This window comes from Rhipicephalus microplus, chromosome 1 (genome assembly GCF_043290135.1).
Source record: "Rhipicephalus microplus isolate Deutch F79 chromosome 1, USDA_Rmic, whole genome shotgun sequence".
Lineage (NCBI taxonomy): Eukaryota > Metazoa > Arthropoda > Arachnida > Ixodida > Ixodidae > Rhipicephalus > Rhipicephalus microplus.
Window position 1 is genome coordinate 229796065 of NC_134700.1, and position 288358 is coordinate 230084422.

The 288358-nt window shown below is 44.7% G+C and overlaps 3 protein-coding genes and 1 non-coding gene across 50 annotated transcripts; 2 read left to right on the plus strand and 2 right to left on the minus strand.

Moving 5' to 3' along the window:
- The first annotated feature begins 45627 nt into the window (after positions 1-45627).
- LOC119159557 (alpha-2-macroglobulin-like protein 1) lies at positions 45628-210082 on the plus strand. 45 transcript variants are annotated; one of them, XM_075891540.1, is made up of 37 exons: positions 45628-45864; positions 121041-121105; positions 153903-153998; positions 154622-154785; positions 160922-161101; positions 162087-162142; positions 162325-162394; positions 163517-163630; positions 170093-170177; positions 176117-176222; positions 176813-177043; positions 177871-178074; positions 179250-179465; positions 181509-181796; positions 182370-182519; positions 182711-182792; positions 184872-184963; positions 186097-186196; positions 186429-186473; positions 187856-187903; positions 189071-189103; positions 189671-189706; positions 191217-191352; positions 191816-192044; positions 192807-193043; positions 193784-193835; positions 195169-195252; positions 195852-196028; positions 196800-197038; positions 199897-200128; positions 200670-200857; positions 203787-203999; positions 205537-205652; positions 205828-205915; positions 207100-207174; positions 208730-208832; positions 209434-210082. In XM_075891540.1, exons 3-37 carry the CDS (start codon positions 153940-153942, stop codon positions 209475-209477), a joined length of 4572 nt encoding a protein of 1523 aa, XP_075747655.1. In that variant the 5' UTR covers positions 45628-45864; positions 121041-121105; positions 153903-153939; the 3' UTR covers positions 209478-210082. The 45 variants fall into 45 exon arrangements, with proteins under 45 accessions (XP_075747655.1, XP_075747656.1, XP_075747652.1 ...); XM_075891541.1 differs by having other exon boundaries at positions 189074-189103; XM_075891537.1 differs by lacking the exon at positions 189071-189103 and adding an exon at positions 189437-189475.
- On the minus strand, positions 48921-220540 carry LOC119166605 (uncharacterized). 3 transcript variants are annotated; one of them, XM_075891580.1, is made up of 7 exons: positions 220428-220540; positions 218435-218671; positions 217512-217697; positions 215034-215170; positions 214315-214470; positions 50617-50680; positions 48921-49435 (listed from the first exon to the last, which is right to left on the minus strand). In XM_075891580.1, the coding sequence occupies exons 1-6, from the start codon at positions 220473-220475 to the stop codon at positions 50677-50679; spliced, it is 768 nt and encodes a 255-aa protein (XP_075747695.1). In that variant the 5' UTR covers positions 220476-220540; the 3' UTR covers positions 48921-49435; positions 50617-50676. The 3 variants fall into 3 exon arrangements, with proteins under 3 accessions (XP_075747695.1, XP_075747694.1, XP_037273851.2); XM_075891579.1 differs by lacking the exons at positions 48921-49435; positions 50617-50680 and adding an exon at positions 132411-132657; XM_037417954.2 differs by lacking the exons at positions 48921-49435; positions 50617-50680 and adding an exon at positions 211028-211212.
- Positions 220541-224171: 3631 nt separating this feature from the next.
- Positions 224172-275479, plus strand: MnM (myomesin and myosin binding protein). Its single transcript, XM_037412359.2, has 21 exons — positions 224172-224310; positions 226324-226554; positions 227615-227923; positions 233565-233731; positions 237828-237978; positions 251649-251803; positions 252703-252865; positions 253815-254102; positions 255533-255650; positions 256930-257102; positions 257603-257899; positions 258422-258552; positions 258645-260717; positions 261152-261275; positions 262139-262265; positions 264954-265135; positions 267129-267197; positions 271155-271242; positions 273013-273095; positions 273633-273837; positions 275088-275479. The coding sequence occupies exons 2-21, from the start codon at positions 226404-226406 to the stop codon at positions 275185-275187; spliced, it is 5154 nt and encodes a 1717-aa protein (XP_037268256.2). The 5' UTR covers positions 224172-224310; positions 226324-226403; the 3' UTR covers positions 275188-275479.
- TRNAP-UGG (transfer RNA proline (anticodon UGG)) lies at positions 235883-235954 on the minus strand. The gene has a single exon. It is a non-coding gene; the product is annotated as a tRNA-Pro (tRNA).
- Positions 275480-288358: the final 12879 nt, after the last annotated feature.

The following is a 288358-nucleotide window of genomic DNA, read 5'->3' on the forward strand; positions in this document are numbered from 1 at the left end:
GCATCCCTCGTAGTACGTAACCACCAGTGGCACATACCCGAAATAGGTATAACATTTGACCTCCAAGGTGGTTCCGGTGAGAGATTTATTCTGTGCGTTGTTTAACAATAAAAAATAGTGCTCAATGTACATGCCAATGGCTGCTAATGGGGAATGAGAGACAGGAGCATTCGGCTTTTAGTCAACGCACACGCTGCGATCTCATTAGCAGCCATTGGCATGTACATTGAGCACTATCGGACAAGAAAGGGTTGCTACATTATACTCGCTGGGTATAACCTCCTCAGTTTTAGAAAGGTTTAGCGAGCGTTGAGCCGCAGGGCCATGAATACAATGAGCTAGTATATACCATGAATGAATTCGAGGTGGTTAAAGGGAGGAAGCAGATACGAAGCGCAAGCCGTAAGAAATTAAAACTGAATCCTCCTGTCTCTCATTTGACATTAGCAGCCACTGGCATGTACATTGAGCACTATCTGACAGGAAAAGGTTGCTAAGTTATACTCGCGGGGCGTAACCTTCTTGGTTTTAGAAAGGTTTAGCAAGCATTGGGCCGCAGTGCCATGAATACAGTGGACTAGTATATACCATGAACTGAAGGTGGTTGAAGGTGGGAAGTAGACCCGAAGTGCAAGCTGTAAGAAAGTGTGCGTGTGCCACCGCTCGTTTAGTCTTTGGAATGTCCACTGAATGGCGGTACTTCTATATGGGGAATATATGATAAAAAGGTGCGAGATGGTGGGACTTGGAGTGTTGAATAGATGGACGAACGGACAGACACACAGATGCATGGATGGATGCATGAATGGACGCAGGGGTAGATGCATGAACGAACGCAGGGACGGGCGCACGAACAGACGCATGGACGGTCACACAGACGGACGCATGGACGGACGAATGCTTCGCCCCACTCTCCATCATTCACTCCATGTATATGCTGCCATTTTTTCAAGCTGGGTCGGCGTCATTGGCAGTAAGTCCATATAGGAGCCTTGAGTGAACCAGCGCTTGTCGGAGCCTTTTGATTTGACCTTCGGATAGGCTTCAGGCGCCATTAGTCAACTTTCGCAGCACTCTTGTTGTCTGTTTTGTCGTGCACAGCGCTCTTTCTACCCATTGAATGGACTTGGTCATATATTAGGCCTATCTTAATGTGCTCTTTGGGCTGTATGCTTGTCTTGCATACATACATACAGTAAGTTAGATTTTATCTTGGAGGTGATAAGGTACGTGTAGAACGCAAGGGGACGGAAGTGCCACCATTGTGTCGTCTTAGCAAAGCGTTGGAAACACTTGCCTTTTCGTGCAAGCGTTGCATTGTCAGCGCAGTGTGATAAACGCTACGTTTCTTATAATTACTTATGTATGCCTTTTCTAGTATAAATACACACATTCAAAATATCGACAAGTTGTTTTGGTGCCCCAGATTTGCGCAATAATTGTTTTTTAATTGGCGATCGCACAAGTATGAATGCTGAAACTTGAGCAATATTGGTGGGCGCTGCGGATAGGGTCGGCCATTTGGGGTACCATTACGGTGGACAAATAGACAAATGTAAAGACAGACAGACGAATATTTTTGCGTTTAAGGTCCACAAGAAAGACTATCGTCTTTAACAGTAAGTGGGAGGCGCAAGATGCTTGGGGTGAGAGCCCGTTTTTAAGAGTGGGGCAGCAGTTTCAGGCGTCCAAGGTGAACAAATTGAAAAGCTGACTCGCAGAGAGCCAGTAAAAGATGTGATGCTGAACGCTCAAAAGACCCGAAGCTGCAATCAAACCGAATAAAAAAAACGGAATAAGGAATAAGATAGACGGGAGTTTATGGGGACGGGTGTGGACCACGGGTGGTCCTCGTAAAATTGATAGCCAAACCAGCTTCTGCTAGGCGCAATATATGTTCACCTGGCTAACCTCTCCGTACTTCCTCCATCCTTTCTCCCCCCCCCCCTACTCTTCCACCGGCTTACGTCTGTTTATCTGGGAGCGGCGACATCGAAAGGTTAAAATATCTAAATTCAAAGTACGCATAAGCGGCCGGCAAGAACGGGGATAGAAGAGAGGGTAGCGCTTCAGAAAAACTTACAGGCATTGCGTGCTGTAGAGAAAGAGGAAAAAAAAAACATACAGGCAAAATTGTGCCTGACTGGAGCCATAAAGACGGTGGAAACGGCTCCACATCAGAAACAGGCAAAGAAGCTATTATTTCGCTGTTCGCTGAACCAACCACCAGGTCACCCATGAGAAAAGAGGGAGGAAAAGGCTGGACCAAGAATGCCCATGGTGGTGCGAGCAGCGCATCGCAAAGCAAACGACAAGCTCATGCTTAAAATAAAAGGAGCTCAAATCGCCTTTATTTATCACTGCAGTAAATATGTTGTGATTGTTTTCAACCCGATTGACAGACAAGTTCTTTCGATAACGATGCTTTATATATTGTGCCAACAGAGATATTTCTTTGCTTAGATTCATATTGTACGAAGGCGCCCGGGCATGCATCAAGGTCGTCTTTGCAAACGCTTATTGAACCTGAAGTTAAAAATGTGACCTTCAATTCCAGTCGAGAGCTTTAAGAACAGAAATGCGACGCAATCTTTAGTTTTGTAGTATTTGCAATAATTTGGCTCCAAAGGTAATGTAAAAAAGAAGGTATTGGAAATTCATGGCATGAGCATTTATGAGCGCATCGTTCCCCAGTGGTTGTGAGAAGGGAACCAGCGAACGCGGGTTCGAGCCCCACTGCGCCATATTCGTGCTAGGTCATGCCTGCCTAAGACAAATTTGACAACAAGTTGTAAGCACCGGCATTACTCAGTGGTAGAATAATGGGCTGGCACGCAGCGGACCCGGGTTCGCGCCCCACTGTGTCAGTGGTGCAAGGTTTTTTTTTTCTAATTTTGCGTGATGTGGTTACGGACACCGGTGGCGGCAGCGACGGCGGCAGACATCTACTGCGCGTGACCAGAAAAGCGATCTCATAACAGCTTTCGCTGTAAAAGGCGACCTCACCCCCTTTCCGCCCCGTCACGCGCACTTCTATGGGCAGAGAACTGGACATATTAGCATCACTGTGGTTTTATGTCGGCTGACTTCATTGCTGCCATATTGAGTCGCACTATGATTTGTACAGATAAAATTACAAATTAAACATTTCTGCTCCCTCCACAAGTTGGCGATTACTCGAAAAACCTGGGAGTAAATAAAAAAAATGCCCGCAGCTTCCCTCGGTGGAACACTGAGGAGGATGCGGAGCATATAATTGGTTAACGGGGTGTTAAAGTGCGACTTACTTGGGTCGATGGCTAAATTGGTTAACGTGGTTGTGAAATGGGGTGTTAAATTGCGACTTACTTGAGTCGATGGCTAAATTGGTTAACGTGGTTGTAGGAGGGGGTGTTAAATGAGTGAACACGTACACACGTATGCGAAAGGGCGGCGCTGGTCGAAGGGACGTCGATCATTGCGTTTGTGGATTCGTTGGAATTCATTTCACCGCGACCTTGGACGTCGACGCGCCGTACAAACCAACCGACGAGCGGCAACTGAGCGAGCGAGCGCCGACCTTGAGTATATATACAGCGCGACGGCGCATGCACTGTCAGCTGTCGAATGTTCGAGAAGGGGGAGAAGCGCAACGGCGCATGCGCGCGCGTCAGCTGCCGATGTTCTCGAAGCGTGATGGCGCATGCGCGCTACATTATACAGCTAGCGAATGTTCGTGAAGAGGAGAAGCGCACGCGGTGTGTAGAGGAGGAAGGGTGCACAGATGGTGGAGGAGTGAAGCGCGCGCGGTGTGTAGAGGAGGAAGGGATGCACAGATGGTGGAAGAAGGAGGAGGAAGCTTGCGGACGGCGCCGCACTACAAGCCTCGAGTATTAGATGCTCCGCATCTAAAGGTCCCGAATGTTCTATTCATAATGATACGAGAGCATTAGAGAAGTCAGTTGAGCTAGTGGGTGCGTGCTAATTGCAGGCAAAACATATTAGCCCTACACCCTCCTTTCCTCAAAAAGAAAAAAAAAGAAACAGACAAGATGAACACGACCAACACGAGGGATGAAAAAGGTGGATTCGTGGCGCTACCCAATTATGGTATCACGAAAAAGCAAAAGCTGCCGCAGGTAAAAACTTCATCCCTTCCTAATTCCCTTCAGCTCAGCTGAAGAAGAAATTCTTAGCGTTGTGCAAGGACGTAAATGTAGAAAAACTTGGAATTGCCTATCAGGGACAAAAAAGGTCACTTCATGCTTTCTCTCTGCCCAGGTTCACAAAAAAGAGTGCTAATAAGGTCGATCGTAACAGAAAAGGGTGCGATCTTACAATGTTCCTTGAAAAGCAACTGAATGTTTAGGCTACTGATGGTTCTTTTCTTAAACCCAATAAGGATATCACCATACAGTAGATGTCAGAGCGTAAAAAAAGAGAAAAAAAAAGCCGGAGAGGATTTTTTGGCTGTTTTTGTAGACGTTAAAGATTCCTTCTACTCTATTTTGCGGGATCAACTATTGAATGTGGTTAGGTATCGCACAGACGATTTTTGGTCTTGTCACCTTTCAGAACGTTTCGAGCATGTGTGTTAAAATTATTTTGAAAATGCTTAGATCTTACCGAACATTTACGGTTATTGAGTTTAGCAGTGATGCTTTTGTACAAAGAGATGGTGTTTTTATCGGCTGAGGCATCCCCCCAGTTTTGAGTAATATGCTTTCACCAACTTTGATTGAAAAGCGCATGCGTGTGTTGATACAAGGTTTGTTGCAAGAGTTTTCATATATGATGATGATTTTCTTTTTTAACAGTTTGTAAGGCACTACTTTACCAATAAACTTTTTCTCTTATAATCTATAAAATTACATTTAGCACAGCTTAAGGGAATATCTCGTGCCATTTTGGAAAAACTCTTCATGATAGATTCCGAGAGCAAAGGTGGTACATACATATACTACTTGATAACGTGGCAGAAAAAGTGGTACATACCAAACTAAAAAAAAAATCAACCGAAACATTACTTCTACAAAAAATGGGCTGTTTACTTCTCGAATATTTTTAGGTATTTAGTGCATAGCGAAACTTGGTATTTGCTGCACAGATAGCTACTCTGCATTTATGTGGAGTGCATGCCTAGGTGGCCTAGGAGGGTGTACAGTGCCGTCCACTCTTGGTAAGAATTCGTCGCAGCGTTGCCGCGCTCCGCGGAGCGCCGGCGCAGACGGTGCGGCCGCACATCGAAGCTAATCGGCGCAGGCGCACAGGCACTGCGTGAACTCTTGTGACACGCTTGCGTACCGTACTGGCTTTGAGGTGAAACACGCCTACCTATTAGCATGCCTATAGCAATTGAGTGCTCTGCAATGGCGTTGCAGGAAAGTGCACTTCGCTTACTGCTTTTTGTGCAGTTTTTCGTAAAATATGGAAGTGGTTCCTCCTCTCACTGCCACAACCCTTGTTTATAGATCACATCTTTGGAACTTGCTCGGTGTTATTTCAGTTTATAGAAATCAATATCGCAAAGCAGCTTGCATATATGGGAGATGTTGTGGAAGACGGCTGTGAAATTTTCAATGTTTGCTTCTCAAGCACGAGCTGGCATTAAGGAGCTCACACACACTATTAAGGAGCTCACTTGACTCTCGTGTTTATAAAGTTCAACCAAATCGGCTGAGTTTCGGTCCCGCAAACTTTGATTCATTGATATGTCGGGTTTAACGTCCCAAAACCACGATATGATTATGAGAGACGCCGTAGTGGAGGGCTCCGGAAATTTCGACCACCTGGGGTTCTTTAACGTGCACCCAAATGGTCCCGCAAACTTTGATTCGGTGTCTGTTGACACCCTTTCTACAAGAATATTTTGCCAAGCCTTTTGAGATAGTCACAGAAGACGTGCTTGCACGGGCTTCATGCAGGAAAAACGATTGCCCTGCCCTATAGTATGTTGCATGAGAGTGCACAAATCCACGTTCACCCATTCGTACTGGCTTTTTGTTTGGAGCCAGTGGTCTTCCCGCTTGTGGCCACCCGTACGTATATTTTTTTGCCCCAAGTAATATATTTTGTGCAATGAAGTTACGCTATGAATAACACTTTGCAATAATCACCAGTTCACCCCACGAACAGCTCCTCGCTTTTTAGTGTTAGCAGCTCTTGAGTTCTCTTTACCATCCGTAAACAAATGGCGTGGTGAAACCCCACGCACAGAAAAGTCATCGATGTTCGGCAGCTTCGCATGCGTAATTAAATCCAGATGCCTCACAAAGCATCCTGCCATCCATCACAACGATTTGTCAACACCATGTCACGCGAGGGGAATTCACTATCCGGGAGGCTGAACGGGCAAGGCTGCACACCTACCTTGCACATTATCTCTCTTATACCCTGTGTAGAGTAGCAAGCTAGAGCAAACTAGCTCAGGCCGACCTCTCTGTCTTCTATTAAATTTTCCCTTTATCTTTCTTGCACATTATCCTAAAGTTTTTATAAGCCCTTCTGAAATTTTCTTACCCTTCTGAAAAGTTTGCAAGACGACTCTAAAGCTATTGTGGTTGATGCTGTCTTGGGCTTGACATTCTCGTTACTGCTAGCGATGCTGGGGCGAAGCTGCAATCGTTTTTCAAGCTATGTACCTCGTTAAGCCAGGATAAGAGTGGTCGGTTTGTTCTTGTACGCTTAATTCACAAGAAGTTTTTTTTTGCTCGTCGTATTTTATTCCACAGAAGTAACCTCACATATAGAGACTGCATTTATGTACAATGTTCTATCCCTGTCACTCTATGTAATAATATTTCTGTCCATAAGAGCTGTCCACAAGAGCGAAACACGCTCGCTTAAAATTCCTTTTCCAGCTAGTAAAAAATAACTACAAGATAGATTCATCCAAATACCTTTCATTTTCACAGGCTCGGCGAACTCGCAATAAACATGCGCGCACGTTGTCAGAATACGCATGTAGGAACGACACGTTGAAGTACTCATTCTTCCCGCGCGCGATAGCGGAATGGAACCAACTTGATGCCACTATCACAAACTCCCCATCGCTATCAGAATTTATTGCACAGATATAAAAAACTGGGTGCGCATAACAGTTTATACGCATGCAGGCGCACCGGTCTAGATATGCTGTTCGTTAGTTAAAGCAACACCTTTTTCAATGTTCCTTTCACAGTAGTATAGCTATTTTTGAAGTATGCTTTCAGTGCTTGCTATTCCTGTCACAACTGTTACATTTATGTTTTCCCTCACGATACCAATGCTAACATAAGTTCCTTTCTTCAATCATGTATTTTATTTCTATCGTCTTTCGGCATGGTTTCAGCTCTGTATAATGCCTATAACTTGCTTTGTATCTTGTGATTATTGAATACATTGTGTATTAATAACATAATTAACGTTTAACTTCTGCACTATTCAATGGTTATATGATCCTCATGTCCTGTTATTATGCTTGCATGTTTTTACGTCTACATCCTTTTTGTGTGTGTAAAAAATTACTGTATTGCCCAACTGCCATGCTCTCGAAGGAGAGTAGCAGTATTGTAAATAAATAAAAAATTAAATTTCATAAAAGTTAAGTATGAGGTTCATAACGTTGACTAACCATGGGCGATAGAAATTTGTGTTACCGTATATGCTACGGTATATGCAGGGCATTAGTCGGAATCATCCAGACACATCTTCTATAACGTCTCTCATATGTGCCTCAGTGGCTTTGCAATCTTAAATCTGTTAAAGCAAAACACTGCCGAAATGTTTGTAAAAATACACAGAAACAACAAATATTTTATCAGTGAAAACAGGAACAAGCCAGAGTTCTCAAACTCACCTCAGCTAGAGGCCCGAAGTCAATTCATTCGTCGCGCAAGGGCCGGGACAGTGAAGATATGGTTGAAACAAAATTAAACCTAACACTATACCACTTGAGAAACGCATTTGACATATCTCATGTGCGGATCACTTCTGGAGTGAACTTAGCGTCAGGATTCGATAAACATACTGATACAGATCTCCGCGGTGACCGATTTCAATGCAGATTCCAAAATATACTAGGTTTTCTCCCGTGGTTACCTTTCAATGCATGGTGTCCGCATGGACCGTCTCACGAAAAAATTGCTTGAGATATGTCTCGTCTATATAGTTTACCCAAACAACGCGTTATTAATCGCGATGGGCTAGTAACTAATGCGAATGCCATTGAGCAATGTCACACACATTTTATTTTTTGAGAAGTTGCGGGCCGTCATACGTCCGCGGGTAGCATTCAGCCCGTGCACTGCATGTTTAATACTCTTTCTTTACGCATGAAGCGGCAGTAAGCGAGGCACATCACGTCATAAGTGACCCACATCACGCTGCGTGCAATAAGCGACGCGCGCTTTCCCGCAATAGCTTGTGGCACGCTCAATCGCTACTGACATGCTCATCATTAGACATGCTTCGCTGCAAAGTAAGCACGAGGGCACCGAACAGTCACAAGAGATAAGGCCATGCCTGTACGCTTGCGCCAATAAGCTTCGATGCGCGGCCGCACCGTCTGCGCTGGCGCACCCCTGCAGAGCACGGCCACGCTTCGCCATGTCCCTACCAAGAGTGGACGCCACTGTACTTCAGCCAACGCGATTTCACAACTACGCTAAGAAGTTGCACCTAATGTGTACTGCAATTAGGACCCATTGCGGAAATAAATCTTCCGCGACAACAAAGAGCAAAATTGTGCAACTGGACCATTTTTATTTTTTATGTGAGCCTATTTCTGTGCAACAGCTGCCCGATTAGTGTTGCAGCCAAAATCAAGCCTAAGATTGATTCACTAAAAGAAAAACTGAACAATGGCAGCAAAAACTTGTGCTGCAAGTGAATCGCTACGTACCTTTTTGTGAACGGGTTAAACGGGACACATTACAGACATGTCGTGATCAGGGGTCTTGAAGCTTTCAAAATAAGTTCCGGTAGGCCAAGGTTCACGCATCTCATGCTACTAGATGGGTTGTGAAATCTGCAAGGCATATTGCTCCAAAAGTTAAAAAAAAACACCCTAAACTAATTCGGCACAATCAAAGGTAGTCAAAAGAGTTAAAGCCATGAATAGCCCCGGAACTTCGCAGAAGTCCTGTGAGTACCAAGTGGCCTGCAGCGTTATACATAAGGTCAATATACTGCGAAGCACCGGGGTCCCCGATTGCACCATTGTCTGTAGCGGAAAGCCTCATTTCAGAGATCAAGCATGCGTGGTCGAACACAGGATTCGGTGGATCCATTAGATATATATGAGCACCATAAGCGCAGAGACAGACGTCCGAGCTTGAACGATTAACAGAATTCCAGTAAATTTCGTACTTTGCGATGAACCTAGAAAAGATTTTAACACATCTGGAGTATTCGCCGCTCCCTTGACACTTCCTCCTAGCTTCAGTAATCTATTAAGCACAGAAGAAAGCTGACCTGCAACGTTATCGATTTGGTCCATGCCCCCTGCGTAAAGGTCTTTCTTTTCCCTCGAGTTCAGCTAGTTTCTCTTAGTTTCTTTTGAGCTTCTTTTCTATCCTTGCACAAAGTACGCAGGCTCCATTTTTGTCTATTCCTTACTTCACAAGCTGCTGCTTCGGTGACTTGTAAAAATTGGTGGCTGGATGGTGAAAAAGAAAATAAAGTTGGTTTAATATATTAGAAAGAATTTCCTTATCTCGGCGAACTTGTGGTGGGCTTCGACGACTACTAACGCCCCACTAACTCAGTCAGCACGAGTCTTAGAACGACCGCAATGGAATGGGAAACTTTATTGGTGCGAGTTGGGGAAAGAAAAGGAACAAGGAAGGAGAGAAAACGAAAGAATTGTACGAAATGCAGCACTATGGGTTGTCGCGTCGTGGAAAAAAACAATGGAGAGTCTCGAAGCGTTAAAGGACAAAGAGGTGTGAAAGGTGGGAACGGGACTGATCCAAGCTGCGCACAAAGCCTCCTGAATCCTGCCAGATTTTCAGGCAGGACCAGGTTTAGCGGCCGGTCAGCGCTCCGCAAGCACGAAGGTGGAAGCGCCTGGCAGCAGTCGAAAGCTCGACATCGACTGGAACGAGGACTCTTACGTTCTTGTGCGCTCTGTTCTTACTTGGTGCCTGCTGTTGTCTGCGTTGATTGCGGTGGGAGGCCCGGTGGCTTTGACGTTCACGCGACTTATACGAGCATTCTGGGCCGCTCTGCGCTCGTATAGCCGAGCTATTGCCCGCCGGGAGATGGCGCGGCGTGCCCGCCAATTGGTTTTACGTTCCTGTCAGAACGAGGTGCTCGGTCGTCTGTTTTCACGTTTGGATATAGGCTCAGCTTGGCTTTTGCGCGGTTTGGGGTTGTTTGTACGGGTTCTTCGAAGTCCCTGCAAGGCCGACAGGCAACGCGCTAAGGGGCGGAGAGCGCGCCGACTTGCCGCGGATGACGACAAGCACAAGGCGAAGGCGAAATGAAAGGAGCAATCTCCCTGTTCAATAAGTGGATGAAGAGCCTCTGAAGAGCGATTACGTTATGGCATTGTCCTGTACCGACATTTTGCTTTCGTACTTTGTTTTGCCGCTGATCATACTACGGAAAAAAAAAGCTCGTGTACGAACAATAGGGAAAGGACTGCGTAGTCCTTCGTGTTAAAGGAGAGTCGGCCACATTACAACGTATGTGCTAAAGAATATCCTCTGACATGTTGCTGCAAGTTGCTTCATGCAGAACCTTAAAACAGCCCAAATTCATGTGACATTAAGGCAGAGAAATACAACAAAGAAAAGGAAAGACAGTTGTATCCCCCATGTAAAGCTTAAGAACATCGAAGCTGCTTGATCCGGCTTGATGTGGCCTTTGGGCTGATGCCAGATCTTTCCTTGGCGTAGACTCAGCAGAGTCGAACCAACAGAATGTCAAAGGCCATCCAAGAGCAGGAATTTTCAATCTCCAACACCAGAAACTAACATGCAAAGGTGGCTATAACAACCCCGGAAGAAGAGCGTACGTTTAAGAACGAATCTTAACGGTGGCTGCTTCTCGTCTCGTCGGTTATTGATGAGCAAAGGCACTGAGGACTTTTTTTTTAAAGACGATAGCTTTTCTTGGGGTACTTCGACGCAAAAATTTCGGTCTGTCAGTCTCTCTTTATGTACATTTGTCTGTTTGTCCGTCCTAACGATACTCTAAATGGCACCAAACGATACCACAAACGGCCGACCCCTTCCGCATAGTCCACCAATATTGCTCAAGTTTCAGCTTTCATACTTGTGCGATTGTCAATTAAAAAGCAATTAATCCTCATATCTGAGGCATCATAAGAACACGACAATATTTTGTTTGCGTGGCTTTATACGAGAGAAGGCATACCTAAGTAATTCTGAAGAGCATAGCGTTTATCACGGCGCGCTGACAATGCAACGCGATGCTCAAAAATGCAAGTGTTTCCGACGGTTTGCTAAGACGACACGGTGGTGGCACCTGCCCGTCACTTTGCGTTCTACACCTTATCGCTCATTTGCATTCGCTGCACGGATCGAGACTCTCTAACGCTGCGCCTCCAGAATACAAATCACAGATTTTTTCGCGCAAAACATAAAATAAACATTTCTTCAATCTCTCCCCTCGCAAGACTATCGGTTTTCGACGACATTTCCAGTGAAACATGCAGATACGGGGCCATATTTTTTTCTGCGGACACCCGGCGTTTTATGTCGAGCTTAAGAGCTCAGTCAAGCTGCTTGAAAAGTTTTTTTTTACCGGTCTACCACTTTTTGCGGTAACTTAGAAGTGTGGCAGCTTGGGCTAGTAGGTATGGCATGACGATAGTTATAGCGCGAGAATAAAACGACGACACAGAGACAAGAAGGACATGAAAGACACGAGCGCTCGTGTCCTCCGTCTCCTTTTTGTCTCTGTGTCGTCGTTTTGTTCTCGCGTTATAACTAAAAAACGGTACAATTAACTTGCCCTGTTAGTCACGTAGCTATATTATTTGCTGATTTCGAATTAGATTGTGTGAAACAATGAAACGAGCCTTCAGAATGGTTCCCTTCTTTATATCATTGAAAGCGAAGGTACATAACGCTTCTAGGTGGTACGCTAGGTTTAATGGTCAGTTGTCGGCTCGTTAAATAATTACGTGCCACGTGACACCAAGAAAGTGTGTTCTACGCTCGACGCCATGGCCGCAAGAAACGCTGGCAAACACTCTCGGGTATTAATGCACATAAATACCAAGTCAAGACGGAGAAAGGATGACTGTCCCCATAACTAATTAGTATAACATTGGGTGCGTCAGCAGGAGGTGGCAGGTTCGATTCATGTCGGCGGCAATTCGTATTTTCCTTCATTTTATTTTTTATCATCTATATCGCAATCACAACAATACACTTGAAACTATACAATTAACATCCCCTATACGTTTCTTCGCATCATTATTGGCTGCTTTTAAGTAACGTATTGTCAAGCAAAGAACGATCCCTGAAAATCTTCACTCCCTTTTGTTCCTGGTATGAAATTAGGTATTCTACAAACAATGCGAGATAGCTCACGCTGTGCCCTACTGCACAGAGCATCCCCTTCAGGCATGCTGTTTGGACACTATATAAGACGTGCACGAAAGCGTCAGCACCTTTGGCGCATATGCCCACTTGTGCTTCGTGTAACAACGCCGATTAAGTACGATGCATGAATGAAATAATGCGATACAAAAAACAAAAAACAAAACAAGACAGACAGCATTCGAATGACAGACCTCAGGGTGAGCGGGAGTGCACAAAGCGAAAAGCAAGAGGGCAGTTAGCTTTCCCATTGTGCATGTGCCAACCTGCAGCAACATCCAGGAAGAATAGGCGACGTGTTCAGAGCAGGTGACTGCCCTCGGCTGCTCGTTCGGGACGCGATGGGCCCATTCATAAGAGCAAAGAACCCGCCAGCTCGCGGAAGAATGGCGAAAGGTGCGAGCGTGCGGTGAATGCGTGTTTCAACTGAAATTCCACTGTGCCGATGGCGTGCTATTCTACGAGGCGCTGCGTGTTGGAGCACCCTCTGTTATCAATAAGCGCTGCTCATCGGAGCGCATATATAAGCGTGCCGTTAGAGTCGACATGTGCGTTAATTGCGAACGTCCGTACCCACGTGGCGGAGATCATTCTGTGAAAAAGAAAGAAACCTGCTGCGTTGCTACTATGATGTGCGCAAATTTATGTGCTGGCACGACACGAATGAGGCACGCAGGATCGCATAACGAGTGCGTTACAGTGAGCAAAAAACATTGGATGTTGGTGGTGATGGTGGTGGTAGATATAGCGATCATGATTGAAGACCTGGTCCGGTACGTGAAGAAAGGGTATTTTTGGTTTACTTCGTATTCGCGCATATTGATATTTACAAGGCTGATATAGTGTCCGTGTCTGCAAGTGCGTGTATTCAAATGCGATAAAGTAGCCCAGAGAAACGCAAATGCATGAGCTTGCACATATTCAGCCGCTCAATTAGTGACTATGTTCATTTTTTAAACATGAACATACTCAAGTCGTCCATTGTCGGCCCTTCTATACCAGCTGTTTAGTCGATGAAGGGGTTTCAACAGCGAGGTGTTGATAGCACACTCTCCTATCGCAGGAGGCGCATCAAGCTAGTGTTTTGATTAAGATGCCATATGATTTAAAAAGTGAGTGATTTACCACCGTCGGTGAAGTCCTGAGGACCAGCTCCAACTGCTGGAAAAGGCTCGGGAATTGGCTGTTAACTATGGTTATCTGGAATCAGGAAGTCACCCAACTCTGGACGAAGAGAACGCGCGCCTGGTCGCAAATAAAGTTTCATTCTCTCCCTCTCCTACTACACTGAATTTGCACTTCAACTATAGTGCTGTTTAAGAAGTAGTATATCCAATTGTACAAAAGGAGAAATGCAATACTTATCTATCTATCTATCTATCTATCTATCTATCTATCTATCTATCTATCTATCTATCTATCTATCTATCTATCTATCTATCTATCTATCTATCTATCTATCTATGTATCTAGCTGCCTACGTCTGGGTGCTCTCGTGATCACCCCCTCCAATTTGGAGTGAACCAAAATTAGTACGGGAGGGTAACATGGTTTGACCAATGTGACTCGCTGGTCATGACATGCATGTTTCAATCCCGTCACGTACATCGTCCAAACCTTTCTGCCAGATGTATGGCACATACCCGCGGGCAGGTATGCGTTACTTGTAAGCGGGTATGTGCCACAAAAGATTGTCAGCTCATATCTACCCAGGAACGGCGAGAACGAGAAAAGACATGGGTAATTTTAATGCATGAGCGTTCAAGAAAAGCTGACATTGGCAGCATTGACCCGACGATTGCAAACAATAAATATAAGGGTGCCAGCAGGAATCGACCCCCAGCATTTTACCACGAAGTTACGCTAGGTCTCGCAACCACTTCTCAAATAGACCCTAATGTTTGTGAAACGACAATAGTGGTTGCAGGGCTGGCTATACAATTTTTTAAACATTACTTATATGATACAGCCGTCCCATCGGGTTGACGTCAGTTGTAGTTAAGTGCCATCCACTGAAGTTAATTTATGTAGCAGTGTTCAGGGCTATCATCCTCGCTAGCACCAGCGCTTCATATCAGCTTACACCACTTCTGGTGTTGCTAATATTCTTGTTGCTGTTGGAATAATTACGCAACTTTAAACAGCTGGTTATATAAAACATATGCGGTTGTTTAACCTGTGTCTGTGCTTGCATACATTTTGCGCAATTTTGTAATGTTTCCCGATAAATAAAAATTTACGACGTGGTCAGCTTCCATCGACGGCATGCTTCGCATAACATCGATTCTTAAATTACGTGGGATAATGCCGACTTTTTTTTGTAATGTACTTTCTTGTCGTTTAGAATATTTCGCTTGACCCAAGAGAAATTGCACATGACTCTTTGCATGGAAACTTGTATACGTGGGACCCCAAAATGATAATACAGACTTCCAATTAAACATGATATCTACCATCCGTGCTCTTTTAATGCCATGCAAACAAAAATGCGGATTACACCTTTCTTTGTTTGTTCGCGACACTACGTTTGTTCACACGTGCAGGGGTTGAAGAAAACACTATCCCTTTCTTTTTTATAAGTTTGGACATGTGGTGGATGCAACAGGTTTTAAAAGCTACTGCAGTACAGCTCTCTTATTATTGCAACGGAAGTGCAAAGTCGAACTTGGCACAGATTGCTTTTGTTTCTTTTTTTAGTTGAAGTGTCCTGATATTTTCATGTTTCTTCTCTTTTCTGATATGCTCGGGAGCGAACAGTATATTTGTAGAGTTTGGCAAATGTGACAGAATAAACCCCACCTTTGTGCGTTCAGGGAAGCTCGATGCTCACCTTTCTTTTTTCGCAAGAAGTGGTACGTATGATCGCTTCTTGCCACAGCTGCGTACTGTCTTACTCTTTGTAGAAAGTACAGTGAATGGTACAACTTTTGTGGAGGAATGCAATGTGTACCAAATCGTACCGTTTGTTACTTTATAGTGACTGATGTGCACACCTCGACACCACATCGTACTTAAAAGGTTGTATTGATAGAAGCTGTGTGAAAAAAATAGTTGCAGATCTTTAAATACCTGCGGGTACATGGCTTTTGCCATACCGCAACAGTTATTGACAATGCACGTGGCGTCTTCCACTTTGCTACCAAGAAGTCGCTAGAGAGATGATAAACACATTAGGTAGTAGTTTAAGGACGAAAATTTTCCCTGGATTATAAACACAACAGTCTTGAGGAAAGATCGATGTACATTGCCCCTGTTTGAACGTATACCAGGATAAAAGTGCCAATAAATTGGGTCTACCAGCTTGTTTATTATAACTGTACAGCAGCATATGTTCCTAGGATTTTCAGACGTTTGTGACCGGTATCAAATAATGTTTTCAGCAATGTTTCATCCTGACCAGATGACATTTTGTGCGACCCTCGGCTTGATAGAGGGAAATCACATTAGTTGAATGTGGTGCCTATTTCAAGGGCTGTATTTTCATTTGAGAGTACGCATTATCATCCCATGATAGAATACAGAATCAATATAGATTTACAAATTTATAGTGCAAATATTGCAGTTTTTAGTTTCATGGAGCCATACGGCTACATAGGACATTTCTAAGAAGACTGCTTTATTTTGAGTCATGAAAAAGTGCGTGGAATTTCGCTGAAGTGGTCTCTGATATTACGTACAACATTTATAAAGGCATGTTTCTTATGAAAACTTTAAGGAGACATTATGATCAATATTTCAGAGCCGACCTTACGTACCAAATCCCTGGGAGACATTACATGCAATATTTTCGAGGAGGCTTCGTTTAAGGAATCAGCTATATTTTGATAACAGTGAAGTGATTGGTAGCTCTTTATATTCAGCTTCATACGCAACTAGGAGCAGAGCTTATTAGAGTGCGTTCCTATTTTGCTATTTTATAATATTTTGTCATTCCTGTGTAGGTTAACATCGGCGTGGAGACAGCATGCGTTTGCTTCATCAAATTCACATAAACCTTGAAATTATCCTAATTAATGTCTGCTGAATTGGTAGTATAGTTCTCAAAAATTTTCACTGAGAATGCGTTGCCCCTGCTTGAAGATAGGGAAAAAAAGACACAATAAATACGAATACGTAACGAGTATGTTTAGCTGTGATGCGAGGCTGGGCGTTCTCGCTTAAATCTCAAGCTCGAGAAATTTTGTGGAATGTTCAAGATAATCCTTCCTTCCTTGCAATTCAGTGTAAACAATTTTTGTAACGATCAGGTTTAAACCACACTGCACTTCTCCCAGAAGCTAGAGTGCTTCCAAAACCTCTACGCATACAATAGTGCAATCAAGTGCGACGGAGCGTGTGGAGCTCTCCACCAGTGCTATTGTTCAGAGATGAAAGCACCATGGTGGCAAATACAATCCGGTTAGTGCGACGCGGCAGAATGCCCTTCCTGCCACCGACTCACAAAGAGAAAGGCGAGGCGAGACCGTGCCAGGGAAAACGTTTGCACTATACTGCTGGCTAAGTAACTGAGCTCCACGACACTTTGGGCTCTGATTGTAGTCTTCGTAAAACACTAATGCCCTTTTGGTTTGCGCAAGAAAAAAAAAAGGCTTAAAAACTGCGCGCATCCGCTGCATCGAATTTCATTGTGTGAAAAGATAACACGAATTGCCAGTTCACTATTTTGATGACTGTTTCAAAACAAATCAGATTTTCTCCTTTGAGGCCACAAGCGGTGGATAATTCGGCATTTGAAAGAGCAGTTATCGCAGCGGATAGTTTTCATATGTAAAATATGGGCTCTGTTCAAGGAAAAAAAAGATGGGTTACGAACGAAGCTTCATGCTCGTTTCCTCTGTATAGACGCCGTCATGCTCATTTCTTCCGGCGGGGGCACCTGCAGATGGAGACATCTTCCCTCAGGCAGATATTTGGATGCTTTCCTAAATTTCGCGTTGTTCCGCTTTCACCATCTTCAATCGTGCTCTAGAATTGAAAGTTGGGCCAGTTGGTGGTTCATGCTTGGATGTAAGAACAACGTAAATATAGCAAATATACAGACAAAGACGCAAGAAGACACGACAGTACGCTGATGGCACGCAGCACCATCGCCTAGTCGTTCAGCGCTTTGTCGTCTCGGCATGCTTCCATCTTTGTCTGTATATTTACGCTGTTTTTACACCCAAGCGTTCATTTCTGTTGGTGCTGTAAATGACTGTCCGATTTTCCTTATTTTTTTTTTTCAACGTGACCTCTCTGCACCACCCAAGTGCCTAGCCTTCCCCAGCTTTATCCCGTACTTTCTTCTGTACTTTCTTCTGTATTTGAGTTTATTTATACTTTTGTTCTCATTCTTTTCTTCTGTTCTGTCTTTTATTTTCATTTTTCACTTGCTCCTTTTTTTCTATATTTACACGAGGTTTGTGTTGTCGCGTTTTCCTAGCCATAGTGCAATAGCAATAACAGCACCTGATATAGCAGTTAGGGCACTCGAATTGTAAGAGGCAAAAAATTGGTAGATTCCCCGTACTGTGGGAATTCATGATAAGCGAAGCCTTAATGAAGAAGGTTGATACTTCACTGATATGTCATTTACCTTCGTCGTCTATTCACGGCACGTAATACCAAATTTAGTGTCACGTAACGTAATACGTAGAATTAGCGAGGCGGCCCCGAGCACTCTAGGAGCGTAGCATGTAGTCATGTTTCACATCACACGAGTGTCGTTAATTAGTATGTTTGGACGTGTCATTTACCTTCAACTTCTACTCACATCATGTGATACCAAATTTGGTATATGCGGGGCCAGCAAAATGGCCATGAGCACGCTAAGAGCGTAGCAAGTAGTCATGTTTTACATGACACGCATACCATGATTATCATGTTTGGACAACATGTTTTTCCCTTTGTCGACTATTCATGTCACCTGATACCAAATTTGGTATATGTGAAGCTGGCGAACGGGCCATGAGCTCATCATGAACGTGGTATATTGTCATGTGCTTACATGACATTCATGTCATGATTATCATGTGTGCACCAGTCATATACCATCGTCATCAATCGACATCACGTAACACCATATTTGGTGTATGTGAAGCTTGCGAAACGGCCGCGAGCGCATCATGAGGTTAGCATGTAGTCATGTTCTTACATAACACGCATCTCATGAGTATCATGTTTGCACCAGCCACGTGCCTTCGCCATCCATTGACGTACTGCAATACCGAATTTGGTATATGTGAAGCTAGCAAAACGACCGCAAGCGCACAGTGAACGTGGCGTGTAGACACGACTAGTCATAACAAGAAAATCATGACATGCATGCCACAATTTCCACGTTGGAGTCTGTCACTTATGTTTGCCATGCAGACATGTCATGCCATATCAGTTTTGCAAAATATTGTCGCGACATGAAGACAGAGGTCGCATTTGAAGACGCTGAGACAGCAGCAGTGGTTGGTCTTTTTATTAACCGCGCGCCAGAGAGTTCCTTCGTTTTTCTCGTTGTTGCGTTTTGCATAAAAGCGTGCAGATGCACGTATGCACTGTCACTTTCGTCTTTCTCGCGGGACGCACATGACAATATAATGTGAACGAAACCACCGCAAGAGCAAGCAGCAAGTTTACGAAGGTAATTATTGACATTCATGACATAAAAGCTTTTATTTTTGTATTATGACTAGTGAATTATGCTCGTCATGCAGTCATGATATGTCATACAAATTTTGCTATTGATAGCACTATCGCAAATGGCCATGAGAGATAAAATTCGTAGGTGGCTAGATAGATGGATATCCTCAAGGTTGCCGAAGTTCGCTAAGAAATCCTTCACATTTAAAACAACTGGCTACTGGCGCGAGCGCATGCTCAATATCGTGCAGGCGGCTATGCTATGTGTGGCGCATTCAGTGCGGTTTCCGATTTTACACACGCTACCAAACATACTTCACTTTAAATATCCTCTCCAATAAATATTGCTGTGTAACATTAACTGTTTTAATATATAGATTCTGAATGGTTGCGTGAAGTAAACGCCACTGACCGGTCATCTCATGTTGTCAGTATTCTGCTTCATTTCTTTCTTTTTTTCTTTCTCTCTCTCTGCTTTTTTACTTTATAGTATGTTTGTTTTCTATTTTTAATATTAAATAATTCATAAGCATTGTTGTATTGCTCATATAAAAATAACGCTTCGCTTTTTTGACCAGTTATCCAGGGTGGGGATGTCCCATAATATAATGGAATCAAATCAAGTCTTTCTCGTAAGCGCAGCTCAGTATGCTACAACTAGCTATACCATACGTGGTTTTGCTTGCGTTACGCCAACTGAAAACAACAGCATACCACAGTATAGAGCACGCTGAAATGATCTGTACTGAAAACTGTTTTTGTCGCTACGCACGGGTACGCTTCGTTTCGGTGCCAATCTTACCTTTACCCCTTTCCTCTCCACCGAACTTCTTCTTCATCCACCTCTACCTACTGCCATGCACTCAGCATGTCACAAGAAGACTCACCTGCACTCTTCCTTCGCCCGTTATTACGTTACCATGGCAACAGCAACCTCGTGTTTTCCCGAGCAGGTCATATTTCGCAAAAAGCCCCGGCCAGCTTCTTATTTCACGTTTCCGGCGTATTCATTGGAACACGTGGAGTGAAAAAGGCGGAACGCGTGCATAATATTAACAAAAAAGCTCCCGCTTTCATTCAGCCTACCTGACAGCGACACTAATGTCGAAGGAAATATGAGCACCAGAAATTCCCAGTCTGTTTTTTTTTTCTTTTTTTCCTGCGCGTGGCATTCGTTGGTGCAACGCTTTACAAAAGAAAAAGTGGTGTGTGTTCACTCCCGTCAACTGGAAACTCCCCGCGAGTTTTGATGTGACCTCGCCCTACAAGTCGGCGATGAATAACTGACAAGTCCCAGAAGGTGAGCCTGACACTTTCATATTGCTAAAATTTATGGTCCCTTGAATGGTAATTTCCGGTCGCGGGTAAAAAGAAGCAGAGCACAAACGTTTTGTTCATACGTTTTTTTTGCATTCTTTTTCAGTAAATACGCTCAGTTTTACAAAACTAGCTAAAAGAGAACAATACAGACCGACCTGTTGCGTACTAATGAATGCCAGAGGCGCATCAATGCTCAGCAGCTGATGAACGCGATGATGAGCAGGTGGGTTCATAAATAATCCCAAGTGCCATTAGCTTCGTCATCATCTGTAGATTTTTCGTTCTTGCAATAAGGAAAAAAATTCGCTGTGAACTTTTTTTTTTCAGTTAACCAGGAAGGTCGGAAGTTTGATTAAGATGGCTGCTTACCGATTCTCTGGCTTGCTGGTTGGCTCAGATGGAAATATTGGCAGTAACAAGTTTTTCAGGTTTCGCACATGCATTTGATCTGACTGCTCATATCTGTAGGCGTTTGCTGAGACGAAAAGTTCTTTAAAAAAAAATTGAATCAAGTACAACAGTATAAAGAAAAAAAAAGAAAATTAGGAACCCTTTTGTTATCGCGGAAATGGTGTAAACTAAGTTTGACATGACAGTCGTACCCATGGATAGTCTTTTTTGTTGTGTTTCTGCTTTTTTCCTTTTTTTCTCCTTTTTTCTTTCTTTTCTTGTTTATTGCACAGTGTGCCTTCAAAGCTGTTACACTTTCCATGCCGGTAATTGAATCGTCACCCACATGTTCATCAACGCAGCTCTAACGGTGCTGCACACACCTAAAGTCACGCATAATACATTTAACTTCAACAACAAAATATGGCAACGTAAAATGACACTTTATCCTGGTAAAAATCATCCTTTGTTATCAGAAACGGCTTATCCACGACAAGCCGCAAATGAGACGGCATACGGTATTGAAAACGGCGCATACGAATGCTCAGGCAACCGGCGTACTTTTGAAAGTCGCATTTGTACACACTCTGTTTCAGCAGAATGGTCCATCCGTCCTCCGGCTTGTCTGTCTGTCCGTCCGTGCTTCCGTCTATGCGTCCGTCCGTGCGTCTATCGGTTCATTTATAGTTAATACTTCAAGTACCACTATCGCGCATCTTTTCACCATATAATCATCATATTGATCAGAAATTTGCAGCGCGGTAGATCCGGCTCTGCTGAATTCATCTTTATCCGTAATAACTACATGGCGCTTAGAATGGCAGATGAACCTTAACCAAAAAAACACAATTTCGATGGCCATAACGCCCAAAAATAATCCATTACCCTTTGTATACAGGATCAGCCGTCATAACTTACCGTAATATAAATATCTTGGCCTAGTGATCACGTCGGACCTTAGGTGAAAAAGTCACATAGCTTACATTAAAATAAAGCCATGCAAAAGCTTGGATATCTGAGAACACCCTTGTCTAAATGCACGAGTAACATAAAATTATTGGCATGGAAGACATACATTAGGCCACTGTTAGAATATGCTGCTTCTGTCTGGGGTTTCTACACCCAGTCAACCACAAGTGAAATCGACAGCATACAATGAAAATCAGTCAGATTCATTTTCAATTCCTATCATCGCCACACATCCGTACACAAGACGCGAACCTTGAACTTCTAAAGATACGACACCATCGAGAAAAACTTAATATGTTATACCTAATTCACCACGAACACGTTAAAATAGACAATGATTTGTACAGCAAACCACGTGGCCGCCACGCTACTCGCTCGTCTCATTCGCTCAAACTAACTGAATATACCTGCCAAAACAACATCTTCAAACAGCCTTTTTTTCCCTCATGCTATCCATGAATGGAATACATTGCCTGAATATGCACTGCAGAGTCAACCAAAACCATATCGTCGTTTGTCCAGCTTCTTACTAATCTATGACACAAGGTGTTTCAACATAAACATATTCTTTTTTGTTGCTGAATTGAGCGTTCAGTAAGCAAGTGCAGTTTTGTGCATTCTTGGCACGTTTTTTGTTTGTGTTTAGAAAAAGTTGTTAACGATTTAGAGTACGGTGTACTCAGCTATGGGAGAGCAGAAAGCCGTCCCGTGTAGTGCTGAATAGTGGCTTTGTTTTTCTTCCTCTGTCGTTACTTTTTTTAGCTACGGTTCGTTTCTTTTGTTCTGTTGTTTTTTATTTATGTATTTGCCTGCCGGCATGTTCACCTGCAATACTTACTTTCTCTTTTTAATTAATATACTGTTTCCAGTATTTCACACGTGGTGTAAATACTGTTCAAGACATATCTTTTAACTTTTTTTTCTTTTTCCCGCTATGTGTATTTACAGTTTGTTAATTTTGTTTCTTTTAGTTTTTTGTACAACACACTCCTGCTCATGGCTTGCAAAGCAAGTTGGCAGAACTAACTAAATAAAAAAATATAGACTCACTCTTTACGCGATTACAATTTTAGGACACCTGGTTGTGAATGTGTGGCAAAGTTTGTTGAACTGCAGAAAGCTCAGGAGAATGATCCTGATTGGTTGTCGAGGGTAAAATCCTTGGCAGCACTAACAGACTTTCAATTTGTGTCCCTCTCGTAGGACTGTCATTGCTTGTTTCTGTTATGCTCATGGTTTTATGTACGCGCCTGTGAACAGGCAGTAAAACAAAAAAAAACACATGGTAACGTGATTCGTTACCCGACTCGAAGATTGCCCAGTGTCAATTTGCAACGGCGTTTCAAGCGCCGGTGCTAAAGCTCTGTGGTAAGAGCACTACGCTGCCACGCGGAGGACCCGGGTTTGATTCCCATTCTGTTTTCGGTATTTTTAATTTAATTAGTGTATTTCTTACTTCGTGCGATAGGGGTTACGGACACCGACGGCGGCGGACAACTGGGGGCCAGAATCGACCCTTGTTGGGATTTCATAACAACTTTCGCTTTAAAGGCGAACATACCCATCGCACTTCGAGTAAGGGACATCTCATTGTTAAATCAAATGGAACCTTATGCGCTGCAACCAGAGAAAGAGTATAAAGTGACGACTGGACGTCTAATATGTGAAATAACGAAAAAAAACAATAACACCACAAAAAAGGCTCAAAACGCTGACTGCTAGTCTGTAAAGCCTCTCGTAATCGTTGGTCTCTTTGAACAACGACTCTGAAGGGTGATGGGTGTGGAGAGGGGGTGCGATTAGAGAATGCAACGGCAGGAGGAAGCGCGACCGAGTAGCGCGTTGTGAGAGGTTGCTTACTGACCACACGACTAGACTCGGCTCGTCCGCGCTTCGACCCGCCACACGCGTGCGCAGTGCGTTCTCAGTCGTCCGTAATACGATGCGATCGTTATCCCCACGAGGACGTCGCCATCAACTGTCCATGAGAAGGGAGAAAAACAACAAATCAACTATGTCGCGTGGTAGACGCGCTGACTGCACAGAGCACGGGATGTGACCTTTCTCGAGTGAAATTTCAGCCTGCAGACGAGCCAGACAGAATAACGTGGTGACCGAGTTATTTTGCATACGCTGCGCCAATCTAATCGTGTGCTGCTGAAGCAACCAGCGAGGTTACGCATTCGTGCTTGGCTTTCAAATATTTCGGGATGTTCTTTCTCCCGAGCCATTTTTTTTACTGGCAATGGGGCTCGACCATGGAATCTTTAACGTAAGCTTCTTTGGGAAAATGCACATGGGTTCTGTTGAGGCATCTGTTGGAAAATAAAAAAAAACAGGCTTCGTACTAATAAGTTTTGGGAAACTACAGATATAGCCACATAACGTCAGGAGAGCGAAAGCTTGCGAACTATGCTTGGACAAAGTCTGAAGCAAATTTATAAAGAGCATAAGATGGGCACACGAGGCATTATACAAGGTGCGGAGCGCTTTGGGATGTGTTTCGTTATCGTATGCTATAGATAGATGTGTGGAGTTTAGCGTCCCAAAACCACCATATGATTATGAGAGACGCCGTAGTGTATCGTATGCTGTAGTATGCTGCACGTAATACGTTGCCGCCGGCGCTTGGTGGAGCGCGCCATGTGCAGCATATTGAGAGAGCGCTCGCTCCAAGAAGTCTTATGCGTACAAGAGTGGACCCATAAATGCGTTTGTCACCAAAGTATATTTCACAATGACAGAGAGAAAAGAAATAAAGGAAAGGCAGCGAAGTCAACTAGACTGCGTCTGGTGTGGTACCTTACATATGTTGAAGGGAGATGCGAGAGAAAAATAGAGAGAAAGATATTTTTTCACGAATCAAACACACAGCGCAGCGTTTCAAAGGTGGCCGCTAAATTCTGTTGGCTACAACTAGTTAAGGAGGACTTATGCTGCTTCACGGGATGCCGCAATTTTAGGCCAGGCTTCCAAGCTGTTTTCTTCATTCAGATTGATTGATATGTGGGGTTTAACGTTCCAAATCTACCATATGATTATGAGAGACGCCGTAGTGGAGGGATCCGAAAATTAAATTTTGATCACCTGTGGTTCTTTGACGTGGAAGGAATGCACTTTAACGTGGAGGAGATGCAACGTGGCTGCGGATGTACATCCGCAGCCATGTCTGTGTAGAGCACGCAAGCAGCCTGTTTTTGCTCTGTGGGGCGAAACCTTGAGGCAGAATCAGGCTCTGATGTGGTCAGCCTCACAACTAGAAAACAAATGTTCCTGATACACCACTTGATAGCCAGAAACTGTCTCAAAGTTTTGCACCGCGTAGCGAAAAGTGGCTGCTCGCGTGCTCTATTCAGACGTAACCGTAACCGTATAACATCTTTCAATCTATTTGTTTCTCAAACGCAGACTGTTCGACATGTTTACCTGAGTGACAATAAAACGCTGAAATGTATTCGTTTACAAACGCTTCAGTCGATGCGCGTCGAGCGTAACTCGAAATCATGGGCAGGTGTAAATACCGTGAAGCTGAATTGATGAAATTGTTAGTGGTGGATGCATTGATTAAAGCGTGTGCCAAAGCCTAAGATTATTTTTTTGTCTACCGCCCGTTTCTTTAGTGAGAATGCAATTGAAGTTCTCCAGCTTGATCGGAAGTCCCAATTGTCAAGTGCGCCGATGCCGACATGAGAAAGGCGGATTATCTAAGAAAAAAAGAGGGTTCTATTATTCTTAGCGCTTCCTATCACACAGCGTTCTGTTTCGAGGTCGCAAACGAACTCGAACAAATCACAGCTTACAGCTTACAGTTGGCACCGGAAACCGGAGTGTACAATTACCAAGAAAGAAGAGGGCATGGCCCGTATCCTTAAAATAAAAGCGAAGGCTACAATAGCGAGTTTTAGAAGACTGCTTTGAGTGACTAGCGAGCGGCTCGCTTAAAGACGGCCACTTGCGTGACCTCATTCCTAACCACCTCGTCAAAGCCGTGACCTCACACTTGTGCAGTCGTTCCAATGGAGAACTTGCGTCGGAGCTCGCGCTAACCGTTAACGTCTCAGCGGCGAAGGCAGCGTCCTAACAGCGATGGAAGATGATGCTGTTTACAGAAGGCGCATTCGTCGACTGATGGAGGTGCCAGGCACCGGCTCGCACGGCATCTTCTGTGGCAGGCGACATAAACGGATCTTAAGAGCCGCGACGCGTGCGTGTCTCAGACAAGAGGAAGCGGCGTATACAGCCAAGGGCAAGGTCGTTAAGAGCAGGAAGTTAAACGGACGAAAAACAAACCGAGAGCGCAGAAAGAAGCAGAACAAAGAAACGGGAGAGAGCGTGAAAGGGATTGCTCGCGCGCGTGCAAGAGAGGCAACTCATTCGCTTTTTTTTTTTTGCCCGCTGGAAGCTCGTTTGTACGGATCCTACGGCCGTCGAAAGATACCGCCACGCTGGAGAGCTACTTGCCACCGCCGTTTTTAATCATAGTAATCGAGGAGGCTGGGCGAAGAGAGGGGTGGATCCGCCGTTCACACAAAAGCCAGTCAGTTAGCTGCCAAGGCCTGGCGAGCGGGGCCCCGTTCAAGGCTCCACAACCATCAGTCATGCCAGTCCTGTGGTGAGGTTCATTTGTGGCCGTGTTTCGCGAAGATAGAAATTGTCGCCATGTTGACGACGGGGGAGGCATGGAAAAAGCGGCGTGTCGATTAAAAGCCAAAGAGAGCCCTACCTGACGAGCGGCTCAACGATGACGAGAAATACGGTTTCTTGTGTTGTCATCTTGGTGAACCGATAGATTGTCTGGCGTAAGATTGCGTAATCGTGTTTTATGCTATAGCTGTAGACCTTTAGGAACTGGGCGAGCCTCTCATCTGAATCAGTAGCAATGCGCTGACTAGTTTACGCCCACTCGTTAGATTCTATGCAACATGGACCAGGATTCTCAATACTCTCAATATGCAATGTGGTTTTTTTTTCTGTTTTGTTTTGCATTGCTTGGTCGGAAGACGCTACTTTATTCCCATGGCTTCGGCAGTGCAAAGAGGAAAGATACTATTGGTTACCCAAAAGCAAAATTATTCATTAGAAACATATCGCACACTGAAACGAACATAAACAGGATAACATGGCAAAGAACAGTTCGATTTCAGGAGTTCACTATGCGATAGAACGTTCACATGAACACAATTCTGTGTAGGTTTTACGCACAGAATGCGGAATGGCACCTCACTTCGGATATATCTGCACAATGTTGCCCATCGCACACGCTTGTTTAAACCAGTGACCGCTACGAAGTCATTTAGGAAGATTCTCGCCTTTTCACTGACGACGTTTTAAGTGCGAAGCACCTTAGGGGGTCAAATTGTCCTATGCTGCAGTATTCTGTTGTATTCTCTTCACGCAGCGCTCCATGTGTAGCATATTGAGCGCGCTCGCACCAAAAACAAGTCTTCTGCGAGCGCACTGAGGATGATGGGCGTGCACTCGCACCAAGGAGAAATCCTTTTTTTCTTGCTCTTCGAGCACCTTCATTTTAATTACTTATCATAATCAGGAAGAAAACTAGTGCCATTGGCGTTACGCTGTCAAGATCATGTATAAAAGCAGGAAAAAAAAGCAAAGAATGCGAGAAATAAACTGAGAGAGAAAGGGAAAAAATCGGGAGAGAGATATGAAGAGCAATAAATATTTAAAAAAAATAAAGAGAAAGGAAGAAATAATAATAGATAGAAACAAAGACAGAGAAAAAGCGGAAAAAGCGAAAAGGAAGGAAAAAAAAGAAGTAAGGAAAGAAAAAAAACCAAAAAGAAACTGAGAAGGCTGCCCACCTCCTATCTTTCTTCAAGCTTGGAAATGCTGGCGTGAATCAGCCTTAATTTCTTTTCTAGTGTTATCACTGCACGTATCGTCTATGTACTTATAAGTGGTCGAACCCCCGGAACCAATTCCGAAGGTGTATATAATATAAAGCCTAACACGCCTCGTTCGTGCCGTGTGCACTTTGCGGCGTACGTGGAACACGCACTTCGTGTATACGACCGCACAGAAAGGCAGTCCCGGAAGAGAGTGAGCAGCCCAAACGACCTCTTCTTCACTGGGTCTACTAGAACTTCTACCCACATCTATATACTCGTGGAGCCAAGGGCCGCGCCTCTCTTGCCCGACGGAGGAAATGCGAGCGAAATCGGCGTGCCGCATGCGGCGTAAACGAGCGGCAGCCGGACGGACAACCGCCTTCCTCGCCCGCAGTGTATAGTACACGTCGTTTTCGCCTCGACCGGAAAGCGCTAAGCTCATTAGATGCACCGCAGACAGCAACGGGCGTCAGGCGGTTCTGTAGTGCGGGCCAGAGCCGTCGATAGCGGCATTTTGCGAGGCTTTTGTATACTTATGTTTTCTTTTTGCAGTTGCGTAGATTTGGATACAAACGCAAAGCCATTAGACGAGATGGATAGTATAGTCGCCCGTTTTCGGAAGCCACTTCCATGCAATCTCACTGTGACCCCTTTCTTTGTTTCTCACACTTCGTTCTGGTACCATTTCTCACAAGTCGATCTTCGCCTAGCATATGCCGACGCTCTAGAAGTTACGAAGCCTACAACTGGACTTTCCACCAACGATCTTAATTTTTTGAAAGCATGGTCCAGCAACCAAATATCTTGCTTATAATGCATAGACATCAGTAACTATGCCCAGGTGGTGGTGGTGGTGATGGTGGTGGTGGTAGTGATGTTGCAGCAGGCGGAATCAGCCTGGATTAGATGACTAACAAGAGCTCCGGCTGAGCACGTCCTGAATTATAGAGGCCTGTCAAGATGTTTTAACAGTCCAGTGTCTTTGATTGAGGCCATAAAAATTCGTTAATGGAAATTCGTTCATGTTAATTCGTTCACGGACCCTTCAGGAAAAATGGCATCCTCAAATCTGGAACCTATTTGCAAGGTGTGAACAATCCCTGTTGTTTACATATAAAACTGCAGGTGATGCGGTTGTAACAGTGCAGTTGTAACAGTGCAAATTTGTAACAGTGCTCGGAACCTGTTCAGTATATAATGGCTCTCTGACTTCGTTAATGTGGGCTTTGAAGCAACCGCTTTTGCAACGTAGGCTAAAATGTGGGATTTAGACTTGAATGCAACTAAGGAGCTATTAGATCTTCTCTGTTCAAGTGCCACTTTGAACAACGTTAGCACTTGTGCGTTATCTCACGTGTGTGAATGTGGGTACGTCGTATTGCTTCCTTTCTGCCTTTCTCTCTATGCGTGTATTTTTTTACATTGTTTCCATCGCATTTTTTTTTATGTTTGGGGTAGCCTTTTGCAAAGACATGACGCGTACGCATAGAACTCCGCACCACATGTTCATTTCACTTTACAAATTGGCGAGAGCTTTTGCGTGAGGAAGCACCATCTAATCGCGACGTAACGAGGTTAGGTGGTATATAGCTCGCTGCAAGTTAAGGAAGATGTCTCGTCAAGCGAGGTTATTGGTCTAAGCAGATCACGCTAGGAACCTTCGTTGCGTCAAGTTGGGCGCCCCCGCCCTCCTCCAGAGACCGCTAGTCACTCTGCAGGCCGTTAGCGGTATCGTAAGAACGAACACCTCAACCAATCCGCTGTGCTTCCATGCCAGAGACGTGGCTGATCGCTGCAATGACGAGCAGCTGACGAAGCCTTGGTAAAGTCGGGTGCCTTTTTGTGCGATGCGACATCGAGCGTTCAGGACTTGAAGTACCATCTTTTGCGATGTCACATGTCTCGTCTCACGTCTTCCATATAGAGATCATCTAAAACATATTCCCAGCTTTCTAAACTCTTGATGTTTTCAAACGGCATTTATATCAAGCGTAGGTGGCGGACATTTAGAGCACGATACGGACCCACTTTACTTGCAAAACAGCGTTCAGTGTGTACGAAGACAACGGTTGGTAAGCATTGCCGACATCAGTCGCAGCGAACGCTATACATTTTACTAACTTGCCCACTATTGTGATACCGGTTGATCCAATCTTATAAAACGGACTTGTAAACACCTCCTATGAAATATGTACCGATTGTCTTTCAACTAATAGCTGTAACATATGAAGAGGCAAAACTGCGTAAAGAAAAAGTACAGTAGCGATATGATAGTTAACTGCACTAATTAACTTCAATACTGACATTGTTTGGTGTTTATTTCATCTTCACAGTGCAGTTCAGATTTTCAAACGTTTCATTTTGGCAGGCTACGCAAAATGGTTATGTCTCTGAATCTGAATAAAACAAACAAACGAAGTATTGATCTACTGGGCGCATTTATTTTATATATTGAAAGATATGAATATGTTTTCTGGGATTGCGACAAAATCCCAGAGGTGCTAAATCCGGAACCCTCCCACCGCGGATAGCCGCTGCTCTGTGCAGCCCCAGCCTCGGTGTCCAACTCTGGGCCGTCCAGCAGGCCCGCGAGGAGGCGATCAGGCAAGGTCCTGACGTCCCCACGCGGGAGACCTAAGGCCCAATCAGCGAAAGCTCTGTTGGACTACGAATAAAGTTTTTGCCAACCAACCAAATGAATATGTTATTTCTTGACATGTGGAGATCAAAGTCAGCAAGAAAAGCATAATTCTTTTTTTTACGATTCACAGCTTCAGACTTTAAATTTGTCACAATATAACTTAGCGAGCTTATGCAAGTCAATCTATTAATTGCGAACCATCTCTAAGCAAACTTTGGCGACATTGAGCGTATCTATCTATCTATCTATCTATCTATCTATCTATCTATCTATCTATCTATCTATCTATCTATCTATCTATCAATCTATACATACATACGACCTCTAACTCTCCTGGCTGTTTAGACGATGGGTTCGATACCAAAGTTGACAAAGCGTAACATGACTGTGTGACGAACATAGCTGACTAGTCATAGCATGATAATCATGATACGTATGTCATGAATGTCATGATTTACAAGTCATAGTCTTGCTGCTCCTGAGTGGTTTCATTCACATGAAAGTGCAAACTGGTGTGGTATCACATGACTGCATGGCGAACATAAGTAAGTGCCATGCCCTAACGTGAAAATCATGACATGCAGGTCATGTAAGGCATGAATACACGCCATGATGATGATATGCGGGTTTTAACGTGCCAAAACCACCATATGGTAATGATACACGTAGTGAAGGGTTCCGGACTTTAACGTGCACCCAAATCGGAGCACATGGGCGGTCAGCATTTTCGCCTCCATCGAAAACGTAGCTACCGCAGTCAGGATTCAATCCCGCGACCTGCGAGCTAGCAGCCGAGTACCTTAGCCACTAGACCACCACAGCGGGGCATGAATACACGCCATATGCTCATGGTGCGCTCGCGGTCGTTTTGCTACCTTCACATATAGCGAATTTGGTTTTACGTGACGTGAATTAATGGCGAAGGTGTATGACTGATGCAGACACAATAATCAAGAAATGCGTGTCGTGTAAGAACTTGAGTACAGGCCACGCTCATGATGCGCTCGTAGGCGTTTGGCTTGCTTCGCATGTACTAAATTTGGGTAATACATGACGCGAACGGACGACGAAGAGAAATGACACGTCTAAACATGATAATGATGACATGCGTGCAACTTAGGAACATGAATGCATACCACGCTTGTGATGTGCTCGCGGCTGTTTTGCTAGCTCCATATGTACAAATTGGCTATTACGTGACGTTAATGAACGACGAAGGTAGATGACACGTCCAAACAAAACAATCGTGATATGCATGTCATGTAAAACATAACTACACGCTGCGCTCATAGCGCTTTCGCGGTCGTTTCGCTACTTTCACATATAGCGAAATTGGTATTTCGTGACGTGAATGAACGAAGAACAGAAATGCGATCTGCAAACATGATAATCATGACATGGAGGTCATGTACGGCATAATTTACATGCTTACCATTGTTGGGGATGGAATTGCAAACGTTAGTGGTGCCGTCGTTACGCGACTATAAGCAACATACTTGCATCTTATCCAGATACCTGAGAACGCATAGCATTTCTAGTTGTGTTTACTGTGTATTACATCCGTGTGCCTTGTAACGTTGTGCTAATTTTAAAGGGACATATCAACCGTCTTCATTTGTGCTTCGCATAATATGGATTCCCACTGTTTGTGGGATCTGCCATTTTTTTCTCTCTGTCCTTTTCATCTTTTACTTCTTTTTTTTAGCCATTCAGCAGCAAAAACAGCACTCTTAGTGAATAATAGCGAATTACGCTGTTAAAATCATAAACTTGTCTTAAAATGACAACTCTATTTCATCATTTTCATTCCAGCAGCGTAGAAGTTTTCCGGGAAACCCTGACTTCACAAACCTTACTTGTTTTATTTTTAGTTGCCATAATCCCGCATACGAATTGCTCAAACAATGAACAATCGTAGCTAAGTGTCGAAGGGAACGCTTGTAGAGTTCCTGTTTCTTTGTCAATAAATTTACGTGCGCTTACAGCCGCCAGGCCGCCAGCTTGTAAGCGCGGGCGTGTTGTGTCGCAAGTCTTTCCGATACGTCGATCATCAGCCGGCGTCTTCGCCATCCTGTAGAGCAACAGGTCGCCGATGTGCTTACGCATGCAAGCTATAACGGTGAAATTGCTGTGCGCTGTCGAGGCGCACGTGCGAAGAAAGCGTTCTTCTAAAAATAACGGAGCGGGAAGTTCGCCAACTATACATTGTCGAGGCCATCAAGTGGCGTATCTCGTGGTTTTGCAGGTCAAGGGTGTCCGCGTGTATACGACGGGCGCCTGGGCGAGTGGTATGTATGTTTTGCCTGCGTGCGAGGAGGGCGCCATGCATTACCGAGGTCAGCTGGAGCAACACGAAAAGCAAAATTAAATGGTAATCGCCCTCCAAACAGCTTTCTACAAGGCATATACGTCGTCATAAGAACGGAAAAGTTTACCCAACAAGATGGCTTCTGCAGCTCGTTAAACTTTGTTCACCAGTTGTCGAATTCTGCGAATGAGGCAAACAGTCACACATCAATACTTTAAAGCTATAATTAAATCAACTGCTCCAAATCAACGTTGACAGCTCTGAAAAAAAAAACGCGCGCACAAACAGCTTCTTGTCACCACGGCTATTCAGTTACCTATGTCATGCCCACTTTATCTTCGGCTTAAGTGAAGTTGTTAAACGTTGAAAGCGGCGCTATCGTGTGTTTGGACAAAGCCACTATATCTGCGTATTCGGTTTGAAAACACTCTTTTTTGCCTATGCTAAGCACAGGTATAAGATGTGAAATGGTAAGGTACACTTCATCCTGAGATTTTGTGTAATATTTTACTTTATAGCGTTGAACGAAGCAGGCACAACGCCCGTTCGTTGGGCAAGCTTTTTTCGTCTACAAACTCTCTGCTCCAAAACCCCATAACACACTTCATATTCACAATATGTTATATATCGTAATAGCATACAAATAATACGAACCATTGTAAACAAGAAGAAATTACAGCGTTCGTTAGTTTTACCAGAATATTCACCACCATTTGGTGTGGTCGACAGTTGTTGCAAACAACAAGCAGCTTGTATATCACTATATAACAGTAATTCATCCTCGATGCCAGCTTATTGTCTTTCATGCCCTTTGTGTCATGTGCTTCACTTCCAGTATTACCGAGAATTACGCACGCCTATACATCTGCGATTCAAGTCAACACGAAAGATAGTTGTGATGCGATGCGTATAGCTCTTTCTTTCCACCCCGGTGACGAAGTGCTCCCCTGGATACATGTTCACACACAGGAGCTCTGTCGAAAATTCGTTCCCAGGTACCTGGGTCCTTACACCATGCTTGAACGAACATCTGCCGTGAATTTCCATGTCACTCCTGTTGGTTGGGCTTCTGACCGCAGTCGTCGTGGTACCAAGATCACTCATGTGTCTCGCCTGAATCCCTATATCCGGCGCTCGTACATTTACTAAATGGACGTCTTGGTGACTGCTCTTGCGAAGCGCGCGAATAGCGTGAGGACTGACTGTGTAGTTCATCACCTGCACCTAGACAAACAAATCACCGTAACGATCGCCATCGTGTTCTCTCACCGGGTGTTCATTGTCTGGCTCGTGCGCCTGTAGTGTAAATACAAATACTGCTTTGTTGTACCTGAAGTCATCTCTCTCTCTTTCTTTCTCCACCTAATATATATATATATATATATATATATATATATATATATATATATATATATATATATATATATAAAGCGAGAGAGAAAGAAACAGAGATGGTTTTCAATCCATACATATCTGTGGACTACCCGTTCCTGCAAAACATTTTTGCTGCAGGTTCCCATAATGAACCACACTCTCTCACTGCTTTTATATTGTGATTTCCTTTTGTTCTTTTTCTTGTGAAAGCCATTAACGAACAATGCCTTGAGAACACAATAACGAGCATTCATTGCTCGTATTAAGCCACTAATATCCGCCCTTAAAGCACTGATCAGTCCAAAAGTATTTTTTCCCTGCAGAGCTCTTTTTCATAAGGCCTGTGGCTCTACAATAAGATGTACAGAGTTTCGCAACGGGCTTGAACTTTTCGAGAATAATTAGAGCATATGTGATGAGAACGAGAGGACAGAAGACACTGCACATGGTCAATGTGTTTGGTGATCTTTTATTTTTGCGAGAACAAAGCTGACAGGGCCAATTAAGGGCAGTGCTTCACGAAGCATGTTACCCACTAAGTCAGCATCTTGCGACAACAAGAACTGTACAAAGGTTCTTCGCAGCAGACATTGCAGACCAAACAAATGACACGTTCCAAACGTTGTTTCCTGAGAAAAGACAATTATTACTCGCCATGCAATTTATTGAATTCGAGTGCATTTCTTAGTCAGGCTATGTCAGGCATCTGGCGTTGTCCGCAGTGGTGTCCGCGCGCCGACAGCTGTTTACTCTGTGCTGTCACTTCCTCCCTCACAACAGCTGCGGGCACGCGCCCCTACCCTCGCCCCTAGCACCTGGAGCATGTGGTGCGAGAGAGTGTAGAAAAAGGTAGGTGTAGTCCTTTTCCTCCCCTCTCACCATTCAGTTTCTCTCCTCTCTCCGCCCCACTCTCTCGTCCTCTCAAGCCTTACTTCCGACCGTTCGTTGGCTGGGCGTCTCTTAAGAACATCCGGAAATCATGCTCGGGACGCCGCTACGAAACGCCATCACCGAGCCACGAACTCTGGCACCCGCCTCTCCCATCCCCTCGTCTTTCACTCTCGACCGTTCACTGGCTGGGCAAGGCGAGGACAAAAGTTGGTGAAGGCAAATGTCTGACGGCAGCGGTACCCCCTCTCAGCGCAAGAAATGCTTTCGCATTTCCTCCCGAATCTCTTCGGGGAAGTAGGGGCATATTTTTCACCAGGGGCTCTAATACTGAGCCTGATAATTACCGTACTACCAGACAAATATCTTTGGGCCCGCTAAACGTTCTTACCGTTATCGGCTAAGTAAATTACTTTTGTTTTCTTTCCCTTCTCATTGTATGTAGGCATGTGCGAATAGTCAAATTTTATCTCGACTGCAGTTAAATGGGATAGCACCGAATAGTAGCCATGATATCTAATACACGAGATTTTTGCAAATCAAAAGAAAAAGTTTGACAGATCCTATGCCTCGTGGGAATTGGTTTCATGGGAAGCAGCTAGCCGGCGAGTAATTGTCTCTGCTGATTTATTTCTGCCTAGAGGCAAGGGTAGCGAAATTATTCAACGTTTAGTTTAGTAGTTCAATGCATATCGTGGGCTTATCAGCAACTTTATTTACACTAGATTCTTCTTATGGACAATGGGTAACTTATGGTGTGACGTAATTTCAGCACTCACGTTGGAGCACACACATCAGTATTATCGAAACGAAATGCCCTTCATGATGTGACCATGTTAATATATCTCGCAACTTTTGTGTCGTATTTCCATGAGGTTGCACAGGGTTTCTCAACACTTGAATATAGCTCGCTGAATTATAGGAGTACAAAATGCGATGTGGGAACCACAGTTTATGATGGCATGGCATGGCATCCACCTCATTGATTTGCGTATGTAATCTTTATTGCTTTGTTTTAAAATTACATACCCAGCCCTGCAACCACAGTTGAAGTAGCCCCGACGTTACGTCAGTGTAGTGTCTTTTTCTAAAACTGCTTTCATTCCTGTTTAGAACCGGATTTCTGAACTTTGCATTCATTGAGTCCACGCTGCCGATGTCCGTTTGTTTTAACACTCTCACATTTATGTTACTAATGATTGTCCACGACGTTCCACAGTACATCACCTGTCGATCACCTGTGGCGCACACCCGTGTCGCGGCCCGTGGTACACGGCATTTATGCACCACACGTATACGAAGGCAAGTGTTTGATGCTGCACGTGCCAGAATTGTCACTTCATTCGTGTCATAATCATAAAACTCTCCTACCCCTCCTAGACCAAGTTTGCCAAGGACCAAGTTAAAGAAACGTTTACGAGAGCACTCAGACACAAGCCGCTTAATATATAGATACACAGACAGAAACTGTCAAAGTGACCCCAGTTCGCTAAGGAATGCTTCGAACTTTATACAGAGAAATGAAGTTTGCCAACATTCTTGAGCACATAACTGGGTAAGTGACTGCAGCCGAAAGACTACAAATGGTCGCGCTGAAACAAATGCTGTTTTACATGCCCTGGCTTCAGGCTATTTCGCTCACTATATGGTTTTTGCGGCTGTAAAAATCATGCACTCACTGGTCCCTTCAATAGCAGAGAGGAAACGATATCCCAAAACAATTTTAAATTGATAGCCTTAAGAGCTCATTTCGCGAAATTTCCGGCGACGAACGCGGCATGTTTTGCGAAATTAGCTCTATAACGCTATCGATGAGTTCTTTAACGCTTTAAACAACATAGGCCTTCGTGGTTTACAGCCGGCCACTCATTACAAAAGGCACACATAAACGGTGTGTATTCCTTTAACACCGCGTAGTGGGTCATAGGAAGCTCGAAGACAATTCACGCGTATGATCTCTCGTGGTTTAAAGCGTGATATAGCCACTACACAGATTGTATGAATATACGAAAGCTTCGCTGACGCAAACCACTGCCAATCGACTGCAATGTAGTAATCCAAAATTTGACTTTCCAGAGTAACATTGCACAATGAAAAGTATTCACTAAGTGGTTGAAGTTCGCACTACAGACCGGAAATCGCTGTTGCGTTCAACTCTAAATGGCGAAACGTAAGTGTTTGTCAATCTGGTGGCAATAAATGAATAAAATGCAGATCTATGCTTTGCTGGTGAGGCAGCCGCGGCAGCATAACATGAAGAAGCTTTCACACGTGAAGCCAATCATCGAGGTTTGTAACGTTCCTCATGTGGCACTTAAGCTTGTTCATCCTTCTATACGTTGCACTTGTGAATGTGGTGCTTCGATAAAAATAAAGGTAGTGTTGCGCCCCGTTTTCTTTTTTAATCCCTAGAAACAATGCCGATAACATGCGCATCAGGAAAGGCTGCCCTGAATTTATTCAAGTGGTGCCCTAAAAAGGCAGACAAGTTACAATGCTGATGGCTATACTTCACGGCTTTTTCAGTGATTTAAAATAGTACCTCTGAAATGAGTAGATAATAGGCACTTTCGTACAAAGTACTGTTGAATTTAACAAATTCGTAGCGTGTTTTCGTGCCCATTACTGCTGATTGATATCTTGACATTGAACTGAAAGTGAAATTAAGAAAAGTATTTGGCGTTTTGGGTGCAACGGCTAAACATAACGGGAAGCTTCTTTATGCCTCGTCATGAAGTGCGAGAAAATCGGTAAAACCTCATCGATAGAGCCTAGTGGAAAGCCAAGGCTGATGGAACTCCTGAAAACGGACTTGAACAGCGCACTCCTGGAGAGGGCAGTGGCGCTTTTTCCAACCCGGTAATTTTTTTACATATATAAACTAAACACGAGCTCATAAAATTATTAAAAAGGTTATAGGTGAGAACACGTCTATCGACTTTGAGTTGCAAAGACGGAGAACCCGATCGTGTTCGCCAATACAAGAGATGCAGTTCGAGTATATTTATGCTTGGGGGAGAAGCTCCCGTCATATCGGGGCGAACAATGGTTTTGGGGCACCCGCGATGTATGGAGCCTGAGGAGAACCTAGTATGTTAGCGCTGGTTGCCTATAATACGCCTATAATACTGATCATACGCCCATAGTAACGATTCCATAAAGCCCTTGTGTCTGATTCAGATAAAGCTTTGAACTCTACTCGAACACTGTATTGAATGCACGGATAGAACTACCAGACGCATCGTTCGGTTAACGCGGCTTTTGTCAGCCATGATATCTAAGCTTGAGGAGGCGGCGTACGTTAAGTTCCCTGGTTAGACTTGAGTAAATCCTCACTTTAGTTTCCTTTACAAAGCAAATAGAGCCTTGAAGTGGATGAGATCGTCATCGTTTATGTTTGCTTTCGGTGGAAAGCACATTGAAATTTCAAGAAAGCTCGAGGAACACACGGGTGTCACTTACTTGTTACCATCCTCGGGAAAGGGAATCATCAAGCGGTTAGTTCTTCTAGTTTCCCGTCACATTGTGATTATGAGGCAAGAACGCACATAATTAGTATGAAAAAGAAACAATTTGTTTATGCTTCGCTGCATATAAAATACTGAAGAGCCAGTACTTCACATTACAAATAGAAGTACGTCTAAAACGACTATTTAGAATAGCAACCTTTCGACGTTCAATGTGAATCGGGAGTTTTTATAAGCTTTGACAAAGACAGGCAATAAGACACGCGTTCACTGAATGTGGACAGCCGCTTTGTGCAGCATTGTGAAATGAGTTGAAACTAGGACTGAATTTTTTTTCCGAGTTTATTTTCCTTCAAACTTGGAGGCTGTCTTTCGGAGTTTATTTTTCCGGAAGAAATTTGACGTCTATAGAAGCTTATTTCTCGTGAATACCGAATTCTGTGTAATTGGGCGTTTAATTTGCATAAGAAGTTGCCCAATGCATTCTTCCCTTGACATTCCAATTAGTTGCTGTCGCAGTCATTGCTTCGCCTTTGTGGTGATGCTGAGTTTTTTTTTTTTTACTTACTGTTTACTTTGCTTAACCTACTAATGAGGTTGCACTGCCCTGCGGTAACAGTGAACCGCCGGGCTACGACCTCACTAAAGTGTACTTTTGAGCAGTAGGAGCTATGCAAGCTGCTTGTTCCTCTCAACTTCGTGATAAAAAAATAAAAAAAGCTATTATATTATTATTCTCATTACTGAGAAATCTTAGACAAAATTATATCTGAACACGAAAACGTGCACATTACAGATGTTGAATGTTGGAATGCACAAAGACATATGCAGACACGTACAAATACCTGAATACAAAACACCTAGGTTTGTTAGTGTTAAAACTTGAAAGCGCGTCGTAATAGACGCAAGCATATATACTTTACGAGGTCGCGGTCTCTGAAGGATGTTCTCTTCATTCAAGTGATGAATCTTTGCTTTCAAAAGGCCCTTTGAATGTTCACGAGGCTCTCTCAAAACCGGAGTTCATCGGATAAATTTGTAATTTAAAAATTTCACTGGTGAGTGCTTATCGAATTTTTTTTAGGTTTTATCCCAAGACACGAAGCGCTAGTTTTAATTGACGGTTCTAAAAAATGACACCTTTCTTATGGGCAGCAAGCAAGGATCCTTCATCCTTCTTGCGGCCTCCGTCTGGGAGCTGGTTTCCGCCAAAACGGGCACAGGGACGTCAGAAAAACGAGAGAAGACGACTATGATAACATAACTTCACTAAATTCTAAAGACGACGCAGCTTCGCATACTTGAGTTCGTCCTACGAGTCAAGATGGAGTTTGCATAGAATAAATGATTCAAAGATCAGAAGCTGCGGGTGCGTTTTAGACAAAAGTATTTCACACGCTCAAGGAAAAGACAACTGTATCCTATTCTGAAACGCGGAGACAAGATAGCGTGAACAGGTTGCTCTTGTCAGAAGTAATTGCCGGGCAATATATTTTGACGCAAATCGGGGTTCGCGCATACGTCTACCCTCCAGCGCGTATCCTCCAGATGGTGCCGTCGCCAGCTGACAAGACACACGCTGTTTTTCCTATCACGTACCGTTCCCAGGTTGCACCGTTACGACGATGAAGTCAGCCTGCCAGCCAGCGCGGGCGCAATCGCATCCGGCAGGCTCCGCCTCCAGCCTTAGGACATTGCAAACTCTTTTCGGGGCCAAGTGTGTGACGTCGTACGCCGGATCGGAGTGCGTCCTCAAGCAGCCGTCGCCTCGAGGGACGAGAAGACGCGCGTCGGCGTGGAAGCAAAACACGTGACGTATAGGTCGTCTCAAACGTTGACTACCCGGCTCACGCCACGCCAGCGGTCGTTCCGGGTCACCCTCTCCCTCAAGCCGCGTTTCCCACATCGTCGACGGCTGCTCGCACGGACTGATTTCGCGAGCGACGCGTCATACCGCCACTCGAGACGGGATGGTTATGCTCCACTGGCGCTCAGTAAAAACCAGCTGATGTCCCTGAACTCGGCTGCGTGCAGCAGAAAACGCTCGTTCTGTTGGAGGCCATCGTTGCATCGGGAGCGTATGCGAGCACGCAACGCTGCCGACACGTCAGCTTGCGTTTTCTCCAACGGCGGACAGACCCGTATGCCTGGCAAATTGTCCTGACAGAGAACTCGCCATTGCGCAATAGCTTTAAAAGGAGATGCTTGAACAAACAAGAATTGCCCTTTTCACGGTTTCCGTTCCACTTGGCCTCGCCTCTATATTTCTGGCATGGTCGCTGTCGACAGTTGTTTTGTTACGCGTGGTTTGCTGTGGTAGGTTTGCGGTCACCCGAGTTTTGTAGGCAGCAAGAGATGAACGCGTAAGGGATTATTTGTGTTACAACTAAATAGAAAATGTCAAGGACATTAAGCAAGTGAACATTCCGACAGTATAAGGCACAATTCTTGTAAGAACCTCGACTGGAGAGTTCACATAAGTCCACCTCGTTTCAAGCTTCAGCTCTATTGTAGGACACACTACTTTTGCAATAAAAATAAATTATTTAACACGTATAGTGTTTTTAGTAAAATATAACTGTGTCGCTACCTGGGGCAGCGGTCTTCAAATAAACAAAGACTAATAACCAAAAAAATTCCAACTGCATTTTGCTCGGCGATGAAATTATTCGAGATGAGGCAAAAATTGCAACAGAATGCAACCGGTACTTTCACTCTGTTTTTTCTAACCCTTGCGTGTTCTACATTGCCAGTGGAAACTGCGCAGAAATCGACCCCGACTTCATAACGTTGCACGGTGTCTTTCATATGCTTCTAAACATTAAAACAAAGTCTTCTTGTGGTCCAGATAACATACCTATTGTATTTTTACGTCGTTACGCTGAATCACTTTTCCGCTTTTTTGTTATAATATTTCGCTTATCCTTATCACAAGGCATTGTACCCGCAGATTGGCGCATCGCTCGAGTAATACCAATTTTTGAAAAAAAGGAAATAATCTCCTCGTAACCAATTATAGGCCGATATCCCTTACAACCACGTGTTGTAAACTGCTGGAGCACATCATTTCAAATTACATGGTAAATTTTTTAGACGCGCGAAATGTTCTATCGTCATTCCAGCCCGGCTTCCGTAAAGGTCTTTCTACAACTACCCAATTAATTTCTTGTGTCCATTCATTCTCCTCAGTACTAGATAGATCAGGCCAAACAGATGTAATTTTACTTGACTTCAGCAAGGCATTTGATTCCATACCGCACTCCAAATTAATTCACAAGCTTAATCTGGTAGGTTTTCCCTCTACGATTGTTAAATGGGTTGAATCATATTTAAGTTCACGTACACAGCTTGTTGACATAAACGGTGTTTATTCTAACCCTCTCCCTGTTAACTCCGGTGTTCCCCAGGGAAGTGTCCTTGGGCCTTTTCTTTTTCTTATTTATATTAATGATATTACAACATGTGCTAAGCAAAGTGTAGAAATAGGCTTATTTGCCGATCATTGTATTTTATTCCGTTCAATCAACTCTTTAAATGATCAGATAACACTGCAACAATCTGTCGAAGCCATATATGCGTGGTGTGACCGCTGGGGTATGAATGTAAACCCTGAAAAAACTATGTTCATGCGCATCACTAACAGGAAACAGCCGTTTATTTACCCGTACAGTATAAAAGAAACCCCTATTTTACTAACAGAAAGTTACAAATATCTTGGCGTAACAATCACTAACAAACTAACTTGGTCTTCTCACATTGAAAAGATTTGTTCATCTGCACGTAGGAAATTAGTCATGCTGAGGCCTAGACTCAGTAGTTCTCCACCCAGTACTAAACTTCTAGCTTATAACACAACAATCAGGTCTGGTTTGGAATATACATGTGAGGTGTGGGATCCGCATACTAAAACAGATATTAACAATCTAGAGAAAATCCAAAGGTTGGCCGTCCGCTTTATTTTCAATCAATTTCGCCGATCTGATTCCCCAACTGAACTAATGCATAATAACAAAATTCAAACTCTCGAATGACGCAGAAAAATTAGAAGACTAAAACTTCTTTTCTATCTATCCAGCAAAAAAAGTCTACTTGAGCTATCGAGTATTCTTTCTCCGTTATCTTCGCGTCCAACTAGACGATATCATTCACGAAAATTCACTCCTATCTTTGCTCGAACTAACAATTTCAAATACTCTTTCTTTCCTCGCACATTAACAGAATGAAACGAACTACCACATCACATTTTTGAGTCTCTAAACGTGTTAAGGTGTATTGAAAATTTTTTTGAAGTAACTTAGATCTTGTGCCATGCCATAATGTGTTGTATATTTACCTGTTAGTTTGCACCTCCTGTATTGTTCCTTTTTTTTTTGGTCATATCCTCATACTGTACCACCCCCACTCCTGCCTGGGCTATTCTTAGCCTGCAGTATTTTCTAAATAAATAATAAATAAAATAAACGCTTGAATCAGGCGAGATTTCCCTTAAATCAAAATGTTTTGTATACTTTCCCTATTCTGTTCATATCCCTGTTATCACTGATTGGTTGGCCTTGGAAATACAGGAAAGGGGGGGGGGGGGGAGACCACCATGAAACTAACATCATTTGCATAAGAAACGGAAGGTTAGAAGAATCATGACGAAATAGAGTCATGAATTTCGGTATTATGACGATTAAATCCCCACATATAGAAAAGGAACCAGCAACCTTCCTTCAGCGACAAATTTCACAGTGAATACTTAGCACACACGAAAGTCGTAAGAGAATAAATATCACGTCATCATGATCATCACTTGTCCTTTCATATTGAAGGTTCGCATTGGACAACAAAGCACTCGAAGGTCAACAGCACTAGTGAAACGAGAAAGCAGCACTGAATGAGTCTCCTATAGAGCGACCTTTTTACGCTTCGGGGATAGAATTCTCAAATTTATTCTTACTGTGACTCCACAATGATAGAACTCATCAAATGCATGTGCATGTGTATTAAACATTATCGTAGGAATTGCTCAGTGCCCTCTTTCTTTCTTTTTTTACAATAAAGAAGCGCTAGAGAAAATAACGATAAACGGACAAACTAGGGTGTTACGATTTCACCCTATAGTAGGATATGATATCCTGAGAGTAGGTGCATCCGCTGAGCAGCAGGTTCTTGAGCGCCTGTCTTTCTGAATCAGGACTTCCACAGCTTTATGGAAACACCAGAGGCAAACTGTACTATACATTCACTTTTATTTCCAATTTTGTTGTAATTTTCACATCTCGTGGAAAGCACACGTAGTCACACCAATATCTTATTCTGTTTTTTTTTCTTATGTATTGTGAGCTCATACTATCTAGAAAATAAAAGTGATAAGGATTGATTTCTTCTCTTTTATGGCAAACATTATTTAGTAGAGAAACGTAAGAACGCTTGTGTACGCTGCATTGAGTTCACGACGTAAAGTGGTGTATTGGGCGAGCTGGTAGAGATTCATGGCTAGAGTTAGCACGTGGAAAACGTGCGTTCTTCTCTTTGTCCTGGGTTTTTGACTTCGCGTTGAAGATATATGCCGCGTACTCGAAAACCATCTAGAGTAATCACTCTCTCTGATTGCCCTTCCCCCTCACATGATGTACCGCACAATCAAATTTGTCTTGCTTTCAAAGAAAAAAAAATTGCAAGAAATAAATAATTAGCATTTCGATGATGTAGCAGTACATCACTGTCAAAAAATTCCAAAAAAGATTTTTTCATATCACGAGCTGTGATATGATCCGCGATGAACGTGTTCATGACGTCGTCTATTCGTTCTGTGCATATGTGAACCGCTGTCTAGAACAGGCGCTTCAAAGAACCTTCTCACAATTACTTGGCCAATGCACTTCATCAGAATCGAACTTAGCGCACTTCATGCATACAAGACCATGTTTTCAGACTCCACTCACTGCAAGCTTTCGAGATCAAAAAATTAATTGTCGAAAGGTCGTAATCTCTCTGTACATACGCTATACTTGTGTGTCGCGTTTTACCAGAACTACGAGTACTCCAAAAGGATGACCCGTACCAAAAACTGTGGTCACTGTGGTGACGAAGAAACTACTACGCATGTTCTGCGCCGAACTTAACTCTACAGTACACGGAAAATTTTTCTACTTTTATCCCTAGCAACTATGACAACTAGCTTCTATTGCAAGGAATAAATATATGTCACCAGAGAAAATTTTAACTTCACAGGAGAACGCTGTGCAAGCGCTACCAATTTTCTCGCGGTCCACCGGTCCGTATGAACGCTTGTCAGTGGAACAACGTTGCGGTTTTTCCTTTTCCACAATCGTCATCTGTTTCTTTCTTTCCAACTCATAAATTCCACATCACACGGTAGCGAACCACAACTGCAATTTAGTTAACCTCCCTTTTTTTTTCCTTTTCTCAGTCTGTCTCATATTTATAGTATCAAATAAGCCATCTCCATTGTTTCAATATAGCGCGTAACTTCTTTTCAAAAATATTTCTGTGAAAGTTAAACCATTTTTATATTAACATATTAATGCAGACAAACAATTAGAGAATGTAGGTTCAACCAAACTGTCAGCTTTCTTTCTGAAGTCAGTCAAGCATACCTTCACTACTACCTATCAGCCATACACCCACTGTTTTAACTGTTGCGTGTAGTTAAATTTAAAGTCTTCTGAGTCTCGTGAAATTACCTTTTTGTCGATGATAAACTATTATTTACTTTTTTATTCATTTCGTACAAAAGAGAGCTTATGCCGCTTACGTCAACAAAAAAAAACAAAAAAACAAGCGTAATAAGTAAGGCTAGGTCCTTGACAGTAGCCATTCTAACAGGTCCGAATCCAGCCTCGACACGAGCTCCTGAATAAACGAAAGCGAAAAAAAGCAGAAGCTCGAAAAGCTCTTGCGCCCAAATATCTAGATCTCTAAAACCACCGCATCAAAGTGAAGTGAAAGTTTTGAACTCCGCGGCATCTCTTTAAGATTCTACCGCCTTGACAGCATACCGACACGGCTTCTCAGAGAGTTGCTCGCCAAAGTAGGCAAGAGTCGTTCCCCCGCATCGTGTCTTGACTTTTCTTTCGTAAATTTTTCTATCTTCCGTCTTGGCTTTACAAACGCTCAGCCACTACATCCTACCGCCACCGATGGCGTGACGTCAGCGGTCGATGGCGGGACGTCCGCCATTGGGGCCAACGGTGGGTGTCACGTGATTCGATTCGTCCTTCCTCCCCATCTCTCTCTCCCATCCGGCCCGGCTTGTTATTACAGTCAACCGGCGAGCAGACGCCGGAGCAGTGCGGGCTTGGACTGTTCGCGGGACCTGACGGAGAAAATACCCTTCTGCAGACTCGTCGGAGGACTTTTGTTTTTCTGTTCGTCAGCGGCGCCGAAGAGCGCGCGTTGCGTGTTGTGTGTGAGTTTTATCCTCATCACCCGGCAACATCGTGCGAGGCCTTTGGAAAGCAAGGAACGTTTCCGGAGGCATACAAAACCGTCAAAGGATCGAGCCGTAAGTGTTGTCGCTATTCTGAAAGCATCCTTTTTTCTTCGATGCTCAGCCGCTACTGGTTTCTAACGCCGCTCAGCCGGTCAGGAAAGAGATGGGGGCGTGGGCGCTGCTTTGCGTTCGCCCGGCTGCAAATCAAAATATGCGCGCACGTGGTCGTTCGTCGTCGAGGAAAAGCTTGCGCCGGTGAAGGCGAGTGGCCGGTTCTCCACCGGGTCGACGACGTTTGCGGCCGTCTTCGAGGAGATTCGCGAAGATGAGCTGGTGAATCTGAGCCGCGCTTAATGTCATGGTTGCGTTCGCGCGGGAAGCGTTTTGAGAGGTGACAGTTGAGAGGTAGACATTCAAGCCCTTGGCAATTGTTTGCACTTATCTGGCGTTGTTGACACGTATGTCAACAGTGAGATGAGAAATTACCACATTCATCGCGAGACTGTCAACAGATGTCGCCGCCTGCGAGTTGCACTCACCACCGCTGTTAACGCAAAGGTGGCACGTTGAATATGTTCACTGAAGAATTTTGCCTCACTGTGCATAGAGATGATGGGAGTCCAAGCGCCGCTGAAGTAATGAGAGGCTGCAGACAATACCTTAAGCACGCACATGGTTGGGTGCTGTATTTCTTGTTTCTTGATGCTATTTTTTATATTCTCTCTGAAGATAGATAATTGAAGCTCTGCTGCTGGTTTTCTTGTTGCTTTAACTGATTTGAGGTCTATCGTGCACTTAAATGTGTTGCGAATACGCAAGGCGTCACATAAATAGTTTTGAAATAAAGGATCCGGTGCGATTGAACATTCTCCCCTTGTTAAAGGACTTTTCACCTCTCTAAGCTTTTATCTTTCTCTGCACATTTGCCTCATTTATAAGCGCAAATATTCAGAACACTGCAAGCTGTTTTCATGCAGTACCTGCAATGACGAGCATGTGTTTTGAGTTCACTGATTAACGAAGCCTCACTTTCTTACAGGTATCAGCACGATTTATTGAAAATTTCGTAGACAGACCCCCTATCTCATCTTAATTTTTTTATTTGAGTCACACCTTCAATAAAGAAAGTGCAGAAATATTGACATATTAAAGCAGTTTCTTGCTTTCATTTCCTTGCTGAAGTATTACTAGTTGGAAGAGATGACATTTCCTGAATCCGCAAAATACCTTGACGCTTTTTTCAAAGCGCAAGCAGTCTAAGTTTACTTGAGCTGTAATTAGTAACGTGTTGTGCTTGTGCATTTACAGTGGTGTCATTACAAGAACGCAGGGCGAAACAATTGTTAGCACTGCGTTGCGATTGTTAGCTCGTCACAATGAATTCACGTGTCACTTCAAGTGCCGTACATGTCATTTTACTATCGGAAAGCATGCTCATGACTTTTAAATATTTGACTTGCTCTCCGATTATTTTCAATGCTTGTTAAGCTTCACCGTTAAACTTGTGTGTAGTGAGGCAAAGCCTGCTTGCTTGTATTGACAGCATTGTTCTTTGTTTTTAAAATGTCCGACGCTGCGTTGGTTGGCATTGGTATAGCACGAAGCAAGTGGTCGACAATTTCTTAAATATGTGCATGGAATTTTCATTGTGAGGACTAAAGCCTATATGTTAAAAATAGCAATCGCCTATGTCTCGTGGAATAAAGAACGCACTAGTAATGACCTTCGCTATACATGTAACGGTAAAGTTCGGTTTACCATCATTCCACTGAAGGTAAATTCATGATCATAGCTGAAAAAAAATCATTTCAAGCTCACCGAGAATTAATTAGTGTATCTAAATATGATGTTCGCGTCTCGCTGACGTAAACATTGATTCGCTTTGATCTATGTACAGGTTCGAACTGTATATGACGGATTTAACAGCGGGCGTGTGAACAATATAGACTACTACTGTAGTACTCAGCACCTTGCGACACTTGCGTGTCAACATCGTCATATGGCTGCCGTTGTACTTTTCTGATACAGCTCTTTTTTGAACATCTAAAAAAATGCCTGTGACATCCTATAGATATAGGTCCATCAGCGAAGGCATGGCTTTTTCGAAATGGTTCTTGCGAGTTGCTTCTTCTGCGTACCAGAACCACCATCTGCAGAAAATTGCCAGCCCGTTTTGAAGTTTGCTCTTCTTCCCACGTGTATCGAGTTTTTTTTTTTTTTCCTTTGTTGCACACGGTCATGGTGTAGAGAGAAAAACCGCGCATACGGTGGAACCAAATGGGGTGCAAGAGTCCGGGTTACACGCGTGTGGAGTGAACGAAAAGAACGAGCATCAATCCTCTTCATGTCTTTTCCCCCTACCTTATTTTAAAAGTTTTGCCTTAGTTTTTTCTTCCGTCCTACCAAAAAAAAAAAAACAACACATTTTGCGGCGAGGCTTTCTCACGCAAGGGGCATTTGAAGTCCGAGACTTGAAACGAGAAAGAAAGAGCCGAAGGAAAAAAGCAGCAGAACAAAAAAAAAATGAAATAAACTGGCCGGATCTATCACTGTGCGCCCTGCTATCGCTTTCGCAAAGGCGGGTTGCACATGGGGAGATGAGAGGAAGAGACCCACGCAAACCCCCGGGGTGCTGCAGTGCAGCCCATCTTCCATCTGTATCGCGCAAGGCGTCTTGTCTCCTCCTCCTCCACCTCTTCTCCCACGGACGATAGGAGACGCGAAGGCCGACGCTGGCCCCGATCCCTGGGGTAACGTACCCCGGTCCTCGCCATCGCCTCCGAGAGACAGCGGCGCTTCCATTGATAGAGGTCACACGATACTCTCGTCTCGGTGGTGCCCCCCACCCCCCACCCACCTCCTCTCTATATCAACGACGTTCCAGTGTTACGTTTCCTAAGCGGCACGTTTCTACTTTCCTCTCAATTCCTCGCTCTTCAGCCTGAAGCCAGTTTTGCCCTGCTCCTTCTATCTCTCGTCTTACGTGCGAACCTAACTTTCCGTTCTTCTAAGGCCCGAACACGTTGAACCGCTTAGCCGGAGCACCTGCCTATTTATCTTTGCCTTAGGTTGTTTGAGAATGGGACCAGTTCTGGGGGAAGGGAGGGGGATCCACCCTGCATATAACATCCGCCGCGGGCTTCTGCTACCGTCGGCGTCCGATAAGGGGTTGACATTGAGTGTCGGCCGGCCGGTTTCCCGTAGTGGTCAAGCCGAGCGTCGTGCACGTTCCTCGTTCCGATGCCCGAGAGCATCTCCGTGTAAAGCGTGCGGCTGCCGTTCGTTCACCTGGGCCAGCTTTGACGCGGCGGCCACCGCGAGGACAGGAACCTATTACGCGGACGGGTTAAAGACACTAGATCGGCACTCAAGAAGGAAGACGCTTTCCGCATCCGTGCGTGTCGTGCATGCGATAGAGAGACACAGAGGGGGGGACACTTTTTATTGGTAGAAGGATAGTGATCTTCCTCGAAGGGTGAAGTTCATATAGTGCAGGTCCTGTTTGGCTCCCACCGCTCCACGTGCCCGCTGTATCAGTCGACGCTCTTCTTGTGGCTCTGAGCTGGTTAGCGCCGTCTCCCGAGAGGAATGTGATGGTGCGATAGACTATCTCGCTTCTGGTGTGTCTGATTAACGCAAATCTCTGGGTGAGACCAAGTCAAACAACCGAGTCATTTTTGTGTTTTCGGACCAATATGCTTTTTTTACTATAGATCATAGAACAATCATTAAACCAGCGATAACTGGCTAGGCCGTCAAACCACCGGACGAAGTTTCTTTTCCTGTAGGCTCATTTTTATTGTATAAAAAAAACCGTAGATGCCTTGGAAATGGATTGCACTTCTAATTGGAATATACCTTAACGGTCCACTTAGTCGTTTAGTCTCTTTATATCTCCCTTTTATTCATTGCATTTCCGATATTAAAGTGGCTTGCCATGCCACTTTCCAGGAGATGTTACCGGGGTATATTTCTTACCGGGGTATATGTTTTATAGAATCTCACCCAATGGAAAAGCATGAGAAAGCTTCAATATGTGATCGTGATAAACATGAAGCCCATAGCGTGCGATGATTTCGCTTACATTTGAGTGCCGCGGCTATATTCGGCTTCACGAAGAGCTCTTTGATAGCAGCTACTACCGTTATAGAGGTAAAAACGCCTCCTATCGTTGAATGCGCCGTTGCTCGCCATCTTGTCATTACGCGCTCCGCTCACTGGCGTGCAACAACCACGGCCAGATCTTCCTAATTTCAGGCTCCGCTGACGAGGACTACCGCCAAATTATCGATATCACTGCCTCGCCCACAGAGCACATAATGCGGTCGTGCAAACAGCCCTTGCACGCACTCCCTATAGTGGTCGCCATCGATATTGCGATGAGGTTCCGCCTATCGTTCCATGTATTTAATTCGGCGCATGATTCTGGTCATTTGTACACAAATCATTTTTTTATACCGCAGTATTGCCAATGACCAGCTTCAAAGCTTTTATGTTATTTACGAGAACGGGTTCTTACCTCCTGCTGTAAGCGATTACAAGTGTATAGCACGGCTTGTACACACGTAACTCTTTACGCGCTTACAGTAGATCTTGCGGCTTGCACACGTGCCCGTGCAGCAATTGCAGATCGCAGAGGGTTGACTTTCGCTTTTAAGGGAATAAAATGGCACTTTCGAAGCACTCTAATTAATATGCCCCATGAATGGGCCTCTTATTACAGCGCAACCACACTGGACTCGCCTCTCCTTCGCGTCACCTCTAGTGGAAGGGGCATTTTTTTTTTTCGCGACGTAAGTAACCAGACAATAACAGATGACTTACTTGCACAACGTTGATGGTGGCTCAAGTTGAACGCTTTGTCTTTATTAGAGCTGGCAAGTGTCACCTGAAACAAAGGAAAAAAACGTATAGTGTTGTGAACGTATAGTGTTGTGGAAAAAGGAAAGGTAGGGCACGTTCCCGCACTATACGAGGAACGTGTCCATCCATGAACTTCGGTGTTTCTTATTTCTTGAAGAAGCTCTGCATCGCATAACAATCAGTGCTCAATGAGATAAGGGACGTTGAAAGAAAAACCAAAGAAAGAAAGAACGCTGTATAGAGCTTGCACAAGAAATTGGCAGATTCCACGTACTGTGGGAACCGATGATATGCGAAGCACGAATGAGAAATGTTGATGTGTCACTTTGAATTCAGCACAACGTTACGAGGTGGAGGTAAATGATGCAGTACATGACTTCCGTGTCATGATTATCATGTCATGATTATCATGTAGAGCTAGCGAAACGGCCACGAGCACGCTATAACTGTGGTATGTTGTCATGTTTTTAGATGACACGCGTGTCAGGATTATCTTGTTTGCACCAGTCATATATATTTCGCCATCCACTGACGTCATGTAACAACTATTTTAGTATATGTGGGGCTAGTAAAACGGCCACGAGTGAATCACGAAGAGCCCAATATACTTCAATGTAACGTTGACGCGTGCGCACGCTGGGCACAGCGACGACGATGTGTTAGCAAAACGCGAGCACTCTATAGTCTGACGCCCGGCGTGACCAGCGTCCGTCGGCGCGGCCCGATAGCAACCAGCGCGAAATGCGAAATCCTGCATTTCGCGCCGACGCGTTACCCAGACAACACTGCATCTCTCTCCTTTTGTGACGCAGGGATGCCAGACGCGCTGAAACGCGCATGCGTCAAAGGAACGCAGCGCGGCGCGCGCCTGCGAGTACAGGACCGGCGCCTGGCATGGCAACATGGCAACGCCGCGGCGTGACGCGACGAAACGAACACCAGCGAGCACGCGCACCGTGTCACGGCGAAATGTATTGGCGCCTTGACTGTGGCATGTAGTCATGTTCTCACATGACACGCTCTCATGATTATCATTTTTGCACCAGACACATACCATCGTCATCCATTGGCGTCACGTGATACCAAATTTGACATATGTGAAGCTAGTGAAACGGCCGTAAGCGCATCGTCAGTGTGGCATGTAGTCATGTTGTTACATGACACGTGTGTCGTTATCACGTTTGGATGTTTCATTCACCTATGTCGTTCGTTTGTGTCACGTAATACCGAGTTTAGTACATGTGAAGTAAGTCAAATGGCCACAAGCGCATCGTGAGCGTAGCGTGTAGTCATATTGATACATGACACGCATCGCATGTTTATCATGTTTGCACCAGTATTATATGTTCGTTATCCATTGACGTCCCGTAATACGAAGTTTGGAATCGGTGAGGCTGGCGAAACGGCTGTCAGCGCATCATAAGCGTGGCATGTAGTCATGTTACATGACACGCGTATCATGATTATCATATTTGCACCAGTCACATGCCTTCATCATCCAATCACGTACTGTTATATCAAAATTGGTATATGTGACGCTAGCGAAACAACCGCAAGCGCATAATGAGCATGCCATGTAGTCATGTTGTTACATGACACGCATGTCATGATTTTATGGTACGGTCTGTCGCTTGTGCTCGCCGTGCAATCATGCCATACCATACCAATTTTGATACATGCTATAAGAACGAAACCACCGCAAGAGCTGCAGGACCAGGAAATATAAATGATGACAGTTATGACATACACGCCATGATTTTCATGTTATAACTAATTAAAGATGTTCTTCATACAGCCATGTTATGCCATACCAAGTTTGGTACTGGTACCATTATTAAAACGGCCAGTAGAGATAAATGTAGCTGGCGGCTAGATAGATACGCTCGAAGTCGCCGAAGTTCGCCAAGAAATGCTTCGCGTTTAAAATTGACAATGAATGTAACGCTGTAGAAAGAGTGGAGCACCATATACGAATTAGTTAGACGGTGTAAAACTCCGCGCTCTTATAACGAAAGTTACAATGCGGGAGGGCAAAAAAAAAAAATCGGCCACGTCGGTAACGCAAGAGCACTGAGATCAAGAGGAGCCCCCGAGTTTACAGCCCTGCGCTACACACCCCGCCCCGCGCCTGCCGTTCCGAACGGCTTCTTTTGGAAACCAACCAGACAGCCTGCGAGGCAGCAGTTGTGGCCTCTTCACTCTGTTTCTCTTCTAGCTCTAGCTTTTCCATTGCGCACTGGGTACTCGCCCGAAGCCGAAAGAAGCCGCTCCGCTAGAGCCACGAGACGTGGTTGCATCGGCTCGCGGGATTTCCTGCGAATCCCTCGGATCCCATTAGTTGGACGAGCCTTCGAGTTTCCACATGTGACACGAGTGCGCGCCTCGGCCGCCACTCGCTCGGCTCGGATTTCCGCCGTCTGACGCTTTCCTCTTTCGTTCGGTCTGAATAATAAAAAAAAAGTATCGCTTGCACAATTTCGCCTGCATCGGTTTTCCCTGCTTTCTCGCAGCCTTGGATCCTATACGTAGCACTGGCATGTTTTTTTTTTTTCGTTTTACCTTTGTGTTTCTCGGTTTACTTCACTCCATTTACGGCTGCAGCGTTTCTTCGGTGATTGCTTCATCAAGGCTTCTACCCTCTTAGAAGATTAACTTATCCGAGAGCACCCCCCTCCCCCTCCCACTGCTCGCTGGGGATTACTTGCGACTATCGGCTGATTACTGCGCTGCCATGTTACCGTGCATGCAACCCGGTCAAGAACAGCGGTCAGCCGGATTTTACGAAAGCTTTCGATTTGGGCCACCCAATCCGATACTCTGCATACTTTCTGTGCTATACATCCTCCTTATACAGTGTACACGAGCGCTGAGCCTTACAAAACTGTAGATTGATAGGATGTCTCTGTCTTTCTTTTTCACTTTCCCACTATACGGCTCCTAAACACTGCTAATAGAGAAATACCATAACATCTAGTACATATCAGCATTGCGGCAATGTGAGATCTGTCCAAAGCGGCTCACGCTCCCCTTGCACCGCGGTAATGTGTGTATACCCTCGAAAACGGAGTTGCTTAACCTAATGCTGACACGCCCGTAATGCCCGTTTCAGCACGTGTAACTCCAAAGACCATAGAACCCCCTTGCGTAAAGCATGCGTTTGACTATACGCCAAAGACGCGGCATATTAAGTGTATATACATAGGAAAACATTTCAGGCGTCGTACTAAGGAAATTTCAGCTTGGTCATCAGACACATTTTAATCTCTTTTAGCAGCCAGACTTCATTGCATATTCAACTTGAATGACCCCTACTGTGATAACATCTTCAGCGCCAAAAAAAGGGGAGGGGTCGGGGGAGTAAGAGAGCAGTTCAGGAACTGATGTATTTGGTGCTCACCTCACATTACAATGCAGTTTAGATAGTCGTACATGACATTTAACGTTCAAGGAAAGCTTTTTTTCGCTCTGCATCTTGGTCGCTTCTTACTTTAGTGCGATCAAGGTACTGAGACAAGCGTGAAAAAAAAAAAGAAACGACGACAACAGGGAACCCATTCCGCAGAAGATATGTGTGGGTCCTCTATCTTTCTCTGTCTGAAGACCTAAAAAAAAGTCTGGGAAATACCCTCCGCTCAGGTTCATGTCGCGCACTGTACAGGAGAATCTCGGAAGCGTATAAGGACAAACACACAAAGAAAACAGTCTGAGACTGCTACGTTTAGTTAGGCCTAATTATAAGAGCTGTCGCGCTGGCGAGTGCTTCTCTCCGGTACCGCGTATATTAGCGGATACCCCCCCCCCCTTCCCCGGTGCCTTGTACGCTGCTCTGCCACGCGCGTCCTATTAGCGGCGCGGGCGACGCAGCCAACCGACGACTTCACGCTGCGCGAGACATGGCGCGCCCCGTGAAGTATACTAAAACGAAGTAAAAATAAATAGAAAGCTTAGAAGCTAGGACGGCTGCTTGGCTGCCTTTTCTACCGGAATGGCATGAGACAGAAGGCCACGTATACAAAAAAGGGACAAAATATTTCCCAAGTTTCTCGCTGTACGGCCCCCGGTTCTTGCCCTCGGTCCTCACGTTCTGTCCCTTGGTTGCTCGAAGTTCAGAAAAGTCTGCGCATTGTCTCTCTTTGCATACTCTCTTTTCGCCGATGGTTGTTTTCGAAGCATTGGCCAAACTTTTCCAAGCCGCGCGTCTTTACTTGTGCTAAACTCCCGGTAGCTTGAAAAGGGTGGTCTTACGGTACCCACGGGAAACTCTAGTTCTGCGGTCGACTTTTTGTTTTCAACTTCAATTGTAGTTGTTGTTGTTGTTGTTGTTGTTGTTGTTGTTGTTGTTGTTGTTGTTGTTGTTGTGATTGTTGTATCACGAAGGACACTACCCAGTCTCACTCGTTCTCCATTTTTATTGCCTTTTTGGAAAAATGGAGACGCAATGGCGGCCCCCCTCCTTGCAGAACGTTTGGTCAAATCTCCGTGAAAAAGACCGGGTTAGGACGCGCTTACGGCTATTGCGTTTTCTTTGCTATGAGGCTGACGCTTCGTGGCAAGTCGAGAACTTCGCTTCTCTTGCTTCTCGCACTTGCAAGGAGAGGCACTCTTTCTAAGAAAAGGCTCAATAGCAAGAAAATAAAGAAAAGCAAGAGAAAAAGGAGAGATTGAGAGGTTTAATGCTTGTTGTAAACAAAGAGATGAAGAAAGAGAAAGGGAAAACTAGGCTACAACAATACTCAGAGTTGTTCTAGACGTGGATCTTTCAGTACCGATGCTACGAATGTTTAGAGGAAAGTTTGAAGCATAAATGGAAAGATATAAAAGAAAGAAAGCATAAGCTTTACACTTGGGTAAACACAAAAAAGCAGTGCTACTGTACTATAAAACGCAGACATAAAAGTTGAATTTGTCTTTTTGGGGACTCTTTAGAGCTCTCCTGGTTGTCTTTTTAAATTACCTTTCTATTGTTCTTAAACGAACGCGCATTAATCATCACCGAAGCAATGCATTAGCGTTCAGCTGACGCCTATACTCAGACGCCTAGAAAGGTGGAATGTGGGAGACGCGTGTGTTATGTCTGGCACTCTAGTTTTATGCGCTTACTTTAGGCTGAAACTTCACAATCATTTTAACGCTAGAGTGTTTCCCAGTTAAATTTGCGAAAGTGCGCACACAGCCGACGTCCGCAAAAGCCGGGTCCAGAAAGCGCATGCTGGTGCCAGCTGCCGCAGCAACTACCTAGAGAGCTGCGGCCGTGCCCCTCGATGGCGAAGACGGGCACCCAGCTCGCATTGCCGTGCTTCACTATGAAGATGTTACATGTTTTTAGGGGCGATGCTCCTTGAGGCGTGGGCTGTGCGTCTCCTGTATGTAGCCACTTCTCGTTTCGTTCTTGCAGTGTTCACTAGATGGTGGTACCGTCGCCTGTATGTAGCCACTTCTCGTTCAGTTCTTGCAGTGTTCACTAGATGGCGGTACTTGGGACTGATGATGAAAAGATGTAAGATGTTATAAACTAGACGGCGATACTTGTAGTTATTGATAAAAGATGCGAGATGTTATAAAATAGGAATGATGTCACATATGGTGCGTGTCATTAGTGGAAGACAATCGTTCGATTTAGTGCGATGACGTACGCTAGGGGGGTGCGTTCTAATAAAATCGAGTAGGCAAAATGTACCGAGGATTCATGGTTTACCAGGTTTACCTCCAGAGCTTCGCCCACTCATCATCATTCACTTCGTGGATATGCATGGCGGCACTTTTTTTTCTTTTTTATTAACAATAGTTGGCGCTATCGATACACTAAGCAGTTTGCAGCGATGTCGTAGGGAGTAGGCTCCGCCCAGCCCAAAGTTCGCCACCGCCCTCTATGATCACGTGAAGACAGGCACAGCAACTGAAAAGCTGCCTCCGAGCACAGCGCGTGAGGGAGCTTTTCAACGCGCTGTGCTCGGAGCCTATACGCGCCGCGAGGTCGCTGCAAGTGCCTCAGTATGTCGACGGCGCCTATTGTTTACAGATATAGAACAGGTCGATGCCACGGCAATCACCTGAAGCCGCAGAGTATAGGAGAGGGCAACAACCACAGTATACAGAGGGCAGCATGTCCCCGTAACAACCTGGTAAAACCAAGCGCCTTTCTCTTCTCTTCCTATACGAGTATGCCTGATGACCCTCTGGAACCTTCGTTGTATACCTTTTCGCGTCGCAGCTTATGTCTGTCTTACATCAAGCATACTTAGTCCGCAGACACGACATTTTTCAGATACGCTGCTTTTTACTCTCGCACAATTCATCCCTGTGGAATTCGAGCACCATTGTGTTTTAAATGTGCTTTTGCGCATAGTAATTATCTCGTCCAGTTTAGGATCATGTAGTTTATATTGTCTTTGTGGTATGAATGGATGAAAAAAGGCTCATATTCTACTGCGCAAGTGGTGACGCTCGTTACAAGGCTGAAAGTTGGGAGCGTTTCTAATACTTTATTGTTTAAAAGGCATTGCTCAAAAATCGAATTGTGATCGAACAAATAATTACTACTTGTAGAATGTAGTGTAGTACCTCAGGGTAGGAGAAATGAAGAATCCCACAACCACAGCCGTGTAGGTCTACGTGTTTCTTGTATCGTTCCGTCTTGCATCGCTATTATCCTGCAATCGCGAACCAACTGGCTATACTGCTTATCCCTGGGCAGGGGTATGATGTAGCCCTGAAAATTTCGACAAAAGCCATCATGCGTTTGTCTATTAAGATGTCAAAACGTTTGGTGCAATCATTTTAATAAGCCTCATTGCACAAATAAAGCCCACGAGTCCGATCAAATACAGACAACTGGCATAAGATCATACACACATTACTACAACAAAGCACGCCGCACTTGTTGACAGTATAAGAGGCAGAGCAACGAGAACCAATTACGCACTCCTGCGGAGGCACCTGCATGGTGTAGACGGTGTTTCCTCCTATTACCGAAGCATAAAGCAAAAGATAAATGTGAGTGACGTGCTCAGTGATGTCACGGCGCGATTATTCTCCCACGCAAGCGCAACTATTCTGTGCGGGTTCAGGCTCGAGTGCGAAGTCTCCGTTCGAAACTCAATTAAACTGAAGTCACCGTGAGTCCACATGGGAGGAAAACACGGGCGACGACAAAGAGCACTGTATTAAAGGCAACACAAATAATAAAAAGATGCGCCTCGGAGGTTTAAGCGCCCGATAGTAATTTAGAGAGGGTGCTTTGAGGGAGAGGCGAGCGAGAAGGCTCCCATTTTTCTTCCCGTACGTCCCACGAGCTCCCTGTATCACAACGTGCTCGAGGCGCAGTTCACCATTCGCTGTCGACGGCGCACACGCGAGAATATCTCGCGTCCTAAGAGCAGAGGGCAGTGATGCGCCGTCTCATTCCGCGGCGCATCTGGGCGGTTGGGCACATGGCAGTACGATTCACTCGCAAAACGTGGGCTCTGTCTCTGCGACCCCTGCACCCTATTTTGGAAGGCCCTCCCTATATTTTTGCGTTCCTTCGCTACTGGCTACCCTTTGCTTCCTGACCCTTCCTTGAAAAATCGCTTGCAGCCTCCGCAATTACACGCAAAGCACCACTGACGCCTCATTCATCCCTTCCCTTCCTCTCTAGTTCCGCAAATTAAATTTGCCTGCAGTATAAAGTTGCAGCAGCTTTGGTCCTTGCGACACGCAAAGCGCTTCCAACGTCGGCGCACGCCGCTCCGGGAGACAGAGCGACAGAGGTGGCATGTCAGGCGCACTGCTTGAAGCCGAGTTTGGTTCTTATACACGGTACTTGCTATCGTCGCTGAAGCGTGTAATTTAGCTCCAGTCGGATGTTTGTGTGTGGCACACACGCTTTCTCACACGTCTCTCGGCTCCACTGGTAGACCCGTGCTAGCTTGCCCTTATCCTCTGCTCTCTCTCTCTCTACGTGTCGTGCTCGTGACGTGCCCATTCGCACACCAACGCAAGCCGTAGGCTGAAATGCCATTGTAACATTCCTTCGCCCTCTCCCAGTTTCCCTATACCCGGTCTTGTAACGCTCCTCTTTCTTTCCCTAGCGAGAGCCGAAACACGAGCTTACCGCCGCCAGTATGGACTACACCGGGTGCAGCTCCGTGGCCGTGGCGGCCTTTAATCAAAGAAGCTCGGCGGCGAGCCACTGCGGATATGGCGACAGCTGGCTGGCTCTTCCAGCGATGTCGGCTTAGTTGTTCCATTGGCTCTCTCTCTTTTTTCTGTGTCGAGCTGTGGAAGAATGGGCCGCGCGTAGCAAGCGTTAAGGGAGCTGTGCGGGCCTGTCGTGATTATCCCCGCCTCAGATTGTGTGCAGTACGCGGCGTAGGCTGCTCGAGGATTCCCTATAAGGCCAACCGGAAAGCCTGCTGGGCTCCCACACCGTGTTTATTGCTTTGTCATTGCGGACACACTTCTCGTCCATGCAGTTTCATTACGCGCGTGTGTGCTCTTAGAAAGAGTGCGCTTCCGTATACGTTTAGTCCAGAATTGTTACCTGAGGATACATTCCAGTCGATTTCAGTCTGCCGTAATGATTCCATGGGAAGGCATGCAAAGAAATTACATGCCACTTCGTTTTTAACAGACGCTGTGGAAACGATAATTACTCTCTCGCACCCTATCGTAGCGCTAGTTATTCTTGGTCGGGACTTCCTGGGGCACACTACAAGCCACTTGGGGCCAGTGTGCGAAAATTTCGTATCATTCCCGCTTTCTATATAGTACTTTATTGCCCTTTCGTTTCTTTCATAGTATGCCGAGGATTTACACGCACGTCTAAATTACGGAAGCACGTGAACTGTGTTAAACACCTATGTTATACACATATACATATTCGCTGAGAGAATACATTGTGCGGCATCTGAGACTGCGATCATCGTCACCAGCAAGGAGCGTGGCTCACCCGGCTCGTGACGCTGGCGCTACGAGTGAACTTGAATTTGCCGGATTCTATGCTGATGTAAAATAAGGGACTTGCCACAGATGTCTCGTTGATTGAGTGTGGTATGTTATAGCAGCCTGCTTAGGTATTTCGTTCGTAATGATAAAATGTGGAGTGCAAGCTGTAGATACGGGACATATATAGGAACCATCTCTTGTGCTTTGTGTCTTCTATATACTATACGTGATTTCGCTTTCCAATTTACCACCTCCTCCTGTCCTTCTTATCACCATCATCTTTAACCATGAATTTTCTTCATTTTTTTTTCATGCTTGGTTTGTCTGCCACGCAGCAGACAAACCAAGCTATACAACGTCAGGCTAAACAGTACCTGCATTTCTCTAGACAGAGTTTGTCTCTGCTGGCCTTAAGTGCAGTCAACTTGTTTTATGAGCCGGTTGTCGAGAGTACTCAACGTCGTTGACTCATTGTTGCCGCATTCTAGTGCGAGCCACTGGGAGCATTCATAATCGTTTGTCATGCCTGTGGTTGTTTTAAGCCTGCTATACGATGACCACGACAGTGCCCGCGAAAAGCGCCGTTTCTTTAGTCGTTCGCTTGACTGGTTCATGTCGCGATCGGTGGCTGATACGCCGAGATACATGCCTGGCTTTGTGTACGCGGGAGACTCTCACGCTCCTAGACTTTGTTTTGTTTTTTTTCCTTTCATATCGCTAGACAAGGAGGGCAGCGCCATTTTTCTTCGCGTGGGCCTGCGAGTGGTGTCGTTGTTCCCGAAGCTCTTAAGCTCTCGAGTCCCCACAGTCTTGCCCTTTGTCTTAAAACCTTTGTATTATTCCAGAGCGGAGTGAGCCGCGCTCAGACTGTTCACACACTTGCCTCTCAATGAATTTACTTTATTTTTTTCTCATCCACCAGTCATTTTGTCGAACTTGACATTTTTTTTACCGTAGTCATCGCTCTTTTATCCTCTTTTTCTTTGTCTGGCATCATATCACTCATGGATTGTCTTAGTGGCAAGGCAATATCTCATAAAAACCATCCTCATTTTCTCATTGGATACTTGTATTCACTTTTAATGAGCTAGCCGCCAGTCTGGTCTCCTTTTTAAAAAATTTCCCTAAAGCTTTCTTTTTTTTCCTCATTTTTTTTCGTTTTACTTGGAGAACATGAAGCCCTTCTTTATTTCTTTTATATGTAGTTCAACAAAGCTTTCCTTTTGGCTGTGTATAAAAAACTGCCTTTTATCCTCAGTCCATACCTCGTACCCAATACACGGGCTCATTTTTTTAATATCTTTTAAAGCTTACATTAACTGTGAGGTCCTTCGTTTCCTCCGTTATCTCAGCTTTCTGACGTACCGGCCATTTCCAGACCTTTTTCTTTCTTTCTCCTTGCAAACGAGTCCCTAATGCCATTCTGCCGGCCCTTTTGCGCCGTATATACGGCGGGCCGTTGAGATGGCGCACGGCGCTTTGCGGTTTCCGGCTCGCTTTGTCGGCCACCACCGGAGAAGCTTCGCCTTTGTGCGCGTTCCCATGAAAGATGCAGACCTTCGCGCCGCGAATGCTTCCTTAATGAAGGCGAAACTAGAGAAAGCGAAGCGATGGCTCACGGTCTTCGGTGCGGCCACACAATACCGTGGCGGCGCCGTGGCGACGCTAGGCTGTCAACGCTATGACGATGAGTGCGCGCTTCTCCAGCCGCTTCTCGTTCTTTCGAGATAGAAGAAGGTGCAGGGAGAGGAAGAAGGTTGGTGTGGATCCATGAGAAAACCGCGAAATATCATGGTGCAGTACCCATACGAGCTGCAGCTTCCTACGCCACTCATATTGGAACCTGTGGTTCTTATATACTACAGAGGCCCGCACTGCAAGCCGGGACGATTTCGTGAAACACTATTGGAAGCGAAGCCATAAAAAGGACTGCTCATTACGGGGTCTACGTTCCTTATTTCAATTCTTTTCATTTCGTCAGCTGGAAGAGCCAACGAAGATGTAAGATTTTGTCGCCATGGCTAGCGAAGGAGGCAGGGGTGGGGATATTCAGGTGCAGTTTTGTACCGACGCATCCAACTCAGCAGCAACAATTGTTCGTACTGGAAGGTACTATAGCAACTGTAGGGGGCACAGGAATTGCGCAATCAGTGAACGCATCTTGTATTGTACGAGATATTTATTTTGATACTTGCTCCTAACAATGAATGTACAAGTAACATAATGACTTAAATTGTAACCATCCAACAGACCTATATATGCGACAAACCTCCTTGAATATAGATTAAGTGTGAAATACACTATGACAGCGCATACCGTCATATTTTTTTCTTGATGAGTCATAATTGTCGTGTGCAGAACACCCAGACTGTTTTGTGCCTTTACCCAAGTATATATACTCTCACGACATGCTGTAATATATACTTCGCTAATACGTATACATATATAGACAACCACTCTGTATCGTTCTAGCTTGCTACTGTTAGTGCCATAGCAAATGATTTCGTACCATCGACCTGAGAAGCTATCGAAAGTGAGGACAGCTGGGGTACTGTAATGATTTTTGGAAGGGTTACAGAGACCGCACATGTGCTTGTCGCCTGCATTGTTTCTCGGGTGATGTACGTCGTTCTGTGGTACTAAACGGTAACACTGATTGGTTCAATTCTGACCCTCTGCTCTTACCTTGCTTTCCATCTCTACTTATACTTCCTTGTCATTTTTCAACGCGCATCGGGAAGGTTAGTCGACGAGCTTTTCAGTGCCGAATAGGCTATTTGCCTTCTTATTATTTCTATAATTATTTTGACTGTATTTTTACGTTACTCCATGGCTCGTTTGCACAAAATGTTCTTACGCTAGAATTGCTCTTCAGAGATGATATCGGTCAACTCACTAGCAGCGGAAGGCAACAAATAAACGCCCAGGAAATGTGTTGCTTTCGTTTCGAACTAAAAATGCAAGCATGACTGTGGTCGTAAAAGGTGAACATGGGCGCTAATTGGACATGAATGACAAACCTACGCTCGACGACTGATTTTGATCTCTAGCCTGTCAAGCCGTGGATGAAAGAATATTAAGGCATTGACCTAGTGAACTTTCCCCGGAAGTATTGCCTAAAATAACGGCATCAACATTTTATTTCTGTCTGGTATCTAGTCGTTTAATGGCTCCTATGAATGACTAATTTTGACTAATGGCCTCCATGAATGACTATGCATGACTAACTTTTTGTTTAGTTTTTTGTCCTTGTTTTTCTTGGTTTTTTTTCTTTTTTTCTCGTTATTATCTTTAGCAAGTGTATAATTAGGTACATTTGACCTTGTAGTGCACCTGCGCCCGTAGTGAATGCACTATGATATCAATTTGTAACTGTTTAGCGACTATTAATATGCATTTTCCCCCCACTTTTATCAGGTGCTATACCCTGTCGTTTCGCCGCCGATGGGTGGCTAGGGCTTTGTCAAGCTGTCATTGGACAGCTTTTTTTCCGGCCACCTTTTTTCACGATAAATGTTTTTGTTTTTGGTGAAAATAAAGTTCTTTGATTGATTGATTGATTGATTGATTGATTGATTGATTGATTGATTGATGGTAAAAATAATTCACGCAAACTGCTGCGTCATTACCAGTGCTCTACACTAGTAATTAAGCAGAATGTGACCGCTGCTACCGGGCAGTATTTTGTTATTATACACTACCGGACGGAACTACTCGTTTAGAGACGTATAGCTAGTGCAGCAGCGCTGTGCGCCGTTTTTTTCGTCGCTTCCCCTGCAAGCGGCTTACACCGCAGAGCAGGGGCGTTATCGTGCGGTTGCCACGCTCTTCGTTGTCTCCAGAACCGCGTACGCCTTCAGAGGATTCTCTCCGAGCTCGCAATTAAACTATCGCGTGGGCGTTGAAAGCACGCCATTCAACCCCACTTCCCTCATTTGATCCTTCTCCCTTCTGCGCGCCACGCATTGCTGCCCGCCGTCAGCGCTGAAATTCATTTGGAGGGAAATTGCTTCGCTCGTCGTCCCGCAACCGAGCTCGTCTCACGAAGCCCGATGACGATACGGCTTCGAGCAGCGTGCCATTATGCTGTTTTCGCAGAAGATGGCTTAACCAATTTCTTGTTTGGGTTAGGCGGCATTCTCTATCGGACGAGGAAAAAGGGAATCTCTCCCCACTTCGCTTCCTGGAAGCCGCTTCCTTAACAGCAGCTCTCATGGTTTTCCGGTTTGTTTTGGCGAAGCAGCTCACCGATCCTACCTTCATTTGGGAAGGCTCGGGAATAACACGAGTGGCGCCGTATAAAAGCGAAATGAGCGTCCGTCGCGGTCTCACGGGGCAGAGCAGTGGCATCGAATAACAGCACCGTCAGGCGTTTCGAGACTTTTCTCACATGTGAGCGCCAGCTTGGTAATCTTATAGGGACGTAGGAAAGCTAAGTATTCGCTTCTGTTCATCGTGCAGAATAAGGTTGTGTTCTCATATTCAGGGTATTTGTGGATGATTTAAAACGATGACGAATTTATTCGCTGAAGGAGCGTTCACAGAAACAAATATCTCGAAATACTGAAGCTCCACACAGCTGCATCACTGCATATATTATCACATAAAATATAATATATGTATGCTAGATCTTCATTATGTGAAATACAATAATACAATAAAGCTGATATTATGTGGTGGTATCGTTCGGCAGTACGCCCTAGAGTTTATTTTTATCTGTGTACGTCTAGTAGAAGAGGTGGGAGTTCAGAATCCCAATCTTGACGGATATATTTTCTAGATACCTGCTTTGGACTGGAGGAAACATATTGTTGTCAAATCGAGGGTAGATGACATCGATTGACGTTACAGAGTTAACCGGAGCATATTGCCCTTGTTGCTTTCCAGAAGAATTTCTTTCGGTCTTTTATGTAACTTTTATTTCTTTTATATCTGTTATTTATGTCTCCACCTTTTTATAACTTCTGTGCACACGCTTTTTCATGGTCTCAAAGAATGGGCCCACATTAGCGCGCAGCCTTAAGTTCGTATATGAAGCCTGACAAAGCACGACCTAACAAAGAAGCCTCGAATATATTAATTCGAAATATTTAATAAATAATGTCATCACACAGTTGCAGGATTTCAAGAAATCGTTGTCATTGACGAGATCTGCACGATATCGCAGTGCGTGCTCGCATACGTGTGTAGTTGTTTGTTATAGCACATAAAAATCATTTGAAAGCTCCTTTCATTTTTACATGCTTCCTTGTAAAAGAATGAGCTTGCATAAAATCTATATGCTTGTTTAGCCGCTTAACTAGTAATCAGTAAAGCCGTGTTCGAAACTATACCAGCATTCATATAGTGAAATGGCAGAGCCCTCTTAATTGGAAGAATTTCTTCGCACCTCATTGTTTAATCAGTAACCATGACAAACGGTCGGGCTATGTTGTGTTTACGAAGTAACAGCAAAGCGTAATTCAGAGTAACACAACTTATTATTACTAAGAAAAAAATAGCGGGTCCCGCGGTTTTAAAGAAACACATTCTGCAGGGGAGTTGGCATGTAATTACCGCATCAGTCTATCGGTACAGAAACATTGGTCGAAAAAGAGGCAAGCTGTTATGTTCGTATTGCCTTCTTTTCAGCCCAGCTCATTTCTCGCTGCAGACGCGTTTCAGTCACAATTATGTGCACTTATTCGTTTCATCGAAGCACGTTTGTTTGTTTTTACTTGTCGGCGGCGCATACAACCGTTCTGTATATATGTAATACAATTTTTTCGGCGATGGGCCTCCGTCATTTCACCGTTTACATAGGTGTATAGCGAACGTAAGCACGGCGCCACTACGCACGTCTTCTTCTCGTTATCCTATATTCATGATTAGCTGTACATATAATATTCGCTCGCAGGTGATCCTCGAGGGAACTCCCCAGCTCGCGCAGTCTGCCTCGCTTTGCCTTCTACGAGCGCCCAAAGGGGAAAGGCAGTCAGCTCACTTGGGACGCGCGGCGAATTTTATCCGGGGAAAAACAAAAGCCCCCTTGTTCTTGCTCGTTATGCCTGCCCCGTAGAGTGTGCGTTCGCGAAAACGATGCGCCTTCCGGAGAAAGGGCAGGGGCTCTCAGAAACGCGCAAAGTCGTTAGCGCGCAGGCATCACGCTATACGTAGCTCGTCAAGGTCGTATGTAACGTGGTTGCATGTATGTATCAACTCTATATATATATACGCCCACGGGTGACATATATATCTTCCCTGCAGGAAGCCATGGAAGAGGGGTGTACACTTGTAGATAAGAGGAGCCCGCATATATACGGTGAATGCGGTGCACCCCGAAGTTATAGACGACGTGAAACGCCGTGCGAGGTGATTGAAAGCGGGCTGGAAAAATGAAAGCCCGAGTATCTGTGCACAAGCAGCAGTTTTCAGGCACGAGTGGTCTGTTCTTTGTGGAGTGAATTTCTGCCTTCGATATTGCAGTATCTGGTGCGGTATGGCCTGTGTCTTTAAAAAAAAACATGGCTTGGCGATTGAGTGAAGTCGAATCATTTGGCAGGGAAAAAAAAATTTCTGCTGAAGACTGTATACGAGAATATTGGCGAGTCTTACCGATTGCACACTTAGAACATTGTTATGGGGGCAATAGTCAGGTGTATGCAAGTAATGATCAGTAATCGTATCGAACCCACGTGTACGTGACACAAGCTTTCCACACATATCCAAACCATTTTCTCGTCAAGAGTGTCAACAGTACACATATCTACGGGACGATGCTCCCGTTTCTTCCGTTCGGTAAGGCTGACAACTGGACATCGCTAGACCCAGCAGATTCGTTTTCTTCTCGCTTCGCCGCCTCTTCATGTATGACATCCTTCGCCCTGCGCACTCTTTCAGACGTATCTACACAGCCTTTATGACAACGTGTTACCAACGGGTAAGGCATTTATCGTCGTTTCCTCTCCGTCACTGAGAGGCATCAGGCGGGCTGCTTGTCTTCGTCCAGTCAGGCGTGTACGTGTACCCGGTGCTCGCTCGCTTCTTAGAGTGGCCGTTTTGTTTTTGCATCGCCGCTATGGCCATTTCGGAAACTCCGCGCACGTACACAGGGAAGGAAGGAGGATGTGAAAGTGCACGGAGAAAGTTGGCGCGGTCCTAATGCACTTTCCTCTCGCGTGTCAATCATCCATTTGTCTTTTCGGCGCTGAGTGCCCCTTGCTGGTTGATGTAGCACTCGCCATTCCATTAGATAGAAATGCCAAGAGGGCGACGTTTGTGACACGCAGGAGAACAGGAGTGAGCAATGGCGTCGGGTCTTTCCGTATCCGGGCTCTAACTGCCCCGATTCGTTCGTTTCATTTCTTCTTTTTTTCATTTTACCTTTGCTCAATGTTATTTGCTCGAAACGGTAAGTGGGAACGTGGTTTGAGCTGAACACACGTGGGTCATCGGTGCAGCGCAAATGGTCGCGACAGGTGCGATACCTATAGTGAGTGAAAGAAGGCATCGAAAAACTGCTGAGTTGTTTCATAACTTGATGATGGACAGAAACGTTGAGAAACAGTGGAGGTCGAGTCTAAGAGGCGAGCATTAAACGATATTGTGAAAGTAAAGATAGCGCGACGTGAAGAGAGATATAGTCCTTTTGAAGAGAGATATAGTCCTTTTAATGAAACCTGGAAAGGCTTGCTCGGCTACACAAGCTGACATCTTCCGACACTGTTAGAAAGTGCTTTTTTTCTGTTTTGTTAGAGACCCGCCTTACGAACTATTTATACTCAGCGATACTTTATGTGTACTTTCTTATATATCCCAAATTGTAGGGGTCTAAACAGGCGACCCGCGAACCATTCGCATGCGTCCCTCGACTTCACACGAAATGAAGTTTTCTGGCTCTGCTTATCCAGTACCCGCATTATTCTCTCATGTATGACAATTCTTTTATACTTTGTTCAGGTAAGCCGCGGAGAGAACACTTGTCTTTAGCTTTCCTTTTCTGAGGCAAGCCATGCGGCCATTACGGGTTGAACATCATCGTGGAGGGAAAACTCAGTAATTCTTAATCAACGTACTGATTTCAGTCACAGTGTAAATCCGGATCAACATGTTCTCCGAAACGTTACGTCTAATCTTCCAAGTTTAGCGCTTATGAAATATGGGAAGGGTGTTTTTTTATTCTTGGAATGATGACTATAGGTGACATTTTGTTCAAACTCCCCCCCCCCCCCCCTTCTTGCTCCCGTGGTCTTTACTGCCCGCTGCCGACTCCGCTCAATTAGGTACCCTTGTGTTTGTTAAGAGTCTAATATCCTGTGTACATTATTTATTCATCATGGCGTTCATTCGAGAGAGAGAGAGAGAGAGAAAGAGATATGGTACGAAGAAAACCAGGTACGTTAGCCCGAAAATAAGTATACTTGGTTTGTTACACTGCACCGGAGAAGGGAAATAGGAGAGAGAAAGATAAGAAAAAGGGAATGAAAGAAAGAGAGCAGGATTGAAGCGAAAACACACACACACAAACACACACACACACAAACACACACACAACACACACACACACACACACACACACACACACTAAAACGTCACAAACGTTCGACTAGGCGGGTCAATCGCAGAAACTTCCGGAGGGCCTTCGCCGCTTTTCGGCGTGCACCTCGATTTTTCCGGCATTTCAAAATTAATTTTTCGGAAAACGACTGGTCATCGAGGCGTGCAAACACTGCAGACATGAACAATCTCTGACAGTTGTACTGAGGGCACTGAAACAAAATTCGTTCGATGGTTTCATCAGCACCGCGATGGTCACACGCAGCACTGTCTGCCCATCTGATGCAGCAAGCAGAGGCGTTCGTGTAAGACACCTCAAGCCACATGCGGCAAAGAACGGTTGTCTCAGATCTGAATAACCTAGATAGAATGGAAAGTCGTAGGTACGGATCTAGATGGTGAAGACGGGTGTGTAGAAATCCGGGCGTGTTCCACAGAGGCCTGGCGACATCGTGCGCGAACGTAATATACATTGCTGCTGCATAGCTTCTTGACAGTGGAATGGGATCCATCATGCCATTTTCGTGAGCTTTCTTTGCGGCAGCGTTGGCATGTTCGTTATCGATGATTCCGCAGTGGTCTGGTAAACATTGAAAAATTACACCATGTCCTTTCTGTAGTACTTGTTGATAGGGTTGTCTTGTGTCCAGCAACAATTGTTCTTGAGGTCCACGACGTAGCACAGTTCGAATAGAATGCAGAGCTGGTTTCAAATCGGTGAAAATGCACCATTTTAGAGGTGCTTCTTAGTAAATCTTGTGAAGTGCACTGAGGAGTGCACACCGCAGTGCTGTGAGCTCTGCTGCTGCCGATGTTGTTTTGTGAGCGAACGTGACGTCAAAGAAGCTGACTAAATTTCTTGGAGCGCTCCTGTGGCCATCAAAGTGAAAGGCGCAGTCATGTTATTCTGTACAGTGCTCAAAATAAGCCAAGAAAAAAGAAAGGTCACAACCTGAACAACAGAGAAGCACCCCTTTTCGCAAATTTCTCGTTTGTTCTGTCAAATATAATACACAAACTCAATGTGTTTATTCCTACCGAACCTCGTCCGCTTTCACTGGTGAGATGATGTAATGCAGGCCAAATAAATTCTAAAACATAAAATGCTGTTTTTAGTCCCGTGTACGTATCATAGGTTTCTAACATGGCGCTAGAACAACATCGTTCTTGATTCGTTAAGATTATAAGCCAGTCATGTGTGTATCCAGAGCATGTTACGCTTAGTGTCATGTCAAGATTACTGACGAGCATAGAGACGCAATTAAAATTAATGGGATACAATAAACTTTCTTCGCGCGATTGAAAGTGTATTCTTTCTTCTCCTGCTGCAACACTCTCCTGTTGCGTAAATAATGGCGCGAAAGGAATGATTTGTAGGAAGTAAATTGGATCCGAAATCACGGATGGAATGTCGTAAGGCTGTAATAAAAACGCACTCACTCAATATTTACTGCCACACCAAGCGGAGTCGATCAGTGTGCACTGGTGCAAGAGAAATGAGCAAGGCTCATGGTTTATCGCACCATTTCGTAGCAGAAGCCGTGCTTGGTTTTAGATGTAGCCTGTAAAACTTTTACGTAGCGCTAGAAGGGTCATAAATCGAATAGCTGTGCAAAAGGTAGACTGCCACGTTCGGTTTTCTTCCAAATAGGCTACGTATGCAACGGCTTTCATATATATAACACAAAGCTCTTCAGGGCCATATCGGTGAGACAGGCGGCTATTCGTTTTTTTTTCTATAAGCATGGGATGTGCGTTCCTTGTGTGTGTGTGTGTGTGTGTGTGTGTGTGTGTGTGTGTGTGTGTGTGTGTGTGCGTGTGTGATTGCGTGCTGCGTGCGTGTGCTTGCGTGCTTCGTGCGTGTGCTTGCGTGCTGCGTGCGTGTGCGTGTGTGCTTGCGTGCGTGTGCGTGTGTGCTTGCGTGCTGCGTGCGTGTGCTTGCGCGCGCGCGCGCGCGCGCGTGTGTGTGTGTGTGTGTGTGTGTGTGTGTGTGTGTGTGTGTGTGTGTGTGTGTGTGTGTGTGTGTGTGTGTGTGTGTGTGTGTGTGTGTGGGTGGGTGGGTGGGTGCGCGTGTGTGTGTGTGTGGGGGGGGTGCGTGCATGTGTGTATAAGGTTTCTCATTATGTGGCTTGAGGTTGCCCCCCTCACTTCCTTTGATTTTCTCGTTCACTTCTTCTTTTATAGTTTTGAAGTTAAATTTTTGAATGTCGCTTCTTTTTTGCTCTTTGTTTTTGAGCGTGCCACACAAAATAACAACCCAGTCATCACCACGCAACGTCCGACAGTCCCCTCAACATCTCATGTCGCAATGTCGTCGCGGTAACAGAATGACCGGCTTGAAATGTCAGAGCCTGTAGGACGTTGTGTTCGCAGGTCGATGATGCACTCCCGTTGCTATGTGCTCACTTTCATGTGCGGCCGATGGTGTCGAGTATACGTAGCTTCTGTTTTTGCGCGCGACTATTGAAATGGGAGTTGTTTGTCGCTACATCGCACAAAACACGCGCGATAACAATGACAGAGTTGGACAGGTTTCTGCAGAGGCTTGTAGCGAGAGCCAGCGTATCAAATAACCAGAATTCACTACAGAACAATTCACAACAGAATTCACAACAGAACCGTTGTTTTGTGGTGTTACGCGTGGACGGGCAGGTCATTTCTCGCAATACACTCATCTTCACGGCATGCAGAAAAAGAAATTGTACGTACACATGTAAGGAGGAGAAGGAAGGCGAGAAACGAAATGCAGGGAAGTCAACCAGACACACGTCCGGTGTGCTTCCTTGCGCTGGGAGAAGAGGTGAGGGGATTAAATTAAATTAAAGAAGAAAGAGAGGAGAGGTAAACAGCACCATGTGGGTACATGTGCTTTTGTCTATTGCACGCTTATACACAGTCAGTTAGTCCGGTCTACTTTAACAAACCACGCAATGCCTGCGTCCCTTTGCTGCCCTGTGACGTGTAGAGCCATGAACCAATTTGATGATTGATATGTGGGGTTTGGGTTTGACGTCCCGAAACCACCATATGATTATGAGAGACGCCGTGCTGGAGGGCTCCCGAAATTTCAACCACCTACGGTTCTTTAACGTGCGCCTAAATCTATGCACACGGGCCTAAAGCCTTTTCGCCTTCATCGAAAATGCAGCCACCACAGCTGGAATTCCATCCCGCGACCTGCGTGTCAGCAGACGAGTACCTTAGCCACTAGACCACCATGGTGGGGCCGAACTAGGAACCGATTATCTTCTTTTCGGAAAAAGGTCTATTATCTAGTTTGTTTAATTTTTCGTGTAGCACGTTGCGTTCGCTCGAAAGACTATCCCAGGAACACAGTACCACGGCCACTTATTAAAAAACCGTTTTTTATCCAGCGGCCGTGACAGTACTTTATCCAGCCACTATCGCACTAGTCACATTTGAAGCATTTATACTCTATGAAGGTAGATGACCGGCGAGTCTGCTGAAACCATCACATAGAGCCGACACGGCAGAGGCCAGTTCGGTATCAAACGCTATGTTGTGACTGTATCCATCAATGTTCAAAGCACTGTGCACCGCCTACCACGAAACATCGGTGAAGTCACCGTCATTGAGGTGCACACACATTAAGCAACTTTTTCTCGCAAAGCCCGCCCACAAGAGCACGTTCCCCGCCCCGAGACATGCGTTCTCTTGCCAGGCTTGCCGCATGCGCTCGGCATTTCGTGCTTCACGAGTGGGCTTCGCTGCAACGCACTATGTAAGAAAGCCCGCTTACAAGTACATGCTTGCCCCCTTACTGTTGAAGTAGACACCTCTTCTCGACGCAAATGCATTAATTAATTGCTTAAAAATCGTTTCTTTGTTCAGGAGCGATATAGGCTTCTTATATTGATAAATAAAAGGTCCAGAACATTTTTGTTATTATTTAAATAATTGTTCGCAGTTGTCCAGAGGAGCGCGCACGCGGCAGGCGCTGGTTTCAGTTCATCGTGCTTCAGCGTGCGCAAAAGCAGAAATCTTGAGGAGCGTGAGCAAGCTAGACTTTTTGTACACTAGCACGTACTTTAAGCTTGTGGACTTCACGAAATCTCGGATTTTAGCCTTATGCACCTTAGCTATAAAATGAACCATGAAACTCAGCGCCAGCAAAGTGGTAATGTTTGTACTGGGCTTGCTGAGGCAGCAAAAAGAAAAGTGTTACTAAAATACCCGCTCAGCATTGTCCTCAGTATGTCTCTCTTAGTGAGCTGGCCAACGTGTTCGTACACTGGCAAGGTCACACCAGTAATGAAACTTATTGTCTCAACAGCTCAATTAAATTTGACGCATTTCGTTCTTAATGTCACTCCCTCTATTCTTTCCGCTATATTGTCACTTCCAAAGTGTAGCCAATTGAAACAATCTCTATCTAACCGATGTCTTTTTCTATACGTCCCTTTAGGTCGAGTTTACTGAGCACCGTCTTATACGTCCTATCATGAAGATTTATTTGCTTTACTTATAGTAAGACTGGTATACGAACCGAATCGCCCGTTGTATGATGCATTGAACTAACGTTCCACGACTTTGGTGTCTACTTTACACCAATGACGTGAGGGCTAAATATGACCTTCGTGGCGCCGCTCGCACAACATTATAATGTTCATTCGCTATTTACAAACTTCTACTTTATCGCAGTTTTGTCAAACGTACTTTTTTCCTTCTCTGAGCATGGGGTACAGCCAAGTCGAGGTCACTTTTATAGCCTCCCTGCTTTCACTTGTACATTTACTCAACTTTGAAAGATTCTGGCCTCAACTAAAAGGAAAAGCAAAAAAATTAAAGCCCTCTCCTTGGCCTTGCGCCTCCTGCAAGGCATGACGAGCTTCTGCTTTTAATAGGCACACAACTTTATCCATTTTTTATTCATATGAGTCAGCACATTGCACATACCTTCTCGTTAGATGAAATTTAAAAAAAATTACAACGCAGACACGCATTCCTCTCGTTACTCAGAGCATCAGAGAAATATTACAGTGTAAGCAAGTAGCTCTGTATCTTTACTTCCCAAAGTGAGCGTGAAGATTTAACGACTTGCACATAAACTTCAATCTGATGAGCTGAATATAAACCACGTTTTTAAATGACCGCTGTAAAGTCACGGCTATTTCGACAGTGAGCTTTACATTTGTGTCTAGAGATCACATCACCGCGTATTTTCGTCCTTAGCGTTTGTACGTTATGCGAAAAGAAATCAGCAGCATGTCTAACTTCGTTTCTCTTCTTTCCTGCTTCTTTTTTAAGTGATGTGAGTTCATTGATGGAGGCGAAGTGATTTGAATATCTCGATGTATATATATATATATAAATTTTTAACTACAACAAAGGGCGACCGTGCGATGCATGTTAAGTGACCTCTGCGTTCGCCTCCTTAATGTGGTTCGCAAATTTGCCGTCACGGCTCATCACTACTTCGGTTTTTATCTAAACGAAAGAACGAAAATTATGGACCATCTCCCCGAAGGGAACCTTGATGAGATGGGAAGAAGAAGCTGTGCGCACAGCATTCACCCGGTTGAAACGGGCGTCGGCACAGTTGCTGGAAGAACGGTTCGAAGCGAAACTCGGTGTATATTGCGTTTACTCGAGTAAACGTTTGTTTGAAATGCAATTGGGTTGGGTATTGTGCAAATTTTATCGCAGATAAACGAGTTGAAAGTGTGTTTACACTCGACGTGTCGAGCGTTGCGGGTGGTGGAGAGGGTGAACCAAGAGAGAAGTGTGTTGAGAGCGGGCGGAGGAGCCGGCAGCTGCGGGCCCTGCGGCGAGCGTGCTGCGAGTGAGAGAGCGAGTGACGTCACCGCGCACCTGAGAGAAAAGCGTGCTAGGGGAGCGTGTCGTAAACGCGTAGCTACGGCGTGGCCTACTAGGCACTGCTCCTACAGCTGCGGCAAGGGGAACGCATTGCGGCGCGTTCGTACGGACGCACGTACGACGGCGTTACACACGTGCGTCAAAGAGCTGCTTCGCATCTAAAAAAGCAAAACCGGGGTACGTGAGCGCACACAATCAGCTGGATGACGAAAAAATTGTGCGAGGGCACAGTTCATCACTGCGTAGTTTCTTACTTTTATTCTGCTCAACGCAGCAGCCGTCGTCGCGGTAATTTGATGCGAAAAACTGCGGCGTTAAGCTTCAGTTTCCAGATTGCTAGGAATAGAAAAACGGGGTGAAGGGTACGCTTGAACTGCAGATTGGAATACGTACTGTTCCTACGTGTGCGTTCGTGTGCGGGCGGGTGCGTCAAATAGAGTGTGTCTGTGCGTTGTTTGCGTACAATTCTGGATAGAAAGAGCGACTCGGATTTCGGGTGCACGTTTGATGGGGGTGGCCGGAATGCGTCGGGTGCGTTGATAGAAGTGTTAGTGTCTGAGTGTTTGCCGAGGTAAGCCCCGGCGAATTTGCATGGAACGTGCCTGGGAAACGTGCGGCCTTTCGCAGCGCCATTCCCTTCGTTTCGTGGCCCAGGCCAGGACTCGCCCTCGCGCTGGCTTGAGTCCGGCGCCCCGCGACCGAGGGTATTTTGACCGTGTTGCGCGTCGTAGTCGTCGTTGCGCATATAGCGTTCGGTGAACTCGACCTGAAGGAAAGAGAGGAGCTTTGTGAAGAGTGCGGTACATCTTCATCTTCCTCGCCGCCGGGAGGCATTGACTTGCACGTTCACGTATTCTGGTCGCGCTTTCAGAGTTGACGCTCCCTCGCTGAGCAGCGTCCAGCGTCGACGCATTGGTGCGCGGTTGGAAATGTTTGCTCGAGCGGAATGGAAGGAGAGAGCGTAACAAGACTCGAATAAGACGACGCTCAAAAAAAGAGGAAAAGAAAAGGTAAGTTGCCTCAGAACCCGTTCACCGCGAAAGCATCCATAGCTATATCTGACCGTGGAGGGAGTGTACGGGTTTCAGCGAGTTGAAAGGACAGCATTCAGTTTTGTTGTGGTTGTGGAGGTCATAGTTGTTGCGGCAATAGACGGGGTCGTTTGGATGCTTGAAGTTTCCTCATTCTTTGCTTGCTTCATTTTTTTCTACTTGACGGACGCTCTACCCGGAACCACGAATTTTCATATTCATGACGTAAGCAGCTAGTATTCCAAAATGGGTAGTGTAATCTTACAGTGAACAATTTTGAAAAAATGCGCTAAGAGTCGCTAACACTCGAGGTAACCTTCGCGTATTACTGCGCATATGCTGACATGACGTATCTGTACGTTTGTTTGTTTTTGGGACGTACCATGGATACAATATCGTTGCAATGATTTTGTTTTTCCTTACCAAACTGAGATATTAGTTTGTGCGCTCGTAATTGTTGCAGTTGGTAGGTGCACGCGACTTCCTGAAGCGATATATTTGCCCCTTTCCATCAGCGTACAGAGCAACTTACCAGCAAGCTGGTATGTAATGCCTAGTCCACCAGCCGTAGAGAAATAGAGAGAGCAAGGAATTGAGAGGTAAGCCTGACAGGTGTGCGTTTGCTATTCACACTCGGAGATATGGAAAGAACAGAACTAGAAGTGATATATAGTCAGCGCAGTGAGCACCAGGTATAGGGTTTCGCAGGTTGACCCCACAGCTTGTCACTGAATGTTGTGTTTTCAAAAATTACAATTGATACAGTGGAGGAGGTGGATTAAAAAGTACCCAGGCCCCATGTATTTCAAAGCAAGCGTGGCATGTAAATTTTTCTCCAACACTGTACGTCACGCGGATAGCTGCTTGTGCAGTTGACGCACGCAGCTGGGGATAAAACATATTGGCTTCCGATGTTTAAAGTTTTGTTATTGTTTTAATGGTTTGCAAATGGATTCCGTAAACTTTTCACTGAGAACATTTTCAGATGTAGAAAGAAGACTGTTTTTATGCTTCGCACGTTTACGCAGTAACTCTAAAGAAAGGCAGGCGTCACCACCGAATCTAGAAAAAACTTCTAGGCCTTCGTGCTGCTCGGCGCAGAACAGCGCGGAATGTAATAGAGATGATATATATTCATGCTCTCATTCCCTCTGACACTTAGCTCACATGGCGATTACTATAAAGCCGTCGTAATTCATTGGCCACGTCGGTGAATGCCTGTGTTTTAAGATATCCGAGGCATTAGAGGGTCAAGGCACGCCTTCCGTGCGCCTTGCGCATTACAGAGAAATCCCTTAAACTTCCGGAGGCACTCACACTCTGTGCTCCGGAAAAAGGCACTCACCACTTCCGGCCTTGGAGGCGGAAGTGGTTGGCGGTTGTGAGTGATAAACGACCATTACGACTGGCGCCTCGTATCCAAGGAGAAGCGAGAAATCCGCGAAAAAAAGAAGGAGAGAGAGAGAGAGACAGACATGGTCGCCAAGCTTTGCGTGGTCCTTTTTAAACATTAGACTAATAAGATAGCTACTGCTGTGCACTGATGTCTCTGGTTTTAGCATTGTTTTTTTCAAATTCGAACCATTTTTTAGCAAACTTCGGCGACTTTGGGCGTATCTATCTGTCTATCTATCTAGCCGCTTACGTTTGGGTGCTCTCATGGTCACCCCTTTAACTTGGCGCGAACCAAAAATAGCATAAGAAGGTAAGATGCTTTGACAAATATGACGCGCTGGTCAAGATATGAATAATGTCACAATCCCGTCGCGCACGTCGTCAAACTCTTCCCGCCAGATAGTGGCACATACCCAGAGGCGAGTATGTCCTGCTAGTATGAGGGTATGTGTCACAGGTGATTGACACTTAGTATCTACGCAGGAACGACGAGAACACACGTGGACAATTTAACGCACGAGCGTTAAGCGATACATGACATCGGTAGTGTCGACACGAAGAATTCAAAAAAAGAAATGTCAGGGTCCCAGCTGGAATCAAACCCAAACATTCTGCGTGGAAATAAAACATTTTAACACAAAGCTACGCCGGGTCATGAAATTACTTTTCAAATAGACCCTAATCTTTGTGAAACGTCAATTCTGGTTGCAGTGCTGCCTATATCAAAGTAGTACATTACACATATACTACTTTGATACAGCCGTCACGTCGGGTTAACTTTAATTGTGGTTAGATTCCATGCACTGAAGTTGATTCATATAGCAGTGTCCAGGGCCAGCATCTTCGCAAGCATCAGCGCTTCATATCAGCTTCTGGTTTTGATAATACGCAGGCTCCAGTCAGCATCATTTCGCAAGTGCAAACAGCTGGTTAATTAAACATTTGCAACTCTTCGACATGTGTCTGTGCGTGCAACATTTGTACATATATTCAGCGTCATTTCATGACGCGTCACTCAATTAAAAAATTGCAACGTGGTCACCTTTCTTCCGCATGCTTTGCATAACGTACATTCCCAGGTACGTGGGATCTGCCATATTTTTCTCTCAATTTTTGGATGTAAGTGGCGGGGCGTTTATTGTTTAGTGTGCTTTATGTATACACTCAAGGCGCCACACTTCTTTAACGCAGTAGGGGGAGATTTATTATAATTTTCTGCTGGATAGCTAAATGTTGATTTGAAACTGGTAGCTCAAAAGCTTTGAAGAAAACCCCAATGCCGTTCGTACAATAAACGTTAGCAACATTGCTGCTTGAGGAAAGTCACAGACACGTGATGGTACACTATCTATATACTTATATAGATCACGCAAAAGGATTGCAATGAGGGAATTCATATACGATAGAGTGAATTCATCATTTTTTACAAATCTTATACACAGCATGCATGCCATGTTGTGGCATATTCACTGTGGTACGACAAGCAGCCAAATAATCAATCCTTAACAGCAAGACGATACTGAGTTAAATTATCGACAGGATTGACCTCCATGGTGAACGTCCCACTAGCGGCCTCTAAGCAGGTCTCTATTGTTGCAAAAAAAAAAACATAATCAGTAGGATACTTTTAATGAACACATGTGATTGAGAAAGACAAGGGCTTTATAAGATACTGGTATAGCGCGCGATTTTTTATCTGATAAAGCGATTTTTGTCTCAATTCAGACTGCAGTAATAGTGCCTGATATCAATCGCGAAAAATATAGTATTGGATAATCATGGCAAATCTTATTAGGGAAATATTCTTAGTTAGCGATTTGCCCACTGAAGCTCTTTGTATCTATCCGTATTTGCTATTTTCCTATTTCAACATTTCGAATTGGAGCAAGTATGGCAAATGCCGCTAGCACGGTTCTATACGTAAAGCTGAATATATCAACTCACATCTATATTGGTATGTTGCAGATTATTGTGGTGCCTATTAAGGCATCGTGCTTGCTGCAAACACTTTTAAAAGTGCATAAACACTACCAATAAAACACTCAGGTCACAAGGGTAACTCATGAGAACCGATGCGACTCGTGTCTATTGATTAAACAAAAAAATCCGATGAATTTTCTTAAGGCTAACCGTTAATGGGAACATTTGGCCAACTGGACCAAACACGTTTTCCTCGAGACGACCCGGAACCTTTTCCACATCTATATGGTGCCTTAATTCAGCAGAGATTGGGTGTTTGCGCCTGCCTTGCGTGCATAGTGTGTTACGTTCCACTACGTTTGGCGAACGAGGCAAACGATACCGCGAGTGAAGCAGGCTAATGCCTCTGGGGCACGGCTTGCCCTAATGTCGCAGCAAATCAACTTTTGAAAGCACATTAATTCCAGGGACCGCTCGCCGTGGCCCCGACGGCTAATCGGAAGTCATCAGCATCTATAAGGACGGAAAACACCCGCCTTCGCCGCCATGGAGTTGGCTGCTCGCCGATTCGCACCCATCATACGCTCCCGCAGATGGGTGTTGAAGGCGCGTACTCTGAGAGGGAAGATAATTGATTATATTAACATTCCATTTCACAAACGAGATGTTGGATTGATGCGAATACCACGTACGTGGTTTCTCGAACGAAGAGGCTGGTATACCTTGATGCATGCTGCTTCGCTAAACAAAAAGCGGTATAATTGAACGCTTCGTACATTTGAGTAAAGAAAAACGGTATTGAGATCAATTCTTTTTTAGAGGCCAAAGGGTAAGATGCTTAAAGCTCACCACAATGCGCCGTACAACTAAATACAATAGTGGCACCGAAATTACCATTTCCGCACCCGCACAATTAGGTATACCGGGCGTGCTGACGGAAAGGGGAGGAGGGAGTGACACACCCTTAACTCTCTGCTTAGTCGTCAAGGTTAGCGCCAAGTCTGTCTGAAGTTTTTACCTAGCCAAATCTGTCCCGTTTTACTGTTCGCAGTGCAAGGTTGTAGCTATGCAGATTTTGCAGCCATGTCACATTTCAAGCTTTGTTTAACCTTTTCTCCCCAAAACCGGGTAACAGAAGGAAAGCCGTTGTGAAATGAAGGCTGAGTTCCTTTTTGCATCTATTATGAAGCTTGCTTCCTCTCGGGCACGCAAATTCATGAGAAGGGGCTGGGAATCGCTGCGGTGAAACTTAGCCTCCCATCAGAAATAGGCCTGCACACGCCCATGTGAACAGTGCAACTGGATACCCTCATCGCCCGCTACTACAAGCTGCACTGTTTAATGCAGTAAGGCTGTAATCATTCAGTAGAATGGAAAGTTGGGCCAGTTAGAGTACTTACATGAGTGAGGCAGTGCTACAGACTAAGAGGTTTAAAAAAACCCGAAATTATCGAAGCTTTTCGTATTAAAGTAATGGAAGACGCATGCGTTAGGAATGCGTCGACTGCCTTAACGGACCTTAACGAATTTGCATACCTACTTAGCACATGTAATGTCAAGGGACTTGATTGATTTTCTTATAAATGTGCACGTATTCATGTTAAATTACACGTTTTAGTTTATTAGGCACATGCATGCAATGCTCGGCTTTGTTTTCCTGTTTCATTTTTTTTTCTAAAGAAGTCTTTGAATTGCTTGACAATGCTCACCATGTTCACTATTTTCTAGGTCTTTATTTCAGGTGGGCTCATGCGTTTAATGAATGCTTCAGGGGCTCGCTGAAGATTAGGAATCCCTAGTGAAGCATCAAGAGACCACCACTGTAACAATAAAATGGAGACTTTGTATCTAATGTGTCCATAAGATTATGTAGATTTTATGGCAGTATTGGCTTATGAAGAGTTGTGTGTCGTGTAAGTGGCTCGACTCAAATATAAAGAGAGCTGCAATCAGGTTTGCTCCAGCGAAACATAAAAATAAAACAAAGCAACAAAGCTCTCATGCGATCGTTGAGCATTGAAGAGACGATCATTAAGATCTCTATTATATGAAGTAATGCTATAGAAGCACCAGCTATTGCGAAAAGTGCATTGAGTGCATACAGTGTAGTGCTAAATCAAATGATAGTTTTTGCATTCTCCATGGTAATCTCTCAAATTGAGACACTTCACATCAAAGACATTTCCGAAATGAAGTTCATCATCACCATACCCGCAATCGTTCACCGGTTCGTTATAACGAGCGTCTGACATCGTTTCCAGCGAGAGTGAAAAGAAAGAAAACAATAAAAACGAAAATAAATAAAAAAGCTTGCTTTCTGTGTGAAACGATGGTAGAATGGGGCCTCGTACAAATCCCAAAAGTATATCGAATTCCAGCGAAAAAAAACTAAAACGCGGCCTTTTTTTGGATGCTGCGCGCAGGATTTCGGTATGAAATGAGCAAGAAAAGCAAAAAAAAAGAGAGAGATCCAACAATCTTTCCGCATTCCCTGGATCTCCTTCTATAGATTCCCCCCCAAAAAGAAAAAATGTGCTGGAAAAGTTAGGCTGAGTGGGCGTATATTCTCAAGTTTGCCTCTTTTTATTTAGGCGCCTGTCGTTGCGCCTTGATCGAGGACGCTGCCTTTGTATATAGGTGCTCTTGCCTCGCAACGCGCGGCGTGTAGTTCGTAAGAGCTCAGGCAGTTAGACTGAGCGTCATCAACGGTCTCTCTTCTTTATATACGTGGAGGGTCGGGTGGGCTCACAGGCAATGGCGCAAATTTGATAACTCGTTTATACTCTATTCTTCGCTTCTGTAAAAAAAAAAATCGTTCTCCCATCCTACTCATCAAAGTGCTTTCACGTCGTGGAACTTACTGTGGCGGAAGGAGATATAAGTGAGTAATCAGGACTTACGTTTAATCGGTAGTGCTTTTAGTTTTTACAGCTTTGTATTTACTTTCGGATGAATACAATATAGCGGCTTATTTACTGTTTCCTCTGTTGTTCAGCTATGACGTAAAGTGCGTTTAACGCTGGTGTGGCCACAAAATGCCATTATTAGGAGTGTACTAAGTAAACGTTTCGTGGCTGTGGGGTCTAACTTTGGCAGTTTGATAAATCAAGCGAACGAAGCTTATAACAGTCGACGGCGATTGCCGTTTCTAAAATGACGTTTTCTCGTTTACCATTACAAGGATGACATTGGTTCTTTTTTGCTTTAAAGCTGTATCAGTCATGCATTAAATGCTTCAGGGGCTCGCTGTAGATTGGGAAACCCTAGTGTATAGAGCATTGGTTATTTCATGTAATAACGACGAGGATACGTGTTTCGAGTGAAAAACATGCAAACTGAATTAGCTCATGAGTCAAAAGAATCATTATGCAGCCTTGTATGAAATTTTCGGTAATTATCACACATACCTGATTGATTGATTGATTGATATGTGGGGTTTAACGTCCCAAAACCACTATATATCACACATACCTGTATGGCAACATTGACTCTAGAGTAAGTGGCGCCAACTGATACTTTTCTGTGACAGCGTTGCTGTGAATGAACCGCTGCAAAGGATACACCGAAGAATAAAAAAAATGCTGTGGCATGGTTCCAAGTTTCCAAAAATTACCCCATATCCAAATGGGAGGATGTTTTTACAAGCAACAGACTGGGACAACAGTTATGGGCAGTCTAATGGGCCCGCGACGCAGCAGACAGACTTCGTCTTTCTGTTCCGACGTGGGAGCGGCCCAGAATGTGATAAAGCGCGTTCCGCACGAAGGACCAAATAAAGTCCGTCCGTCCGTCCGTCCGTCCATCCATCCATCCATCCATCCATCCATCCATTCATCCATCCATCCACCCATCCGTCCGTCCGTCCGTCCGTCTATCCATCCATCCATCCATCCATCCCTCCCTCCCTCCATCCATCCGTCTATCCATCCATCCATCCATCCATCCATCCATCCATCCATCCATCCATCCATCCATCCATCCATCCATCCGCAAAGCGAATGATGATTATGATAGAGCCTGCTGTGGAGGTTAAGTCTGGCAAACCGTTAGTCCGTCGTACACCCACTCGACCATCATACAATGATGTGCCCTATCAGTGCCGCGAAGATTTTAGGACGTTAAACCTTCAGAAATATAATTATTATTATTAATATTATAGCAAAGGTTCGTTGCAGTGCCTCCCTCTTCCTACTCCACGAAAACCGGTTGATTCGACCGGAAGACGCAAGCGGTAGTGTGACATCACGTGGGCAGCCTTGGGAAGCCGTGCCGTTTTGATGCCAGCCATGGAGGGAGAAAAACGAAAGAGGGAGCAGGGGCAATTACGACACACGAGTGAAGCCAACTGAAGCCCACCATGTCAGCCCAACACGTGATCAAAACTTGAGAGCTTGTGGTAGGTTTTGGTATCCTAGGTGGTGCTCCGTTTTTGAACCTTCTGCGTGAGCAGGCTGCTCTGCGCCCAACCAGCGCGTTTCAGATGAAAGCTACCGGGCGCCACAATCTGAGGTGTTGGCAAGCCTCATTGTTATAAGGTGATCTTGATACAAAAGGTGGGCCGACACTGCTGGCTTCAAAACGGGCTGACTCGCAAAGGCTGGTGGCATGACGTCATGCTCCCTGTTTTCTTTTACTTCCTCCATGAAGCCAGCATTGTCGGCCCAACATGTGACCTTTTGCGCGAAAGCACGCCAGCAATGAGACTTGCTGATACTTCGGAGTACGGCGCCCGGTAGCTTTTATTCAAAACGAGCTGGTTCAGAGCAGACGGGCCGGCTCAGGCAGGTGTTTCAAAGACAGAACACCACCGAGAGTACTAAAACCATAGCGTCTCCTAAATATACACTAGAGGGAACTCTGGCGCAAGTGTCTATGGGAGCTGCAACGAATAGCGCTTCAGCGAGGAGGGAATCATGGGTATGACATAGATTTGCTTAGTCTTCATACTTCACGTTTGTTCAGGCTACGCATGGCTTGAAGCTGCTTTGTCAAAAAATAACAATCGGCAAAGGTTCGGCAGTTCACCACCTTGATATTTTAGGCTTGCCGCTTCGAATCGGCTCACGAACGAAAATCCATAACATAGCAATAAACGAAGCCACATGTAATACCCTTGATTCCCATGGTCACTAAACGATCGCAGCGCCAGTGTCCCTTCCAGTTAATTTTAGAAAACTCTATGACTAAAACCTAGCGCAAGCTCTAACGTTTTGATCACGTGTAGGGCCGTCAAGGTGGGCTTCACTAGTGTGACGTAATGATCATTCCTTCCTTTTTCTTCCTCCATGCTTGAAACGGTGCCAACTGTGGGCGCGCCAACGCACGCCGGTCACGGCAGTTTCGTCTCGTGTTGCGGAGGTTGTGTTTTGCTAGCGTCGCTTGCCCAGCCTGCCCTGTCATGCGAGAAGGGAGACGCACGCATCGCGTTCCATTCTTTCCTGTCATTTTCTTCTGTGAGACCATGGCTACTACGGCGGGATGGATGTACAAGGCTCAAGCATAAGAAGCAAGCTCCTAAAAACATGACTGATCTTCCCCCTCCCCGTAATAGGAATCGGTACAACACGAAAGTGAAAAGTGCTTTCACAGAAGTAGTTCTTAATGCGTAGTTATTTACGAGAGCTTGTACAATTTCTGTTGGCGTTTCGCAGCTATAGCACAGCTTGACGTGGACACAGCCATGTTGACGCCACAGATGATCATCGCTTAACCGTTGTGGTAACTGAAGACGCAGTGCATCATTGATCGCGCGCAAAAATGACATCAACAAGCACACCCTAAACACTGCTCGTCGATATGCGCTTCTTCAAATATTGTCAGTTATGGGCAGCAACAGCACGGTGTGCGCTCCTGAAACCTACGCCAGCGCTCACCCATACTGCGCTTCAGCAACGTGAGACGCAGGGGTTCGTGCGCCGGCGTTCAACGTCCTGCTGGCCTCAGTTTCGCTCCACCTAGACACGACATTAGCCCTTCGACATCTTTGTCTTGCTGCAGTGCTTAGTGCAGCAGTTTTATCCAATAAGCCGGTGCTATCACTATCACTATCAAGCACTCGGTGGTGAAACATCATTAGTGTAGTGGATAGCTGCACGACTTCAACAATGGGCTGTCACGCGCTAAGTCAAAGCGAAATGCAAATAGCATAACTGCGTTGGCGATTTTCCGATGCTTGCTCGGCAGGGTTTTTCATTGCTATCGAGAAGCTTTAATTATGGCCTCCAATACTGCGCGCCGGAGTGAAATCTCGGACGCCATACTTTAACTGTGTCGTGCCACATTACTTTTATTAAGCACTGGTCGATGGCGGCACCACCCCGCTTCGCCTAAGGTCCCACAAACTTGTTTCATCCAGGGACCTTAGCTTCGACAACAGATAGCACGTAGCGAGAGAGAATGTGTGAAAGACATAAGGCGCGTTAGTAGAGAGCACCTATAGGCGCTGCGCCGTGCTCCCTACCGGACTGCAGACATTATGCGCCTTCTTCTTTGTCTAACTACAACCACCCTCACAGACCACAGCAATTGCCTTAACAATAGCTCACTCGATATGCGCCGGGCGCTTTCCTTCCTACCCCTTAAAGTCAGAGGTACAACTTCCGGTGGGGGAATTTTTTCTTGAATGTTTTTCATGGGCGAAGCTCCTTAAGCCATGGCCTGTACATGCATGTCTCTCTTGGGACGCGACCATCTATTTCTATTACTCACTCAGCAGGTGTGGACGAATGGACAGATGAATGGACGGAGTCACGGTTTACAGCTAAAACTCGCCGAAGCTTCGCCCCCCTCATCATCATTTACTCCGTGGATGTGCTGTGCTTTTTTTTTGTCATTTGGTATTGTTAATGTTACGACATCATATCCGTGACTGAAATACGTCACTGAAGTCTTGGTGAACCCCTGAATAAAACACTTTCGTGTTAATAAAATGAATCTGAATGCATGTGAGCTATAGGTCCGCCGAGAGTCCAAGTACTTCACGCATGTATTCCTGCGTTTGCGTGCAGTCCGCTTGCACTGGTTTTGGGACAGAGCCTCCACAAACAGTGAACGTACACTACCACCAGCGTAATATTAGCGCAATGCGACAGTCCGAATTTGCTGAGACACGACGACAAGATCTTGTGGTTGACTTTCATAAACAGCGCGCTTTGAGCATATAAATGCACGTAGATGTCAGCGACACTCTCAACTTACTCCGCTATAACGACGACTAGAACTTTCGGCGACAGTCATCCTGCAGTTTCCCTATTTCTGCACCTCTATGCAGGGGTAACGTTCGTCTAGCCTCGAAGTCGACACGTCAGACGTATATCGTGAGGTGATCGTCTTGCACCTCTATACACAGAAAAAAAGGAAAGAAGGCGGTCGTATTGTTCCATTGAAGAAATACGCCATTTTTTTCCAGCTCATCTTCCGCTTTGCCATGGAAACGGCTCACTGACGATGCATTCGAACAATGCAATCGTGCCGGATCTGAGGTACAGGGAATGTTCGCGTACGCAAGATGCCGCCGCATAGCTGTCAATGGAAGGCGCTGCTCGTCACGAGCGAAACAATGCTGTCTTCGAGGCACAACCTCGCTCGTCATATTCTCGCCCTTTGTGCGCTCCCCACCACTCCTAGCTTTTGTTGCTTCTTTTTTCGTCGCCAGATAAGCTCCGTCTTTCGTCTAGAAGCTGGGAACTGTAGATGCCGACAGGGGGCATCGCTCGCTGCTCGCTTATGGGGTTACGGATGCAGAAGTGAGAGCACAAGAACCATTATGTCTTTCTCTGCGCGAACGACGATCGTCCTTTCGTTTCTTGTCAGGAAAAGCGCGCGCCAAAACGAGCTCTGAAAGATGACATGGCGTCGCTTGGAAACGCCGGCACGTCGGATCGCACACTGAGGGAACGATTCACCGATTCACTCTCTGCCTTGTTACTTATGGCCTAAACTTTGATGAAGGCTGAGAGAGATGGAGCGAGAGTCAACCAGGTTGAGCAAACCTGCACTTTGAGAAAGGGAGGAAATCGAAACAGCAAACTTTCAATAAACATAAATGATGAGAGTAGCGATAATCTCTAGATGCACCTTATAGCTCTTCGATGTCGGAACCCGCCTTTTTGCACTTTTGAAGCATGATTGTGTTGCTGATTTGTTACGTGACTTTAGATGTCATGTAGTTCATGAACCAACAATACTAACTACTTTTATTTGCGAAATACAGCAACACATGAGCAAGCCTGGACACGTTACACCTAAGCAGCTTGCAGCAATGTATCCGCCTAGCATTTCTTACCTCTGCAAAGCGTTTACGAATGGACGAACGTATTTCTGGAATGTAAAAAATCTGTGCATTCGCGAGAGTGTGCGTGATTACAGCGGCAAGGCAAAGAACGGTAATAACACGTGACGGTGATGACAAAACGAATTTCCTCGACAACAGTAGTGTTGTGATGTCGTGCCGTGAGGAAGTAATGGGAAGTAATAGCATTACACTTACACGCATTCATTGGGAAAGAGCGAATAAGATACGTAGATGAAAAAGAGCAATACACACACAGCTACACAGCCAGCAGTACTGTGCAACAACAATGCTAGGCGTACAAGAAAAAAAATGGTTGCTGCTACTACGTTTCGATTTCGATAAAAACCGTTCGCATTCATGACTGAGTAAGACGGTTCCCATGCAGTTTCACCACTTAGCTGGTAGATCGATTGCTTCAGTGAAACCACGTCTTCTTTTTTCGTAATTTTTCTTTAGTTTCCTTGGATGCAGTATCGTTCTATTTGACGACACTGTTTCTGTTTCGTGGCAACACATTCGTCGGTGCCTTTTCGCGTTCGTTGAAACTTCCCACTTCCCGGAAGACAAAATTCCTGCCGCTCTCTCGTTATGGGACCACGCATGCTTCTCTCCCATGGCGAACTCGGCGCAGACGACCGGCGCTACTCAGACACGCACCAAAAAATAAAGTGAAGGAAGTTGAACCAGTTTTTCGAAGAACAAACAACCACGCGTCGCCTTCTTCGTATCCTCTTTCCTCGGCCCCCAAATCCATCATAGTCAAACTTCCTTCGAAGCTGGCGACTCCGAATGCAAGAGAAACTCGAGACGCGAAGGAGTGAAAGTTTGCTCGATCACACTTTGGTGAACCGGCGGGAATGCCTCCCCCTTTGGGGGAGAAAAGAGGCAACCAAGCTATGGTAGACAAAGTGCAAAGGGTGTCGCGGAGATCTTTAAGAGCCCGAGCAGCACCGAGAATCGCGCAGGCCGTCCATGAAGGCACCCGAAGAATGCGGCAATCTATTTCTTTCAGATGCGGCGGCGGTGCGCAATGCCTATGGCAGTCCCGTCGTCCCTGACATTTGCGAAAGAAAACCAGACCAAAGAAAACATTTCAAATGGTCGACCCCGCACCGGGAGAATTGGACGCATGCATTGGGGGGGGGGGGGGGCGGAGCGCGGTTATCGCGCTGTGTGCGTTTTCGGGGATGCTTGAACTTTGGCATCGTTTTCGAGCGTCGTCGTCACCGCCACACTGACGTTATTCGGCGTGTCGTCGCTTTTCATTCCTGCTGCCACCGCCTATAAGACAGCTTCGAATCCCTGTCTTTGACGACGTGTTCGGCTCAGTCTCGCAAAGTTTTTTTGCAAGAAAGCGCATTGCACGGCCGCAGCATAACGTTCAATGAGCTTTCGTACTTCGCTCGCGGCTTATACTTGCATGCAGAACTGCCTGCTGAGGAAGAACGTCATTTGTGAAATTATTTCGTTGTGTACACGCTAGTCAATACGAAAAGCAGTAGCCAGTCATAAAATACAGAGAATAACTTATATGAAAGCCACATTCGTTAAGGTACGATTGCCCAAAGGTAGGAAAGAAATTTGGTAATTACACACTTTTATGTTCTCTATTCTTCGGCATGCCCAAGATGAGTTAAGGCTTGTTCAGGCATCGGTCATAACGTGCGCAGAGCACGCAGCTGTCGTAACGCCCGCAGAGTGCGTTACGAGTGTTACGATCGTAGTTGTTCACACCATCAATTGTGCACGTTGCGCTTCTTGGCAGAAGCCAATCAAACGCGCGTTGGCCAGCTTCGTCTCGGACGATTTGAACATGACGCCAGTAAACAGACGACTGGTAGTCGATGAACTGCAAGTGAAAAATTAACTACTAATTTTGTTTGCTATTCACTGCAAAAGGAGGCCACCACGCCAAGAACACACCACTGCCAGGATGGACGAGCACTACGAGCCCAGTCGTAGGCTCAACAGACGGCGCCGACTGGAAACAGCTAAAAGGTGCCTCATACGAGTGCACCATCGCAGCTCGACGACTACTACTACTACTACCACTACGAGGGACGAACTGGTGCCGCTTTAAGGAGCTTCACCCCTAAAAGGCTAACCGAAAGCATGGCACTGACTGGCCTCGTCGTAACTGACGTCGCCGTACCATATGCAAATGTAGCGGGCCTTCCAACAAATACTTGCGCGTGCATGACGACTGTTGCGTTCTTAACGAGTGACAGGACTGCATGAAGTCTGAACGTTGATGATGATTGCATATGTAGGGTTTAACCTCTCAAAACCACGATATGATTATGAGAGACTCAGTAGTTGAGGGCTCCACAGATTTTGACCACCTGGGGTTTTTAACGTGCACCCAAATCTGAGAACACGGGCCTACAGCATTTCCGCCTCCATCGGAATCGCAGCCGTCACAGCCGGGATTCGAGCCCGCGACCTGCGGGTCAGTAGCCGAGTACCTTAGCCACTAGACCACCGCGGCGGAGCGACTGCCCATTATAAGTTATGCAAATTAAAATACTAACTTCAACGTTGGCAGGCCTCGAACGAACATTACTTATTGAAAGTTGCATTTTGTCAGCGGTATTCGAACAAACAGTGTCAGCAACTGCTACAAGGGCTGCCATAGGTCCCGTGACCTGCGGGTCAGCAGCCGAGTACATAGCCACTATAGACCACCGCAGTGGGGCACAGTCTGAACATTGTAGTTACGTTTCTTGCGCTTACGCTTGCGCTTCTTGCGGAGGATCGGCACGTTGTGCGTGTCTAGTGCAAACGTACCTTTACGTTCAGGTAAAGTGGAACATAATTTTATCTTTACGGCAAAAGCCACTGTTCAGTTTTCTGTATATAACAGCAACATTTGAATGATGGTTTCCTTATTGCGTGACGCATGCAAACATACTTGTCGCATGTGTAAGTTCTGGGAGACAACATTTACAGTTTTTGTACTCGGAGCACCTCTGTGTTTTGATTTCTTAAGCGTATATATCGGGTGAATTGAAGATGGGCCTCGGAAGCTTTGGTTTGCCATTGGAGACTCACATATTTTGTGAAGCTCATGGGATTGTACATAAAGTATGTTTATACCGCGATCATCCAAGCTGCTTCCTAATTACTGCTGGTTTCGGTATCTTGTTTGTTCTTCGAATGAGCAGAGAAGCTGGGACGAGAGTCGCGTGTTCTTGAAACATCTTCGAACACACACGAGGATGAAGTACGTGATATATGTCTACAGTATGTATGACGTAAGACTCAGTGAGATGATAAACAAGAGAAGGTCCGTGACTGAGATCAATAAAGACGTGATAGAGGAAAACGACAACAAAATAATAATAAAAAAGTCATGCTGCAACGAAGCCACGCGCGGCAGATATTGCCGTGAGAAGCAGCCGGTTTCGCAGAACACGGCTGCCGCCAGTAGCTGTGGAAGAAGTGCAAGTGATCTGTCAGGCTTTTTTTTTGTTTTGTTTTTCTCTTTCTGCCACGTGCCAACCATCAGCCAAGGCATTTGTTTTTTTTTTCGGAATTCCACACACAGTATTTTTTTATTACAAGCCGTTCGGCTGCTACTTTTTTTTAAATTTCTTTTGTCTTCTTCCGAAGAGTTTCTATGCCGGCGCGGAGTGCCCTGTGGTCTCAGAGATCCCTGCATTCCTCTTGGTATCTGATTCGTTCTTTTCTTTCCTATTATCGGATCTTTAGCAGAAACAACACGAATAAAACTGCCCAGGCAGAGGCAAGCGGACAGACAATGCCTACATCTCCTCAACCCTCCGGTCACCTTGGCAGCCAGGCAGTCAAGGCACCTCCCGCACACACACACATACGCATTGCCCGGCAGGCCGCCTCGAAGCCAGCTCTGCAACGGCAACCATCGGCGCTGCACGCCCTGTGTACCGGCGTCGTTCGGTTGTTTGTCTTGCGCGCCGCCTGCGCGGCCGGCTCTGTCCGTAGCCACACGCACAGATTGATTGAGCCAATCGGAAAAAGAGAGGCAGGACGCAGCCGGTGGTAGCGCTTCCTTCTTTGTTTCTGCTCGAGCTGCTGACCGAGAATTGTTCTTACAACCAGTTTGCCTCTGGTACCCTCTGGCATCGCCTCTTCCTCCACGGATTTCCTGAGCACAGCCTCACGCCCTCCCTAGCGCCTATAGTTTTTCGTATCTTTCTCGCAAGCACACGCTTTGCACACAACTGCACTCCGCTTGAGTAATACCATGCATTACCACGATAGCTGATCCTCCTTTAATCAATATAGCGTCGCAATACGCGGAAGCGTTCCTAATTGTTAGCACCTAATTACCGGGACTACCTTGCGCACCTTATATGCTTCGGAGTCTTGGTTGGCTAGGCCACCGGCATTTACAGATCATGTGGGGATGTTGCTGTGAACGGCTCACTGAATTAGTCTCGAAGCTCAATGCTCGCTACATAGCTCCCACTATACTGCACAGTTCTTGCGAGACGCGGCGTTATACGCAGTGGCCTCCATAGAGGCCCCGTGTGAACCAGGTTCTCTTTTGTAACCCTTCTTTCTTTGTTGAGTATATTTTCTGTCGTGTTCGTTGTAGGCCACGCATCTGCAGCTCCAAAAGGCCGATTCTGAGCCTCGCCGTTATCGTCCGCTGGGAACACACCGGCGAGCGAGATACATTTCCATCAAAGTGCGGTCACGGCAAGCAAGCACTTGGCGATGGCTAACTTCGATCGCGCGCTGCCCGTGTTGTAGTACGGCGCGCCTTGCTCGGCGCGCCTTCTCGAATGGGCAATGTGCGGATCGGAGCGAACAAGCGCGACGTGTGGAGTAAATCGCTTTCGATTTGTGTGTGGCGACTCGGGCGCGAAACGCGCTTGGCTTTGAAAGTTTCAGCGAGCACTTCGCGACCGGGCCGAAGTGCCTCGGTTGGTTACGCACACTTGACTTCGCGAGGGTTGATCAAAGCGCCCGCTTCCGCCATAATTATATAGCGAGAGCAAACAGATGAACACGTCACGGAATTGCGAAGGCTCTTGTAAAGAAGCACGAGGAAAACTAAATAATGAAATTATTAATTATTGGGTTCTGGAGAGACGTGAGGGGAGCTTATGTTATGTGAATGAAGTTTTAGGAGAAGAAAAAAAAAGCAACTCAACTATTTCTGTTCATCACGTTAGACATATGTGAATTTAAAGTTCAAGGAGTCGATGTTTATTTCAGTAAACTGGGTTTAAGTTTATTTCTGCACCAAGAGGATATGAAACATCAATATATAAACGCCGCTACACAAAACCCTTGGCCTTCTATTACAGCGCTTCAAAAAGAGCAATACGGCACTTACTAAAAAAACGACATATGGTTATATAAACTGAGTACCAACATGTGCGATACGCACAAGGTTCGCATTATTATACAGTAATCAAACTGTTTATTTATTGAACACAAATACCAGCACATCACTCAGTGAAATATGTTATCACATAATGAGCAGCACAATGAAATAGGTGCAAATGATAAGACAATTTCTGAAATGTACAACTTCTACAGGTGAACGAAGAAGGGGGCATAAAAGAAAGGGGTGTGGGAGAGAGAGGGTGATTTGTAGTTGAATTGTCGAAATAGAACATCAATGGGTAAACGCGGATCATGTAGATCACCGTGGCTATTTCATGAAATAGGAATAACAAGCCTGATTTTATTTTTTGTTTTTCCTGACGCGGTGCGTCCACAAGTTCTACACTACTGATGCTGCAGTCTGTATGTTTTGCGAGTCGGAGATGCCACCTTAATGATTCTTTCCTTCAAAGCAATCAATGGTTGTTCCTAATAATGCCCTCGTGTGACCTTCAAACACCGTGGACGTGTGTTTGTTCCCGTAAGGCTTACAGGTGAATCTAATGGGCTCAGAAGAGATTTAATATCACCTTCTATATTTATTCTCATGTGGAACTCAAGAGGTCACGTCGTGGCATTCGAGACCTCGTTGTTATGCATGGATCTTTCGGTCGATTACCCGCCTCAGTGTAATAATGACTACGGCTTTGCGCTTGTCAGCCAACCGCCGGTGTATTGATCCCGACCGCAGATGCCGCATAAAGATGGGAGTAGAATGTGAAAGCGCTTGCCTGCTCAGAAATGAGGGCGCGTTGAAGAACCTCCAAATGGAATTTCTCAGTACGCAGTTTACGGACGTTTAGGCAAACGCTTTCACTAAACTTGCGGAATAATGGAGTCAAGCAGCACATCTCCCTCGAGATTTGTATCGCATCACAAACGTCAAAACGTATGTGAAACCCCCTCTACGACAGAAGCCGTTACACACATACCTTGTACACATGACAGCGCAGGGCATCTAGTATTCGCTTGAACGAGAGAAGAATTTACAAATTCTAGCATCCAAACATCTCGATCACGCCCAAGGCTGAAGCGCGAAAATACAAGATCGATATCGGGAAATGCACGTTCCTTGTATTCCGCGCTGTCTTACTCAACGGGCCAAGCTGTACGGGAACGCGCGAACGTGAGACTCGAAAACAAGCTTTGCTCCACGCTACAGAAACAATTTTCGGGAAACTTACGACGCTCTCGGGATTTCGTTCGTTTTTTCCTGTTCGCGCTGCCTGCGTAATCAATGTACAACAAAAAACATAGACCTTGTTTTGCGTGATTATACTTTTTCTTTCAACCCATTTATCACGACAAGAGCAGGCTCTCTAACCGCACACTTCCATCCTCTCAAATGCTTCTTCGCCAGGCTACAAAAGGACCCGCATTGTCCACGGCAGCATTGCTTTGAGCTGGCCAGTGAAATGGGTGCACGTCCATTGCTTGTACCACGGATCCTCACTGCGTGAAAGCTTGCACAAATTACTAAACGTCGTAGGTGTACGATAGAAGAGAAGATTTTGCGCCGTGGGAAACAAGTTGACGTTGTTATAAGAACTAAATATAAAGAACTCAAAAACGCAAAATAAATTTCATGTTTTTAACTGCCAAGGGTAAAAAACATAAGCGTAAAAGCTGGTCTACTCGTGAATGTCCACGTTGGGTAGAGCCTTCGCTCCAGATAACGCGGCTAAGGTGAAATAACCTCACCATGTTTCAATGAAACTGGAAATAGAGTGGCCGCGGCAGGCTTTTTTTTAATAGTAGACTACAACGTCGCGTAACGCTGTAGACGTGGAACTCACGATCTTTTGCTAATACGTGTTATCATTAAGGGCACACGGAGGCACGGCTCATGCGTTGACTTCACATTGCGGAATCATCTTGAGCTCTTTCTTGCTCGTGATGGCGAAGGAAACGATCAATGCACGACTCCATTGCCACGCGCGTTTCTTTTTTTAACTCTTCTTTCATTCGGTTTCCACTCACAAAGCCTGTTAGAAATTCTCAGTGCAAACTGCACCTCAAAGTTCGAGAAGGTTCGCGATTATTGTAGATCGTTCTGTTAAGACAAAATGCAAAACTCGAACATTTTATATTAATCCAGAGCTTGCGCCACGGCCATGGATAAGGCTGGAATGTTCTAAGGCACAAGTATATATATTCGCTTGTCAGTTGATCGATGGACGATGCTCTGTTCGCCGATATCAGTTCCGGTTTGTATTGCTGTAGTCTGACATTCAATTTCTCATCCACTAGTTGACTGATTTATTTGTGGGGTTTAACGTCCCAAAACCACTATATGATTATGAGAGACGCCGTACTGGAGGGCTTCGGAAATTTCGACCACCTGGGGTTCTTTAACGTGCACCCAAATCTGAGCACACGGGGCTACAACATTTCCGCCTCCATCGGAAATGCAGCCGCCGCAGCCGGGATTTGATCCCGCGACCTGCGGGTCAGCAGCCGAGTACCTTAGCCACTAGACTACCGCGGCGGGGCTCAGCCACAAGTTTCGCCAAATAAGGAGTTCTCTTATTTACTATACGGACCCTACGTCGACGTCACTACTACGTGACGCTATTGACAAGTTTTATTATCACTGTAAGACGAGTTCGAGGTGGCGGCTACGTCTGCAGCAGTTTTCACCCTTGCCGAATTCGACCGGTAATAAGAAGAATACGCGACGTGCATTCATGCCGGCAGTCACTCAAGCGCAAAAGCCCTCGTTGCCGATAGGGCTGCGTGGGAGTATGTATCAATTAACGAAGCGAGTATATGGGTTCAATGAAACAAAAAATTGTCGATTCCCGCATCGCATCAATGCCTATAGAAACGAGTACGAATGGCCGGGTTCTTACTAAGGAAAGTTGTCAATTCAATATCCACGTAAAGATTAATAAAAGAGCGAAGAAAGTGTCGTATAAGCTGGATTGATGATTGATTGATATGTGGGGTTTAACGTCCCAAAACCACTATATGATTATGAGAGACGCCGTAGTGGAGGGCTCCGGAAATTTAGACCACCTGGGGTTCTTTAACGTGCACCCAAATCTGAGCACACGGGCCTACAACATTTCCGCCTCCATCGGAAATGCAGCCGCCGCAGCCGGGATTCGAACCCGCGCCCTGCGGGTCAGTAGCCGAGTACCTTAGCCACTAGACCACCGCGGCGGGGCTCGTATAAGCTGGATGTCTAACACTTGCCTCGTACTGTGATGGACGGTATACGGTATTCGTTTGCCAATATATAGAAAATACTGAAGATAAATAAAATTTAAAAAAACGTATTTTGAAAAACAAGCCCGCAACTTCGGCTGGGATGTTTTTATTGTCGAGGCACGAAAGTCAACGATTGCTGCAAACTTGCGAATAAGTGAAACGTGAACTACTATAAGCACTCTTTAGGAGTCAGACTTTAGGAGAGATAATATACGACAAGCAAAACAAAAGTTGAAAATAAACGATCCATCTGTCAGTTACACAGCTTGAAGAAGGAAGGGCAAGAAGGCTAAGCATCGCATACAAACACACCTAAACAGTGCCATAGATGAATCAGCAGGTCAGCACCCTTGCACTATAAAAGCGTGATGTTCCTTCTCTACGTAAAATGGTGAGAGCCATTGCGGACACAAAATCTCTCTGGTGCCTGTACAAACAGTGCAAACAGTGCTCCACGTAAAAGTATAGATAGAGAAAGCAGAGCATGACGCGTGACATATGGCTCCCAAATATAATCGCGTTATCTTGTTTCTTTGTTTGATTTTTTTTTCTTCTCCCGCTTCTATAACACGGCTTCTTTTTTCTCATTGCTTGCAACCAGTTCTCGTTTGATACCGAGAACGTCTGGTACATATATACAGTGGCTTAAGGGATGCGAAAACTCCATTAGTTATACTGCCTCATTTCATGTTGTCTCGCTTTCGGGCAATGTGTAGGGGATCGGTATATGCCGGAAGTTAGAGCTCCAATACCCGAACAGCTTCCTAGGAGATGTTTACTTCGGAAGCGCAATACGCGAATGGAGGAAATATATGTCCTTCTGTGTGCGATATCAGTGCACAATAAATATCTATCAATACTTGATTTGAGTGAAAAGCGTGACTGTCTTGTTGACTTCCTAGATTAGGTGCCTACAGTTGGCACCATTATAAAGTGTAAGACATTACCAGAAATACTGATCATCTCTTGCGTGAGCATTACAAAATGCTGACCTTCTCAAAATCTGCTAATACATGCAGTCAGCTAGTCGGGCTGTGTGTGCGTGTGCGTGTGCGTGTGCGTGCGTGCGTGCGTGTGTGTGTGTGTGTGTGTGTGTGTGTGTGTGTGTGTGTGTGTGTGTGTGTGTGTGTGTGTGTGTGTGTGTGTGTGTGTGTGTGTGTGTGTGTGTGTGTGTGTGTGAATATTAGTAAGTGGACCATGCTGCCCGATGCAAACTGAGTGCTTCAGGTCACCAATTATTGCCAAAGAATAAGCCAATATTATGTTTCAGTAATCGTTCAAGAATTCGACTCACCACACGAAATTGGTCACCTTGTTCGAACATTCCTGGACAAGTTCCTGGACATTGTGGCTTGGTTGTCAAGGAGACAGCCGATAGTTAAGCAAGAGCAGCAATATACAATGCATCATGGACGTCATAAACCGTATTTGAGAAGTGACGTCAACACATTGTGGGAATCGCTCATGCGTCAAGGCGCGGCCATTTGTATGTCGCAGGCAGATAGATCATCGGAACAGGCGTCTGCGGGAAACATACCCCGATATGACTTTTCACATTCCGGCTAAAATCTGCCGATGGCATGCTAGTTTGCTGCGCCGGATTCACCTGGGCGTCGCCTTCACACGACACTACGCCTGCCTAATAAGCCGTGCGGACTGCTTTGACTGTGAGTCCGGCCACGGGCACGAAACTTTAGCCCGTATATTTTGTGACTGCCCATTATAAGTGATGCAAATTAAAATACTAACTTCAACGTTGGCATGCATCGAACAAACATTACTTATTGAAAGTTGCCATTTGTCAGTGGTATTGGAACAAACAGTGTCAACAACTGCTACAAGGGCTGTCCTAGAATTTATAAATAGTACTGGACTGAATATTAAGCTGTAATACACTGCGCTAAGTGGGTATACTGTACACATGCACCACCTCTTCCTGTCCCCATCATCACCCCTGATCCCTGTTTTTGTCGCCCTTCTCTGATCGCCTGTTTATAGTATCAGGCTAGAGCGCGCAAGCTCAGGCTGACCTCCCTGCCTTCTAATACATTCCCACTCCCTCTCTTTCTCTCTATGCCCTCTTTCTGACCTCCTACTTTTGCGCCCCTGAGCAGGATGGTATATTATCCGCTGAACTTCCAGACTTTTCTCTTCATATTACTTTCTCTATCTGACCATCTTAAAGACATCATTACAACTTGTTCCATGCATTTCTATTCCTATAAAAAAGCCTCCAACTTCTTCCCGTTGATCCCATTTCAAAGCAGAACAAGCCGCTTTCAACGTCCATACTTCCAGGGTATGCATGCGATGCACATATTCATGGGCCACAATACGTTAAACAGCCGCCGCTAAGTTCGCCCTTAAGGGCAGCCGTTAAACGTAGACAGTAATCGCTTCGTGAACCCCTCTGGAGAGGCTTAAACAATGTAGTGCGCACGCACCCCCACTATAATATTATCCGGATAACATGCATCGGCCACCCTCCGTCGGTGTGCTGATGCAGGGCTAATTGCACCGATAACCCAAGTACCTAATACAGTGAGCCCATTCACAACCTCCAACGCCCGCGTTTATTGTCCACACTCCACGAAGGCGTTATCATTACAAAAGATTCCTTCCACTACGGTCTATCAACTCAAGTGTTGCCTTCGATCCCATACTCATATTACGCATCCGCTTCCTGTATACGCTAAGCCCACGCTCGCTTTGCCTTCCGTGCGGCATTATATATCTGCGCCATAATATAGCGAAAGGAAAACACTAAACGCCGCAGGGTGACGCCCACTGCCGCAGGGGAGCGCGTCGATCGTGCTTCGTTTGTTTATACAGGACCCGCCAGCGCTCGCGTTATTCGTCTCGTCTCGCGGGCTGTCGCTACAGTCGAAAGAGCCCGAAATATGGCCCATACGTCTGGCGTGCGTATATGTGCTGTAACGTTTGCAGTGCTCGCCCTCTTTCTACGTCGGGGCTTTCTGATAACATTGCCCGATTGCTGTTATCTTGCTGTTTTCTTTTCTTTCATGCCAACCTGCGATTGGCTGCGTAGCGCTTAAAAACGCGCCGCAAGGTGAATAAACTGGGATTGTCTTCCTGGCACTGCTTGAGTCGTCTCTTTCCTGGGCCGGCTGTCGTCCAGCCGCCGAATACGTAACAGCTGGTGGCAGCGGTGGCGGCGGTATGGAGCGCACGTCGAGGGCGGCCTTGGCGTCCGGTTTGGTGAGAGCACGGCTTGCTTGACTTCATTGGGAGCATTAGCAGCATTTACTTGGTAGTCGAGGTTCTTTTGTATTTGTTGTTGACTTTGCTAAATAGTAGTACACATAACGGGGTAGCACTTGTTAACAGCAGTCATGATCCTCACGTCGTTAACGAAACCCAACCTAGTGCTGCTAGCTGAAGAGCTCGGTATCCCTGTACAGAAGTCTATGCGGAAGCCTGCAATTATCGAAGCGATATCCAAATGCGGAGCAAACGACGACGAAGTCGAGGAGTGTTGGAGGGCAGTCTCGGAAAGGCTCAAAGAACGAGAAGTAGAACTGAAGTTAAAAGAGATGCAACTGCATAACCTTGAACGCAATGACAGTTTCGATATGCGAGGATACATGCAACCTTTCAAGGCTGGCAGTGACATCACTTTGTATCTCGTCAACTTTGAGAGGACGTGTACAAGAGCTGCACTTGCAAAAGAGACATGGTCACAACGCCTGTTGACATTACTTCCAAATGAGGCAGCCGATGTAATCGCGAGAATGCCAGATGAAGATGCTTATGATTACGAAAAAGTGAAACTTCATTTGAGGCGAAGGTACAGCTTGTCAACAGAAGCCTTGAGGATGAAGTTCCGTAACACGAGGCGTGGCCAAGGGGAGTCATTTTCAGAATTCGCCTACAAATCCATGAGCTTGTTAGAGGAATGGCTTAAGAGTGCCAACGCATACGAGGACAAGCAACGTCTGATTGAACTGTTTGCGCTCGAGCAATTTTATGCGTCCATTCCGGACCAAATGCGGCTGTGGATTCAGGACAAGCCAAACATAGAGACTTTGCAAACGGCAGCCAGCTTGGCGGACGAGTACCGTTCCCGTAGAATGGAAAGTTCAGAAGAACAAAGAAAGAAGCCGTCAGGAGCGTTCAAGAAATTTCAGAAAGGAACGAAAGAAACTAACCAAGGGAAACCAGGCGACAGTGTTCCAGCCCAAGGGCATGCAGCCAACGCGAGTGAACCGAAAAGTTCCAAGTTCGAAGAAAAACAACCGCTGGTCTGCTATAAATGCCAACAACCGGGTCACATCGCAGTCGGTTGCCGACAGCCAGCAGTTTCCGTCAATTTGCTAACCGAAGAGAGCGATTTACTCTTGCCCTACACATATGACATGAAGGTGAACGGCATCAGTTGCAACGTTCTGCGCGACACAGGAGCAACATTTGATATCGTCCACCCGTCATTTGTTAAGCCCGAGAACTTAACAGGTTCATGTGTATGGGTACGCCAGGCACTAGAGCCAGACATGAAGTGTTTGCCGGTAGCCAGAGTCGAAATGAAGGGCGCCTTCGGCACATTCGAAACTGATGCTGCGGTTTCCGATAAACTTCCTCAGAAAATTCCCTACATTTTTTCTAACCGATCAATGAGGGACTTCCAAAATGCAGGACTGGAACTTAATGCTAACCCTGTAATGGTCGTCACGAGGTCCCAAACAAGAGCTCAAGCTACCAGCGCTACCCGTAACACGGAAATTACAGACCAGAGTGAACCGACACAAGCTACTGCACCAAGCGAAGCTGTTCCTGTCGACGCCAATTGTGTCGCGCCAGCCATTGATAGCAGCACTCCCGTCGGTAATGCGCTCTCAGGTGAAGCGATAAACCCAGTCAGTGAAAATTTTCAGCTTCTAGCAAAGTTAGACAAAAGCGCTCTCAAAATGGAGCAGGCAAACGACGAGTCGCTGAAGACGTGCTGGGAAAAATCAAAACGGAAACAAAAAGGAGCCGTATCGTTCATAGTCAAAGAAGGCATTTTGTACAGAACATTCAAAAACAAGAAACGCAGAACCTTTGAACAGCTTGTCGTTCCCAAAAAGTATCGAGTCGCACTTTTGGGTTTGGTTCACAGCGATAGCTGGGCTGGCCATTTAGGTATCAACAAGACCAAGAGCAGGTTATTGAACGACTACTACTGGCCGATGTGCTTCAAAGAATCGGAGAACTGGGTACGTTCCTGCAACGTTTGCCAAAGGACGGGGCGGCCAAACGAAAAACTCAAAGCACCTTTGGTCCAAGTGCCTTTGATTGGCGAACCCTTTCGCAGATTAGTTGTCGACATTGTAGGTCCATTACCAGTAACAGCGGCGGGCAACAAATACTTGCTAACACTCATTTGCCCTGCTACGAAGTTCCCGGAAGCAGTGGTGTTACCCGAATTAAGCTCCACTGCAGTTGTAAACGCGCTACTCGGCGTCTTTGCAAGAATTGGATTTCCTAGTGAAATCCAATGCGACCAAGGTTCTGTGTTCACAAGCGCGCTCACCACGACGTTCTTGAAGAAATGCGGCATATCCGTTCACCACAGCTCAGTCTACCATCCGCAAAGTAATTCAGTCGAGAAACTTCACTCTGTAATGAAGCGCATTCTGCGTGCACTCTGTTTCGAGAAAGGCGCCGACTGGGACGAAGCTGTTCCCGCGATGCTCTTTGCTCTGCGCTCCGTCACTCACGAAGCGACTGGGTTCACGCCGGCGGAACTTGTTTACGGTCGAGCGCTTCGCTCCCCGCTAACGTTGTTGAAAGAAAAGTGGGAAGACAAGTTCGTAGACAAATCAGTTGTCGAGTACGTGCTGACCTTGTTGAAGCGCCTACGTGAATCGCAAGAACTGGCGCAGATAAACATGGCAGAAGCGCAGCAACGCTCAAAGGTGTACTACGACAGATCCGCACGCACACGAACCTTCAAGGAAGGCGATAAAGTGCTGATTCTGCGGTCGTCAAAGGCAAATAAACTGGAAGTAGCATGGGATGGGCCGGTCACGATTAAACAAAAGCTCTCCGACACCAATTACTTGGTAACGACGCCCGGTAAACGCAATGATGTGACGATATATCACTGCAATCTAATGAAGCCTTTTATCGAACGCAGTGAGACGTTGAGCATTGTCCTTAACGAGCCTGAAGAGATCAACGTTCCTCTACCCCAAGTGCCAAGGCCCTGCTCTTCCCCATCAACAGAAGAGATAGTCCAATCTGTCACTAAACAAGCTTCTCTAACTGACAAGCAAAGAAAGGAGTTAGAACTGCTTGTGCGCAACTTCAGAGACTTGTTTAGTCCCACTCCCGGCAGGACAAATCTCGTGGAGCACGACATTGAGTTAACATCCAACCAACCTTTCCGAACCAGGATGCACAGATTTTCCCCCCGTCACGAGAAGATCCTGAACGATTGTGTTCAAAACATGTTGACACTGGGTCTAATCGTGCCAGGAGAAAGCGAGTATGTGTCACCTATGTTTATTGTAGAAAGTCCAGGCAAGGAACCGCGACCCTGCATCGATTATCGAAAATTGAATGCGATAACAAAAACAAAGATGTTTCCCATTCCAAACGTTGAGGGCTTGATCGAGAAAGTGTCCGCGGCACGGTACGTTTCTACGTTAGATTTGGTACGCGGTTTCTGGCAAGTGCCACTAACGGAAAACGCCAGTAAGCTCGCCACTTTCATGACACCGACAGGCACATATCGCCCTCTTGTGCTCACTTTTGGCCTCAAGAATGCACCCTTCGCATTTTCAAGGTTAATGCATGAAGTGCTCAAAGGAGCCGAGTCGTTCGCTGTTCCGTACCTTGACGACATAGCTGTTTTTTCGAGCACCTGGCAACAGCATTTGGAACATCTGCAGCAGGTATTCCTTCGAATACACGAGGCAGGCTTGACTCTCAAACTCGCCAAATGTCGTCTTGCGAGCTCTGAAGTCCACTACTTGGGGCATGTTGTTGGCCAAGGGAAGCGACGTCCTTCCGAAATAAAAGTTGAAGCAATCACTAGCTTTCCTTTGCCGAAAACAAAGACTAACTTGCGTTCCTTTTTGGGTTTAGCCGACTACTACAGAAGCTACATTCCCAACTTCGCAAATATCGCTAGTCCTCTCACAGACGCACTGCGCAAAACTGAGCCAACTATTGTAAGTTGGAATAAGGCTCGTAAAGATGCTTTTGCCGAGATCAAAAAGATTCTTGTCAGCAAACCGGTCCTCGCGGCACCAGATTACTCTCTCCCCTTCTTAGTTCAGTGTGACGCCAGTGACCGCGGAATGGGCGTTGTTCTAAGTCAAGTGAACAAAAAGGGCGAGGAACATCCTCTTGTCTACGCCAGTCGAAAACTAACATCACGCGAGCAAGCCTACAGTACAACTGAAAAAGAATGTGCTTGCTTGGTCTGGGCTCTCGAAAAGCTGTCGTGTTACCTTAAAGGCTCCTCATTTGTTTTTGAAACTGATCACTCACCTTTAGTGTGGTTAAATCAAATGTCGAACAAAAACAGCCGCTTGATGCGTTGGAGTCTAGCACTTCAGCAATTTGATTTTTCAGTGCGGCACAAGAAAGGCAAACACCATGCTAATGCGGACTGCCTTAGCCGAACCTATTAAGTGTTCCTTGTTTCTTTTGTGTGCATGCAACTTGGCGCAAGTATATATATTTTTCTTTCCCTATCGTGTTCGGTTTTCACGTTATCTGCTCCCAGTGAAATCAACTGTCGGGCTTTTCTAAGCTTGGGCGCCAGGTTGCTTTTGACGTGGTTTCTGCGTTTCTACCGCTCGTCCACTCAGCCATTTCAGATCCTGTCGTACCAGATGGCGAAATCAACCCTGCTCCAGGCGCCTGCAGCCAACTCCCGAGCTGCAGCCAATCGACACTCGGCGAGTGGTGCCCGTTCTGAACATTGCCTGTTCTCGACATTGCCTCCTCTTGGCCTTTAATGCCAACCTTCGCGGGCGTGTTCCAGCCAGACGACGCGCAATGCCATTTCCATTTCCTTCTGCGGTGGCTACTTCAACGACCAGTGCCACCATGCACCTCAGGGTCTTCGCCCACGCTGTGCACAAAGACAACATGACCGTGCGAAACGTGTCAGTGCTGTGCTTGGAGACCTGCCCACGTGTTGGCTACCTGTTACCACCTCCAGCCGTTCATGAAGCGTCATCCTCTTGAACGCCTTCCGCTAGGGGTAGCTTTGGCCGAGTTGTAACGTTTGCAGTGCTCGCCCTCTTTCTACGTCGGGGCTTTCTGATAACATTGCCCGATTGCTGTTATCTTGCTGTTTTCTTTTCTTTCATGCCAACCTGCGATTGGCTGCGTAGCGCTTAAAAACGCGCCGCAAGGTGAATAAACTGGGATTGTCTTCCTGGCACTGCTTGAGTCGTCTCTTTCCTGGGCCGGCTGTCGTCCAGCCGCCGAATACGTAACAGTGCGTATATATCGAGCCGGCAGCGCTTATTCGGCAGCGCCGGCAGAGGGCGTATAAATAGGGCACCATTTATACCACTCTACATTCAGTATACAGCGCCGCTGCCGTCAGGGACAAACGGTCTCTGCTTGGGTCCGCGCGGCGGTAAATAAATCGTCGCCGCTATATATATAAAAAAATACGGGTGAGCAAAAGAGAAGAACAATTGCTATAGGGTTTTGCTTTGCTGCTGCCGGGCCCCCATTGGGATACGGCAGCGGAGATTATTCAATTTGCGAAGCTCTTTCTCTTGACTAAGTGTGTAAGTGGCGCGCGAGAAATGAATAATGCGCCGCTTTCTCATGGGCCCCGCGTGCGTTGCCCCGAATGTCGTCCACTGGGACGTCGGTGTTCGCTTTAAACGAGCATGTACTTAATGGCGCGCTTACACTCTCCGTTTATTGTCCGCTCCGGGGAGTTGGACGCTAAGCGATTCACGAAGAGGGGTGCTTGCGTGCGGTGAGTGTACGGTTTCTCGTGCGCGTCGTGAAGAGACGAAAGAAGTAACGATTACGGCCTCTTCCGGGTTGGTGCATATACTTCGCAAGAATGCTTCTGCAAATAATGAGGCTTTAATTTCTTTCTAAATACAACCTGCGATCTGGGGACTCGTTCAATCACTTCTGTGGTCCATTCTTTTCTGTTCGCACTGCTTCTTTGCGGCATGCGGATGATTGCCGAGCGACAGTCTCAAGTAGCAGTATCAGATTCACTCTTTTCCGTAATAACAATGTCTCCTTATGAGGTTCATCTGAATACAGACTCCGGAAATCGAACTTGCACGGAAAAAAAATATCTCCTTTAGCAATCGCTAAGCAAAACCTATATGATAAACACAGAAGAGTATACGCGTGGTCTGTATAACCATAATGGAAGGTGGCAAGCATTTGTGGGCCCGAAGTACGCTTAGATGTACATCCAATCAATCAATCAATCAATCAATCAATCAATCAATCAATCAAAAAAGCTTATTTCACCCCCAAATTCTGAATCGTCTGCAGCTTAATCAGGTTCTTGAAGATCCTTATATATGTAACATACAACGTTTACAGCACGAATATGCATATTATATTCTAAGCATAAAATAGGTTATATTTGCATGCCTAATAGTACTGTTGAAGGCTGAACTCAGTTGATCGTCGGATATATAATCACCACAACGACAAACTACAATACGAATCAGTCACCTCCAGAACGAAGACACGAAAAATGTATTCAATAGACACAACAAGCACTCAGAGTTCGTAATTACATAGTTGATTTCTGGGAGATGGGAACCTAGAGCGCCGTCATCAACAAGGCGAGAAACTGTGCACCATGCGCCACCGCAATTTTGAGTTCGTAAATCCGGACGAGTTCATTATTGAACTTCGTGTATGCGAGAGCCAGAAAATAAAGCGAGCAACATCGTCGCTGCAGGTATGCCGTTTATCAATAAAGCAAACGTGAGCTCGGGAGGGCTACTTCATCTTGTAAGCCAAGCAGGAAAAAAAGCACCTTATCAGCGGCGCCGAAGCTGCCAAAAAAGCATTCGCGATATTAGGGAGGTGGGGAAATAGAAATATTGACCTCGTATCCCATGCCACTTTTTCTTTCTGCGGACGGACTTCCGTCACAGGCGCGTTTTCTGCTATTGACTTTTCGCTTGCGTGCCTCCCACATCTTCCGAATCGAATCAATACGCTGACTTTCTTTCATGCTTCCATTTGCTTGGTTCTTTCTCTCTCTCTTTCTTTGTATATCTATTCGTATACAACTGGCATGCGAACCTTTCAAGAATAACCATACAGTAGCTATACCAGTTCAGAAGCGGAGATTGGGGGTTCGCGCAGAACGAACGGTAAAGCAAAAAGAGATGATGCTGCTGAAACGAGGGGTGCGGTATTGTGCCGATGTGCTGTGATTCGGAGGAAACGCACGAAGTTCTCGGCTGTGATGAGGAAGGCGTGTGCTCGAACCGCCAAGCGTATAGAGGTAACAGAGGAATCACGATGGCTGGGCCAGCCTCCTGAAAGCTCGGCCGGAAAAAAAAAAACCCTCGCAGAAAGAGCTTTCCACACCGTTGGTAGCAAAGTAACTACACTTCTGTCACTATATTTCTCTGTCTCCTGGTATACTTTGAGTGATGGGTTTAAGCAGTCTAGCTCTACGTGTATACATAGAAGCAAAAAGATTGAAATGGAGTACAGAGCTTGCGCACATGTGCTGTTCAGCTGACGCGAAATGTGATGGGTGAGGTGAAGATTCAAATAACGATAAAGTTATAACATTGGAGCGTTATGTCTGGGCGCCTTGCTGCGACTGTTTGAGCGTGTTGTTGGGCATTTGGTTCGATTGTGGATGGACTGCACGGGCCCAATCCCCATCTGACGCTGGCGTTCTCAATTTTTTTTATTCACTACTACTGCTTGCGTGAATTTAGACGATTCGCTTCGATTGCACGGAAGAATGGCAACCGATCGATAACAGGCTGGAAATGTATTTCACATTGACATGTAGGTGGGTCTTCACAGATGCACAGTACACTGTATATATCGGCAAAACTGGCTTCCGACGGTTCGGCCTGACCTACGCGGGCGCGCTATTTCTGATAGGGTGCAGAGGGAGTATTTATATGCGGGTAGGGCATGAACGCCTTATAGTGTGTTCAGTGACGCGCAAGTTGTGGCCAAGTCCCACAAGTTCGTTTTCGTTGCACTGCGTCGTGTTTTAAGAGGCCGAAAGAAGACTTCCCGATTACTATGTTGCTCTATTGCGACTTGAGGCTTGCTTCAAGTGAACTCATTTCATCCAGATATAAATTCCAAGACCAATCAGATGGACTATGTTTGGAACAAACCTTTCTTGCGTTCCCAGAGGAGACACTTTGTATGCCCAATGTTCACCCACAAGAAACTCGATATACCTGCAATACGCCTGTGATTCTTGTACTATAGCGACCACTCTCTGTCATAGCTATGCCTAACATGATACTGATGGCTTGTGTAGAGACAGTTTCTACATGAATCTTTCGACACAAAGCTTTTTTCTCATCACTTCGTATTTATGAAACTCTGAACAGGCTACGGAAAGGACGATGCCTAAGTTCGGTGTAAGTGAAATTTTCGCGCAGGCAAACCACTAATCCTAATTGGTTCTTACGATTTCTAGATTTTTACGCGCGAAAACGAGTACGAATGAAAGGCACACCCTTACGTAGGACTCGGAAAGCTTGGACAATCCGGTGTCCTTTAAAGTACACTGGCATCACACAGTACCCGGGTCTCTAGCTCCAGAGTTTCAACGAAGTGTGACCTCTGCAGCCGGGATTGACGAGTGAAATTCTAGTTAGTTTATACAATAACTGTGGCATCGTGCGATTGGGTATATTCAAGTACGTGTGACGCAAATGGAGACAGAAAAAACAGCTCCGGAAGACAAGTCGTAGCCGTTTTTTTTTTCCGGTCAGCTAACGAGTGCTGCGCTTGTTCTCGAGTTCGCTTCGAGGCGCCAGATACAACCACGCCACGCAATTTCCTTTCCACGCTCGGCTTACTGGGCAGCCGCCTATTTCTTCATCATGAATCACCGGTGGTCCACTGGCCACACGCAGCAAGGCCATCGGTTCCAGCAGCGGTGGTGGATCCAATGCGGAAGACGCCGGACGTGATCTCCGGGCAGTTCGTTCAGCATCGCATTGCTGCTGGAAAGGGTCGTTAGCAGTTCGTAATGCGTCTCTATCTGTGCTTCCGCCAGTGGCGTATATAGTGGAGACGCGCGAAAGTGCGAACAATAGCCTTGTTAGGGCGACGCCATTCTGCGTCCCGTTCGTTCCGACCCGAGAGATTTCATTGTCGTTTCATACGACACTCCGAGACTGTTTTCCTTGGGTATTGTCATGACTCATGACTTCCTTTTCCGCGACAGCGTCTTAGCGTGCTGCCTTAACCACAGGTCTAGTGACGATAGCTATTTTGTATGAAGGATAAGCGTACGAAATATGTGTTTTGGATGGTGTAAGTCGTCAGAAGTTGTAGGTTTAATCGTGAGTTTACTAACGAGGGCCCATAACTAGAATCGTGTAGAGTGTGAAGTTTTGAGATAGAATTGGACTCGGGCGAAAAAATGAAAAGAAAAACAATTCTCGGAACACGTACTTTGAAATTACTTGAAGTTGGATATTTGCCACGAAGACACTTCGCCTTGGAATAAGATCTGGCAACGACCGATTGGTTCAAACCGAGTGTGCCCAAATAAGTGGAACATTTTCGATCGGGTTGAGAGAAAACTGGATATGAATACGTCGTTACCCTCATTAAGCCACTGACCTACATGCTTTAATAACACTCGTTCCTGGGCTAGTTGGTGCATTGCATCAACTAGCATGCTGGTAGTCGAGCCACTTTCCGGTCTTCTTCGCCTCTTGTGTACGCTCATTTTTTGGCTGGATATATTTTCTTCATCTACGTGCTTGTTGTGAAAATCAAGGTTCATTAATTTTGTCTGCTTGTTGCTTATTAATGGACATATCATTTTATTATTATTATTTATTCATACTGCAGACTACAAAACGTGGTCCAAGCAGGACGGGCAATCAGGAATCACAAAAACAGAGGACTAAGATTGATAACGAACGTAATAAATAACAAAGTGAGTATAGATGAGAAAATATATACAGTGCTACATGAACAAATATACACTATGAGACAAACATACATACTATGCAGGGCGGTCACACTCAGACAAGGTGTTCCACTCAGATACTGTTCGCGGAAAAAAGGAAAATTTATATGTATCTGTTCTAGCAAAATATGGTGTAAAAGAGTTTGGTTGGTGATGTCGTGTAATTACAAGTGCTGTGTACTCAGAATCGAATCCGGGGCCTCGACCTAAACAGGGCAACTTCCTAACCACCGGGCGGCCAGGACGGGTTCCCGAATGTATCCCGGGTCCTTTCTTGAACGACACTAAGGAGGAGGAGGAGGAGGAATAAATGAGGAAGGACAGGGAGGTTAGCCAGTTCTCAGACCGGCTGGCTACCCTGTACTGGGGAAGGGGGTAAGGGGGATAAAAGATGAGAGAAAAGAGACGTTGTAAAAAAAATTGCCCGCAGCTTCCCTCGGGGGAACACTGAGGAGGATGCGGAAGCATGTAATTGGTTAACGGGTGTTAAATTGCGACTTACTTGGGTCGATGGCTAAATTGGTTAACGTGGTTGTGAAATGGGGTGTTAAATGAGTGAACACGTACGGCACGTATGCGAAAGGGCGGTGTTTTATTTATTGCGACGAACCAACGGACGAGCGGCAACTGAGCGAGCGAGCGCCGACCTTGAGTATATATACAGCGCGACGGTGCATGCGCTGTCAGCTGTCGAATGTTCTCGAAGGAGAAGCGCGCGCGCGGCACAGATGGCGACGGCGCGACGGCGCATGCGCTGTCAGCTGTCGAATGTTCTCGAAGGAGAAGCGCGCGCGGCACAGATGGTGGGCGACGGCGCGACGGCGCATGCGCGCGCGTCAGCTGTCGAATGTTCGAGAAGCGGTGCGGACGGCGCACTACAAGGCGCGAGTATAAGATGCTTCCGCATCTAATATGTTGAACGATTTTGAGTACTTCGTACTCAACTATGGGAGAGCACAGAGCCGTCCCGCTGAAACAGTTTAGTGGCTGGTAACAGAGTTATACACATGCCTGAATACACAGGCATGGTTCAGTGTGCACCGACGCTCGCGTAGGTTTTAAATAGCTAACTTTACCGTACAAGCTCATGTTTGTGTTACTGGTTTCCGTACCAATACTTTACCTTCCTGGTGCATTTAATGTGAAACTTTGACCGTTTTAACTCGGACACATGTATGCTTTTGAAGTGCAACAAATAACCTTATACTTGATGAACGCGTGAATATTGCAGTAGCAGAGAACGAGTGATTATTGTATCAGACGTAATGAATTAGCTCAACTAAGGCGGTGCGGACGGCGCGGACGGCGCGGACGGCGCACTACAAGGCGCGAGTATAAGATGCTTCCGCATCTAAAAAAAGAGAGAGAAGGTCATCAGACGATCCACGACGCTGTTTACAGTCTGTCTCTAAGACCACTTGCCCGCAGAAAGCGCAACAACGCTCTCAATGCCTTGCGTGCAGAGGACGGTCTCGGCCAGTGTCCTAATACCCTTTCTTCCGACAATTGGCGATTGTCTATTCTATCTAAAGCTTTTGACAGTTCTTTTCTTGGCACGCTGAAGCGGGGACACTCGCAGAGAAGATGGGAGAAAGTCTCTGCGCAGCCACAGTTGTCACATGTCGGGCTTCTGGCCATTCCGATTCGAAACGAATAAGCATTTGTAAAGGCCACCCCAATCCACAGACGGCACAAAAGTGTCTCCTCTGCTCTGGTTATTCCTGATGGAAGAGGGAGCTGTAGGTGTGGGTCCAAATTATGAAGGCGGACGTTGGTCAATGCCGGTGAATTCCACTGAGCGAGTGTCAGTTCTCGTGCAAGTGATCGAAGCCTTGCAGCGGCGTCCGTTCTTGATAATGGTATAGCTACACAAGGGGCATCGTCATGAGCAGTTCGGGCTGCTTCATCTGCACGGTCGTTTCCATCAATGCTGCAGTGGCCTGGTATCCATTGATATGCTATGTCATGTTGTTTCTCTATAGCCCGGTGATGGAGCAGTCGTATTTCAGCAATTAGCTGTTTGTTTGGTCCATGACGATATGGCGAGGCAATTCCCTGGAGAGCTGCTTTGGAGTCGGAGAATATTGACCATGTCTGTTGCGGTTCTTCAACTAGGAACTCCAGAGCGGCACGAATGGCGGCGAGTTCTGCCGCCGTGGATGATGTCAGATGCGAGGTCAGTTCAGTTCAGTTCAGTTCAGTTTTATTTCCTTAAAGGCCCCCATTCAGGGGGTGTTACATAAGGGGTGGGTTTACAATTCAAAACAGCGGAGATTCAATTAATATTGCAAACAAACAGTTAAAATTGAATTAACATGGCAGATGATCGGTGGATCGGTGAGGCGTTCCAGGAAGGTAGATGATGAGGCAATTGTGACAATGTCGTAGGGCAGGCCGTTCCAGTCTGAAGCTGCTCTGAGGAAAAACGAAGCAGCAAACGTAGTGGTGCGTGATGGCGGGCGGGCAACTTGAAGTGAATGACTGGTGCGGTGGGAAATGCGTGAGGCGGCTGTTATATAAGGGGCTTGATTGAGTGAAGAATAAAAAAAACTTATGATAAAGGGTTAGGCTAGCAATGCGGCGACGATAAGAAAGGAGTGATAGGCCAGATTAATGTTTCAATGGTGAAATGCTGATGTCATATGAATATGAGGAATGGATGAAACGGGTGGCCCGATTTTGAACACCTTCCAAGGCAGTGATTAGGTATGCTTGATGGGGGCTCCAGATGGCAGATGCGTATTCTAATTTTGGTCTTATAAGCGATTTATACGCGAGTAATTTAACATGTGGTGGGGAAAGGCGAAGGTGGCGTTTAAGAAAACCCAGTGTTTTGTTCGATGCTGAAATGATGTTTGTAATATGGGCGCGCCATGATAAATTAGAACAAAGGGTGACTCCTAGATATTTATACGATTCTACTAATTCGATACATGATTTAGAAATAGAATACTGAAAGCGAGAGGGATTGTGACGACGAGAGAAGGACAAGAGTTTGCATTTAGTGGGGTTGAGAGTCATTAGCCAAATATTACACCAGTTTATTATATTGTTAAGGTTGCTCTGAAGGATGTGATGGTCATGACAATTAGTAATAGTATGATAGATTACGCAATCGTCAGCGAACATGCGAATGTTACAGGAAACATGCAATGGTAAGTCATTAATATATATTAGGAATAGGAGAGGACCGAGAACAGACCCTTGTGGGACGCCTGAGGTGACTGGGAGTGGTTTAGACAGGTGGCCGTTAAGATAGACAGATTGCGAGCGGTTAGTTAGAAACTCCTCAAGCCACCTGAAAATGTTAGGATGCAAGTTTAGTTTTGAAAGTTTCAGTAACAGACGCTGGTGAGGAACCTTGTCGAAAGCTTTTGCAAAATCAAGGAATATTGAGTCGGTTTGGATATTACAGTCGAGATTAGTCTGTAGGTCATGAACGAATTGTGCTAATTGGGTTTCGCAAGAAAGGCCCTTTCGAAATCCGTGCTGTGAAGGATGAAAAAATTCGTTGGAGTCCAAAAAATTGAAGATTTGTGAGTAGATGACGTGTTCCATGATCTTACAAGGCACGCTGGTTAATGAGATGGGGCGGTAGTTCAAGGGTGAGTTTCTGTTACCCGATTTGTAGACTGGAACGACCTTGCCTGTTTTCCAATCATCCGGCATGATTCCTGAGGTGAGTGACTGTGAGAAGATAAGACATAAGTATGCTGCGCAAGTCGATTTCACATTCTTGAGGAGTTTCGAGTTGATGGAATCCATACCAGCTGATGAAGAAAGTTTTAATTTGTGGATTATAGATGAAATGCCTTCTTCGAAGAAGGTGACAGCAGGCATGAAAGTTTCTACGTTAAATGATGGCGACTGTGAGGGCATGTCAAGTTCAGTAGTGAAGACAGATGCAAATGCTTCGTTGAATATTTCTGCGCAATCATGGTCAGTCACTGTCTCGTGTGAATCATTCGTTAGTTTAATATCGGAAGGATGTGTGGGGTTTAGAACTTGCCAGAATTGCTTGGGGTTCCTGATTAAGAGATTAGGTAAGTCTATATGGTAAAACGAGTATTTGGCTTTACGAACGGATAGCAAATATGATTTTTCAGCTTCGATGTATTTTTGCCATAGGTCCTGAACTTTATCGTGATGGATTTCTCCGGAATTACCACTGCGCCTGTTGAACTTGTTGAAGTGACCGACCCATCCGTGTAAATGTGAATGCGTCCACTGTGTTTCTCATGCAGAAACAGTAATGTTGTTTGTTTTAGAGCCAAATTTGACAAATTTTTCTTCTTTTGCATTCCGGGGATGGTTATCAGGGCTTCCAGTGGATGTAGATACCACAATGGTAACGACGGTCTTGCTGCGTGCGTGAAGTTCGTGGGAATCACCGTGCGATGTGGGGCAATAATAGAGCAGAACGCAGAGCATGGCCTGGAAGTTGGAAGGGAGGCAAGGTGATGCGATTGAATCCGGGTGGCATGTCTTATGTGCGTTCTTAAAGCATCGACACGAATGTAGGTTCTGATAGGGTGTTCATGAGCGATTGCGACAGTCGCTGCTGAGGATGCGCATCTCGGCAGCCCGAGGCATATTCTCAGTGCTTGAGCTTGTAATGACTGGAGGACGTGAACGTTTGTTATGCGGGCCTTGCCAAGCACAGGTAGGCTGTAGCGCATGAAGCCAAGAAAAAGTGCAGCATACACTGCAGCTGAAGCATGGCTCGTACCGATGCACCCCATGATTTTCCCGCAAGAAACCTTAGGACGTGGGTGATCAAGGTCAGTTTCTTCTTCATGTAAGCGATATGAGGGCTCCAAGACATATCACGATCTATTATTACTCCCAGGAAACGGTGAGTCTTTTGATAGCTTATTGTGTGTCCATTAATTCTGATGCGGTATGGCGTCATTGTCTTGCGCGTAAACGCAACTAGTGAGCATTTCTCATATGACAGCTCCAGTCCTCGTCCTTGTAGGTAGTTTGACGTCAGTGTAGCCGCTGTCTGAAGCCTGGCTCGTACGTGTAGACGCGTGACCCTTGATGCCCAGATGCAGATGTCGTCCGCGTATATCGACAGATGTACGGAGTGTGGCAGGACGTCAATGAGGCCGATGAGCGCAAGGTTGAAAAGTATGGGGCTTAGGACCCCACCTTGAGGTACGCCGCGATAAGTATGATGTTGCCTTGTTGCGCCATCTTCTGTCTGAACGAAGAAGGTTCTGTCTTTCAAATAGCTGTAGATCCATTGGTAAACGCGGCCTCCCAATCCAATGCTTCCCAAGGCGTCCAGGATGGTTTCATGTAATACATTGTCGTATGCAGCCTTAATATCCAAGAAAAGTGCCGCTGATAATCTCTTTAGGCTCTTCTGCTGTTGTACAGACGTGACAAGATCAACAACATTGTCTATGGAAGATCGTCCACGTCGAAAGCCGGTCAAAGCATCGGGGTATATATTGTTATGTTCCAAGTACCACTACAGGCGAGTCAGCACCATTCTCTCCATCACCTTTCCAAAACAGCTGGCAAGTGCGATGGGGCGATAGGAGGCCATGTCCAGAGGCGATTTGCCTGGTTTGAGCAGGGGCACAAGGCGGCTGCACTTCCACGAAGGAGGAACCGAACCGTTGCTCCACGAGTCGTTGTATACAGCTAGAAGGGCACGCCGAGCTGTTCGTCCTAGGTTAGCAAGGGCCATGTAAGTGACTCCATCGGGTCCAGGCGATGACGAGCGCTTGCATGCTGCCAATGCTGCCTGAAGCTCCTCTAGAGAAAACATATTGTCCATCCGAGTGTCTCTGGACACCGGCGCGTTTCGTAGGTTACTCATGTTGATCCCGGACCCCTTGTTTGCAACCCTGGCACAGAAGTCTTCCGCTACATCGATTTGACGCCGGCCTTGGTGGAGAGCAAGGCATTTGAACGGACAATTCTGTTGTGGCAATGTTCGTAGGCCGCGGATTATTCTCCATATTTGCGAAAGAGATTTTTGGGGATCGAGCGACTCGCATAGTGACTTCCATCGTTGCGACTGTAGTGCATTGATTCGACGTTGAATCTTCTTTTGTAGACGTCTCGCTTCCCTCAAGTCGTAGATGGATTTCGTGCGCCTATATCGTCGTTCGGCGCGACGACGGATTGCGCGCAGTCGCTCCAACTCCACCTCATGTTTGCAAAAATCTGGCAAAGGTCCACAATTAAACGTTGCATCTTGAATAGCGGCCTTCATTATACCTTCTAGGCTTTCAAGAGAGCCTTCTTGGTTTCTCTCGCATTGCTTCTCTGCGGATGATCTGTACTTTGACCAGTCTATCCGGAAAGTGGGTGCGATTTGCGACTTGCTTAGCTCCTTGATTTTTATATAGGTCGGGATGTGATCACTGCCTTGCGTTTCATTGTCCGCAAACCACTGCACCTTGGTGTTCAGGCTACTCGACACAAAAGTTAGGTCGAGACAGCTACTATATGTCAGACCCCGTAAAAACGTGGGAGCGCCGTCATTTAAACAATGTAGTTGGTGGTCAGATGCAAAGGAGGACACATCTCTTCCCCGACGGTCCATCTTCTGGCTTCCCCACAGGGGGTGATGAGCGTTAAAATCACCGGTAATAATCCATGGCCCAGGTGTCGCTGATATAATGGCACTTAATCTTGCTGGGTCGAAGCGGCCTGAAGGTGAAATATATACTGCCACTAGCGTGAAGTTCACGTTCTTACGCTTAACTGTCAGGCACACGTATTGGTTGCTGTCGTCCGGTGTTACTGGATGCTCAATATATGTGAGTTCGCACCTGATGTAAACAATGACCTTACTGGTTTCGTTACGGGTTGCAGATCTGAAAGCCTCGTATTTAGAAAGTCTTATAGCATTGTGAAGACGTGGTTCACAAATTACGATAATTAGAAACTGATTCTTGAAAACATATGGTCGAAAATCCGAAATGCGGTGTTTAAGACCTCGGGCATTCCATTGGAAAATTGATGCCTCTTTCACTTGTTTACGGAAGTGCTGCAGGGAAAGAGCCATGGTGCTTCTGTAGATTTGATAGCACCGGATTCAAAGCGTCCAATATTTGAAGAGCGCTGTGGGCAGCCGGAGTCTGAATATTATTCAGGAGTACTCGAATTGTCTTCATGAGGGTCTTAATCACGTCTATTATTTCGTTATCTTGACTGTCATGACTTACTCGCTCTGAAGTAGCTTTCAGTGGGCGATGCTGCCGTTCTACTGGCGGTGTCACTGACGGCAGCGCTGGCCACGCGTCAGGGTCAATGTTTCTAGCGTCTTTCTGACGATCAGAATCAGAATCAGAATCAAATTTTATTGTTACTATGAAGTAAAGTCATTACAGACAGTATACAGAAGGAGATCCCATAGTCGGAGACTGAATTGGGACCTCACAAGTGCCAACAACAAGCAAGGATGCTTGTTGTTGGCACTTGTTGATGCTTGTGGTGGTGAGTGCGTGATATGGGGTAGCGGTGTATCCCTGGCCTTGGCAGAGGATGTCCTAGGAGTTTTCCTATGGCGCGAACGCCGACGTCGCACTTTGGCAGCAGCCTCCCTGTGGGTAGAACCGTCTCTGGCCATCTGCCTCAGCACTTGCATTTCCTTCTTCACATTTGGGCACTGCTTTGATCACGCCTCGTGAGGACCTTGGCAATTGCCGCATTTGCGATGTTCTGCCTGGCAGGCTTCCGTGTTGTGCGACTCCGAACATCGGGAGCACACAGCAGAACTTGTGCAAACAGCACTCACATGTCCTATTTTACAGCACTTCCGACACTGAAGAGGTTTCGGCACGAACGGCCGTACTGTGTGTCGAAAATGACCAACTCTTACTTGAGTTGGGAGGCTGTCACCCTTAAAAACTAGTTTCACGCATCGTGAGTTCCCGAGACGGCGGGCTTTCAAGATTGTAGTAGCTTCCGTCACTGGTTTGATTAGAGTTGAAAAATCAATATCGCTGATAGAGGTGTCGACGTCGTAGATAACGCCTGCCCTAGAGTCCTTGCCATCTGGTATGAAAGAACGAACGTTGATGTTCCCGAGCACATTCACCTTGGTCAATACGTCGAGAGCAGTACGTTGCGTAACGTCTATCGCCAGAACGTTCTTGCGGCCATTGATTCTCACGTCTGTTATTTGTCCCGGAACGAGCGCCTCAAGTGACATAGACGTGACCTGGCGATTAAGTCGGTTCATGCTGTCAGCGGCATTCAGCGGGACAAACAAAATAGTGTGAACCGGTGGCTCTTGAATATTCGTGGTGGCCTTACTTTGGGAAGGAGATGTCGTAAGCAACCTCCTCTTCGCCTTGTGTCTTGCCACGGGCACAAAGTCACTTTCATCGGAGCTCTCATCACTGGCCGTAGAGTACATGAGCGTGTCCTCACTGTCGACGTCACTTGGGTGGCCGGAACGACACTAAACCTTAACATTATGCTATATTGAGCAAGTTGGTGTATCAGTGCTTCAAAAACGTGGCGCAAGGTTCAAATCGAGAAGAACAAAGAATGAACAGGGATGTTAGCTTTGTCCTTTTTTTATTCTCGATTTTAACCTTGCGCCACGTTTTTTTTTAAGTAATGAAGCTATATGTCACTGAATCTCACTGATTGAGTCGTTCAAGTTCAGTTTGCACTGGCGGACCATGTGCATGCATCTGTTTGATTTCATTCGAAAGTTTTTTCGTATGCCACGGTGCTTCGAATGACAGCGAACCCGTCCTTCTCGCCTGAGTTGGGAAAACCCGACATCACGGGCCATTGTATAGAAGCGACGCTTTGGAACGCACGCGCCATTCAGAGCACGTTGGCCATAAAGGTAACGCTGCAGAGTTTTGAATATATTATTCTCTTACTGGTATAGAGCTCACGACACGATCTTGTGCTTTCCGGGGATGTAAGTGCGCAGTCTGTTGACGGGCTTGTGCCGTGCGGTATGCATAATGCATGCACATATGCTATATATATATATATATATATATATATATATATATATATATATATATATATATATATATATATATATGTCGTATAGCCTGGCAGTCGATCTGCAGTGTAAATCACAGCTCTATAAGGTGCAATGTCTGTCGGAGACAACCGTACTACTGGAACCTAACGGGGGTAATACGCGGTTTCTAGGCTTTTCTTGCTTGTTCTGTTCTCAAAGTTATGTCTGAGTAGTGGTTCGAAACAAATAAAAAAAAGTAGCGCCCGAACTCTTCGAAAAGACATGACGCCTGGTCCCGATCACATGCATACAAATGGCGCTATAGAAAGTGCTACCATATGTGGCAGCTACGCTATGTTATATGCATACACTGAGCGCCTGCGCCATGACTGGAATGTCTCGCCAGTTTATGGAGTTGCTCACGCTAAATGCGTGTAACCGCTGTTCTTGTATGGTTGTCGGAGGCACGGACATTGTGCGTGCCCACACGTGCGTGTGTGTGTGTAAAGCATGCTCTCGCTTGCGCAATTAGAATGACGCGAGACTCGGTCACGCTACTGTATAGAACTAAATGACGTGTTTCTAGAATGTTGACACGTTTTATCTCCGTATTCTTGTGGTGCCGCACGCTCGCGCACTTACAAGCGTGCGCGCGCAACCGGCACATTTCAAGAAACGAACAATTTCTTTTAGGCCATGTTTGCCTTCTTGAGGACGCAGTCAATTCATATAGTTTCTGAAAACCCGACCTTTTTTGTCACGTTGTTAGTTTGCTACCGTTTTCGCGTGAGGTCACATACAAGAAAACGATTACACAGAAGAATTATTTGTTTTTTTTTTGCATGAGCAAAACAATGGCACAGCGCGTAAAGAAGAAAAAACAACAACTTCCTCACTGTTTACACCGTCACCAAAGTCGTCCGCATGGCCACCACAGAACTAAGCGAGACAAAAAAGAAAGAACAATAGAGTGACTTCGAAGCCCACTTTATTCAACAGAAGCACGAAGGAGAAACAGCCGCATACCTCGCCTTTTATAGTCGAGCTTACACAACTGGAATTTCCACGCTAACGCGCATGAAAGCCCATCTACACGTATACGTATCGTATGAGCTTGCGTGGGGGCACGCACGCATGAACGCGGAAGCACGATACCGGGTTGCGGTGTTCGATGGCATAAAAAGAGAACTTCGAGTTTTCCTCGAGTTTCCCTCGAAGTTTCTTCAAGTTTTCTCCCTCTTGCCCTCTCACACTTTAAGAAGCTGCTATTTGTTATTATTATTATTTGTATATACCAAAACACTGGTGTCAATGTGCGACGCTGACGTCTCATCATCTCTTGCAGATAAGCTGCAGTCACAACACAGCAAACAGGCACTAAACTATGCAAAAAAAGTAGAACCGTCACACAGTTATACCAAGCTTTCCCGTACAAAGACGTTTTCACTCAGGAATAGAAAAACACGCGTATTCACAAAATCAAAATGTCCACGCATATTATTAAATTTCACCAAGATGTCACAGCTGGCCATGTTCGGATGTCAACCAAAGTCTGCATTGCAGTTCGGATAACAACGGTTGCAATACCTGAAAGGATCTCAAAAGACATGTATTCCTACCTTTACAGTTTCTAGCCATTACCCAATCGTCCTACTCTAGCCGCCGAAATACACAAATGTTTATCTTGAATACATTTCAGATATTTCCGTATTTCTGATATACTGTCGCCCACAAAACAGGGCGATGGTGGTAAGGAAGAATATTTCGTGTTTTCTTTCAAGAAAAGCAGTCTTTTATATTTACCGTGTCTCGCACAAATGTAGTGTCAACATTTACGAATATGTCGCACGTTGCTTGGAGTGAGTCAGTCTATCTGTTCTTTATCTCTTTTTTGTAGTTCGCCTCATTACGTTACTAGCTCAAATGTAAAGATCGTTTTTCCGGTAATATAGTTAGAGTGAAAATATCGATTAGCAAATTTCAGACCAGTCTGAGATACTCCCGAAAAACTGATAGCCAAAAGTTTTTTGCCAAACTTATATTGAGACCGCACCCCAATGGTGTGTACAGATCTAAGAAGAATAGTCCTCAAAGGGATAAAGTCTTGGTTTAGAGGAAAACTCGTTTACAGAGAAAAAAAAACACGGCTGAAGAAAACGTGCGCTCACAAAATAAAAATAACTCAGAACCACAGAATAGCCTTGAGGCAAAGTACAATGGGATACAATGACTCATAATCTTATTTCAGTTATTTGTTACATGTGCAAAGTACCTGTTATTCTTATTCTACTTTATTACCTTGCTAATGCTTGCATTTACATTCTGGAAGCACTCTCTCTTGATTACACATCATGCATTATGCACCATGCGGTTACACGGCTCTACATATTACACTCTACATGTCTGATGAGTTGTTTATTTACGACAACGATCGTACGCAGATGACAAATTAAATTTACCCAATTGCCAGCTTTCGTTGACGCCTGCAATTGTGCCTTTACTACGCGGTTCTTCGTGCGTACCTACAAACGAGCCATTTTCGTGGCTCACATTTTTACCAAGGAACATTTTTTTTTGTATCTTCATTCTCATCTCGATCGACGCCCCGTCTCGGGCCCACACACATCATTATGAAGGAAGTAGCGTCGGCCCACACACCCTACATTATTAGACGGTAAATCCCTACAAACTATAATTCAACTCTCTGCCATTCTACGCGCACATATTTGCCAAAATAAGAGCGAGCGAGGAAGATGGAACACGTAGACGTTCCTGTTAATGTTTCCAGAGGAAGTGCAGTTTCTGGGAAGAAATTTTCGGCGATGATTGCGAGACTCGCAAAAAAGAAAGAACACTCGCGACCACACCAAAGAGAAATTCTTCGTCGAAACCGTGTACGCCGTCCTATACTCGTTTCTATAGTGCGCGTGTAAATACTATTTCCGTGCCAGGAAGTAAAAGTGGTTGTTATGTCTGCTTCGTCTCCCGTTCCCGGCAAGTGGCGCAAACACTTGTTCTGTTTGCTCAACACTCCTAACGTCGTTCCTTCTGTCTCCGCGTTCCTGTGTGTTTTCGCGCCCGCATTGATTGCCGAGGCTTTCGGTAGGTTTTTGCCTCTCCTGATGCTTGTACTGGACGAGCTCTTTTGTCTTTCCATTCTGCTGACACAACACTGCAGGAGCTCGAAAGGTCCAACGCTCCACTTCTCTTCACTATAGCGCCTGGCGTTGTGTGTACTCGCGAAAGAGGCTGGAAGTCGTGATATCGTGCAACTTCTTTGTCTATGAAATGATAGCGCTCATCAAAGCAGCGATATAGTAGTCTTGCAATAACCTATTATTACCGTAAACACGGAGCTGTCTTTTGCGATGCTGATTTTTGTTCACCTCACCAAATAAATTATACTAAAGTTTGCTAGTATAGCGGCTTTCACAGCCATCAACCTCTTGTGAATTGATGAATAAACACCGCCACGTTTACCCACGTTAAGCAGGATGGTGATTAACAATTACAAAATTATATAATGTAGCACTAAATAGCCGCTTTTGATAGAAACTCTGAAATGAAGTGTCGATGTTTGCCACCCAACACTAACCTCCACAGAAACAAGTTTTTTCACGAAATGCGGGTCGCAAACGCGCCCACTTTAGGTAAGCAAATTGATTACGTGATGCAACAAGTTACGAGTCAGCTGTTCTTATGGTCTAATCGTTAAATTTCTTTACGTCCTTTCTGCAGGTCCAGGACGAGTCCCCTGAAGCGCGTGTAAGACTGGCTTGTGCAGAGTTACAGTAGCACGAAAGGTAAGATGAGCTGGTTCCCTGAGCACTTTTTTTCTTTATAGTTTGCCTAGCATAGTCGGTATACGGAAATTGCTTCAATCTATAGCTTGTGTGCCGCCGCGTTGGCATAGTGCTTGCTGTGCTCGGCTCAGTGGTTACGGCGACTCGGAAGACGCGGCTTCAATCTCGGCCGCGGGGGCTGCATTTCGATGGAGAGGATATGCTAGAGGCCCGGGTCCTGTCCGACATCACAGCATGTTAACGGACACCAGGTCGTCCCCGTTATCCGCAAACATCTTGCAGCCTGAGAAACATTGGGACGCCAAGCGAAATAGACCAACCAACCATCATAACTAGAAGGCTAGAGAACAAAACCGAAACTAAGGGAAATAAAAAGAAAGAAACCCGCCGAGTGAGCACATATATATGGAGGATTATGGTTTCTAATATTTTTACGCGAGTCATTTTATGCAAGTGCGCCGAAGAAAAACTCGCTGTAAATCGCTGCTGATCTGCAGCTTGTGCTGGGGTGAGGTGCGGGTGGGGAGGGGATGTTGAGAGCCTGCGTCGATTAGTTCTTTCCTTCGTCTCTTTAATTTCGTGCTCCTCTTACGGCAAGCCTTTCCATCTCCTTTTCATAGCTCTCATCCAAATTTATGTTCATATTTTTTGTTAATCCTTATAAAAATAATATTGCCTTCTCCAACACTTGTTCTGTATCTCCTATTGGCGCCTAATTCTCAGTAAAAAAAAGTTCCTAATTTTGGAAGATTACCGATAAGTATATTACGCGATTCTCTTCTTTCGGAATTGCGAATCCGGAACTGTGTTTACGAATATTATATTATGCTAAATTTTTTAATTGAATCGTGTTTTCGCCGGTCCTCAGAGTGGATATAATTTTATCGAATTAATCCTACTGTTCGCGAAAATCGCACACGTTGGAATAGCTTTGTTAATTAGGCCCCAAATCTGTCCTTCCCTAGATCATAGTCTGAAAGCAGATCCTCCTCGTTACTATCCTGTACTGTATAAGAATAATATCAACAAAATGTTAATAATCCCTATTAGAATTCATTAGGCTCCTTACAGATACCGAAAGCAGTGCGTATGCGTAAAGGCGTGCTTGTTGAATATTCCAAGAAAGGACTACAAGCGTTAAGGGTAATAAAAAAAATTGCCCGCAGCTTCCCTCGGGGGAACACTGAGGAGGATGCGGAGCATATAATTGGTTAACGGGGTGTTAAAGTGCGACTTACTTGGGTCGATGGCTAAATTGGTTAACGTGGTTGTGAAATGGGGTGTTAAATTGCGACTTACTTGGGTCGATGGCTAAATTGGTTAACGTGGTTGTAGGAGGGGGTGTTAAATGAGTGAACACGTACACACGTATGCGAAAGGGCGGCGCTGGTCGAAGGGACGTCGATCATTGTGTTTGTGGATTCGTTGGAATTCATTTCACCGCGACCTTGGACGTCGACGCGCCGTACAAACCAACCGACGAGCGGCAACTGAGCGAGCGAGCGCCGACCTTGAGTATATATACAGCACGACGGCGCATGCACTGTCAGCTGTTGAATGTTCTCGAAGCGCGACGCCACATGCGCGTCCACTGGAGAATCAGGAGAATTGTAGATGTCGAACGCGGTGTGTAGAGGAGGAAGGGTGCACAGATGGTGGAGGAGTGAAGCGCGCGCGGTGTGTAGAGGAGGAAGGGATGCACAGATGGTGGAAGAGTGGGCGACGGCGCGACGGCGCATGCGCGCGCGTCAGCTGTCGAATGTTCGAGAAGTGGTGTGGACGGCGCGGACGGCGCGGACGGCGCACTACAAGGCGCGAGTATAAGATGCTCCGCATCTAAAATATTGCACCCATTATTAACATATTGCACCCATTATTAACGTGTTTCGTCAGCACAAACTATATTATCACACAAATCAACAGACACTAGGAAAATGAACATGATTAGACATAAAGCTAATATCAAAGCACATACTCAGAAGCTTGGAAATGGTTATATTCTTGACCTGATATACGAATGGGCACAAACGCTAAAACCTTTTATTGTTGGGCATCGTGGCATAAAACTCGGGAAACCACGACGAGAAAAAAAGCATCTAACAGGCCACCAGCCCTCTTCGGTGATACTGTGATCATGAAGCTTACTTCGTAGTTTTCCCTGGGAGATGCAAACTATACTTTCTAAATGACTCGAGCACAGACAGACTCGTTGGCTGCTTCGCAGGGCAAGCGTCCGGAACTGCGTTCATCGACATTCTAGGCGACGCACGGCGACACACACACGATCATTCTATGTCTGGCAGTTAATTAGGACACGCGCGCTCGTCGGTGAGATTACAGATATGAATAAAACAACGAGGTACGCGGAAACTTCGCTCCTGCATCGGTCGTTAAGCTTTAATGCGCGAGCAAGCTGTGTATTGCATACCGCCTACGTTCTACTTTCCCTAAAATTACGGTGGTCGATGTCACAAAGCCTTAAGGCCGCTTCATGCGGGGACTCGTACACGTATTTCCTGGCCGGTGCATTGGATGCCGGTATTGAACCGATAAGCATACTGCTTGCTCGCATCCTTTTGCGAGGCGATTATGTGCATGTGCCAGGAACCATCTGCTTCGTGCAAGAGACGGAACCTGTGTGCTGGTGTATGGAAACAAGACGTGAGATCTAATAAACACGTTTGACGTGTAAAATTGTCAGCCCGCAGTTCAACCTGGATACTTCATAGGTTTTGTAATGGAGCGTTTGTCAGCTGTGACACATATTTGCAGTCTGGATGCTTCTTAACATTAGAGGGCTGACCAGTAGCGTTCGTAACTCTATAGATGCCTCAAACCAACGTCGTTACGTGTCAGGAAAATCTAGCAATATGACTCAACTAAAGAGCCATGGATATGCTTCCGCTGCGTTGCATTCAGCATATTTAGATGTGAAGCATTTTATGATCGAACTCGATCCACTGTGCGGTGTGAACGCGATTAGAGTGCATGCGCGCCCCCCCTCTCTCTTCTACACTCTCTTCTACACTCTCCTTCTCTCACCTCGCAACGCCAACGCATGCAGGCAGCGTAGCCTACGCTCGCTGCGCTCCCTCTCCTCTCGGCATCCCTCCCTGCGGGGTTTACACCTTCATCGCACATGTGCGTCCCCTCCCTCTCCCTCTTTCTCTCTGCGAAAATTCTCCGACAGTCTTGGCCTTCTTTTCCTGTTCTGTCCAATAAAAAGGTTGTAAATGTGTTACCTTGTTTTAAAGAAGCGTCATGAGCAAGTAACTCAAGCTTTAATGCATCATTACTGCGCTTTTGCAGGTTCCCTTTACCGTTTTTATTCGGTGACTTCGTATTGGCGCTCCTTCTCTGTAACAGGAAGCAGGCGAGAAAATCATCGTTGAAATTACTATTTTGATCGAAAACTGAAATAATGATCGTGTCCTGATAAGCACCACGTTCGTACTTATATTCAAAGTGTCATGAAACAAAGATAGGTTGTGCGCCATGCATGCACTTATGTGTTGCGAAGTGTTTTAGGCGTAGGCGTATCAGACGGGGGAGCAAGGGGGGCGCGACCCCCTCACTGAAAAATAGTTGGGGGGCTGAGCCCTCCCCCCACTTCTGATAGTGGTCACTCTTTCTGCACGCTGGGGAAACCAACAAGTAAGGTGAAGTTTTCCGTCACAACAGCAATCCCTCAATTATGCCCTTACGGGAGAATAAAAATGTTACGAGGCAATGTTACAACATAGTGAAAGTTTGCCAACATTTCCTTTGTGATGATTTTTCTAGTAGGCTCCTTGCGGTGTGGATCGCCTATGCGAAGCATTCGCGTCTTGTGCTCTAGTATTACAGAGCAGGCAAGTGCTGAACAAGGGCCCTATGATAATGTTACGACGTCAAAACAGAGGTCTTGCCAAAGAGATTGAGACACCAGAAACAGGTCTTGTCTTGTCTTGTCGCCTAGGAGATCTTGGCTCATACCCACATGGGGGATTGGCCACACTGTACCTTATAATAGATATTTTTTTTACAACGCTTGCTAAAAAAAGAAAGAGAAATTAGATAAGAACAATAATAATGTTCCTTTGAAAAAAACGTGAAAAATTGCAGAATAATTCCATAAACCAGGTTATATAAAACAAATTAACAAGAATGAGGAAGGGGGACGAAGAATTGAATATATCTGGCAGTACCACTAGCAGCGTATCATTCCGGTTGCCTGAATGAATTAATGTAGCGCTGACAGGATAGCACTGCGGCCCACACCCAACTTACTGCAGCTCCAAACGATAGTAGGTTGGATGTATTGACTGGCAATCCAAGCATACCAATTGGTCTTTCAAGAATTATTCGGCGCAGTGAGGCGAAGCGGTGGCATGTGAGAAGAATTGATCTATTGTTTCGGGTTCATTGCAAACTGCACATAGGCAATTAGTTAATGAAAATCCTCATTTGTGGAGATAAAACTTTAACCGAGGAATCCTACAGCGAAAGCTTGTGAGGGTCACCTCAAATTGACGGCAAAAGCATTTTGCGGTGTTCCATGTGAATTGCAAGTGCCGAAAATCTTCAGATTGTAGGAGTGACGTTTCGTTGATTTTTAAGATTAACAGGCGTTTGAATCGTTCGGCAGTAGTAAGCAGGTCGGTTCTTTTAATGGAACGCGCAATAGAGTTCTTGTTTTTCATCCATTTCATTTTACTTCATGGCACATGCACAACTGTCATTGTCGTTCTTTTTGACAAGCACGTGACAATATTACATCACTTGTTTATGCTCTTCTTCTGCTGTGACTTGTTGATGAAGTTATGGATGGGAACGAGCTCACTTTTTAATGACCGGTCAAAGCATTTGCTGCTTCCGGAAAATAATTTTCTTCAAAAAGGATATATCGTCACCGCTGTTCTGTCAGAACTGTTGTGAGCCGATGAGTGTGATGAATCGTTTTGGACGCGGAAATCGGGATAAGGGCGCCATGACCGAGTTAAAATGTGATTGAACTTCACGGTGCCTAAGAAAGCGAGTCGTGTCATCTCTGTGTATGCAAATTCATATCAAAGTGTGAGCGCATCGATGAAATTGTATATATATATATATATATATATATATATATATATATATATATATATATATATATATAAGAAAAAGAAGTGTGTACCTAAGGGCTCGTTTTTTCCGTGTTTTTAACACAATATTAATGAGATATAACAGACAGTAATGCCAACGAATGTACAGGGGAAGTTATTAAAACCAATGGAATGTAAATAAGAAGAAAGAAAAGTGGATGAAAAAATTACCAACTGTGAGCAGGAAACGAACCTACGACCTTCTATATATATATATATATATATATATATATATATATATATCCCGGTGGGCCACCCTCCTCCCACTCGTGAAAGAGTTGGTACGCCACTGGTTTCACGCATACCCATATGGCTGAATTAGAACGAATCAAATGAATATTTAAAAACAGAAAGGTCAAGAACAACTTCACCACAGGTAAAAAACAAAGGTGACGCAGTGGCACTTCAGTACGTGGCAAGACGTGTGATGCAACACAACACTCGTGAGACTAGCGAGCGTACCATGAACAATCGAAACGCTAAATATAGAGTGTTGATTGATATGTTGGGTTTAACGTCACAAAACCACAGTATGATTATGAGAAATGCCCTAGTGGAGTTCATCGGAAATTTCGACCACCCGGAGCTCTTTACCGTGCACCAAATTATGAGCACACTAAATATAGAGTGTGCCACTACTGCAGAAGCCTCTTTATTTAGCACGAAGTGACGGCAAATTCGGTAGAAAATGCACTGTTGGTGAAGGAGGCAAAACATAAAAAAAGTGAATTCTGTGAGACCAGCTCTGAACACGAAGGATGATTGGACAACCTGCTTGGAAGTTTGTAGGACCTAACACTAGCTTTGCGTAGATCAGGATAAGTGTCTTTCATTCATTTGCTATGCGAATACCTTTTCTATACCCCGGGACGCTATGAAAGTGACAGAACGAGTTCCCTTTTAATTTTGAACACAGGCTTTTGAACAATGCCACTTGTACGAAAAAGTTTGTTTGAACAAATGGAACTCTAAACTAGGTCAAAACTTCTTTTTTTTTGTCTAAGATAACGTGAACATTATTAGCCATATGCCATATTTTTTGACAAAGCTTCTCATGCTATACTAGCGATGAAGATCACAGTAAAATGGGTTCCTTCTATAGCGGATATAAGGCCTATTCGAGCTGTAGACTCGTGGGCTGTCCAGAATTGTTTAAAACACTATCTGCATTTAAAAAAACGTATAGAAACAGAAGAGCGGTGTCTCTGGGACGGGCGCTAGACAAAGTTTTGTGTTTTATACTTCAGAATTTAGATATGTTATGTAGCGGCGAAGCGAATCCTAGGGTTTACGTACAGGCTTGAAAATATGCGTGCGACTGAGAGTGTACACAGGAAAGCTAGCGTGACCTATTTCTTGGATGGAGTATCTCTTATGCGAGTTCTGTTCTAGAGTTCACGTGCCCTCATTTTGTTTGTTTATTGGCTTTTTTTAGTTTTACAGCGAACGGTCAAAGGGAATGTCAGCACGCATTTGCATTTACATATCTTCGCTCTGGTTGAGAGCGACTGTGTGCAAACCTCTACTTTGCATACCATACCAAAACGTGTACGTTTGCATGAGAGATAAGAAAACGGGGGATTGAGAAAAATAGAGAGAGAAATAAAGAGAAGACAACACATAGTCAGAGAGGAGGAGGAGGGGTAAGAATATGCGGAAGGACAGGGAGGTTAGACGTAGTCAGAGACATGCAAAGTCCGCCGTAGGCTAGGCCTGCTTTTTATGTACGCATAACTGAACCCATAGCTAAGTGTTACTAATATGAGCATTCGATTTTGCATGTATAAGATTACTGTTTCATCATGCTATGACTATGGCCCTACCCTTCTTGGTGGTCTACTGACTAAGATACTCGGCTGCTGACCAGCAGGTCAGCAGCCGAGTACCTTAGTACCAGAGGCAAAAATGCTGTAGGCCCGTGTGCACAGATTTTGGTGCCCGTTGAAGAACCCCAGGTGGTCGTTATTTCCGGAGCCCTTTACTACGGCGTCTATCAAATTCATATGGCGGATTTAGGATGTTGAAACCCACATATCTATCTATCTGCTATGACTATACCATAATACTAAACTAATTTCTTTGAATATTGATGTAGTACACAAGCCAACGCAGGAGTAAAGACAATTGGGCGTTTACGCTGAATTGTGAAATGTGTACTTCACGCGTTTTTTCTGTTGTTCATGTGAAATCAAGCTCGTACATGAATACATGTTTGGCTTCTAGTTACATCACTCTACAATGAAGACAAAAAATGATTTGTGAACCTTTTCAGGTAGTCCTGTCTTGCCACTTACATGACTCTCTTTAAAGAGGCACGGCGACTCTCTTGTGCATCACATGACCTTTATAAGAAAATATAATAACTTCCCAAAGAGGGTTCATGGCCTCCTTAAAGATAATCATACGTGGTAAACTAGAACTTCCAAAAATGAGTAAAATGACAGTTTTTTTAGTGTACTTAGTTAAAAATGTCACTGAAACAAAGCCTAACGCACAATTTCGCACATTATGCACTAGTGATTTTCATAACATGTCGCTGCTGAACGAGTTCGTTTCTCTTCTTCTTCATTTCACTGTCACCACAAACAAATCACACTTCTAGCCGTAATGAAACACACCGTGTGACCCAACGAAATGCTATTTCATAAGTGCATTTTAGCATCCGGTATAGTCTTTTCCAAGTAGCTCCGTAGCAGGCATATCACCCTGATGTCACCGTCATGACTCTGCTTCAACAAATAAATAAAAAAAATGTAGGTCTTGAGAGAGCTCGTGACCAAACTTCACGTTAAATTAGCGTTTTTAATGTTCACAAAGCGTATCTATCTGCTTGTCCCGTTTTTTTTTTCTATAAAATACCTATGAATATATGTATAGTATATATGTATTTTCGACATTAGTTTTTTCGCACTGTCCTTTTTTTCTTACTGAAGATACCGTAACAACTGAAAATTGCATGTTTTGTTTCTTCTCCCGTTAACATCATGTATGGGAGCCCCCCTGACAGTTTCTAACTTTGGGGCTCCTTGTGTGTATTGCCAATCCTGTACGCACTTTTCTGTAAACTTACATCGTTGTTGAATAAACTTGAACTTAAACTTGAATACAATAGCAGCCCGTAGACGCACGTGCTAGTCGTTTGCTCAGAGCTACAACAACATAAAGAGCGCTCTAGGCACACGTAATATCCGCATAAGCGCAGAAGCACTGAAATAATTACCGAATCCCGCAAATACAGTGCGGAGATGGCTCAGCAGGACCAGTATGTAATAAAAACACGAAGTCAGCTTTTCATTAGTGGCACCAAGCCTAACAGAAACGCAGAGCAAGGCGGTCATCCTTGTTTGTCTTTATTTTTTTTTATTTATTGATCTTCCCTTTTTTTTCTCCCCCCTCATGACCTTCTTTTTCGCTCCTTCTGTCTTTTTTCTTTCTTTCCATTGTTTCTCTGCTTCTTCGCCTGCATATATATATATATATATATATATATATATATATATATATATATATATATATAAATGCAAAAGTGATACAGTTTTCCTTGTTTCTCTCTCTTTGTTTTTCTTCTCCTTCTCTACGCTCGTTTTCTCACCCATCAGTTATTCCATTCCACGCCGGACACATGTCAAGCACACATGTTCTGGGAGCGAGCCAGATGACGAGAAAAAGAGCACGAAGAGGACGAACCTCTTGACGAGTGCCAGCTCGTGATTATAATAGTTATCAATTAGTGGATTACAACCAACGGCTGGCCTAAGCATCTGCGTGGTTACAAGATTCCTGCTACTTTCACCGGCTCTTTTAATTTGAGAGGTGATGGCTAACCCGGATAATTGGAGATCTTTGCGAAACGAAAAACTTACGCGCAAGAGCAGAGCGTGACGTATCGTATCCGCAAATAATAGCCGTGTCGTCCACGCCACTTCAGTGGCCTTCAGCTGAGAACAACGGCTATCGGTTTCAGTAATCGATCGTTGCTTTAATGGGGCCATAAACTGGCGTGGAGATATTGACCGTTTCGAAAAAAGGGTAGTTCTTTTTTTTTCTTTTTTGGTGTTCTTGGAGGTGAACCTCATCTGCTTTCGTTAACAATGGCCGCGTAATTCTACCGAAAAATGTAAAACTTTTCTTTACTGCGTTTAGGAAGCTGTTTGCCTATAAATGGGCCCATCGTCACTATACTTCCAACTTGTGTTTTCACGCTTACTTCCATGCATATAATAGCGCCTGGCTCCTATCACATTTGCCTATAGCGCCTGGAAACACCCAATCGATTTTAAGAAATAACTCTCGTATATTACCCTATATGAATGAATGCATTATGCCGAGTGAAACGATCTATATGTTTTCAGGGTGCATAAAGATAATACTTGTTATGCACTTCCTAATATTTGATGTGAAAAGTACGAATGAAAACTTTACTGTGGCGAGCTGTTTTCGAAGTCTAATCGTACTTCCAGTTTCTAGGAAGCACGGTGAAAACATTTGCTATAAAATAGAAATGTCAAGGGCACTGCTAGCGTTATAAAACAGACCAACTATAAAGCACGCTTAAAGCTTCTCAGCTAGCAATGCTACAGGTTCGCTGAAGTGGCTTGGTATATTGGTTATTGGATATAGGCTACAAAATTCTTGACATTTCAGGCCCTGTTGAATGTTGCGATTAATTATCAGATGCTTGAAAAGCAAACATTATCTTCTACAGTTAACGTGTGGCTTCGTAAAATTTATTGGTAAGGCATTGTGGTAAACAAGGCTAACATTTACGAAAACTCCAATCCTTTCCCTACTATTGATTTCTCAAGTTAAATGTCACTTGTCCACCTCCATAAAAAAAATGCGCATAAAACCAGTGCAAGCCGAGAAAAAAAAGAAAATAAAAAAGCGCTGGAATGTACAGTTACCTAAAGCGAAGTGTCAAAAAATGAGAAACAGTATAAGAAACAAGTGCAACACTGCTCTCCTCTGCGTCGATTAATTGAAAGAATGGGTCGGTTGGCTCATTTCGGCGGATCGTGTCGATGATACGATTGCTTAACATAAAGTGTTAGCCTCGAAGACGGGAATCAATATTCAGAAAAGCGTGACGCTTAAAGAAAGAGTGGCAGAACAAGCTGTCGAACAACTAACGAAAGTCCATAATAAAGACTAACGTGCAAAACGTGTACACGAAGAAATGTTCAATGGCATACCACATTGGGAAACATGACCCATTTTAAACGACGGTTCAGTGCTTTACTCTCGTAAAATGCTGGCTCCTTAAATAAAGAATACCCACGCTGAAAGACACGACCTCGTTCAGATTTTTTTTTTTGGAAAACAGGTTATAAACGGCAAAACGCCAGCGACAAACTTTTGTATGCGTTCATTATAATATCCATTGCACAAGGTGCTCGCCTTCATAGTTGCCAGCCGAAAACTTTTAATTTCTTGCATCTCGAAGGGCACGGCACAACATACGGGCTTGACGACCTCGAGACGTTGAAGAAAGCTCGCGCTATGCGGTCCGCGCCTTACGCACGCTGTGCTTCGTGTCACTCGTTTCACTGCGGTTCTCTTCCCATATTACAGGAAAAGATAAAAAAGAAACACTAACATTACGCGCGCAGTCTGATGCGTCGTTGTAATGACTTGAAATGAGTTCCGTCCTCCTTTCTTCTCCTGCTGTGCTTAGTTTAGTTTTTGCGAACGTCGTGCATGGACGCAACTTCGAGTTCCTGAAACGACCTCCGAAATCCGGCTTTTTTTTTTTTCTCCCTTACCGCCGAGGCAAATCGCTCGTGTTAAGAAGTAATATGTGGCTTAGATGTACGGATGCGGTTAGTATGTTGAGGAAGCCACTGAAGACCATACCAAATATCAGCCGAAATTCGGCTCTTAAACTTTCTGCAAGCCCCCTTCGCCGCATTACAATTGCTCATTTTTTTGTTCATAAAAACGACCTTTTACGTTGCCAATATGACAGCTGTGCCGAATCGGGAAGCGATAGAGAACATGTGTCGTGCTTTATAGCACCTTGTACTTCGAACGTTTCTTCTTTCCTTTCGGTTACGTGAATGGTTGAAGCGAGAATTTGAAGCTTTTTGAATGTATTAAAACACCTTGGCTACGTTTGCACGTGCATTCAAGTGATGTTTGCCTTTAAATGTACCTAGAACTAAATTCGTGAAAAAACAAAACCAAGCTTTGAGAACGCTGCGCGCAGGAAAAAAAATCTTTAAAAATTTAGAAAGGAAAGAGAGGAAATGGTGTGAGGTACACGGGCATCACATGGGCATTTCTTCTGCTCGCTCAAAGCGGAAAAGGCTATTTAGGTGGATTCTTTAGTGCCAAGCGAGCAAAAGCAATAGAGAGACGAAAGAAGGCGCAGCGTGGTGTTCGAGTGTCGTTCGGACGGACGGTCAGCGTGGCAAATCGGCAGTCCAGACATTTCTGAAAAGAAGAAAGAAATACAAGAAAGGGAAGAAACAGAATGATGAAGAAAAAAGGGGAGGCATTAGTGTCCTAGGGGAGACGACTTGGCTGTTTGTTCCTTTATATGCTTTTTTCAGACCATTCTTCCTTCTCTATTGGGTATTTTCGTGGTTTTGAAAAAGGCCTTTTGCACGGAGGATATAGCGGTGGGCGGTCATCGAGAACAACGAAGAAAAAAAAAGACGTAGGCCGGAAACATGTGAATGAAAATTCGAAAGAAAAAAAAAAAACTAGGGGCAAGTGATCGAATATAAGGTGGCCTGTTTCGTATGTCGTCTCTATTTATCGTTGTTTACATCGAAAAAAAGAGCGACTTGGCTGAGAATTCAACGGCTGTCTTCTATAGTTGTTTCAATTTTTTTTATCTTTAGATATTCTGGCAGGTGCCACAATCAATTTCATTGGCCACAAAGCGAATTTCGCCGGAGTTGGCTAAATGGAGATTGGTCGAACTGGTTTAGGTCTCGACCGCTCGCGGGTGACAGGATGTGCGCAGTTCGTTCGTTCTTTATGTATGTCTTAATATGTGGAGTCCCCCCCCCCCCCCCGAAAAACGGGCGCTTCCTCTGGAAACAAGGCAGCTTGGGTCTGTTCGTACATAACGCAAGTGGATTAGCGCGCACTTCTACTGGTACGCAGTGAGACAGGCAGAGAGCTTGAGAAAGGAGCTTCTCTCACGGCTTACAAAAGTGTGAACTTGTGCTTGTCAATAAAGCATTATGGACGAAAACATTATGAATGACAGACATAAGACCATTGTGATTAAAACAGCGGCCGTATAAAACTGCAGAAAGCACCATCCTGGGCTCTCCGTCTCTCTCCTGATCGTGTACATGCGATGCTTGACTCATAATGACCTCATAATCCCGTATTCACGAGAAAATTCGTGTGCGAGAAATGTTATTAAAATGACATTTTAGCCTATCATCAAGCAGGCTTAGTGAATGCACTGGTCAATTAAAAAAAGACCACTGCTTTTTTTTAATTCTCATGTAAGATACTTCTGTGGGCTTCAGGCATATCTTGCTGCGAGAACGCGGCATTTCTTATGCATGTACCGACAGCTATTACCAGCGTATTTCATTCTATACCCATCGTGGAGACAACTGACCTTTTGGTATTGCATCATAGCGGAATTAAACAGTCAACTTCGCGCCAAAATCACAACCACACAGAAGAAGAAAACAAATAAACACGATGGGCGCCCACTCGCATGCAACTATTTATTTCTTGGGGAAACAGGCTACTATATAAGCCCACTTCTCGTTAAAACATGCGCACCATGATCGGGATTTAGTTTACTTAATCACGCTATCGAACAAAAGCTCTCTATAGAAAACACGCTTCCGACCCATACACAGACTGACATAAATGTTAGGGAGAAAGGCAGGGAGGTTAACCAGAAAGCAAGTATTGACGTTTCGCTAACACAATTAATATACAATTTTTTGTGATGTGCCTCCGAAATTTCCCGTGCTACCTTGCTTTTACTTTTTCTCTGTATATATAAACGCTCAAGCTCATGTTCATAAACGCTCAAGTCAAGTTCAAGTCAAGCAGCGTTTCTGAATACGAAAGTCAACTGCGTGAAGAATAGTGGGCATCTACATTATAGTGAAATATTCTACTTAACTATAAACTACATGAAGTGACATACGCACCACATAGTTCTGACATGTTCCAACTAGCCCAACAGTGAGGTCTACAGCATAGCAGTTAGATATAGCTTGTATAACCTTCTGGAATGTTTACAGTTAGCACCATGGCCCAGAAGACATATTACAAGTAGAAAACGGAATGGGTCTGTGTGGTCGGCCTTTTATTATAGATTATAGCCACAAATTATATTATATATTATATTATATTATTATATTATAGCCACAAATGTATGAAATTACTCAAATCAGTGATACCGAATTTCTCTTTCAACAATCTAGCTATAAAGAAAGTTGCGTAGCAGTATTATAAACTCAGACAATGTGGCCGTCTGGAAAAAAATGAATTAATTAAACATTGCCAATATTTTAAGAAGCGTCGCAGGATGACATCGTCCTCATGACGATGTCGAATTCTTGAAGAATGAAAGGAACAAAGTGTATATATAAGCTGTGATTTACTATGTCCATATTACCCCGTGGCGTAAGCTTCTGCAGTACCGTCTTGTCATGACGCCGCAATCACATACATGTATGCGCACGTGCACATACAGAGGAATCTGTCCCGATGGATCGCGCGCAATATTGCCAAGATCAGTTCATACTGAAATCGGTAAATAAATATCACAGAATTTGTGCTTGCTCTAGCGAGAGGTTACATTGAGCCAAGACAGCGTGGTGGCTGTGCGGGCCGGCGTCGTTGAGGTCGGTGACTCGATCCAAGCCGCAACGAGTCAGCTTTCATGGCGTCCAAATGCAGAGATACTTGTGCGTCTAGAGAGGAGCAGTGACGTATAGCCTGGAGGTAGTACGCCGGGACTGTGCCCCTCCCCCCCCCCCCCCTCAGTATTTCTGCGATGGCACAGAAAGCACAATTGGGGTTGGAATTTTGTGCAAAAAAAATGAAGAAGGAAGAAAGCATATACAGACAGGCGCAGACTAACAACTGAAGTTTATTTTTTTAGAAAAACACACATATAAAGGAAAGGTGAAGACATGCTTAAATAACCGTATAAAGGACCACAGAACTTCTCTGAAAGAGCATCCTTCGTATAATCTCTGCTTGCATTGCAATGAATTTAAATGTCATCCTTTTAAGTGTTGTCGAGGCTCAAAGATAGGACCGCGCGAGAGATCGTTGAGGCCTTTTTCCTACATAAGTTTGGTGACGTATGTGTGGCGAAACCATCGGTTAACCTGCACAAACTCGAGATAGATTAACCAACCACCAACCCGCAATCATAACCACGTGTCTTTGTCCTTCCGCTATATATGTTTTTTTTTCTGAAAATAAACTTCAGTTGTATAGTTTTCGCCTGTTTGTGCTGACATTGACATGTGGGGTTTAACGTCCGTAGTGGAGGGCTCCGAAAATTTCGACCACCTGGGGTTCTTTACCGTGCACCCAAATCTGAGCACACGGGCCTACAACATTTCCGCCTCCATCGGAAATGCAGCCGCTGCAGCCGGGATTCGATCCCGCGACCTGCGGGTCAGAAGCTGAGTACCTTAGCCACTAGACCACCGTGGCGGGGCCCGCCTGTCTGTGCTCTCTTCTATCTTGTACATTATTTTTCACTATTTTTTGCGCGAAATGCAATCCACGATTGAATACCAACTTACCAAACGCTGGGTTCTTGTCAGAAAGTACAATATGACACTCGATCACGTTTGCTTGCCTTTTACCCCCCCCCCTCCCCTCTCCCCCCCCCAAAAAAAATTCTTCCTACATTCAATGACGTGCCTGATGATCAGATCATAGTTTTGGCGTTTAAAAACGCCGAATTAGGTGACTTCTCGAAGTTTCCACATGTACCATTGTTTTGGAGACTCTAATGGGGCCTCAAAGACAACGCTATTTCACAAAAAGAAGCAGAATCCTATACCCGAATGCAACAGCTTCTTTCGAGAAAATGCTCGTTGTTTCGCCCTTCCGTGGAAATAGAAGCCATTTTACTATTTTTTATTTATTTATGTGCGCTTCAAGTGCGTTCTTGCGCGAAACCTGGAACGCTGACCGGTATTTTTTGGCGGCCGTGAACAATTGTATTTCAGCGGCGCTTACACGAATCGACAAGCGCCTTGTACGTAAGTGCCGTTTTATAACGGTACTCTCGCCGTGGGCCGTTGCTTTAGTGACCAAGGAAAGAATGCAAATAAAAAAACTAACAAACAAAAATGACTGGACCAGGGCTTCTTGCAGCGGCCGAGAACGATCGAGGATTCTGGTGACTTATCATTCGGTCGCCACACTCGCTACTGAGTGAGGACGCTACGCAGAAAACACATGCTCCGCCAGTGCCTGGATATTTGTCCCCGCGCTATCTTGCCGTCATCTCTGCAATCATTGCACTCTACGAATCTTGAGATCTAAAAAAAAGACAAGACGGAGACAGCCGCGGGACAGACATAGTTACTCGAAATTCGATCCTGTCCAGTGATTTTGTCTCCTACTACGACTCGGGTTTGGCGCGCTTAAAAAGACAATATAAAAAGAAAATCCTACAAGAGCCCTAAAGCGAAACGCACGCCTCGCTTCTTTCTCTTGTGTCGAAATAGAACCAATGCTCTGGAATTACATCCTGTTCTGGTAGGTCGTGTTTCTGTTGGCAAGATCTATACGGCTACTTTTTCCTTTCATTTCTAGTATATTTGTTGTATCTGCAGGTCACTCTTAGGAGACAACAGATCAGCTTTGACATCGGCTGCGCACTCAGTTTTCTCTCGGATCGGTGGTTTTGTCCGGTTCTGCAAAAAAAATATTTTTTCCATCGGTTTGAGCCGAAAGTGGGCCGATTGTAAGTTGTGGTAAGCGCTAGCGGTCATGTGATATTCAATTTCACGTACATAATGTACAAAGCATTGCGTATATAGTTCCTTAAACATCCGGCTTAGGAATAACATAAACTGACCTATGTTGATTTTCATACTCGACAGTCTATGGTGTGGCAACTTCGATTATACTGCCGTGGTTACAAGTTCACGAGCGTTTGGAATGTAGCTTTTTTTTTACCCGCGGATTTTTTATACGGATAACAACTTTGTATAATACAACTACAAATCGCTCATGTAAGGTTTCACCAAGTCACGCGTAATAGCACAAAAATCAGACTCCCCACATCGACATTACAAATGTGCGCATTATTTCGAGGCAGTAGATGCAAAACAGTGAGGTTAATGCGAATAGCATTAACCTCTTTGCTATTTATGGGCACGTTCGTCGATAACACTTCTTACCAAACAACACAACAGTGAACAGATCAGTGTCGTGGAACACTAGCGCCTGCATGGCCCAGCATGTACAGAAATACCAAGAGTGAGCGGCAGAATTCAGCAGCAGCGGCTGGTGTGCAAAGAAAAACAAAAAAAAAACGATGGTGGCCAGATCACACAGCTGGTTTGTCTAACTGGCTAATAAAGTTTTGAAATTATTTTTTTACCTAAAACGTTATGTGAAGCAAGTTACGTAATAGATCTTTGAAAATTGCTTAAATATACCTGGAACTTTCAAATCCAGAATATGCAATTATTGGTTGTGTTTTTGCTATATTTTTCAACAAAGGTTCCCTTCTTTGAGCCCACATTTGATAAATTAATTTTCGTCCAATGTTTTTTGCTGTAGTTGTTTTTACTTTTGGAAGCAATTGAAGTAAGAATCTTTTTTTTTAACTGCACGTTATTTTTCCTGCCTACATCTTTGTCTGGTAGTCAAGAGGTTAATAGCGTTGTATTGTATTTACGAGACGGCGTCTATAAGACTATGCCAAAAAAAATTTCTGAAAATTAGCTGATGCCTTTGTTTTCAACGGACGTGAAGGGGGTGATGAACATTTTAACTAAGAGTTGTGCAAATAGGAGCAGGAAAATAACACACTTCGTCCGCATACGGGAACTGCTAACAACCCTTTCTACATTACCTGGGCACACGCAGCCGAGCTTGAAAGCTCGCAAGCTTTCTCGTCCAGACCATCGCAAGTACACCAGTTTACCCTCCTGAAACGTTTAGTAATTTACCGTACGAGCTGAGGAAGAAATGGCAAAGTAGTTTAAGATTAGAGGAATGAATACCTAGCCTGTATTGCGGAATCGGTGCGCTCACACTGCGCGAATGAAAACTAGCACTTTAAGAACGTATGTAAAAAGACTACGGCAACCTTTTTTTGTACCGCAATTTAAATGAAGCTTCTCGAGCTTATCTTTTCCTAGCTTGTAACACCCTTTACTCAGCGAATTGAAAGTTCGAAAGGCAGAGAATGTTTCTGCCAATTCAATGGCGCGATTGTCGCCGCCACTCCTTGTTTCGTATTACAGCTCTCTCCAATTCTGGGCTGTTCCTGAGCAGGTGCTTCTGCGACGTCGGAAAGTTTCGCGCTGAAAGGCCTCGGGCTATACTGTACATTCCTACGGTGACACGTGGATGCGCAAAACAACCGTCGCCCCAGAGCCTTCGCTTCATAACTCGGGAATAAATTGCGTGCGAGTCGTTTTCTTTTTTTTTTGCCCACGATTCTCTCTTTTGACTCCGTCTTATTTTCTCCCTTCCTTCGACGCGTTTTTTTTTTTTATGACACGCATTATACTCTGGCGTCGCTCTCAACGGTGATGGCTGCCAGCGCAACCTAGTTTTCGCATCGTGCGTTACTCCCCTCCATGAGCGCGTGCATCTGGCCTTCAGTTTTGAGGGAGAGTGCACAGGTTCTCGCATTTTATTTTGAACGAAGGAGGAATTCACGTTTTAGCGAAAAAAAAAACGGGCCTTCTTCCTTGACCCGCGGCACTTGCTTCAAGGCAGCGCGCCACAACTTTCTCGATAAACAGCGCTTCCCCAAATGCTCAACCTCGCGCAAACGGCATTCTCCGAGGCTGTATCAATTTTTTAAAACCTGTGCTTTCCGTCTGTTTGCACCTCCCAAACATCGTTTCGGCCTGGTTACAGCGAGTAGCCTGCAAGGTATGTGTGAAAGAAACGATCAAATTTACTTGAGTACGTCCTTCGGCGCTTCTCAGGTAAACGCCTCGTAAGTTTTTCTTGGAAAGGAACAGTGAAATCTCTTTACATGTTTTGTTTCGTTACGAAAGGCGGGTTGCTGTATTACCAAGAAAAAAAAAGGAAGAGGGGGAGCTTAAGCCATGGAAGGAAAATTTGCGTCCTCGTTCATTGATGGCTCCGAAGCGTACACCATGTAATTTCCCTGGTGACTTTAAGTATAAATGAGTTTTTGCGTATAGGTAGAACCATTTACTTGGTGTTGGGATCGATTAAATATGCAGCAGGAAGCACGGAAGCACATTTTTTTAGGCGGCTGAGTTTAAAGGAACACTAGGACTTCGTATTTAGATGCCTCATAGATTGTGGAAACTAACCGTGTGCGTCGGCGGCGTTCCGCGTCGATGGCATCAACATAAAGGAAGCGAAAAATTATCACCTCGTGATTGTGCCATCATATGGTATCACAAATATTCGAAATTTGTGTCGTAATGATGATGTCACTATCACGTAATCATGACGCCGCACAGCGCGACGTCATCCCATGACATCATCACTTGATCTATGGTGGGTTGATCACGTAGGCAATGCAATATAACATGCAGAAATTGTTTGCAATTGAGTTTCATACAATAATACCAAGAGATTAATCTGGCACTTCAACCCCCACGGAACTTATGGAAAGTAAAGGTTCCATACCAGATTGCGTACGCAAGCGAACGGTCTATGAATCTTTTTCTACAGTTTCAGTTTCTTTCCTCGAGCAGCGTGGATGGTGCGGTGCACAGCACTAAACCAGCACCTTTGTTGGTCAAAGGGGCTGAAGACCACTATGTCTGAACTTTACTGCGCCTTTCGGGCTTTACAAGTTGTATTTGACAGTTTAAGCGAAGCGTCGTCCACTCACCGCTGAGCGTAGATGTAGCGTCCCTTGAAGAAGCGAGATATGGCATCGAGTTCACGTTTTTTTGCAATGGCTTCTTGCCGAAACTCGATTAAATTGACTGCAACACGACGGTGAAGCTAAGTTGACGAATCATCACGCTCCTCTAAATCGACTTCACGACGAAACGAGAGGTGCCTTGGGGGCGGACCACTGAGTTGACGCACCTGGCATCGCAGCAGACAAAACGTAAAGTGTTTCGGACATAACAATGTACTCTTATTTCCTTAAATATATAGCGCATATTTTTGAGGCCAAAACAGATAAGTTTGTTTTCAAAGTGTTGTTAAAGATAAGTCACTATATCTTGATGCCAAATGTGGAACGCAATGACAATGAATTGCATACCTTGGTATTTATATTTGACCAGCGTTCACTTCTGATTCTTGGTCACGGAAATTTTTTGTGCGCACAAAAGAATGAAGCAAGTTTGAATTATGACAACTTCATATCACTTTGTTTTACACTCGGCTAACCAGCGTCGCTGATCTCAAGAGCGTAATCCATCCGAAGCACATCCGAAGCCTGTATACTTCCCATAATTATCAAGGGGGTACAAGCGCCACTGAAAAAGACCACGTATACACTAGCCCCAGATTCCCTTCTTGATATTGTCTGAAATCCTATGGATTGCAGTGTCTCCGATCCAGGAAGCCATGCAAAGCCACGTTAGGTCGGGAAGTCTTCGCAGGAGCATGGATCCGGATCAATGCATGGATCCGAGTCGTTTTAGGAGAATGCTAGAGGGACTCTGCAAGTGTTAGTCAGCCATACTTTGTGATTATGAAGCTGTGTACAACTTGTGTGTACTTGTATATATTGACACCCATTCATGAGCATCACATACCTTCTGATCCGGTGGTCCGCTATAAGTGTTCGCATTCGTTTCCTAGGTGGTCGGCACTTCGAAACTCGAGAGCTACGGCGTAAAGGACGCCATTTACTTTTTTCGCTTCACGCCGGCTGTCACGAGCATTCGCGCGTTCCGATTGTGCTTGCGTAATTAATTGTTGCCGCTGACGTCCAAGCACGCTTTTAGCCACGCTGGTGCTCCTCTCCAATTAAAATCAAATTCGCTGGGGCCATTGTTAAGAGAGCGACTACGAAATTAAAAATCGCGTCCGCTTTATTGTCGCGAGGATAGTGTATTCGACACACGGAAGGAAAATCTCAAAACAAAAGCAGGGCAATACAGGCAAAAAAATTTTTGTCCCATTCTATCTTCAGCGGATAAAAGAACGGACCCACGGGTGCCAGAAAACTAACTAATCATATATAACGTACATTAAAGCTGAAGCTGTAAAGTGCGCTCTTTTTCTGTGCTCAGATCTAGGGGCGTATCTCTCGGGGATCCTAAATAACAATGGGACTTCTCTTTTGAATGAACACCGGCCAAGAGACAATGCGTTTGGAAAATCAGGATGAAAAAAATCATACGAGCTATTGCTGTCAACTTGCTTGTCAAGACAAAAGAAAGACGAAAGTAGAACGTAACAAGAGAGAGAGAGAGAAACGTGCAGTGGTGGTTAATGTGTGCATAGCAGAATAAGGCAGTGGGTTTTCAAGCGAGGGCTTCTATAATCTATTATACGTTTACGTGCGCGTTAATCCAAGTTTTTATAGTGACTCCTTACGAAAATATGTACTGAAGTGTTACAAAAAAATTTGTTTCTTAAAATGTTCATTTTAGTTGTGGCACGAAAGTAATGGTACATAGTAAACTTGACACTTAACAGACGTTTCTTTATGCACTTCTGAAAGATTGTTTTGTACGAAGGTAACTATTGGCGCTCCATAAAACTACTGGGAACACGCGAAAAAAGGCAAAATCTAATTACATAAAAAGCTGCGGGAAATGTGTAAGGAAAATGTCAGCTGTGGTTCCATTTGCCCCGCCGTGGTGGTCTGGTGGCTAGGGTACTCGGCTGCTGACCCGCAGGTCGCGGGATCGAATCCCGGCTGCGGCGGCTGGATTTTCAATGGAGGCGAAACTGCTGTAGTCCAGTGTGCTTAGATTTAGGTGCACGTTAGAGAAGCCTTGGTGGTCGAAACTTTTGGAGCCCTTCGAACAGTGGTGGCAGCGAATGCTGCACAATGACGCGCTGGTGGACCAACTCAGGGCTGTCTAGAGGGCCCGTGTGGCGGCAGAGGGGCTTGGCCTCTCTGTCACGACGCGGGAGCAACCAGTATAAGTCCTGTACTGATTTTCAGGACTATAATAAAGTACTTCAGCCATATCATTGATTACGGCGTTTCTCATAATCACATAGTGGTTTTGTGACGTTAAACCCCCCGAATCAATCATGAATGGTTCTATTTATCTCTATTTACAGCAGCACAGATCGTGCTTTCCGGGGACCTTTAGAGCAGTTAAAACAACACGCATCGCGTGTTGTATTTTCAACGATAATGTACAATTCAACATACAACAAACACGCAATACACTATCGTGAATGTCAGACATGTACGCGTTTACTTGTATAAATGTCAGCTGTGGCTCGATTTAGTTACCTTTAGTGTCACTGTGAAGGCCAAATTTTACGAACTTGTACGAAGCTTTATGGAGGTCGTATCGCAATAAGTAAATTGGCGGTAGGCGGTTCTCGAAGCACTCCATCAAGAAATGTCTGGTTACTTATATGGCTCCTACCATGGATTCTGCAATTAAAGGAGAACGATGGCGAAGTGTCGTCTGATCCCCCCCGAGTGGGTATGAGACATGCTAGAAGCAACAACAAGTTTCAGTTTACCATGGACGGCTTATATTCGTAGCAGCATAGCAACTTTTGCACGCTTAGGTGGTTGTCGTCCATGGCCAACGTTGTCAATGGCTGTAACGTAAGTGCACTTGTGGCCTAATTTGCAGAGTACATTAAGAAAGTCGTCCTAAACTATTTTGAACTATTCGAACTATTTGAACAGACATGCACTAATGTTAGCAACGCATCTGGACACAGAGAAAGAAAAAAAACGCCATCTCCCTCGAAATGGAACCCTGTGTAGATGCGAAGCAGCGAGCGCTAATGCTTACGCAGGCCACGATGCTGATGCTCATTGAGGCGTTGCGCAGGAGAGAAACCTAGGAAGGTGAAAACCACGCAATGGTGCACCGATGTTTCCTGCAGGAACATGCCAATAGCTGCTAATGGGCAATGAGAAAGAGGACTCTGGCGGGGTACAGAGACCCACCGTACGCTTTTAGATAACGTGTGCGCTGTGAATTTGTATTGTTCAACAACGTACAAGAGAGATCTCCCACCAGCACTACTTTGGAGGTCCAGGTCCAGTGCCTATGATACTAGGTGGCCAGCGAACGGTTGTGCTGCGCGAGCAGTCGGTTTTTTTCAATCAAGAAATCCAAAGTCCGTTTCTTCGTACGTGTGTGGCTCCATGTACTTATTGTGATAACCCACCTTAACGTGGTGACGCCCAAGGGACGGCTTTGAGCTCTCCCATATTAGAGTACCAAGTACTCTAAATTGTTAACCACTTTTTTCAAACACACAAGCTCGTTAGTAGATGCTGCCTGCGTCGACGTTGCGAGGCGAGAGAGAAGGAGCGAAAGAGAAACATGGCGCGCATGCGCAATAGGGGTGTTATCTCCGCTGCGAGGGATGCTTAGGAGAGAGAGGGAAGTGAGAGAGGAGAAAACAAGTGGAGAGAGTAACGCGCAGACGTTGGAGAGAGGGAAGGAGAAGAGTTGCGCTGGCGTAGTGTGAGTGCGGACGCCGCCGACGCCGCGGGACATAGGCACGAGCAAGAGAAGCTTCGCATCTAAAATTCATGCCATCTTTCACTGGTCGTTTCGGAGCGCTCCGAAACGACGAGTCAAAGATGGCATTAGCAAGAGAGACGACGCATAGTGGCGTTCGAAGGGATCAGGTTAGTTAGAACGGCGCACCAAGAGGGCGCAAAAAGAGATAACCTTAAGAAGAAAAGCTCGGGGCGTAGGGGTGTTACGGCTCGCGATAATTTCGAAGCTAGCCTGCTCCTTACGAACAATTTCGGAAGAGGAGACTAATAGCGACTTTTATGAGGTAATTAGCTTGCCGAAGATGGCAGATAGGAGCGGAAGATGTCGAAATATATTGAAGGTCCGAACGCCATGTCGGAGCTCTGTGAGGACCACAAGAAGACAGGCTCTTTATAAATTGACGGTGATCTAATGACCTCGTTGTCCTCCGCGAAGGCACAGTATATTTACAGTGCTCGGCTGCTGACACAGAAGACACGTATTCAATCGCAGGCTCAGCGGCCGCGCTTTGATGCGGGCGAAACTCCTAAGACTCGGGTACATACATTTAGGTATGGTAAATTACCCCGGGTGATCGAAATTTGCGAAACTTCATGTGGCATGGTTCATAGTGATGTTAGGGCTCAGCATAGCCACCCTGAAAATTGGCGCATTTCTGGGCCCCAGCAGGAATCGAACCCAAGCATTCTGCGTGGCAGTCAAGCATTCTACCATAGAGCTACACCACGTCTTGGAACTACTTTTCAAATTGTCGCTAATCTTTTTTTTTCTTCTCCCTTAACTTTTCCATAGCAACAAAAATCAGCGCAGTCTTCTGTAAGCTGCGAAAGCAAGGTCACAGCAAAGGTGCTTGGCACCTCACTGGAGTTGTCATGGCTAGGTATCTACCCACTCATCTGTATCTTTGGCACTCGTTGTTATACTATACTATGCGTGCTTAAGCCTGCTTTCTCCTGTAGATAGTGCGTCGCGCTAAATAAACTCCCACGGCTAACCCCTGTGATGGTTGCCGCCAATGCGTTGGCAGCAAAGGGGATGACGTTTCGGCTTCTCTGGTTAACTATCAGTATTCAGCGCTGTGGCGGTGATTTTAATTGAGGAATCAATCATTCCTGAGTCACCTAATTATTGACAAAATCTTTTCGCATCGATCCAGAAGTTGGCTGAAAAGAGGACAAGTGCCTGCATATTGTAGTTTAAGAAAAAGTCTGTTTTGCAAAAAAAAAAAAACACTCTGCATTACATCATAATCTCTCTGCTGTAAAGAAGCGCCCTGGTTCTTCGAGCGTATGTTTTGTTCACTTCAGTACATTGCATAAATATGCACGTTAACTCGTGCACACCTGCGAAATGACGGTGCGCTTATGCTCCTCACGGTTTCAGAGAGGAGCGAGCACCGTGAAGTATAGAGAGTCCTCATGCTTGAATGCACTTAGTAGTTCAGGTAAGCTTGCGCTTGTCACGTCTGTAAGACAAGTAAAGATATGCACTACGTTAACGCTTTACTGTCTGTAGTTCTTGCGAAACCGTCCGTAATTGAGTTGGAGGGCAAATCGCGTGAGAAGGCATGCTGCAGGGAGCAAGCAAGCGATCGCCCGACGCGGTAGCGTGAATCTCCGGCTAATTGCGTTTGCTATGCAGTGCTCTGCTTGGTCCTTTGCGCCAATGCAAGGCGTCGGTGCGCGTGTAGGAGCACGCACACGACGACACTGTGGTGGCAGAAAGGACCCGGCAGATACATTAATTATAGAGTGATAAGATAAAGATATATATTCATGAAACCTTCTTACCCTCTCATACTAATCTTGGGCTTACCCCAAGTTAAGGGGGCGATCACGATAGCACTCGGACGTGAGCACATAGACAGAAAGACAGATAGATAGATAGGTCTACGAAATGCCACTAGCATCCATCCATCCCATCCCATCCCATCCCATTCCATTCCATCCCATTCCATTCCATCCCATTCCATTCCATCCATCCATCCATCCATCCCATTCATTCATTCATTCATTCATTCACTCATTCATTCATTCACTCATTCATTCATTCACTCATTCATTCATTCACTCATTCACTCATTCATTCATTCATTCATTCATTCATTCATTCATTCATTCATTCATTCATTCATTCATTCATTCATTCATTCATTCATTCATTCATTCATTCATTCATTCATTCATTCATTCATTCATTCATCCATCCATCCATCCATCCATCCATCCATCCATCCATCCATCCATCCATCCATCCATCCATCCATCCATCCATCCATCTATCTATCTATCTATCTATCTATCTATCTATCTATCTATCTATCTATCTATCTATCTATCTATCTATCTATCTATCTATCTATCTATCTATCTATCTATCTATATGCTTGTGGTATTTCGTAGATCTCGTCGTGTGAATGTTATCTTCTGTAGAAGACAACTTTCGCTTGTGCTTAGTCGCTCTTTTGGGTTTGAGCTCGGCCAAGTTGTTAGGTCGTTGGTATACATGCACACGCGCTGATTGCAGAATTAAACGCGTAGACGAGAGGTAACAGTTTAGCGAAGAATGGCGTGAGGTTTTTTTTTTCATCTGGAGCACTCTCAAAACTAATTTTGACAATCTAGTGTTCATTAACATGGGCTGGCATCGCACAGCACGTAAACATCTACCATTTTTCCGCCATCAAAATTCGACCGCCGCGACCGGGATGCAACTTGCCGCAACAGCCGAGCACCTCAACCAGTGTTTCACCGCTGCGGACAGTTTTCAGAGTACTTGGTAACGGCAGGTTCAGCCTTTGTTTCCCCTCCAACACAGAACGTTCCCGATCCGGGCTGCAGTTCTTTCGTCACATCCCGGTACAGCACCAATCGGTCCTGTAGGCTTTGTGATTAGGAAAGCCCCATTCCTTTTGCAAAGGAACAAGAAAAAAAGAGAGAGAGAAAGCTCTCTGATATAGCTGTCTGTGCGCGTAGGCAATGAACAAACAAACCATCTCACGCTCAAGAATGGCAATTCATGTCTCCGCAACTTTGTTGATAGCGATATTATATGTTTTATTTCCTGCCCGTTTCCCGGCTTCCGTCCTCCACTGCATCTCACCTCATGCATACATGAACGAAGATGCCTTCTTTTGGCCACCCCTTCCTTTTCTGCACAGCACTGCGGTTTTTCCTTCCGAATGGCCGATGGGCGAGTTAGGTGCCCCATCGCATCGCCACAAGCGGAGCGGAAACGTTGCAGGATCGCCACGAGAGGACGTGCATAATTAAGGGCATGGTCACCCCCCCCCTCTTTATTCCGACACAGCAGTTTGATATCTGTTTTTTGCTTATGTATTTTTTGGCCTGCCAATGGCAAGCAGCCGCGTTGCGCCTCAGATACACAGGAAGTAGGCACAGCTGCACCAAATTGCGCGAATGCATGAGTCGTTAGAAACTTGCCGCCCCATGGGACGCAAGTCGACCAGCTAGTTAGGTTGTTTGTTTTTGCGCGTAAACGTCTGCGATTTCGATTGCACTCGTTGGATGGGTTTTCTATCGAAGACTTTGAAGATGGGGTTTCTGTGGCGCATGGACGAGGTGATTAAGTAATGATGATATTCCGTTCGTAAGAGAATGGAAAATGAATGCACGCACGTCGATAAATATGGGTAGAATTCAGAAAGTCTTGCATTCGTAACTACTACTCGCCAACGGCTTGCAAAGCTTGGCACTAGAGTTGGCTGAATTGCGAAGCCGAAGGTACTCTTATAGTGAATACGAGCGAAGAAGCGAAAATGCCCGCTATACGAGGGAAATAAGAAATAAAGGAGCAAATCAAGGGCTCCGTTTTCTGTTTTAGACACATTATAAAGAGAACTAACAGACAATGATGCTAGGGAAAGCATAGGGTTTGTTATAGTATGAATTGTACAATGTGAATTTGAAGAAAGAAAAGTGGAAGGAAGGGTAACTTGCATCTGGCAAGGAACGAACCTGCGACCTTTGTATAACGCATACGATTGTCTGGGCGACAACGTGTCGACGATGTCGCTGGCCTATGTTAAAACAAAAAACCATGCTAACAGAAAACTGTACAATTATAAAAAAGCCAATCTCGATTGTATAAATCAAGCATTACAGGCTTATTTAGTAGTGTTCGAAACGGAAGCCGAGTGTAGGAGTGTGGACGGGCTGTGGCGGTTATTTAAGCAGAAAATACTCGAATTACGTGAGCTGTTCGTCCCAACTTGGGTGTTGACGGCGAGACAGGGTAGAAGCAAGCCTTGGTTTACGAAAACCTTGCGCCAGCTCACACAAAAAAGACAACGAACTTATCGCGCTTATTGCAGAAAACCTTCAAAAGAGACAGAGAAAAAACTGAAAGAAATAACTCGTGAAGTTAAAGAAGCAACACGCATTGCCAAAGACAGTTATTCGGGAACTATTCAAACAAGACTAAAAGATAAACCGAAAGTGTTCTGGAAGCACGTGAAGCAGAATGGCAAGGATGTTGTAACTATCCCTCCACTCGTGTCTGGTGACGTCATTGTTCGCGAAGACGCTGACAAGGCAGAATGCTTTAACGCCTACTTCTGCTCCGTCTTCACTCCTGCAGTAATGCCTTCTGAAGACGTCTCACCGGTACTTGAAACGATAAGCGACATGGATGATGTTGTCATATGTACACACGGCATTGAATCGTTGCTTCGAAGGCTCGACTCTTCTAAAGCGTGTGGTCCTGACGACTTACCCAATTTCCTGCTTAAATCATGCGCTGAATCGATAGCAAAGTACTTGAAAGTTATATTTGATATGTCACTACTCGAAGCTTCTCTTCCTGATGATTGGAAAGCAGGTATTGTGGTCCCTATTCATAAGTCCGGCCCTAGAAGCGACGTTTCAAACTACCGCCCGATATCGCTGACATCCGTTGCATGTAAAATAATGGAGCACATTCTATTCGCGAGTATTGTAGCTCACTTGAATACTCATTCTGCGATTACGTCAGCCCAACATGGATTTCGTAAAGGTTTTTCCTGTGTTACCCAATTACTGGAATTCACAAATGATATTGCATCTGCATTAGATAAACGGCTTGCGGTTGAATGTATTTTCCTCGATTTCAGGAAAGCTTTCGACACAGTACCCCATTCATTACTCATTGAAAAGATGCTCACATATAAAATAAATCCGGCGGTTGTCTCATGGATTAAAGAATATCTAACGTTACGCCGGCAATTCGTGGTTGTAAATGGGGTTCGGTCACGGGCACAAAGCGTTTCATCTGGTGTACCCCAGGGCTCCGTCCTGGGACCTTTGCTGTTCTTATTGTACATCAATGATATTGGCGACGGTTTGACATCGCAGTTGAGGCTGTTTGCAGATGACTGTGTGGTTTATAGGATCACTAACGGTACGGAAGACCTCAACCTGATTCAGCAAGACCTCGATCGAATCAGCACATGGTGCACTAGGTGGCGCATGCAGCTAAACCTCACGAAAACTGTCAATATGACATTCACTCGAAAGAAGAACCCTCTAAATTACTGCTACACCCTGAATAACATTGTAATTGGTAAAGTAACCGAATTTAAATACTTAGGTGTTTGGTATACCCCAGAATTATCGTGGCAGAAGCAGGTTAACTACGTAACCGGAAAGGCGGGAAAAATGCTGGGCTTCATTCGCAGGAACTCTGGTGCATTCAGTCAGTCCACACGTGAGCTACTCTACAAGACGTACGTGAGGTCCGTCCTCGAGTACGCTTGTGTAGTGTGGGACCCTACGACGGCGCGCGACGTTAGTAAACTTGAAAGAGTTCAGAATCTCGGTGCGAGGTACGTGTCCCGTCAATACACAATTAATTTCAGTGCAACAAGAACTAAGGAAGAACTCAAATGGGATACCCTGGTAGAACGACGCAGAAAGCTGCGCCTGAAGCTTTTTCATTCCATTTACTATGGTACGATTAACATACAGAGAGACATGTATATAACACCGCCTAACTATAGGTCCCAACGCGTGGACCATGAGCGAAAAAAAAAAGTAAGAGAGGTTCTATGCCGCACGGAACTTTTTAAGAAATCTTTCTTTCCAAAAACAATCCACGACTGGAATAGGTTACCTGCTGACATCGTCAACGTAGTTTCGAATGAGATGTTTTTTGCCCTGCTGAAATGATTGTTTCTTTGATCTTTTTAAGACGTACTGTATGTATTACTGTTCTTATCTTTTGTTCTTCTTTTCTTTTGTCCTCACACTGTATGCAGAAGGGAATTGTGGCTATACTCCGATATCAAATCACTTATTCTTCCTGTTGAAGTGACTCAACCTTGTAGTGTTCTTGTTTCTCACATATACTGCATACTGCTGTGAATAACTTATGTTGTCGATCTGCTGTAGCTGTTGTTGTTGCTATTACCGTTTTCCACGCTTTATATATGACAAAATATTGAACTGTCCAGACTGACTGTAAACCCCTCCCCCACTGTAATGCCTCTGGCGCTGTGGGTACTAAATAAATAAATAAATAGTGTTCATGCCTCCGTCCACTAATAGGGTACATTTACACATTTAAACCTGGGAGTGTTAGTAAGCGCCGCTAGTGGCCATGACGGCGAGTGCCGAACACTTTCTTTCTAACTGTAGGCGCCACGTGCTACGTGACGCCTACAGGCAGAAAGAACAAACAACAAATAAGTTCAGGTACCACCTGACACCTGTACAGGCAGAAAAAAAAGAAGAGTGTTAATCAAATGCCGTCATTTGTACTAGCAGGGCTGACAAACCTTCCCAAGTTCATATGTGCAAATATGTATACCACAATGTGGATGGAGAAATTACCACCGCTGTATGTAAAGCATTGGACGCGTTATTCAAATGTCGCATGCCTGACCCCTGCTCGCGGCAAGTTATCTTTTCGGCACTTCTTTCATCCCATTTGCATTACACCTAATACTAACAACCCCTATACTTTCCTTGGCGTCACTGTCAGTTTTAAAAGATTGAAACAGGTCATCATGCATTCGCCTAAGAGGACTCGCAAGTGAAGCCATGCTCTTCTTTCTACCTCTTAATGTTTTACTATTCAATCGGTCGTATCGATGCCGATACGACGAACCGCATTAGGGGAAAATTCCATCAGTACGAGTTGATTACACCTATGCCAATCCGCACGCACTGGAGCTCCAGTTTATTGTCCGGGGCATACAGGTTCAAGTCAAACCTGGTATCGTTTCATTGGCATATATTGAAGTTAGTTTTCTTTTTACCTCTACCATGTACTATGTCGCGTCAAGGTGTGACGCAAACGACGCGTTCAGCCGTTATCACGAGGGCGTGGATGAGCAATCCAATCGGGCACGCAGCTACACAAAACAAGGTGGGCCACAAATGACCCATTCAGGGGACACGTGTGAAAGGCGGCTCGTTAAGGCGGCCACCCTTCAAGCCATGTCTTTTTTTACTGTATTTTGTCGTGGCTTTACGTTTTCTCATAGCCTCGGTAATGTAATCACACCACGCGAAACTATTCGGACGAAGTCGAGGTACAGGATATAGCGCGGACAATACCAGCCGCTTCCAATGGTCTTCGGAAAAATAACCACGACGAAGAACAACGCTGTCGTTACTTTCCAATCCCTTTTGTTTTTGTCACGGCTGGTTTCCCCTTCTGTCTGGACGACACAAAGACGATGCCGAGAGCCCTAGGAACAGTCTTCGCACCGTTGCTTTCCGGGCTTTTACAAGGTGCTTTGTCGGCCGCGTTCGAAGCGGAAACTTGATTTGTCGCCAAGGTGCCCGGCAACCGCACCCATACAGTTGGCGAGGGAACCTTGTAAATTGAATTTATAGGTCCGCTCGCCACCACCGGGGCGAAGTAGCATGCTGATGTTGATGGTCGCGTTCTCATTATTTCTGTTCAACAACTGTTCCTTTCATTATATGGCGCAGCCCACAAAATTTCTTGCGGAAAGTCATGTGGTCAAACAAACATACGGGACAAACTATACGAGGCATATTCTTTTCTAGTCTTCTAGATTCCACCATCATTTTCCTGGTGTGCCCCGCCGCGGTGGTCTAGTGGCTAAGGTACTCGGCTGCTGACCCGCAGGTCGCGGGTTCGATTCCCGGCTGCAGCGGCTGCATTTCCGATGGAGGCGGAAATGTAGGCCCGTGTACTCAGATTTGGGTGCACGTTAAAGAACCCCAGGTGGTCAAAATTTCCGGAGCCCTCCACTACGGCGTCTCTCATAATCAAATGGTGGTTTTGGGACGTTAAACCCCACAAATCAATCAATTTTCCTGGTGTGCAAACAGGGCACTAATATTCAGGTAATTTTTCCTTCTCGTTTTAAATAGGGTTTCAAAAATAAATGAAGCCTTTGAAAGCATTCAAAACTCTGGATAGCGACTGACTAGTAAGTGTCCAAATTTTGCATATTATCAGAAACTCTGACGTTAAGGAAACGGCATGTCGACAAAGATCGTGGACTGTGTCGTCAGAAAGTGGTTACTAATCAATACTCACTTGATTTTTGTGGTCGACATGAATAGTCGCACTACTGAAGGCTGGTCGGACTTCGAGCATCTCGTTAAAGGGACAAGGGCAACTATTAAGTCGACGTTGATTGTTGAAATAGCGGTTCAGAAACCTTGATGCGTTACTTTTGTGCCAAGGAAGGGCTTATTTTGGAATAAAATTACGTTTTAGTGGCGCGCATCGGGTTAGCGCACTTCAAATTACCCGCCTCAAGAAGCGACTGACTCATCTCACTATTGTCGTGCACAACGTTGCCCGGCTTTACTGCGCGGTCGCCGACACTAGTAGACAGAACGAAAGCAGCGGGAGCCACGGCAGCAACAACAGCCATTGATCAAGTTCCTGTCATTGGCTCCGAGATGGCAGATGTGTTTTGGTTCAAGTGTGTCCTGCTAGACGGCATGATCTGTCCAGTGTAACCATGCAAAAATTTTTGAACCACTTGCACCATTCCCCACAATAACGTCCGGCGGTTCTTTTTTTCCCTGAACCACACAGAAACGAACAAGCAATATTATATTGCGTCTCTTGATGCACGGAAGATTCTTTATTTAGTGCAGCTATATCGATTACTAGTGATTAATTGTAGGCAGTCCATCTGATATCATCGGTGTCATTTTGAGAATGTCCTACTGCGGCGCTTGTATTGTTCTGCATTTACCTTAATTTCTCGGTAAGTAGTAAGGCACTACTGTTGATAATGTTGTCGTTTTAGATGTTGATTGATTGATTGATTGATTGATTGATTCATTGATATGTGGAGTTTAACGTCCCAAAACCACCGTTTGATTATCAGAGACGCCGTAGTGGAGGGCTCCAGAAATTCCGACCCCCTGGTGTTCTTTATCGTTTCAGATGTTGTCATACATTGAGCTTTCACTCTGACGTAAATTGTTATTCGACTCTAGTGTCCCTTCAAATGAGCAGTATTAGTAGGATAATAAGAGAAAGGCTAGTAGGTTAACCATGATGAGTGGTAACGAGAATAATAGGAGGGAAAGGTAAAAATGAGGAAAGTTGGAAACACGCACGCGCACAAATGAAAAAAAAAGTTGATTATGTGGTCCATTGCATGAGGTGGTATACAAATTACAGGATATCGAGAATATATAGGACACATTACAGCTTACATGTGACCTGATACTTCTGCTCAGAAGCCCGTAGAAGTGTTGTACGCTTTAGGCGTACGACTTCACTGCTTCAGGCGTTTCTGCTCTCTAACGGTAGCTAAGTTTTCCTTTGGTGCTTTTGCATCTGCACTATTTACCCGAAGTGTGAATTGGTAAAGTAACCACGTTAATCAATGCAATAAGTGTTTTGTCATGCTTATATTTGCAGGTGACGGCCACCGTGGGGGTTACATCTGAAGCCAAAAATGCATTGGGGTTCAGTCTGCTTAGTCATCGGTGCGGTTGCATCACAGCTTGCTGATGGGTAAGATATATTACTAGATTGAATTGATCTGCCACGAGCTAACTGCAACATCATGCCACACTTGTCACTTTGAATAGCGTTAATCATCTACAAAAGCGAAATGGTACAACTTTCGGTGGTGTAAGATAAACGTTGCTGGGCTCACTGATGGGGTATAGTCTCTCAACAGAGGGCACCTTCAAGAGCTGGTGCGTTATTAGGAGCGCTTAGGTACAGTACGAGATGTAGGCATTCTATAAACCCTTCATGTAATCAATAAGACGTGTGAAGTGTAAGTTTTTGTCAGTGTTTGTAGAGGCAATTGAGGAACCGAAGGTGCCTGGGGAAGAGACGTTTAACAAAAAGGAAAAGAAAGTTAATGTATCCAAGCCTAACACAGCCCTTCCAATGGGAACATACCTACCTTGTTGCCTACTGCTTTCTGTGTCTCCATGCTGAACTAAAACTGCATATTCATACAAGTATGGCAAGTTCACAACCTAAGTTGCTCTCTGTAATTGTAGAAAACTGATCGTATGTGTCTGTCAAAACAATATTCTTCGTTACTGTACCTCAGCTTCCACGATTCGGCTTTTCTTCGCTTCGCGAATGTTTTTTTTTATCTTTCATTTTTTCTTGTGCAGCGGGTACATCTTCACGGCGCCAAAAATACTGCGTAGCGAAACGGACGCCATGTTCCGGCTAACGCTCACCGACGTCAAAGAAGACGGCAAGGTGACAGTCCGGCTCCTCAAGTACAATAACGACAGCATCGTCTTGGCCGAACAAGAGTACGACATTAAGAACGGTATGTTCGGTTCTCTTTTCCATTGTAATTATTTGCAATCTCGGCCTTCTAATTGCCCGCATGACCTGTCTTACTTTCATCATAAAAGTTAACGTTGAAAACATTGTCCTTTTCTAAAAAAAAACAAAAAAGAGCAGGAGCCTAAGTATGTTTGGCATGGATGTAAGCAAACATCAAAATAAGATAATTTACTATTTCCTTAATGTGCTCTGAACGATGATGTTTTTTTTATGACACACGCGCTATTCATTGACTGTTCAGGCACGGCACAGCCCTTGTGCCTACGCTGTTGTTAGGTTACCATAATGAACAGCTTACCTTACCGTAATGAACAAAGTCCTGCGCGTCATTTATAATCGGTTCTCTAGATAACTTGAGGCCTTGCGTCGAGCACAAAAATTGTTTATCCAGTGCGTTTTTGGGAAGCCTATACTTAGCGTTATACCCAGATGACTGCAAGTTGAAGAGACGTGCGCGCTACCTACATACTTCGAGTTAAGGAAAATCCTACGTGGGCATCGGGGAAGATTCTGCTTTCACACCGCAGGATGTAACCAACAGATCAACCTGTTTGAATGCAGCCACTTATTCTCGCTCGGCGGCTGCAAAACGTCGCACGGGTAGACCACTGTAGCAATGCAATCGTGCCTTGCGTAGGTGGCAATTTGTGTGTACCCTGTTTACGTTAAACTGACAACCACCACTCTGAAAACCAAAATGGTCATGGTGGAAACCAGCTCTGCACGCCAAATACCAAACAACCCCACACAAATGAACAAGTAGACGAGTCAGCGAGAGAGGTGATAAGATAGCGTTTGCGGAATTCTTCTCGTCACAGCAGCTCACCGCTTCGGTACTCCGAGAAAGGTTTGCTTCGCTCCACTTCCTGTTTATCGAGATACTTCCTCGGAAGTGGTTTTAGCTTTCGGAAAGGCAACGATGAACTCTAGAGTCCCTTCTTTGTGTCACGCCCCAGCGTCTTTCGTTCCTCTTCAGGCACTCCCTGCCATTTACTTCAAAGAGCTTAAAACTGTCTTTATGACGCCGCCTAACGGGCCTTGGGTGCACTGAAAAGCAAGTAGATGATAGGATTAAAACAGGGTGCCTTTCTTGTATTTTTCTTTTCTCTGCAAGCTCTCTCTCTGTATGGCTAAACTGCTGCAGCCTTTCTATCAAGTCTCAAAGTTCGGTTCTTTTTCCCCACCCTCCTTGCCCTATACGTCCGTTATTTTATTTTTTTTTTCAAATAAAGTTGGAACAGTGAACAGAGGAGACTGAAGAGTAGCGGGAAGCATGGAGGCACTCCGTCGACGAAACTGTGGTTATCTTTCCAGATGTACACTCGGCTGTTGTACTACACGTCGATTTAGCAATAACACGAATGCTTTGACAGCAAGTTTCAACACTGCTGATAACAAGTCCGCGGCTTCTCGTCACGCGTGACCAGTCGTCAACAGAACGCATTGTAACGCAACTCAACCTCGCTGCTGATAACCAGTCCGCTGTTTGTTGCCGCGCATGACTATAGTCGTCCACACAACGCGTCGTAACGCAATGCAACCTACCACTAGAGTGTGCTAGAACAGGGGAAAGCCCTGAATGCCCGCCGCACCTAGGTAGTGCCAGAAACATGATGTCATCATTTGAATTTCATTTTCTCGAGTCTTATTGAGCCATATCGTATATTATTTTTTTTCAGAAAAAGCACTAAACAGCTTACATCGCCTTCCTTGTGTTACATCTCAAACATTAGGCGCTCTTTAAACATGTGGCTCGTTGGCACTATCTCAGAGTAAATTTCGCACGCAAAAGACTAGTTTGTGTTGCACTCACAAGTATAGTTGTAATGTAGGACTTAGGGAATCGAAAACGTAGGTGTTCTACACCCATCCCGTATAAGTGAATCTAAGCTTGATATACGTCTGTGAAATAATTAACTGGGAAGACTGAGTAAAATAAGTAATCAAATACGAAAGCTGTGCTTTGCCATGACAGTAAAGTGAGGACGACCAGAAGTCGACACGAATTAACTGCTCAACAACTATTCTTTCTTATTTTACCCTTTTTTTTGTAATGGAGACTCCACACAGGAGCGGATGTGGGACCACCTGGCAGCAACTTTTGTAGCGGTTTTTTTTTTCGAGCATTTGTACTAAAAGCGTAGCCCGAACAAGTTCAACCGGCTTGTGCTGCTGTGATCGGCAGCCTGCAGTGTGTTGTTTTTGGGTTGTACGCGGCTCTGTATAAATGGGGCAGGGGTAAAATACTCGCTGGTGCTGTAATTGGTAGTCTACAATTTCTCGTTTTAGAGTTGTGCGCAGCTCCACCAAAATGGTGCAGTATCATATGCCCACTTCTCACTCAAGAGGTCCGGGTGTGAATCGCGGCTGTAGATTTTTTTTTATTTTAGTGTCACCTATTATAGCTGTATTGGTTTTCTCTTATTTTATAGCCAAAATTTCATCCAGTTCCACTTATAAAGATGCACTTAACTAAGTGATTGTGTCAAGGACGCGAGTTGGGCTAGTTTGTGTGAATCAACATCAGACATAAATACCCGGTGCAAAAAAAAGTGGGTGGACAAGGTGACGTCTTCATACTGGACGTGGTGCCACATTGTGCTGTGGTTACTGTGTCTATTGCCTTTTTTGGTACTAATTAGCTATGTCATAAGCTAAGTAACCAGCCAAGGGAAAAAAAACCCCTTGTAAATAAAAGATTGATTTCAGCCACCATAATACAATGCATATCAGCGAGGAGTTTGCTTCACTGAACAGGACTGAGTGCGATTTTCAGAAAAATAACAGGTTTTAGGAACAAAATACTGTATCCGCCATGCTTATTGATTTACTGACTATTGATTATCTAGAAGCGAGAACCATTCAGTGACCGAACCCACAAATATTTATCTTACTAGCGGCTCTTTGCCGTTTGTCGTTCACCTTTGTTAATGCTATGTCCAGCATCCGGGTTCAGCTTCCGGAGTGGGGATCCGGCTTTTGTGATTAAATATCACGCAGTGAGTTCTGTAAGTACAGGCTCAGGAATTCTGCATTCGTAAACATATGTGTGGCAGACGTCAGCGGCAAAAACTTGTGTTGATCTTGCCGCTGGACTCTGCCAACGCGAACTTTGTCGATGTTTTAACATTACTGCCAGTCAAATACGGCTGATAAGCTACGTTTGAAACTGACGGAAATTCAAATCGTTGTTTTAAGAAGTACGTCTGCTGCCATCTCAACCTACAATCAGATGTATCGCAGTGATGTTCTGGCCCTATGTGAAAGAAAATTCGTGGTCAAGCTGCATGCTTCAAGAGTTAAATATATAGAAAAATGACACGTCTCTTAACAACCGCAATTACTCTGTGAGAACTTTAGTTCTAAAATTACGGTATTTATTATAGATACGATCTTCCTCTAAAGGATTTATACACTATTGTCTCTGGAGTAATACGCATATCTTAGACACTACATTTTGATATGTTCTGCAACTGTTAATACTTTGGTACTGTTCATTGCACAAGATTGTAGTCAGCATTATTTATGCCTCATTTTCGCGTTGTCCAACGCGGCATAGTCAGTTCATGCTTAATTTGGTTGACCTGTTCTTCTACTTCTTTTAAAAAGCTTGCATTCATTTTAACCTAGGCCTTCTTTTAACAAAGTGGCGGCTGTTGTAGGCCCGTTCGCGTTATGTGACGTGCCATTGCTAATATCGTAGACAATGTTTAATGTTAGAAGCTTAGTGCTAAAACAAGATCCAGACCAGCGAAACGTTGCACGAAAATTTTGGAGATTGTGGAGACGATTAGGCAGGTAGGAACAAAAACTTCCCACAAAAATTTACACTGTATGCAATGACGTTAAAAGCGCCAGCCCAGGCCCAGCAGGGCTACGTTTTTCAGAACTTGTTCCCTTGTGCCCTTACCTACGTCTCAATTATGCGACAAAAAAAAAAAGAGAAACTTTTTCTGGACGTCTATCAAATGCCTTATACCATGAGCGCGCAGCCTTAATAAACGATGATCCCAAAGTGAACCTGGCGACTAAATTTATACACGGTTTGAAATGCAGCCAGCACAACAAAATGGAGGCTTTGCGAGATAGGCGGAAAACGTCCGGCTTTCGTTCTACATTGCCTCGCGTGAAAGATATTTCACTTACGGCGTAAATTATGGCTGACGCGAGCCAATTCGTGGCTTGCCTTTGTTAGACGTTCCAGGTTTCTTTTTTTTTTTTAGCAGATTTAATCTAGCTCGTCGGGACGCTCATAATCTCCGAGGCATTTGAGGCTTAGCGCTCGTTTTTGGCGGCCTTTGAACGATATTAAAAATGCAGCCTTGGTATAATGAAGAGAAACGTCCGAAAAAGGGCTTCCTGTTAAGGCATGTATGCAGCACTATTAAAATAAATCTTTTAACAAGTAAGAAAGTATTCACACGACAGCTTCTTACTTGCGCGTGTGTCCTCTTTCTAAAGTTTGTTCGCAGAACATCAGACGCTTCACTTTAGCTCGTTTGTGAAGTTAGGCTGACTTGTTAGTATACGCAACTATTATTGTTCTTTGTTTTTTTATGATGTACTTATCGTGACACAGTTTATCTCCACAACGCCTTTTCCTCATCACCGACTGTATAGGAGCCTTCCTCGTGGGTGCGTTAGTGTCAGCCTTGAAACTTGTTCTCTATGTGTAATAACACGTTCGATAATTAGTTCGCATTTACACCTGACGTCATAAAGCGTGGTTTTGGAAACGTGCTTTCTATGCGCGTACCAATCTGACATTACGTCGGCATTACGCCCTCGGCCTAGTTTTGAAGGACCTCGTGTTTCGACCACAGGGCTTAACAAACGCTACATTGGTAGGCACTTCAACTTCACAAAAGTGAAGCATAAAAACTAAGCAATGCCTACTTTCCAGTGTCGTCTACTCGTTTATTCCAGTTGCGCTGTTGCATCCAAGGCCACTACAAATATATCAACAATAGAAAAGGCTCAATAACAGATATTGTGGGCCGATCACACGGCAATATTCGAGGCGGAAATATTGGGAGCTGATGACAGCAGTGCCCTGCACATTGGGCACAATATATGCCACGTGGTTGCAATTGAGAAGAATTTAGTGGCGAAAGTGTCGAATGGATGATTTAACTATTTGAAGGAAAAATTTGTGCCGCACAAAAGCGAGTAACACTCCCAGAAATCAGCAGCAAAGGCAGAGATCACAGTCGTTGGTCATTGAAAAATTGAGTATGATCGAATGTGATGGCTGTTCATACACTGAATGAACCACCGTGGGTTCCAGTATATTCGTTAGTGCTGGCCTGCATGCGAGGTTGCACTCTATCGCGCGTGTTGTGCCTGCAATGTGATTACAGCATTGGGTAAATTTTGAGTGGCTTCTGGTAGTTTCTATGCAACAAAGCCCGGGTTTCGACGAGCGAAAACTCGTTCAACAGGCAGCCGATGAAGCCCAATCACATGAAAAGAGATAAACGGATGTTATAGTTTACGCTGATGCCAAGAAATATTGTAGATAAGCCGACAAAATTCATCACACGTGTTTGTTGAGTTTCTCCGCGTGACCGTCAGTCATGGGCAGCAACGAAATTAAATATTATTACAAGCCTAATTCGGAGCCAAAATACTTAGTTACAAACCCATGTAAGTCAGAAGTAGTTTATTAAAAACGAGTAGCAGGCTGCTATATTTTACAGAAATGACCAAATCATAGACATGCTTGATAATTCTGATGCTTTTATATACATGACTCCATAACGACTTAACGCGTAAGATATATAATTACCAACGGAAAGTCGACAGAGCCATGTGGATGATCAGATGTATTATCTGCCTCAGAACGTCTAATAAGGGACTAGCGCATTAATGTGCGCTTATGTGTGCATGAGACTTCCGCTTTTCTGAAAGCGATACCAGCGTAGAGGCGCCTTTAAACGCCACCTAAATATGATGCGCTTTTCTTCCTCGACGTCGAAACCCTAATTACTAGGAGTTCGCGTCAAAATGGCGTCACAGAAATGTTTCCATTTAGGGATAAAGAAACGTCCCACTTGCGACGACCGAAACACTTAAACTTAGTTGAATCTCAAACAATCAAACTTTGCCGCTTGCAGGTGAAAGTACTTTTCTTCCTTTCCGAGTGCCCGAGCATCTGGACAGTCAAGCCAAGATCGAAGTGAACGGAACTTTCGGAAGCTATGTATTTGGGGACAGGAAGGAAATTGACTTCCAAAAGTCCAAAAACACCATTCTTGTCCAGTCGGACAAGGCGCTGTACAAGCCAGGACAGAGAGGTATTAGGAACGTTTTCTTCATCTGCGTTCATTTGTTCATTTTTGGAAAATGATTGTCATTGTCGCTTTAAGTACATTGAAGCTGTTGCTTCCGCAAGATAGATCCTAATGAAAGAGACTACTAAATGACCCTAATAGACAATGACACCAAGGAAAGTCTGGAAGATAATAACTATTATACTTTACTGTAACTACGTCGTGTACTGGAATGAATTAAACGTCAATCGTTTGAATTCAAGTCCTACTACTTATTCTACAAGTAAAGACAGCAATAGTGTCGCGTAGGCGTTTCTTGAGTTGATTGCCTGTTAGATTGAATTAGCTGCGTCTATTAAAAAAAAGCGAGCCGAACGAAAAAAAAAATCCCCTTTCGTTCGCCCTTATAAAAACGCACGTAAAGATATATCAAAATAAGTAATTTAATTACCTTTCTATCAGTGTAACTATCACTAAATTAACTATACTATCACTGTATCTATACTAACACTAAATTGATGGAGGTATGGTGTTCTTAAGCCAATTGGTCTTAACATTTCACTTCGGTATAAAGATCCAAAGTGCTCCCTCACAAATACAAAACAATGGCGCAGCCCTAAATTTTGTCCAAAATTTATGCATGGGAAAATTGAAGCATATGCCATTTTGACGTACTATATAGCAAGTTTTGTAAGTTTTTGTTCACTATGTTCTTCCGTTTTTTTTTCTTATTCTTCAATATACGGATGACAACCTTGCGACATGTAGTATCTTTGTTTGGTAGGTTATTGAAGCTTGGGCCGCTTCCGTTCTCTCGCACACCACGTTTCTTTGATACTTTGTAGAAGGGTGAATATTTGTTGCATTTTCTAAGTGTAGGCTTTGCTGACAAAATTTATTATGTGGTTGCGCGCACAGCGCAAACGCAGAAGCTGATTAATTCTGACCTGTCGTGCATGACTAAGACGAAAAAGAGAACAACAATTTTATGACGCAACTTTCTTTTCAGTTCAATTCCGTGTTCTGCCTATCAATAACGAGCTGAAGCCTGTCACGGATGTCAAGGTAAGCTCTAGCGTATTAGTATTACTCAGCCACCCGATATTAAAAACCTGCTGTTTTCTTATGTTTTTTTTCTTTCCATCATATTGCGTGACTTATTATTAAAATATTCGTACCTAAGTTCACTGTTTGTCAAAAAGGAAAACAATATTAATTTGGGTACACACCATTACATCTTCCTTTAGGCTACCATCTACGTCACAAGCCCAAGCGACGTTCGGATAGCTCAGTGGAACGATGTCTCCTTTGAAAAAGGTAAGTTGTAATTACGCCAACTTTATAGCATTTTGAAGTGGAGTTGAAGAGATTCACAAATACTACGTGTACATGAGAGATTGTCCAGTAACAAATTCATCAAGAGAAAAAATCTTCAGCCCTCATGAAAGTGTAGAAACAATGAAGGTCTGATGCAACCAAACCAATTGGTGGCTATGAAGGCAGTCTTATGAAGACAGTGTACAAAGCCCATGTTTCTTGTACATTTTACATCAAGTCCTTGAAGTGGTGTTTTCCATCTGATCAGCTCAATTCTAACAGTTTTCTTTAGTGACTTATAGCACCACAACTAAAATTACTTCTCCGTTTGTTTGCTTTAAAATATCTCAACATCACGGTGGTCTTAATATTAACCGGGAAAACGATGTCAGGGGCTTTACAAATTCAATATTCAATCCCACTCATACATTTCGCTTTTATGCTAATTTGTTCCACGAACTATCTTTTTGTGAGCTTCAATAGTTCCACGGAAAACGCCTTTCATGTTTCAGTTAAGGTGGGAAACAGCGCGTATTCATATAACATAACTAAGGTTGGATTACGCAACCATTCGATGGTATACACAGAACACACAGGAAATGTCTACTCACAAGAAAGGGCTTTGTTGTGTGTCAATATTAAGGAGCTTTAGAATAGCGCACCGCAAGCCCTTGCGGTGCGGTCACTGCTATATACTGCACATGCATCGCACGCGAGCCACCGTTCACGTTCGCGGCCCGCCCGCAGAAAATCCGAATTAGCGGGTGGCGTGTGCGCCCTGCATGCGGCCCGCGAACGCTGCTGTCCAGGCTGTGCAGTTTTCGTGCATTTGAGTTTCCGGGGAAGCTAAAGTCCCTAAATTTTTCCCTATAAGAGGGGGCAAACGTTATTATAAAAATCATAGGGTGCCCGCTATGCCTGCAACGCCCGCAGTGCCTGCAAACGTTAATCTAAAACTCCCTATTATCGACGCCTCCCGTGTAATTGATGTGTCATGTGTCTACAGTCGTGTTTAAGGTCTTTTTGCTCAAGCCTCGCTTGTTACAGTGTACTTGTAGAAAACTACTGTTACTGCCGGTTGAAGACATTTCAAATGCGCGCACGTCTCTCTGTGTGTTGTAGGAATTGTGCAGCGAGATTTCCAGCTCACAGAAGAACCCGAGTTGGGCCTGTGGCAGATTGTCGTCGAACTTCCCACTCAGACTGTGAGGCAACACTTCGAGGTTAACGAATATGGTAAGCATGGAGGCAATGTCACCTTATTAGGTAGCGCATCGCGAATGCATGTGTACCACTAGGATATTTGATTCATTAGCACGTCAAATAGGTTGACCAGCATTCGAAATGGAGGTTACGCTCTAGCAAGTATTTTTATAATGCTAAACAGTTTTATGCCGGGCTTTATGGGTGATTGAGGGACGTCACAGTAACTACGTCACGGAAATGACCTCGATAAAGGGAGGAGGAGGAAGAAACTTTATTCAGAAAAAAAAATTTTTTTTTTTTGAAATGCAGGCAGTTTGGTCGGGCCCTCAGTCCAGGGCTCCGCTGGCACGAGCGGCTCGCTGGACCTGGTCAAGCAAAGCTATTAGGCTCTGCTTGTCCTCGTCCGCAAGCCATGCCTCCCACTGCCTGTGAAGCATGTGTGGTTGCTTCGTGATGTGTGGGCTGTCGATGTGTGTGGGCCTCTGGGTGCACTCCCATGTTATGTGGCTGAGTGTTGGTACTTGTGAACACCACGGACAGGTGTCTTTATATCTTGCGGGATATATTCTACTTAGATGGTACAAATTGGGAAAGCTATTGGTTTGTATTCGTCTCCAATCCCTGCTTTGCTGGCTATCCAAGTCCTTATGTGGAAGCCCATATTCCTTTCGTTGTTTCCTTTGTTGGAGGAGGATGTCACGCGAATTGGAAAGAGGTTCAACGTCGTGGCCTGCCGTCGCTCGGTTGGTGATGCCTCGAGCTATACGGTCTGCCACGACGTTCCCCTCCAAACCTTCGTGAGCAGGACACCATACAATGTGATGGTCTCCTGTTATGGGTTTATTCAAAAATTTATACGCTATTTTAGGTAGCGTTCCTCGGAGAAACATTCGGCATGCCGCCTGTGAATCGGAGAGCACAACCACTGATTCTCCCCTGATTTCTGCTGTGGATATGGCTATGGCTATTGCTGCCGCCTCTGCCACTCGTGTGAAACAAGTTTTAACCGACGCCATTGTGGTGTGATTTTGTGCTACAATTGCCACTACATGTGACCCTCTGCTCGCTTTACTTACGTCTGTAAAGACGGCTTCTGAGCTATTCTGAAATGCTTTGCGTAAGGAGTCTGCTCTCGCTTTCCTCCTTCCTGCGTGATACGTCGGATGCATATTTCTGGGAATAGGCGCTACAGTTAAATGTGTGCGTTTTTCCGCATCTATTAGCACCGTTTCCTCGTCACAATATAACGGTCGCAATGTATATCCCATCTTTTCCAGAATTCTTCTCCCATGATAGCTTGAATTGAGCCTTTCCTTTTGAGATAAAAGCACCGCATTCGCATACTCCTCAAAGGTATTGTATATGCCCAATTTCTCTACCCTCTCGGTTTTGGCATTTTCCGGAATCCCCAATGCTGCTTTGAATGCTTTCCTTATTATTGTGTTTATTTGCTTTGTCTCCTGGTTTGTCATTGTCTGGTACGGTAGCGCGTACGTAACTCGGCTGATCACAAATGCATGAACGAGTGCAATGGTTTCTTTCTCCTCTAGTCCCATTTCGCTATTTGCTATCCGCCTGATCATCCGGGCCACATTCGCCGTGGTTCCCCGTAGCCTTTGTAGTGTGTGTGACGTTCCCGAATTTCCTTGTATCCACATGCCAAGCACGCGTATTACATCTGCCTCCCTGATTTGTCTCCCACCCAGCAGTACTGCTACCGGTATTAAGTCCTTTTTCTTTGCGTATCTTGCCCTAATTCTAACCATTTCAGTTTTTTCCGGCGAGCATTGCATTCCTGCAGCTGTCACGAAAGCTTGTATTTTATCTTCTGCCTCCTGGAGGGCGTTTTCTTTGTCCGCATAAGAGCCACCCTTTGTCCATAAGGTGACATCGTCTACGTAAAGAGCTGCTCCTAGACCTTTTATATTTTCCAGCTCACATGCGAGCTTTCTCAGGCCGATATTAAATAGTATCGGGGATAGCATGGCTCCCTGGGGGGTGCCTCTATTTGGGTAATCGAAGGTTTCAGATGTAACCGAGCCTAAAGAAATGGTAGCTTTCCTGCTTGTCAGAAATGACCGGACATACTCATATATTCGTTGGCCGCAGTTAATCGATTCGAGGCCTTCCATTATCACCTTGTGTGATATTGTATCGAATGCTTTCTTGATATCTAGTGCTAGTACGAATTCGTCGCTTGAACCTCTGTTTGGGTTCATGACGTCATTTTGCAACAGCAGGAAAACATCCTGGGCCGATACATGTGGTCGGAAACCGAACATATTCACCGGTAGCAGACCCTCTCTTTCTACATAGTCTGTCAATCTAGTCAATATTGTTTTTTCAAAAAGCTTACCCAAGCATGAGGTAAGGGAGATTGGTCGGAGGTTCTTAATATCTCTTGGTTTCCCTGGTTTTGGTATTAACATGATGTTTGAGTCCTTCCATTCTACTGGAAGGTTTCCTCCAGCTACCCATACCTTTTCATTAAAGAAATCCGTGATTCGCCGAAGGGCCGCATCACTCAAATTTCTAAGCATAGAGTTTGTTATTTTGTCTCGTCCTGGGGCGGTATTCTTTTTGAAAGACTGGGCCGCCGCATAAACCTCTTCAAATGTTATGGGAGCGTCTAACTCTGGTTGTTCTTTTCCTGCATATTTGCCATGTACCACTTCACATGCGTCTTGTCCGACATATAATTTCTTGACTTCGTAGATAAGTGCGTCATCGTTACCTTTAAATTCATTCTCCAGAATTCTTAAAGCCCTGTTCGTCATTGTTTTTGTTGCCCCTGGATCGATCATACTCCTCAGGATGTGCCAGGTCTTTTTGGTTCCTAACGTCCCTCTAAGTGAGTTACTAAATTGTCTCCAGTTACTTTTATTTAGTTGACGTGCGTAGTCATTGGCTTCTTGTGACAACTGAGCTATCCTTATCTTCAATTTGCGATTAAGCTTTTGCTTCCGCCATCGCTTTGTGAGGCTTCTCCGCGCGTTCCACAAATGTAGCAGGTGCTTGTCGACTGCTGGGATTTCCACGCTTGTTTCTATTTCCTTTGTCACTTTCCTGTGTGCCTCCTTTATCTGTGTCACCCAGTTACCTAGATCTATTATTTCCCCTTGGTCTCCTACGTTCTCCCTAAATTTGTTCCAATCAGATATTGTCGCTTTCCCCATTCTTCTTGTCGTGGCGGCATTAATAGTTATTCCGAGAATGTAGTGGTCGCTGCCCAAGTTTTCTCCGAGGTGCGCCCATGAGACGTTTCCTTCAGAATTTGTAAACGTTAAGTCCGGTGACGTGTCTTTTGTTAAGCTATTCCCGACCCGTGTCGGTAGGTCTGGTTGTGTAAGTTGGCAGAGATCATACCGTTCAACAAGGTCTACAAGGAGTTTGCCCTTAGGGCTGTCCTGCTTATATCCCCAATTTCTGTGTGGCGCATTAAAATCCCCCATGATAACTAACCTGTCTTTCTCTTTCAATAAACCCATCGCATGTGCTATAATGTTCTCAAAGTCGGCTCGTCTCTCCTTAGGTGGGCTATATATATTGACCCCCACTGTTTTTGGTCCTCCACGTTTTTTGGGCCACACTGTTATTATCTGGTGTTGCACTGCCTCATTGCTCACGTAGCTGACACTCAATGCGATATCTTTTTTGGTAAATGTCGCCACTTGTGGGTACTTTGGGTTAACATGTCTTATGTACCCTCTCAGATTTATCTGAAATTTGCCTACTTCCTGAAGGCAGATTATATCAGGAGGGATTGGAGATGCTCCAATAAATTGTTTGAAATTTTCAAGTTTTGTTCTCAATGAGCAGCAGTTCCACTGCCATATTTCCGTTTGCTCGGTCTTTTTATTGTTACGGTGTCTAGCCATGATTGGTATTCTCGGAATCTGTTATTCCACTTTCTTTAGGTTGTCTGGTGGGGGCACCCGGGCTCTGACAAGATCTCTTGCGAGGATTCTGCGCCTGACTCAAGTCGCTTATGGTGCGTTCCATCTGGCCTAGTTTGGCAAAAACAAGTTGAATTTGTTGAACTAGGAACGCTATCGGCGGTGTTTGTGGTGGTTGCGTTGCCACGGGCTGCGCAACGGGCTGCGAGACAACAGGTGTGCTCGCCGGGCTTTGTGTGTTGCTCGACTGGTTTAGTAGTGACTCCAGGCGCGCCATTCGAGACTTAACCTCCTGTAGTTCTGTTCTAAGTTGTCTGTTTTCAGCTACTACCCGCTTGTATTCTGGGTGTTCTGTGATCGTTGGTGTAACGGGTTTATGTTTGGTAGTGGGAGATACGGCTTGCGCATAGCTTACCGCGTCCGCCTGTGGGTTGCTATGTGCAGGACACGCCCCCGGTGGCTTGCTTCTCAGAAGGGCTTGCGCGTTCGGATTGTCCTGGGAGATTGCTCTCGGCGTCGAAGTCGACTTTGGATGCCGCTGTCCTGGTTGTCCTGTCTCCACGGCACGGTTTTTCGACGGCGTGCGGGTTCTGGAACGGCTCTTTCGGGTCCCGCCTCGTCCGTACTCCCATTCTGATTCCTCTTCCTCCGACTGAAACCAGCGAGGGGCTGGCTTATGTGGTTTTTTGGGTGGTTTCGCTGCTTGCTTGCGAATAGGCTTGAGGCGTTTCAGACAACTGCGGTCTCCAGTGATATGGTTTCCCGTGCAAATTGCGCATGTCGGAGTGCAATTATGGTTTACTTCGGGGTTGCGCATTCCACAGGTATGGCACACGGGTGAGTCTGGCTGCGGACACACGTCGGTGCGGTGGCCAACCGCCCCACACGCCCGGCAGAATTGGACGGTGTTACGAAAAGGAATACACTCCTTCTCACCTCCTCTGTAGTAAACATATCTTGGTAGAATGTCCCCGAAGAAAGTCAAGACGGCACTCTGAGAGTCTCCCAACATCCGAGCGTCGACCAGCGTCACGCTCTGGGTGCGAAAACGGATGCTCGCTTTGATGGTCTCAGACGGGGTGTGCGGCTCTATACCGTGAATAACACCTTTTTTGGTTCCTTCACCTGCCGTAACGTAGACGTTGACCGGGTGTGGTCTTCCGTTGATATTCAAAGACGTGACGCCTCTCATCGCCATCGCGACGGTCGTGTCTGGAGTCGACGCTAGCGCAATGTTGGACCCCGGTCGGATGCGGAGAATAAACTGATCCCACCTGACTTTTCCTTGGCAAGCCTCCACTATAGCGTCGGAGATCGCTTGGGTGGTCACATTCTTCAGAGGCAGTCCCTGGTGAGGTCGGAAGACTACTTTCAGATCGTCCTTGGGTAGTGCTGGGGGCCTCCGTCTTGTCGGTCGACCCCGGCGCTTTGGCTGGTTGTCCGTCGTAGGTCTGCTGCCTGCGGAGAAGTCCCCTCCTTGTTGAAATTTCCGCTCCTTCGCCTGTTTCTTCTTCGCTCTGAGCGATTGGGATATTTGCCATCCCTCCTCTGTGCGGTCGGTCTCCGTTGGGGCGGAAAAATCTGCGGCGGCGTGCGTGGACGCCGCGTTGCAGTTCCCAGGCAGTGCTGCTTCATCCCGGTTTTGCGCGGCAAAGTCCATGACTTCTTCACCCAAACCTGGTTCGGATTGTCGTACGGACGCTGTTTGCGACTCCCCAGTCGAGTCCATAGCCGTCAGCAACCGCGGCAACGCCGTGGTTGTCGTCTTCGGGCGAGCGTCTCCCGGCGTCGCGCCGCCGCTCCTCTACTGGACGCTAGAGGTAGCGAAGGCTCCACACGGGCGAACGAAGAAGTGGCCGTAAAAACAAGAAAAATGGTCCGATTTCAGTGAAACTGGAGTCCACCGATACCGGAGCATCTCCCCTACACGCCTGTGGCAATTTCTGGACGATTCAAGGGTTGAACCATACAGAAAAGACAAGAACATACGGAGCTCGATGTGCACGCGTCTGCACTCATCGGCATCCATGCGTCTAACCCCTCGATAAAGGGTGCACATCAGTTTCCTAGCATCTGAGCGACATGTTTATTAATTTGCTTATGGAGTTGCATTCCGCTTCCCGCTTTAGCCTAGTTATAGAACTCCTTTTAGAGAAACACTTAAGATAAAAACTATATTTCTAGAAGAAATAAATTGCATTTTCAAAATACCGAACGCACCACTCTTAGCGCGAGAAGCAGCTTGGTAAGGGGGAAAACGCACATAACAAAAAATATATGTGGTGACGTCACCTTGAAGTTTCGGCACGAGCCAGCTGTGATGTCACAGATTTTGATGAATACATCGAGGTACATGGGCCAGAGACATAGATGTGAGAGATGTTCGCTCTACGTACATTCCAAAAGCCAGCATTACACATGCTGCCTTTTTTTTTGGCAAGGCTCATCTACATCAGTAAAGACTCGTTTTACTTTCGTGGTACGACCTATTCATCTAAAAAAATGATCGACCATTTCTCAAAACGCTTTTTGATTGTAAATTGCTCATCACAAAGAAAAAAAAAGAACTGCTCCCCAATATTGCGTTTGAATGCAGTGTTGCCGAAGTTCGAGGTTACCATAAAGCCACCATCCTACGTTCTTGCTGATGCCAAGGAAATAACGTGGAAAATTTGCGCACAGTAAGTATTACCTTCTTTCTCCATTCGTAATTCCGTACGTTTTGTGGAGCTTTGTTATTATTCGTTATTCCATCATTTGAAAATATCAATAAGTTTAAATCAGTAGAGTGCATAAGCAATCGATTATACTTTAAGCGTACTCCCCAAGCGACATCTGTTAACCGCATACAACGACGGAAAAGTGAAACACATTTGCATTTAACAAAGTGAGTCTAACCAGGAACATCATTTGTTAGTAAAGTCACTTCGTTATGAAAAGAACGCCAACGGCAACGATAAATAAAAGAAGGAAAGGGTGCTGAAACGTGCACTGGTGGTTCCTAAAAATATTTTTTTCTTGCTTTTTACCAGTACTCTTTGCAACTGATTGGTTAGCGTGGACCTCATATCCTCGAAAACGAAAGCGTAATCAATTTTAACTGCCTGACGTTACGCAAACAGCTGAAATTGATGGCACCGCGACTGAGGTCGCCTCGAGGCACCATCGCTCATTCTTTGCACAAAACTTTTCCTCATCACTTAGTAGACTTGAACGATTGTCAAAACAGAAAGCGCAACCGCGCAAGAGTTTGCACAGCCACCTCAGCATTAGGTTCGCTCTTAAAACCAAATTTTTGGCAAGGAATATGGCTGATGTGACGTTCTGGGCATGTTAGTAACAAATTTCTTTCAGAACTGTAAAAGCGCCAGAGAACTATGGCAGGAAAAAAGAAACATGTGTGTATGCTGTGTGTGCGCGTGTGTGTATGTGCGTGTGTGTGCGTGTGTGTGCGTGTGTGTGCGAGTGTGTGTGTGCGTGTGTGTGCGAGTGTGTGTGTGTGTGTGTGTGTGTGTGTGTGTGTGAGAGAGAGAGAGAGAGAATATGTGTTAGGCTGTTAAAATGTTCAGTTGAGCGTGCGTGCGCGCTCGCGCGTGTGTGTGTGTACCTGTTTATTTGTTTGAGTGTCCTCATTGCGCTTTTGGCGTTCCTGAAAACGAGATGACTAGATAATTTTGGTAGGCGCACAACGGCCTTTGTTGTGCATGCGCCAACGAAAGAGTTGTAAGTAGAGAGCTGGCTGAACCACAAGTTCAAAGCTTTTTGTCGTAACGGCATTCCATTGGTCATATTTGAATCTTCACATCATTCGCAGCCAACGGCCTAACCAGGAACTCCTTTTCTGCCTGGGTGGGTAGGGAGCTCACTGAATTGGGCAACTGGGGTGCGACAGGCGGTCACTGTCTCACGTGTTTCATGTGAGGTATTGCAAGCAAACGCAACTTCAAGAAGTGAAAATGGAGAGCAGGTAGGCATGTGTCTTGCGTGGCCGCCTGCATGCTTTACTACCCTCCATGCTCACAGAATAACTTGCTCCAAGTTCTCAAAGATCTCACTCTTTCGACGTTTAACAAGTGCGCTCCTTGTTTGGTTAGACTAAGTTAGAAACATCTTGAATCCACTGGGGATTCGACGGAACCCCTTTATGTGGTTCAATACACGTCGAAACAGCACATTTCAGACAAGCAGTCATTGCTTAAGTCTCTTTCAGGGACTTTAGTCATTGCGCCATGCCATCGCCATCTCACGAGGGCAAATGCTGGCGCGCAACGTGAAGCTCATGTAGGCTCCGCATAGATGGCGCTTGCGGTAGCGCGTTCATTTTCGATGCTACGGCGGATATATACAATACAAAGCGCGGATTCTTTGACTTGCTTGAATGAGATAGCTCAATGTGGCAGTCACTACGCAATAATTTACCTGACGAATCTATACAGAAGCTGTTATATATTATTATATTCTTGTAGAGCATGCGTTGTCAAGCGGTGGAATTATTGTTTGTGGGTTAAGCAGCGCATGTCGAATTAACTCACCCTCCAAATTTCGAATTTCGTATCAGACCCTTTTCATAATCTGCAAGTGCGCTTCCCTATGCTACATATTTGCCCGAATTATGGCGGCTTGTGTCGTGCATAAACTGGAGACGGGGAGCCATTTGCACTTGCTGGGGCTTGTTTATAACGCACGTTTTCTTCAAGAGGGCCAAGTTCACATCTCCCTGCCATAGCACAAGAAACATGCCCTTGAACACGCTACTTGCAATGACTAGCCGACATTACTTGCGCACTGCACAGCAGAAAAGCTAGCTTTACAATTTCTGATTGATCGATATGTGGTGTTTGACGTCCCAAAACCACTATATGATTATGAGAGACGCCGTAGTGGAGGGCTCCGGAAATTTCGACCCCCTGGGGTTCTTTTACGTGCACCCAAATATGAGCACACGGGCCTACAACATTTCCGTCTCCATCGGAAATGCAGCCACCGCAGCCGGGATTTGAGCCCGCGGCCTGCGGGTCAACAGCCGAGTACCTTAGCCACTAGACCACCGCACCGGGGCAGCTTTACAATTTCTCAAAGGGTCTATTTGTACTATGTGAACAACCTCAAAAAAAAAAACGGGAGAAAATGCAACCTTTGCTTTAAAATTTTTCTCATGATTTTTTTTAAGCCTCAGCGGTAAGGCAACAGCTTTCGAAAAAAAATGATGCTCGGTTAAAATGCTATTCGAGTGTAAATTGATATTTCATTTACCACATGTATGTGCCAGCATCCGATTTTGCTCGACCAACCTGCTGTACCTTGCAACATCGTGATAAATAGCGTGTTCTTCAATGAACAAGCGTATTCGTTACTGTGTCTTACGGATACGTATTCCTTGTATAAAGACGGAATATTGAAATCGAGGCGGCGAGTAATGTAAAACTCTGAAAAAAAGAGAGAATTGCGCAGCCGCAAGTACGCTTAAGCGAAAGAGGACTCACGGTAAGTTGAACGTGCAAATTATTGCCGGATACGCGCTATGCGCACACACAATAAGAATTCGAACAGAGAAAGCGCTGTAGCGTTGCGGCCCACGAATCGCATTCGTTTCCCTCGTGACGGCATTCAATTTCTATGCAAATTCCGGAACAACACGGGCCCCCCTGTAAGACTCGACGGCGAACCGCTGCGGTCGTAAAGGGCGCAAACTTTAGGGAGAACAGGCGTGCTGCAGGTGTAAGCCGCTGCGTTGCCGCAAGGCATCATATGTCATATTGTGTTTCAGACTTCAATTGAAAAAAAGAAACCCCGACTACGCTGGTGGCTTTTCAAACGTATGATTATACGAAACGTTATATTGCACAAATTGCGTACGCCTACAAGATTTCATGTAGTAATATATGGGAACGTCACCGACAAAAAGTATTTTTCGTGGCTGGAAGGCTACGTGACATAAAAAGTTATGTTATAGTTTCGTTAAAAGGGCGAAGCGATGAATGCGATAGACAACATACTCGAATGTTTTACGAAGCAAGGCTAGCATACTTAGGAGTTGATTGATTGATTAATATGTGGGGTTGAACGTCCCAAAACCACTACATGATTATGAGAGACGCCGTGGTGGAGGGCTCCGGAGATTTCGACCACCTGGGGTTCTTTAACGTGCACCCAAATCTGAGCACACGGGCCTACAACATTTCCGCCTCCATCGGAAATGCAGCCGCCGCAGCCGGGATTTGAACCCGCGACCTGCGGGTCAGCAGCCGAGTACCTTAGCCACTCGACCACCGTGGCGGGGCAGCATACTTAGGAGTAATAATAATTTTAGTAAACACGCGCTTGCTAAGTAATCAAGTTTACTGCGGCGCGGTCACAGTATAGATGATAGCAAGGCTCGTGCATAGTGATTGCGTTGATATAAGAAGCGAAACTGGCAGTCAACTCATTTAGATCTGATTTCACGTAACTTCACAAAACGCTAGTATAAGAGAACATGACCACTCCAGGTAGGCGTTTGGCACCGTTTCTTTCGTGTTAAGAGCGCAGCCAATAGAAGCATCCCACCTGCTGAGGGACACGAAACGCACGCTGGTCGACTGTGATAGCATGGCAATCATAAGTGGCCCTCCCCCCTTGTTCTCTGGCGAGATAAGCACGCGTGCAGGCGAGCACGGAAAAGCGATGTTCGCTCCGCAGAAAGAGGAGAGTGCATCCTCCTCCTTTTATATATATAGACACATATACGTGAATGACGGTGGCGGCGGCGACGGCAAAAACCAGTCGAGATTGTGTTATAATTGCTATCACAACAAAACTCATAAGCATCCTTTATTTTATTACCATCCTAAGCAGAAAATTGTAACCGTCGCAGCCATAGTGTTGCCGAATGCTTGGTACTTTCCTTTATCTAAAACGGTTCGATGCCTTTAGTGAAACTGATACTGTGGCTTCAACAAACGTAAATGAAATTTTCGCTCAGTAGAGGAGCTTGACAAATCTACGGTGAAACTGGGACGTTGAAGCTATTAGAGGGTTCTATGAAGCACAGATTTTTTTTCGTGTGTTGAGCGTTTGTTATCGCACATGTCTACTTGTGAAGCATGTTATCGTACGGCAATCTACTGGAACATTATTTTCTGCTAACTCAGTACTCTTACTCTGCAAGTATAAAATATTTGTACAGTTGGCTGAGAAGTTAATGACCGTAGATGAGTCAGCCGCAAAAGCCTTCAGCACAAACATGCCTTCCATGTTGTTTCAGCGTGAGCAAGCTTTGCTGTGACACATGTCTGTGTAACGGCAAAGTGAATTGCGCAATATATGTTTTGTGGTGAAGCGTACTAACATCACCTAAAAGTTGGTGATTACAGCAAAGAAGTGTATTAATAGTGCGCAATATTAAGGGGCCACTCACCAGGTTCCACAATTTTGAGCTGACAAGCACAATGCGTAGATGAGGCGTTGTCGATCACATCGACCAAAATATACAACGCTTTGCGCCACGGAAATGGGTCAAATTTCAAGATCAACGCTGCTCTCCCTTCCTTTCGCGGGCACGCTACAAGAGAATAAGGGCATGATGCACACATAGGAATTATCCTACGAAGGCAGTGCTGTGACATTGGTCCAATACATAGACGACTGTGCTCTTACGTTGCGAACAGTATAGCACGTGACAAGGCAAAAATTATTTAAAACGAGATGTGTAGTTTATGTAAAGTGTTGCTGATGAATGAAACCTGCGCTAAATAATGAGACGCAATACGGGAATGTGCACGTCTTTTCCATTTTCCCCTTGTGAAATGCAACAAGATGCTGGGCTAAGGTGTCCGTTTTACATGCTTTCTTGTCCCCGCGGTGAGAGCATCAAGCAGACGCCTGTCCTGGAAAAGAAATTAATGGTCCTGCACGTTACAGCACTCATTATCCTTAACTCTTTTACCACGTCTAATTCAGCGTTTCCAAACCATCCCACAGAAACAGGTAGTGGACAACAAAATAACGTTGGTGAACAAAACGCCATTCACTGCTCGAGAGTGTGGCTTGTTCGGGCACATCATGCGTACGTGACCTCCTGGTCGGATGCCGGAGAGGGCAGGGAATAGATTTGGCTTGCGAAGGCTACGCGGGAGAACGGCAAGGGTTCTGAGCTGACCACTTTGCATTCTCCGTTCGCTTCTTAAAAAAAACGGTATTTTAAGTTTGTAATGAACCGTTTGAAATATTTTTTGTGGCACAATGCTTTTCATCGGACACACATTACCTTCTACGGTCTAACAAAAAATTGTTACGGGGCCTAGTAAGGAAGGAAGGAAACTAGAGGGAAAAGAACGGCAGGGAGGTTAACCAGACTATAGGCAGCCGGTTTGCTACCCTGCACATGGGAGAGGGATGGGGAAGATGAAAGATAGAGAGCAGAGAGGGAAGAGAGAAACACAGCACATTCAGCAGCACACGGGCCTAGTGAGTGGCTCTTTAATACGTACGCCCTCCGCTAAAACAAACTGCTTACGGTTCAAAATTTGTGCTATGGGGAATCTCACTGAAATTGGTAAAGGTGAAAGTGGAACGTATAATATGAATCCGTTCATTATTATATTTTTAAAATTATTTACGATTGTGCGAAATTATATCGCAGCTACACCTTCGGCCAGCCTGTCGATGGAACCCTTACAGTGAATGTGACGTACGAGCGCTACAGCTGGGAGAAGGATGACTACCCCAAGATCAACCACACGGGACCCGTAAGTTGCTTCGGTGCCTTGCACATGTTGTGTGGAAACATAGTTAGACAAAGCAGGACGTCTGAGTATGTTCTACACCAAGTCATGCTAACGCATGACCGAGTCGCTGTTTGACGGTATTGACTGAGAAGTCGGCGCACGGCTGCTTGACAGTGAAGAAATTGTTTTCCAGATCACTCTATAGTAGTAAATGCCAAATTCGAAATTAGTTTGACATCACGTTTAAAGAAAAAAAAAATGTCAGCGGCACAACTTATATGCTTACTATAGCCAAGTCATATAGATAGCACATGGCCATTTGATATCAAAGTGCTTGCACAGGTGAATAAGCTCGGTGATTTATGTTCGTGATAACCCAATACAGATGAGGTGAATCAAATGCTCCGACGAGCGCGACATGGCCCAGTAACTATCATAGAAGCGAGACTGATTTGAATGGCGTACAAAACGAGCGTTCCTACGAATTGAGTCACTTTGTGATTGCGCCTGAATGCAAACAGTGCCATCTTTTCTAAAAAAAATGACTGCATGTTGACTTACTAAGTGTGATGTCGCCTATTTTTTTCTCCATTACATACAACGTGACGCAGATCAACGGATGTTACGACATGGTTGTTAACACGACCCTGCTTCGCTTCCACGAGAACTACGAAATCTACAAGCGCATCTCGCTCGTGGCGCAAGTGAACGAGACCGGCACTGGTGTGACGATGAACAAGACCAATTTCATCAGCCGCAGCTTCAACCCGCTCGAGCTCAACTTCCTGGATGGAGAAGACGGAAAGAATTACTTCAAGCCTACGATGCCTTTCTACGGCAGGGTGAGTATATGACCCAGTGCATAGAGTTTCCTTATAATAAACTAGAGGGAAATGTTGCGCTAGTGTCTATGGGAGTAGAAATGCACGGCGCTTATGCCTCCATGATTAGAATGATGGATGGCACATAGATTTGCCTAAGCATCGTTCACTAGGCTTCCTTTGGCTCTATGTGGCCGGTATACCCGCTTGGTCACAACACCATGCTAAGCAAACGTTCAGCAGTTCAACCTCATCACCTTGATCAGGCTCACCAATTCGAATCGGCTCAAGAAGTCAGTAGTAAATACTATGGCAAACTCAATGGCTCAGCATACTTGCCTTAATGTGTACTGCTAAGCAAGCTGCCCTGAAGCGTAATGGTTACGAAGGCTAAGTTCTTCAAGATATATAAATACAGTCACGCTTAACATAGCATCTTCACCATTTATCAAACATTTTTCGTTCGCATATAACGTGAACTTAATTTACATGTCACAATCGATTTTACATTCTAGCACGAGTTTTTGTCGTAATTCTCTTGTCAAGGGTTGTTGCGCATAGGGGCACATGTTGTCAAGTGTTAAAAAGTAGATAAGTGATAACGCGATATTGAAATTGTATGCTAAATTCATGTGCACCTCAAAAGAAACAATTGACCAAACAAAATGGAAGTAAATTGTTTGTCTGTCGCAAAGCAAAAAATAAACTTTGAAGTTTTACGCGCCAAATCTGCCATATAATAAAAAGACAGCACACATTTGGTGACACTGCGTTAATTTTGGTCAATTGGTTTTTAACAAGCATATCGGTGCCTGACCATCATCTATTTCCTTTTTTTTTCCTCCCAGCTTCTGGTGAAGAAGCCCGATGGTGTTCCTGTGGGCGGAGAGCTTGTGCAGCTCTGCTTGCTGTCACAGTCCGAGGAGATTAAGCCCCGTTGGTGGCGTACCGACCGCCGGCTCAGTTGCAAGAACTACACTTCGGACGAGTCCGGTATCATCAAGTTCACCATCCCGCCACTCAAGGCTAGCGTGGTCACTATCAGCGTCGAGGTGCGTGGCCAATATATGATCTACCTGGCCTCTCGATTTATATCTCGATTGATTGATTTGTTGGGTTTAATGTCCCAAAACCACCATATGATAATGAGAGACGCCGTATGGGCTCCGGAAGTTTTGACCACCTGGGGTTCTTTAACGTGCACCCAAATCTGAGCACACTGGCCTACAACATTTCCGCCTCCATTGGAAATGCAGCCGCCGCAGCCGGGATTTGATCCCGCGACCTGCGGATCAGTAGCCGAGTACCTTAGCCACTAGACCACCACTTCGGAGTTCGATTTATATCTCGGCACAGAAGTATTCGCAAGTCATAAGCGTGTATTTAACATCAGAAAAAAAAAGCATAGCTCCAAACCCGCATCGTGATGACCCTCGAACAATCTTCTGAAGCACTGCTTTTGATACACGAGTGGTGCTTATGCAGAATGTTTAATAGAACGTTTTGATATGCACAGAGCTTAACATTGATGGTCTACAATATAATAATCCCTGTATAGGACCAGTAAGGTAGCCTTGCAATAAAATAGAAAACAACTTCATTTTGTCCTGTGGTCAAAATTGATCTTTTGGGCGGACTACTATGTTATTCATGGCCTAAATTGCATTAAGCTTTCACAGGCTGTGATCTGCAGACACTCATGTTATAAAAACAGAGCTCAAAAAACATCGCTAGGAGACCACACTAGGTGCGAAGTGAAATTAATTCTTGTCCACTAAAGTATACAGTCAACGCCAGTTAACGTTCACGAGGACCGCTCGCTTTTTTTAATTTTTTAATAGAATATGGAATAAAGTCGTATAGTGCAGACAGGCGCGCAAAGAGGGATGTAACAAAATAAAAATCAGCCCTGTGTTCTGTTTCTTCTCTACTCCGTGCCCGCCCATGCGCGCTGTAATAGCTTTTAATCTAGTTGAAAGACCCCTCAAATATTGACACTTATCACTCGACACTAACTTGTATTTTTGACATCTCTCTCCGTTGCTCGCCATGGCTCTACCTCATTTATTCGAGATTCACATTGCACAACCGCTTCTTTCGGCCAACGTACAATGGCTGGAAGCCTGCGTGCCCCGGGTATACACTAGACATTTTGGCGTCACCTCATCATTCTTTGTGACACCCATGTTACACCTCTCAGCAGCGCCTTTCGATCGCTTCGTTGCAGGCGGTGGCCATGAACTACGAGACGGTGAAGTACGACACGTACGGCGTCAAGATAAACCAGCCCAAGAGCACGCTCTACCTCCAGGCCTGGTACTCGGCGAGCAACAATTTCATCCAGGTGGAGCCGTCGAAGGGCCCCATTCCGTGCGCGGGAAAACACTCCATGCGACTGCGATACACGGGAGAACCCGACACGCAGAAGCAGTTCCACTTCCAGGTGGGGGCAAGGACTTTTTTTTTTTTCGGAGAAGCGCGAAACCGATTCGCGCTGTATACGTGCTCGTTCCGTACTCAGAGAACTCTCCGAGAGAGAAGTCGTGACTTTTCAGAGAAAAAGAAAAGGTGAAATAAGAGTCCTTGGCACGTCTTCGTCGGAAATTAATGTTTTTCCACAGACCTTGAGCCAGAGTGGCCATACGCTAGAACTCTGACATCTGAGACTACTACTAGCGTTCTTGCTTTTCTACGACTGGACTTTATCTTGTCTTTCTTCCCGGTTGCTTTTCGTCGTTTCCATTTTTCGCTATCCTTTACTTTCTCGTTTTTTTCCCTGTTACGGCACTTTTCATGTTTCTTTTATCTGAACGTTCCTCCTTTTGAAGTAGGTGAACTGTCAATACGGTGTCTGCTGCCTTGCTGTGTCGGCGTTTTTCGACTAATAGAGGGCTCACCATTCGCTTTGTGAAACGATAAGTGTTTACATTATCCTGGTGCCTTCAGATTGTGTCAATTGAGGCTAGGATAAAAGAAGGCAACACTGTTCAGCGTGCGAAATGTATCTCGGTTTGGCAGCTACTGTGTCACCGTTAGCTGCAACTATATTACGGCTGTTTGTGTACGTTATTCTCTAATTATCTCACAATTTGCACTCATGGCTACAAAAGTAACAATGCCGCAAAAAGGTAGGATGAATGTCACCGCAGTCGTGAATGTTGTCTGTGGTTTCGTTTTTTTTTTTAGCTCTTTCTTTTGTGAAGAAGGGAGGAGGCGGGTAAGCATGGTCTTCAGGAGTGGCACGTATTATCTTTAGGCGGGAGGATGATTTGCATATCAGAAGCTCATATTGGACTTCTGAAATTAGACAAAAATTAGGGCACCCTTACGCTTCGCCATTAAGAATCAAATGCGATAGCAATATTCTTCTCTTAGTGCGTGCTTCAAACACTTTTCGAAAAAATCTTTTCGAACTTGCTATGCACCTTCAACGCGGCCTTGAGACTGTAGTAACGAGTGTGCCCTTTGTAGTGGGTAATTGGCTTTAAACCATGAAGCGATTATAGTAATTGCATGTTCTGACGCCCGATGGCAATGTACGCTTGTACCACGCATTATTACGGCAAAATTTCTTGTTGTACTGTCAAGCATATATAAAGGATGCGTGTAAAGCATGAAACCTACTTTCACTGAATTTCCAAGCAGAAAAAGTTGTCATTGTACAAGCCGAGGCGCGGTTGTATGCACTTTGTAGGAAAATGGCATACAGCCATGCCTCTGCATGTGAGTACAGTGACAATAACGTCCTCTGCTTTGAAATTCAGTGAAAGTATACAGAAACAGTGCCTGTACAAATCTGCTAACACATCGAAAGTATCTTTGTATCTTCAATCAATTACCGTCTCTGTAAACTTCCAGAAATAATACAACATTGTTTTATTAGTTGTAAGGATGACGTCCTCTTTTGAGACGGCCTGCACAGAGCTTTTAAAAAACAGCTGGGTTTAAATTATCATAGCATGCCATCTTGTACCACCCAAATGCAATGATATGCCAGTTTGTTGTTCATGGGCTTGCAAAATGCTTGAAAAACTCGCATGTTAGATAGCCATGTGAAACCAATGGTGTCTTCGCAATGCCATTCTGTACAAATAAATGTGTAGCTAAGAGACTTTTAGGAACAGGTGCAATATCAGCCGGACTCGCACACAGAGTTCATGAAGTGTGCTGCTCAAGTACATTTGTAGACAGAGTGTTGTACGAGATTTGTTTTCTAATGTATATACCTAAACCTCATTTGTAATAAATACCATTTAAAAAAAAGAGGCGTGACTGTGAGATAGAACACCCACTTGCCACGCAAACGACCCGGGTTCTATCCCCACTCAGACCCAGAATTTTTTACTATTTTATTCGCATTTTGCTCAATTTTTAGTCACGTAAAGATCATTTTTCGCGCACAACCAAAGACGCTGACGTTGACGCCGGACTTTCTTCGAAACGAGCTCTTTTACGCTCTCGCGTTAAAACTGTTTCGTGTTTGCAGGTTATAGCTCGTGGCAAGATACTAAAGGACAAGGTTGTGGATGTTGCCTTCAAGCCCGACGAAGCAGTCCTCGTCGATGACAGCTTCTTGGTGGAGGAGGATTTGAACGAGACGCTTCCAAGCAATATGGCTGAGGGCTCCGTGCCCACAGGAAGCTTCGAGTTTGAACTCGAACCGGACTACAGCTACGTGCCCCGAGTTAAAGTGTTGGCCTTCTATGTTCGGCCGGATGGCGAGGTCATCGCGGACTCCGAGCAGTTCGAAGTGGAAAAGTGCCTCCAGAACAACGTTAGCATACTGCTTTCTAATATATGTGACTTTGTTTCAATTTTTTATTTCAAGTTTCAATTGGGAAGGCAAACAAGTTATATAAGCTCATGTTTCACTTTAATGTCAATATGTTGTCAGTTGTTCAGGTAACATCAACTTGACCATTCATAAGAGAACTTACATATTTCCATTGCTTATCCGTACTTTCCACGTGTTATCCTTTTTTTTTGTGATTCTTATCGCACTAGATCTGATAACTCACATTACCGAAATGCTGGCTCTATCTTTTTCATCGTCTATATTATTCGCGAATTTTAGTGATGCCTTTTTACCACCTTATGAAATTCGCCATTCACCTATGCTCCTTTTCATGAACGTTTTTACGCGCTGAGCACTTCAGTCTTTCTTGCACTATATCAAAGTCGACCTTCCGTTTGGAGTAATGATACAGGTTCACTGAACCTTGAATAACCTTGAATAAGTGAAATAAATGAATAACTAAATAAATAAATAATAAATAAAATGCCTGCCTATACGTGGCTTGAGCGTGGATACATTGGTGACGGGTGTGCATCGTTTGTTTTTCGACAGGTGTCGATGAGGTTCGGTTCAGAGGTGGTGCAACCAGCGACTTCCGCTGCCATCCACCTTAATGGCTCTCCCCGCTCCTATTGCGGTGTGGGCGTTGTAGATAAGAGTGTTCACCTTTTGAAGCAGGACAATCAGCTGACGAAGGACAAAGTGAGTTATCACGATTCACTCGACTGTCTTTCCTTTCTCGCTTGGCCATGTTTACGTTATTTTCTTTGCGGCACGTTAAGGAAAGTAAAGTATAACCTATTTAGCCCAACGAATTATGCTCATATCTCACACTACATCATATTGGATGCGGTGGTGTCTACTAATAGGTTACCTTTTTGACCATGGCGTAGGTATACGACATCCTGAAGCGTTTGGACATCACCCGATACACATGGCCGAAGCAGGCGTCATACGACTATTGCCGAAAACAACGTAAGTGTTCATAACCAATAGATTTTGCAGAGTATACATTTTCTATGAAGGCGGAAATGTTGTAGGCGTGTGTGCTCAGATTTGGTTCCACGTTAAAAAACCCCAGGTGGTCGAAATTTCTGGAGCCGATAACTATGGCATCTCTCATAATCATATGGTGGTATTGGGACGTTTATTAGTCAATAATCAGTAGTTTTTTTGTTTTTTTTGCAGATACAGCAATAACAGCAACAATGCTCAGTCGTTACCGGCCTTGCATATGTTTATTTTCTGTGCAAACTTGACGCTTGTAACTCCTAGAAGCGAGTGACCATAAAAAACGTAAAAATTTCACTTTAATGTCAGATTATCTAAATGCGTGAAAATTTTTACTGAGATACGATAGAATTCAAAAGCGATAAAGTTCTTTACAACTGAACCGCATAACTAAAATTGCAGTTCTATAAACACTCGAAAAGCACTTAGCTGTCGCAACAAAGACTTGAACATCTCATGACGTGTATACTAAGCTGGGATACCGATTACCTCTAGTCTATATGCATCGAAATCGCCACATTGTTTACCCACAAACAATCTTATTTAATCATGAATTAATGAGAAAAGACACAGCTTGCAGCAGCGGAATGCCTTTTTATTGCGATAGCAATTACATACTGACAGTCTCGGATAGTTTTAGCCGTCGCCGCCGTCATCATTCACCGTATACGTATACGCATCTATATACAGGAAAACTCAAGAAAGAAAAACATTGGCGCCGTAACTGCATGTTACACTGCAAATGTCGTCGAAAGGTGATAGTCTTGCGTCTGGAGAGAGCGAACAAAACGTTTATTTGATGCTCTGCGCAAGAAAATCGGTGAATGGTATTCAGAAGGCGCTGCGTTAGAGTGCCTCGAGCTTGCAGCGGAGGCGAACGAGTGCATCAATTCACGTCAGACATGAGACATGAGCGCTATTCGGTAGTAATCTTGGAAAACGAAGCGCGCGGCGTGCGCACCCGTCTCGGAGGCGATAAGGTGTAGAACGCAAGGTGACGGGTAGGTGCCACCACCATGTCGTCTTAGCAAAACGTTGGAAACAGTTGCCTTTTCGTGCAAGCGTTGCATCGTCAGCGCAGCGTGATAAGCGCTAAAGTCCTTAGAATTACTTATGTATGCCTTTTCTAGTGAAAAGACACACATGCAGAATATTGACGTGTTGTTATGGTGCCTCAGATATGCGCAATTATTACTGTTTAATTTACAATTCCACAAGTATGAACACTGAAGGTGCTGTGGATAGGGTCGGGCGTTTAGTATTGTTTGGTACCATTAGAGTATAGTTAAGGGTGGATAAACAGACAATTGTACAGACAGACAGACAGACAGACAGACAGACAGACAGACAGACAGACAGACAGACAGACAGACAGACAGACAGACCAAAATTTTTGCGTCGAAGGTCCCCAAGAAAGACTATCGTCTTTAAAAAGCCGCCCGTGCTCGGCACCCAGCTTGTCGCAATGCGACAACGCGCACTTATTGCCCACGTGTACTTTGCCCCGCGGGTAAAGGCGGGGGGCTGGGTGCCCGTGCGCGAGGGCTTATCCTTCAGTGGGGAGAATCATGTTCTTTGGCCTTTCACCGGAACGACTGCGTTAGTTACCTGGCCCATAAAGGTCACTTCGCTAGCTGGGCAGGCCCCGTTAGTGAGAAGAGCGTGCTTTTCAAACATAGAGAAATAACAACTGGGGCGCTTGTTAGTTCGCACTCGTATCTGTACCTGTGATTACGTTTCGTGCATCGTTTTTGTTTAAACAGCGCGTTAAGCGTCGAGCTGTATATGTTGTTAGTTAGCTCTCGTCATGCGTGAGTTGCTTTCGTGCGTCATTTGTGCGTAAGCAGCACACTGCATGTTTCGATCTGCTAGCTGTTGTCAGCGTTGCGTTCAAAGTTGTTGCTATCGCATTCATTGCTTGGCCCTGGTGGTGAGATTGTGACTTTTTTTGCACTATCACTTCAATATAGCAAGCGATTGCCTTAAATATGAGGCATTATTTCCCTACATATTCATTTTGTTGTTGTTTTTCTGGCTTTTCAGTGTTGAAAAACCCTCAGCAGTACAAGCGGAACATCTGGAACGGACCGAGGTCCTCCAATGTGGAATACGTCGATTCAATTACGGCTTTTGACGTAAGTCTGATTGGTACGCTTTTATGCGAGGTACGCATGAGAGGAACTGCTGAAACTGTGCCATGTTCGTCACTCTGGCATGAACGCAAATTCGACACCAAGGCGTTTTTGCGTGAAACTACAGAGTCGAACGTTGTTAAAATGAAAGCCATGTAAATATACATGCCCCATCAAACTTTAAAAAGTGAGTGTCAGTGCAACACGATTGAAGCACAATAATCATTAATTTGGCGACATTATCTTACAGTCATCCTGGCGTCGCAGATACCAAACATTTGTGAGACCATGACGCCGTCATAACACGTCCCATTATGCCGTCATTACATGACACCATCGCTTCGTGAAAGGTGGACCGATCGCGGAGGCATTGCACAACCGCCTGAGGGACGAAAAGTTCCGAATGCCTCCTCTCTTAGAGGCAGTACCAAAGTACGTTGGGTATGAAACAGTTTGGGCGAGAAGAGAAGCAGTATAAATATAATTGACTAAAATGAAAAAGAGCGTGGCTTGTTCCGAAGGGTAGTCTTAGACTAATGCAAAACTGAGCACGTCACTTTTCTAGGACATGCTCCTAGGGTCTTAGGGTATACCTAGGACGTATACCAGCAGTCTCGAACTCATCTCAGCCAGTGGGCCGCAATCACGCAGTTTAGTGCCACAAGACAGGGAAGAATGTATGAGTGAGGGGAGGGGCTGTATACTTTGTGCATGTTATCAGCAAACGTGTGCAACCATTTAAAAACATTGCTTCCCACATTTCACGTACAAACCACTTTTGAAGGAGATATGGCACAAGGATTCCAGCATGTAGATACCGATCGCCAAAATTACTAAAATCTGGGAAAGGATTTCTAAATAGTTTTATCTCACGGTTATGTTTGAACACATCATCACCACATGAAGTTACGAAAACAAAGCATTAGAGCATACAGTCATGCCTGCCTAGATCATGAACATACTAAGAAAAAAAAGGAGGGTGGCATCAAGAGAGCGAGGTGTGGGCTGCGGGCCGCAATCAAGAAGTTGAGAGGTCTTAAACACTGACCACGTGTTTGAGACCCCTGACATACACTAAGATAATTTGCGTGACTTATAGCGTTCCATGTTGTTATGTCGTTTTCGGTACGTTCCAGGAATCTGGAGTTATCGTCATGTCGGATCTGACGCTCGAAACGAGGCCTTGCAGAAAGAACATCTACGACAGACCACCATACGCCCTCGCGGCTCCAGCGAGTAGGTCCATTTTCAATTCCCTTTTTTTTCGCTAAACGCTAGCCCGCTTCTTCCCCCTCAGACCACGGCACGTGATAACAGATTTCCCTTCCTTACTCTTCTTACAATATCATTTCCCCAGCTACCTTACAGTTGTTTCACGATTTTCATTTACTGACTTTTTCTGTTCTCTTTTTTTTCTGCACGTCTTCTATTCTCTCCCCACCTCCTATCCTGGTGTTGGCTCACTTAGCAGGGGTCTCCTTCCACTCCTACGAAGTTGCATATGCTTACCAGGGTTAGTAGCTCGCCTTTATTGATTTCTTATTTTTTTTTTTGGTGATTGTCTTCTCAAATGGTTGAGAAAACATGCTTGAAACAACAAGAGTTCTTGTAAGTTAAAACTTCTGGGTGCCCCGCCGCGGTGGTCTAGTGGCTAAGGTACTCGGCTGCTGACCCGCAGGTGTCGTGTTCGAATCCCGGCTGCGACGGCTGCATTTGCGATGGAGGTGGAAATGTTGTAGGCCCGTGTGCTCAGATTTGGGTGCACGTTAAAGAACCCCAGGTGGTCGAAATTTCCGGAGCCCTCCACTACGGCGTCTCTCATAATCACATGGTGGTTTTGGGACGTTAAACCCCACATATCAATCAATTAAAACTTCTGGGTGCCTGCCAGTGGTAGGGCTGCCCCACATAACTAAAGATTTGGTCGGAATCCCGCCACTCTCTGTTTCCTCACGGAATTCTTGATGTTTCGAGCAGGTAATCCACCTCAAGCCCATATGCTTCCCTGGCTCCTTTCTGTTCTTTTGTCTGTCCCTGTCAACGTCTTCTCTGCTGCCATTCTTTGTCGCACAACTGCTTTATCTCCTGGTTGCTTCACGAGCTCTTCAACGATGCGAAGCACGACAACGCTCAGGCTGAACGAACGCTTGTGCGTGCCCTGTTGTGTGAGCGCTGCGTGCTTTTTTTTTCCGTTGAAAAGAATGTGCAGCGAATCACACAAACCTGGCAAGCTTAAAATCATTTTTAATGTCTTCTCATCCGCTCCATAGCAGCATCTAAATAAGGTCTTCTGATTCGGTCTTTTTGATGGCGGTAGTATTCACGTCATTCCTGACCACACTAACACGCGTGTAACTCTGTCGTTAGTCATGAGCATATTAACGCTTCAGTGTCAATTGATGCAGAAACCCTGCAGGGCATTTCTTTCTTTCGGAATGTTCAAGAAATTATAGGCATGCCGTGCCATTTAAGTATGAAATGCTTAGGTTTGCACTTGACTTGGCTTGAGGTGGGTATTAAAAAAGTATGCTTGAAATGCTTTGAGAGCAGGTATACGCCCCCGAAACACATGCACAAAGTAATAAAATTTCAGCAGAGACGTGGTCGAAGACCATATGGGTTCTTATTCGATCAGATACCATTATTCTCTTTAGGCAAGTCATCGCGGCAACCTACTACAGGAATCTGCTAAAATAGCGTGTACGCGACATGAAGCAATTGGGAGAATCACCGGCGGTTGCTGATGCGCATCGCATGTAGAAGCTACAACTACATACAAGCTATTGCTTGAATCGAAAATGGTGGGAACTGCTGATTGATGAATGAGGTTAGCGGCTTTAGAGCTATCGCTCTATAATTGTAGCAAAACTGTGAATCGTAGCCACTTTTCTGTAGGTGTCAAGGATGCGGAGGAGTACGACGACGACCAGCTAGAAATAGCAGGTGAGGACTGAAGACAGGTCAATGACCTTACACCTGAACATCTGCATCAAAACGTTGCAGATGTGTAAAACTTCACACTGATAGAGTTGAACCTTATATTCTGGCAGAGCGTTAAAACTACTCTCTGTGCCATGTAGAATAATTTTATTTTGTATTTTCACAAGTTGGAATACATGAAAAGCGGTGCTTACAGAGATCGTGTGTGACGGTACATTGCTTGATTATTGCCGGATAAACAAAGTAAGAAGGTTTCACGTTTTAACGTTTTCTCGATCACAACTTGGAACATTTCAAAGCTTGTTGCTCAGACAGCTGCAGTGTGAACGAGTTCACAATATATGTAACCGCGGAAAACCGTCGTTGAGTTCGACGACCTACGCCGTCACGTGCAGCTAAGCATTTCACACTTATTTCCAAGCTTTAGCATTGACCTTTCGCTTTCAGTAATCGGAACTCCCCTAACGCTGGAGGCCGAACATGCGAAGAATTGATAGCTCAGCCTAATATATTGTTTTATCTATAAAATGGTAACGGGACCATGTAGAGAAAAACGTGGCACTGACTTTCAACTCAACGTTTTTTTCGCTCAAGCACAGCTATATAAACCAAACGCTTGCAAAAAAAAACATTGAAAACACATTTGCGAGCGGGCTCTTGTCAAGACACTACAACTCTGACCCTTTATAACTAGAGAAATCTTTGAGGCAACTATCATATCACATGCCGTCACTCTCAACAGCCTTATTTTAAAAAGTAACCTTTCTTGATAAAAAGGTAAGCAAGAGCGACTTGAGACGAATCTGTGGGTTGGGTAATTTGTGTGTCAAGTGTTTATTGTGTACAACTGTACACATGCGGAATAAACAATTTGTTGAAGGTCAGTGCAACGTTTGTCTGCTGTGCACTTCTCTGTTCCTGCTGGTGTCTGCAAGGTTACTTTCAATATGTTGAACGAAGAAGTCCAGTTGGTCTGTCAGTTGTATATACCTTTGGATAAATCCAACGCACGGCGCTCAAAGAAAGTACGTGAAAGGCAGTTCATTTTTACCCTAATCAACTACCATTAACGTGCAAATTTATCATTTATAATATGCAAAAACCAGTCGTAAAGAGTTTCAGTAAACAACACAGTTTTCAACTTTCTTTTCCCTCTCCAATGTACATCAGCAGCCCTGCGGAGTGGCGGAGGCCGCCAGAGAGGTGACAAAAAACTGTTTGGTAAACGCTGAAAAAAAAAATGAAAACTAGCAGCTGCTGAGCTTTGCTTAGCTTACGTAAGAGCGGCAGCAAAAGGCTTCGCTTAACACGCATACCACATAGTGCAGAACACTCAATTTCAAACATTGCGAACAATGAAATCATGAAAAGATTTCCGAGTGCCCTAATAGAAAAGAAAGAGAAATGTGTACGTACGTCTGCACACGGGTGCAATTATGATAAGCCTAATTAGGTAGTAATTAACCATTAGTTTGCGCAAAAACTAGGGTTGCTTAAAATTAGCCAAACGTTCACACTTCCTCTTTCTTTTTCAAGAAACGACGACAAGCCCTACCCTGCATCTAACGACCTCAGGTGAAATATTTGAATTTAATACACAGGTAGAGAATGGTGGTGGTGTTTTTTTTTTTTTTTGTTCTGTGCTAGTCAAACACCTGCATTACCGTCTGTAAACTTTGAAAGCTGACCCAGGGACGAAAACTTAACACCGACATTAGCTCTTGTCTTTTCTTTCTTGCTTTTCCCTTCGCACGTGGCAACGACATCTAGTGCCGACAGCCGTCCCATTCAGGGCTACGCAGAAAGGTGAATGAACACACGCACATACTATACCATACGTTATGGCCCACGCACTGTGTGGGCTTGCCTGCTGTTTGCACTGCTGGTCTTGCCTAACAAGCGGTATGACGGGTTTTCGGTAAGCGTGTCGAGGGCGGTGTGCCGGCGTCTCTCGCTGCGCACGCGCAGTTGGTGCTGCACTCAAGGGCGGGCGGCTGTGTAGGCAGCGGCGACGCATACATTCGTCGCGCCATCTTTGCTGATCTTTTCCCCACTGTCCTCGGGTGGCTGCCTCCTCGGGTCCCCGGCTCCCGCAGCTAACACGCAAGAGTTAAAGAGTGGATACACGAGTCTGTTTGAGTGCTGCGTGACGCTCAGGCTTATTCGGGGAGATGCCTTATGCGTGATGCGTATAGTGTGGGTATGAAAGTAATTAATTTTGCAAAAGATCTTGCCTCCGCAGTTTTCAGCAGAATCTATCAGCTCTGTTTGACTGATATTAACAAAGATGAGTGCGTCTGAAGTGAAAGCAAACATTCCACAAATGAAAGGAACAAATATATCGTTCAGGAACTACGAAACCATTGAAGGTAAAGGGGTCAACACGAGGCAAAGATTAAATACCTACATGAACAAGCCAATGCTGACATTAACTCACTTCAAGTAACTTCTATTTACAATTATGTTAATGATATTGGGTGACGTCGACTCTTGTGACTTCTCAGTAGGCTAAGCGTCCCTGTGATGCCGTATTCATACGTCTCTCTAAACTAGTGACTGACAACTCTCCTATCAGAATATATAGCAAGTCCCCTAATTCTTACTCAGGAATTCTCCTAAATGAACATGAACATTAGGTAGCCTTCATGTGCCTCGCACGCACATAAAGGCTTTGTAATGAACATGCTACGAGAGCGCCACAAAAACAGACGAACGAGCGATTGAACTAATAAGCAAACGAACACACAAACAAATCATCAAATAAGATCATGTGAAAGGTACTGAATTTATGGCAAATAAGTTGCTAGTACTACATATAAGTCTTCAAGGTTCATGAAAACCATGAGCTGCACATGCACGTGTTGAATCAACAATTTAACTGCTTAAAGGCAACTGCATGCGTAAATCATAACAAATAAGTCGTTGACTATTCGTATTCACTCTTCCCAACAGTAAGGCGCCTTTCAGCACCATACTTTTAAGGTCCCGCTCTGCGTCAAAAGTAATTGTGCCTAGGTGACTGAGAGTTATGCTGGGCCTGCATTTTATACAAACAGAACAAGCACCTCCCCGAGTGCTTGTCTGAGCGTCGCGCGGCCAATTGCTGGCTGTGCTGACTGGGCTCTTTTTTTTGTTTTTTGTTTTCTACCCCTTCCGTTTCTTCTGTTTCCTATCTCTATCTGTCCTTGGTCAAAATGGTGGCTGCGTGCACTCGTTGCCCGTTGCGTAGTACCCAGTCCTAGGCCGCTCGCATTTGCGGCACGTCCTGGGCTGCCACCTCCACCCGGCGCCGCCGCCTTTTCCAATCGCGTTGTAGGTGGCTTGGCTGGAGTTCCCGTCGCACTGGACTCGGTGGCACAGAGCGCTCCGTCCTTCAACATACCAGCCAAGTCGGCCGTCGAGGTGCGCACCTACTTCCCCGAGACCTGGCTCTGGGATCTCAAGGAACTCGAGTGAGTCTCTTGTTTTATTTACAAGCAACAAAGTGTCATTTCCGTTTGGGCCATTTGGTACATCCTATAACGCAGCAGGGCAGTGCCAAAGGACACGGGCAAAAAAGAGTTGTACTGAGGACAGAGGAAGATCCCAACTTTACTTCCGCACGCCAACGTGGACACACGCCTAGTAGACGTGTGTCCAGTAGACTTGCCTACTATTTCACGTTCCAAGAGGATCATGAAATGGCCATGACTCTTTCGTGATGGTTTCATTGGCATTAAGAAGTGAAATTGTGAGTTTACGCCCATCCCGTATCCCTCTTCTTTGTTCGTTTCTTTTTGAACTGCCCTGTTCAGTGTTCTACATACGATAGCGTGTGCTCTAGTTTCATTCTTCTGAATACAGGCCTCCACACCTTCTCGCCCTCTCCCGCTGTTTCAAAAAATGCGTCCTATGTTTTTTTGTTTGTTTTTTTAGCGAGCATGGTGAGTTGAGCTTCAAGGAGAAGATTCCGCACACCATCACCGAGTGGGTGGGAAGCACCGTGTGCATAAACGCGGAGGACGGCATCGGCGTCTCGGACCCGGCTAAGATCAAGGCATTCCAGCCTTTCTTCGCATCGTTCAACCTGCCTTATTCGGTGGTGCGCGGAGAGCTTGTGCCTGTCAAAGTGTCCGTCTTCAACTATCTCGAAAAGTGCCTGCCGGTGAGTGCGCAGCCACCACGCATTTCCCTCCCAGAGCCTACTCTATAGCTGTAAAATTCCAAAGTCATTATTTGTCTGGTTATAAAAAACACTAGCTAATATACTCCGCTCACTCCACCCCGAATTACCAGCGCACAAAACTTGAGTGCATCCATTGTAATTCATAAAGCGACTTAAGGAAGGCTTACAGTACCTAAATTGCAATCCCATAGCAGCTTCATAGAAATGATCAAGTCCAATAAACGTTTTTAACCTATTAAAGAAAGTTTTTGATTCAATAATCATATCACAGGAACGAAAGAACACCATTTGTATCCAATCGTTCGGTACAGTCAAAATACACCTATATCAGGGGTTCTATGGGGTACTACTATTCCGTTTTGTTTCCACTCTCTTTTGCCTGACGCCACCTTTAAGTCACTGCCAACGGAAGCATGTACTGGAACGAGAAATATTTACTGGCGAATCACCTTGAAGAACTTTCGAAGTTATAGAGTTGTGCAGCAAACGCAACTATACATATTCGACACGAGAAAAGCTACTCTATAGTATTTTGATCCGGCATTATAGAATTGCCCCTAGCACCGGACTTTTATTTAAGCTTAGTGTGCACATTTTACTACTACACCTACCCCGTAGAAATCAACATTCGCTGTAACGAGATACGCCTACGAAAAACAACCCCGCTTATGAATGCTGAGATGGCATACCTACAGGTACTCTGTATTCTCAGTCGCTGCTTCTTTCGTCTCTGTGGTACAGGTCGACCTGAAGTTGGCAGAGTCCGCGGACTACCACATCGAGGGAGAGTCGGAAACAACGCTTTGCGTATGCGGCAGCAAAAGTCAGGTGCACAAGTTCCAAATCAGGCCGCACACCATCGGAGAGGTGAACCTGACTGTGTCAGCGGCCGGATCGCAGAGTGACACGGCCTGTGGAGAGCAGCTTATGGAGAAGGTGGTGGCCAAAGATGCAGTCACTAGGCCACTTATCATTGAGGTAAGAGTCAGTACATTCATGTACTGGGTACGGGCTGTCACTGGTTAAAAGAGCAAGTTCTAAATAGATGAAGCGAGCAGAGAGAGCGTGAGCGGATTGGTTAGGAGGAGGCCGAGTGGTCGGCCTGTGTGTTTGTGCGCTCTGGCCTGCTACTCTGTGCAGGAGAAAAGGAAAAGGGGAAGACATTGATATGTTGATGAGAACCAGAAGAGGAAGTGGTACGATAAACACGGAACGCAACGGTATTCTCAGTCTCATCTCTAGTCCAATATGCTCCTCAGAAAGTCTATAAATACTCTCGTATCAGTTGTAGCTCTACCTGCTAGTACATTGCAAGCTCATACTATCAGTGTAATAGTTATGAAAACAGCGAAACCATCACCAAGACGAATTATACGCGTGGTAGTTGTGTTCTGAAAACATAGCTCTTTGTCGACTCTCTGTTACTTTATTTTCATTGCTTCAATAAATGAAACTAAGTTATCACTTATTTTTGCCCAGCATAACAGCATAACAGCCAAAGATGGTAATACCTGTTCAGTAATGCTATCAAATGATGTGTATCGTGCATGTACATCGTTTTTTACATATGCACATAGTTTTTAAAAAATCGTGAGAATGAAGAATGTGGCTAGAAATGTTTTCCTCTCAAGCTTTAAGACCATGTAATTGTCATGTTTGTTCTTTATGTTATAAGTAATATTCATTATAGTCAAAATACACTTATTTTTCTTGTGCAGGCTGAAGGTTTTGAAAAGGAAGAAACTCAGAGTGTGTTCGTATGCCCTAAAGGTAAGACTTTGTTCACTTAATTGTGGTAAAGAATTACGTGAACTCTCTCAGCAGATTTTCGCTGCCACCATCAACGTCATGTCCTGAGTATATACATGTGTGTATATTTACATAAAAGCCCAAATCAAAATAATTCAAAAGAAAGAACTTGCGAAGCACCCGACTGAGGATTTGAACGTGTGGCGCCTCGGTTTGCAGTGCGGTGCGTTAAACAAATTACTTCATGCGTAATATAGTGGAACAAAATAAAGACCGACAAAGTTGCACACAAGACAACTGCTAGATTTCCCCTGAAAGATCACTCTGGCTTAACATGGACTGAAGCATGGCTGGACACTCTTTGAGGGGTGTTCACCCATGCTTTATGCTCGTTTGTGCATGTGATTCTATGTCTAAGTGTATGTATGCACAAGCAAAATTAAAAAAAAAGTATTGTGAGGGTGAACGACCCATGCCTCCCTTCCTTTACTACGCCAGTGAAGCCAAGGCAGCGTGCTCATCCTCACATCTGCGGCACACAGAAATCTTATTTGTTGGTTTCCTTGCCTCTTGGGCCACGGATTTATTGATATCCAACCACCCATTATAATAGCTTTGGGCCATCAGATGTCGCAGCCACACTGACGCAGGAGGATTGTATTCGTTTTAAGCCATATACGCATTGAAAATTAAGCAGTAGATGTGAAATATAATACATGATATTATCTGAAACTGGCAGACATTACGCCACGAAAATTAAGGCTGTGTTTTTGTATGTATGTTTGCTTGCTTGCAAGCTTGCGTGCTTGGGTAGATGGATATGTGGGGTTTAACGTCCCAAATTCACCATATGAATATGAAAGACGCCGTAGTGGAGGGCTCCGGAAATTTCGATCACCTGGGCTTCTTTAACGTGCGCCCAAATCAAAGCACATGGGCCTACAATATTTCCGCCTCCATCAGAAATGCAGCCGCCGAAGCTGGTATTCGATCCCGCGACCTGCGGGTCAGCAGCCGAGTACCGTAGCCACAAGACCACCGCGGCGGGGCTGCTTGCTTGCTTGTTTAACAAATCTGCATCGACGTAAAGTAGGGGAAAGAGAACAGGTTACCTTGTGTAAGTACATTGCATCGTTCGGCTTGACATTTATGAATCATGCGCTCACTGACTAATAAACAAATGTGGCATGTTTAGAAACTATTGTAAAACCACCTGCGTCCTCAATCCAAAAGGGCGCGTGTACAAATGAAGTGATGGCCCTACGACGCACGAGCCTTGCCGAAATTGCGGTCCCTTCTTGTTCAGATGCCGTAAATGAATATTTCAAGGAAGAATTTGACTTGGTCATTCCAGAAGACGCAGCGAAGAACGAGTTTGACTTGGTCCTTCCTGAAGACTTGGTGGAGGGATCCGCCCGTGCTTACGTTTCCGTAACAGGTAAGATCATAATGTAGATGCCATGCGTTTGTACGCTGTTGTGAATCTTTACAAAAAGTAAATCTTCACAAATCCTTAATTAAAAAGAAATGATAAAAAATAAATTCTTGTAAAAGAAACACTACCCGAGCCTAAAAGTTTTTCATCAAATATGACACTTTAAACGCCACTAAAGTTCCAGTGGAACGAAAAAAAAAAGGAATACGTGCAGCTATCATTTGCATTTCGGGATTGAAATCGACTAAAGCATAGTATGCATTGTTAATGGCTGATATTACCACAGCGCAAAAGCTGCGTTATTTATAAATTGATGATGCTGTTATTGGCGTGTGAAATTTCCGCCAGTGACCTGCCTCACTTGCTACAACGTGTATTGCACCGTTCATACATCGTGAGCGTGCTGACTGGAACGTACTAGGCAACGTTTACAGACCCTTCACCATTTACAACACCATTCGCAATGTTTTCGAACGCACAAACTTTCTATTGTTTTTAGTTGCAGTTCTCTTAAAGGGAGAAATGCTATACATATAAACGAAAACGCAGCATCTTCGCCGATGAATCGTTCAATACTTTCTACTTCCTTTTCGTACTCGCAGGAGATATTATGGGCCCCGCAATCAAGAACCTCGGCTCACTAGTGCAAGTGCCTACAGGATGTGGAGAGCAGAACATGGTCAAGTTCACGCCCAACGTTTACGTGCTCGACTATCTGAAGGCGACGGGAAAGAACCAAGAAGAAATCGAAAGGAAAGCAGTGAACAACCTCAAAACAGGTAATAGCAATAGTTTAACCTTCTTTATGCTGTTATTAAGTAACCGGTGCTAATTTTAACGTAAAACTACGCACATGTGTTGTATGCGTATCACTCTATATATCATATTAATTACCAAGTTCCTGGAGTAGCATGCCAGGTGAAAAGCAAGATAAACATCTCCAGCTCATCATTGAAATTTCTTTTCTCTTTCTTCACAAAAGAAAATTTGCTATTCTTAGTGCAACTAAGTAGACAGACGTGCTAATACCTGGCTCAGTGGAGGTCCGTGTTTCATCCTCTCTCGCTAGAGAGCCCGGAAATAAATTTGACATTACCTATGGGCCATGAGACTCGTGAAATTCGTAGCCACACAAGGGCGTAACCAGAATTTTTTTTTCGGGAGGGTTGGAAGTGTTTAGCCATACTTTATGTATGTTCGCGCATGCGTTTGTAGGTGTGTGTTCACGTATCATCATCATCATCACACCACCATCATCATCATCATCAGCCTGACTACGTGCACTGCAGGACAAAGGCATCTCCCATGTTCTGCTAGTTAACTCGGTCCTGTGCTTGCTGTGTTCAAATATGAGGAGGTTTGGCCCAATTAGGTAATGCCTCAATCTATACGGTGAGAAAGGTAATACAGCTCATACTATTTCAATACAACAATTCTATTGTTGTTTTCCTCTCTGCTTCACAATGATGATGCTGTGTACATCATCCGAATGTGAAGTGCACTTCACACCACTTACTCATGCAGAGTGAACGAGTATTCGCTTTTTACAGGTTACCAGCGCCAGCAGAAATACAAGCATTACGACGGCTCGTACAGCGCCTTCGGAAATAGCGACTCATCAGGCAGCATGTTCCTCACGGCGTTCGTGGTGAAGTCATTCAAGCAGGCCGAGAAGTATATTCCCATTGACGCCGGTAACCTCAACGAGAGCATTAAGTGGATCATAACCAAGCAGAAGACCAACGGCTGCTTCCAAAACGTCGACACTGTTCTCAGTTCCGGTCTGAAGGTAAGAAACATTAACATAAGCTCTAACATTGTTTGTGTGCAATGAAAATGTGCTGTGCTTGTAGACTAATTTAGGCTTTTGAGGTAATTCCTGTTTTGAGCGGTGACGTTTTCGTATGAGCGTTGCTTTTCTGTCGAAAATATACACAAACAATGCCTGGTCTTGCCTACACCACATTTTCTCGTTCGCAAACATGACTTAACCAAACAGCTCATTTTCGGCGCTCGCTTATGCTAAACAAAGTCGGTCTTACCCTGAACTACAAACTACAGCTCTACCTCCTTACCAACCACAGCCAAGCCTGCCGAGTAAGCGACTGTTACTATCTGCTTTAGCTTTGTTCTATCCACTCTGTATCCCTTGCTGATTTTTATTTTCGGTTTTCACTGGTTAGCTGCTTTTAGACAGTGGTTGAAATCAGCAGCTTCCGTAGGGGGAATAATCAAGCACCAAGTGGAGTCGACTGAAAGGAGGACGAGTGAAATTCTAGCAGTATAAGCGCTGGGGAACTTGAAACGAGAAGGTAGCAACTTGTTAATACAACATGGATGCCTTTGAGATTGGGGGTGCTGAAAGCATCGACTGTGAAGAATGCCAATCTCAGACTGAATCGTTAAGCGACGGTCGGGCTAGATTTGTTTCAGCGTGTTGCCTTCCATCGACAGAATCGCTCAGCTAAAGCGTTGGGCTATAGCGAAGCGCCATGTAAGCCTCGCTGCAGATGTCATCACCGCTATGGCTAAGGCACTTTTATTGCAATAGCAACTATATTAACGGTGTACCTATCTATACGGAGGAAAATCGAAGAAAAAAAAATTGCCCGCAGCTTCCCTCGGGGGAACACTGAGGAGGATGCGGAGCATATAATTGGTTAACGGAGTGTTAAAGTGCGACTTACTTGGGTCGATGGCTAAATTGGTTAACGTGGCTGTGAAATGGGGTGCTAAATTGCGACTTACTTGGGTCGATGGCTAAATTGGTTAACGTGGTTGTAGGAGGGGGTGTTAAATGAGTGAACACGTACACACGTATGTGAAAGGGCGGCGCTGGTCGAAGGGACGTCGATCATTGTGTTTGTGGATTCGTTGGCATTCATTTCACCGCGACCTTGCACGTCGACGCGCCGTACAAACCAACGGACGAGCGGCAACTGAGCGAGCGAGCGCCGACCTTGAGTATATATACAACGCGACGGCGCATGCACTGTCAGCTGTTGAATGTTCTCGAAGGAGAAGCGCGCGCGCGGCACAGATGGCGACGGCGCGATGGCGCATGCGCTGTCAGCTGTCGAATGTTCTCGAAGGAGAAGCGCGCGCGGCACAGATGGTGGGCGACGGCGCGACGGCGCATGCGCGCGCGTCAGCTGTCGAATGTTCGAGAAGCGGTGCGGACGGCGCGGACGGCGCAGACGGCGCACTACAAGGCGCGAGTATAAGATGCTTCCGCATCTAAAAAAGCCACCCCTGCTCCGCACCCAGCTCGTCGCGATGCGATGCGCCAACGCGCGCTTATCTCCCACGCGTACTTTGCCCCGTGGATAGGGGAGGCGAGGGGTTAAGGGCTTGTGTGCGCGCTTATCCTTTCGTGGGGAGAATCGTGTGCCTTGGCCTTTCACCGGAGCGATTGCGTTAGTTGCCTGGGCCACAAAGGGCACTTCGCTCTCTGAGCAGGCCCCGTTTGCGAAAAGAGCGCGTTTTTCAAACAACGAAGTAAAACTGGGACACTCGTTAGTTCGCGCTCATATCTGTATCTGTGATGACGTTTTTTGCGCCGTTTTTGTTTAAAGAGCGCGTTAAGCGTCGTACTGTTAACGTCGTTGGCTAGCTCTCGTCCTGTGTGCGTTCTGTTCGTGTGTCATTTCTGCGTGAGCAGCACTCTGCAAGTTTAGATGTGCTAGCAGTTTTCAGCGTTACATTTCAACTTATTGCTATCGCATCCATTGGTTCGCCCTTGCGGCGAAACTGACTTTTTTGTTCACCTCCAGTTTTTCCAGATGCTAACGGGCAAACAAGCGAATACTCACCACAAAATAAGCCCAAAAGAAGCGAAAACATCACGAATTTTACTAATATTGAAATATTTCAAATATATTTTAAAATAAATGTCACTCACATAGTAAGGAGAGCTTCGAATGACCTATTTTTTTTTCAAGCAAAATATTCAACTACAAACAAAACGCATAGATACTTTTCAATAAACTCTCCAGAACCGCCTTCATTCGGCTGAAGACACGTTCGTCCGCACATGGTTAACGTTATTCAATGATTTCTCAATGATGTTTGAGTGCAACATTCAACCATACTCGTGTGTACGGTGCGCGGGTACAAGGGGGGGGGGTAGCTGTCCCTCTTAGTCACCCAAAAATTTGGGGGTGCTGAATCTGGCGCATACATTGACTTAGTGGGACAAGGGGAAATGGGGAAGGGGCGAGAGCTACAATAAACCTTCACCCTCATTTATGGGGGACATTGTGCACTCCTGCACACTCAACTAATGCGATGTGCAGCGAGACTCAATGATGCTCCTCATTTACATAGACGAATTTTTTTTTCACTGAGCAGTACACTCAGTGCCACAGAATAGAATCTTCCATAAGTTTGATTTGAGATTACTTTTCAGGACACCTGTTAAGTTGTTTTTTTACGAGTAAACATAAGAAGCAGACAAACATGTGGGAACAGAAAAGGAAAAAAAAACGTGCGAATTTCGTTAAAACTAGTCGAAACTCTCGTTATTCAGCAGGGTGTGAACTCGACATAGCTGGTTGAACATACTTTTTGCTATCACGTGTCGTGTTATCTTCATAAGAGCTGCTTTTTTTGCTTTTCACTCTGACACTTTTCCCGCTTATGGTACAGGGCAAGGTTAACTCTACTGCTCCGGGTGCACTGACGGCATACGTGCTGACATCCCTATTGGAAGGCGGCCTCGCTGACGCTCAGGTCGTAGAGTCTGCGCTGCGCTGCATCAGCGCCCAACGGGATCCGAGTGCGCACAACTTGGCTCTGTCTGCCTACGCCGCTGCACTGGCAGGACACGAGTCCGCCAAGGATTACCTTGAAAAGCTCGAATCTATTGCAGTTCACAAGGGTGAGTCTCCGTGACACGGATTTTGTTTGGGGTCAACAAACGACAAAGAAGGCGAATGTTTCGTCAGGTCTGTCTTTATTTTTTTTGCTTTCGTTTCCAGCCAAAGTATGGTGTTCGATTAGGTAAAAATCAACAACAATAATTAGAATCAACATTTTGTGCCTTTTGTTATATATACATCGCTACGTTTTACCCTGACGAAATTATCTGTTATGACAAAGAATAATGCGTGGAACATCGTACAAGTACTCTTACAAATGTTCTTTTGACTAAAACAATAGACCGGGTTTAATGATCCCGCGCATTGCATTCATGACATCGAGTAAATGTGTAAAAGTACATTCCAGTCTTTTTATGTGATTTTTTTTAGATTTTCATAATCCTTAACGCTACGAGCATTTTATACTCAAGGCACAGCTCCCTCAAAAAATTTACGCAATAGCGAAGTGTTTACATTAGTGTTGTGTATATATAGCTGCGTGGTTATGTGGTGGGTGCTTATTGCCGTGGCATAAAATGAGGGGCGTGTTCCGTCATGCAGGTGGCCTTACGTACTGGAGCAATGCCGGCAAGAAGGGACCTTCAGCGTCGGCCGACGTTGAGACTGCAGCCTACGCGGTGCTGGCCTACCTCAAGCTGAACCCACAGGAGAACCTTAACAAGGCGCAGCCAATTGTCCGCTGGATGGCAACCAAGAGAAACAGCCGCGGAGGCTTCCCGTCTACACAGGTATGATCGACCTTTCGTATCCAGTACTTAAACGTCCCTTGTGGGCACATGCCATCAATAGGGAGTTTTGAAATAGGGGGCACAAAAGTTTGGGGCCGCAAAGCCCTTTGCGTTTGCATGCTTTGGGTCAAGCAGGAGCGAAGAGTTTTTGAATAGGGTCTGCAGCGCTTTGGATACTCACCCAATTCTTGGTCACGTCACTTCAGCTGGTGCCATCACGTTTGTTTGAGTAGCAGGCTTGGAGGCTCCCACTAATTTCGATAAATAGCGTCTCCAACGCAGAACACAAACGCGGTTGGGATTTTACGCATGCGCAGTGGCCTTGACGCTAATTATTTGGGGCCCTAAACTTTTGGGGCCTCCATTCGAAAACTCCCTAATGTCTTTCGTTTTACGTAAAACTACAGAAAACGTGAAAGCACGAAGGTTCGTAGTGGTATCCCCGATAGCTAGAACTGCACTTGCTTTATGAAGCTATACACAGTCTGCTATAAAATGCCAAGTGAACAGTTTCAAGCTATATAAAGTCAAGGAAATAAACTGCAGATAAGATTATTATGGTAGAAATTAAAAAGAAAAATTGAACATGGGCTGGGCTCGTAGCGCGTAGGCACAATGGCTGCTGGTTACTAATAGTAACTCACTGGATTCAAAGAGAAGTCAGATGCGTGTAAGGGAGGCAGACAATTAGGTGGGCACATGAGATTAAGAAGTTTGTACGTGTAACGGGACAGCAGAAAGCATACGAGCAGGTTGATATTGGCAACACGGGAGAGACCTTTGCCCAGAAGTAGGTGTAGTTATGATGATGATGACAGTATCTGTGCGAATACGCAATGCCTTTCAGCAAACCAGCGCCAAGTAAAAAAAAACAATCTTATGTGCTACGGAATTAGTATTCGCCCACTATTCTTCTGAGGCATATGCTACGCGTCATGATATATTTTACAATCTCTAAAAGTAGTAATTAAGAAAATAGAGATTGTTTAAATAACTTAATAAATGGGAGCTCTAGCGAAAAATCTTCAGTATAAGCGGTGCAGTGTTTGTCCAGAAACGTCGCATTATTCAATCTTCCCCACGATAACTATTAATCCACTATGCTGCGTAAACAACGAAGGGTGCCTAATAATTTTTCAGTATAGTCATCTTGCGAAAGATCTCTAGTAGACTATTTCTAGCGCTTCTTTTAAGAAGGTAGGTTTATTTCATCGATGCTGAGAATACTACTGTGTTTTAATTTAGCCCACTTCGTTCTTTAAAACGGGCGAAGGTAAAGAATATATTTGGTGCAATTCAACGTAAACACTTTGCATAGAGCTCGTGGAAGACACGGTAAGAACAGTTCTGCCCACATGTGTCAGCTGCGAAAACACGGCTGGCGACCTCAGTTTTAAAGATAGTTGAGACAGTACCTGCGGCCTGGCGAAGAACATCTGCATTCCACATTACTACGAGCTTTATACATTTGGCTACATTGAAGTGTGCGGGATGCAGGTGCCTGTGGTCCTTCCCGCAAAGGCCAGAGCTCGTTCAAAAGATATGCTTTTGTTTTCATTGTGATATTTCGCGAGATTATGGAGCCTTGCCGTTTGGCGTTCAATCAGAGAGAGTGCCGCGGTACTGAGAGCGACTATCAACGATCATGCAGCACGCCATTTCAGCTATAGTATTGCCTCAAATACAGCAGTGCGGCGCCTCATTTTTCCGCATTTCTACAAACAAATCTGCGAACAATTCATTCGATGCATTCTAGGCCCTGCATTCTAATATGATTTGGCTTCGCGTAAACTTCGCAAATATAGTTCATGATATGATAGGCTCTGGCGCTGTCGCATCATAAAGATTTATTCGCTCTTTGAGGGCTGGCGCTGTCTGCTATACATTATTTTAATTTAAACGGAAACGAATATCACACTAATACTCAGCGCATCTGTGCGTCGTGTTCTATGTGTTTTCTGTTCAAATCGCGCCCCGTCTACGTTAATACGGAAGCATGATTTGATCAAAGTATTCAACATTTTACCATATGACGCCAGATACATGCTGAATGGTCATGCTGTACAAATATCCACGTACGTACGGACCTTTAGGTAGGCTTTTAGTTGCGCGCACGCAACAAGTGTACGTTCGCAGCACGATACGTTGCGTACGCTGCAAGCGAAGCACTAAACAGCACGTCCAGTTTATAGTAACGACTACACCGGCATGCGTTTCGTTCAACTAGCCGTATCCTATGAGAAATGAAACAGCATTCGAGTGCTTCTAAGCGTCAGCTTGTGGTAGCGGCCGTGATAACTGCCACTGGCATCCAAGTCAAACCGAATCATTAGATCCACGTTTTTACGTTATGTGCCATCTCGCAGTCTGGCTGCTCTTTCATTCGAGATCTCGCAAGAGTGTCACATAGCTAGCGCTACGTATCGTTACGTTTGGGTGCGTCGGGTAATTTTTTTTTTCTTTTAGGGCGTGCGCACGCATCAATGGGATGTATATGTTACGTACTACGCATGTGCACCTCTCTCTCGAACCCGTGCTGTGTACGTAGGCTTGTGAAGTACGCCCAGCTAAAGGTGTCTAGTTTATACGAACATTGAACATGTGTATTGGTAAATGAAATACACTACTTTATTGTATTTTGTAGAGGTCGTTCTACATACCGGTGGTGTTACGAATGGGAGTCGTGTTTAGAACATGATACCATGGGAGCCTGTTTCATGCCGCACACGTTGGTGTCTCCATATACAATTGAGCTTTATTCATAATCTAGATCTAGAAGCTTTGAACAGGGTCTCATCATCATGCATGATAGTGGTGCTACGTGCGTGCTTGAATACATGTGATACCGCTGGCTCGTTGCCCATTTTATGCATATGAAACATTTGAATTCAAGCAGTGCTAAAGCATGCAAATGTTTTCAACATTTTAGGACACAGTTCTTGGCCTTCAAGCTCTTTCAGCGTTCGCCACATTTGTCAGCAAGGATCCCGTGGACATCACAGTTAAAGTTGACGGCAACGAGGTTAGCGAGACTTACAACCTGAAGGAGGACACTAAGCTGGTCGTACAAGAGAAGAAGGTCGTTAACTTGCCCAACAAGCTCACCTCGGAAGCATCAGGTCCCGGGTGTGTTTTGGTGTCGGTGAGTCGAATTATCTTCTGTGTAAACTACTTCAAGACAATCAGCATTTAACGCTACGTAGGCTTTTCTAGGGCAAATTAAAATACGTACTAAAACTGAAAGAACGTAGTTTCTTCACAAACTCAATCCTTTTATTCACGTGTCGTGACACTTGGCTGTAAACATTAGTATTTTGATTTCTGTGAAGTTTCTGGCTTGCCAAATATTAAAAGAACACGGAATAAAGCCTTGAATTGCGTAGAGACAAGCACAATATGTGCAAAAAGGAATAGCTGTGAACTTGTTTTTTGCATAATTGCTTTTTATGTTTAATATATAACATTATTTTTCTCCGATCCGTGTTTTTTAACCTCGAGTTAGTGCCAGAACAGTGTAGGGCATCACTGTTAGTGATATGATGTCATCTAAATGCATGTGTGAAGTCTATATATAGGTGCTCACTGTCACTGACGCTTACTACGGAAAGCCACTGAGTGATGCTTTGTAATAAAATCATATTTCATATTAACCATATTAGCATAAAAATAAAGTAACAAAACTCATAAAGACGCTATAGCGGAGATAATATCTCATGTTTAACGTCCCAAAACGACGATATTATTATGAGGGACGCTGTAGTGGAGGGCTCCGGAAATTCAGACTGTCTGATCTCCTTTAAAGTGTACTGTCATCGCAGTGTACCTAAGCATCTAGCATTTCCTCTCCATTATAAAAGCGGCCTCCATGGCTGGGTTCCTATCAGATAGTGTAACAGAATACAAGTATTGTGACTCAATCTGAAGTGTTATTGCACATTTAGATTAGACCAAGCCTTTCATTTTATCGCGGCAGAATTTATGCGGACGCTGTTACAGCCTATCCTATGCACGTCTTACGCAGGCCGAAGAATTATGTTTTAAGAGGTACAGAGTGCGCTTGGGCGCAAAAACATTTAAACGAAGTCGTTAGACCATCTAGACTATGCGCTAAATCACCTCAATGGCGGAACAAACGCTGTGTCTGGTTTTCCGAACCTAGTATGATTCCTACTAATGGGTGCTACAATCATTCCATCGCTGTCGCTGAGCTTCTGTGTATACGCATTTATTTGAGTAATTACAATCAAGGTATACATTTGCCTAATATTCTACTGGGCGCTGACTCCGGTTGTTTCCCGTTTAACTCCCGATCTCTTACATATGAAATTCCACCGAACGTGCTGCTTACCGTTCATCAGTGCATCCCTGATCGAAATACAGCACCTGAATTGCCGCTGGCGACACATCTCAATAGGCCAGTGCTGTGAGACGCACGGTAGCGACCTGGTCACTGACATTTTTGTGGAGTGAGCAGTTACATGGATAATTGCATCGCACCAACGCTGTGTTTGTCTTCTCGGTAAAGTTAGGGTTAGGTTCTATAAGCGCCACGCCACGCATTGCTATCGCTGTCACTGTTTGGTCCGTCGGGTGAAAACGTCAATATGTTATTTAATTTAGAGGCTACGCTAGCTAATCATTGTACAACACATTGTTTTTTTTACTTGTGCTCATTCCAGACCACATTGAAGTACAATGTTCATACGGCACCCAAGAGCGAAGGCTTTGAACTCACGGCCACTCCGTCCCAAGAAGCAACAGACTGCAACGACCACAAGCTCAATATCTGCATTAGGTATGCACGTTCCCTGTGCTTACATGAACTTTCTATATAAGCGAAATGCGTGAATTTCTTCCCGTTATATATTTTCAATATATCGTTTACTGATCTTTTTTTGCCGTCACTCAAATGGGACAGTTGAGAAGTTTCACACACTTACCTGACGGGCCTATTTTTATTATTTCTCCAGATACGATGGCGAGCAGCCCTCTAACATGGCAGTACTGGAGCTGAAGCTGGTTTCCGGCTACATTCCTGACGAGGATCACATTTACAGCGTACGTATTGACACTCGCTTAATGTACTCTGAATATTCAGCAGTGGCCGATGTAGTTTTAACGATTCACTTCAGAGTCTGGAGTTCTTGGCTACTGCAATTATAATTCATTATACCTGGGTACTCAGGATCATCTCAGCTAGTGAGCCGCCGTCGTAGTATTTATAGCAACAGCCGGGATAGTGAAAATAATCGAAGTGAGGGAAGGGGTAACATGTGGAGGAAATTTAACAAAGTGTCACATAACATGCCTGTTTGAAATATTGAAGAAGTCTTTTCTCATATATCATATACGGGTCATATTTCAAAAGTGCTTGACGCCACTTTTCTTTTTATTCAATACTACAAGCTTTATACAGGTCCAAGTCAGGTGAGGTGAAAATACAAACAAAATAAAGCTAACAAAGCAAACATAAATATAGGTAATACAGCTTTAAACCATCACAGTGTGATGGAAGGCGACAAGGCATTATTCCAATCTATTGCAGTGCGATGAAAAACAAGAAAGTTTGAATTATTCTTTTCGCTTAAAATATGATCTCATTGAATTTGGATGATGGTGGCGAGTAAGTCCTGATGTTGAAGATGAAAGATAGGGTCAGGGTTTAATCGCTAGTTTCCAATTTCAAAGTAGGTAAAGAAATTGTAGGCGCGCGGTTTTCCATTTTAGTGCAAGGCATCGAACATTGTTAGTCTGCATTAATTCAATTTCAATTCAAATATTCTCACAAAGATATCAATGCTTATTTGAATAACAACAAATTATGAAATGGAGGCCAATTCTGTCTTTGTAGCTTACCCCAACAAAGCGTTAATAACAGCAATACGTGAGAAACTATGCCAGAACTGCTCACTAAAGTCACAAAAGCTTTTTTTTTCTCTTCTGAAGCAGAGCAAAAGTTCGCGGTCCATGTGTTTGAGAACCCTTATTGCCTGCGATGTAACTATTCATGACACGTGAGTTAAGGGCTGTGGAACACAAATGCATGAAACAGCGTTACTTAAGGAAAGAGGCTGAAAGGTGGTGGTGGTGATGGTGGTCGTAAAGTGTAACTATATTACAAGATTCCAGGAAAAGTAGTATTCAATTAAAAGAGTGGCAAAATAATGTTATTCTGCGTTCAGAATCCCACAATATCTTACTGAGATACGGCATGAGTTGGTGTGGTGCTGCTTTCTCGGCAGTTATACCGTGAGAAAGACGTCAAGCTGAAGAGGCACGAAGTTGAGAAGAACCAAGTGAACTTCTACTTTGAGGAGGTAAGACACTGGCTTTTAGGCAAGCATGAAGAATGAACTTGCACTGCGAGTGCGCACTGCAGTTCATTTTAGATGCTCTGCTTCACTTATTGAATAATATTGTGAACATCTCAGACCAACTTAAAGGAACACTAAAGGCAAATATTAAGTCGATGTTGATAGCTGTAATAGTGTTCCAAAAACCTAGTATTGCTACATTTGTGCCAAAAAAGTCTTTAATTTGAAAAAAAATCACGTTTTAGCGGTTGGCGTCGCATTAGCGCACTTCAAATCGCTCGTCTGAAAGTGGCCGTCCCACGTCACTGCTGCCTTGCACAACGTTGCCCGGCTTTACTTCGTGGCCGCCGACACTAGTAGCAGCGGAGAGAACGTATACCGGGAGTCACGACAGCAACAATAACCATTGAACAGTTCTTAGCCATGGCCTCCGAGATAATAAGCGTGCTTGGTTAAACTTGACTCCGCTAGATGGCACGTCCTGCCCAGTTTAACCAGATGAACATTGAACTTTTGAATCACTAGCGCCATTCCCCATAGTAACGTCCGGGGTTTCTTTAGCTTATATATCGAACAGAAACGAACAAGCAGCATTTTATTACGTCTTTTGATAACAGAAGATTCTTTATTCAGTGCAGCTAGTTTGATTACTAGGGATTAATTGCAAGTGGTATGTCTGGCGTAATAGGGATCATTTTGCGAGTGTCCTATCGTAGCGCCTGTGTTCTCATGCATTTACTTTGATTTCTCGGTAAGTAGGGAACTTCTGTTGGTAATATTGTTGTTTTAAACGCTGTCATACATTGATCTTTCATTCTGAAATAAATATTTGACTTTAGCGTCGCTATAACGAAATCCTTCCTTCATAAGTTATTCTGGTAGTCGTCTGGCTCATAATAATAAGCCAATTGTCAACGTACGTCAAAATTTAATTATACGTGCATATATAACGCAAGTTTTGTTTTCGTGAATTCGGGCCCTGTTCACTACTGCATTCATCGAAAGGAATAATGAAAATGAAACGTACAAATCAAAAGGTCATGCATAACAAAAATGAAACTAACCTGTTGCGCATTCTTAAAAAAACGTTGAAAATGTGTTTTTTTTGTGTTACTAAAACGTATATATATATATATATATATATATATATATATATATATATATATATGCACTTGCGCAGTTTATAACGAAGCCAATCATAGCGATGGAATTCAGATTCGCAATGGAGGATATATCAATGTCGATAGCTTTCTGGGGCCGAACTCTCAAAGGTTACGGCTCATAAATCGCGTTTTTTATTGACCAACTGGCTTCGCACAGAATATCTCCCGCATCGCCATTGACAATTTCCTTTGCGAATCATTCTACCGCAAGATCTCTTTGTGCAGGCCTTTGTTTTCTTATATAATATTGGCTTCACAAACAGGAACAGTGCCCGTGGGGATTATCTACAATGTATCTGATTATCGTGTTTTGTGAGGAATGAATATCGCTCTAAAATCAAACTTTTACCTACAAATAAATTTTCGCTAAGTGTTATTACTTGTTTTTATTTCAGATAACGTCAGAGAACAAGTGCTTCGACGTTCGCCTTCACCGCGAGTTTGCCATTGAAGACGCGAAGCCCGCCACAGTGAAGGTCTACGACTATTACGAGCAAGGTAAATGCACTTAACCGAATGCAAGATGCGGGGATGCGTGTATCATATGCATGTCTCGCATTTTAAACTGTGCATGAACCTTTCTATTGCCCGTCTCTCATTTTTCGTGGCAGTTTTTTTTTTAATCCAAGACAAAAAAACCTTTACATTATGATTCTCATTCGAAGTTACGCTTCCACGAGTATCCTGTTTATTTGTCATGAGTAAATTTAGCCTAATAAATTTAGGGAAGTATAATACATAATTAAAACTCCTAATTATCGCATCCATTGAGATGCAAAGTGACATAAACGCATTTGAACGGTTGAATCAGAAACTTACCGAAACGGCAAATATTCTTATTAGTAAAAATACTAAGAAGCTAGTAAGACTTGGCAGCAACGAACCTATCCTAAGTCTGTTCCTATTGTTTTACTTTCTTTTACGCTAAAACGGCTTTTTATGTAAATCACAGGTCATTTATCTGCAATCAGTGTCTGCAGAAGAAAACTAACCCTTGTGTAACCGGCACAATATTCTTGTAGCGGAGTGTGTGCGCGTCTTAACTTTTGTCTAAGTACATTACCACGTATTTACATTGTGGCTTGCCTTTTTTTTACAGAAAACAGCAACTCTGTGCCCTACTCCCTCGTGGCGTCGTGCTAGTAAACATCAATCATCATTTTTATTCAACATTTATTTTTATATTTTGCTCGCGCCTTTTTTTTCGAACGAACGGGACAATGACAATACGAGTCACAAACACAACATTAAGTCAACGCGCATTTACCTTTTCGCACCTATATATTTTATTTTTTTTTGTCGTCACCAGAATCATGCTTTTCCGCTTTGTCTATAGTGTACACCACCAAAGGCTTTTTTATACCGGTCACACTTTTTAATGAACGAATGTACGAGTACTTACTAATATGTGCCATGTTGCGAAGCAAGACGAAACAAAAAAAGAAATAATGGCTTCCACTGCGCGAACCATGAAGCAAGCCAACGGGACACACAATATTTAATTCTCATCCCCGAGTAAGGTTGGAGGACTTAAACAGAGTGTGCGTGTGTATGTGTGTGCGTGAAACAGTCGTGCATTTGTGACGTCGCCATGTTGAGTTTTCTCCGTAGAGCGTTTTAGCGAGCCGAGTGGAAGAGTAGCTTTATATATTTTGTACTTGCGAGGGCGATAAGCACGTTGTCATCTGCGAGAACTCACTGTTACACATAGTGTCATGAAGAGCAAATAAAGGTAAATTTTTTCAGAACCGTTGTCATTTTTTGTGCTCATGTGAGTGCCTGTACTAGGTTGATCGTTTCAATTAAGCACTCGTATTAAACACTGTCTTGTTAAGGTAACGCAAACATCCCTTTGGGACGACAGGTATGTCTCTCATTAGGGATGTCCATCTACAGAGCTTAGTGTCAACCAAGACAGGGAGCGATGAAAGGGAAATGTTAAGAAAACATTACGATGGTGCGTTTATAAAACCAGAAATGGCGCACATACACAGCCAACCAAGGAAACAATCCGAATAATTTTTTTTTGTGCAGGATAGGTGCATCTTACGTACTTTAGTCCTCTAAGTAGATTCGGCAAGTGCCTACGCTGCATCTTAAGTTCAGGCATGAACTGCACATTATTACTCATCTCTCCTAGTCCCTGATAGCGTGCTCTCTATGCGTTCGTTACGTATCAACAAGGTCTCCTCTGCTGTCAGTCTGACATATCGCCTAGGTAAGACTGACTGCAGAGGCATCCTTGTTATCTTGCCAAAGCTGGAGGTCGGTTAGAAAAAGGCACATACGACGCTGTGAGCCTTAAGTTACTGTATGCGTGGAGAACACAGTACATCTATTCATACAAATGCTACGTCAAAAGTGCGTGACTTCTAAGTGAATTACTTAAAAATTTCATATAAACGTCTATTGCAAAATGCAAAAAATTTTAGTTTTCTTGGCAGAACAGAAGTTAGGCCAATACACCGAGTATATCGATGTATCAGCCTCGCTTATTTCACTAGCACTCCTCTTTTGCTTATTGCAGTTTTTCTCTACCATGAAACAGTAACTGAAATATGCAGTGTCATGCAAGAAAGCGTTTTAACTAAGATTGTTCCACGAGTATTGCCGGCTTCAGTTACCAGACATGTACCTACAAACTTATGACTAGGAATAACGCGAAAAAGTTTCATATAGATAATGGAAAGAGATTCCTCGGTCAATGTTCGTTTATCATGCCGAATGCTTTAACGCGCAAAAAGTTCATCAGCGACGTCAGATGTAGCAGGACTGTCAAGTCTGCAGGCATGCTTCCCGACAGGCATCCTCAGTGCGAAACCGATTAGATCCCGTCAGGCACTTAGGTTCCGAATGGTCTGTCTGGACGCAGGTGAGTCTGTAGCGAAACATTGAGCATTGCTCGTGTTATCATGTAAAAGAGTACGCCGTGTACACATGATTCGAGTATAGAGGCATGTCATAGCTTTTCTTAATTTTACAATGTACTACGACCCAGAATATGCTATATTGACGGTTATATAACACTGTGAGAGCTGTCGATAATGAGACGCACCGATGACTGGCAACAGCATAACATAAGCTAAGGTGGTCGGTCTGTCGCGAAAACCCTGCAGAGGGTCTCGTTATTGGGTTCTTCCTAATACACATGACGTATAGCAGAGACACATAAGAGACACGGAAACGCTCAGCACACATTGTAAGCACGCTTGTGCCTTGACATAAATCTTGCGCTTTCAAAAGATAATGTATGCTGGTGTTACGACGCCCTAAAAAATAACGTTTACCATACGACCCCGCTCACTTAAAGTCAGTAAAAGAGCCTTTGCTACACTCTGCCTGGGGTTGGCCCTCAAGAGGTCTTATGAGAACAAGTCGGTAAGTTTTGAAGGACATCAGAAGAGTGGCTACTAGGGCAAGTTTGACAGACAGTTGATGAGGCTCACTAAATCTGGGCACCTTCATTCTGTACTTATGTATCTGTTTGAAACACTTCTACAGAAGGTAAAAGCAGGCACCCCAGTAAATGATGCTAGAGCCGGCAAGCTCACTGGCCCAAAGCCTTAAGTTGTGCCTTATGAGCGTATGAAATCTTTTCAAACTTGCTATGCACCAACTACGTGGCCTTAACGTGTGTGGTCGTAACGTGTGTGCGCTTTGAAGTGGATGACTGGCTTCAAACAGAGAACTCATTATGATAATCCCATGTTCTGATGCCCGATGGTTGATTGATCGATATGCGGGGTTTAACGTCCCAAAACCACCATATGATAACGAGAGCCGCCGTAGTGTAGGGCTCCGGAAATTTCGACCACCTGGGGTTCTGTAACCTGCACCCAAATCTTAGCACACGGCCTACAGTATTTTCGCCTCCATCTAAATTGCAACTGCCGTAGCCGGGATTCGATCCCGTGACCTGCGGGCCAGCAGCCGAGTACCTTAGCCACTAGACCACCGCGGCGGGGCACGCGTTATTACGGCAAGATTATATGTTGTATCGTGAAGCACAATGCAGAGCGTGTGTGTTTGTAAAGCATGAAAGTTACTTTCACTGCATTTCCAAGCAGAGAGAGTTATTTTCACTGTATTCACAAGCGGGGGCACGGCTGTGCTGCAGTACATCCGCTTTCAACGTAAACATCCCGAGTTCGAACCCCACTCACACCCAAAATTTTTTTGTATTTATTTTATTTACACGTTTCTCAATTTCTCGGTCACAAAAGAAATGATTTTTGGCTCACAACCGACGATGCCAACATCAGAGTTTCCGCAAAAAGAACTCTTTAAATCTATCGCATTAAAATGCACTTGCTTACCTACAACGCGTTACGTACAGTTCTTATAAAAAATGGTTCCCTATCTGCATGTTACACTGCAAATGTCGTCGACAGACGATAGGCTTGCGTCTGGAGAGAGTGCACTAAAATTTGGGGACCCTTAAGCTTCGCTTTTAAGAGTAGAATGCGATAGCAAAATTTGGCCACTATGGCACCCTTCAACCACTAAGTGGTTACTTATTAATATGTTTTGTTACAATCACAGACACGCACACAGTAGATCGTACCAGCGTGCGCGTGAATGGTACATGCAGGTTTTTTTTTAAATAAAGCAAGAGTCGCACGGCCTCCAAGACACACGCCGCGCGCTCGCCATATCGGAGGCCAGAAAGAGTCTCATCATGCCTCCGAGATAGCAACACATTATCTAGCCTATGCTGTTTGCTTGATCAACCCTTCTGGAAAGGGAGGATATGCTTTCCGCTATATGAACATAACTGTCCATTTTTAGAGCTGCTTGAAAGTTCCTGTGTGTTTTTAGCGGCGATGGCTGCACTATCCCGACCTTTTTCGGCGTAGTTTGAGGCTTACCAAATGCGCCTACAAATTGCCGAATGGGCTAGTTTTTGTCGTGACACCTGTCGAGCAAAATGAGTTAGAAGGGCCCTTAAACGCTTTTTCAAGTAACTATAGAATGAATTTGCTAGAACAGCTTATTGCTTCACAAATTCAACGCCACAAAAATTTTAAGAATCCGTCCAGTGCGAGCGGATTCACAAAGGTTTGTCGCATGCTGCAATTGCGCTATCTCTTCTCTCGTCCCGACGAAAGCGCTGGAAGATAGGCAAGGAGGGGTGGCAGGGGCAAAGAAACTACCGCGCCTCATGACCTTGAGCACTTTCTTTTTAGAATGCGCGACTTACTCAGTGTCATCGCGTTCGCACGCGTGGACAGGTAGCGGCCTCCCGTGGCAATCTCTGTGACTTGCTTTTTCGCTCACAGAAGCACAGACGAAAGTGAGAACCATCGGGGCCGACGCCGAAAGCGGAATTTCTGTGACACGAGCTCTCTAACGCTATCACGTTAAAACGTTTATTTGATGTTCTGCGCAATAAATTCGGTGAATTATATTCTTGAGGCGTTGCGTCAGAGTGCTCCAAGCGTGCAGCGGAGGCGAATGAGCGCATCGAGTCACGTCACACGTGAGACATGAGCGCTATCTGGCAGTTATCTTGGAAAACGAAGCGTGTGGCGTGTGCGCCCATCTTGGAGGCGATAAGGCGTAAAAGGCAAGGCGATGGGTCCGTGCCACCATCGTGTCGTCTTAGCAAAGCGTTGGAAACGCTTGCTTTCAAGTTTGTGTAAGCGTTGCATTATGAGCACAGCGTGATAAACGCTACGGTTCTTAGAAATAATTACGTATGCCTATCTCAGTATAAAGGCACACATGCATATTATTGGCGTGTTGTTATGGTGTCTCATATATGCGCAATAATCGCTTTTCAATTGACAATCGCACAAGTATGAACGCTAAAACTTCAGCAAAATTGGTGGGCGCTGCGGATGGGGTGCGCCGTTTACGGTATCTTTTGGTTGCCGTTAAAGGTATCGTTAAGGGCGGACACACAGCTGATGTGCAGACAGACAGACAAAAATTAGAAAGACTATCGTAATTAATAAACAACATGAGAGAACATCCATACCTTTTTTGGTGTGGCCTGGCCAGAACCGGGTAGACCATATGGAGCGCCGTGCACACGTGTTGCACGGGGGTCTCGGCACAGGAGGGATGTCGAGCAACGGGCTTTCCCGCCACGCACAGGTTGTGGCAGTCTTCCTCGCTCTCGAACAGGGCCAATCTGTTCAGGAAGAAAAAAAAAAGTGGTAGAGTGTGCCACCACTATCGGTTAATACGAACAGCGAATGTCCTTATTGTGAAAAAAGGCTAAGATTGTGGCACGTATAAGCCTTCAGTTTTCTTGCTGAAATCCCTTCAAAGTGAAAATCTATATTCTAGTGCACTTGCTGTGATTGCAGAATTATTGTCTGCTTAAATGATCTCTTTGCTTCACGATGATCTCAATACCAATGCCCTCTTATGTGAAAACACTACTTTATATTGGCTGCATTAAACAAGTGCTCAGAGAGATATATCGGCTGTGTGCAACGATAATTTTTTTTCTATGTCACAATTTATTGTTGCACTGCCAAGCTAGAACAAGCAACTCGATGGATATGCGATGTATGATCCTGACTTCAGTGATCATCAACACAAAGCATCCCGGCAACATACCTTATTCTCTTTCAACAAATCACTATCAAGTTCAAAATAAGCAAATACGCACAAAATAAAATATATATTGTTTCAGCCTGCTAGCATTAGTCTGAGCGTCATCATACAGTAGGTGAGTATTCCTCATACCTTGCTGATACACAGTTGGAATTTGGGAACTTCCATAAGTGACATCGTCCGCGCTTCAGGTACCACCACTGCCGCACGATATCTTCTGGTGCGCAGCTCTGGTACCGCGGTTCGGCTTGGCACCTTTGTTCTGGAACCTGAATGAAAAAATACTTCCCATAACTTTATGTGACGATTTTTCGGGTTCAAGGCTTTGTTCACTTATGAAGACATCCAGGAAATAATCGATTCAGATATTTATTTAGGAAGTTGTGTTGTTCAAAACCATGCGCTACCTCAAAGAATAAACAAAAAAATGGAAGCATAACTTGGGATAAAACACTTACAAAGCAATCTAATACTGAAACAGCTTCGTTAACGAGTATTAAGATTGAGATTGGGCTGGAAGAGAAAACAAAGAAAATGATGGACACGCCCGACAAAAGTGATTTACAATAGCTTCGAAATACTTTGGTCGATGTAGCACCTATATAATCAGCGTTTCTGAAGTTTCAAAGAACGTGTTAGAACGAGTGAGATTTTTTTTTACCATATTTCCTATTTATTTCATGCATTATTACGATTGCAGTGCTCATGACATCTTTTCCGGAACCCTCCACTACGGCGTCTTTCATAATCATATGGTGGTTTTGGGACGTTAAACTTCACATATCAGTCAATGCTCACGACATCTTGATCCACAACCATAGAGCTAAATAGCTTGAATAATGGTTAGCGAGAGTAAGCAGAGATAAACGCAGAAAAAGATTGTATTTTTTCGTGTTGTAGAAAGCTGAGAAAAAGAAGCAATGTATAGACAACGTCGGCCGAATGAAGAGCGAAATTCTGGATAGATTGTTTCTGTACTTTGCGTCTACCAGTCTACCAAAACAGCCTAAAAGTGTAACGAACATTATATGTATGTAGCAGAAGTGTGAGTAACATGTCATTAAGGATGAGCTATATTGAATATTTAGTACTAGCCGTGACGTAATGCCAGAAACAAAGTTTGTGCTGAAATGGGGCAGAAAGGTGCAGTTTATAGTGCAGAAAGAATCGCAAACTAATTTCAGCAAAATTTATTTTCCAAGCTTCGTAACATCGTTGAGGTGACATTTTTGGCAGGTAATTTAGCGTATATATCATTGAACGCGAAGGCACAACATATGATGCGCAAGACACCTACAGTGATAAAGAAAACGTCCCTGTCACCTGAGCGGGCCGGACAGACAAACTGTGCGCGCACGTCACGCGTATTTTTTTGTTATTGTGGTAAAACGTGGGCAATTACCGGCAATACAGGGAACGTAGCAATAATACGCACATAATGATAGTATGCAGCAACCGCAAAGTACAACGTCTAATCTAACGTGTACGCATTTCAGATGCTTTAGTAAGAAAATATAAGTAATGATCCCCAGTCATCATTTGTTCGAACATTCGAATTTTCCTGCATATTAGCCTGTTTGACCACATATCAGATTACGGTCGAATATTCGGGAAAATTAATATATACAGTTTTCGAATCGAATACGCTTCGAATTGGAAAAAATGCTCAATTTTATTCGAAATGTTGAAATTCTCATACCCTTGCTCACAAGCTAATTCGACTATTACAAAAGATAAACGGTCTCTAAAATGTAATAAGGATGACGCATAGACTTAAAAAAAGTAAGATGCTGAATGGAAACAAGGGCAGTGCTCTGCGTATACGATGCCGTGCAGGAAACAAGAGAAGCTGCTCAACGCACTGTGCGACGAAGGTGCCGCCAATCATGGCGAAACACGAAAGCTCTCTCGCCCTGGCAATAGTGGTGCCGGCAAAAGAAAACCACGAAGTGGTATGGCGTAGGTTACTGGCCCTCCAATGTGACACGGGCTAACAGCTGACACTAGCAAAGTATGATACTCGTAGAATTTTGCCAATCGTCGTCATGCATATAACCACTGCCCATTTCGGCGCACCCACCCCAGCGCATTAATATATTGTTCCTCGGTGATAGCAGCATATGAATTGCGTTCATTCATAAATGAGCAAAGCTTTTAAAAATATTTCAGACATTTCCAGTGTCGCTGAGAGTTACAGCACCTTCTTACGAAAATCACTAAAAGGAAAGCTTGCACTCTCGTGTGGGAACCAAAACAGCTTCAAGCAGATTTACGCGTTTCTTGCGCGACGTTGTGATGATTTAATGTACTACGTATGTATCTTACTATATGGGAGAGCAGTAAGCGTTTTCGAAATGTTCGACGCAGTAAAGTAAAAGCATTGATTGATATGTGGGGTTTAACGTCCGAAAACCACCATATGATTATGAGAGACGCCGTAGTAAAGGGCTCCGGAAATTTCGACCACCTGGGGTTCTTGAATCTGCACCCAGTAAAGTAAAAGCTGAAGTCATTACGCGGAGTACTGCATTTTTCATGCAGCAGAATATATATGCAGGCTATGCGTTATGCTTTTGAAAAAAAAATATGCGACTGTGGATGTGTCCTTACCTGGTCCATGCAAGCGAGCCTGCAGTCTCTAAATGACTTGAACCGGTTCTGTCCAGCCAGGCAGGAGGGAGGCAGCTGCCGAGATTTCGAACGACACTCTTGCTTCCCGATGTCGAAGAAAAATTCGTGGTTGTTCTCGTACGTGCAGACGCCGAACTGTGCTTGCTCCGTGCAGGAGCCACGTGACTGTAAAAAAAAAAAATTCTTATTTTTTCAGATAACGCTTCCTCCCACCGACGCCCGAGGCTTTATGCACACGTTAGCGATGCTGCATTACGTTGGCATCGGCTTACGCTGGATCGAGAAACAATTTCATGCAATGATATCAGAAGACGTCATCGGGACGTCATATGTTGACCATGCCACTGCTAATGAAGTAATTCATGAAACAATGCAACATTTCACCCATAACATTCCTTGAAGGTACCTTTCATGCTTACACTACTCCCTGTCATCGATGCTCGGCAGCAGATATTTTTTTATGACAGGCTAAAAGATCTTGTCTTTAAAATGTCAATATACACATTGCAAGATACATTAGGCACCAAGTTATTATTTAAAATTTCTCAGAATTTATTATCTGGACCTCAGCATCTTATTTCAATTAGTACAATGTTTTCTATCGTTCCGTCAAGTTATATTAGGAATGAAACACGCATGACTATACGAAAACTTGTCTGTTTCCATGACTTGAATACGTAGAGTGCTCCGTCTTGGACAACTGTGTGTTGCTACGATTAAAAGTGATTGTCCTGTACCATGCAACTAGGACATTTTTGCGCCATTGTTTGTTTCATACGTGAAGAAAGAAATGCCTTCTTTGAAAAAATTGAAGAGCTATAATATAACTTTATCTACTGACAATAATCGCAAGATGCCGCGGTACTGCTAGAATTTGGGCGTCAAAGAAAAACGTTTCGCACCTCATTACGAACGACAATCTGGGGTGCATTCATCATTTCAGTTGTATTGTCGGCCACGCTGGCATCACTGTCGGATTCAGCTTCCATGGCCTCGGTGGTGGAAATGTGCTTGGAAGATGCCAGCCGTCCTTTTATGGCTGGCAGAGGGGTACGTACGGGCGGCCGTAAGTTGGCACTGGCCCTGTCGCGACCCACTTCGTCATCGTCCAAATCAATCAGGGTGCCCACCGGGCTATCCTGCGAGCGAGTGAGCACGCTTCTATGGTGTTGTACAAACACATTACACTTAAAATACCACAGGTACGCTACGGTGTGCCTCTGAAAACGAAAGCTGCGGTGGGTGAGTCTGTTCTCTAAAAGAAAGCGTACCTGGGGGCGTACTCGTTCTTACAAAAGCAATGCATGCCTAATTACCACTTATGTGGCATGCCTTTTTTTTCATTAACTCCTCACACCTGGAACTTCGAGCTAACGAACGAAGAACGTGCTATCAGTGTGACGGTGCATTCATGATAGGAATGTCCCGACCACTGGGTTTTCAGGAAAAGGAAACTAAAGCAAGCCTTTGTGGGACAGAAAAAATACTCTAAGTATGTCCTATTTCTAAAGCGTACAAATTACGAGCCTCTAGGGTAAATTCATTGGCCTTGCATGACGTCATCATGAGGTTCTGACGACATCGTATCTCAAGGTAAGCTGGTGCGCGTAAATAAAGACAAGGACACAGAAACACGGGACAGGGACAAGCGCAAGTTTCACTGAATGGCATCGTATCACTTCTAAATTGTCTTTGTTGTTGACAGATTAGCGCACTATATCGAGTATCGAAAACACCAAGATAGTTAAGTCTACAGGTAATTTCTGACTGCAACCGCAGAAAATATCTGCCACTGTTGACCAATTATCTCATAGAATTTAAAACATAATATTAGGGTATTTACGAGCCCAAACCAAGATTAATTAGAAAGATTTGTATTATTGATAGGAGAGTAGAAGCGCTGACATTTCAAGAAGAAACCCAAGCAAGCAAGATGCCTAGTGTTGTGAGACAATGATTTTCTAAATGCGTCTTGTTTTTTAACAGAAGAAATAACGAACTTCTACAGCGTTCAAAATGCCTTGACATGACGTCATCACAGTGTTCGAACATCATCGCGTCGACGCTAAATTGGTCTTGTTCATTAGCAGACTAGCGTACCATAACAAAAAATAGTCAAAATATTTATTTCTCTCGGTAAACACTGAGAGCGACAGTAGAAAATAATTTATGCCACTGCTGCCGAGAATCAGCTTCAATGATCTCGTACAATACATAAAAAAATATCTGACTAAATAAGAGCCCAAACCATGACATGATTAGGAATATCTGCAGGAGAAGAGAGCTCTGCGAATTCGAATCATCTGGTGTTTTTACGTGCACTGACGTCGCACCACTAGGTGGTCCTCTACCATATTACCTCTAAATGCAACCGACGCGACCGCAATCAAACTACTCATTTACGGGTCGGCTACTCCACGCTGTAACAACATATTACTAAAATAATAATAATATACTAATATCTGGGGTTTAACGTTTCAAAACCGCCATATAGATGTAAAAGACACCGTAGTGGAGGGCTCGGAAAATTTCGACAAACTGGTTTTCTCCAACGTGCGCTGCCATGAACGGTGCACTGAAACCGCACAGCCCACTGGCCTCTACGATTTCACCGTTATCACAATCGGACCGCCACGGCCGAGATCAAACCCACCATCGTCCGCGTCAGCAGCCGGGAACCTTGACTACTGCTCCACCACGGCAGATACCGCGCCGTAACCTATACGTACCACCACGGCAGTCAACGCTGACAAGTGAGGACTAGCCCTATATGTCACTTACGATTGGATTCCAATAACCAGGAACACTGCCACTTGGGTTGCTGTGCGCATTTCTAAAACATTACTGGCTCGTTTCGTTTAACGCTAGCACAGCAGAGAGTTCGAACGCACTTACCTGTCTACGCGAAGATGGCATCAAGATCATATACACTGCCACAGTCATAACGGTGAGCACTAACAGCCAACAGCTGATCTTGAGAGAGCCCTGTGGTATTGCGGAAGTAGCAGTGCTCGTGGGAACCTCGTTGAGTGCGGTGGCACAGGTGCCTTTCTTGACAGAAGTCGAGCTGATACGTGGTGAAGACATTGTACGAGTCTCGGAACCCCGTACTTCACGATGCAAGCAAGGACCCCAGTAAATCAAATGAGAACGCGCTGCCCGAGACACGCGAGCACCGATAGTGCTGCAATAAGCTCGCCGAACGTGAACAGAAGCACCTCGAGCGTGACTCTTTTTTTTCGTCTACGGTTAAAATATCGGCGAAAAACGGGCGTTTATTCGGCATCATAAAATAGCACTCACATGCGAAGACAAAAAGAAAGGAATGGACAGCACAGGCGTTGACTATCATCTAAAATTTTTATTCAACACTGCATCGTTCTTGCTCGGTAGCATATGCGCAGACGAACAGCAAATGCTCCGCTGTGCAACTGCATTTCTTTAAAAATATGCCTGTATAGAGATTATTATTAAGCAGAGTGAGTTCCCAGTTAATGAAGATGCGGAAAAGCAGAAAACATCGTCATCATCTACACCACTATCATCATGCTTAACAGCCTTTCGACAAAAATAAAGAGAGAAGACCAAAGTGTCATAATTAACAGAGGAACAATGCATCTGAAAAACATGATTTTCGTTTTGCACTAACTGATTTCCCAATGAAAATCTGGTACTTCGAATTTCTTCTCAATGGTCGAATGCTTTCTGCATCACGGCATTATTCTTATATTTAGTGATGCATGAAGTGGTCATTCTTGGATTTTTTGTGTATATACCTTAGGCAACCGAGTTTTCCCTCATACTTCGTTGAAATTAAAAATCTTTATTCTTATCTTAACCACTGGTGTCCTGGTCACTCACACGCAGTGGGTAAGAGGCAAGAATCAAGTAACAAGCAAGCAAGCAAGCAACACAAACACGTCAAAATCATGCTCGGCGAGTGGACGGTGTTTCTGGTGTCCGAAGACCTCGAGGGCATCGTGCCGTCGTTCAATCGTCGGGGCGCCATCGGGTTGACGCTGTTCTGCTTCCTCTTCATCACCGGTGCCCTGTTCGAAGTGCGCCGCGTCTCGGCCGAGCTCGACGCCGTGAACCAGCGGCAGCAAGCAGAAGCCATCACGGCACGCGCCGCGAGAAACGCCTCCCAGAAGACTCCCTCTTTGCTCGTCGCTGTTCCTGCTGACGGCGTCTTCTTGGATGAGAGCAATGGGCATGGGCGCGAATTTCTGGAGCCCGCGGACGTGGCCGAACGCGCCGAGGAGTACGAGGACCGGCCGCCCCTACAACGGCAGTATCGACGTTCTTTCGGTGCTCGTAGCGGTCGGGTGAAAAAATAGTGACTTTATCAAAACGCCAACTGTGCGTGTGCAGGCACTATCATGTGTTGAGCACCCGTCTCTTACTGTTTTCTTTTGTTTCCTTCGCTTTCTTGGAGCAGATACACAGATTTGATTTAATTTGCCAGACAACACCAAGTTACTTTAGTTATAATCTCGTGGATGATTTAGACTGCGTCTCCATGCGGTAGTAGCAATTGCAATTTGTATACGTGTTTTGACTGTTTAAAATACACGCACTTCACCAAAACAGTGCAAGAACGCCAGCTCACTGCTTCTTTGTTTATGGAAAGATACTTCGTCATGAGGGCATGAGCATTAGGGGGACCGGAAATTTCGCCGGTGTAGATTATCACACAGTTGAAATAGGGTACGTGTATAGCGCGTTCTAACTAGTAGGCGAAATGTATAGAGACATATTAGATTCTGCAGTTATGAATAAATTATAGCATGCCGTTTTTCCGATGTGTTTGTAACAGAGCGATTGTAAAAGCTTTCGTTTCATGAATGCTATAGTTTGCTTTTTATGCGAACTGTTTAGAAGACAGCCAGTCAGCCCTAACTCTGGGATTCAGCCAGACCCAATCTTAAGAGCTGTCTATTGCGACATTATTGCTTCTGACAGCCGTTTGTGATAAAAGTGAACCAGTGCAGTCTGCTATGCAGTCGAAAACAAGACGCTCAATTAACAAAACCTGCCGTTGTAACATAGCCGTTAAAATGTGGTGCGAGGACGCGAGTGTGAATCCCAGCTACGGTGACCGCATCTGGATTTGTCAAACTTTAACTCCATTTTTTTTTTCGCCAGCATAGAGGCACGCGCCAAAAATAGCTGCTTGTCTTGCATTTCATTTTTAGATATCAGATCGCAGTATATTGTCTCATTTCAGGCATTTATGTATCTTTACTCACTATGACGATAGTCGGCAGTTCCTATGCGGGAACGGTACTGACTATTGCTGCCAAGTTCACTTCCGTGGTATGACAGTGGAAGGAAAACAATTACGTTCTCACCTTCAATGGTCTCAATAGAGGCTGGCAGTATTGTAAATAAAAATATTTTAATTCTTTGATTGTTGCCATATATTTAAATATGAATATACCTTGAGCGGCTTGAACTACACGATCCGTAGTGCTGATCGTTCTCATAGCGCCAATTGAACCAATAACCGCTTCCATTATTCCTCGCAAATTAGTAAGCAATCGAGTACCTCAAAAGGTGTAAATTATTGTGAATGGTTCGTGCATATAAGTACACAAATGAGTGACATTAAGTCAGGCCTTCATTAATGATAAACATGCCCAAATGCTGCCTAGCCTCTTTATCTTAATCCATGCGCTTTAGATGACTCAATCCTGCAGATTTGTTTCATCGTGAGGAAACTGTTTGGCCCTAATACAAAAGCTTTTTTTTTATTTCCGAATGAAGAATCTACCCCCCCCCCCCCGCCATGTGACTTTTGTAATGTGCGCCTTGTTTTTTGTGTGTTTCTATAGTCACGTACGTTCTATACACTCTCAGTTAAGTCGTCCTAAAAGGGCAGTCAATCTACTCACTGTAGTAACTTTCTCTCGCTGATTTTTTTTTATTTCATTCCACTATGAAAGATAAATAGAGCATTGAATTACAATTGAATGGTATAGTTGTTTCGGAAGTTCGGTCTTTAAAAAAAGTTATCTCTAACGGATCAGATGGCGTAGTACGTCACTTCCTGGTGTTATCTGAATTCTCCTTTGGTGTAGCGTTACCAGGTTTAGCTTCAGTGACTAGCAGGTGCCCTGTAACTTCTTCCATCTCCATTATTGTTGAACCGGGGCAAAACACGAAAAGGCCTTGACTTTGTCCGCAGCTTAGTCCGCGGTGGCCTTGTCCTTACGTCGTCGATGTGTGCGCGTAAAGGCCTTTTCTCCAGCGGTGCACGTCGGATGCTCCGTTCCATTCAGCCGGAAGGCTATACGTGACCGAGGGAGTACGAAGTACAATGTTAGGGCCAGAGGCGAACAGCTTGTCGCGACCCGGAATGGGGTCGAGGACGGTTTCAGGCCGGCGCCCAAAATATATCCCTGCTCCCGGAGGAGCGATGCTTCCTAGCCGACTTCTCTACCCTCCCCGCTGAACCTCTCACGACTTGTCGACTCGGCGTTGGCGTCGACGAGCAGCAGCCAAGCTGCGCGGCATCCAAGCCCGGTTGCCACCGGGCCTTCTCTCGGTATTCGCTCACAATCCGAGACCCCGACTCACCGTTTTCCAAAATAGAAACCTCTCCCCGAGCCCGCGAAAGGGTGTGGTCACGTGACTGCTACGTCGCTCGCGTTTCGGAACCCACGTGATTCGTTGCGTCACAGTCCACGCCCCAAACACATGGTTCGTCCCCGACTCGGCCGGGCTGGAAATTGTTTCTTTTTTTTATGTGACCCGGAGACGCCGGCTCAACCGCGGGGTAAGTCACCTTTTGCTCTGCATCCTTTTCTTACTGGACAACACTTCTGGACAACGTTTTTTTTTTTTCGCGGTATATACTTGCGGCTAACCAATACGAGAGACATCTTGAGAATTCGACGCTAGGCACCGAAGAATCCGCAGGCTGTCCTGGTTTCGCTGAGTGGTAAAGATAAACATTTCTCGTCAATACAGGCACATAGGTCAGCTTCTGAACAATTTAACCCGATACTACGTTAGCATTATTATAAAACATGGTATACTCAGCTAAAATTTCAGTATACTATCGTTAAGTGTGTGGCAGCCCTAATATCTAAATATCATAATTTGCAGAAATGATGAATCAACATGTGCGACGACGTGGAACCTGTAATTATATGCCAGTTCAACTTCCGGTAGCAGTCAGGGTACTCAGTGCACGCGCATCTAATTTCTATACCTTGTCAGGCAAAAAAAAAAGGGGGGGGGGAAGAAAGTAAAAATGTCTACGCTAACTGGTTTCCTGTTTCCTGGCTGGCGCTCTGGAGAGTGCGTGCTCCGCTGACAGCCAAGTTTGAACGTCGCCATCACGAGCGCCTTTTGAATAAAATCAAGAAAAAAAACACGGGTTCGTTGGCGTGGACACGTCGCATTGTTGGTTATCTGCAATGTATATTCTGAAAGCACCGAATGTCAGGCGATGTGGAACGCTTGCGATGCAAACCAGTGAGGGCACGGTTTTCGGAGCAATATCCCGGAAGTCGCGTCGTCCCATTTCATTCTGGGTCGTCTCCGCCCGAACTTATGGAGACGAAATTCGTCTGCAAGTGCTCTCGTACTGTGCTTTGTGTGTATCTGTATGCGTTCAAGGCAGCGAGGGATTTGAGAAGACCTTTCCGAATTATCTCCGTCTTTCTTTTTATATTTATTTTAATGTGGCTCTCTTTCCTCTTCTTCATACTGCACCTTCCACTTTATTGTAATAAATGCACGATTGGTTTCTTTAAACACTACACAGATATCTTAAAGGTACTCTAAGCACCGACTTCTACAGTTCATGAAGATAAAAAAAAAGAGAGAAACTCTCAAGTTTTGAGCCTGAATACCGGTGAAGTACACAAAACCGAGGTGTGCTGGAACAGAAGAGACCTCCCTACACGACATAAGCTTTCAAAAGAAGTGACAAGTTATGACGTTCAATTGGTGAGGTTAGATTAAGAAAACAGAGTACTGTAGAAGGTGCCGGATCCAAGAGCGTCACCGCACTCATTGATTGTTATTGAGATGCCGGGAGTGGTACTTCAGATATTACCGTGTTCGAATTCTGCCCAAACGTTGCACCGTAACTGAATGGAAGCATACACACAGAAAAAAAATATTTCACCAACTAAACATGATGTTCAAAATGGTTCTTGGTTTCCGATATAAGAAGCCATTATATAATGATTATAATTAGGCATAATTCTAATAATGTTTCACAAATCACGTATACATTCACAGGCCGCCTGAAAATTTTACCAGACAGCCTATGAAAGCTGCCTCAATTTAGGAACCATTTTAGCATATGTAGACCTTAATTGAAAAGCAGAGAAAGGGGGCATCAAAAGTGACTCCCGGTTTTAGATTGGCTGTGAAGCATTCTTTATGTGACTCCACTGTGTAGCTAAAACTAAGTTAGTTTCTCAGTCGTTCTTGTCGGCCTTAATTTTTTTTTTGCTTGCAAAGCCCACATCTCCTCCTTTCGAGGTGTGCCAGAGCAGCTCACGGTGCTAACAAAGTTTTTGATTACAACGCTTGGGGGCGCAAACGGGGAGCGAGAAGAAAACGGTTCTTCAATGCCTTCTCGAGTGTGCCTCGTTACTTCTGCGGGCAACGCTCGCGCGATTCCAGCTTCTGCAGTGGCCTCTGGAGGCACTTTTCTCAACTGAACCACTGTACACAATGCTTGGCAGTTTTTGTGCATATTTAGAAAAACCTTTGCCGCCATATGATCACTGGATTGACGTAAAGTGCTGTTTTTTTTTTCATCCTACAGGACCATTGTAGAGAACGCAGTAGATACGATGCGAGGCGCAACGACATCGGAGTGCTGATGCGGCTTCCTGTGGCTGCTGGATGGGCATCTGGGCTTCGAGGGCACGACACGACAATATGCAACTGACAAAGAACGGTCCCGTAGACGTATCCTCCTCCGACGGGAGCTTAGAAGACGAGAAATCTGACATGGCGGACCACTCCGAACCGTCGTCGTCGGCTGACTTGCACGGTACGATGGGAAATCGTCATCGTCATCACGCTCAGTCTTACTAGCCCGCTGCAGGACACGTGCTTCTTCCACGTTTCGCCAATTAACCCGGTACTGGGGTTCATGTGGCTGCGTTATTCCCACAAGCTTCTTGATCTCACCTGCACATCTGATTTGCTGACTCCTCCTTTGAGAGCAAGCCTTCTATCATATGAACGCATCCCATATGAATGGGAGGAAAAAGCAGAATATATCAAAACAAATGCACTTTTCGGAAAAATTTTGCTTGACATTGACTATTAGCGAATCCAAGGAGGCAGGTATTCCGGACGCGTCGCTTTAAGTCTCCGAGAACATATGGTGCGCGCGTGACATGAGAACTAAGAGTATATATGCTAGATTTTTCATTTTCGTACTGGGGCTTCATTTATCGTGGCTTTCCATATATAGAATCGTACTGTGGCAACAATTCATTTTGGTTTGGGATTTCTGCGAAGCATTCTGTTCAAATACCCCTGAAGCGTGCACATTGCATTGTGTTGTATGTAAAACAGGAAGCAATCCTTCTCCAGGACAGGGTGAAATCGTTATTTTTTTAACAGTTGTTACTCAGAAACATCGGTTGGCCTCCGAAAAGATAATGTCTTACATTCGCGCTCTCAAGCTACCGTACAAATGGACTTTGTTTGACATATGAGCATTGTAGAGAAGGATGAGCTATGTTACTGCACGAGAATACTGGTTTATAATTACGCGAGAATTTCTACTGACGAACACAAAATTGGTAATCTGCTCCATAGCTTCTGCAAGCACAAATACGCGTATCACGGATGAAGAACAAATTACAAGCGCTTTCTCTGCGTTCTTCGTCCGTGATACGTGTCTTTTGTGCTTGCAGAAGCTGTGGAATAATGACATCTAGCCCGACCTTGGTGCTTGCTACCAATCTGTGGCTACGCAATGATGCTTTTTTATACTTTTTTCTGGGTGAAGATTGTATACTATGAATATTGAAGCGCTCAACAAAATGTAAAAGAATCTACTTTACGAAAATGCGTTTCTCCTATTATGATTTCTGCAGACTCTGGGATAACCGACACCGACGACGAACCTTGGGGTATCACCGTGATACCGCCAGACACCGTAACACTAAACTGGGGACCACCGGCACGGGACGTTGTACGTGCCCTGTCGTACATCGTCGAGAAGCGCGACCCCTCTGACCAAGACTGGGTGCCTGTTGTCATTCTGGATGCCGACATTACCAGCTACGTCATTCGTGATCTGGACTTGCGTTCCGAACACTGGTTTAGAGTGTTGGCCAGGAGTTCCATGGGTCTCGCCACAGTTTTTGAGACGGATCGACCTGTGAAGCTGCGTGAAGACGAGCGTAAGTATATAAAGGATGGGCTATCGGACGTGATTACATAATTGTGGTTGGCCCATGTGGTGCTGGTGGTTTAAGCCTAACTGTTAACTGCGAATTAGCGGCATGCAATGCAATGTCAAAACATTGCGACGGTGAAGCTGTCCTTAATTATGCCCGAGGCCTGTCATGGATTGTAAACGGATATGTGCCACAGTAGGCCAGTAAATCCCACTACGTATATGCGCCACCAACACAACGCTCCTACTAATCGCGAAGCCCGCAAATCACCACTACGCCCACTATTTCTACTCCCGCCAGTCCTCTCACGTCATTTGTCCACTTTATTCCCGCTTCATTTCACTTCATTCAGCCCCACTGCATTAAAATCCCTCTCAACCAGCTAAAATATTTGGTGAAGCGAAGGCTTCATTTCTAAGCCGCCAGCTTTGCTGTTTCGTCAGTGTCCGCCAAGCGAAGCTGAATAAATATTCGCTTTCTTTGTCAACACTCATACGCACTTCAAAAATGAAAGATTTCAAACAGTAAGTAACAACGCGTAATGAACATTTGTGGCTGTAACAAGCTACACTTACTTTAATCTAATGGAGAAAACTCAAACAGGAGAAAGTTAGCAGACAGCACCTTTATTAGTTGATAAACATTGCATTAAGCAGTAACGACTTGAATTTATACAAGAATAATGAGTCGTGATGACAGCGTTCAGTCATTACTTGACTCAGGAGGCTTTCCTAATTGCCTATAAAAAAATTAGTTTATGTTACGAGTCCCCAGTGTATATTACCAAACTTCATCACACTGCAGGTAAAAATTTGTCGATCATATGTGAAGCAGCTAGGGTATGCTCCGGAGGAGACGTATGTGCCACACAAGGCGACAAGTGTACTTGTTTGCATTGTTTCATTCCCTTAATGAAATATCGTTCTGAAGAATAAACATCATAAACATGCCGTGGACAGCACGCAATTTATTGCCAGATTATGTTACAGGATAATAAAATGAAGGCTCTTAGTGCAAGCTAAATGCACGCACACAAGTAACACCTGTACAAGTTATAAACGGGACATGTCCCATTGATATTTCGCTTATCTTTAATTATTCTTTGGGAATTTATATTGAAGCCGCTTCTTCATCACATCATTGGTGATCTTCGTCAAATATATTCGATGTTCATGAGTAAAGCCAGGCACATACGCGATCAGCAGAAAAACAACATGGCAACAAATGTTTACGATATTATAACTCACGTAAATATGTAGAAAAAACCGGCCAAGTAAATAATACGACCAAGCTGCAATGCAGAACCTTACTGTGAGAATTCTCGCACTGAAGCTTTCGAGAGCTTTGGCGGTATGAAAGCTTATAATATATATATAGAGAGAGAGAGGTATGGGATATGGCACAACGGGAACGTTGTCAACAAGGATAAATATATTTATTTCCCAACAGTTTCGGGAGGGGTCCTCCCTTCATCAGGGGATGAGTTATACTGACATGAACTTCCAAACTTCGTTGCTGCCTTGAAAGATGTTTGCGAGAGTGAGAGGGAACTAAAAAAAGGAATAAAGAAAAAAAGGAAAGAAAAAAAGACGGAAAAAAGAAGAAAGAAACGAAAGTAAAAAAGAGGAAGAACCACTGTCAACACTGAGAACGAAACCAACTGTCCGTGTACGTCCACATCCGGTTCTTATCACGTGCTGGTCAGTTCTCGACGTGTGTCGGGCCACCCAAGATTGTCACCGCGGTGGCGGGAGGGGTCCGTGACGGCGTGCGTAAATAAAGGGTTTTCAAGAGGAATGGACGAAGATTAAAGGTAAAGAGCCGACCGACCCATTAAGGGGAAACCCTTTCTTTACGCACGCCGTCACGGACCCCTCCCGTCACCGCGGCGACAATCTTGGGTGCCCGACACGTCGAGAACTGACCAACACGTGATAAGAACCGGATGTGGACGTACACGGACAGTTGGTTTCGTTCTCAGTGCTGATAGTGGTTCTTCCTCTTTTTTACTTTGTTTCTTTACTTTCTTTCTTCTTTCTTTTCGTCTTTTTTCTTCTCTTTTTTTTCTTTCTTTTTTTAGTTCTGTCTCACTCTCGCAAACAGCTTTCAAGGCGAGAGGGACGCGGCAGCAACGAAGTTTGGAAGTTCATGTCAGTATAACTCATCCCCTGATGAAGGGAGGACCCCTCCCGAGACTGTTGGGAAATAAATATATTTATCCTTGTTGACAACGCTCCCGTTGTGCCATATCCCATACTTTCACGAAGACTAACTGGCCCATTGAATTATTACTCCCACTATATATATATATATATATATATATATATATATATATATATATATATATATATATATATATATATATATTGCGCACCTTCTGATGGACCTCCGCCACATGTTTAAAAACGGTGACGTCAGTCTGAGATATCGCTCAAAGAGAAGAGTCACAATTTCCGCGAACATAGTAAGTAGTCAACGGGTTGTTGACTTAAAACTTTAGCTTAATTCGCAAAGATACTATAAGTATACTTCACATAGCAGTTTTTTTTTATTTTTCTCTGTAGAATATATGTAGTTTTCATAAGGGCACTCTTAGTAGCTGAAAGCAATTAATGTAGGTCTCTGAAGTTTGTTTTTACTCTGTTATGCAGAGTGTAAGGCAATCGCGACCGTGTTCCATTTATGAAAGTAATTGTGTTCCGTTTATGAAACCAACGTGCACGCACGTAGAAAACACGTTTTTTTATTTTCAGCATACGCGCTCCGATCCGTGTTGTTGGTGATGACCTCGTAATTCCACAGAGAGGCCAGCCCTTATCAGAAATTGGCAAAAATTTCAGGGCTACTTACAGAGTAAAATTAAACATATTCATGCATGAAGTCGCCTGTTTTCTAAAGAAGACAATAAATTTGGGTTGCTTGGAAAGAATAAACGAGAAGAATAAAAGATAGGAAAAATATTTATGGCCTGCCTGCCCCACCTAAGTATCGCAGGGGTACCCAACTTGGCACTCGGCAATGTGTACCTATTCGCCTCGAGAAGATGGCAACTCATTACCGCCATCATCTTTATTTCACTCCATTTGTATTTCACCGTTAGATGCATTATAAGATCTCATTAGATTTAGCTGTAAGGGGATGCTTGCTGCCATTCTTTTAATAATAATAATAATAATAATAATAATAATAATAATAATAATAATACCATAAACTTTTCTGAGTAAAGCGACTGCAGTGACTGAGAGCTGTTTTTATTTGCATACTTTTTTACTCAGCAGGGTGTCAATAATCCAGATGCACGCCTAATGGAACAAGAAAACGCATACTAGCGCCCTCTATTAAAAGCAATTGCTACCGCATGACGACAATCCAGGTCTCAGAGATGGCGGGTAGTGCGTTACAATCTTGGAGTGCATGCGTGCAACAACGGCCACTGTATAACCTCCGTGGGCCACTCCGACAAACTTTTTTTACTTAGACCTCGTGCTGCCACCATGCGAAGGCGACGCACACCACAACGCATGCCTGGCGCGATATTCAAACTTCATCATCTCCGTTAGCAATCTAGTGGTCCCGAAACACCGCTTGCTCGCTTGCTTGTACCTATGTTGTGGCTTGTACCCGCTGCGAGAGATTGGCCATTAAACTGGCGGTTAATGTAATAGGAAAAAAGAATTTCAAACTTTGATGAAGAAAAAAATTTTCAGTCATCTAGGGAATATAAAATTGAACAATCATGAGGTTACCTACAAATAAAGTAGACATGGAACTATTTGTTGAAAAAAATAAATAAATCAGAATCCCAAAGAACTAGAATTTCATTAGTAAAAACCTGACAAACTTTCTTGTGTCTAAGAAATTCGCAAACTGCTATGCAGACGCTCCTGTTGCTGTGGGCCAGAGAAGAAGCCCCAAGGGAAAGTATATTTTCAGAATTAAAAGTAATGCTTAATTTCCTGAATATGCCAACATTATGGGCGGCTTTCCATAACTACTTCTACTTTGCATGATACGCATTCCCGAGTCAATTGGTCTGCGCTTTCCGAAGCTGCTCCAGTTCATTATCTCGTTCAAAATAAGGTATAATAACTTCACTCCAGTAAAGGCCGCGAAATTTTTCGCTGATATATGCAGACAAGAATATCGTGGTGACAGACGTCACTATAGTACAGCCACGCAAGGTCGTCTATCAAAATCAAATATATTCACGAAAAATATTGGTGTTTCTTTTTCCCTTTTTATTGTGGAATAATATAACAAATGATTTCAAAACTATCTATTACTTATTATTTATTTACAAGGCACCACTCGTTTCATGGCCGATCCCCCATAGTTGTTTGCGCCAGCATAAAGGGACCATTGATCAATCAATCAATCAATCAATCAATCAATCAATCAAAGGTGGTTTATTCCATCTTCTACTGTTCAATGGCTGCCCCATTATTTACTCTTTTTTTCATCACAGGTCACATCAGCTTTACAATAAGTGTCAATACCATTTGAAACAAGAAGTAACTTATAAGCATTTGTTCGAGATTCTGACAACTGGCAGTGCCGTATGACATGTGGCCGATGTATCTGAGAACTTGACTGCCTCTTGCTTTCAGAGACACCCCACAGTTAGACGGCGAAGAGTTCACGTTTACTCGGTAAAAGTCTGTTAGATTGGCAAAGGAAGCGCGCTGTACAAACACAGAGAAAAAATGAAAAAATGGATTATGCATATAAAAAGAAGTGGCGAAGCTTCCGATAAGCCGCGCAGGCCCTGATAAAAGCGAAACGGTACTATTCTAAGACCTATCTGGTTGCTTTTAGGTTGTTTCCGAGCCTTAGCTAAGGAATGCAGCCTGTTTCTAGGTTTCTTATAGGTCGTTGCTAGGCTTTACCTAGGTGACGTCAGGTTATGTCTATTCCCAGCGGGGACGGGTTCGAGTTAAACCACAGACAGTCACCACACGCTACGTGGATGTGGAAACTCCCGAGACAGAACCTCGCGCTAAAACCAACCTATCGCATCCCACATAGATCTACAGGCACGTCGTCACTGGCTTAGGCCTTCAGTCACTTCGGGGTCTTCTCGCAGTTGCCGTTTTCTTTCACTTTCACAAATATTCTGTCATTCCATACGTACTCGGTGTCTTCGGCTAGCCGGCGTCACTTCGCAGCCATTTCTGGGACTAACTGCAACCTTCTTTTTTAATAGAAGTATTGAGTAGTGTAAATAACCTGATTTCTGTGGCACATACCCGATTATGATGGAATGAAAAAACTTTATTTCAGTCCTGCAGGACGCGCTTAGCGCGTAGCGGGCGTCTCCCACGTAGGGACCGACAGGGAGTACCTGGCGGCCACTTCGTGGGCCTGCTGGACGGCCCATTTCTGGGGAGAGGGGAATGACTCGGGAGATCTTGGTTGCGTGGTCTTCAAGTACGTCAGCCCAGAAAGTCACACAAGCCAATTATGATTATAATAGTTTTTTTAGTGCGGTATGAAGAAGGAAATATTTGATAAGAGCTTCTTTGTTATGAACTCTGCTAAATAATCACAGCGTTACGCGCCCCTGACGCGATTGTTTGAGCACACTTCTTCCCGGCAATGAAAATGGTGCAGCAGAATTGTAATCTCACCTTGGGGCCACTTTCAGCTCAAGCAGCCGAGCGACCCGATCCGCCCTCGACTCCTCTGCTCGTGGTTGTAACGGGACCATTCTCGATGGACGTCAAATGGACGGCGCCCCTGTATGACGGTGGCCGTCCCGTTCTAGGATACGTGGTTGCAGTGAAGGAACCGCGCAGGACACTCTGGATGGAGGTAATTGGTCACATCATGGTATGCTATTTCTAGCGGAGCTGTTCGGTTGTCGAACGTGAACTGTTTAGCTTTTCCTGAGATCGAGATAAAGCTTGTCAGCTGAGGAGCTGCTCGTTATGTGCGTCGCCCTGCGTAATTACTGCGAATAATGGACTTCCTTGCCTAACACAACCGAAATGGAGATTACGAGCAACAGCAACGGTTCTCATATAACAAACAGAAAAATGATAGCATACTTGGAGACAATCGTCTCCTTTAGCATAACCTTTGGGAATTCAACTGCTATAAATTTGCCACCTGGGTCAGCCGGCATGCACTTTTAGGGGTTTCCACCGACCGAAAAACACAACACCGATGAGGGAAGTGGCATATAAAATGACTCGACTTTCTACTGTACTTAATTAGATGCGAAGCAGCTTAGGGTCAAGCTCGATACGGTGTGCCGCATGACGAACCTTACTTTGCATGCGTGTCTGCTCCCCTCACCTCGCAACGCTGATGCAGGAACGTCTGCTCACCTTCGCTTGCTCGTCCTCTCTCCCCTCTAAATGTTGATCCCAGCGGCGCTTACACCACATTTCCCATGAGCTACTCTCCCCATCTTTCCTTTCCTACGCTCCCCCATCTCTCGCCTCGCAACGCCGACGCAGGCAGCGTCGGCTGGCGAGTTTCTTGATTGAAAAAACCGACTGCTTGCGCTGCACAACCGTTCACTGGCCACCCTGTATATATAGCCAATTGGCTCTGACCTCCAAGGTAGTGCCGGTGTGAAATTTCTCCTGGCGTTCTTAAACAACAACAACAACAAAAACACAGCATATCCACGGAGTGAATGATGATGAGTGGAGCGAAGCGTCCGTCAGCCCGTCCGTGCTTCCATCCGTCCGTTCGTTCTTGCTTCCGTCCGTCCGCGAGACCATCCGTGCGTCAATCCATGCGTCAGTCCGTTTGTCCGTGCGTCCGTCCATTCGTTCGTGCGTGCATCCGTTCGTACGTCCACGCATCCATCCATCTGTCCATCCGTCTGCAAGTCTGTCTGTCCTTCCGTCCGTCCGTGCATCCGTCCATGCGTCCATCTAGTGAACACTCCAATACCGCCATCTCCCATCTCACAACTCCTGTGGCAGTGGCACATACCCGCTCTAGAGCGGGTATGTGCTGTGTACCGTATACCCACTCTAGAGCGGGCATACATACATACATACATATGGAGGAGGAGGAGCGACAGACCCCCGCCATAAGGAGCTTCGCCCCTATAATTCCCAACGTGTACGGTAACTAAAACCGGACTGCAAGCTTCTGTATCCAATCGAAGTCATCTGTCTCAAATTGTCAGTTAATAGCAATCGGCACTTTTTCAGTAGGTAACACCGATCTATCACCGGGTGCTTTGCACTTCCCAGGTTTCTCTCCTGCGCAACGCCGCGATTAGCCCCAGCGCGAACGTCGCCGCCAGTGTAACCGTTAGCGCCCGCTGCTTCGCATCTACACACGGTTATGAGATGGTTCCATTTTTAAAAGCAATCCTCTCCTATAGGGAAACCAGGTGGGCATGCGCAACTCAAGATTGTGACAAACACCAAACAACATTAGTATCGAAAAAAAATGAAGGGGCTAACATCAGTGCGGTAAGAAGCTTTACTTCCTTCGGCATCCTAAGAGCGATGGTATGCTAATGCAATTGTCTCCGTGGATGCCAATTTGACAGGCTTCGACAGTTGTGTGTGCCACTTCTCTGTTTTTCGTCTTTTGGTCTTTTCGAACCCTAAAAGGCGAAATGCTATGTTTCTAACTGTCAAACGTAGAGGGTATCTTGAAACGAAGAAGGCCCCACCAAAAACCTCCCAAAAATAATTTCTCACTCTTGCTGCCCATATAGTTGCTGGCATTTATGCTCCATTCTTGTTTTTGTAGAAAGTTTGCTAAAGAAAACTGGGAAAAACTCAAAGGAAGAGCGTTACATATAGTTTTTATTTTTCTTCTTTCTACTTGAAAACATTTTTGGTTAATCTCACAACAGCACTGTGCATGACCCAAACATCACTCCTATTTTCGGGAAGCATGTCTTTCGCTTGAGTATTGCACGTTATTATAGCTCTTCAAGTAAATAAATAAAACTGCGTAATTTAGTGCATTGCTTTAAAAAAAAATGGGCCCGTCCGGGATTTGAACCCGGGACCTCTCGCACCCAAAGCGAGAATCATACCCCTAGACCAACGAGCCGATGTAGAATTACGGATGCTATAGCCTGCGCAGCTTAAGAGAAACACCTGCTGAGAAAGTATGAAGTTCTCTTTTTGTGTGTTTTTTCAATACTCATTGGTATTCAATGTCACCAGGATACCAGCGACCGCCAGCCTCTTTGTATTCATAGCACGCCGCGGCTAACAGAATGGGTTTTCTAATCAACCCATGCGTGCTTCAGAAATACGGCGACAAACGATATCAAAGACGAGCTTTACGCTGTGAAGTATGTTTTAGCTCAAGTCGAACATATCTTATACCTTTTACGGATGGGATTTGTAAAGATTTATTATGAAGTTTTTTTTATTCTCTCAGAAAATTTGGTTGTAGTTGACATGTAAAACCACAACTCCCGTCAGCCATCTGCCTAGAACAATTTTCTGTAATCTGAAATAAGCGACCCATATTTGAAGAAGTTTGTGGGCGTCTAGGATAGTTAGGAAAGTAAATGCTGGCTTTGAAGCAATTCAATTCGTATAACAGCTATAAGTAAAAAAAAGATACTTTGCCATTACTTTTTTATCTAAAACTTGCAGGCTGACGTTTCCGAAGAGATATATCATTGTTTTTTCTGTGTGTATTGTGAAATAGTGTCTTCATCTACATCACTTTAAATAATGATCACCACAATGCGCTTTTCGGGAACTTAGCGCTGCTGATCAAACCCATTCTATTTTCTTCCTTTGACCATACAAAAAAATTTGTTAGATGAGAAAGGTTGTACTTTTGTCGAGAATTACTGCTGGGTGCTCATTTTAATCTTGGCAAGAGATATTGCAAAGGATAGTACTGATCTTATGATCCAGTGTAGTAATTCCGCTTCAGAAGTACAAGGAACCGCACATTTTGGAAAAAAAAAGTTACTCTCTCTATGCAGAGTAAGTGCCATTTTGATCACGCTGCAAATCAGTAATATTAAAAAAAAACAGGAGAGAAGCGAAGCATGTAGAAAAAGCCGTTTCAGCTCCAATAACATGAAACTTGGGAAGGGGCTAAACATGCAGTATATTTATATTCTTCCTGTTCTTCTTTCCGCCCTTTCTTCTTCATCATCATCTTGTTCACTTTGTGTCCAGTTTGTGTTCCCGATGGCATGAAGGAAAGGGCATTTCAGTTCCGCTAACGTCGTCAGAAATTTATTGGAACAACTGTTTCCTTCTTCATTTTTAGTGGACCGATGGCGGGTAGTGGTATTTGCACATATTTTGTAGCACATACCCTTTTTTATGATGAATCATAAGTACATGACACACCGTGCCGACATTTTACGCCAACAAGCCGAGACTCTAAGGTCCTTCACCACGTCATCATCACGTCGTGATTGCGTTACAAATTTTGCCGACCGCGTGTCGTCACGAAGCCATGATAGGATGACATCATCCAGGGACGTTACCTTTATGACAGGCCATGACTACATGATATACCGTGACGACAAAGGATGTCGGCAAGCATAGCCTTTCAATTGCTTCACACCTAAAATGCAAGTGCTTCGCATTTAAAAAAAAAGTAATTTGCCGAAGTCTGCAGGGAAAAACTTACCACAAACATATCTGAAAATGATAATAATTAGCTGTTGTTCAAAGGGAAACCATAGTGCATTCTTCTTTTGTTTGAAGGGCAAGCCAGCGCTCTATTGTCCCATCCAGGTAGCAACTTCTCACACTGTCTGTCAGCGACTATTTTAGTTATAACGTCGTTTTTTAGTCCTATCCAGCCTACTTCAATATTGGGACCGACAGTTTCTCGGCAAGCCCAAAAACTGATGCTCGGAAAGGTAAAACAGTTGCTTCATGAACGTGGGATGTACAGCTGTAACACATATACACCAAAGCACAAAGCACTGCTTTCGCAGGTCAGTCAAGTGAACGCTCCAACCTTGAAGACTCAAATCCAGGACTTGGAGGAAGGCCACGAGTACTTGGTTCGTATCTACGCATGGAACGAGGTTGGCGTCAGCGAGCCCCTGGAGACACCTGAGGGAACCAAGATTGTTCGGCCGCCTGGTGAGTCGTCTATTGTAGCAGGAGGGTTGCTACGAAAATATGCTTGCACGACTTGACCACGCGAAATAACCATAGCACTTATCTAAACGAAATGTCGTGTGTTCAACATACACCTCATCTTATTTGTCATGTCCATTTTGTGGTGGTTGCACGCATTGCGTATTAAAGTAGGCACGTACACGACACGCTCAGCTCGATATACAACATAGTAATGCGTGGCTTCACGGGCTCAAAGATTGCACATGGCGTGAACTTGCCTTAGGCAATATTTAGAGCGAAGTTACACAAATACGAGAAAATAGAACACAGCAAGTGGGCTAACTTCCATTGAAATGGCTTAGTTCGACCGAAGCACGACGAATATATACTGTGGTAGTGCTCATACGCTACAGCCGGATCTCATGCGCAGCGAAGCGTTTTTATTTAATAATCATTCTGAGTTTTACAGGAGATGCGCACAGAAGTGCATACTTTTTTTCGATAGAATTGTTTTTATATTAAACCATTTTGTTGAAAAGTTAGTGCACGTGTTATGTTTGCACTTCTGGTCCTTGCGTCAATTTCCTTTAAATATTGTCTAATATCTTGCCAACAAGAATTGCTCCCCTTCAACCTCCCATTACACAAAAAACTAAATAATATTTTTTATCGGACATCATCTACTAGTGACAGAACATCGTTCAGCTGTGAACATAGAAACTATTGGAAGCCATCCACAATCCTCAAGTTCGTGAATTCACGTGTTCTTGTGCTGCAAGCTATATTGGGCGTAAGTTTACCAACTAGACCAGCAAATGTTGTTTATACCACCTGAACCCACGTGTATTAGGGCAAATTTTCTGAATGACCTCGATATGCTCTCGTAAACAACTGTCACTTATTTCTTTTCATTCTCGATAGCAACAAGTTAATGCCCTGTTACAGTTCAGTTACAGTTCAGCTACAGCTTTACAGTTAAAATAAGAAACTGAACCCTATTTTATGAGGCTAGCAATTTGAAGGATGCGAAGAACATAGGGCTTGAGGTTTACCCCAGAAATCTGTACATAAGGTCAGTATTTGCAAGCCCTGTTTTGTCTGGATATTTGTATCTACGCAGTTGCACGTGCACGTAAATGCCGTGAAGAAAGGGCTTTCTGAAATTGTTCTTTGGCACTCTAAAGCTTATTGCGAAGTTAAGGGGCGTAGCCAGCGAATGGAACACCAGGCCTGTGCCCCCCCCCCCCTTCTTCCGAAATGTTTTTCCGTCATGGCAGAAAAAGCAATAAAATGACCATTTTGAGGGGGCGCGCCTCTCGAAATTAACGATTCCACCCCTCACCTCTAAAACGTTTCTGATTACACGCCTGCTGCGTACGGACAGACACATACATAAAACAAGTGCGAAACAACATAGTGAATATTCTTGTATCCCGAAGTAGGACCATTTACATAAGAGTAGCACGTATTTTTAGTGGCTACACAGCACGTGCGCGAACATAGCTTATTACATACATGTACAAAACATGCGCCTATAGCTCCTCCGTGCAGATTAAAAAATTCAAGAACATGGTGTCATCCGATGACCGTAGTTACAAATGTTAATTTCAGTGCTTTCCTCGGATTAAAGCGCGAGTGGTTGCTATCGGGTTCTCAATTTCTCCGATGAATTGTCGTGCAGAATTCCTCCAGGTAGAATGCGAGTGTTGATTGGTCACCTACCAGCTTGTTAAAAAAAGAACACATGCTACGAGACGCCAAATGGCAAAACAAAATGTCCCACACTCGCAATCTTAAGCCTTTCTAGGTGTACATGCAAAGAGAGAGAGAGAGAAATAAATAAAAGGAAGAGACAGTGAGGTTGACCTAGAAGAACTGGTTTGCTACCCGGTACATGGGTGGGGAAATGAGGGTCGGAAAGAGGGTAGAGATAGAGAGATATAAAATAAATTAGAAAAATAATTCACATGCGCACACATGCAGGGTGTTCCGATCACAGTCGTTTGGACAGGCCGGTTGAACGCAAGAAGCGCAGGAGCACCTTCACAGCCTTCTTCTGCGACATAAAGTCCTGTCAGTAGCGCAGAATTCTTTCTTCCGAAATAGTCTGGTTATCCAGTTCGTCTAGTGTATTGTAGAGTGACTGTCCCTGCGAGCAGTATTGTGGGCATTCACACAGAATGTGCCAAGTTGTTCTGTCACTGCCGCAATGATCGCATGCAGCTGTGTCGGCCATAATTATACGGAACGCGTACGCATTGGTAAATGCGACACCTTACCATAATCTGCACAGCATAGTAGCGTCTCGTCGGCGAAGTTCCTGAGGAATTCGAAGACAGAGAGTTAGGTCTAAGGTACATAATCGTGCACGGGTGAAAAGTGACTTGTTCCATTGCGACGTGGTGCGCTTGCGAGCAAGCATGCTGAGTTTCCGTGCAGCATCAGTTCTCGAGAGCGGAATTGATATTTGATCGCTTTCAGTATGGGCAGAACGGGCAGCTCGACCAACCTGTTCATTTCCAATTATTCCACAATGACTTTAAAGCCATTGAAATGCTATTTTATGTCTTTTCTCATGAAAATGGTGAGTTTTTTCTACAATCTCGAATACCAGTTGTTCGTACGGGTCGTGGCGTAAAGGTGATAGAAGGGATTACAGTGCCACCTTTGAGTCACTGAAAACTGCCTATTTTGTGGCTGTTTATCGCTGATGAATTGTAATGCGGCACGAAGAGCTGTGAGCTCCGCTCCCGTTTATGTCGTAATGTGGGAGGTTTTGAATTTCCTTGTTGTGTCTTTTATTGGTATAACAAATGATGCCCTTGAACTCTTCTGTATAACAGGGCCACCGGTGTTTGCGCGTATACAGCCTCATATGTCTCGTATAACAAAAGCAGAGCAAGCTGCCTAAGAGTGGGTGACGACATACTTTTTTTTTGCTGGATGCCAGGCATAGTTAGCCTGATGCTAGCCTGAGTCAGGCACCAAGAAGGAGTCGAAGGCCTGGCGGCGGGTGTGAAGCATGTTGGCAAAGAATCACGATATGTGGTTGCCGTTTGTCAAAATGACACACGTGGTCTGTCTGCTGGTAAATAGGCTAGGTGGTGGCAGGGTGTCCGAGCAATATGCTTTATATGTGTCCTGAGTGTCTCAACGTCAATGCGTATCATGATGAGGTGGTCACCAGTGATTTTCATAGAAGCCATTGCCGACGCACTACGAGGCAAGCCGAGGCAAAACTTGAGTGCCTGGGACTGAACACTCTGTAGTGTTGCTAGGTTTGTTTTGCTTGCATTGGTCAATGCCGGTAAGCTGTACCACAGGAAAGCGAGAAACGGTATCCTGTACAGCTGTAGCATTGCAGTGGGTGACATTCCCCAAGTCTTCCCTGCAAAGACCTTCAGTAAATTACAGATGTTTATTAGCAATTCTTTATGCACGAAACGTGATCACTCCATGATAGATTCCTGTCACTTACGACGCCCAAAAACTTTGATTGATTGATATGTGGGGTTTAACGTCCCAAAACCATCATATGATTATGAGAGACGCCATAGTAGAGGGATCTGGAAATTTCGACCACCTGTGGTTCTTTAACGTGCATCCAAAGCTGAGCACACAGGCCTACAACATTTCCGCCTCCATCGGAAATGCAGCCGCCACAGCCGGGATCATTAATACTTATGGTGTACTTATTCATAGACTTGCGTGTAAAAGCTACGAGGGCGCATTTCTAAGAAGAAATTTTCAAGCCTCGATTTCGGAGGTAACGTAACGTTTCAGTGGCAGTTTTTTTATTCTCCTTCGCAACTGCAGGCGTGGTACAGCCGATGCCCAAACGCAGATATCACCTGCGTACATTGACTGTGATTGGCAGATGCTCAGTAAGAGCAATTAGCGTAAAATTGAACAGCACAGGGCTGAGTACGCTACCCTGGGGGCGCCATGGTGGCTGCAATCTGGAGAGGTTTGAATGTCTTCAGTGCTCACAAAGCATCTGTGCAATTGACAAATTGACGTATACATCGACGTATACATGACGTATACATTAACGTATACATGAATTGACGTATACATGACGTATACATCGATATATCCGACCACTTACTCCTACATTTTCGAGAGCGTTGAGAACTGCTTCATGCGTAACGTTGTCGTACGCCCCATTGACGTCTAGCAACAAAGATGCGCAGAAACGCTTACGGCCTTTCTCGTGTTGGACCTAAGTGACCAGGTCCACTACGTTGTCAATCGATGATCGACCACGCCGGAATTGTGCCATGACATCTGGGTAGATGTTGTTGCATTCCAAGTACCACTCCATGCGTCCCAAGATCATCCTCTCCATCCCTTTGCCTACACAACTGGCCAATGCGATCGGGTAATAGGATGAGAGCTCCATTGGTGACTTGCCTGGCTTCAGATGTGGAACTAGGCGACTTGTCTTCCAGCTTGTCGGGAGCGTCCCATCTTGCCAGGATTCATCGTACAACTCCAGGAGCGGGATTCTCGCGCGTTCGCTCAGATGACACAGGGCTCTATAAGAAATTCTATCAGGCCCTGGTACCGACGTGGGTCCACACAAAGCTAGATTACGCTGAGCTCAATGATGGAAAGGGGGCATATTTATGCGGGAATCCAGTGTTTGTGGACCGTTGGACGAAGGAATTATGCTATTAAGCACTGCGAGTGGCCCAGATAATCTGGCACAGATGTCTTCTGCTACGTCAGTGACGCGTTTCTGTTCAGAAAGTGCGAGAGCTCTGAATGGTGATCACTGAGTGGGTTTTGGGCGGAGACGACGTACCGTCTTCCACAATTGTGATAAAGGTTTTCGTGGGTCAAGTGAGTCACAAAAAGCAGTCCAACGTTGTGACTCGACTTTATCTATCCGGCGCCGAATCTTCTGCTGTATACGTCGAGCGATCCGTAAGTCTTCCATTGCCTCTATGCGTCGGTATATCTTCGTTCAGCACGCCGTCGGATTGCTCGAAGTCGTTCTTACTCGATGTCAAATTCTATTACTTAGGGAGAGCATGTGAGAATACTCGAGGGTGTCGTGTATTGTGCTTTTTATTATCTCCTCCATGTCAAGGGATCTGTTTGCTTGACATTGCTCTTCCACGAGCGACTGAAATTTCAACCAGTCCACTCTTTGAACAGTATCGCGTATCTTAACATGGGAAAATGCTTCAAATTTGACGTAAGTGCGAGTGTGGTCACCTCCATGCGTTTCAATGTCTGGTAACTACTCAGCATGCCTGACTGTTCACACCCTCAACGAAAAAAAAATAAAACGAAGCCTTGTCAGCGCATGAAACTTTGCTACTGCTGCTATCAGTAGCTAGGTCTGCGTGCAGGCTGTAGCCCTGTGTACGGTCGGAGTTTATTTGCGAGCAGCATCACGTGCACTTCTGACGAGGCCTCGTAGGACAAAGGCCCGGTCAAGGCAGCTGCTATACTTTGAGTCACGCAGAAACGTTGGACTACCATCATGTAGCAAAATGAGTTCGTTGTTGGAGGCGAAGGACACCAACTTTCTCCCTTTAACAATGGTCTTCGAACTTCACCAGATCGTATGATGAACGTTGAAGTCGCCGATTATAATGCATGGGTGAGAAGTTGCTGACAGGATACCTTGTAGTCTTGTATGGTCGATACGGCTTGACGGAGGGAGGTAGGCACGCACCCACAACCGGGATGGTAACTCTCTTCTTCACTGTTATACATATATATTGATTGTCGGCATGAGGTGACACCGGATGATGAATCTAGGTGAGGTTGCAGCGAATAAACATCAGAACTTTGCTATTGTCCGTAGTTGCAGACGACATGAGTGACTCATAACCAGAAAGTCTGATTTCGTTCGGCAAATTTGGCTCGCAGATGACAATGATGGGCAACTTATAGGTGTACATGAACCGACGGAAATCGGCGATGCGTGATCTCAATCACCGGACATTCCATTGAAAAATCGCTGCCTTTCGGACCTCTTCTCTGAAAGACAGTGGCTGGTGAGCCATTATTTATTCAAACGCTGCCAGTACTGGACTCAAAGCATCCAGTAATTGCAATGCAATTCTTGCTGACGTTGTGTGCATGTTGCTTAACAATAAGCGAATTGCGGTAATTAAGGGTCGCAGAAGAGCTATCCATTGCTGAACTGTGTTCCGCAAGTCCTCCATCGGCGCTGCTTGCTCTGAAAAATACGGTTTCTGCTGCAGCTCTTCTGCGCACTGTGTACGCGTAAGTGGCGGCCACTATTCTGTAGAGACTGATTTTACCCTTTGCTCTTTTTCAACGTCTGCGTTTGCCGTGCTGAAACGGCAGCTGGCGATTTTTCTTGATGCATCGACTTACTGCGTGAAGTTGGCGCTGTCCGACGTGAATACCTTCGATGGCGACGTCATCTTCACCAAAATTTCTCAGTGACTTTTTTTGTGGGTTGAGCTGTCTTGTATAGTTTGCTTAGGAATAGAAAATGTTTTTCTTTATTTGCGGACATTCTTTGGAAGAAGCCTTGTGAGCAACCTGGCAGTTAGGACATTTCAGTGTGGTTGCGCTACAGTTGTCTTCCGCGTGTGGTTCGGCGCACCGGGGGCACGCTGTGGAGCTCCTGCAAACACCCTTTACACGGTCGATCTTTTGGCAGTTGAAGCCTTGCACAGGTTTAGGAATAAACGGTTGAACTTGTTGACGAAAGTGGCCAACCGTCACGTAGGCGGCAAGACAGTAACTTTGAACGTTATTGTCACGCAACGTGTGTTACGAAGGCGTCCAACGCTAACATTGACGTTGTCCTGACTCGCTGGTTTTATAAGTATTGGAAGGTTTGCTTTTCGGATTGCCGTGTTAATATCGTAAATGACTCCTGATGTGGTCGCACCATTGGCTGGTATAATGGACCGAACTGCAATGTTTCCCAGTTGTGTTACGTGTTGCAATATGCTCGTTGCACACGGGTGCAGCACATCGATAGTCTAGATGTTTATTTTTGTATTTAGCCGTAAGTCTTTGATCTAGTTCGGTACGGTGTTCTCAAAATAGAGCGAACGTGCTTGCCTGTTCAGAACACGCAGACTTTCTGTAGCGTTATTTGGCACGAACAGGATGGAATGGGGCCATCGCTGAGGCGCTGTTTCACGGTTGCCGTACTTGACACCGACGATGGATTGACGATCCGTCGCTTGGCCTCGCGGTGCAGGACAGGCTGAAAGCCGTCGTCTGAGGACTCGCCGCAGGATGCGGAGTACAGCTCAGTGTCATCGCTCTCGCTGGATGTGTTTCCTCGCTTCCTCGAGGTAGTGGCCGTGGTCGAACCGGAGTCGGACGTCACCTCTTGAGAATGTACATCCATTACCGCAACGCACGGGGCAATACACCCCACCACTGCATCGAAAATTCCATAAAAGCACTAAGACGAGCAAGATGTGTTCTACAAAGAATCACTTCGTCTTCCTCCTTCTACATGCTATAAAATACTCGACAAAGCATTCGGAAGGGCGACTGCCACTGCAGCTCAATTAGTAGGGCATCCCACAAGTCATCCGAAGGTTGTAGGCTTGCTCTCAACCGGCAGCCCCGCCATGGTGGTCTAGCGGCTAAGGTACTCGGCTACTGACCCGCAGGTCACGGGATCGAATTCCAGCGGCGGCGGCTGCATTTCCTATACAGGCGGAAATGCTGTAGGCCAGTGTGCTCAGATTTGGGTGCACGTTAAAGAACTCCAGGTGGTCGAAATTTCCTGAGCCTTCCACTATGTGCGTCTCTCGTAATCATATGGTGGTTTTGGGACGTTAAAGTGCAGATTTCAACCAATCGTTCTCTACGGCAAGTTGTCAGCTACAAATAACATCCTTGAAGTAACAGAGCTGAGTTAGTTGGAGCGATCGACAGAGGGAAATTTTATTTACAGAATGATAGAGAGGTTGGCCTGGGCTACAGCATTAATTTGGCCTGCTATATTACACTAGAGAAGATATACAGGGCAGCGAAAAAGTAACAAATGACGATGGTAAGGTAAATAGAGGAGAATATAGTCCTGCTACGCTGGGGTAAATTTAAAGACGCGAATCCAATAGAGTGGCTTGTAAAAATGCTAAAGTACGCGTTCATGTTAAAATACCAGGCATCTAGACACGCATGCAAGAGAAAGGTGACATTTCTTATAGAAAATCGAGTGTGTGTGTGTGTGTGTGTGTGTGTGTGTGTGTGTGTGTGTGTGTGTGTGTGTGTGTGTGTGTGTGTGTGTGTGTGTGTGTGTGTGTGTGTGTGTGTGTAAGAGAAATTTGCGAAAGGTAAAAGTCGGTGTTAGTGGCGTCCCAGTTGTCGTCTCTCTTGTGTCCGTGTTTGCACTGCCAGTCTTCTAACGTAATTAACGTCCCCTTTACTATCCTTGGTTTCATTGCTCGTAGGTGTCATGAAGTTGTGTCGAACAAATAACAGGGAACCTTCATCCATTCCTCACTTTTTAAAATGTTTTTGACAAGCACTTAATGACCGTTAGCCAAACCACGTGCTCTCTCGTCGTATTTGTTTTAGTGTTTTACCTACGATGCGAACACCTTTACCTTGCCAACTGACCCAGATTTTATTGTCAGATACGCTCAAGTACCCCATACAGCATGTCTGTTTAGTGTGAGCTCACCTGGCACTCAGCCATGGTTTTGCCCGGTGGTGCTACAGACAGTATGGCGCACAGGGGTTCCCGACCACTTCAATTTATTCAAGGCAACGTGATTCATCGCGAATGTTCTCTCTCTCTTTATCTGTTTTTCAAACTTCAGCAAAAACTGAAAAAAAGGTGAGAACTAGAACTTTAGAGGAGTGTATACACACGGTGACGCTTTCCAACAACATTGTGAGATGTGGGCCAAGAATGCCCCTGTTATTTTTGATGTGTGATGGCATGTTTTCCTGAGACCGATGGTGCGACCACGTTATGCCACCGTTGCCCCGAATGAGCCAACATGGCCTTGATATATAGGCCCCTGGTGACATAGCACTGTTTACATGCGCAACATTTGCGCATGGGCTCTTATCAGGCATGCTCATTCTATATTACGGTATCTTGTGAGAACATATAGAATATGAAGTGTGGTACATAATATGCTGGAATCTCAAGAAGCAAGCCCAGCTGAAAGAATTATGCTACGCGACGCAAGTCAGATAAAAGGCGTAGTGCTGCGAAAGCTGAATACTAGGACGTATTATGTTTTTCTCTTTATATTCATTGAGGGCATGAGTGACTTCTATGGTAATGCACAGGCATAAAATATGGTTCAAATCTTTTTTTTGCATCTTTATTTAGTCTATTAGTATAAAAATGAAAATTTGTTTATGTTAGTAGTGGTACGGCTATCACCATATAACTCGTGAATATTGCCGAAATCACCACGTTTTTTTCGGTAAAGACCTAAGTTATCCATTTTTAGTAAGAGCCTGGTCTATACTACCGATGTTAGCGACGAATCATCTACGTTTTTAATTCTACTTCGTCATCAAAACACGATATCTGAGGAGCCCACGGCAAAAGCAATCTTTCGATCGCTTAACAATGCCTTAGACATCTACAACAAACACCATGGTGGTGGTATTTGAGCCACGCTAAAGCTCACATAAAAAAAACGCTTTACATAGTGGAAAGCGGTAATACAGCATCTGCTGAACAATACGAGCAGATAGATCAATAAGTACCAAACAGGAATGTTTCACTTTGGTATCACTTCAGATAATATAGGGTGTAACAATGAGTTTGACAAGTTGGTAACTACGTACCTTTCTTCCATGCAAGAAAAATTTCTCTGCCGGCAAACTCGAGGCAATTATGACCATCAGAAGCACAGTAAGATACCACAGCTACGCTGCACTTCACAAGACCTGTAGTTTTTTTTATACGGATCACACATAAAAACAGGTACATTCATGCACAAAACATTCATTAACATTATCAAAATGTTCATTCTTAAACCAACGGTTCAGGATGTTCAACGACCAGGCAGCTCACACTCTTAAATTTATCATACATTAGATATTTCCCTCTTTTTTACTTGTCCTAAGCCAGTGCAGCTGTTCACAGATAATAACGCTGTGAAGAAGACGTTGTCACTGCTGGAACATGGGGTATATGAGCCCATATATAAAATAAGTACTCATGTGTTAACTTACGCTGTTCGTGTGACATGAGCAACAAAATGCACAACCAATTTAGTAAGCGAAATATACATCTAGATGTTCTAAACAAGAAACCAGCTTCTAGTATGTATGGCATGCAAAATATGAAGGACCACTCCTAAGCGACCGTATAATTCAATGCTTTTCCGCGCTTCTCAAAGATTTCAGGTCATTAGAGATCAGTGATTTCGTTTGAAACAACAGCTTGACTCACGGTGTCAAGCAACTGATTACACCTGCCGAAATCGGCTCTGGCAATCTGAAGGTTTACAAAAGAAAACAGAACGAAACATCAAAGCACTGTTTCGGTCTCCGTAAATTCTACAGCCACGCACAGTCTGAGCTGCGGTGCTAGCTGACCCGAAACAGCCATAGGTCTGCGGCCTCCACAGCGCCTCCCAAGCAAGCAACGCACGAGCGAGACGCGCCGACTCGGCACGATCTAAATGAGTCGAGAACGCACCCTCCCGGACTCGCCACGACGGCGCGACAAGAACACCGTCTCGGCCGAACCCTCGCTGTTAGCTCGCTGTGGTCGACCCTGCGATAGCGGGGAAGGGAGATGGAAAACACTGACTGCAAAGCGCGAAGCTGTCTCAGACCCCCGCGTTAAGGCCCCGGCCCGTTTTTCCCCTGAATCAGGGTTTATTTCTGGACCGCCGGAGAGTCGACAGATCTCTTTCTTCCTTTCCCACCGTCGACGACCACAGCCTCGCTCTACCTGGCCCTTCCCCTCACGTCTACACACTTTCTCCAAAGCCTTCTTCTCTGTTGCGAGCCACATATCCTTGCCTTCGGCCGGAGCCGGATAGATAGTTGCGCCCAGGAACACCACGTTCGTGTTGTGTTTGCTCCACGCTCTTCGCGGAAAGTGTAGCGTGTGGCCGACGTCCTCGGAGTTTCCTGAAGGCGCACGTTCCTACGGCGCGCAAAGGCGAGCACGGTGTTCGGACCACTATCGACTCGAGCACAAAAGCCGGTGGCTTACGCAGTACCAGCATCGAGGTGCCCTTCGCATCGAAGACCACAGCAACCTCCTACCAAGACCTTGTGAGCAGAAAACCGTGTCGCTTCTTTGCAACATCATTCCTCCCTCCCCAGGTTTTCTTTGCCGGCGCCTTCGCATGCAGCGTCACCGCATCGGGAAGCAAAAGAAATACTTGCGCGACCCGGCTGCTTTGTGTTTCTTTGTCTTGTTACGAGAGTGCTCTGCTTCAGTTGCTTCCGCACGCTTTGAGACAGTTTTAGCTTCGAGCTGAAGTGGCCCACCAGGGTTGAAAAAAGAAAAAAAAAGCGATAAGAAAAGTAGTCATGGTGTCAAGATTCAACCGCCTACATCGGCAACTCGAAGACAGCCAGCTTGAACGCTTTTGTATTTTTAATTACTTTGAGTAGCGAGCGGTCCCCTTTGAAGGTCAGTGTGTTTTGTGTTGCAGCATGCGGCTTATTTCCAAGCGTCGATTGCGAGAAGCAAGAAGGTTCTTATGTATCACTGTTTTTGGTTGAGGATAGAAAAAACCTTTGACAATACTCAAATTCTGATTGAGAGCGACTCTCTTCACGCGCCCGTGAAATTCAGGGGTCAGAAATATACTGAGCAGAAACGATTAAACAAAATAAACGAGCGTGAGACAAAGCCCTCTGCGAAGGAATGCATTGAGAAATTAAACATCAAACGTTTTGTGGACAAGTTGCTTTTAATGATTAACGCAGAAATTCTGTCTCGTGCAGCGAAGTAGCTCATGCGAAAGGGGTGAGCAAGAGTAGGGCCATTAAAGTTTCCGGAACTCCAAAAATTCAGCGCACCGATTTTACGACTTTCACCCCGCGTTCTGCAAAGCCATTACCAACAAAGTTAGAACGTGAGGCACAACAGAAACGCACGGAAAAACAGCACTTTGTTTCGCGCTTTGTACGGGGCATTACAAACCCCGCTTGAAGAGTGGGTAGAAAAGTTTCGTCGTTCCTATAATTCGCTTCCCTGGAATTCTAGTTAGCAAATAAAATATACAGGCACAAACTCAGTTACAGAAACTAATTTTGCGAAAGCTCTGGTATTTTATTTGCATGTATGAACTAAGTTTATCCCATTGTAATAGGTTATGCATTTTATTGTTACCTAAACTATTTTTCTATGTCTGAGTTTGCAATGACTCGTAGACCATATGAAAAAATTTACTACACCCAAAGAAATGTCAAAGAACGTGAATATTCATAAACTTTTTATACACATATACACAATAGCTTCTAGTCCCTATGTACGCTAGTTATACAAAACTTTCAATGCTCTCTTGGCTTAACGAGATACATGCAGCAGGCATATTCGTGATCATGCACGTATACATTTAATTATCGGATCTTATCTCCAACAAGCCCGTAAAGGCCATCAACATGGGTCTGTTATCTAGGTAGGGGAGGGCGAGATTCAAGAGTAAAATGGGTCCGGATTTGCGTTAGTTCTACAATAGTTGATGATGTTTAGCTCACGTTTCTTTTACTGCTATATCATAGGGCTTTTGCGGGACACAAGACGAAGGGATTATTTGAAATGTAATGAACTGAAACTTATCAATATTAGATGGAAAGATTTTCATGAACAAAGATACTCAAGCTGTAGTGAAAAATGAAACAGCAAATATATAGTCGTACCAGGAAACACCTACTTTGGAAAGTCTGGCGAAGTTCTGCAGGCAATCATTGTACATTAAGAGAGAGGTCGACGCCTTTGCGAACACTCTACTCTACGTACATGAAGCGAACTATTTTTATTTCCGAGCGGAAACTGAGGCCTTGATGCAGTATACACGTTCATGCTTAGAACATTAACTTTGCTCAACGAGCACGTTTCGAAGCTTCGAAAATGCAGGTGATAATTGATTAAGCCGCGTGTACGTTAAAAGTTGATATAGTTAATAGTTAAAAGTTTATATATGATAACGCCTAAAGAGAGCAATCGATAAACAATTTTCCACTTCGTACTTGGCAGCGTTTCATATTGCGTTGTCTTTTTTTTTTTTCGAAGAAGCAACATGTGTAGCGATGTCGCTTAAGTGTTCGTGATTCGCTAAAAAAATTGTTTCAATCAACAAGACCGGGATACAGAGCCAGCTTATTATGCTTATCAACGAACAGCTTTCCTTCACAACTTCGTCCCAGCCGTTATAGGCTTTCTTTGCTCACCAGAAATGATGGCGAATATATTTTACAGAGTTAATGCGGCTTTACGTTGCCCCGGCAGAGTACGAGAAAACAGGTCGCGTGCAGGGACTACGGCCCATTCAGGATGAAGTAATACACAAATGTGTACACAGGTAGAAAGTACCACAAGCACAAAAGTCTATACGCTTAGAACGCGGCTCGGTTGATTGCGCCCCGGCGGAATGGCTCGGAGAACTATTCGGAGGATTTGCCGGAAGTGTGCTACAGTGTTGGTGCAATCGGACAACCCTCAGCTTCATCACCTTCACCTATCAATCTTCTACTCCTTTTCCTCACTGCAACAATCTCGATATGCGCAGGAGTCGTTGTGCCTCCATCGGCTCCCGTGGGACCACTGGTGATCGAAGAAATCACCGAGAACTCAATTCGACTGTCCTGGAAGCCGCCCCTCAACGACGGTGGGGACGCCGTCGCTAATTACATCGTCGAATATCGAGATGTGTCTGCTGCTGAGGTACAAATTTGCCCATATTGTTGAAGTGTTTGCTATGACTCCACTGCAGCTTACTTGCGTGATCTGACTGGGAAAATGAGTCTGTTTCACTTGCTTAGGTGCCCTAACTTTACCATGAAGTGTATTTATTTATTACTTTTGTCTGTTTACTTGAACGTTCGGTCTGTTTTAGGTATAAGTTTATCTGTGAAATTCACTCGAATAAATTTTGTGTGAAAAAAAAGTAGCTGGCAGCCGCTGAAAGTCCCAAAAATATGCTTCGTATACATCATTTATATTTAAGATCTACCACCTCTCCGATTCAATAGGAGACGTACTACTTGCGAACCAATGGAGTCCGTTGGTGTAAGAATATTAATTACTCGTATATGCACGGACGTTGTAAAGCGTTTTTTTTTTCTGCTTTGAACATTCTTTTTTTGAGAGCTTTTCTATATTTTCGAATAAGCTGTCCGCTATCACACTTGACAGGTGTTTTTTCTTGAATACAGGGCACCTTAACACAGCGGAATAGTAAAAAAGGGTAAGCTTGCAAGCACCGACGCAAGATTTGAAATCGCAACAACACAACACAGCGCGGTGTTTGCATAGTCTTGGTCCCTATGTCCTCTTTTGCATCCTACTTTGCGTATAGTTTTGGTCGTTATGTCCTTCTTGAATCCCTATCAACCAGCTGAAATTTATGTAGGCTAATACCTAGCTTGAAATGGCGCTTCGCCTGCCAGAAAGAGTACATGGGTTCGAAATACTACTTAGGTAATACATCACTTCGATGGGAGCTCCCGTTTCTCGATATTGCGGAATGCCTTGCGCTCAGTTCGGACAAGTATAGCTTGAGCTTGGCTTCGCCCCCAGAGTCATTGCGTGAAGATGCCCACTCCCTTTCGCCTCCGGCGCAGATTGCCAAGTTCTCTCTGAGGACGCCTGACGCCCGAACCCGTTTCACCGTCGAGGATCTCAAGTGTCGCCACTTCTACGTATTTCGAGTCAGCGCCGAGAACCAAGCCGGAGTCGGCGACGCGCTCGTAGACAAGAAGCCCGTCCGAGTACAGGCAGCACCCAGTGAGTTTGGCACGCATTGTTTATTGCGCGTAATTATGTATAACAGGTTGTGCGTTGTGGTAAATTTAAAAACAAAGCGATTGATCACTATGCTGCTGGCTTGTAAAGAATTAACAGTTGAATGCCTTGGTGAGAGGTTCCCGTGGCCATTCTTCTTTAAGTTTCGTGAAAAAGTATCGCCTGCCATACAGATGCTATTTCTCGCCTGTTGTAGGGCAGTACCCTCACATCAACGTATTTTCAGCATTTTTAAGTATATTGGAAAAATTACGAAGAAGTTCACTCTCCCTCTTACCGTGTAAGCATCGAGTAAATGAATTTCCTTAGAGCAGTAGCCAAATTCAGATTTATTATGAAGGCCTCCTAAATGGGTTTCGCTCATTCAGTGTACCTGTAGTGAAAAATAAGTGGCGTTATTGAATGTGCCAATACATGTGAAATTGCGCAGTTGGAAAAACCACATCTCTGTCTTTAAAGCAATGTACGTCCCAGTACTATATTAGCTTTCTTATCAGTCAGATGAAATGCGCTCAGTGCAATATTTTTGAGAACACAATTCGTATAGTGATGTACTGCTGCCTCTCTATATCTCTTTCTCTTGTTTATTTTTTATGCACTCATGGGGGGGGGAAGTTAACACTCTCTGACTAAATACTGCAGGGGCAGAGTAGTTTACCAAGTCGCTATCACAACGAATCACAACTCCTGTCCTAGCATCGATGTTCTGAAGGTGAATAATGAAGTCATAGAAGAGAGTGAAATGGGACTTCACGTGGCTAGCGGAACGTACAACAACATATCCACAGAGATGTCTAAGTTGGGAATATGTGACCACTTGCAAACAATGTGCAGATTGATTACGAGTCTTTCAGTTGACAGCTCAAGCTTAATTGATGTCCCTCGTCGTTTCGCAATGTCTTCTTACTATTGCTTACTCGCGACACTGCAGAGAAGCCTCCCGCTCCTGATCCGCCCGTGGTTGTCGTGCACCCGACCATGCCTGACGCGTGCATCGTGACATGGGCGCCCCCGTGTGACGGGGTGACCCTGTACGTGCTCGAGCGATGTGACCTGGTGGGCGACGTGTGGATTGTGGTAAGCCAGCAGCGAGAGGCCGAGTTCGTGGCGCAGAACCTGGTGCCCGGCATCGAGTACTCGTTCCGCGTCAGCGCTGAAAATGAGTGCGGCATGGGCAAGTGGTCCAAGCCGTCCGAGCCCATTGTCATCACAAGGAAAGGTGAACACGTAGCGAGTTTCAAGTTCTTCCCCAGTGTAACGTAAACACATCACTACAAATAGAATGCTTTCAATTCTCGTGGACTGCTTCACAGTACCACTTGTGTGATGCCAACTGGGTTTTTCTGTGCTAGTGTTTTCAGTCTGTAGCAGCCGAAATCAGGCACGGCACTCGAATTGTTATGAATAAAAATGACTGTGGGAATGCGATACTCGTTTCTCGTCTGATTTTCAGGCACTGCCCAAGGAACTCAAATACTTTGTGTAACCGCAAAATAACACGGTGCTCATGATTTGACAAAAAGATTTTTCACACAGCGGGTACATTTTTTGCGGTGATATCTAATATCAAAAGATGTGTCACATGCTACTGAAAGAAAGTGGACGCTATTTTTGTAAATACACTATCTTTCGTGAACTCAGATTGCCTAACTTCATGCCACCAGAGGGCTTTTTATCCTATATTTCACTCTTGTTCTTCTAATTGCCTATAATGTACCTGAGCATCACCACATTAGTTTGTTGGGAAGACTGATTTTATTCGCGTGGATAAAACATGCTGTTCATTGCACATACAGCGCAGCTCCAATTGTAAGTCTGTCGTGAATGCATGCAGCGTAATTCTGAAGTACTTGTTGATTGTTATTTGCACTATTTGACTCAAATACTGTGTTCAAGCGTTGAAACTCGGGAGAGTTCGTAGGACATAACTGAATATGCGAACAGCGCAAACTAGAAGTAGGTACAGCTTAACTATAGACAGAAAAAAAAAACACCTTAATGCTCTCCCATCCTACTTTGAATCCTGTAACATTTTTTTCCTAGATAAAAGAGCTCTTTGCTGTTCTTCTTTATTGCTTCCGTAGTTACGCCGTAGCTCATTCTAGGTTGCACTGTTCATATATTCAGTACTGTGTTGCAGCTCTATTGGGCTCCCTTCTTTCTTTTATGCTGGTTTGAAGAAATAAGTGATAATTTAAAGCAGGAGTAATTAGATGCACACTTTGGTCGCTAGTGTAGTATCGATACTAGGTGGCTGCAACGCACGACAGCTACATTAAATAAATATTTAAAAGCTGCTTCCAACTTGGTTGCTGTTCCGAAACTCAAGGCTGAGCAAAAGAATTTTCCTAATTTTAAAATAAATTCAAATGAAACCTTCACTTTTAACACGTCTTTCATGCTTGACTAAGCATTTGTCAGGTCCTCTGCTCAGACGACAAGAGGTGAGCTTCAATACCATTTTTTTTTTCACTTGTGGCACATAAGCAAGGTACGTGTATTTGTGTGCGTGACTTATGTCACAACGTATCACATCGAGTGATATATGGTGGACAAAAACCATATAAAGCAGCAAATAAACATATATATTATACACGATCGTAAGCGGTTAATTGGATGGTCTCTAAGGTTTTGTTTTATTCTTTTCAGTTGCATCGATGACAGCGCCAGAGTTTACCAAGTTACTCTCCGACGTGAACGTTCTTGTTGACAATGATGCGTGCTTCACATGCCAGTTTACAGGGAAGCCCACGCCAGAGATCACATGGTAACAGGTTCTCTAATAATAATAATAATAATAATAATAATAATAATAATAATAATAATAATAATAATAATAATAATAATAATAATAATAATAATAATAATAATAAAACAGGAATTGAATGCGTCTTAAACAAAGATATGAGGCATGTCGCATTGGGAAAAGTATGATTATTTTGTATGCCTGCACTCATTTTATTTGAAGGGCACATAATCAAGTACACGAGTGTTAAGATTAGCATATGCAGAGTTCTTCGTTAGGTGGAGGTGGGCGAGAGGGAGCATGGTTTGTCAATTCCTAAAGATATTAGGCTTAGTCATGGATGCGGGAAAAAAAATGAAATGATGTCATGCTTCTCACAAAGGTCCAATTTTGGTCCCCGGCTTCTCGGGCATCATTACTGTCGAGTTTTACATGCCAAAACCACGATATGATTATAAGGGACGCCGTAGTGGAGGGCTTCGACAATTTCAACCACTCGAGATTCTTTAACGTGCCCCTAAACCTAAGTTCAAAGGTATTTAGCATTTTCGCCTCCATCGAAATTGCGACCGCCCCAGCAAGGATTATATCCCGCGACTTGGGGTTAGCAGTCGAGTGGATTGGCTTCTCGGGAGTAAATGCAAAAAGTAAGCTGTTATTCGAATGCAAGTTCAAAGGTCTTCGTGCGTCATTGTCGTAAAAAAATTGTGTAGATTAACGCGACAGGTCCAACAGAGTAGAAATTTTGTGGCAGACCTGGCACCCCCTCTGATGATGAAATGTGCCTTTGATGCTTTCGAATAGAAACTGACAAATTACCCTTTACCTTACGGAGACAGAGTTGTACATACGTAATGACACTATAAACTAAATTGGCCAAGGCGACTCAAGCTCCGGCCACAGATTATGACCGATTAAGGAATGCATTTAAAACAAAGGTTCTCACCCTTACTGCTCTATTAGAAAGCTTATTGATAATGCGAAGTATTCCTGAGAGCTACTGGTGCGGGCAATAATATTGCAGTTTGGCCGGATATACACTGCGACCTTTGTTGCTCAATAAACAATTGTATCGGGCCAGTTGGTAAGAATCAATCTTGCTAGGAAGCGCAGCCACTATTACAAAGAACACACAACACAAGCGCTTGTGTTGTGTGTTCTTTGTAATAGTGGCTGCGCTTCCTAGCAAGATGGACTTTTGTTGCACATAAAAAGTATCCAACTTTCGCTGGGCCAAAAAACCATGAATGAAATGCCTCCGACATCACTCCCGTGACGCTATTCTTTTGTTTTCGAAAAGGTACAAGGGAGGTCAAGAATTATTCGAGTCACCACGTGCGGACATCGAGACTTCTCTAGCCAGTTCGACACTGCGGCTCAAACAAGTGCGCCTCGAAGACAAGGGCAAGATTGAATGCCAGGCCCTCAACAACGCCGGTTTGAAAACGACGTCGGCGAAGTTGACGGTTTTAGGTAACTCTGATACATCCCATGCCATCATTCCCCCATCGAGATTTCCCCGGGGCATTAACTATAACAATCCTTTGCATGATATCTGTACATTAGTTGAGCACACAAGCATGGCTTGTTTTTTTTTTCTCCTTTTTCACTTTAAATGGCATGCCATACCCAATGAGCAGTTTAGCGTAGCATACCGTAACATACTTAGGCTGCAAGGAAAGCAGAGGAAGGTGTTGTTTCGTTACACCACTACACATTCTTTTGCTTCCTTTATTTTATAATGTTTTAGTTGAAGCGAAGTTTCTCAAATACTTTTATAGTGTTAAGATAATGTACGCTTTTACGCCTCAGTAAGGATATAATCTTCGGAATAGGCTACTTCACCTTTTTTTTTTTCAGCAACTCTGTGTGCTGTATATCAATAACTCTGATATTTTAGACCGCAAACGTTTCGTGATCACTTCTTTGTTTACAGGCATGACCACTTGTTGATTTTTTTTTCTTCTTTCCAGCGCCACCAAAGTTGATCAGCTCCCCTGCCTACAAAGACGGCCTCATATTCGATTCCGGTGAGACGTTGCGAGTCAAGCTGTCCTACACGGGCCACCCACCCCCGACGTTTCTGTGGAAGCGCAATGGCCAGCCTTTGAGTTTTGACGACCCTAACTGCTCGGTGACCGTCGACAGCGAAGATCAGACGATACTGTTCAAAATCGTGGACGCAGATTGCAATCACCGGGGCACTTACTCGCTGGAAGCAATTAACGAGCATGGTAGTGACGCGTTTTCAGTGGACATAATGATAACAGGTGCGTTTCTCGTTGCTCCTTGTATGCATTCCACCATCGCTGTCTTGCTTGCATTGATGAAGTGGATCATTGATTAATGTATACTTTATATCGCGTTACATTAACTTCAAAGGCAGAGCAGCTAAATCTTAAACAATAGTACTTGGCTTGTCGGAACTTCAGTGAAGACTTAGAGCACTGCCAGTCAGTCAGAAATGTATACACGTACTGCAGCTACAAGTAATGTCTGTCTAATTTTCCGCAACGCTAGAAAACTTATATTCATGCCACATCTGAGTTTAACATTGATCTAGTAGTAGGAGGTGCCAAGCTTCCTCACTGGTATGTAAACATAAGTAGCGGAAGCTAATTGAGAGATATTTCAGTAAAAATGAATGCGGTATGCATTCACCTATATGGATTTGCAATCCGTTTACGCATTTTTTACCTTTTTATGTTTCATGTTTTATAAATTTACTTAATATTTACTTTTATGTTTTCAACAACCTGTGTATATATAAAGACCTGTGCTTTATACTATAGGCGAACCCGACCCTCCCACTTTGCCACCAGAAATTACTTCTGTGGATTGGACCTCATGCACGTTGGCCTGGAAGCCAACGGATAATGATGGTGGCAGTCCCGTCAGTAGTTACGTCGTCGAAAAGCGCCTCGTGAGCAAAATATTTTTGTCTTCAAATTCAATTTGACAAATGCTTAGACAAAGGCACAATTATTCAGAAGAAGCACTCCTTTTTCTTTACAGATGGACAATGAGCTTTGGCTAAAAGCGACAACCACCCATCACGAACACTGTACAATTTATGGTCTGGAAGAAGGCGCCAAGTATGCATTTAGACTGCGAGCGGTCACCGTTTACGGGACAAGCAAGCCAGGTCCTAGCACAGAGCCCGTTAGCTTGCCACGACTGGACTCCAGGGGCGACACGCTAGCCACAGAACTAGAGTCAACGGAACAGACTGAAGCTATCGCAACGGAGCAGGAGTTGGATTCCATAGAAGAAGACGTTACACTAACTGTCACCAAGTACGACAGCGATGACCAGCGTTCTTCGCTTGACGTTGACGAATTCCTGAACGAAGACGCAGCTGTTTCTGAGGTGGTGTCCCAGGTTACAGCTCCGCTCGCGCCTAGCGAACTTAGCGACTACGAAACCCTCGTTCCCAGCTCGACAGTCAAGGTAGAATCTGGCGAAATGTCCGAAATCGACAACGACACACTGGCAAAACGTGCCAGTCTCGAAACCAGCGACGTTGCTGTGTGCAAGGCAGTTCCGATCGCGGAAGCCGCTGTCGCAGCAACCAAAGAAGAACCACTACTGGAAGCACCATTGTCTGACCGTAAGGAGGCTGTCGCACTCCGCTTGAGGGAACACTCGTACGAAGTTATTCCTTACGCGGGGGATGATGTTTTTGACCTCTCCCTCGAAGAACAAAGGTACGAACAGGCTACGTATGGTTACATTCCTCTCACCGTAAGCTGTACAGTCACTGTCTTAACATGGCAGAACGCTGACGATACACCCTCTGTCAAGAGGCACGCAGACGCCGAGCATTCTCCTGGCATTCACCTCGTGCCTCACACATTTCACCTTGTCGTCTTTTCGCCTCCTCTACTTCTCGACCAAACCCATGAAGTATCAGCCCCGCAACCTCCGGAAGGAATCACAGTCAGAGTGGTCACTCTTGCTCAGTGGAACATGTACAGGAACCTGCTCCCCGAGTCATCTTTTCTCATCATCGACGTTTCGGAACCACTTCTCGTTCTGGCACCTCCCCTAGCACTCGAGTCCGCGGGCTTGTTCGTGGACCCCGAGAGGAGACTGCCCATAGTGTGCCGTTTCACTCTCAGTGAGCAGCTACCGCTTGCAGTCAACTATATCATCGATACGCTGCTGACCGAATCGAATCTCCGCAGGCTCCAGCACCCGTCTCGCGCATGCTGTTCGGTGGAATACATTGAAGCTGTGCCCAGTCCCATGGCGATCATAACCACAGTCAAGCCGACCGAACCAGTGCCAAGAATTGTAACGCCGCAGGTGTCGCCCGAGCTGCTGCTAGAGCACCCGATTTACGAAAAACGGCGTGAATTGCTCTCGGCTTCACCAGCTGACTCTGGAGTGGATACAAGTTTTGGCTACCAGCGACCGATCATTAGGAGTTCGAAGCCGCAAGCAGGCGAGTACGATGAAGTGTTCTACATGCACGACGCGCTGTACTACAAGAAGGCCGCAAGAGTGAAGGAGTTCGACGTACGTACGAGAAGGTCGTACTCCAGGAGGATCACGTCACTCTCCAAAAGCATCGAGCACGACTACAGTGTCAAGACGACAAACATTGACAGGCTAGAAAGCCGAATTTCATCGGAAATGTCCAGCCTGGAGCGTGACCTGGAGCTTCTGCGATCGATGCAGAGCATGCTCCGTCGAGAACTTAAGACTAGAGAGCGACCTTCAGGTGACCAAAACGGTGGTAAGGAAGGCACCAGCGGCCGGAAGCCGGAAGGTACTTCAGATTCGTCGGCGACGTCGCGCGTCAGGCCATACCCGGAGTCAGGATCTCGAGGCTACATGTCCAGGCGACTGTCGAGAAGCGACTCGTCCGATTCCGAGGAACCACAGCCGGTAAAGCTACGCGCAAAGCAGCAGCCCCAGGGTGAAGCACCCCGTTTCGTGACTCGCCTCGACAACCGCATTGCACCCAGTGGCTACCGAATCAAGCTCCATTGTACTGTGGTTGGTGATCCGATGCCCCAGGTTACGTGGCTGAAGAATGGCATAAAGGTGACGCCCGACATCAGACACATGGAGATTACTGTCGTAAGTATAAGCAGCGGACCAAAGCTTGCTTTGGTGCAAACAGCATTCGTCCTTCGGACGCCTAAAGTTCTTCTTCACGTCTTCCACATGTTACAATATAATACAGTAGATGGGGGCTTTAAGTCCGGTGCCTTATTGGTGTACAAGAGGTGAGTTAGCCCCGCTTCTAAACAAGCTTGAAAATCCTAAGTGAATGTAAGATGAGCGAAATGACGTTACCACAGTGAACGAGTGTGCGTGTTTGTACGTTTGTGCTGTTTTCAATGAATCTGTCGATGAAGTTCATTTTCCCTTCAGTGCAACTCGATCGATCATATGCAAGAATGCATGGAAGTAGCCGTAATGCAGAGGAATATATTTGCTTACCTGCATTCATTCATTTTCCGCTGCTGTGTTAGATATGGTTCTTTTCTTCTCTTTGCCTTACAATATAGACAGACTTTGGGATGTGTAGTCTTGAAATCTACAACGTAAAGCCGGATGACACGGCCGAGTACACGTGCCACGCTGTGAACGCTTATGGAGATGCCACTACAAGTGCCTATCTCCGAGTCACAGGTAAGCTGCCACGAAAAACATGCCTGAACGCGTACCGGGTAAATGGGTAAAAAAGTGTAATCATGAAATGTCATCACTAATCAATGAATCAACATTAATGACAGAAGTGGGTAGCAGCCCAAAATCAGTCAAATTAGAACTCTATTGCCTAACTTATTATTTTTTTGAATGGTTGCGTCTACAGCCGTTCATTATCGCAACTCGTTTTCTGCCCAGAGTATTCTGAAAAACTTAGCCGCGATGCAAAAGTAGCATCACTATGCTGAATTCATTTGTTAGACTGCTGCATAGTTTGATTTATTCATTCTCAATACAACAGGATTCTGATTCTTTACTATAATAACTATATAGGGGACTGATGTGAGCGTACATCTTGGATGTACTGCTTCGCAAAGTCAAGGTATAAGACGGCACCGGTAAAGGTCTTCTTTCATTTTTCGTTCTTAACTTGACTAGCGTAGCGACGGACTTCGGAAAATTCCCAAAAGTTTTAAAAGTTAGCAAGGAGCGCTACATGGTGCCAGCTTTTCAACAGATTTCAATTGACAAATTAGTTAATGGCGACGATTAGTGATGTGAAACGTAATCGTCTGTTAAGCATTTCGTAACAAAACGGGGGATGGTAGCTAAGAAAAATTAATCACATACGTTTTTTTTGAGACTCTTCTAAAAGTGCTGGTCGGTCTTTGGGATGCAGAGTGCTGACTCCAAACAAGTGAGTGAAAAAAGAAATAAAACTAATGTTTTTTACAACGTTGCACTACAAAAAGAAAATAGTGCAATGGGGAACACGCACAAGAGCAAGCAAAAAAAGAAGTAGTCTTACTGTCTGTATGAAGCTTTCTCTCTTTTTTTTTTTGCAGGTGAAAGGGATGAGACGCCAGAGGAGCCGAGATTTGAGTCGTGTGCCCCGGACCTGAGCGTTAGACCTGGTGGGAAGGCTGTCTTCTCTTGGAGGGCAACCGGGTCCCCAACACCTACGCTGAAAGTGTAAGCGAAGAAGCCTTTATTTCGGCCCAATCATCTCAGCGCTTACGCGTTTAAACAACGTAAGCAGTAAAAGGACACGAGTAAGTTCTCCGGACGAAAGCAGCCCGCGAGTGAAGCTATAAGAGGCGAAATTGTAAACAGAGTAAACTGCTAGGAGAATAAGCCAGCCAGTCCACTCAAGCACAAGGAAGATATTTACTGAGACGAGCTGCCTAATTGACTGGTGAGAACTTGTAAACTTTGCTCTTAATTATCCGAAGTTCTTTTCACGCCAACAAGAGTTTTAGATGCGGAGCATCTTATACTCGCGCCTTGTAGTGCGCCGTCCGCGTCGTCCGCGCCGTCCACACCGCTTCTCGAACATTCGACAGCTGACGCGCGCGCATGCGCCGTCGCGCCGTCGCCCACTCTTCCACCATCTGTGCATCCCTTCCTCCTCTACACACCGCGCGCGCTTCACTCCTCCACCATCTGTGCACCCTTCCTCCTCTACACACCGCGTTCGACATCTACAATTCTCCTGATTCTCCAGTGGACGCGCATGTGGCGTCGCGCTTCGAGAACATTCAACAGCTGACAGTGCATGCGCCGTCGTGCTGTATATATACTCAAGGTCGGCGCTCGCTCGCTCAGTTGCCGCTCGTCGGTTGGTTTGTACGGCGCGTCGACGTCCAAGGTCGCGGTGAAATGAATTCCAACGAATCCACAAACACAATGATCGACGTCCCTTCGACCAGCGCCGCCCTTTCGCATACGTGTGTACGTGTTCACTCATTTAACACCCCCTCCTACAACCACGTTAACCAATTTAGCCATCGACCCAAGTAAGTCGCAATTTAACACCCCATTTCACAACCACGTTAACCAATTTAGCCATCGACCCAAGTAAGTCGCACTTTAACACCCCGTTAACCAATTATATGGTCCGCATCCTCCTCAGTGTTCCCCGAGGGAAGCTGCGGGCAATTTTTCGTTCCCTTGGTCGTTTATTTAATGAACCTTTGTTTTTTTATTTTTTAACAAGATGCAACTACCTTGCCAGTTTTAAGAAAATTTCCCAACATGTTTCTGAAAGATTACATCGCGATCCAATTATTTCTAATGGCCATTAGACGACGCGCCTTGCATGCTTTGTCCTAAGGTGGCTTCGAACAACTGCTACAGTAGCATCTCAATCACTGGCTCCTTACAGCGCTTGATATTTACAGCCTGCTGTTATCAGTCGAGGCGGCTGTACCAGGCGTTAAGATATATAATTGAATATCATTCAGCATAGTTTAAGACATATACTCCTCGAAAAGCCTGAGTTATTCGATGGACAACTATAAGAAATCATAAAGAAAAATATCAAAGTTATAGTCACTCTCTTGCAAGACACACACAACACGAAATGAAGTGACGAGAATGAACGGCAGCATATTGACGTGCCACTCTCTCATTTCGCCGTTATCTTTCTCCACGCTGTGCTTGACTTGGGATAAATTACCAACACGTCCAAACTTCCACCTCAAGTGAATTCACATCGGTCAGGGAATATTTAACGCTCACGGTTCACACATGTGTTTGCGCTGGCGTCAATATAAGCTAGTCTCTACGTTTACCAGGCCATTGTGCTGAGGCAAGTCAATCGTCAATGATATTCAGGGCCACCTAAAGTTGAGGTAGGTGGAGTAGATTTTAATAAAGACCCCCAATGAAGAGGCTAACGCTATCAAACGACCACACCGAGTAGGTGATAATATGTGGCATTGAAATCTCTACGCATGCGGAGGTAGCTTGTAGGCGGAGGCAGGTCGGTTAATAAACTCCTGTGCATAAATTTACCGACATGAGATCGCTAGCAGCCAATTAACGCTATCAGCAACACGCTGCTAGTACGGATCAAATGTGTACTTATAGGCATGTTTAACAATTCTCCGTAATATAATGAAAGCAGTATATATGTTGCCATTTTGTGCGCTCTAAGGTTACCGTCTATTCTTAACGACGCCAATATGGAGATGAGGGCCTTGGAAGAGCCGATTAAAATTCGGAGCACTTACCCACTTTCTTACTTTTATTTTTCACGTAGGTGTGAAGAGCGAAGGCACTGCATGCGATGTCGCAAGGACGGTGCGCTAAACGACCACCCGCGTCATTCACTGCGTTTGCAGCTTCCACGCACAATATTTACGTATATACATGCTCCAAGGGACCCCCCCTCCTCTCCCTTGAAAAAAAGAACATCTTAAAGGCAATATTCTGTCAAGAGGATTGCAGAAAAGTCGTTAGGAAAGCTACAAAGGCAAGAGAAGCCTTAAACGAGTTTTTACACCTGGCACTTCGTTTTTTTTTTCGCATTCGCCAGAATTTCCATGTGCACCCATATTAACGCACTATACACTTACCTGTATGCCCTGCGTTCTTTGCAGCTTGTCTTTTTTTTTCCTTGAAGGGGGATCTTCAAATAGCAATTTAGCCTTATACCGTTGTATTTTAGCTTATCCTTTCCTTTGTTCATGCTATATTAGAAGCCGGCTGCCTGAAGTATACGGCGGATGCCTTAAAAAGCGATATTTAGAGACTTTGCTTCAGGCAGTTCGGCGCGCGTAGGCGCGTTGCGCTTTCACTGTCAATTTGATCGATGTGAAGCGTGCGTTCGTTTCGTTCGAGCACCTGGTTTTGCGTTTTCCGCTGTTTCCGATGCAGATTGAAGGACTCGAGGCCCCTGCGCACGAACCTGACGACGGACGTGATCGTCTCAAAGGACGGTGTGTGCCGCGTCTGCATCGCCAAGGTCACACCCGAGGACGCCGGAGTTTTTACGTGCACAGCGGAGAACGATTCTGGAACGGCTGTTTCCACCAGCATCTTAAGGATCGCTGGCCAAGGTACACACTGAAAAAGACGCGTTACGCGAAACTTTAAGCTTACAGTTGAGACGAATTTCTAAAGCATCGTTTCGATTTTATACCAACCTCGGTAATAGAAAGTTAAGTGAAGTTTGAGTTATGAAAGAATATGCCAGCGCAAAATTCTTAATGACCTGATGAGTGATTCGACTGCATCGAACCTTGTCACGCAATAGTTAGGTTGATAAACGAGATACTGTAACCACTCTTAGCGTACTTCCTCGCTCGCACTATAGTATATAGACATGTTCATCTTGTTCTTGTTCACCTTTAACTGGCTCACAAGCACTGTTGGTATTGGTCAATTTCATTCCTGTACATCTGTTCTTCTTCTTCGTGTTTAACCCTTGTCAATACCTGCAGAATTAACAGATCTGGTGGCGTTGACAGGTACAGATGTCTTAGGCCTTTCAGAGTGGTAGAGGTGCGGGGTTCTGATAGACGTATACCACACGCACAAAACCTTAATATGCATTGCAGCAAATCTCGCAGGCCGGCAACGCCAACATCTGCGTGCCCGAAGCGCAATCATATTTGTAGCGCAAAAAAGAAAAAGACGGAGACACAGAAGGAACACATTCATAGGACGGGTGCTAGAACGGCACCAACTAGCCCGCATCACGTCTCATACTGCTTGGAGCACAAGCTCGCATTATTCGCTTCTAACGAAGAAGCTAGCTGCAACGTCCAGTGGCTGGTAGCTAATACAGCTTCCCTCCGCTTTTCTTTCAGCGTGATACGCAACTCATAGCAGTTCACTGAAGTTATCTTATCGTGCAACTAGTTTAGCTTATCATAAAACGTTCATTTGTGGAGAGTGTGCTCTCCATTACTGTCATAATTATCAGAACACGCATACAGACAGGTAGAAGAGATGCATACGCCATTACGTGGAAAAAGAATGCAGAGTAAGTAGACGGCGTGGTGGCCGGGGGAAGGGGGAATAAACATATTAGCTTATTGAGCTTATATTAGCTCATTGAGCTTATTGAGCACTGATTTCATGCAGGCCTTCCAGCAGTTTCTTGTTGGAAACGTGACTGATTGTCAGATACTAATTAACACCAGGTGGCATGCATCGATTGAGGAGTGAGAGCAGCACCAACTGTGCTGTGTGCGAGGAAATATTACGAAACAAATGAAAGGAGCGTATGATTTACATAGCAGGATAGAGCCGCCAACTGGCTCTCCTCGATCTGCTGGCAGTTTCTGTGTGTAGATGCGTGACTTTGCCGCAAGAAGATAAATTTAGCACCTAGTACTAATTAGCTGCGGTTATTTGCAGTGATCTAAACAGGCTTCCGCTTCGAATGCAGCAATAATAAATACTCACTATGTTCATGTAGTCCTGCAAGCTATATCTGCTTGGCTGCAGTTACAAGCTTTGCAGATGATATTAATTATAATGGCTCCAAGAATTTTAAGATGCGCATTTTTTATGAGCATCTCTATTACCAGTGGCAGCAAAATTTAGGCGCCACAGCAGTACTGAAATGAAGCTAAGAGTGTAAACACGCAAGACACCCCATAAAAGTAGTGCACGACACGCGCAAGTGCTGTGGAATGTCTTTTGTACTTGGGCTGTAATGCTAGCCTGAGAACTATGTACTAACTAATATCAACTGAAGTTCCGCCACAACAATATTTTCTCGAATGTTCGTTCCATGAAATGGCAAGTTTTTTCATTGTTTTCTGAAGCACGCAATAATTTCAAACATCATAGAGTCTAATAAAAGGTGAAATTTGAAAATTTTGGGTCACCGAAACAGAGCTCTCACTGTAGCCTTTTTTTCGTTCTGGCAAAGTTGTCCGAGGTCATGAAATGTTGTGTTAAAAAAAGGAGGGGGTGGGGGACTTTTCTTAGCGGGCGTTGTACGTTTTTTTTTTTTACTTTATGCCAGCTCATTCTTGAGAAATGTATGAGCCCACAGATAATAGCCAAGGTTTTCATTGTCAACTCCCTTACTTGCAGAGGATAGCGGTGACGAGTTCCAAGAGGAGCGACGCCGCCTTGAAGAAATGCATTTGAAAGACAAAAGACGTAAGTTCGACGAACACGCTCTGACACGTTTCAAATTCCCACTGCACCGGCCTAATGCTTTACCATGTAGCTAAGTTTGATATAAAAGAATATTTTTGCGTACGGAGCAAATGTACAGGGATAAAGCTCTGACGGCAGGCTTATGCTCGCAAATTGAGTACGATGAGATGAATACTCTGCCGCAAGCGTTACGTAATGCTATCCAACTTGCCAGAATCAATGCATTGTTGAATATTTGCACACAACCCAGAATTTTAACGAGTGTGAACAAAACGGGCACGTGCATGAATGTGCAAAGTCCACCGTGATGCCGGTTAGCAGAATTGCTTGTTCGAACCTGTTGGGTACAGGTATGCATAATGAGGTTGAAGAACACCGTGATAATCTGACCCGGTAAAGCTGTCCTCGATTGTTTCTTACTTCGTTAATTAAGAGGCCGTCGTGTAACGTTAATGCTAACAACGACAAAAACGAGAAAAACTGTCTCAGAGAATTCCTTGATTAGAAACTTCACGAAGATATTTCTACCCGGTACCACCGCTGCTAAGCCGCAGGGGCCAAAACTAGCACTTTAAGAGTCTGGACAAGAAGCCTTTAGTGTACGAGAAATTGAATTCAACGACTAATAGATTTGGGTTACATTACTCTGTGTTTTACCAGCGGAGCTGTTGATGGTAACCCTATATTGTATGTTGGAAACATAAATCATCATCATCGTGGACCAGCACGCGTTCTCTTCTTGATCATCGTTGTCTTGTCGTCGTCGTCTTCATCTTCTGCTTTACGCCCAGCACACGTGCGACAATTTCATCAGCGGGGGATTCAAATCCAGCACACCTAAACAGAGTAAATTCCAGACAATACCCACAAACAAGCTGTACCCCCTGTAAGCACGAACACGCAGATATGGCACATATTCTGTGGCAATGCACACAGGTCACAGTAATACACCGAGAGGACAATATAAAACCGGACCTTCTCGAGGAGCGTTGGCTAAGTGCGCTGACTAGCTCAGATCTGCACGAACAACTGTGGGCAATCCAGCTGGCCCGGACAGCGGTTTAAAGGCTACGCCTCACCGCACAAAACGTCGGGGTGGCCTGAGCCCGGGCCGGTAAACCTGCAGGGTTTCTTTTTTTTTAATAAAATTTTTCCGTCCGTCCAATAACGAAGTATCTAAATAAAATAATAAAGCAATACAGGAAGAAAACTTAATCTTCCAAACCATAGCAGCCAGAAGGCTCGTGACCTGGCCTTCGAGTTTGAACTCCCGGTCCCGTCATGGACGCGGCCTGCAGATGAGGCGCCTTAGGGGGTCATTGCCTACTCGGAAACAAATAAACTCATTCAGTCAGGACTACATAGCTGCCCATCAGCTCTGCTGTCTTCTTTAGAGTTGCGTCTCCAGCGCAAGCTGCGCTACAGTTTTACTGTATATGGCTAGGAGAAACGTAACATCAGCCCCGCCGCGGTGCATCGCCTAGTGGCTAAGGTACTCGGCTGCTGACCCGCAGGTCGCGGGATCCAATCCCGGCCGTGGTGGCTGCATTCTCGAAGAAAACGAAAATGCTGTAGGCACATGTGCTCAGATTTGGGTGCATGTTAAGTAACCCCTGGTGGTCAAAATTTTACGAGTCCTAGACTACGGCGTCTCTCATAATCATATGGTGGTTTAGGGACGTTAAACCACAAATATCAGTCAATCAGAAACGAAAAGTCATTCGGCATCGGTGTAACGAGCGGTCTCAATGCTCTGCTGTCAGTTACGTCGTTCTCAGCATCGTACCCAGGCATGCGCGCCATTGGCTGCTCTTAGGGACGTCATCCAACCTGTTGCAGCACGCGCTTATCCGCTTCTACTGAAAGCTTCTACATGGGTAAGCCACGGACAACTTTAGAAGAGCGCCGACTGTGCAAACATGAGAGAGCACGCATTCACCACGCCGATGGTGCAGTCCGGGTACAAAACAGGCCCTGAGGCCGAGTGCCAGAATACCGATGATCCAGCAACCCTCAAAGCCGCGCTAATTCAAGAACGGGAATGCAAGCGCTGGTGGTGGCCGCATTCAGCAAACCACGCCACCAAGTTACCTCGCGATACCAAGCGCTTGCGGGTACATAAGCGTCGATGTGATTGATACTTGTGGGAGCGCGATCACCGGAGCGAATGCTCGCTTTCGGCGGGAGGTTCTCCAGCGGCACTTCGGCTTCGGCTGCGACGTCTGTGACTGCCTTTGGTTTGAGAACGACTGTGATTAACGTAATGCGAAACGCATTAAGCGCTCAATACACACATCTATGATCTTTATCATGCGAGGCACAATGTGTGGCATGTGAAATAAACACTGTGGCAAACCCAAACCAAAGGAGTGTCTAACTTTATTAAAAAGTACGAAAGTTTAACCAATCACTGTGAAGGGCTTCAGTGCAGCGTCGAGTTGAATCCACCGATTAACACCGGGTCCGCACGTTTCAGCTTTTTAACCATTTCTACGGAGTGCTTGAATGGTGATTTTATTTCATTTCTGATTTAGTTCAGTTCTAAGTACGACATCAATAGCAAAAGCACCACTCGGTCAACAGTTGATGGCTCGTAAAGAATCACTGCTGACATATGCGTCAGCTGTACATTTGTAGTGCTGATGCGCATACGTATTAAACACAGATAAATGAGAGGTTATTCATTGCGACCAGCGGAACAATGGTTACGGCGTATAGTAAATAAAAAAGGAACAAAACAATCACCGACCATATGCAAGTCTCCCACTGGTCCTTGGCCTCTTCTTTTGTCCTAGTTTATGGAAATAATGGTGATGAGAAGTGTCCGCTATTTCGAACAGCATATTATGCATGTTACGAACGGATTGACACGCAACTGGTACAAAAAAGAAATGTAGAAATGTGACCGTCAATAAATGTTGGAATTGTCCTCTTTCTCAGTTTAAGTAACATCGCCCGGCAATATTATGTGCACATTGTCCTGTCAAAAGCTGCCAAGGTGAACGGTACGTGTAGCCATCCGAAAGATGTCTGAGGAAGCCCAAGCTTGTTGTCGGGCAAATAAAAAACAAGAAGAAAACTTAGATTCTGCCGAAAAGAAACCTAAGCTTTATGTCATATTCACGTCATATGGACAACGATGCATTATTGAGGATATCAAATATTTCAATGTGGCATTCCGTGAGCGCGAAATTAAGTTAAAGAAGCGTGCGTAGAAAGCTTTAAAAAAAGTTCATGTTTTGAGTGTTTCTAACAGAAAAATGCAAGGTTTGCGATGAAAGGGCAACACTTTCACATATACTATGGGAATGCTCGAGTTTAGATGAAAGCAACGATGAAAACCACGAAGAGGCAGTTTCGGACCGCAGGACACGCTGGGAGGGGGCTCTGCTCAGCTCCTCATTCGAACAACAACTGTGGGCCGTCCAGCGAGCCGAGGAAGCCGCCCGAGCCCAAGGGCTCGTGGCCGACGCCTAGGCCCGCCCCAAATCAACTTCGCTGGACTTCATAAATAAAGTTATTCTTCTTCTTCTTCTTGAGTGTTTCTGAAACATAGGAAATATCGAATAAATAGGCGTGAACAAGACTGGCAAAGCCACCAGGTACTCCTGCCGCTGTAAATGTCTCTTTGCGAAGTACATCTTACACAGATGTACCTGAACAGTGGTCCTGGCTTCAATACTGAACTTGACATCGTTTGACAGGACTGGAGCAGGCGTGAATGACAGTTCTCGTCTCTAGCGGAGTCTCTTGACGACATCCGACAAATATAGTGCGCATGCAGCGACATCTGGGGCATAACTGAAAGATCGACGTGACGTGTTTATTAACCGTATTCAAAGGATTCAAGCGACTGTTACAACGGTATTCACGCATTTTCACCCCTGAGTTATCTTAACGTTTGATACCACATTGCTTTCTTAACACTTGTCTCTCATCTTATTCACATCTTTTCAGAGTCGGCATCTGTTGTTGAACGAGAACCTACGCTTTTTAGGCCCCACTACGACTTGCCACCCGAAGAAGACAAGGAGGAATACTACAAGTACGCTAACTGTATTCAAAAGTTATTATTTTTTCTAATTTTATAACCTTAAGGTTTCGTAAATGTCATTTTGGTCAAGGGAATCTTAAAGTACTCTTGCCTGCTCCGCGCTATATTTTTGAGTGACATGCGAAATACGAGGCACATGCTTCAACCAACTTCATAATTATAGTCAAATGCTTATCGTTAACAGTCACCCAATTGGCGCCTAACTTGACATTTCGAACACCAAGTGAGAAAATTTGTCTTGAAATTTTAATGCTATAGTATATTCATTCCAGATTGAGGTAATAAGTTGAAGACGCCGTTGGAGAAGTTACACTTTGTTGTGGAGGTTTCTATGTCTCCACGTATGGGTGTCTTCTCGACTGATGATACATATCGGCGTGCAATATGAATTGGAAATAAAATATTATTGAAGTATTGAATTCTCGCAGACATACAGCAGCGCTGCAGTAGAAATCCTTCGACATTAGAAATGAAGAGCCTTAAATTCACGTGCTTTTGCAATGGGCATTTTTGAAATAAGATAATGTAAGGAGTTTCCGTCACACAATAATATCTACATTCGTTTCATTACTTTGTCATCTATTACAGCAAAAACTGTAATGAAATTACAACTCGAGTCTCGCGCAACGCCGTAGTTGTCCGCCGCCACTGGTGTCCGTAACCACAGAGGGCTCGAACAATAACACAGAGGGGCTCGAACCGAGGTCCGCTGGGTGCCAGCTCAGTAATCTACCACGAAGCCACGCCGGTGCCTGGGGTTTGTTGGCAAACTTGCCTTAGGCAGGCTTAATGTTGGGAAAGCATTCGCGTTGATACGACTTATAAAACGCTTTAAAACAGCGAAAGAACAACCAGTCGTCGCACAATGCGAATAGCGTAACGAGTGGGCCGTCCAATGCTCCAACACATTACAAAAGCTTGTTATTGTTCCCCTATTAACTGTGGCGCATACCCACTTCAGTCATAATTCTTCATCGTCAGTGACTGCATGAACAATTGGCATAAATTCCTAGCAAGTGTTTAGCGGATACCACACTTCTCGGAAGAATGATGAAAATTAGCATAGCGAATGCTGGCCTACTACTCTAAAAATTTTATTATTAATACAGTAGTGGGCATCAAGCAAGTGTGCTTGCCGCTGTTACCCAAAGAGTGTTTAGAAAATGCTCTGAACGGCGGCTCTACTAGCTTTCGCTGTGAATATGCTGCACCTTCCGCGCAGGCCTGGTGTTTTATTTTCTTTTTTTTTTCACAGCGTAAAGGAAACAATAGGTGTTCAAAATTGTGCGACGCTAATTTAAAAACAGTAAAAAATTATCTCCAGGAATTGGGACGCAATTTCTAAGACAGTTATTTTTGTCATAGCAAGTTCGAATATTCTTATGCGCGTCTCACTGCCATCAAATAATTAAATATTTTCAACGAAGAATGACATTTTAAAGTCAATACCTTGCATTCTTAATGTGCGCACGCACATGCCATGCGTGTATACGCCTAACCATTTCTTCTTGAACATTGAGAAATGCTGCGTTTCTTTAAATTATTTCCGGGTTTCTCAATGTGTAATTGCTAGTTCTATCTAGGTGCTTCAGCTGTCTAGTAACTCGGAGCCTCCAAAAACGCCGCAGTCTTCATTTTAAAGATGTCCTGTGGGCTTTACAAACTATATAGACATACTTTATGTGCCAGCAAGAGGGATAAAAGCGTTCGTGGAAGGTCGACGTCAACAATTTGTTCTGTAAATATCTCAATTTTCTCCAGGCCGAGACGCCACTTCAAGACGTACGGAATGCTCGGCCTAAATTACTTGGAGGACGTCCCACGAACGACTCACGAGCCATTTTGTAAGTACGCGCAGACAGATGTCAAGCTGCGTAGTACACTGCTGCCGAGATATTTATTACATTTACCCGGTCAATATCTTTGCATGACGTAACATCAAAGTTTGGCTTAAATTCAAACAATGTTATAGGTAGAATTAATAGCTTACTTTTACCTAGCGTAGTAGCGCTGTACCTGAAGCCGCAAATGAATAAAAAAGGAGAAATATAATCACAGCAGCCTAGTTATTGTTTGATGACTGTTGCTTTGACCAAGAAACCTCTCTGAAGCCAACATTATGACACAAGTTCCCTGCGACAGCAAATCAGTCGTCTAGTAAAAAAACACTGGCATACAAGCGCCATTCTTCGCTCATCCGCTCTTGACCCCTCAAAGTCTTCATCTTCCTCAAAAACTTTGCCTCATTTTGAAGATAAGTGTGTGGGATATGTACTCAGGACATTGATCAGTGTTCGATGGTCTAACCTGGATGAAATTGTAGAACGCCCCCACGCGTGGGTATTTCACGCACAATTCACGCCATTATTACTTTGCAACAGCCGTCCCTGGGCCTCCATTGGATCCAGTTATCACGGAGACCGGGCCGACGTCAGCGACCTTGGTATGGACCAAGCCGATCTACAACGGAGGCTCACCTATCACTGGCTACCGCATCCAATGCCGTGAAGTACCCTCCAAGCAGTGGCGTGACAAGGCGACCTCGCGAATATGCCTCTGTGACATATTCGGACTGAAACCACAGACGTGAGTGGATCATTAAGGGATGAGATGTTGTTTTTTTTTTCCGAACCACAATAAACAATGCACAGTACGCTGGCACAAGCATCCGATTGTGTGCCTTCAGGAGCAGTGTATAATGCATGTTTACGTAAACGTTAAAATAGTTGTGGGGAAGTTGGGTGCTAACACGTGCTGTATCATATTCACGCACATGGTTCAGCTCTACGTACATGTACTAAAAAATGAAGGAGTATCCAGAAAACTTCTTATATGAGAACTGTTTCTTTGAAAGGTTGCGTAAAGTTTCGAGTAGTATTGAACTCACACATTAATTACACACTCTCTGCGTTTACGGAGCTAGGTTCACCATTTTTGTTTGGGAGCTCGAGAATTTTAACGTCGCTGTTAACGAGCTGAACTGCGACGGTTTCGCTGCGTTCCCTGTGTTCTATAAACGATTTAGCTTCAATACATACTGCTTTGTGTGACTGAACAAAGCAAATGAACGAGAAAAAGGTAGGTTAGGGCTTATGTATGCATCAGAAAAAAGCTGCACCTTCACCGGAAAGGCTAAGCTCTCAATTCGGTAGCAATAAATGGGAATGTCACACCGATATATATTAGAATGGCCATATGGCCGTATAGTTACTATTGAAATAAAACGAGTCATCGTCTCTTTACAAATGCGAAAGTGGTTCGTGAAGCTAGCCATAAATGTTTCATAAAAAGCCACCTGCATTACCTTTTAAATGCAAAGACCGAGTTCGTTAGTCTATCCTGGCGTTCGCTGTTTTTTTTTTGTTTTGGCTGGCTCTATTCTTGACTTCACACCAGTCTGTTCATGTTACGAGATAAGGAAATAAGCTCTCAATCGGTCCATGTTCAAAGGGCAGGGGTTAAAAGCCCCCTAACCTGTTTTGTAATGCAGACCTTCACCCGTTGTGTGTTATCTCAGCTGACTATCATGCGTGGTGAAATGATTCTGCTACGTTTCGTGCATTTGCGATGGCGCAAGGGGAGATAACGGCATGTAGCTGTAACGTGTAAAATGATGATAGGCTCAACACCTTGTATTTTCCGGGTGTTTTCTCAAAACAGTCGGTAGTGCTGAGTACATTGCGCCTGTAGGAACGTTCGGTAAGGCGAGAAGGAAACCACGCTGGTGTCATCGAACTCGAAATGGTGGAAGGGTCATTTAAACAAAAATATTTGTTATGCACAAGTAAAAGCTCATGTTCTGCCAGCATCAATTTTTATTGTTGTTGTTGTTGCAGAGAGTACGTGTTTCAAGTAAGCGCTGGAAACAAGAACGGCTGGGGACAGCCCACCATTGCAGTGCCTGAACTGAAGAACTGGCGATGGCGCCAGCAGTGACGACTCAGCAAGGAGCGCTCGTCGAAAAATCATGACTTTCTTCAACAAAATGTCACAGCAGCGCCGTGCAACAGTGGCGCGATACTGTGTCCCAATTCTGTCTCGTGCTCACTTTACTTTCAAGAGGGTGAAATTGTGAGCCGACGAAGACCTGCGCGAATTATTACTGCCAGCAGTGTGGTTTGTCCTTTTCGTGTAACGCTTCCAACACTCCTCCGTGCTCAAGTCGGCGACAAGCTCAATGCTGATAAATAAAGGAGAGCAAAGTATGAAGCTTTGCTCCATGTTGTGACGTGCGCATCTCACATCAAGCGATATTATCTTGTGCCTCGAAGTTATTTTAGAAAAGAAAAAAAACAAGCTGAGTGTGTAAAGGCTTGGGACACGTGAGAGAACTCAACAAAACGTGTAACTGACACCCATTCGTTTTTAGCACGAATTCATAAAAAAAAAATCTATACGAATCTCTCAGAAAGAAGACTTGATTGATGAAAGATATTTGCTGGTCAGGGAATCAAACCCTAGATCAATGCCTCTTTACAGAGGCTGCACGAACTGAACCCAAAAATTCGATCCCCGGACCAATTTTTTTCAGCAAAGACCCTTCGTTCTTGCTTGAGGCTACAAATAAATGGTGGCCAGTTATTTACTCCCTAATTTTGCACCACCTTGAGCGATTCCACGGGACTCATTCGAAATATTTCGTGAGAACATGGTTTCGTTAATTACGTGCTCCAATACTACGAAAACATTTCTTTAAGTTTAATAAGCACGTATGCTAAATCCATGAAGAGTCCGTTGCCACGTTTGCCGCCGCAAATTAAAAATCACGGCACGCAAGTCATTCAGGGGCAATCGTGTCTGCAAAATGTGTTACCCACCCACGCAGTCGGAAAACGGTTCATGCTTGGAGCACACCGGGGTGCACCCTCGCTCTCAAAGAAGGTGCACTTGGTGAAATACAGTGCGTACTGAATAGACGACTCACACTGAGCACCATGATGATGGGACACATTGTGTGCACGTTTATGTTTCTTCAAACATGAACAGAGTCTAGGAAAACGTTCTGGTGGCATCGTTATTGCATTGAAGCTGGTTAACCACCGCGTGATAACGCTGTCCTGACTCTATGAAAACCGTAATGTTGGAGTACTCGTACGTTAAGAACCTGCGGCCATGACGTGCTCACAAGCCAGCTATCAATAGGTGCACGCATACGTAACAGCTGAAACCCCGTAGCTAGCATTTTATTCCAGTGGAAGGAAGGGGACCGGGACACTTGCTGGAGACCTTTACTATTCTCGAAAGACACATATTTTCATAGCTTGCTTACTTTTGGTAAAACAACCCCACACATCAAAACCTCCGGAAGAAAAAAAAAGGAGGGGAGGCGAGAGGGGATTCTAGGGCACCCAACATGGATGCGCGTCTGAGCAGGCGCTCTTAAAAGAGCGCCACTGACCACAGCCCATTTTTATCTTGTGTTAAGTCCACCAGGAATACTTGTGGACTTTATCGAATTTAGCGACAAAGCAAATTAGACGAAAAAAAAACACACGAAGAATTGAAGAAAAAAGGGGGGAGGGGTGCACGCCCCTTAAACTTGACACGCTTCTCAACCTTCGCAATTGGTAGCAAGGAGCACGCAGCACTTGTGCGTGCGAGCTGAGGCGCAAAGAAAAAAAAGAAATTATCGTCTTTATAATCCGTTTTGAAGCACAGGCACGAATGAGGCACCGTTCAATGTCTTCGAAATTCACTCATAATGAAGCTTTTTGAATTTTTTTTTACTTTTAAAATTTTTACGTGTAATAAAAGTTCGTAATGAAAACGAAAGAGAGGCCCTTTAGTCATAAAGAATAATTGAGCTTTTGTTAACAATAAAATGAAAAGGATGATGTAAGTGGTGGCGATGTAACTTTTTTTCTAATAATCTAATAAAACAGAAATGTATACATAAACATTCATTTTGTAAATGTTGCGCTGGCATATAAGGAGTGGCTGTCGCTTGCGGAAGCAAGCTGTAGTAAATGGAGAAAGTTTTGCTTTAGCAGTATAGCGCACTACATGCCGGGTTATGCAGCAGCAACAACAACTTCGGGCGATTGAACGCTTGCCGTACGCAACAACCAAACGTGTAGTACACTTCGGCGTAAACCGCCTTGAATTCGAGTGCTGCTGTGCGACCTCTATAGGCGAAGAAATGCACTGCAGTAGCCGATAGACATGGCCTTTTTTTCGTGGTAGCCATGACATAGACCAACGCCTCCTAGATTTCCCGTGCCTGCCGGATTATCGGCAGTCACTTGGGAAGCGGTGGTCGTCGGAGCTACGGCGGTGGCACCACTCAAGTAGGGGTGTCTTCAAATACGTTTTTACGTTTTTGGAGCTTGTATGCAACAAAAATAACGCTAAAGTGTTTCAAAAGGCGTAAACGTAACTATAATTAACCCTACGTAAGTGACGCCGTCATTCAGCAAGCAACCTTTTTAATACAAGGCATCCTCTGAAATTAGTAACAAACACTACAATTGCCCATCTCAAAGGCCAAGTACAAATACCCTTATTCCTACGTAGGCAGCGCCGCCATAGATAACCGGCGTTTCGCGCTCATCCGGCAGGCACGGGAAATCTAGGAGGCGTTGCATAGACGTTTGCAGCCGTCGAGATCTTGCGACACGGCCGCAGATAAGGTAGCTAATGTCCGTATCGGGTGCAACACAAGCGCCGAGATCTAGCGTGCGCATCTCCTGCGAACGGACACGCATGCATCTCATCTTCGTTCAGCGCATTCGCAGTCTTACTCTCTCCCGCCCTTAGCGTGTGCAAGGCTGTTGCGCACGCTAAGCAAGTTCTCTAACATGGAAGGCTTCAATGACTTTTTATTCGATGCAAATTTTATATCTTGAGAGCCTCATTAACCACGCGAAAGTTCATGTTTATACTTATCTTTAGGTCTCTTACACGCTACGTAATTTACGATGCAATAAGCTTCCTCTATAGTTGTTCGCCAGTGCTCGTGCTGTGTGTCGCCGCTTCTCAAACCGTTCCTGCGCTGCGTCCACGTATTAACTGGCCTTTCAAAACCTCCCCCCCCCCCCATTTTTTTTGTAGCCAAGATGGTTGCGAACAAAAGTTTGTAGCCCTCGCGATCATCTTGGACTGCTACCCCGAAGGTCGCAGGAGCGAATTCTGGCTGCGGCGGATGCATTTCCGATGGAGACGAAAATGTTTGAGGCCCTTGCACTTAGTTGGCACATGATAAAGAACTTTAGGTGGTTGAAAGTACCGGAGCCCTCCGCTACAGCGTCTCTCATATATGTATTATATGGTTTTGGGTTGATAAACCCCAGGCATTATTATGAACAAGAGTTCGTAATCGTATAGGTTCTCATCAGCTTCGTTCTCTCTTCAGCAACGCACCTCCAGAGCAAGCTACAATTTTTCTCTCTCTCTTTTTTTTGCCACATAGTTTAGCGACGGCTGTTTCAAATGTAGACGACGACAAAACTGGCGAATTCGCTCTTACAATACTAGCTTCCCGAAAACCTTCACCGGGGCTCGCATTCAAGTTTCGCGCCGCACTCCTTCCCCGAGATCTGCGTATATGATGACCGAGTTTGGAAACTTGACCTACCACCTCGGATCGTGCCGCGGCAAAAGCCCACTTGCCATCAGCGAGATGGCTCGCGCAAAGGATTTCTGTCGACGCGCATCGTTCCTTCTTCTTATTTGCTTTGCGCCCAGATTTCAGGCATGTGCGAGTTCACTGCGAGAGGAATAAAAATGCGCATACTCGAGTGCTCTTCTTTCTGTCAGTCCGCCCTGGCTGGGGCGGGAATAAGAATCTTTACTCGACCGAATCGGGGGCCCAAGGTTGGGCTATATGTACTTGTATATTTTTGTGTGAACTAGCGGTGACGTTTTAAAGACACATCGCACGGAGAGCAGAGAACGAGTGCCTGGGGAAAGAAGCATTACGGGGCATTCGTTACATCAGCGGTGTGGTAGAGCTGGGGGAGTGGCTCCGCTCTGAGCAATGATGCGGGAAACTGCTTCGCACGCACAAATTATCGAACGTTTCGTAGCATCACTGTGGCGACGCAGTGCGACTACGGATTACAATGCACCTCAACGAAATAGCTGCTCTGTCCTGTAGGACGCCATGCCAAAGCTTTAGGTCAAATGAAATGAAGTGAAAGCAAACTATAGTGCCGTACTAAACGCGAAAAGTGACCGCCGGTGGCCTGCGGCGTCAACACGAGTGATGCAAAACTGCATCATCTTGCAGAGACATCACACTATGACGTCATAGGGTGCCACATGTTGTGACGTCATCGTGACGTTCAGGACGAGGTCCGCACATCGTCGCTTGGTCAAACGTGCCCATATGCGTCAGTTAGATCAAGAGAGCTTCACTTGGGCCTAGTTAGTGCATATTCATGAACTAAAATTACCAGCGAAAACACACGAGACGCCCTACATAGAAAAGACACGACATACACGAGTGCAATGTGCCGTGTCTTCTTTTGTGGCGCGTCTTGTGTGTTTGCGCTCATAATTTTAGTTCAATACAATCGACTGAGAAGAAAAAGTAGGAGGTAGATTTTGACTTGCGATTGTCTTTGATAAATGCAAGAGCGACAGAAGAAATTTTTGCTATTCGAGCAAGGGAGGAGAATGTTCTTGTTGTAATCAGACAACGAATGCAGATTACTCTATTGTGCAGCCTACGGTGTTAATGTAAATCAATAAATAATCCAGCTATTACGTCCTACATCAGGTTGAGATTCAATCTAAAAAAGAAAGTGGCAAGTTTGAAGCTAATTTTTTTCCAACAAAACATGTTACGGAGTGGATAGGTTAGACGAACTTGATTTCTGAGGCCACGAATGAAAGTTTGATTTGAGCTCCTGAGAACAATAAAACCCGTATGAATAACGTTCTACGTCCGCTGCACTGCGACATAGAAGGTGCAAATCGACGTTCACACAGAGACAACATGGAATTCGCAAAGCACTTGGACGTGTGTGATATGCTCTCTAAATCGTTTCTGTTTAGCACTTGCAGTCTCAAGGAAAAAAAAAACTTGGCGAATCTCTCGTCTTAGATCTGCCTCACAGAGTGAATGTAAATCATTTTTGTTTATACTACGCAGTGATTTTTGTTTTGCTGATTGCCTAGTCAAGCTGTAAAGCAGCGCTAAAAACTGCACGTTAGGCTTTCGGTTAGCTGTTTGAAAACAAAACTACTGAACCTTATTTTTGTAGCATTCGGGGTGTTCCTTGAAAATGTACTTTAAAAATGGTTATTTCTTCCAGGTAAACTTAAACTGTACTAAACTCTTCGCGAATGAAGCTTCATTTTTTGTTATCAAAATTATGTCGTAGCTGATTACATATAATGCCGTAGAGATAATTTCAATATATCACATCGCATGGAAGGTTGTTAAACAAAAAGACGACATACCGGGCACTCTGTGTGTCTCGTCTTTGTTCGTCCTCTTTTCATGTACTTTGAAACGTTGAAGTTACACTGCAACTACCTTAATTCTGAATCTTAGTTCAGTAGAGGTGCCACAGTAAAAAGCTAATTCAGATGTGCGTTATTCCCAGTGCCATCTATTGCAGTTGTCAGTTGAAACTCATTGACTGATTGACTCACTGACTGACTGACTTGTTGATTGATTGATTGATTGATTGATCGATTTGTCGGTTGAGAAAAAGCTACCAGGGCCGCCGTAGCTGAAGGTCAACAAGAGCTTTCTTCCATATGCACCTAACTATCAGCATGTCCATTCTTAATGAATTAACTCGACTGCTACAGCAGGTAGATTCATAGCAGTGACCTCCTATTAACTCGCTCGAGGCAGTGACTACTCAGCCGTAAAAAGTGTGTAGCACATTATGGAGTGTTTCATCGCGTGTGAGTTGTGTAAACAAAGCGAGGAATGAGTACGAACACTACTCACACTGGGGTCCCGTAATGGGCGAGGCTGTTTGATGCCTCCCCTTTTGATCGAGGCATGCGGCGTATGTGGGCTAGGTACACTGCGCTTCTTCCTCGGGAGGAGGAACTACGTCTCGGTCGTCTGGCCAAGGCCCCCTCTCCTCCACTCTCTTTCTCTCAGACTAGAGGTTTTAAAAGGCATGTTCGCCAAGTGTACCAAGTTTAGTTCCTATTTTCATATTTGGCTGGCGGTGCGCTTTTCAGCGAGCACTCAAGACTGGCGACGGTGTGCGCCTGTGCTGGAATCGTCCCGCTCCGGAGGATACCTTTCGAGGACGCCGCAGGTGGGTCGGTGCAATGCGACGCTGCTTCGACGTCGTTCTTGCGCATTCTGTCAGCGAGGGCAGCGATTCTCTGAAAAGGCGTCGGCTGCGATTGCGGTGGAAGTGATGACGACACGTTTCTAACGATGGAACTCAGTTTACACGTTCGACAGAACTCTGGTACTGCTTGCGTACATTCGTCCTAGAATATAGATGTGCTTTTCAATTAGGAGAAAGAAGGCTTGTTATGGAACAGTGTGGACAATAGGTGCATTACACGAGTTTAAATGAACGGGAAGAGGCCTATGTAGCTTTAAGTGTGTAATGAAAAAGAAACAACTTTACGCTGAACAGAGGGAATTAATTTTTAAAAAAGCGTCCACTCTGAGCATTTATTACTCTGAAAAGCTCATACCACACGTTTTGAACGTGCTGATCGAAGCTGCGAAACTTTATCATTGAGATTTGTTTCCTTCAGAAACATTTCCGACCATGTTCTTTTTCGTATTTGTAGATACGAAAGTCAGTTTATTTTAAATGTGGGTGGCCCGTAGCAGTAATTTGAGCTCCACTAAATGACTCCACGGTGTAAAAAACGTTCAATAACAGGAAAATAAGTTTCACGTAAAAAAAAATGTTTTTCAGACCTCACGAGCGAGAACAGATGCCTCCTCCAATTATTTTAAATCGATCTGATGGGTGTACATCAAAATATTTATGTGAGACAAGACCACCCAAACAACAGATTCGTTCAAAAGCGGCCGCGCGCGCTATTTTTTCGAAATCAAGAAACGTATATGCATTTAATAAGCGAGGCTATTGCACACGAGGTTCCCAGAGACATGTCACCATTGATTGATCTCCTCTGACTAGCGATCCCATCGGCCACCTTCAATATTAAGTTTCACAGTGACAACCTTGCAGTAAACTGCGACAAATCGAATAACTTTCACCAAGTAGGCGGGTCGTGCGAAGCAGCGATCCAAAATGGCCCTCCTTTTTGAAACGTCTGGGGGATAAACTTGCTCCATACCGCGGGCTGACAAGCGGCTACGCGCGATGTAATCTTGACAGGCATCGGCCGAGGCACTCCCACTCAATGGTTCAGTGATTCTTTTCACGCTCGGAAAGTCGCGACAGACCACTTTCTCGAAATGTAGGAACACGAGGGACTCTTCGGCGAGCGGCGCTTCCTCGTCTTTAAGAGCAGACATTCGATTGTATCTTGGTAAAAAAAAAGAACGTGAATTAATTAGAAGTGAAAGCTTCACAGAATGTCACCGTGTTTTCTGAGCAGAGAATGAAATCACGTTGTTTTCCTCGACGCTGGCTTTTTTTGTTGAGACAGCTTAGGAAAGTTGCAACATTGTCTTAAGTGATATTACCCATAATCTATTGGAATTTTGTTCTGACTCGGCTGACAGGTATCTACAACGAATAAACACAAGTTTGGTGCGATATATAGCCCACTTATTACGTGCACCTCATAGGAGACTCTGGAAAGCACGTATCTTGGTAAATCTGCGTTAAACTGTCCCAACTATATACGCCCTGCATAGTTCTATATAGTACAGTCTACGGTACAGCTTTATGCACATTCGTATTATTGTGTGATGTACTTTAAATCGTTAACGACTTTATGAACGCACAATCGCTAAACACTTTTTCTAAACACACTTTTCAATAATGTGGACTGTACAGTACAGTAATAATTTTTTTCTATTTTTTAAAGCTCACTATTCTATATTTCTATAGGTCATGCCATTACATCGTATAAAGTGCTCCTATTTGATAGAACACTACATGCCACACCCCAGGGCAGAGTACATATAGTAGTGTAAGTTCTATCGCTTCTTTTTAAACACATTGAGATAATTAGCACCGGAGAGCTATATTTCCAAATGTTAAAGATGAAAAATTATTATAGTTTTGCAGCCTTTTTAAATGCTACCAAATCCCATGGTATAGGGCGAAAGTTGTCAAACTGAGCAATTATGATTATTTGAAAAAACAATTGTCAGCATGTCTGTGCACACCATTTTATAGAACTAAGCCTACCATACTGCTTTCGAGCAATGATATTTTAACAGAGAAACATACCACGTTTGTAAAATAAAAACAAGGTTTCACAGGATAATCTGCATGATACTTTAACGTAAATGCCCGTTAAGCACATCACTCACTCAAATTTATTTGTTACCTCACTGCTTTGGTAGCAGGCCTCAATACAACGCTGACTTGCGCAACAACATTTTAGTCTGTTTAGGTGCACATAAAATATTCTAATGTTCCTGATAAAACTTTAGTTATAAGTAGGCAATAGGTATGACCTAATCAATCAACTAAATGCCGAGAAAAGTTAGAAAAAGTAAGTGCGTTTTGAGCCCAATCCTTTCTTTCCATAGCTGAAACCGACATCGCAAAGTTTTGTTCTAGGTAGACTTTCAGTAAATTAACATATATATTGTAGCCATAACTGCAAATCGTAGTGGTGCGCGCGGTTCTGAACTGCCGGCTTTTAGACATGCTGCGTCCGAAATACCAACAAGATGAGAACGTTGAAAACGCATAAACACGGAAAGTCTTGAGGTTCCCGTGTCCAGTATTGTATATATATATATATATATATATATATAAGATATAACAGACAGTAATAGTAATGCCAAGGAATGTACAGGGGAAGTTAATAAAAACAATGGAATGTAAATAAGAAGAAAGAAAAGTGGATGAAAAAATTACCAACTGTGAACTCACAGTTGGTAATTTTTTCATCCACTTTTCTTTCTTCTTATTTACATTCCATTGGTTTTAATAACTTCCCCTGTACATTCCTTGGCATTACTGTCTGTTATATCTCATTAATATTGTGTTAAAACACGAAAAAACGAGCCCTTAGGTATACACTTCTTTCCCTTATATATATATATATATATATATATATATATATATATATATATATATATATATATATATATATATATATATATATATACATACGTAACTCATCCCCTGATGAAGGGAGGACCCCTCCCGAAACTGTTGGGAAATAAATATATTTATCCTTGTTGACAACGCTCCCGTTGTGCCATATCCCATTCCTATATATATATATATATATATATATATATATATATATATATATATATGTGTGTGTGTGTGTGTGTGTGTGTGTGTGTGTGTGTGTGTGTGTGTGTGTGTGTTAGAAAAGAAAACATTCTGCATTTGAATACGATCCCTGAACAACGAACGACCATCTTCCTATAGAGAGTTCTTTTGAGAAGTATACGGGTTCTCATAACAAAGGCAAGGGCAACTTGCCCCGTGACGTTTATCAACGTTGACAGATGAAACGCGTTGGCTATGAATGCATATTTTCTTACAAACTGCGCGGTGAGACGAGACACAAGAGAAGGTGACATATATGGACGACCTTATCTCTTATGGTGGTAGCGGCCACGGCACAGTGAGCTAGAGTGACCACAGTGCCAGCCAAAAGTGAAATATTATGCATACTGAAAAGAGATAACTCGATCCAAGTGTGTCTCAACATGAAATAATAAGGCCATTGCACTATATGGTCCGGCCAGAGGAAGTTCATTGCTTCAGGACTGCATTAAACAGCGCCCTACAACGCCGAAGACCAGAACTCGCAAGAGAACTTCGCGCGGAGCCACCACAGCAAGCCATCCTTCGTTTCTCGACATAACCTCCCTTCCTCTAAGTAGGCATAGAACCATCATTTTAGAAGTAATTCTTTTGTTTCTTTCCGGAAGTACGTTTGATATTCCTTACACATAAAATGAGAACAGTATACTAATTTTTCGGCAATGTTTTACCCTATAAAGAAGTATTACATCAAGATGCACGGTATGCTAAGGCATGCTTTTCTGTAGGCGCAGCGAGTTAGTTTTGGTCACTTAAGGTTCTCTAACATGCTACCTAATCTAAGTGATGATTTAATGGTAGCGTACCTAGACACCGATGCCGAAAAATAAGGACTACAAGAACACAGCGTTGCTGCGCTTTCGCGAATTCCAAGATATTCCTTTTCATGGATTACAACCAATCAGCCTAAGTTTTAACCTTGTTACAAACCTTGCGCATTTGAGAGTCACCGTCTTTGAGAATACAACATTACAACTTGCGCCTTCAGTTTTATCATCTTGATTAACATTTTATACTTCAAGCTAGTCAGTAAGAGAGCAAGAGAGCAAAGTAAATAATTCACTGCATAATCATGCAAGCTGGTTACGTCATAGGGGTATTCATATGTGCTGGCAGTGAGGTGAGGCTACGTGGCATTGCTGAATACCAAAGCAATGCCAACTATATGAAGTATATTAGGCTGACAACTCTAAACAAGCCCTAATATAAATGTCCTTCGTTACAGAACGTGTCCGTGGTTACAAGTGCACGGCAGTTCAGCAAATCAGCTGGAATATTTGGTAGGCGATCTTCGCAGCAGCGTTATGTGCTTCCCATTACCAATTCAGTGCAAAATAGAGGCATACCCATCAGGAGACTGAAAGCAGAATCGGCCGATTCTGCGATATAGTCATTATCTTTCCTGACTTTCTCATCTTTCCTGACACAATAAACGAGAAAGAGACCTCATTTAGTTTAGAGAGATGAACAATGCGCCATTCTGAAATCCGCGTAGACGCGGTATCGATCGGAGCAAACGCACTTGATCTTCATCTTTTACTGAGTAGCGTTGCACGGAATATGAGCGGTGAAGTTCTCGCCTCTGTACGCTCCAATGCGTTCGCAGTAATCTAGAGGGAGGCTCCGAATCAAAGACAAACTTCGTAAGCGAAGTTTCTCTTCGCGAGCGTACATCTTCTAACTTGGGCCTCGGAGTCCCTTGTCTGTGTGAATAAGAGTAAGTATTCGTACTGGGATTGTATTGATCGCACTTCGTTCTGTTACCTTCGCAGTTACGGGATGCTACGAGCAAGCAGTTGTCGACAGCACGTGTTGCTGTCCTTGCTGATTATCGCCTTGATGATGGGAAACGTACACGGCTGGGCCACGCTGAAAAAGATTCTGATGGCGCGATTACTGAGCGGGCCTCGGCTGATCGCCGTACCGATCCCGGTGCCAACAGGTCACCACCCACCACCGAGACCACTGCCACACTATCACCACCACCATCACCCCTTGCCAGCGCCACCGCCGCCGCCACCTCCACCCCCACCTGTGCTCCCGGTTGCTGTGCCGTAAGTGCTGCTTAATGTTGTATACATGAAAATTCTTGTTGCTAAAATTTGACGTAACGCTCTTATCTTAAATGTGCTGAATTAGGCCGAGAGGACATGACATGGTTATCCAAGAATTTTTGGTTTCCCGCGCAAAATAGAAGTATAGAGTCTATCGAACCTGTACAAATATGAAAAATTAACTGTAAAAAATTATACCCTAGAAGTCACAAACTATAATCGCCGCCCACCGCCGGTGACCGCTATTGAGCTCTTGCGTGTGTGACATGTGCAGCCAATATCGTCTACCAAAGTTTCAACAACTTCCAATCGTTCGATTTCATTTCCAAGCCGATGAAAGTTATAATATCTCGATTGTACATGAAGCAGACAACTAAACAGAATTGTTCACTGGAATGCAGACTTTCGCCGAGCGAGCAGCTTGTCACGTAACGGCTCGCGAGTGCACCAGTGTTGCACGACTCTCAAGCCACTCACGTGTTTACAAAGATAATAAATTATGAATAAAGTGTTCTACCAAATGCGATACGATTTCCCCATTTCCCCAGCCGATTTATGACCGCACAAAGATTACCGAAAGTGTAAAAAAATGACTGTCGTGGACCCTTCACGTTACAAGGTCTGGCTTCTCCAAGCTTTCTAATCCTTCGTGTTGTTTGTTTTTAATAACACCGCCTACAGTGTCAATATTCTCTATACTGCTGTATACTGAGCAAGTCTAGCGTGCGATTTTTCAATGTATACGGTTTCAAATCGAGAAATCCAGGTCAGTGTGACCGATAATGTTGAAAAAAGGCTTAATCCAGTAACACTACAAGTAAGCGCGGCACTTCAGCGGGGAAAATAGTGAGCACACAGTAACGTGAGACATTGCACACTAATCGAGTGCTTTTTTGTTATCTGACAATCTATACCGAGTCTGTGCAAGGTTTGAATTACAAAATGGGCGCCATACTGGGCACTTGGCCACACGCTAATGTGGTACCATCAAAAGGTACTGGCATATCAGAACTTCATATTGAGTGATAGTTTCAAGGTGATCATTACGTCTCTAGGTGAACTAAGAAAACCCGTAAGAGAAAACAAGTTTTCAAAAGAGGTCTTCGTTTTTTTTAAATAAATAAAATCGTTGTTCCTTCTTTTTCTCTTTTTCACATTACAGCATTCATCATTACCACTACCCACCAACGAACGTGTGGGACACACCACCAATTCCCAAGTCTCCAGGCGTCACTGAAGTCACTGACCTTTCTCACTTGCACGCCTTGTTCGACGCACCCGCAGACCCTCCCGCTAAGGTGACCCAAGAGCACGCGGGTGGAGTTGACGTCGTAGACTACAGCGCCGCCGCCGAAGCTCTGTCATCGGCGAGCACGGACAAATCTTCCAAGGCATCGTCGACGCATAGCTTGCCGACGTATTCGGAACGCATGTCGACCAAGCGTCCGAGCTATAACCCTTACAGAAGCTCAACGTATTATGGGGCCGAGACACCCAATAGGTACTACGCTTCCTCTGCTTCCTCTCCTTACGCAAGCAAGTCCTACGCGGCCATCGACTATGACAGTTACGCGAGCAAATTACTGTCCAAGGCCACTCGTCAACCGTACGGACCGAGATACTTGGATGAGGCCGACTTCCCAGCTAACATGGCTGCTCTGAGACAATTTATGAAAGACC

Bases quoted from the DNA above. Each gene is read 5' to 3' on its own strand.
- LOC119166605 (XM_037417954.2), bottom strand. From the start codon at position 220,475: ATGACTGTGGCAGTGTATATGATCTTGATGCCATCTTCGCGTAGACAG. The intron at 218,672-220,427 runs GTAAGTGCGTTC...ACTCGCTCGCAG, and splicing joins TGCCATCTTCGCGTAGACAG to GATAGCCCGGTGGGCACCCT. The intron at 217,698-218,434 runs GTGCGAAACGTT...TTTTTTTTACAG, and splicing joins AGATTGTCGTTCGTAATGAG to TCACGTGGCTCCTGCACGGA.
- LOC119159557 (XM_075891532.1), top strand. From the start codon at position 153,940: ATGCATTGGGGTTCAGTCTGCTTAGTCATCGGTGCGGTTGCATCACAG. The intron at 193,836-195,168 runs GTAAGACTTTGT...TGGTCATTCCAG, and splicing joins TGTGTTCGTATGCCCTAAAG to AAGACGCAGCGAAGAACGAG. The intron at 205,653-205,827 runs GTATGCACGTTC...TTATTTCTCCAG, and splicing joins AAGCTCAATATCTGCATTAG to ATACGATGGCGAGCAGCCCT.
- MnM (XM_037412359.2), top strand. From the start codon at position 226,404: ATGGGCATCTGGGCTTCGAGGGCACGACACGACAATATGCAACTGACA. The intron at 261,276-262,138 runs GTAAGCTGCCAC...TTTTTTTTGCAG, and splicing joins TGCCTATCTCCGAGTCACAG to GTGAAAGGGATGAGACGCCA. The intron at 265,136-267,128 runs GTACACACTGAA...CCTTACTTGCAG, and splicing joins CTTAAGGATCGCTGGCCAAG to AGGATAGCGGTGACGAGTTC.